Source organism: Polyodon spathula, chromosome 16, assembly GCF_017654505.1.
Source record: "Polyodon spathula isolate WHYD16114869_AA chromosome 16, ASM1765450v1, whole genome shotgun sequence".
NCBI classification, from domain to species: Eukaryota; Metazoa; Chordata; class Actinopteri; order Acipenseriformes; family Polyodontidae; genus Polyodon; species Polyodon spathula.
In genome coordinates, this window is record NC_054549.1 from 15294802 (window position 1) to 15523690 (window position 228889).

General features: G+C 38.8%; 5 protein-coding genes across 5 annotated transcripts; 3 read left to right on the forward strand and 2 right to left on the reverse strand.

The window, feature by feature from the left end:
* Positions 1-47166: 47166 nt before the first annotated feature.
* LOC121328433 (immunoglobulin superfamily member 21-like) lies at positions 47167-179026 on the forward strand. The gene is made up of 10 exons (XM_041273083.1): positions 47167-47580; positions 110180-110292; positions 142481-142602; positions 146650-146768; positions 165587-165702; positions 168030-168513; positions 174699-174784; positions 175649-175841; positions 176782-176820; positions 178575-179026. The coding sequence occupies exons 1-10, from the start codon at positions 47442-47444 to the stop codon at positions 178649-178651; spliced, it is 1488 nt and encodes a 495-aa protein (XP_041129017.1). The 5' UTR covers positions 47167-47441; the 3' UTR covers positions 178652-179026.
* A 7993-nt stretch (positions 179027-187019) lies between these two features.
* LOC121328474 (kelch domain-containing protein 7A-like) lies at positions 187020-189875 on the forward strand. The gene has a single exon (XM_041273157.1). It carries the CDS (start codon positions 187188-187190, stop codon positions 189405-189407), a length of 2220 nt encoding a protein of 739 aa, XP_041129091.1. The 5' UTR covers positions 187020-187187; the 3' UTR covers positions 189408-189875.
* Positions 189876-194948: 5073 nt separating this feature from the next.
* LOC121329243 (uncharacterized protein C1orf158 homolog) lies at positions 194949-200047 on the reverse strand. Its single transcript, XM_041274735.1, has 4 exons — positions 199830-200047; positions 199221-199331; positions 198316-198493; positions 194949-197438 (listed from the first exon to the last, which is right to left on the reverse strand). The coding sequence occupies exons 1-4, from the start codon at positions 199938-199940 to the stop codon at positions 197167-197169; spliced, it is 672 nt and encodes a 223-aa protein (XP_041130669.1). The 5' UTR covers positions 199941-200047; the 3' UTR covers positions 194949-197166.
* A 342-nt stretch (positions 200048-200389) lies between these two features.
* On the reverse strand, positions 200390-207050 carry LOC121329242 (arylacetamide deacetylase-like 4). The gene is made up of 4 exons (XM_041274734.1): positions 206494-207050; positions 203724-203946; positions 203328-203391; positions 200390-203130 (listed from the first exon to the last, which is right to left on the reverse strand). Exons 1-4 carry the CDS (start codon positions 206668-206670, stop codon positions 202356-202358), a joined length of 1239 nt encoding a protein of 412 aa, XP_041130668.1. The 5' UTR covers positions 206671-207050; the 3' UTR covers positions 200390-202355.
* A 3775-nt stretch (positions 207051-210825) lies between these two features.
* On the forward strand, positions 210826-223313 carry LOC121329334 (short-chain dehydrogenase/reductase 3). The gene is made up of 6 exons (XM_041274892.1): positions 210826-211681; positions 220738-220881; positions 221207-221326; positions 221511-221749; positions 222025-222150; positions 222631-223313. Exons 1-6 carry the CDS (start codon positions 211487-211489, stop codon positions 222713-222715), a joined length of 909 nt encoding a protein of 302 aa, XP_041130826.1. The 5' UTR covers positions 210826-211486; the 3' UTR covers positions 222716-223313.
* The last annotated feature ends 5576 nt before the right edge of the window (positions 223314-228889 follow it).

The window sequence follows — 228889 nt, forward strand, 5'->3', positions numbered from 1 at the left end:
GTCTTGCCATGGTGTATGACATTTGACAGTAAACTGTCTTCAGCAACCTCACCTTGTTAGCTAAGTTTGGCTGTTCCTCACCCAGTTTTAGTCCTCCTACACAGCTGTTTCTGTTTCAGTTAATGATTGTGTTTCAACCTACGTATTGAATTGATGATCATTAGCACCTGTTTGGAATAATTGTTTAATCACACACCTGACTCTGTGCCTACAAAATCCCTGACTTTGTGCAACTGTACCTAGAAGAATTGATGCTGTTTTGAAGGCAAGGGGTGTTCACACCAAATATGGATTTGATTTAGATTTTTCTTCTGTTCACTCACTTTGCATTTAGTTAATTGATAAATACAAACTATTAACATGTCTATTTTTGAAAGGATTCTTACTTTACAGCATTTTTTCACACCTGCCTAAAACTTTTGCACAGTACTGTATATAAACAGATAAACAAAAAAATATTGACACCAGAAAGTGGCATCGCTGTTTGTCTAAGTAGAAACCATTTGGCTCTAAATAATTAAAGATGACAATTGTAATAATTACCCTTTATCTAATCCGAGTTATCACATCAATGCTGGTGTAAAATGTAATCTTCATATTTCACACTTGATAGTTTATTTTAAAGGATTTTATTTCTTATGTTTTCAAAGATTAAATCTTGTTTGAACAGGTCCAGCACTAACCTTTTTGAAAATGCATTTCAGGTTTTATAATTGTCACAGGCTTGGTAGTCTTAAGAGAAAATAATCTTTCCCAATTAAACTTTGTCACTAAAAACCATACATTTCACTTCTTAAGTATTTTATACTACAGTGCTTAAGAATATGAATAAACCTTCTAGCCTATCAAACTCAGGGTTCAGCATTTTGAATATATACTGTGTAATTTCAACGCTAGCTTAAAATCAACTTTGGTTTGACTTTGTCTTAAATGAAGGAAATGTTTCCATCCACTCTCTAAGCTTCAAGTGTTACAGGCAATAGAACACTGAGTATAGTTCCAACAGTAAGTGTGTCATAGAAGGAGTTAGGTGGGATTAGAGGGGGGGTCCTAGTACCTGTTACAAAAAATTAAGATATTACTTTTAGAAATGCCTGCTTTTGATTTTGACTCTGAATGGCAAAGATGTCATACGGGTGAAAAAGCAACAGTACCTCCCTCAGGCCGGTGAGGAGAATAGGGAGGCTTGTATAAAGGAGTTGCGATGTAACTAAACATCACAGGAACATGCTTTCCTTTATCAGCCCAGATGTGCTGGGACCGCAAGGCTTATAAAACGAAAGCACTGCCCCATGGCAAGAGGTGCTAAACATGACAACAGAGATGTTATCAGGGAAACACCCTCCCAGAAATCCAGAAGACAGGCAGGCAGCAACCTAGGATGAAAAATACCTCCATAGTGATACCAGTGCTTGACACTGATGATCCCTCTTTCCCCAGAACAGACTTCAGCATTGAATCTTTCAACGCTGGATGTCTAAAACTTGTTTTACAGTACAATGTCTATAGGTATTATTTCAAAATGGGGTTTATAATGTAATTGTTTGGAGCAGTGTATATATACTAGTGACTTAATCTCTTGCACCAACAGCAACCGCCTGAAGCAAATCAATGTCATAACTTTTTTTAAATTGAATGCTAGCAAAGCTGAGCTATTGGTTACTGGATCTAATACCCAGCTTTGCTCTTTTACTGGGTTTTCATGCTCTTTTGGTAATTGTCTTGTAGATGCCTTTTTCTTAATCCACAGCTTAGGTGTTCAACTTGACTCAAAGCTTTTATTTGAAAAACATATCTCTTCAGCAGTAAGGGCAAGACCTGAAACCTGGAGGAAGGACTTTTTCGGATGAACGTTCTGGTGCAGATTTAAGGAGTACCCTATCCCATGGTACTTGAACAGAAGATACAAGAGGAAACGATTCTTTACATCGAAATTCGTCAACAGTTTCATAAGGCTCCGTATTGAAAGCCACCAGCACGGCAAGATCCTGAAGAAAAAGGCAGATTTGGAAATAAGTGTGAAAGGTGCTATAATAAATTAAAGTTATTATTATTATTATTATTATTATTATTATTATTATTATTATTATTATTATTATATTATTATAATAATAACAGACAAGACAGACAGGCACATCTGACAGACTGCATGAAGGGTGACAGCAGGCACTTTGCTTTCAGTTTCAACTGTATTCAAGGTTGCACAAATTACTCATGTTTCAAAAGGAACTGTCGCAGACCATTCAGCTTCACTGCCTCCCAAGATGGCCTTCTTCTACACTCACTCACATCGTCTTTTTAAAAAAAAATATTACTGTGCAGCCAGTATGCAAGTTCAGTAATGAAAGCACATCAATCAATGATGGCTCCAGACTTTCCCCTCAAGAGGGGGCAAAGGGGGGGGCAGAACCATAAATTGAGGGGGCTACACCCCACTTTGTGCAGGTACAGATAAAACACATTCAAAAAATTTTCAGTGTCAGAAGTGGACCAGGGTGAACAGCAAGCATTTAAACAGCAACCTTAAGATAAAATCGAAGTTACAGGAGAGGAGTGATTATTTGGAGAAGTTAAATAATAACAGTAAACTGTAAAAAAAAAAAAAAAAAAAAAAAAATCACTGTTAGGGAATGGAGTGTACTGACGCAAATGGGAATGAATGTGCACACTGAGAGTGTGTGATTAAACTAAAGTGTATTGATTGAGGGTAGCTTACATACAAAGTGAGTTGTAAACAAAGAAGGAGAAGGCTTATTACCAGATAAAGTGCATTTGTTCCTGTATTATGGCGTGCTGCTTGTTAGGGGACACAAATACCCTGTAGACGGCGGTGACCTTTCAACCATGCGTATCTGCAACTTGTAATGAAGGACACCCAAAATTATTATTATTATTATTATTATTATTATTATTATTATTATTATTATTATTATTATTATTATTATTATTCTGTTATTATTCTGTGGAAAATGTATTTAACTTTTTTCTTTTTTGCTGTCAGTTAAAATGCTCTAACAATGTATTGAAAAATCAAAATGCACTGAAATTTGTACCCATGAACAAAAGTAATCATGTCAAATCCTCCAACAGAACTCTCCCCAGCTTCAAGGTTAATGATAGGGAACGCATTAGAAAAGATAGAATTAATCAACACCAATGCCTATTTATATTAGTATGTCTCTGGCAAAGTGAAAACCTCCCAGACAGCTTACATTTACATGGGGTAGAAGTTCATAAAATTATTAAACCGCAAGACATGAAATAAAGCTGCCATCTATTTGATTCATTGAAAACAAAGGGGCATGTTCATAAAGCATCAGTGCATACCTGTAAGTGCACCGCAATCATGTCTTTACAAGGTGATGTTTGGTAGTTAGGAGTCTGAAAGGTAAATGAAAAGTCTGGGGAACTGATGACAAGCAGTCTAGCCTGTCACAATATGTGCTTGTAGCAAACTCTTAACTGCTTGTGTACACATGCCTGTCTACTAGGGGTGTTCCTGAATACGAGTACAAACAAGAATTCGTAATAAATATGGCCATTTTTTTCCTGAATACTTCTGAATATTTTTATTTTTCACATGTATACACAAAGACAACACTTAAGCTATTTAAGCTAGCTTTTAAGAAGACTTTTTATGGCAAAGATATGTTTCACGAGTTGTATGCATTTAGTTTTTTTCTAAAGTTTTTGGAAAATATGTGTGTTCTTGCATTTTGAGGTTGCAGATTCAATAAGCAGCCATTAGCCTAATATTGAAAAATAATATTTTCTTTTTTGTGTGTACCTCTCTATCACAATAAATACCTAAAATCCCCAATACTACATTATGTACTGTACACAAGCACTCCCCAATCACAATAACCCCCAAAATAACTTATAATAAAACAAACAATACAACATAAATACATCTTTCAGATTTGCAATCATTCTAAGTGGTCTCGACTTCACTATGTACATTAATAACCACCTCATATATATATTTTGAGCAAACCCTGAAGCATTGTTAAAGAAACATGAAAACACAGCATTGTCAATTTCTGGGTCAGAGATGCATTTTAAGGCTTTAGGTTTCAGCCCTGCCCACTTGTAGTGATGTAATCCAAGTAAATCCGAGTACGAGCATTCAAACAAGTATTAGTTTCCGATTCCGATTCAACCTGCAGGACTGCCCTTTGTCCTCCTCGCTGACGTCTGCTCTCAAGTTCCTGGGTGAAAAAGCAAGCTGGTTTGGTCGTGAGATCAGAGGACGCCCACTGAACCTTCGGGTCTCCCGAGCCATGTGGGGAATTGAAATTTCCCATTCCAAACTGGGAAATGAAAATGAACAAAATTGCAGCCTAGAATTCGATACAAATGTGAAAAATATGAATGTGACAATAGACAAGTTAATTTCTGCAAATGTAAAGAAGAAACAACTTGGCAATTTCAATACTTTTTCAGGGACCCATAAATGGACAACAGGAAGCTGGCAACCATTGATTCAGACTGTATCTTACTCTGTTTTGAGAAACGGATGAAAGAGGTAAAGAAATATAAAATATTAACGTTAGAGATTGCCATAGCACTGTTAGAGATATTAGCTTGAAAAGAAGAAGAAAAACTATGGCAGTCAAACACTATACAAGTAATCATACATGAATGATATCTTTATTAAACCGACAATTATTAATTAAGAGAAAATTACACAGGCTTTGTGACAACTTCTTAATTTCACACCTGATGGAAAGCCATCGTTAGCTTCAAAAGCCTGGCGATATCATAACTGTTTTTGCAAGAAGGACAATGCTCTGTTCCTTCTGTTTTCATTATGATAAATTTACAACAGCAATAAAAGCTTTGTTGTTAGAAAAAATATATATTCTTGTTTTTAATTAGTCTATTATAAACAGGATAAGCAACATAATTTACATAAAAGAGAAATACAGAAACAGGAGTTTTTAACTTCAGTCCTTATATTAACCTCACAAGCCAATTTTCATTACTTGCGTAACAATTTTCATGAACATAAATTACCCACACACCATAAACACAGTTTTGTAAATTGAAGCTGCTTTATTGTAATGTTTTAAAACAATATCTTAGAACTTTTTCTTGAAGTTATTGTTTATTATACAACTACCAGACACAATATTGTTTTCAACAGAGGACAGCAATTCTGTTATTATTTAATAACAAAATGGCAAATAAAGCACGTTTGAGAGTTGACCTTAATTAATGACTACTGTTCTAAAACCACTACTTACTGATGAAACACTTAAAAAATGAACTCTTTCAGTGGGCTACAATGATTATTTCATACAGCAGTAATATAGTAATACTGGCATTGCTTAGCATGTTACTTTAATAATGGAACTCCCTTGTTCAAAAAATTTTGGGAGTTCCATTAATATCTTGTAACATACTACAGCAATTCTATTATCTCTTAAATATATGCATTAGCCTGTACAGTAAAGGGTTAAATATACATACATATATACATATGGGTAGAATACTGTAGGTAGCAAATGCCTTTTGGTCTACTCTTAGTACAACAACAAAGCAGATAAAAGTGCTTAAAACAAAAGTTCTTAAAAAAAAAAAAGAAAACAGACCATAAAAAAAAAAAAAAAAGACCTGGGGATTGGAAAGTATGGGCTTGGAAATTCCAGTTGCTCGTTACCTTTTTAAACTTGGTCTGGAGTTTCTCTGATCTGATTCCAGGCTAGGCTGTGACAGACAGGTAAGTGGACTGGCTGGACCTGACAATGGGTGTTTGTAAGAACTGTTGGTCCTTGAATTTCAGTACCTTTTTACTCCAGTGCAGAGTGGACGGCTTCTGTCAGCACAGACACTCTTTTCTGATTAACTCTGCCATACCTGAGACTACCTGTGCCCTCCCTCTGACTTTTTGAAATAGCACTCCTGGAATCTTAATTAATTAGCCTGTGCTAATTGACAAGCCACATTCCAGGGAATGCCAGATTGCCTCTTTCCTCACTTAAACAGATGCCTTAGAACAGCAGGGTCTGCCACACAGTCTTCGCCAGTCTACCCACCTCTCTTTGCCTCTCAATAGTTGTAGATAACCTGTTTCTCTGTGCGTGATTATAGTTTGGCTCTTCTGGGATTTATCACTTGGCTCAAAAGGGGTAAAGTGTCTGAATATTTAGCATTTACACCTTGCAGAATGGCCATCTGTATTCATTTCCCATATTTCCCCAGCTGAACTGCATCACTGGCAGCAATGCGGAGTAACAGACAAATTAAAAAACAGAGACCCATCAATGGCAATGAAATGACAATTAAACCACAATGGCAGCAGTTGTATAAGCCTTTAGTGGGATGGCGCCACAGTGTTAACTAAAAAGGAGCTACTGCAACTTCTATACAATTTGGTAAATTTAACTTTTCAAAAAAGCTCAAACCACTTTCTCAGGTAACAAGAATAAAAGGAATACAACTCAATCTTTAATGGGGAGCATCACAGAACAGTTTAGTAAACACCAAAGCTGTTTTAATGGTCTAGCACCAACAAGAAATAAAGGTGTCACTTGCAATGTGCCTCCCAGACACAGCTTGAGCTTGTTAATGGCAGTCACTTTTGATTTAGCGTTCCCAAAGCATGCAATTAAGTTGCGAAAGATGTCCTGTTGTTCATACTCTCTATTACATTTGATATTCCTCAGGACAGCCCGAGAGCATCTAGTTTCTAATGGGATCATGCTGCACAGAACATGAGCAAAGACCTTGAGTTACAGGCAAGTGCATAACTAATTACTCGCCATGGTCTAATTGAATGTCTTAACAAATAGACTTGCTCTATATGCAATTGCTCTATAACTAGAAGCAATGATAGCCCAAAAGCAGGCTGCCATTGATAGTCTGATAGAGATAACATTTTCATATGTTGACATATCACATCTGTAGGAACGATCAAGTAAGCCTACTGGTAGTGAATGGTGATGGTATCATACAAGTACCAGACAAGAATACAGTGTAATATTTGTAACCCATTGTGTTGTCATCTCTGGCAATGTAGAGGTCCACTGATGGTTCAGCAACAGTTTATTAAGGCTAATATAATACTAATATAAAGCTGAGGCACACAAGACCACCAATTGTGAGATAGATACTGCCACTTTAAATAAATACATGTACACCACCTGCATCTGGACTACAGTGTAACTGTGCAGGTAATAATGTACATATTTTTGCCAGCCACTTCAATGTTTTTTATGCAGCTCTGTAAATTACTTCTGATTAAAAAAGTAAACATCCAGAAACAGCTCCCCTGAGTCGCTGTTTAATTAAAAGTCAATGTTTTGTCATGTTTGTGTGCCAATTACAATTAAGGAGGATTATCAGAGTCATTCCATTGTCACAACTGCAGACTTCAAAAGAGTTGTGCTGGCTTACATTGGCCTTTGGTTTGAAAAGAGGCTCAGTGGGAGGAGTTGAGACTTCTGTGATTTCCCCGACTCCTACAGCAAAGCTCTCAGCAACTCTGCAAGCCTTTTCTCAAGAAAAACTGACCTGCATAAATGTAGTAGCAGTATATACAGTTTAGTGGCACACACATTAGTAGACAGTAGCCATTAGTAGACATTCTAGTATCAAGTTGTACACTATATGCCAATACTATATGCATGTGAGTGCCTTAACCACTAACCAAACTAGTTTTTAACCTCATCTCACTGATAGGAGTCAGAACCCCCAATGGCATCACATAACACCTCTATTTATACCTATATTATCTATAAATAATCAAATTTTATAATTACATTTTAATTATAGTGCCACTTTCTTTGTAGTGGCTTTTACAAACAACATAACATATACATAACACGCATATGCAATTATTTAATGAGAACACTTCATAAGACTGAGCTTAAGGAGGTCTAGCCACTTAATAGCCCAGTGACTGAGTAACTAGGTTCTCCCAATCTCAGTCCCAGTTCTCAGCTCTAACAACAAAACCACACATCTGACTAGCCTTCTTGCTGTCCAAACAGCTTAAACAGTACAATGTATGCTCCGTCTGTGATGCTCTGGAGCCGGGTTTATTTCTCTGTGTGGTGAGCAGCCAAGAAGCTTTTGTTTCAAACTCTGGACCCCTGCATGTTGAACCAGGGTCAGAGTTTATGCATTTACAACACTTCCCTGGAGGAGTCATTCATTTTGGGATTTTTAATCTTGCTTTAACGTACAGGGAGAAAGTGTGTTGCAGAGCCTGCTGTGTTAGAAGGAGCAGCACACTCCCACAGTGACCTTTTATTTATTAGCTGTTTTTGGTCAATGTTTTTGTTTGCTCCTCTGTGGTGTACCATTGGTGGTATAATGGTTGTTTACTAAAGAAGTAAAACTAAATAAATCCTGCAAGCCTGTGAGGCATGTCAATGCTATGTGCAGACTATGGGCCTCATTTACGAAGCGTTAACCATGCACAAAACATGATAACTGTGTGCAGTTCTGCCCCATCCCATTTCGGTGCGGAAAACAAGGATTATATTCCCTGTATAGCCATAATGTGTTAATGCGACACTATGCTTTATTTTGGCTAATTGAAGTACACTAAAAAGAAATATGCTGAAATAAGTGAGTTTCAATTTAAAATAATATATATTTTATCAACAGCGTGAAGCCTACAATGCATCAGCAGGTTTGTGTTGTACTATATTACATGTAGGATAGACTAAAAGATATAAAAAAAAGCCTGCTAGATGTTCATTTGATTTTACTACTGTACTGTACACCAGTAAGTAATAGAATAAACACTGTGCACAACTTCAGACCTGTTGCCACCCACAATTTGTATGCTAATTAGAATTTTTCCAACTGGTATTTTTCTTCTAATTAGTTATTAAATAGGGCATAACACTTTGGGAAATACCATGCACAGTCAACTCAATTTTCCTCCTGCAATTCTGGCCAAATTACTACCGCTTAGTAAATGAGGCCCTATCTTTCTTTTGTTTATTCAGAGGACAACCCTTGCCTAATTCCTATCACAGACGAGTAGTTCATTTTGTAACTGAATCCATGCTATCCCCTGTACTGTATTTGCTTTCTTTAAAAATCAAGTTTTTATTTAAACATACAATTTCATACAATGGAGTGTACTTAATTATTTGTTTCTTGCCCACAATAAAATGGTTCTGTCAAAACTTGTGGTGATTGACAGGCACGTCTGAAACCAGGTTGCTGTAGATTGCCTGTATCTAGTTTTGGTTATTTTTTGGTCAATTTCACCTTGCTATCATAGTGTATAAAGATATAAAGTGAACTCAAGTTTGAAAATGCATTTTCTATCTTCTTTAATTCGCTTTACTGCACCCTCTTTGTGCTTCATTTCTTATACGATTTGTTATCTTCCTTAAAGGAATAACAACCTGGACCACAGGGATTACAGGGATGGCAATAAAACTCCAATTGCTTAGAAGTTTGATCCATTCCTGGTTTTACTATGAATTTAAAAAGACACACATGAGCTTGTTACTATACACTGTGGTAATCAAGTTTGCATTAAATATAATAATCATTTTTATATTTTATTCTCATGTTAATATATGTATTTTACTGTGCCAATTTGCTCCAGTTGATGCTAATATAAAATATCAATGTTAAGCCACCTCTGTAATATATATTAAGCCCATCATCAGCTGTTCCAAACATCTCAAACCATTGTTAATTACCTCCCTAATAAAAAAAAAAAAAAACAGCATGTTGTAACCCACCAAGCCCCGATGTAACTCGTGTGTACGTTTCACTTAGATTAATGCTTGTAGAAACTAAAACATTCAATTAACACTGGTTTGCATACAGGAAAACTAAAATAAACAGCATCTTTGTATAAAAAAAATGTGACAAATATTTCATCTGTATTAATAAGGCCACTCTCTCAAGGACACATTTTTCACTGTATTTGAATAGCATCCAGATTATGGTATTCAATTCAGTTTGGGAACATAAAGTATAATGTTGATCCCTTTGCATAAAACATAACAGAGATTACATATAATAGGCTGTTTCAGCAACCAGTGTCCCAGTAGGGAACAGTGAGACTAGGAGGAGAGCCAGTACGATACTAGCATATAGGGTATCTTTAAATAGCACAAACATTTGCTATTACATCTAATGCAAATTGTAAATTGGGCTTTATCCCAGATTTCAGAATACAATTGGAATAAAGCAGGTTCACGCCAGCAGGAAAAAAGCTGCTGGAGCTCTGATTGAATTCCAGCAAGTCCTTTCCTGTTTTATGTCACATTGTCCCCCTTTATCAGAGGAAGAGATTACACTGACTGAGATGGTCAAAATCTCACTGACCCCAGCTGAATGCAATGGAAGGGACATTGTAGGTGAAACGAAGGTGAAAAATAAACTGAGAATAATACCCTGGGGAAGTTTAACCTTACAAAAAGATACTACTTTGAACTGTTAAATGACTACATTGCTGCTAGATTAGCTCTTAGTCAACCCAATGCATTTGCAGAGGTAAACCACCTTTTAAGGGGAAACTTAAAACTGCAGCAACTGCTGGTGAGCTGGGAACTATTAAGAACTGGGATTTGATTGTTTTACTGGTTTGTTTACTGGTTAACCTGCAACACTGGGACAGGGGTGTCCAATCACAGACCTGGAGGGTCATTCCACTACACGGACAGTATTGCTTTAATGCTTTTTAAAAATATAAAGATAACTTAAGATGTCCTTGGTACCCCTCTGCAGTCGAGAGGTAAGTATCTGTCTTTTGCTAATGCCAGTATTATTAACTTTAGCTGTTAGGAGATCCATTACCAAGTGAAAAGGTATCAGGAAACAGCATGTTCTTTTCACAAGAATCAGGGACCACTCATAATATTGCTAATATGGGGGTGAGGTAAGACAATTCTTTTTCTAACCTTGGCTGTAAATCGCAGACTCCGCTTTTCAGAGAACAGGCCTGCACTTAAAATAGACTGAAGCCAATGCACAGGCAATGAATGGTTTTGAAAAGAAGAGCATGTAGGAGTAAGCAAACTAGTAGAAACCTAAACAAAAAGGATGCTAATTTGTTCATCTAAATTTATTTGACCCCTCAGGGAAAGGAAACTCCCCAAAATCATCCAATTAAGGAAAGCTTGAAATAAATACTTTGCCTAGCACCCTCTGTAGCTTCCTGTAGTGCTGCCATACTTGACATAAAAGAAACCAGAGGCATGGTGCACTTTAACAACCACGTTCAATTCATTATCTTTGTAATCTCAAAGCTGATGTGGTTGATGTACCATAACAGATTGCTATAATAAAGATGGACGCAGTGGCCGTCAACATACTGTTAAAGGTGTTTATTAAATGTGTTCTGGCTGCTTGGCAACTTTGAAACATCGGCAGCTGGACGTCTCAGATGGTTCCCTTCTGCATTAAGGAAATACACACCTTTTAAAGTATCAATTGGTTTGATTAGAATTGTTGTGAACCGAATGTTTTAACTCAAGGGCTAAGTACTATCTTAAAGTAATACGGAATCTGAGTGAAATACAGTACCATTGTGCTTATTGCTCAATATATCACAAGTCAGTCCAGCTGTTGCTACACTGCAGTACATATAGAGACATCCCACACCTGCTGTTTTGGTCAGGGCTGGTAAATGAGCTGAGGACGTGTTGCTTCCTGGTGTGAAATTTCAGCCTGTCAGGTTGCTATCAGGAAACTCCTGCCTTATTGTAAAGCAGATGTTTATACTGCTTGAACAGTAAGTACACAAATATAGCTTTACACAGCTGTGCTCACATGTTGATTTTTAAACCAATTCAAACATACAGACACACCTGTTTGCTCAAGGCTACGATTGAGCAGTACTAAGGGACTGATTGCAATGAAATGGCCCACCAGTTACTGAGAGCTACAGAGATAAGACAGAGATAAGACAGAGAAAGATGCTTCAGTTAACTCCTGCTGTCTGTGTGCTGAATTTGGGATTTGCCAAGGCTGGAATACAGAAGGAAACAACCGTATCCTCTCACAGCAACGTAGCACTTTCTATGACTGCTAAGCGATCCAAAGATATTGTTTAAACAGGCAAAGGCATTTTGATTTGTGTGAGGAGACTAAATTAGATTTGTGGTCACGGTCATCTACAGCTATGAGCTATGTTACAGAAGTACCAGTTTGATAAAATCATTCCCAGAGGACAGTCCAACACACACTCAAAATCCAGGATCCAAAGGGGTTTATCCAGTTTGATAACCAAAGTGGGACAGAGACACAGAGCGGTCAAGTGAGTTTAGCGTGAACTGCATCACTGACACTGGTACTTTTCAAAGACAGGGACGGAGATGTTACTGACAAATTTTGTTTGCTTTGTTTTTATCTGTACTACTATGAGGCCATATTGTGCCTATGGGGTAAGAGGTCTAAAACCACCCTGTTATAGTAGGAGGCCAGCAAGTGTGCATTTGGAAAACAGTGTCTGCTGAGTGGCAGTGACATAGGTGAAAAAAAAAAAACAACAGAGGGAAGAAGGAAAAATGGAGATGGTGCCACTGAGGAAGTAGCTTTGCCTTATGCATCTTGTGTTGAACGCATCACGTGTGTTTTTACATAATCCAGATTGCTTTGCGTTTTTTATCAACACTTCACCGATCAACCACAAAAAAAGAGGATTTGCGTTCTGAGTGTCAAAGTGTATTCAAACCCTACTCCCTCCCACAACAGCTCTGCTGCTCTGAATGTCTGATACTCTCAAAGCAATCAAGATTATCTTTCCTGGGAAAAATCCATGTGAAATTCTACAAAAATAAATAAAAAATGCCTGCAAGCAAGGTGAAGGGGTAAGATGCCTTTTGACACCATTCCATTTACTTTTTCTATTAAGTGTCCTTTTCTATTAAGTGCCCTGCTTGCACTCTTGCCATTAAAGCACCACCTGCAAACCGGACACCTAAAAGCACTTTCCTTCTGCCTGTGTGCTGTTTACACCACCTGTTAATTTCAAGTTTACACATGGCATTGCATCTTTCCCTTTAACATGCCACTTTGAACCTTTCTGCCAGTCATCAGACAAAGCAACCATGGGTGAATGAGTGAGACAGGTCTGAAAATTACAGAAAAAGTATATCTGAAGAAACCCAGGCAATAGCCAAGTGGATTTGGAACAAATACATCACAGTGGTCCTGATGCAGAGGCACAGACTTATTGTTATGGTACCATAGTATTCAATAGAGTCCAAAGCGGATTATGAAAGGTGAGGGTCCTGGAAATGGTTACAGTCAAGTTAAGTGAGCGGGCAACCTCATTCCTGACCTGAATGTCAAAAAAAATCCGTCTGTAGTCACACTTTCTGTAGTTACACCTGCTTCTATTCTTCTCTTAAATTACAAGTTATCAAATTACTTGACATTTTAAAATGTTTTTTTTTTTTTAACTTAATGAAGGGAAGTGTAAAATTCAGCATCAGAAAAGCTAATGTCCCTGGATTTTAACACAGACCTTTTGGTTAGTATACTAGCCTGCTGCACCACCTAGAAACAGTATAATAATCCAAAATGCCAAAGGCTGTGGGCAAATACAATGCAAACTAAAACAAATTTCTTTTAAAAAAACTAAATCGGCTGGAACCTAATAAACCCTAAGTGTTCTTGTGACTGCATTTTCAATCTATTTCAAACATATGACATGAAAAAAATATACAAAAGCATCCAAACTGAGCAGGATTATAGTCTGAGAGGCTACAACATATTAGGAAAATCCGATCCTTTTTATCCAAAGAAACTGAGATCAGTGTTTAAGCGATTATGTATTTCGAAAACTCATAAAAAATAAGCCTGTATTCCTAGCGCCAAAGCTCTAGAGAGTTAATGAGAGTGTCACATTCAAGTTTGTATGAAAAGCACACCAGATGAAATATCAATCACCGTCACATAAAGATCTACGCTTACAGATGAGCCTGTTGTCAGATGTTTAAAAAAGGATATTAAAAAAAAAAAAACCTTGACAGCGTGTCTCTTTGAAATTTCTCACGGATTTTATAGCTTCGTTCTGCTTGGCAGACTCACTGGCTCTTTTAATTTCCAATGCCTAGCGTGCTGCTTCTTTCATAAACTCTGTGTATTGTGCACAGAGCTGCTAACCCTTGAGAACTCTCTCTAACATGGGGATCTGGGCAGCCACACCATGTTTTACTGTTTTCAGTGTCGCCAGCTCCAGTGCTAATTACAATCCAGGACGCAGGTGTAGGAAGAAAATGCACCAGCTCCCCCATTATTTAGCTTTCAGGGTGGGAAAGTGTGGCTGTAGGAACTGTGGTTGTCTTTGAGGTACAGAGAGGCTGGTGGCTCAGTTGGTGGTATACCTTTTTTAACATGTATAGAAATTAATTTGGGTGAAATATTCAAGAGTTATCCTTCTAAATTTTTTCTGTTGACATTATTTCACTTTGGCTAAACCTACAAGTTCCTTCTGCAACGCCAGAGGTTCTAGCTGCGTTACTGGTATTATGGCACCACCAGAGCACCTGGTAACACAGACTCTTCAAACATACAGTGCAAGTTTACCAGGGTACATTTTTATAAAGACAGATAGGGTCATGTTACCTGTACCACAGGAAGGGAATGAGATGAGCAAACCATGTTTTATTTTAGTTTTAGTTTTTTTTTTTTATAGTTATTTCCTGTTTAATAAAACTATGTATATAAATTACTCTGACTTATTTAAGAACATACTTCTTGTATTTCATAATTGTAACCATTTAGGTAGGGAGTAACAAGATCACTTTCAGATAGAGGTCACAAACAGTACCCATACATTACCATAAACAAGCACCATTATAGAACTTTGTCAATGTGTGTCAACTGCCATAAAACTGTCAATAATGTATAGCGCTACCCACGGGCAGCCAGGATGGTACTGATTCAATGTAGGGATACATGACCCTATCCTCAATGATTTCCATTTCTAATTCCTGCAGGGAAGTTAGGGATCGAATTCTGCAGTGAAGTCTTTATAGAGCCATTCCTTTTGAGACGTAGCAATGTGTGCAGTCTTGGATACAGAAGCACCTGTTAACAGAGCAACTAGCAGCAGCCCTCTATCACAGTCTGTCATAATAATTACACTGTAGTTTCCCAACAATGACTTTGTGATTTTAATGTGATATGTGCCCTGTTACTGAAGCAGCTATCCAAACAAATACCCTTGGGCTGCATTGCATCTGGTACATATTCTGCTAGCAGCACACCCCTGGGCTAATCCATGTCCTGGAAAAAAGGACTGCAATGCTATTTTTAATAAGAAAATGCATGCATCTCATCCATACAAACAATACAGTGAGAGTGTCACCTTACAGAAAAATAGAAAAACAAATAAGAAAGAATCTGATCAGACAGTGTCTGCCCACGAGGGTGCTACACCCCACTGACAGTGTCTTTTGAATTATGGAAATCTACAAACCCATGAATGCAAGAGAGTGTTACCATCCATCACCCACGTCCCACAGATAGGTGTATTTAGCAGCAGGTGTGTGTGTGTGTGTGTGTGTGTGTGTGTGTGTGTGTGTGTGTGTGTGTGTGTGTGTGTGTGTGTGTGTGTGTGTGTGTGTGTGCGTGAGCTTCTTGGGAGGGCTGGCAGCTTTTAATTTGTGACCTCTGACTGCATCCCATGGTTCGGTGATTGTTTACAAAACTAAAACTAATTAGGCTGCCATAATCAAACAGGAGCGTTTATCTTGGTACCAGCCTATTTGGATATGTGCCAGTAGAGCTTTCTGATTTGTATTTATTATGTTTTTTTTCAATTAAGTTTCATGTTCACAAGAAGTTTCTGCCTGATAAGCATACCAACATTCTCACGCGCCCCTTTGCTGTGTTCTATACAACCTAAAAAGGTAACGATATGAGATTGGGTTGACCATAATGCCTTGATGTGGCAGGGATGTGGTTTGAAGAAGCATAAGTCAGTTTGTTTTTCAGGGGTCTGGAGTCAAATTCAAGTTGAGATTATTGCTTTGTTTGCCGTTTTGACAATCATCAAGTGTAGATAGATCTCAGGTTTTTAAAGCTTATCCTGTTACCTTAAAATACAAGATCATCCCCAAGTTTGTTCTTGAATTCATGCCCAATTTATTATTTAATAATATCTTTATTTGCCATGTCTTCCTAGTTTTTCAGAGCAGTAATATCAAACTATATTACTTAAACCATATCATTCTGTGCAGGTCCATACAAATAATTACTTACTAGTTATTATAGGCAACCTGAAAAGCCTTTAGCACAGGAAATGAATGAACACACATCAATCAATTGCACACATATTATGGCTGACTGGCTATTCAATAAAAAGGTAGTAATTCGGTTGAGAGTTTTGGATGAGGTTATTTGTTCAAGATAAAATACCATCTCCAATAATTAATTATAGAATTATATTATGTCCATCCATGCCTTTTATTGAAAACGTTACTGCAATGTGCTGGTTTTCTTTGTAGATGAAATACAGTAGTGTGCAATGTATTAGAATACCTCAAGATTACTGTTTTAAATTAATTGCATGTGTGGTCTATCAAAGTCATCAGTTAAATTAGACAATCAATAATTTGCCTATTTTGACAATTTTCCAAGATTTTCAGTTCCAGTGGTTAGATTTCATATGCACAGCAAATCAAAACTACAGAAGCGATGGAGTGCTCTAATAAATTTGCACACCACTGTATTTTTTTATTTTTTATAATATATATATATATATATATATATATATATATATATATATATATATATATATAAATGAAAATCTGGGATTATTGTGTCCATGGAAGGAATGCTAAAATATGTGGCTCTTTTTTTTTGCACAGAGAATTGTGAGGGTCTGGAATCAACTCCCCAGTAAAGTTGACACTCTGGGATCCTTCAAGAAGCTGCTTGATGAGATTCTGGGATCAATAAGCTACTAACAACCAAACGAGCAAGATGGGCCGAATAGCCTCCTCTCGTTTGTAAACTTTCTTATGTTCTTATGTTCTTATGTTATTTCTGTTTGAAATGTCTACAAATTAGTCAGAAATAAGTGACTTTCCTTAAGGAGTGCAAAACAAGTTTGATATTTTTAAACCAATAAACATGGAAAATGCGTAATGAGATCACAATTTAACGGATCTAACCTGTTTCTTGTTAACACCAACAGTTTAAAAGACTTGGCATGTGCTTGGTGAAACAACTTCCACATTTGCGGCCATCTTACAGCTCTACCTGTCCCCCAAGAGAGCTACAAGCTACATGCTTGAGTCAATACTATTACTAATATATTTCTAATATAGAATGCATTCCTCCAGTTCAGGAAAAAAAAAACCCTGTAGTGTGTAGAACACTAGCTGCAGTTGTGCTGACAGAAATGGCAGCATTTGGATGAGTTATTTCATAAGGGGAAAAAATGTAACACAAAGCACATCAGGATTGACTCATGGCTTAAAAGTGCTGTTTGGTGCATTAAACATGCCCACATCGCAAGCATATTTACAGAACTGGGGTCACTGCATCAGCCATTGACCTACCGTCTCTATAGAGATTGCTGTGTAGCCACAACAGTTGCTTGTTATGCAAAATGTATAGTATATGTGTGTTCTGTTGCTGTGTTTCTGCAGGGAGGAAGAATATAACCACACTTCAGAAGAGCTCAGAGTGTGGTTCATATAATGTAATGAGCTCTCTTGTACAGTTGAGTGAGTTGTGTTAAAGCAGTATAAAGTCTGTTTGTTTTCAAACTGAGCCTGGCTATTATTGTCATAGCACTTTCTCAATATTAGTGGAACGAGTTGTATAGTTACACTGTTGCATTGTTTGAATGGAATGAGGACATTTAGTGCAAGGCATTTAGAATTCTCTAGACAAGCTCAAAGCTGTTTCAAAGCCAGGTAGAAACAGATATAAAGAAATAATATATATAGTGGCTCACTATTGGAGCATCAGAACCCAGAACAATGCTCATTGATTGCAAACTTCCTAAAAAGACCTGGGAAAGGTGGAACACATGAATACAATGACATTTGGAGCTGCTTGCTTTTCAATTTATGCCAGGTTTTACTGTAAGCATTTCCTGAGTTACAAGGGAACTACATCATTAATTTAAAATCTAACACAGGGCTATTTTACACTGCAATGACACCCAACCTATATACAGAAACATAAACTCTCACCCACCAGCAGTCTGTTTTATAGAATAGATGATTTACAGCTGACCACATGTGATCTGAACTGATGCATCCCCAAAACAAAGTGCTCCAGATGAAGAAGAAGAAACAGTATTCTCTTGAGGGGCCTGTCTGTGTTACTTGATTTTACTTTCAGCAGTGTATGGAAAGCTTGCTCAAGGCTGTTGCATTCATCAGCTGTCATTGATCATCAGAACTGCAAGTGTGGAGCCAGACCCGGGTACTTTCAATAAATGGCACTGCAAGTTTTACAGCAGGTCACATACATTAAGTTCAGAACTTTTACAGAGCATACAAATGTTGTGATTCAAGGACCGCATATTAACTGCATGGGGCATGCAGTCTTATTGTCTTACAGGGGTTGTCTGAGAACTTTAAATAATAAGCACTTGTGGTTTATACAGATATTAACGCTTTCTAATAATAATAATAATAATAATAATAATAATAATAATAATAATAATAATAATAAAAAAGAGGCAATTAAACATTTTACTCACACAGCTCACACTACCAGTCAAGTCAACTCAATGTATTCTCAGTGCACTGCGCAGTCCAGTGGCTGCAGGTCAACTCAATGTATTCTCAGTGCAGATGTTTAAATCATGTCTCTAAATTATCAGTGAGCCTTGCCTTGCTTGTGACTCTTGTTTTCTTGTCAGTTTCCTACAACATTTTCATCTGCTCTTCCATTAAACGCATTCTATAAATGCAAACTGTTGTAAATTGGGTTTTATAGCATATTCTAATTAAGTCGTGGCTTCGTCTAGCTGATAGCACAGACTCTGAACATGAATGGCCTTCTACATTTCTTACTTTAAAATAAAAATGACATAACTTTGTTTTCCTGTTTCTAAAGATTTGTTTTTTTCATAGGAATGAGTTATGCTTGAATGTGGTGAATTGCTAATATGTACTTTGTCACTCTTCTTTTTAAACCTGGAGTCATTGGCTGTGGCAGCATCAGGTATTCAACTGAGCAGACTCTTAAATAATTCATATTTAAATTTCTTGATTATCCAGTCCTAATGTTAACCATGACTACAACTACAAAAAGGATAACGTGGTTATTTAATGTGAAGCTTTGTTGTTTTCAATCTGTTTTCAACAGAAAAAAACTAATCTGCTATTTTTTATTGTTTTTTGCGCAGAACCACCTAGTCTCATTAGAAATTAGATTTTTTACAACTTCATGTATCATGAAAATCACCAACTACAAATTATAAGTGAGCAACAGTTTTTATAAAGATTTGAAAAGTAAGTAGCGTTGTAGATTAAAGCGCGCAGCACTAGATTACGGGGTATGAATAGTGATGTAATTACGTTGTAATAAATGGGTGTGAATAACTATGAAATTACATAGTAATAACTGGGTATGAATAGTGTTGTAATTACATTGTAATAACCGGGCACTGACTGATGGTTCCTGTTCTAACACAAACTACCATGTAATGGCTTTGTGAACAAATGGTTCTGTCAACATGTTGTTACCTAATGAAATTCCATGGTGTGGTAATTCAATATAAAGATACAAATATTTCATCAGTTATTAACAGGTAGGAGCATGTGATTGCTTAATTACCTAGCACGTAGTTACCTAGCAACCAACACTAAGTGAGCTATGTTTTGTAGAATCCACTGAGCCCCTAGTGGACAATAGTCAACATTACACAACCACCACCTACTTAGGTACAATTTAACACCATTGGATGTTTCTCATTGAGTGGACCAGGAGTGGCAGAGGGTGTCCAGGTCTGGATTGAGGTGTGCTTGTTTGCAGAGCTCTAAGGCAAAGCTTTCATATACCTGCCTTCTGGCAATGCCAACAAAACTGCTTTAAAAGAATACCCTGCACAATATTTCTTTGTTGATACCAGTTTGAATGGTCTGCAACCAGGGGGCCACAAAATGCTAACTGTATTAAAGACAACAGTACAGGCATTTCAACGGTGTAAAAGAATGGTCTTTATAAAGGAGCATAAGTATTAGTACTGCATTATTTCTCAACTGTTGTACTGGAATTTGAATTGCTTCTCCTATTGTAGCCATTTTTAATCTTCTACTCCTCCCCCCCCCCCCCCCCCCCATCCCAGCCCAAACCACATCTTATTTGTTATATCTCTGCTCAGGGCTGTAGAAGGGAAAGACAAAGTGACAAGTGTTTTCATTTATAAAAAAAAGCATCAGGCTTCAGCTCCCGATTGTGTTTATCAATTACAGTGAGGCTGCAGCCCTGCCACAGCTCAACAAGCAGCCAGTCCTCTAATAGCTGCCTTCATTTGTGCTGTGCTGAAAAATTCATAAGCCAAGCCCCTCAGCTGGGGACTCGCATATGACATATCTATTTTATTTTCCTCATTCTAAAAGAAAATAATTGAGAGGCAGTTCTGTATATTTCTGGAACTGACATGAACTTCATAACACAGTCCTGTTTTGACAGCGACTCTTCAGATAAAACCCTGGATTGTGATCGTGAGAGCTGAGCACCATCCATAGAATTAACTATGAATAGGATAGACATGGTGTGCTGGAAGTGAAGGCACTAGTTTTTTAAATAGGTAGTTGAGGGTGTAAAACTGCAGCTTCCCTTTCTGAAAATAGTGCAATATCTGGCCAATTCACATCTGGAAGACGAGCGTTAATTGACCCATTCTATGCTTTCTTCTTTTTGTGCTTATTTTGTTGTTTTTGTCCCAAGGATCGCAGCAAAAAATGCGTTTGGTGCCAATACTTCTGACTATGGGAAGAAAAGGCATCCCATTTTAGTTGCTGGACTGGTCTAGACCTGTCAACATTTGTTTGATACAAAAAAGGGGAGTGTCTGTTCCAGAAATAGAAGGACCAGATTGCCAACACTTGTGTCTCACTTGGATGGTGATTTACTGACATCACAAGATTTGAAACCATGGAATAATAAAGACAAGAGCGCAAGGCACGCTGCCACCCAGTACTTCCTGTCATTTGATAAATGTACCGCACTGTGTCCGAATGGTCTGTAAAAATATCACAGCCTACAAGATATTAAAGTATTACATGCCATAGCCGTTTCATCCATAACTACACTGTGTAATAAAACAAAAACATTTTTTTTTTGTTCCTGGGTAGTAAGTGTTATTTCCTAATTGCTTATGCCTCAAAAGTATAGAAAATGGCTATTATTCCCCACAAACTTTGCTTTTGTGACCAGGACAGTGATATTTCAAAATATCACTATTTCCAATGGGAAAATAGGCAAATGTGTGTCTTTTCGTTCACATAAGGTCAGAAAAAAACAACATATGATATACATATATTTACAGTATAATTGTAAATCTCGAAAAACTACTCACTTCTAAATCTTTTGTAGTCATCTTTGTATTACTTTAGTATAAATACATGTTAATTTGGATTCATATGTTGTTTTTTTCTGACTTTATGTGAACGAAAAGACACACATTTGCCCATTTTCCCATTGGAAATAGTGATATTTTGAAATATCACTGTCCTGGTCACAAAAGCAAAGTTTGTGGGGAATAATAGCCATTTTCTATACTTTTGAGGCATAAGCAATTAGGAAATAACACTTACTACCCAGGAACAAAAATTGTGTTACATAGTGCGATTAAACACTCCACAGTGCTGAATTTAGAAATACTAAACAAAACTTCATAAATGCAATGACAATTGTTATGTCTAGACATCTTTTTCAGTTTATTCAATATCTGTTTCTAAATCGTGATTAGCGCAGTCTTTTTTTTCTGAAAGAAATAAACAGCATAGCAACTGGAGAAAATCTACATTGACACAGCTTATGCTTTTGTGTTTAAATGTCAGAACTTTCAACTCTAATGCTGTTGATCAAATCAAGAAGCAAAAATGTCAAATGAATACCCGGAATCATCCTTTCAGTAGCCTATAGGTAGAGTAACTAACCCTTCTATGTAAATACCTTACTGTGCAGGGGGAATAGTTAAAATCTGCTGCATGTTCAAGCAACACATATCTCTAAGCAAACACAGCCTATGTTAGCTTTTTGGAATATCTTATTTTGAAAAAAAACAAACAAATTATAATCCATAACCCCTTCCATTTCGTAAAACAGAAATAAATTTGCCAATCTCCGGACATCAAAGTGTGTGCCAACAAATCCTCCATTGTGCTAATGCAGGTGGTTTTGAAAGTGGCTCATTTTTCTTTGCACGTCACAAAGCAGTTATTTATTTTGGTTTCTGATGTTTTCTAAAAGTACCACTTACCTGTTCATATAGCCTGCATGCATTCTCAACCCCTTCATTTGGCCATGATGAAGGCAATGCAGACAAATCTAAAGGGCCATTAAGTTCTAAACTTGGTGCTGGGATTACATTAAACAAAGTGGGATAAAAGAGCTAGCTTTTGTTTTTTTTGTGCTTTAAAAACAAAATATAAGGGCTGTATAATCTAAATTGTTAAGTAGTCACAGCATTTCAAAGACTTTCTTTGTAAGATTCTTCAGTGTGTTTATCAACTAGACCTTTTCAATTAGACTAAAAATAAAATAATGCAAAATTTTAAAAAAAAACTATATAGATATATATATATATATATATATATATATATATATATATATATATATATATAATATATAGGTACAGAAGCTACACGGTAGCAACATTCAATGTATTCGTTTGTGCCATCTCACACATATACACAGAGTCTCGTATATCATATATATCTATATAATATATATACATATATTTTAAAGTCTTCTAGGGTGTACCTCATCGTTGTACACACATGTCCAACACAGAGTCGACAAAATTAGGACGTTGAATCCCTTGAAAGTGATACCTTTCAAAATGGGTTTTTAAATTTGGCTCACTACTGATGAATTGTAGTTAATCCCGATGGGCTTTTCAATCAAAGCAAGTTTTTTTTTTTTTTTAACTTGAGACATTTACACAAGAAAATGTCCTGTGTAAAATGCTTTTTTGGGTTTCTGTTTGCTCCATTTATTATACTTGAGTAAGCCAGGCTTTTCACCCAACGTCATGCAAATGAATGGGAAAAGTGAATGTGGTTTCCATGCGCAGAGAATTGGTACAATAGTGAATCTAAGCTACTGTAATAAAGCAAAATACCTTGTGCCTGGCTGGTTAATAATGTGTTTTACTGCTCTTGCCACTTGAAAGGGAGGTGGCAGAGACTGATGAAACGGACTGAAGTGCATTAGTTTGTTCCCAAAATTGACACTGCCTGCTGTATCCTGCACAAACTCTTGCCAACAACAAAATGAGGTGTTCAGGAATCAGTGGCTGCCTGTGAGACAAAAGGGGAAGGTTACAGTCTCACGAGAAAAAAAAGCCGCACTGCCTTTCACAGCAAGCCCAAAACAAGCACAGCCCATGTTAGAGTGGGTGTTTCTACAAATTGCAATCCACGACTCTCAAAAAACAAGCCCAATTCCTCCTATTATAAGTGGACTTCGCAACTGAAGGTTACCTCAGCCTGCCAGCGATCTGAGGAGGCTCGTGCTGTCAGAGAGTCTCTTCTTTTTTATAAGTTGTGTTGGATTTACTGTGGTGTTAAATACTAATGATGCCAACAAATAAAACACAATCAATGCGTTAATTTGCAATTTTATTTGGTCAGTTGTGAGAGGGCATCATCAACTTGTTGGATGTCTGTTGCGCTGTTTTGGGGGATCGAGCTGGCTCATGACATCCGGTTCACCAGCTATATTTATTAACGTGGAGGGCAGACACGCATTATCTTTGGACATAGGTGGGATAAAAAAAAGGACAGGAATTAATTCAGTTATATTTAAGCAGCTCACTTGCTCTTCGTGTTTAACTTTAGCATAGTTTTTACAGCATGGTTATTCTCAAACAGCTGCTTTAATACTATAACAAGGGCATAATGCAGTTCATGGTAAGTGGTTTTATACAGAACTGTAAATCCACAAGAGATATACGATATGACAGTCCAGACACAGCAAAAACAATGACAAAAAAAAAAAAAAAAAAAAAAAAAAAAAAAAAAGCCGCCTGCATTATCATTAAGGTGAACTACACCACTGCTAACCATAAAATCACCCTTCTGCCACTACTTTCTTGCAATGTTTATAATAATATAATATTTATAAGGATAAACACACTCATTAACATTTACGCGTGAAATGTGGGTTTCCATGCGAAACTGGGTGTGGATTTTCCTGTGTGTTTTGTCATTTACACAAGTAAATGAGATTTACGCTATCCCTCTCTTTGGCCGTTTTTTTTGGCCACAAACCTGATTTACACGAGTAATTCTCTCAAAGGTACACACGCATCACCATTTCATGTGTCAATCAACCACATGATTGTCCGTCACTTTGCATTATGGCTAAATGCACAAGCACCAAAATTAGAATGAAAACACACAAAGAAAGTGTAGTAAACTGTAGGAACAATTCAATAATTTATCATTTAATGTTTATCTGAGTTGATTAGTTCTCTTATTAATAATATTTAATTAACATGTTACAAAGATCAAGGATTTACTATGAACACACATACACACGCCAGACACAGTGAATGTTTAATCAATAGTAGTATTTTATTAAGTACACAAATATTAAACAGAAATCAGAAAAGTCAGAAAGTAAATCTCTTAGTCTCTACACACCAAACAAGTGTGGAGAAGCTCCATGGAATGTATCTGGGCTCACTGTTATTATTGTATATCAGTGAAATTTATTGTAAATTTAAAAACAAGCTTGCTTTTTCATCATTCTCAGTTAGATCCATTAGTGTAACCTGAACTGGATGCATACAGAACACAACATGCATGTACTCAATTACCAAGATTGAATTGAACATATTTCAGAAATACTGAAAGAAATGGACTGTAATAAATTCAATGACAAACCTTTCAACTGAAGACATTGAAAAGGAGTTATAGTCCAATTTATAAAGTTTCCTCTAAATGTAGCATTATTGAGTGTTTAATAGTTATGGATATATTGAAGATTTGACAGTGATAGAAGGTGAGTGTTCAACAAGATGGAGTCATGTTGCCTAAAACCACATCATAACTATTTATAAATGTGTGGTTTATGCATAACAATTAATATTTCGGAACGCTTGCCACGAATAACATATTATATACATCCACTCTATACTAGGTGTATTATATTCTAACCGCTGTGTTCTGCCACTCGACTAAGCTCAGTTCTTCTTTTCTTTGGCAACATATGGGCATGGCGGCCTCTGACAGTTCTGGCAATGTTACTTTTAAGAAGCAATTAATTTGCCTTGCAAGCTACTTATAAATATCGGTAATTACAGTCACTAATTGCACCACAGTAAAAAAAAACCAAAATAATCAGTTGCAATCGCCGTGACAATCTGTTCAACGTTTAAAGAGCTTTATTTATGAATGGGGCTAATGCTACAATCCTGAAGAATTCAAAATAAACAGTTATGTAAAGTAATGTTATGAGAATTGAAGGAAATTTAGCAGCATTTTGGTTGGTTAATGATCAAACTGTGCTCTCGTGGGCTCAGCAAACTTTTTTTTTTTTTTTAACTAAAAATTTATTAGCCGCCAATTAGTTTTTTGTTATTTTCTCCCCAATTTACTCATGTCCAATTATTTTGTTTAGCTCAGCTCAAAGATGCCCTCCAAAGCATGTGCCGTTAGCATCCTGCTTCTTTACACACTGCAGACTCACCATGCAGTCATCCAGAGCTACAGCGTTGCAGGACAACGCAGACCAGGGCAGCTTACAGGCAAGCCCGCAGGTCCATGGCCTGACCACAGGAGTCGCTTGTCCTCGGTGTCCACCCTGGCCGACCTAACCCTTCCTCCTCCTGGGCAGTGCTTGGCCAATTGTGCGCCACCCCCTGGGAGCTCCCGTCCTCGGTCGGCAAAGGAATAGCCTGGACTCAAACCGACAGCTATAGGGCGCATCCTGCATTCTACGCACAGGCTCAGCAAACTTTAACAGACACTATAACTTGAATGGCCCAAAGAATCACCCCTTTAGTGATGTACATAACCACTGTTTACAATGTCCACTGGGGGCTTAATTGAGAACAGGTAGTTATCACCAGTGAGCTGGGCTTTGGCCTCCAGAGAGGGAACAACTCAGGCCTCCAGAGGGGAAAGAACTAGCCAGTCAAAACGTAATTCAGGGGTTCTCAACTTTTTTTGAATCACATCGAGCATTTTATTTTTTCACTTGGAACCTGCCCCCTGCTTCACCACCTAGCCCCCAAAACGTTAATGTCTGTCTGAAATGTACAGAGAAAGATGTATTGCAGATGCATAACTGTGAATCACTACAAATTAGCTGTACCAGCTGCAGGTTTTATTATCAGAAGGTTATGCACTGACATTTCTGCAGGGAATAGGAGAATCCAGTCATATAACTTAGATCAAAACTCCTGCTCATCTTCAACAAGAGCCACAAGATGTTTAACCTTTGCAAAGCAATAGATAACCCAGGGTCAGTCCTCGGTTTTCTCATTTCAGTAGTGGCAAGGTCTATGCTCCTTCCTGTTTACAAGGTAAATAGATAAGCAAGATGGAATCAGGGAGAGTAGGAGATGCCACCCCCCTCATTGCAATGGCTTTCCCCAAGGCTTGCAGTTAACCAGCGTTAGTGATCAGAACAGATGCCCTTACCTACCCCCTTCATTTCAATGAAACTTCAAGACCTAGACATACCCCAGGCTGTCAGTGCAAATTGTTTTCCACTGCTCCCTCTACTTCTATTAGTCACTCTTACATGCAGTTGTGAACATTATTGATTATTGTTATAAGACATGGTTTAACAGTGTTGTTATGTTTTAGAAAGAGGATTGGGTAATACTTTACATCAGGTGTCTCAAACTGCACAGCAGTGATAGTGTAGTAATGAAATACACACATGGTTGTGTAGTTAAAATGCAGCATGTTTAATTCCTAAAATTAAAATATTAAAATAAAATATATTTTGGTTGTGTAATACTGTGTAACAATGCAAGCAATTGGCTACCTGGAAAAGGCACAGCCGCAAGTCACACAGTCAGGCGAGTGCATGATCACATCCTGGCTGTGTTAGGTTGCAGATTTTCACTTGTGATTCCACAGAGAGCATTGCACTGGCTCTGGCACGATCAAAGGTTAGGGAGGCAAAATCAGCAGAGACATTTTCTCCTCAGACTTCTGCAGGACTGACCTTTATACTCCAGGGTATTGCTACATTGAGGAAACATAACTGGAGATTGAAAAATGTGTAATAATAATAATAATAATAATAATAATAATAATAATAATAATAATAATAATAATAATAATCATTTAACAAATCTTTGCAACCAATGGCTGATCCCAGATATACCCAACAGGAGCCAGAACGACTATTTGAAAACATATTGTTATAAAATAGAAGTAATCATCTGCACTTACAATGTGCTCCACAAAACACACTTAAAGACATTGTCTGCAGAGTTTTCCAAGGAGCCAGGTACTCACAGCAGCCTTTGACCAACATTAAATAGCTTTTGTTGTTTGTGGCTCCAATAAAAATAATACAGCAGGTCAAATCAAATGTTTGCTGTTGTATTGTGTATTTATTGATTTCTTAACTCTGGGGCTGGTATGGTGATAAAAATTGCTCTCAGTTTTAAAGTTCTCATTGGGATTCCATTATAATCCCAACTTATTACCCTGAGCAAACACAACCATTAGCAAACAGGTACACATTTTAAACATTTTGAACAAAGCACGCTCAGTGCCTAGGGTAGCACTATGCAAATGTTCCTGATATGATACTGCAATAAATTACAAGCGTGCATTGAGTCACATCATTGTGATTGCATTTGGTATGTGAAAATAGAGAAATGTTTTTCTAGATTCAGATACTGAAAACCAGGTCCTCCAAACCCCTTGGATCAAGGGAACCAATACACTGTGCTCAAGTGCTCGATTCATTATGGGGCTATTAGAGCCCTGACTTGTCTAACAAATGAATTCCTCCTACTTTAGTCTAACATGGTTTGCTTGGCAGTGACATTTCAAACATGACCCCGACAAGACAGCGGCTAATTAGTCTCACGGAACAGCACAATCCATCTTCTTTAGCTGTGGCGTGCCCTCCCTCTCGTTCTGGGGGCTGGCAGGCAGGCTCAAATGAGGACATCCTGAGCTTTCAAGTAGGAGGTGGAGAGAGTGTCAGGGGCACAGGCAGCTTCTGAAAGTTATCTTCCCTAGGGGCTTGGGATGTGAGAGTTTGTTAATGACTAAGAAACACAGTCATTACATTTGATACACAGTTAAGTTTCCTTACCGTTTGTTGAGAATTGGAGTGTCTTGAACAATTAAAAACATACTCATTTGCAGCGTACCAAGACATGAAGTTGTTAAACCGTGTTTTTTAAACGTTGGTTTTAATTAACGAGCAAAGAGCTTGACTTTTTTTTTTCTTATTATTTTATTGTGTTTGCAATCAGTGTGAGTGGTTCTTGTTTCTGTAGCTCCAATATTGAGTTATTGCTGTGTACTTTTTTCTCTAAATATATAGTTTGAGCTTGTGGGGAGAATCCTAACTGCCTGGACTGAGCACCCATCTCATGCCATTCAAATCATGTGACAACATTGCAAGCAGATTCACTTTCAAGAGGCTTTTAAATCATTCAGTGCAGAAGTTTATTGCCATTGGTACTCAAATGGTACTTAATTGTAAAGATTACAGCAAAGAAGTGAAAGGCAGCTTTTCTTGTTGTGAAATGAAGATGTTTTACTTTCAAGAGTTTTCTGGGTTTCATTTAGTAACTACTGACAAATTACTGTAAATATTTGCACAGCCCTACCTACTCTCTCTCTCTCTCTCTCTCTCTCTCTCTCTCTCTCTCTCTCTCTCTCTCTCTCTCTCTCTCTCTCTCTCTCTCTCTCTTCTCTCTCTCTCTCTCTCTCTCTCTCTCTCTCTCTCTCTCTCTCTCTCTCCTCTCTCTCTCTCTATATATATATCTATATATATATATATATATATATATATATATATATATATATTTTATATTATGTATATATTTTACATTTTATACATTTCAGTGCATGGGTAACATTTTGATTTCATTTTGCTGTTGGGTTTTGATTTGACATTTTGATTTCATTTTGCTGAAAGGAGATCCCAGCGTGGCTCACCTGGTAGAAGTATAGCCGTGTGGTGTACAGGGTCAGTCACACAGGCAGGGGAGCGCAGCTTCACATCCTGGCAGTGCAACGTCGCTGGTCTTTGCTGGGGATTCCAAAGGAAGTACCGCATTGGCTCTGCTGCTCCCGTGTGGGAGGGTGTGGGACTTCACTAGACACAACACAGTAATTTGAGTTTATTAATTCCACCAGAAGGTGGCACTGTGCTGCTGAGTTACTCCAATACTAGTGATGGTAAAGGAGTTATCAGATGCACACATACACACACACACACACACACACACACACAAAATAAATATAATATTACAAACAACCTGTGCCCTGTTATTCCACTTCTAAAACCCAGGGTTTCCCTCCTTAATTACTCACAGCCCCCTTGGGCATTCGCTAACAAATAACAATAATAAAAATGTCTGTTCAGGCTGTCTTCTTCAGCCGGGCTTGCCTGTCTGTTTTCTTTCCTCCAGACGCTGGCGGTTTGTTATTGTCAGATATCGGAGTTGACCAAAGCTCCCCCTGTCATTCTTCCTAGATGGGCAGACCTGAGAAATAGCAGAGAATTTTCTTTATAGGTCGAGCACCCCTCAAGGCTCAACTCCTGACCACTCAGAGAGAGAGAGAGAGAGACCAACCCTCACCCAACCTCCCCACCGGGTTCCCGAGCTTCTCCTGCAAGATCATGCATGCATCGGACAGCCAGCGCAGATCTCGCCCTGTTACAGGGATGCAAAACTGTCAAGGACCGTTTCTACCCATCGCCTACAGTTTCTACTCATCGCCTACAGCCTGGAGAGCTCAGACGGACACCTGCAGGACTGGACGCCCGCTGAGTGGGAGATTGATGCAGTAAGGAAACCTAACTGGACAGTCTAAACTGGGGAGAAAATCACAGGTGAAATACTAGGTCATAAATAAATAAATAAATAAATAGGTCATATTTTATATTACCAGACAATAACTTAAACACCACCTATTATGTTCCACCTACTAATTTCATATCAGCTCTGTAAGTAATGGATTACACATACAAAACAACTGGATCTTGTAACACCAGTTTATAAACGTAACAACTGTCATTGAACAAACTATGCGTCATCGCATTTTGTGATTTATTTGATTGATTCTGTGTTTCACTGTGTAACACAGGCTCATTGTTCAATGCCTACAGAATGATCAAGGGGCATAAAAAAAAACAACAAAATGAAAAAAAAAACACATGATGTAATTTACTGACATTTTGGCTCCTATCCTTCAAAGCGTTGTATTCCAGTGTACAGCATTGTAAAGGGGATATAAGACTAGTGGCAAACAACCCCGAAGGATAAATGAAGGACAGTGGCGCCTAGCTAAGTGCTTTCTTACTGGTTAGGCAACTGTTTAGCTTAATTTAACTCAAGAACCTCACTGAAGTAGAAAAGAGTCAGTTTTGCATAAGTGGTTATGTACAATGAATAAACATGTTGCTTTTATATATATATATATATATATATATATATATATATATATATATATATATATATATATATATATATATATAGTATATATATATACACACAGTACTGTGCAAAAGTTTTAGGCAGGTGTGAAAAAATGTTGTAAAGTAAGAATGCTTTCAAAGATAGACATGTTAATAGTTTATATTTATCAATTAACTAAATGCAAAGTGCGTGAACAGAAGAAAAATCTACATCAAATCAATATTTAGTGTGACTACCCCTTGCCTTCAAAACAGCATTAATTCTTCTAGGTACACTTGCACACAGTTTGTGAAGGAACTCGGCAGGTAGGTTGGCCCAAACATCTTGAAGAACTAACCACCGTTCTTTTGTGGATTTAGGCAGCCTCAGTTGCTTCTCTCTCTTCATGTAATCCCAGACAGACTCGATGATGTAGAGATCAGGGCTCTGTGGGGCCATATCATCACTTCCAGGACTCCTTGTTCTTCTTTATGCTGAAGATAGTTCCAGAACATCTGCTGCCATTTTTCTGCACCCCAGTTCCTGTGTTTTCGTGCATAGTTGAGTCGCTTGGCCTTGTTTCCACGTCGGAGGTATGGCTTTTTGGCCGCAAGTCTTCCATGAAGGCGACTTCTGACCAGACTTCTCTGGACAGTAGATGGGTGTACCAGGGTCCCACTGTTTTCTGCCAATTCTGAGCTGATGGCATTGCTGGACATCTTCCGATTACAAAGGGAAGTAAGCATGATGTGTTTTTCATCTGCTGCAGTAAGTTTCCTTGGCCGACCACTGCGTCTACAGTCCTCAATGTTGCCTGTTTCTTTGTGCTTCTTCAAAAAAGAGCTTGGACAGCACATCTGGAAACCCCTGTCTGCCTTGAAATTTCTGCCTGGGAGAGACCTTGCTGATGCAGTATAACTACCTTGTGTCTTGTTGCTGTGCTCAGTCTTGCCATGGTGTATGACTTTTGACAGTAAACTGTCTTCAGCAACCTCACCTTGTTAGCCGAGTTTGGCTGTTCCTCATCCAGTTTTATTCCTCCTACACAGCTGTTTCTGTTTCAGTTAATGATTGTGTTTCAACCTACATATTGAACTGATGATCATTAGCACCTGTTTGGTATAATTGTTTAATCATACACCTGACTATGACATAAATCCCTGACTTTGTGCAAGTGTACCTAGAAGCATTGATGCTGTTTTGAAGGCAAAGGGTGGTCACACCAAATATTGATTTGATTTAGATTTTTATTCTATTCACTCACTTTGCATTTAGTTAATTGATAAATATAAACTATTAACATGTCTATTTTTTAAAGCATTCTTACTTTACAGCATTTTTTCACACCTGCCTAAAACTTTTGCACAGTACTGTATAAAATATACCCCAGAGCAAGCTGCTTCACAATTCTCTTGTATGTACTTGATAAAGAAAACCCCCCAGAGCCCTCCACGTCCAGTGAAAATCAAGTAAACTCAAGAGAAACCCATGTTTCCAACATCAAAACTACCTCGGCAACAGCCTCTGTATTCAATCTTCAGGTCAAACTCAATTTCCCATGAGGTAGTCACTGTAAACATCTACAGTCGGCCTCCCGAAAAATCTCCCATTCACAAAGATGCTTTGTAATACACTCTGATTCTGACTGAAGGTAAGTCACTTCTCACAAAAAGGTAGAAAGTCAGCTAACACAAACACCTTCGGAACAAACTAGCGAACAATTTTAAAGCTTGTAGCTTTAACACGCTCCCTAACCTTTTTTTTTTCAGTCTAAACAAGTTGCAAAGGAATCTTGAGGCAAAAAACAACTGAAAAACAGAACAGATACTCAGCACAAAAGAATTTCAGCTCCACAGTTTCTGATTCCCTGAAAAACAACTTGCTGTTCACAAGTTATAAGTTTTAACTGTTTAACTTTGGTTACTTCGTGTTATAACTCCTAGTGCTATTCTCTGTACTGTCTCACATAATGCAAAACGTATTTAAAATGTTGTTGAAGTTATACAAATTTTTATTATTTAACAACAAGCAACACTGAACTCTATAACTCTGGCAGAAATACATTGTTTACCAGAGATTATAAATAATACTGCATGGGGTAGTGTGTGATAAATGAGAATTTAAAGACCAACCCTCAGGTGTGCATTACATTCTCATATCACACACTACCCCATGCATTATTCTCTATATAGTTTATGTTACCATGGCAATCCCAAATCCTGGTATCAGTTAAGTTCATATATATGTACATGACTAATACATTTTTTATCCCACTTCTACCTACGTCATCAGTGCATTACGGCTCAAAACTAACTCGAGGCATATTTTTGTGTGGTAATATATTCTGACCCATATTATTATTTTATGTATTCTATGTTTCTTACCTTCTAGTTTCATATTATTGGGTGGTAATACATCCTCTCTCTCTCTCTCTCCCCCCCCCCCCCCCCCCCCCCCCCCCCCCCCACCCCCCCCCCGCCCCCCCCCCCCCCCCCCCCTCTCTCGCCACCCCCCCCCCCCCCCCCCCCTCTCTCTCCCCTCTCCCTCTCCCCCCCCCTCCCACCCCCCCCCCCCCCCCCCCCCCCCCCCCCCCCCCCCCCTCTCTCTCTCTCAATCTCTCTCTCTCTCGTCCCCATTGACATTAACAGCTGGGATTAAACAGGTAGCTACTGTGAAAGAACGCAAGCATATCAGACACATAGAAACAAGCTAACATTTTCAGCAAGCTACAGGAGAAAGAAAGTAGGCAAAGTTTCATTTTTCTTGCTGTTTTTCAAAATCACATAATCTGAAAAGGAGTGCTTAATAATATCAGATGACAACCCTCTTGTTTTTATCTTTCTTACCCATTGTTGCAACAAAATACTTTTTTTTCAGAAATAAAAGCTAGTTTAGTTGAAATGTTGAATAGACGTTGTCCTTGGTTGTAAAAATTCCAAGGGCATTGGAATGAAATGCTGTTTAAAAAGATGGTTGGTAGAAATTGAAACTAAAGGGAAGTACAGGCAGAGGTTTAAAAAAAAAAATAAAGATTTGCCTACATGGTGTTGAAATCTCCTGTATGTATTTGGTAATGCCTGGTGATTTTGTGAATATACTGTTTTGTGACACTGCTGTTTCTGCACTATATCACTGCTTGGAATTTTTTTAAAACTATTTAGTGATGTTCCAAAATGTCATTTCTATGTTCATGGTTGCAATCACAACTGCACTCCCATCCGTCTGAAACAGCCCTTCATAATTGCTTCACAGTCACATGATGTGCGATTCATCTTCTACTGGTTTCTGAGGTTGACTGTCACTCATCTATTCCACTTAACTGCCTGGAACAGAGCAAACTCTTTCTTTTAACACAACGGTGAAAGCATTCACTGGACTTGCTATAGCACTTCCAGAGCAGTACCCTTTATTAAAGTCAGCAGTTTGTAATTGCATTACTACATTTTGGTAATTGTTTGCAGCACTATTAGAATTGAAATGCAATTCACTGGATAAATATACTGCCCACTTAACATGAAGTGTTAGGTGTCATTTGTTATATAACTGGGAACCTTTTAAAAGAACAGAGGAGATGGGGAAAATCAAAGGTTTGCAATGTGGAGTCATTGTGAGTGGATCTGTTGTTATCACTTTTCTCTCAATCTCCCTTTACCTTGCTTTGAGCTTGCCTTAAGAATGTAACATGTATATATATATATATATATATATATATATATATATATATATATATATATATTTACATATTTGCATTTTAGTTGGTACTTAATCATAATGTTGATGCTTTTTTTGCTTTTCTTATTTATCATCTCTGGATGCTTTACATTACAATGATCTGAGTGTGATTAAATACATAACCTTGCCAGTAAAAAAAACAAAAAAAAAACAGTATGGTTTAAATACTATCTAAATTATCATAATCAAATGCCTGTATGTTTACATAATTGAATGTCTGTATATTTGCATATTTACGTGTATTAATAACATTTGTTAGTATGCTTTTATATTTCAATCAGTGACAGCTAGCAAGCCAGGTACATTTAAATGTACCTCACTTTGCAGTCTGTGCTGGCCTTTGAACGAGATCTTGCTTCATGAAATGAATTCAACACTGGGCTACAAGAAGTAATCTTATCCTGGTATTTGTCTGAACCTGGTTCCTGTTGTTCTCTGTATACCTCCCTCTAGTATTACATTTGCAGGTTGTTATAAAAGAAGCAAGGGTTGTGGAAGGTGTCTGCATTCAGCTGTCTCCACTCATGCAGACCTTCTTCTTCCACTGGGGACCAGTCTTGTCGAGCAGATCCTGTTGTCACTTTAGCAAGTGTCTACATGCTTCATTTGCAAACACGTCCCAAATTAATCTCAATTATAGCTCTGTAATGGAAATGATAATCTGTTTGCAGATAGATACCAATCACTGTGTTATGATCCTATCAAGCTGTAATGAGGGAGTATATTTCAGCAACTTCAATGCAAAGTTTATTACAATCCGTGCCATCTTTGTTTTTGAAACTCTTTTTGGTGCACGAAGGATCAACCTGTACCATGCTGAGTTCTTTTAGAGCATTTTAACCATGGATAGTTGGTTAATGCAATCTAGGGTGATTCCCAAGTGCTGTTTAATGTTCTAAGAGGTAGATGTGGCTTCTCAAATCCCCCAAACTTAAATTGGTAAGGTTCTTGGACAATGTCAGACAAACCCGAAAAACTGGGTCAGACTATTGGGAAGACATTGGTTTGCATGCTGGCAAATCTGGATACTGCCAGCAGGTGCCATGCCTGTCTTCTATAAAGCAGGGTTAAGTGCTAAGTTTAGAATATAATTTGCAAATGATCTTCCATTCCAATGCAGTGGTTCTGTATTAGATCAATGGTAGCCCACTAATAGATAATCAATTTGATTTAAAAGATCCAATGAAAAAATGAATTATTTAACTTAACAGAGGACAAACAACACTTGCTGACAATCATTCAATTTTTGACCTGATTGAAAGATGGCTAATTAATAATTGCAGAGTTTACCGCTAATTTACATAATAATAAGACCGGCTGCTAATTGCCATTTTAATGTGACAACCTGTCATGCTTTTTAAAATTATATATATATATATATATATATATATATATATATATATATATATATATATATATAAACGCACAACCAAACTGAGCTAGAAACCAACTTGTTGCAACACACATATCCTGCTTAATAAGTGGCATTGCAGACAGAGGCAACTCCCCAAAATAGATACCAAGCATTATCTTAGAAATTCCATGTTATAAAACATACAATAAAATGAGCTTGACATGTATTGTGCTGCTGTATCAGTGTACACCCAACTGACAGTGTGAAGTGAACATGCTCTTCACATTCACATGTGTACCAAAAAGAAAGAGATTACTTGTAACATCAACTCAATAGACAGCTATTTTCATGGTGAGTTAAGGAAGCAATAACCCAGACTTCTTCTGTCCTTCTACAATAATCCTCACAAGCTCCTTATTGTTTCATTGTTGGTCCTTTGGTTTGCATTTGCTTACTTCTTCAATTCTTTTTATTAAAAAATGTTTCACGTCATTTGACGTTGATGCACACATTAACTGCTGCAGAGGAATCAGAACTGTACTGTCGATCTGCTTTAGCGTTCCAGTGGTAGATGTCTAATGAAATGTATGCAGTACCCTGATTCAAAGCTTCTGAACAACAGTTTGAATTGGTAATACATTTTAAACTGCCAATTTTGACTTGATCACGATAATGAAGAGAGATAAAACACCACTGTGCCTGTACAACAGAAAAGGGAATAGATGTGGTACCATTTGCATATTGTTTGTCTTTGAGTATCAGTAAAAGCTATTCTTGCTGTCTGCCACCCACAATCCTAATTGATGCAACCAAACCGGTCTCATAACAATGTGTTGCCAATGGAAATGAACAGGGATTTAATGTCACTTTCAAATTTGCTCCAGATGACAGCCGGAAACGAGAAGTGAGTTAGCGGTATGAATCCAGAATGGGTGGTGATATGAATTCAGACAAGTTTCTGAATCCCAGTCTGTTACCGCATGTCCAGGAATGCTACAGCCTAGTCATACCCATAATCCAATTTGTTCACGCTGAAAACCTGTTTTATTATTCTTCTTTCTTTTCCTATTCAGATTTGCTTACTTGCCCAGGCACCTTTGAGATTAAACATTTTGTTTGCAGTTCGAGGGGACAGCCAGCAAGTCACAAAGCTCACCTCACCGCAGCTGTCAAAACCACATGTATTACAAATGGTATAATCAATACACAGAACGGACAAGCTGGCAGTCAGTCGAAGACAATCAATCAACATTACATATTAATAACTGAGACACAACACTGCCTTTGTATAAAATAGTGTTTATTATTATTATTAGCAGTAGCATTATTATTATGATTATTGGGATACTAGCATTATTGCTATAAATAATAATTAAGAGTAACTAACTGCCAATGTCATGAGAATTGCTTTTTATCATGGCACTTGCAATCATGGTGGTTCCAAGGCAGAAGTGTTAAAGGGACTAGGAGCTCTTAAAATAAACAAATCCCCTGGGCCGGATGAGATCCTCCCAATAGTACTCAAAGAAATGAAATAAGTTATTTACAAATCGCTAACCAAGATCATGCATCAGTCTCTTGACACAGGGGTGGTACCGACTGACTGGAAAATTGCAAACGGAATACCGATCCACAAAAAGGGAAACAAAACTGAACCAGGTAACCACAGACCAGCAAGCCTTATATGCACACTTATGGAAACTATAATAAGATCCAAAATGGAAAATTACCTATATGGTAACAGGGTCCTGGGAGACAGTCAACATGGTTTTAGGAAAGGGAGATCGTGTCTAACTAACTTGCTTGATTTTTTTGAGGATGCAACATCGATAATGGATAATCACAAAGCGTATGACACGGTTTATTTAGATTTCCAGAAAGCTTTTGACAAAGTCCCGCACAAAAGATTAATTCTCAAACTGAACGCAGTTGGGATTCAAGGAAACACATGTACATGGATTAGGGAGTGGTTAACATGTAGAAAACAGAAAGTACTGATTAGAGGAAAAACCTCAGAATGGAGTGTGGTAACCAGTGGTGTTCCATAGGTCCTCTGCTATTCCTAATCTACATTAATGATTTAGATTCTGGTATAGTAAGAAAACTTGTTAAATTTGCAGACGACACAAAAGTAGGAGGAGTGGCAAACACTGTTGTAGCAGCAAAGGTCATTCAAAATGATCTAGACAAGATTCAGAACTAGGCAGACACATGGGAAATGACATTTAATAAGGAAAAGTGTAAGGTACTGCACGCAGGAAATAAAAATGTACATTATAAATATCATATGGGAGATACTGAAATTGGAGAAGGAATCTATAAAAAAGACCTAGGAGTTTTTGTTGACTCAGAAATGTCTTCATCTAAACAATGTGGGGAAGCTATAAAAAAGGCTAACAAGATGCTCGGATACATTGTGAAAAGTATTGAATTTAAATCAAGGGAAGTAATGTTAAAACTGTACAATGCACTAGTAAGACCTCATTTTGAACATTGTGTGCAGTTCTGGTCACCTCGCTATAAAAAAGATATTGCTGCTCTAGAAAGAGTGCAAAGAAGAGCGACCAGAATTATTCCGGGCTTAAAAGGCATGTCATATGCAGACAGGCTAAAAGAATTGAATCTGTTCAGTCTTGAACAAAGAAGACTACGCGGCGACCTAATTCAAGCATTTAAAATTCTAAAAGGTATTGACAATGTCGACCCAAGGGACTTTTTTGACCTGAAAAAAGAAACAAGGACTAGGGGTCACAAATGGAGATTAGACAAAGGGGCATTCAGAACAGAAAATAGGAGGCACTTTTTTACACAGAGAATTGTGAGGATCTGGAATCAACTCCCCAGTAATGTTGTTGAAGCTGACACCCTGGGATCCTTCAAGAAGCTGCTTGATGAGATTCTGGGATCAATAAGCTACTAACAACCAAACGAGCAAGATGGGCCGAATGGCTTCCTCACGTTTGTAAACTTTCTTATGTTCTTATGTTCTAAGTTATGTTGCTCCCATTTTGAATGGTTACCATTTCTCTGAAGCTGCCTTTCCTGGCTTTGGGCTTTCTTTGCAAGCAAGCGGGACTGACAGAATTGAAAGGTCATCCTGTCAAATGATTTGAATGACATGAGGAAAGCTGTTCAGTTCCAGCACTTAGGGTTTTCCAGACAAGCTCAAAGCCAGGTAAATACAGAGTCAGAGAGAAATTGTAATCACCCAATATAGGAGAACGCCATTCATAATGTTCGCAAACCCCATTAAATAGTAAGGGAAACACAAAAATGACAGTGTATGTACATATGTGTCAGGGTCCTCTATGCTGTTAATTCCAGGTAAGTATACATACTTTATAACCCTTTGCCCACAGGTTGTTTTGGATTTTGAACTGACAACCCAGACCTTCTTAATGAGTGCACAGGAACCACACAAACAGGTAAGTAAAACCACTAAAGCCTTCCATAAAATATTTTAACAGGCTAAATGTGACTTAATGGGGGCTATTAGTATTACAACTATTCCACTCCACACAATATATTATCACAACACTGTCCCGAACAATATAAGCAGCAGTTTGGTGAAACAATAGTTCCAGTATATTCACCTGGGTCTCAAACTCAGTTTGCAGGTCCTGTACTTAATTCAAGTCGCCAAACACTGTGCCGGTAGAAAAGCCAACCAGGAAAGCTAAAGTTAAAAGTGACTGATCCAAGGACCTCCTAATCCGTTGGTTTGTACTGGTGCAAAGCTTGTATTTAGCTCCCTTCAGTCTCGGGGGCCCCCCCCACCACCTCCCCTCTCCATCACCATGACGCAGGATCCTGCAATGGAAGAACAAACAGCACTTGATCTCCACACTCACTCCGTGTCCCTGCTCATACACCCCAATCTCAGCCCCCCTTACTCTGGTTTGGTCTCCCGACCCAGCCACTGGTACTTAACTGCGGTAGGGTAGGAGCTTGCGACTCAGGTGTGTACAGGGGAGCTGGCTGTCCATCCATTGGCTGGTGCCAGGTCGCTCCTCCAGGGCGTCAGTCATGGAGGTGTACCTTAATACTGGCAATCTAAATATTTCTGCCAAGTGTCTGTACTTCTGAAACATTTGTCAAACTCCACACAGACCTTGGTGTAATAATATTAACAGTCCTCTTTTAATCCACTTCAGCAGCAGAATTCAAGGATAAATACTTAGCTTTGCTATCAGTTTCTGACTGGTCCTTGCTTCCAGTGGGCTGCCGTGTCTTTATCTTTCTGTATTCCCTTTAAAGTTCCAAATGATCCTTGCTGTTTACCATCCAGGTTGGTCGGCCTGCCTGTCTGCCTGTCTGTCTGTATGTCTGTCTGCCTGCCAAAATGACCAACTTCCAGTGTCCTCCATTCGGTTCCCCCTGGAATCACCCACCTCCCTTTTCTGTACTTGTGGTCCCCTTTTTATAATGGACTGTCAATGATAGTTAATTGGTGCAAATGGAAAACACCTGGCTGCATTTGGAATTGAGGAATGGGACTAATTTCTCCATCTATTCTCACCTGTACTTTGGTACAAATAATAACACACACACACACACACACACACACTTAACAAATAAATACATAGCGCAAAAATACAAAATAAGCAACGAAAGTGTCTCTGTTTGGGTAAAGAACAAAAATAAAATGCGAAATGTGCACAAGTGCAAATGAAGCCACATTAATATAATAAACACAAAAGCAAGACATAGTGTGCACAGCCCCAGCTAATTAGTCACATTCGTGACATATGCATGCATGTCTGTACAGTATGTATTTTGTTTGTTTAGTGGTGAAAGGTGTCATGAGATCTTCATTTCTTTGAAGGTGATCACACCTACTTGGGTACTTTTTTCGATGGAGGGTACTTTTTTTTTAGCTGCATGGATATATAACACACAGTAAAGCAGTTGGGGATTTTCAAAATGCAATTGTTTATGTAGTTTACATTTAAGAACCATAGGACTAGCATCTGCCTTTGTTCACTGAGCAAATGATTGTAACTAAATGTGCTTTAATATTAGGACGCCCTTCTTCCTGCACTACTTGATTTGACCTTGAAACATATGGAATACTAATTATTGTTCAATCTGAACCTTGCTTCTGCTGGGGAATTTGTTCCACTTTTGTTATTTACATTTTATGCCTCAAGCAGGGATTTTTTTTTTTTTTTTTCTGTACATATTGTCAAGATAATACTCACTACAAAGGTTCCAGTTAACACGTCTTAAGTCTGATAAATTATCTACTGCCTCTGGAGTATCTTTCACTTGAAATTACCTATTAACATTACATTGTTTTAGCAAGTACTGTTAGATTGTAAGACTAGGAGGAAAATAAGAATAGTTCACCTCTTTTTAAGACTTTTTTGGACAACAGTTATAATTGATTTTTTAAACACTTCCCCTCACAGCTTTGTTGTAAAAGGCCTCTGTCAATCTGTACCCCTCTATACTGTAACAGAGCCCCCAACTCTCTCTCAATCTGTACCCCTCTGTACTGTAACAAGCCCCCAACTCTCCCTCAATCTGTACCCCTCTATACTGTAACAGAGCCCCCAACTCTCCCTCAATCTGTACCCCTCTATACTGTAACAAGCCCCCAACTCTCCCTCAATCTGTACCCCTCTATACTGTAACAAGCCCCCAACTCCCCCTCAATCTGTACCCCTCTATACTGTAACAAGCCCCCAACTCTCCCTCAATCTGTACCCCTCTATACTGTAACAGAGCCCCCAATTCTCTGTCAATCTGTACCTCTGTATATTGTAAGAGAGCTCCCAAATCTCCCTCAATCTGTACCCCTCTATACTGTAATATAGCCCTCAATTATGAAAAAAAAAACTGTTAATTTTACAAAACAGCTAGAACCAAACCACTATAAATATAAATGACAATATAAATCTCTTAATTTTGTAACATTCCCATTCATTATTTTTTCTTTCTGCTGGGGTACACAGCCTGTTGGCAGCTAGCCTTAGCAAGTCCTGAGCACCAGTCCTCGGGTATACCAACCAATACCACAATCAAATTGAAAATAAATCAGGATAAGTAACTACAGTATGTGTTGAAACTGGGTTAATGCTGTGTGTTTAGCATGGAAGTGAAGCTAAAGTGGAAAGAGAGGAATTTAGTGTGTGAAAAATGCTGTCCTGAAAATGCTGGCCCTCCTCTAGTCTCTCCACAAGGCACAGACCTCATGTTCAGGAGCGGTAATGAGTGCTGTGGCTGTGAAAAGAGGGGGCCTGGTATAGTTAGTCTAACACTGACAGCACAGGAGAGTGGAGCTTTCTGTCTCTCTGTCTGTCTGTCCTCAGGGCAGTTGCAAGGTGCCCATTAAGCAAGGAGATTGAAGCTATCTGTCTGTCTTTAGGGCAGCTACAGAACAGGGGTTGGTTTAGTGTATGTGACAGGCACTGGATACTCCCGGTTGAAGTACCACAAGGGAAGGTGCAAGATTCCTGCATAGATTTAAATAAAATGTTGGATATACTGCCCTCTAGGGACACAAGAAGGTATTTCAATGCAATGATTCAATGATTTTAATGCAGGTTCCCACTGAAATTGCTGTCTAAAAACATTTGGAAAGCACATGCATGTACCAGGAGATCAGGCTGGGTTATTTCTCAGGTAACTTTAGGTCACTTTCATAAGAGACATATTTTATCCTAAATTGTCATAAACAAATGCCTCACTGTAACAGAGCAGAGTCTCCAACTGTCCCCTCAACTGTTGCCCCTCCTTACACAGCAGCCTGACACTGCTCTCCCGCTGTTTTCTATGGAGGTAAGCTTTTCTGTTATAACTGAATAACGGAAGAGATGAATAACTTTAAGAAGCTGCAGTCTAATAGTGACAATGGCATTGGTGTGACTTCCATTATTGCATTATTCTCTTCAGACCATAGATAGCCCGGTTCCACAGTTCCATTCTATAGCATACATGACACAGAATCATGGATTTCTATTATTTACCCCACCAGCTAGCCCGTGTTACTCCAGACACATCGGAGGCATGACTACACAGCTCTCCACCCTCCTAGTAGAGGATCAAATGCCATTATCTCTTAAATACCCACAGAGCTGCCAACTCTCTCTCAATCTGTACCTCTCTATACCTCACTGCAATAGAGCCCCCAACTCTCCCTCAATCTGTACCCCTTTATACTGTAACACAGCCCCTAACTCTCCCTCAGTCTGTACCTCTCTATACTGTAAAAGAGCCCCCAACTCTCTGTCAATCTGTACCCCTCTATACGGCAACAGAGCCCCCAACTCTCTCTCAATCTGTACTCCACTATACTGTAACAGAGCCCCCAACTCTCCCTCAATCTGTACCCCTCTATACTGTAAGACAGCCCCTAACTCTCCCTCAGTCTGTACCTCTCTATACTGTAAAACAGCCCCCAACTCTCTCTCAATCTGTACTCCTCTATACTGTAACAGAGCCCCCAACTCTCCCTCAATCTGTACACCTCTATACTTCACTGTAACAGATTTGTATTCCTTACTGATAAACCCAAGTGTCTTTTTCTAATTGTGTGTGATGGGTTTTCTGTGACTGACACCAATACCTCCAATATTTGAACTCCTCAGCACTATCTGAACTTGAAAAGCATTCCCAAGCACCTTCTCTACCACAAAGACTCTACATCATTCCCTTTGATATTTATCACAGGTCCATACCGTGACTTTCCATTTCTGTCTTTCTCTCACAAGGACACAAGGCTACTTCCTTTGCACCCCTGTGTTCCTTAGTCCTTGTGATGTATGGCTTGTTGAAATGGATGAGTTTGGATTGTTTATTTCAACTTCAAACCTAAAACAAGCTAAACTGTGTTGTGTTTTTGCAATCATCTTTCATTCTTTTATCTACAATATATCAATTAATTTCTGGATTTGTTAGAGAAGAAACATTAATGTTTGTAATTTAGCTAAATAAGATCTGACTCAAAGCTTGTCGCTATTGGAATCCAAACGTATTATAATTTTTTTTTCCATCTGTAAAATATTAATTCCAAGCATTTGCATATTGTTATAGGTTACTCTGGTATGCGTTTTGCATGTTGACTCCCATTTAGAACTGTGTTCGAAGCATGAAAGTAATCTTACTTGAATGAGTGCTTTTTAAATCGCAATCATTTTGACTTGGGCACATTCAAAACGCTTTGTATCTCGTGGAATAAGAGCTGCTTATTGCATGCAGAACCGTTGCCATTGAATTTGATAAGGGTTATTAGAAATGAAAGACGCATGACGAAACACGTGACATGCTAAATGTGTATAAACCGTAGTGTTGAATTGTGTGTTTGATACAGTAATCTACAGTACAGCTGTATTTGAAACTTGTATACATTGTTTCCACGTGACGTAAAAGTAAACTGGAAACACACTAATGGGGCAAATGTAACCCAACTAAGACCACACACCCTTTGTATTCCCCAGCATTTTACTGCAACAGAAACCCCAGCTAGCTAATTGATATGCCAGTATCTCTTTACAATATCCATAGCATTAATCGCGCTGCTTTCCCATTCATAAGACGCAGACCTCTCCCCTTGTGAATCAGACATCGCTGGCGGGCGTTGATTGCAGTACGCAGATTTACATGCACGCGGGACTCGCCAGGTTCAATGACGGTGTCTGGAGAGCAGTGACGCGGATGGGAGGGGGGCCTCCGGGTCTTCTCCAAGCAATTGCTACTCTTGTCAGCGCCTCTTTTCCAACCAGCCCTTCCATCATTCTTAATACCCTACTGTAAACTTTTGATGACTGAGAAAAAGGAAATGACTTTAATACGCTCACATTCAAAAGTCCTTCATAACTCATGCATTAAGCCTTCCCTTGTCAAAACATCACATATCACCACGACCTTCATAAATACGCACAGATTTTAAGTGCCGTACAAAAGCCTAACATAATATATGTACAGCGCGTCCTAAACCCCATATAGTTTCTTCAGTAAATGTCAAGAACCTGTATTGCATTTAGGTTCTAAGAACAATAATATACTGAACAACAGATGGTTCAATAAAATAGACTCAATACAGGTCACATTTATGCACCCCTCCACGCTGTAGGTTTTAGACCTTTAAACAAAAAAACAACAAAAAAACAACAACAAAAAACACTAATTTAAGACTTTATTCAGTTCGATTAAAAAAAAAAAAAACTTAACGCACAGTTTTATAAAACCATTCACAGGCTGTATGTTTCATATGGTGAATAGAATTAAGGGCTGTTTAAATCAAATTGCAAATGCACATTTCAAGGCCTCGTGCATTGTGTGTATGTTAAGTCAAGGGTAATGCACCGTGCAGACAGACAATAAGGTCACTACAGAACAGGGCGCGTGTTCGATCTAGCAATTGCAAAGAACCGTTTCCCTCATTTCTTCTTGACAGAGAAAGTATCTCAATTAAGTCCACCCACCTGTCACATGTAGTGCAGACGAGCGTCTGCAAATTAAATAGATGAGAATCAAATTAGATGCGAACAACAGTCTATATGCAGCGGGGTTTTACATCACTGATTTGACGAGTTGTACAGTAATTAATTGTGCGTTACTTGCATTCATTTATTCATGGATACTAAAAACAGGTGAGCCGCATTGTAAAATGAATTGTCCAAACCTAATGCTTTTTTCCTTAGGAAAGCGGTTTCTGGACGTTTAATGTAAAGGAGGGGGGCTTTGTCACAGCGAGGTATAGAGCGGTCCTGAGTGAGGGAGAGTAGGGGGCTCTGTCACAGCGAGGTATAGAGCGGTCCTGAGTGAGGGAGAGTAGGGGGCTCTGTCACAGCGAGGTATAGAGCGGTCCTGAGTGAGGGAGAGTAGGGGGCTCTGTCACAGCGAGGTATAGAGCGGTCCTGAGTGAGGGAGAGTAGGAGGCTCTGTCACAGCGAGGTATAGAGCGGTCCTGAGTGAGGGAGAGTAGGGGGCTCTGTCACAGCGAGGTATAGAGCGGTCCTGAGTGAGGGAGAGTAGGGGGCTCTGTCACAGCGAGGTATAGAGCGGTCCTGAGTGAGGGAGAGTAGGGGGCTCTGTCACAGCGAGGTATAGAGCGGTCCTGAGTGAGGGAGAGTAGGGGGCTCTGTCACAGCGAGGTATAGAGCGGTCCTGAGTGAGGGAGAGTAGGGGGCTCTGTCACAGCGAGGTATAGAGCGGTCCTGAGTGAGGGAGAGTAGGGGGCTCTGTCACAGCGAGGTATAGAGCGGTCCTGAGTGAGGGAGAGTAGGGGGCTCTGTCACAGCGAGGTATAGAGCGGTCCTGAGTGAGGGAGAGTAGGGGGCTCTGTCACAGCGAGGTATAGAGCGGTCCTGAGTGAGGGAGAGTAGGAGGCTCTGTCACAGCGAGGTATAGAGCGGTCCTGAGTGGGGGAGAGCAGGGGGCTTTGTCACAGTAAGGTATAGAGTGGTCCTGAGTGAGGGAGAGTAGGGGGCTCTGTCACAATGAGTTATAGAGCAGTCCTGAGTGAGGGAAAGTAAGGAGATTGTCACTGTGAGGTACAGAGCGGTCCTGAGTGAGGGAGAGTAGGGGGCGTGAGGTATGAGCACCCAATTGTTTTGCATGCCGAGAAAAAACACTACAGCTCGGGTAAGGCTACATTTTTGGCATGTACTATATTTCACGAGCAACCAGGAGGAAATGTGCTTATATTAGGTTAACATTCTGATGTGTTAAAATGTATTTAATTTTTAAAGAATCTGACTTTGCTTTGGAGAAAAGGCTTTGGAAGATATCGTCTTATTAATAATTGCAAAAAAATAAATAAAATGTAGACCAAAACCTTCAACCTAGTCCTTTGAAGTGCTCCAACTCTCGTTTGATTATGTTTTGCTTTTTAAAAGAGAAAAGAGGAAGCGTTTTAACGAAACGTTTTCCGTGCCAAAATAATGCAAACATCAGTTAGTGAAAAGAACACCTGTGCGTTTTAGAAGCTCTTTCCTATATTCCCTGCTATGACAATGACACTATGCAGATCATTAGTTATTGTTAAGCATGCTGCTGCGAAGATGTTAATGGTCCAAAAAATTAAAACCTTTCATGGAAATATATATATATATATACACACACACACACACACACACACACACACACACATATATATATATATATATATATATACACACACACACAATAAAGAGATTTAAGGAACATAAATAGAGTGGACGGGTTTGGAAGCCAGGGTAGGATTAATAATAGGAGACTGTAAAAGAGAGAGAGAGAGAGAGAGAGAGAGAGAGAGAGAGAGAGAGAGAGAGAGAGAGAGAGAGAGAGAGAATGTGCATTGCGTGCAGAGCATAGTTTTTCATGGAAATCTGTATCTGTGGCGTTTAATCCTTCGCTGCAGCAGCAGCATTGCAATACGGAAACGTAAAACAATCTCATTTTGTAAACCCACGTCGCTGTGCCGTGTTTAGAAAGAGAAAGTGAGACAAACGGAAGGGAATACATTTCTTCTTCTTCTGGGAGTTTTGTTAATGCACTTGATTGATTTGCATAGCTATTGATGTATTTATTAGTTTCTTTTTTGTCGTTTTTTTCTTTTTGAAATTGAATTTGCACAATGTGCATCCAGTGGAGTCCTCTTGATATCGTCTCTCTGGAATGGTGGGGAACACGCACCCGAGGAATGGGAAGTATCTAAAGGCAGATGGAGTTTGGGGATTATTGCAAAATAAGGGAAAGATGACCGTCTTTTCTCTGTGTTTCCTTCTGTGCGCTGATCTCTTGGACTTAGCTTTAGGTGAGTGTTCTCCGAGTGACACCCTCTCTTTCACTGTTTCTGTTGTGTGTGGTTTGTGCCCTTTTGCCAAATAATAATAATAATAATAATAATAATAATAATAATAATAATAATAATAATAATATAATAAAAAATTTAAAAAAAATCCTGTGTTTAACATTGTAACGAAAAGGAAAACTACGCATTGCAGACTGATTTCTGACTAAAGTTATGTTTATTTGGACATGATGAATACTAATACTACTACTACTACTACTACTAATAATACTAATAATAATAATAATAATAAATAATAATAATAATAATAATAATAATAATAGCTTGAACATAGGGGTTTGTAGTTTTAAATGTTCCTTTATTGGAATCGATAGGGCTCCGACCTTATCACGTACACAGTTTAATTACAAGGTTTGTTAAATTGCAGCAGTGCAGTGTAGCTTCATGTCCAGTTAATTAAAAAAATTCTAGCGCAATTATATTTGTGTACCAAATACCCTTGTTGTCAACTTTTTTTTCTCAAAAAACAAAAAACAAACAAACAAACAAAAAAAAACGTGTAAACGCCTCCTTTCGCAGCACAGCCTCAAAAGGCAGATGCAACTAATTCCTGCCGTAGCTTTCACGGGTTGTTTATGAGGAAACTTCACTAGCGCGGAATGCAAAATAAAACTAAAGAAATTCAATTAGAATGTGAATGAATCCTGATGCTGAAAACTACTTGTCTCAATGGGGACACGGTTAACTGTTAACAAAAAAGTAACTGAGGTGTTATTCTAGAACCAGATCACGTATATTCTGTGCGAAATGATTTTGCTGAATTGGTACAACGTTATCTCTAGCAAAGGGGAGAAAACGGTGCATCTGTCGCGGTGTATCTTAAAGCGTTTACCATCTGTACAAGCACTTTCTAATCCTCAACTGCTGTACGTTTATCTTTCCTTCTCACTGCTGCAGCTATTATATCAGATACGCATTAGAACTAAAATATGAACACATTAATTAATAGCACGACATTGATAGGTGAAGTGTATTAACCAGAGGTATTACCAGACACCAGGTGGTACAGACACAACAGCGGATTTCTGTTGCTTCGACCAAGATACAAGATGTATTTGAATCGTGAAATATATTGATAGTAAGTGCGGGGCAGAAGCCAGTATGTTGAAATAGTGCTGTTGGATAACAAGTAGTGGCACTGGTCGATTTGATCAAATGAGAAACAGATACACCTTAGTACACCTTGTACACTATAAACAAAGCGCTTGATTAGGAAACGCACTTGTTTAATTTATCGCAAGACTTAAATATTAAGAGTGCACTGTAATGTGTTTAGCTGCAATTGAAACAGTCCAGGTGCAAAGATGTCTACATTTATGATACAGCAAATTGAAATGAAGTACCTCAATAAAATATGTGAGGCAAAAATGAAGTACTACTTTTGGTTTCTAATAAACAAGGAATAGAGCAATGGTGAACCAATGAAACCTCCATCCCAGTCCTCAAGTAGTTAGGAATTGAAGGGCCCCACCAGGGCTGGGTTTGCAGGGATATGGGCTGCTGTGAACAGGGGTTGTCACAAGAGCCTACAGAGAAAGTCATAAACTGTGTTGAGTCTCGGACATGCACAGTACTGGTTAGGATTATTATAATCCCCATGCATCACAACCACCAGTCCTAAGCCCATATTTCAGTTTATTAAAATCAATCCAAAACCACACAGTCTAGAACCAGCACCACCTAGCACCCAGTTTTCTGTTCAGACCATTATTCCAAGGCTGGAACTGCAACCCTCAATAGCGGTTTGAGCCATTCCAGGTTTTGTTAGGTTTATATTACAATTAAACCAATTGTTGATCGTAAAATAATTCCACAACCTCTGTTGCCCTCACATTAGCTACAAGGTCTTAACTGTGCACTGAACTGTGAAATGACCAAGGAAGTGCAACATTATCCAAAAGCATTCAAACATTTCTACAATAGGAGTCATATTACCATCCTAGAAGAAGTGGCTGCAGCCCGCGAAATATTTTTCAAACTGTCCATTTTTCTATTCCACTATACTGTCTGTTTGATGGGACCTCCACAAATGTAACTAACAGAAATGAAAATAAGAGAATTTGACGTCCTGTCAGCACAGGGAAATTATATATTTTTTGGTTCATACAAGGTGCTGTTGTAAAAACTGTGTGCAAGGTTTGTTCTCGTTTACTTCTTGCCCCTGTGCGAGAGATACACTGCACCTGTGCAAGATATACATTGCATCCCCACAGCGCAGCCGCTCCACATACAAACATGTACATCAAAACACCTGCATCATGTAGTACACACTTTCTGTTAAAGTCTCTGGTCCGTGGCTGGTCAGGGCTGTTAATAAAGCTGACCTAGCAACCAATACAAATATATTGTATGGTGTTTGTTTAATAATACTCCCAGAGTCCTCTGTCCACTCTACTTCATCTTAAAGAGACATAAATGCCATTTTAACTGCTTCCCCTACTTGTGTTTTGTGATCATTCTGAGTGGTTCTGGGCTCTGTTGCTCCACTATTGAATTATTACCAATGTTCGCTATATCTGCCCTTACCTGGCTTTGAGCTGGTCTGGATCATTCTAAGAGCTGGGATTAACAGCCTTTCTCATTTATGCTATTGTTTACATATGGATTCATTTAATACCACTGCCTCTATAGCTGCTAGCATAGCTACTCTTCACCATGACTAGCCATAGAGATTACAAGACATGGGTTCAAAGCTTATGCTGGTGTATTTTAATGTTTTTACCTGAAGATGGGGTCAAGTTCACCCCATAGCGCACACCAGATCTTCACATACAGTCTTGTCATGCATGGACTGGCCAATTGAAAGATATAAATCCATTTCAGGCCCAAGAACAGTGTATAATATGCACAACATTAATTACAAAACAGGTCTCCTAACCCCAGACATACATTTCACACTGCGACGGGACAAGCCATATGGAACACACATATGTGCCCCATGTATGGGAATGACATAACATAACATGGCGTGTCCTTGGAAAGCAGGTGTTACCATACAGCAGCAAAGACTCATCCTGGGGTTTTAAATAAAGGCACAAATGACTCACTAACAGCCATTACTAAGGAGTTTGCTGTACCTTCAAAACATGTTTAAGTATGTATTTAATAAACAACAGTGAGACGTAACCATTTATTTAAATATAATTGATGTGGGTTATAGTCTGGGGTTTAATAGCAAGTTTTGACTAGTTCAAATAGTTCAAATAAATAAATACACAAATAATAATAATAATAATAATAATAATAATAATAATAATAATAATAATAATAATAATAATAATAAATGAGTACTAAACCAGGCACTTGTGTATAGAGTGCATTATGCTGCTATGTGACAGTGATTTAAGTGCAGTATTGGGTTTAAACAACAAATGGTGTTGCAGACACGCACGCCAGAAAGATAAGAAACAATTTTGTAATCAAAGCATAATCTAAGCTCTGAGCAATGTATCACTAATCCTGACCTGAAGGAACAACACCTTGTGGTGAGTTTTTAAGACCACTGCCGGTTTCGCACTACCATAGTAAAAGCATACAGCAGCAAAGTGTAATAAAGCATAGTGAAAGCATGGTAAAGCACTGAAGTACAGTAGTGTATTGCAAGTCAAAGCAAAAATATAGGAAAAGCAATGTAAAACTACAAAATGTAAAGCCTCCAAAAGTTGAAAGATATCCAATGTGCCACCTCATTCCCCACTCATGAACCAGTAAACCTGGTGGAAAGCCATCTTACGGTACATATCCACCAGCACACAGCTGTAAGTTGTCTTGTTTCACTTAATTGCATCTAAAGGGGGAGGGGTATACATATGTAGATATGCCTGTGTCTTCATTCCATTGCAGCCTCCATCTGAGGGCAGTACAGAAGCAAATGACTTGGGTTTCTGAGGCAGTTCCTTCTAGAAATCTGAAAGTCCCAAGGGCGGTTTAGCCCCATGTATTAGACAATAAGCCTATGGGCTTTGCAAGTCTTAGACAGCTGGTTATTCATTATGATTTGGACAAACATGTTTCCTTTGTAGTCTGAGACAGCTGGACATGAAGTCATATTGATCCGTGTGGTTTAATAAACTCTGCAGGTCCTGTTCTGGGTAGAATCTCTTGTCGAAATCCATGTGGTTAAATAGATCTCACCAGTTCTGTTTGATTCTTGGTGCTGTAGTTTCTACACGGCTGGATGCCTACTGCAGTAACTTTGTGGCACTTGACCAGAAAGCTATTGAAAATGCACTGGCTGGAAAAGAACATCTGTCTTTTATTTTTCCGTTATTATCATTATTGTAATAAACGAGAGTTCTTGGAAAACAGTTAGAGAGGCCGCACTGAAAAAGTTTTGAAGATTTTATTTGTGTGGATGACACCCCCTACACAGATAAATTGAAATAATTTCAAGCACTTAAGGGCAGTAGTCCTGTATTAAATGCTCTTTTCCTTAAGAACCATTTAAATTCCTGGAATGCCTTTTATTAGGAAATGCGATGGGGGCTATGGATCTAAATAGGATTTTAATTAGAGATCTGTTATAGAAAAAAAACACAGATCCTGGTTGGACCCTAACCGTGGAACCACACTGCTTCCCTTCGTCCCAGTTCCTCAGCTCTAACCATTAGGCCACACCGCCTCCAATTCATTCCCTCAAGTCAAACCATTAATCATCACTGCCTCTCATTTCATCAGCTCTATCCATACTCCTTGTCCCTCAAGCAGACAACCCCGCCTCCCTCTCATTTCCACAGCCTCCTCAGCTGTAACTACCTGGCCGAACTGCCAATTCACAGATGAATAATTTGAATGCCTCCCTGCTGTGCTCTGATAGGAACAAAGATTCAGAGAAAGTTGTTTATAAAGCTCACTGTTGCCTGCAGCATACTTTCTGCTTCCATCTGATAGAGCTTTAAATGCTTAGCCTCTCTAAACATCTTTCCAAGAGATTTTAAATTAATTTTCTTTATCAGATATATTACTCTGTCCCCCCGAGGGAGCGAGTGTTTTGTTTGAGATATTTTTCACCTCTGTTCTGTGGCGCCCCCTGCTGCAAAAGACTTCTCGAAGCTACATTCACATTCTCATTAGCACAATTCTCTCAGAAAGAACCAACACACCCAATACATTTACCAAACCAGAAATAAACAGCTCAGACATTTTATTCAAGGGCTTGTAAATGGTGTTAAGCCAATAAGTGTTTTTTTTTTTTTCCCCCACTTTTTGTGCAAATGGTAATTTAGGGGTAAACAGCTTTGAGAATATAGCCATTGATGCTTTAAAACTGAATAGCTGAGAGCTGCATAATATAGCCTTTTTAAATTAATTCTTACTGGCAATTGCTTCACACAATTGTGCTTCCTGGGGTCACTCAACTACATCATCAGTGTGTTCTAAATCAAAGAGGATGCTGTGAAAGCATTGCCAGGCTACTCTAGGACTACTTGACATCAATCTGTTGCCTCCCAATAGGATTGACATAATGAAAGCCAGTGATTGATATCTTTCACAACTATCCTTTGAACCTGGGTCTCAATAATTATGGTGTTGACCTCAGGAAGAACAAGTAACAAGTAATGAAAAAGTACCGCTCACCCTCCTGGTTCTCCCCCACTGGTATTTTGATACAGTTCGCAGGCCTAATGAATGAAAGATTTGAATAAAAAAAATGTTTGTTTGTTTGTTTGTTTATTTTTGGCCAAGGCTGTACCATGTGTGTAGGGTTTTAAAACTCATTGAAATGTTTGTTTGCAAAGCATAATGGGATTTAAGCTTCTTGGTTATCCTGTCATATTTGTTTGTGGTTGATTTATTTATAGACTGCATTGTTTATTAAGTTTAACCACAAGCTGTTTTGGGTAATGGAAATTGAGATTGTAGAGGACCTAAGCCTAATATCTACGGTGAGCAGTGAAAGGGGGGTACTGAAGTGATTAGGCGGGACCTGGGAGCAAGTTGGGCAATGTGAAATGAAACAGAGCACTTTTAAGCTGCACAAATAATTGGGTATATGATTGGAATGTAATAGTCCAAACTGCCAACCCATAGGCATTTCTACCCAGACATGGGAGCAAAGGTGTAAAGCTATGAAAGGTTTTTAGCAGGAAAATCCTTGCAACCATCATCAGAAATCAAACACACGTGGAACTAAGGAGGTAACTCCCTCATGTCAGCCAGCTTCCAATGGTATTCAAGCCTAATCTAAACCTACCTGTCTTTACAGTACAATCCGTACTGTGCTTTGAGTTTAGCTGCTCCTCTTCCCTAACCTCATTTTACCTCAAACTTAGCATGAGAATTCTATAGCTTGTGTGTTTGAGGTATAGGAAATTAGGTCATGTTGGTTGAGGCCACTGATGAACTGGGCTTGCTTGAATAAAAAACAAATATATAATATAATAAATGTAACAAAGAAAGGAGGTCAGAGACAACCGATTATTTCAATAAAAGTGGTTTCTAAATCCTTAGTTATTAAAGGTTTAATGGTCCCCTTTGTGACCTCTTTCATATCTGCCTTCAAAGACTGTCAAGTGAGGATGGGACTCTGTCAATCCTAAAGGCAAACTGAACACACTAACTCCAGTCTGCTCAGTAATCTCTGCAATTTCATGTACACCTAGCTGGGGATCAGGAGATGAGAGAGGCTTGTGGTCTACTTAACCGTGACCTTGTCCTGTCCGGTTCTAATCCCCGTTTATCGAGCAGGGGAATGAGAGTGAATTGCTCTTGCTATCTACCTTCACAGCTTTGCTTCCCCTTTTTAAAACACTGTAAAACAACTGTGATCCTAAATTCACAAACGTTAAAATGGGCACAAAGTGAAATCAGGAAAATAAGTCAAGAGACTGATTTAAATACCTTTGTAAAGGTAATCAAAAACACCTTCAAGGGGTTGGGCACATAGATAGATTATGGGGCATTTTTGCATCAAGGTTTTTATGCTTACCTATTATTAGCACTTAAGCATCATTATCTCTGGCCCTCCTTTACCTGATATTGAAGATCTTTTCATTCTTGAAATTTAAATGTTCCCATTTTTCAATTCCTTTTTATGTCTTTATATACAGTGCATGAATGAAAAAGAAAGTCATCTAAATCTGGTACCTAATCATTTCCTTGCTGTAGTTGTAATCATACCATGTGACCCACAGCACAGGAAGGGATAAAATCACAGAAAGTTGCTAAACCTATAGTATTGTATTTCATATGCTCAGCACAGCGATAAGGAGCCAGTGATAGTATATTTTAGGCTTGGCTTTTGCTCCTTTAAGCATGCATTATATTCAGAATCTACTAAGTAAGCGAATACCGGTAACTGTGATTATTATACTATTATTAAATTCTGACCTGCACGCAATCCTGTAAATTATATCTCCAAACAGATCTTCAAGGATGATTGATCACACCGTGTAACAATTATAATTTTTATTTTTTTTGGTTCCTGGGTAGTAAGTGTTATTTCCTAATTGCTTATGCCTCAAAAGTATAGAAAATGGCTATTATTCCCCACAAACTTTGCTTTTGTGACCAGGACAGTGATATTTTGAAATTTACCTATTTTCCAGAACATTCCAGATAGATTCAGTGCTGAGTAAACTTGGAGTAACTTCTAGAACTTTCTAGAACTTTCCAGTAATATAAATAGTAGTATAAATACAGGGGCCTTAAGCCCACCAGTTCAGTTTAGTTCCAGTTGCCTAAATGGATACATATCTGCATTTTTCTGAGATGGCATCAAGAGGCTGCAAGCATCCGGCAGACGCATTTTGCTGTGTCTGCGGCCAATTTATCAAGACAAGAGCGAAAAAGTACTCCGTGGAAGCATCTGCTAAGATGTGTGAGGCCTATAAGGCATATTTCGGCATGCCTGTCGGGGATCAAGACAAACCCTGGGCACCTCATTTCACCTGCGAGCACTGCAAAAAAACTCTGGAAGGTTAGATGGACAATTGTTGCTCGGAATTTTATGTTATAAAATTTGTTAAATGCACCTGCTATCACGTATCCGGACCTTCCTTCATCCATCGCCCCGGTGCCACACTGCCATGAGCTCCCCGTACCCACTCCTCCAGAGAGAGAGCAGACGTCTTTAGAAGAGAGCAGCAAGTCAGAAAGCGAGGAAGACATTTTAGATCCAGATGACAATTTCAGAGGTGGAGCTGAGGAGAGAAACCCATACTACCCCAACCAAAAAGACCTCAATGACTTGATTAGAGATCTTGGTCTCACCAAGTCCAATGCCAAGCTTTTGACGTCTAGGCTCAAGCAATGGAACTTGTTGGATGAAAGTGTGCAAGTCGCAGATCAGAGGAAGCGTCACCAACCTTTTTCCAGCTTCTTCACCCATCAAGATGGGCTCTGCTTCTGCCACAATGTGACCAGTCTGTTCGAGGCAATCGGAATCGCCTGTAATCAGAATGAGTGGCGCCTCTTCATTGACAGCTCATCCAGGAGCCTTAAAGCCGTGCTGCTCCATAATGGTAACAAGTACCCATCTCTTCCCCTGGCTCACTCGGTGCACCTCAAAGAGGATTACAACAGCATCAAGACCTTGCTGGACGCCTTGAAGTATGATGAGTACAGCTGGGAGGTCATAGGAGACTTCAAAATGGTGGCATTCCTAATGGGTCTCCAAGGCGGTTTTACCAAGTTTCCCTGCTATCTTTGCCTTTGGGACAGCAGGGACACCAAGGCGCACTACCACAGGCGGGACTGGCCACAGCGGATCGAGTTCTCTGTGGGGAGGAACTACGTCAAGTGGGAGCCACTGGTGGACCCCCGGAAGGTGCTGATGCCACCACTGCACATCAAATTGGGCCTTATGAAACAATTTGTCAGAGCTCTAGATAAGGAGTCGGCAGCCTTCAAGTACCTTCAAGACTTCTTCCCTAAGCTGTCTGAGGCAAAGGTCAAAGCTGGTGTCTTTGTTGGACCACAGATAAAGAAGATCCTGGAGTGCAATAAATTCCCCAAGAAACTCAATAGTAAGGAGAAAGTGGCTTGGAACAGCTTTGTCGCAGTGGTTCGGGGCTTCCTGGGCAATCACAAGGCCGAAAACTATGTGGAGCTGGTTGAGACTCTGGTGAACTACGGCACAATGGGCTGTAGGATGTCCCTCAAAGTCCATATCCTTGATGCTCATCTTGATAAATTCAAGGAGAACATGGGAGCGTACTCGGAGGAGCAAGGCGAGCGCTTCCACCAGGATATACTGGACTTTGAATGCCGCTACCAAGGACAGTATAACGAGAACATGATGGGAGACTACATTTGGGGGCTGATTCGTGAAAGTGATTTACAGTATAATCGTAAATATCGAAAAACTACTCACTTCTGCACACAAAGCTATTTGAACTCTGCCGGAGATTTCTTTCAAGATCAAGAGGATTACCCATGTGTAGTCTGTTTTCTTTAGGGGGGGTGGAGGGTGTTTTATACCGGTAGTCTAAATACGCTGTGTATAAATGCTTGTATTTGTATTACTTTTGGCTGTACTGCAGAGTTTTCTAACTTGGTTCTTGGTTGTCATCACGCTCCAGGAGTACATTGAAAGCTAGATTTTTGGATCCCTAGGGTTCCCTTTCCTGCTGTGTCTTCTGCATATTTCAGTACAAATAAATGAAAACTCTTTCCAGAAGAGGTGCAGGCCTGGGTATTGGGAAATGAGATTTCCAGAGTGCTGGAAACATGCTGTGAGGATGAGCTTTGATCCATTTTCAAAGTGAAAAATGTACAGGCTGGCCAGTTTTTGAGTAGGCTTCTGCAAGGAACCCCATGCCAAGGGCCGTAGGGGTCTTCACAGTACCTCTCATGACAACAGCAGATATTTGTACCCGGCGTCCTCTCTCAGTTCATTTTCTGTGTTATACAGTAGTCAGCAGGACTCCACGTGGTTTCCTATCTGCAACATACAACATAAATGCACAGATAGTCAACTCAGCTACAAACTGGCTACAGTGTAAAAAATAACTGACCCACCTCAAGCACTAAAAAACAATGGTCTTTTTAGGGGTCGTTTGAGAACTTCACACAATCTTCAGGAATTAAACACACCAGACAGACATAACTAGCTGAAATGTTATAGCAATTATAGGGCAAGTGTTTTCAAACTACCTTAAAAAGTCAATTTGTTGACACAGGATATGACATCAAGTTCATCTAAAGTTATACTGGTACAGCAGGGCAGTCAGTTCCATTGGAAATAGACACGCTGGTCTATGAAGGGTACTCCACAGGATTGCTACAGTATTGTCAAATAAGTTGCTTTAAGAATCAAGTTCAGTTTTCTGGAACAAACAGCTGTCCGATTGATTTTATCTTATAAGGTTTGTGCAGAAAAAAGCCTTAGGAAACACAAAACATACATAATGTGCTTCAGGAATTAAAGATTGATATCATTATTCCATTTAGAAATGGGTTTATTTAAACGTTCTACACATAACTACTTTTATGCAAAGCATGAAGGTTAAGTTCATCTCTAGAACTAAAATTAGCTTGAAAGTTTTACAAAGCTAATGTAAATGAAGTATCTGTGTTTCATTAGTGCAAATGCTTCTGTTTACATTATAAATAAGTAACATGTGAAAAGAATATGATGCTGGTATCAGAAGTGAGAAACAACCCCAAAATAGATTAATTAAGATCAGATGTCAGCAATCTGAATTAGGAGACATGCTAAATCTGTTACAAACTGGTTTAAAAATCCCTCTACCCCTGCACTACTGGGAACCATTCTTGACTGTGAAGTATTTGTAGCTTACAAAATAATTCCATTAATCTTAGCTTTCATGCACTTCCATTCACTATAGGTCTCAAACACATGTTACAAAGAAAGTTGTCAGCTTGCTTGATTTCAGAGAAAATATGTTACTGCTTCACTTCCTAGGTCATTCCACACCAGCAGGGTCAAGTAATGTTACTGAATGCAAAGTAGGTCAGTAGTTAGGGGAAGCAACTGCTTACAGCTGCAAATGCAAAGACGTGTGGGTAACACTGTCACACTGTCACACTTCCTGACCTGAACACCTCCTGCTATTGAATTGTGGGCCTGTTAAAAGAAAAGACTGACAATTTTCAGTTGTGTGATTGTTCTGTAGTGTGGATCAGAATTCAAACCCAGGCCTGCATTGCAGGAGGCTTGCTGCACCATCTGTCTTTTTACACAGGTTATGCAGTCACTGTATTGAATAACTTGCAATATGGAAATGAGTGAGTGAGTGAGTGAGTGAGTGAGTGAGTGAGTGAGTGAGTCCTGTGAGTCCTGATCCTTTCCTGTAAGATAATCTGAAAAAATAAAATTGGTGAGTTGTAAAAACAGATTAAAAGGTCGGTGCTGGCTAAAGGCAAGGTGCTTTCGCTCTAGTTCTTGAGCATTAGATGTGTGTTGCAGTAGTAATAGAGGCTTTCGGTGGTCAACCAAATTGTAAATCTTATGCATTCCTTTCATGCATTCCTTTTGCAGGTCTTCATTTCTAGAGTTTGTAAAAAAAAAAAAAAAAAGGTGTTTTTAAATCAAATAGCTAGAACAATACAAACCATTTCATATCTTTCAATTACAAGCAATTCAAACTCACTCCCACCAGCTTGTTCTTCCCGAGGGCAATCGCATTATGAGTGCAGTGCAAGTTAAAACTGGATAAGTAGACCAGCTAGGGGCCTCTGTGGCTGAATCTGATGCATGTCAGTGATTGGAGCAGCAGCTGGTTTGTTAAGAAACAGGAAGTTAAATTCCATAAGGTTCAAAGGTAAAAGATCATCGAGTCATCTCCTTGACAGGTTTTACAAAGCAATACGGGGGGTGGGGAGTGTAACAGAATCATAATCATTAAGATGAAATATATATTTCCAAAGATCAGTAAACAGCCGTTAGCCCCCAACCACCAGGTATTAATTAAACATACGAAGGTGGATGCTTAACCACAAGGCAGGCAGGGATTTTGACACGACTGCCCTTATTCGTTTTCGTTCCCTGCTGTTAAAACATTTCCAGATCAGGTGTTTTCGTGGGATGACGTTATATGTGGTGTGACATTACCATTCAGATCCTAGCAGGCCTGCGGCTACCTGTGTGGTTAACAGCTTCTTTTTGTGATTATTGAAGAGTCCTACTAGGGATACGAAGCGGGGAAAGTGTTTATTTTCAGCAGGCTCTGTGGGCAGGCTCCCCATAAGCCCAGGCTGGACCTTTGCCTGTAGGGTCCATTGTGGATTAAAATAACCGGTCTACTTGACATTGGGAAAGCGGTTGTCATTTTATCGTTAGCATCAGTGCCTTAACCTTTCACAAAATATACAATGAAAGGACTACACTTGACTCTCTTTGATAAGTGTTTGCAGAGGCCAGTTGTCTGCTGTAAAATTAATCTACTGTGCAAAACCAAATTAGTGTAGAGTTTTAAAATGGATCACCATGCAGCTTTCAGATACAAATGGCATTAGTTTGTTTGTGTCAATTGAAATTACGAGACTGAAGCAACACTAATTCATATTAATTCTTGTTTTCATTAGAGTTTAATCGAGTGTGAACCCTTTATCGTGTCACTTGTGAGCGGAATTGCAAATCTCAAGAAGTCGACTCTTAGCGTGCCCTGAATGGCAATCCACATTCATTTAAGATTTGAAACAGCATTCAAGGGAATTGTCTCTTGAAAGAGGTCCATATATATATATATATATATATATATATATATATATATATATATATATATATATTATATATATATAATTGTTCTTTTTGTGTTTTTCAGAGGGTAATTGTAGGTAAGCAAGCAATGATAACATTTAGCATATAGCTTTCTCTGATCTCCACGGTTCTTGAGGTTGTAATCTTTTAAATGGAAATTTATTAACATAATTTATGAAAATCCATTGAAAGTGCTCTAGATTGTACCTGACATGTTTGCTGAGTGCATCAGTTCTCGTTGGGAAATGACCTCAACCACTCCTGAACAAAAGAAAAGCAGAGGGAATGTGGGTCAAACATAAGGCTACAACTATTTTAAAGTGCAGAAAAGCATAATGAAGGTTTGGTAAATCAGAGGCAATCATAGTAAAACACAGTATGTTAATGCGCAGTTTAGAAAATATGTGTAAAAGCAAAGCAAATTTACCTGGGCAAACAAAAGGGTCTATCAAAATAGAGAACACGCACAATATTAAGGCAATTGCAATGAGACTCATTCAGAATGATTGCTAACCTCATAGTAAAAGCAGTATAGTAGGGAACCATACAAAAAACAAATTCTTATATAATATATATATATATATATATATAGATACATATATATAAAAGAGAAGAAACTATAATTCAAAACAAGAATTTGGTACTGGAAAAGCAAGCTGTGATACTTTTGATACACTGTATTTTGCATTTGTAGGCAGAACATAGATACACTTCAGAAAGTCTTGTTTTGTACTGTGAGATTGTTTTTTTTTTTTTTTCTCCTACAAGTACTCTTTTTACAAATGTTTGGAATTAAATATTATGTAAGTCGACTTTTGCTAGTGCAGTGGAAATAATATATTTTTACAACTATGTTTGCAACATATAGCAAAAATAAGTCCAGGAGATGCGTTAATAATGCAGTATTGGCATGGCACATACAAATGTAAGATTATGCCAAATCTTCTCAAACAGACCCTCTTAACGTGAATCAGTGGAAGATTTTATATCCATATTAATTTTCCATGGGTGGTATATCTTTGTTTTTACATGGTAAGGTATTTCTCCTCAAGCGGTGACAGGAGTTATTGTGGGCTAAATGATGTTCACCAAACTCACAACAGCTCTTGAATTCTCACTCCTCATAGAGAGTCATTTGAGAAGAGGGGGGTCTAGGGGATGTACCAACCCACCCTTCTTTGCCAACAGCCTGCCAGTTATCAGCATTGACGACCCCCTACTGTGTATTCCTAATACCCATCAAACTGTGTTTGTTAAACTTGAACCTAACAGCGTGCTTGCCAAGTCTTCCATCTGGGTCTGTCTCTCTCCTGTGATACTTCAGAAGCAATTCATATACCGTGCTGCACACATTATGGGATTAATGTCATTTTGGCATTTTTTACTGAGCTGTTTGTGATCAACATTTATCGATTTCTCCTTGCAGATATTTCCTTGCAACATTTCCTGTTCCCCAGATGTCCAGAGATTGCATGAAGGAACACAGTTAACATTGCAAACACAGTTAACATTGCATCTTTCATACAGGAAAATGTGAGAGCTACGAAGTGATGACAATACATAATTCATTTACCAGAATTAATTTGTTATCTATTTCAACAAATGTTTGTGTATTAAGTAAGGAACAAGCATTTGCAATGAGGAAACTGGTTCACAGTTCTTTCACGACACTGTACTTGCCAAAACACAACTACTTCAGGTTTATTTTTTTAATTTATTTTTTTGCTTCTGATATATCTGGTTCAGTTTCCTCTTCAGAATGAGCAGCGCTATCACAATCTGCAAATATGTTGCAATAAAATGGAAGCAATTTGAACATTTTTAAATCTTGTTTTTCTTTTTTCTTTCGCATAACTAGGGTAATAGGAGGCTTCCTGACCTTTAAAATATCAATAAAATATGGAAAAACTGGATATTTTAACTGGAATAGCCCCATAGCAACCAAATCAGCCATCTAGATCAATAGTGTAGCTGATACTTGTAGAGAAATATATTGTAGATGTAGGCCTCAAAGGTAAACATGTGCACTTCCAATTGTCTTCAGTAGTCATTGTCTTGTGATGCATATCCACTATTAAAAAGAAAAGTCCTCACAAAACTACACATCAGTGTCCCAGCCTTTATGAGCTTTATTTTATAATTATTTATTGTCTTGTATAAATGGTGTGTAACAGCAGTATCCAGTGGCATAGCTGCTGGAAAGGAATGGCTTTCTGAATCCCTGACTGGTGATTATCTTGTATAAATCGCCACATTTCTGAATGTTATCTCTGCAGCCCCTTACAGAGTGAGAGTTTTCACCGCAGGACCCAACATTATCAGCTGTTTATTTCTCATTATGTCTTTTAAGTAAAGAAACACATTTCAGACACTGCCACACAAAAGCACTTTTTTTCCTTGATGAAAAACCCTTTAGACTGCGAAACAAGACAGAATTTGGAATGCTATTATTCTTTCCAAGGGAAAAAAGCGTAATCATTCTCATGTTTTTCAGCTGTACAGTTTCTGCATAAAAAATGTAGGGGTGGACAAAAATTGTGTCGGATAGCCTTTGATTGCTGCTGATATAGTAGAAGCTTGGTTGGTAGGTGATTGCATATCCAAGACCGAACAGATTACAAATGTTTCACAAGTAGCAAAGACATTTAAAAAAAGGTTCCACTACCAGCTTCCCTGAAGGAATTAAAGATCATATTCATTGAGAAATGAGCCTGTAAAACTACAGAACAATTTCACACTTGATGCCACATCGAATTACTGCCCTCCTGGCTGCTCTGCACCCCACTAACAATGGCATAGCAAGTGTTTTTAATTTTTAGTCCATCCTGTGTATGTGTCTGTGTAAAAATGCAAACAACCAACTCTTGTGCTAGATTTATCTTAATTTGCATGTAGCACGCTTTAAATAATATTCTTTATCCTGGTTTATAATTATAATTCCACACTGAAGACCGCGAGTACACCCTTGGTCACTGCATGTATAATTGTACCATGTTAAGTTTCACATCTATGCAGTATTTTAAAATGCATATGTTTTGGCAGGGCAGCATAAATAGTTTTATCATTATACAAATTAACCCAGAGGGTCACGTTTAATTACTGACTGTTGTATTTAGAGTAATATTTACACAGTAAATATATTTACCTTACATACATACACATAATACATAATCATATGCTTTACTATATATTTAAACCATATGGCTGTTCTTTATGGAGATTTCACAGTAAGATCTACCTGGCACGTCAGACTGAAGAGTTGTTTTTTTTTCCGTGAATCTGAATCTCTTGGCATTTTGTGAATGCGTAATGGCTAGTGCCTGCCTCCCCATGCCATCTTGTTGCAACACTGCAGAGCTGTTGTCAAGGATTAACAATCATTAGGTTTTGGGCAACGGTTCAGGGTCTTAATCAACAATTTCACTAAAATCACTCTCCCACTGCCTGGACATCCTTGCTGTTTAATATGGATTATACGATTTGCTGCTCATATTAAGACATGGCTGGTTGGTAATAATAATCTCTCCACTGCGGCTGATGTGCATTCGCCTCCTCTTATAAAGTCAGGGATAGGAATTCATTGCATGGAAGGTGTCGGATCTGGAGGTCACCTGACCATTTGAGCACAATGGCACAGCCTGGCATGAATATGGATATGGATTCTCTAGTGCTGTTATGAACTAAATCCGTCTCTGTGGTGTGCCTTCCATGTGGATAGACAGACCGAGACACAGACAGACAGACAGATGGAGGTGCTGAATTCATTAGGAACTCTGTCAATATTTTTTGGTTATGGGTATTCAAGGTGCAGTCACATATATTGGGAGTGATAATGAATACCCAGTAAATACATACTGAGCAGTGGCATGTGATCTCGATGTCTAACTGCAAGAATATTAAAGTATTACACAAAACCCTGCATTCTTTACAAGAAACTTTTTTTCATCTTTGCTGTATCCCATGTTTCCGGTATCGCAGCTACATATATTTCAACATAATAACAATTATTTCGATATAGATTTCAGAAATGGCCTGGATTATCTGCTTCTCAACTTTTACTTCTGAGCGTTGTCCTTTCTAAACATCAGCTTTTAATTTATGCCATTCCATTGCCATGCCCTTTGGATAGACACACTGAAGGCTTCTATATTCCATGCAGTCAATCCCTCAGTTTCCACAAGCATCATTAGTGTGTGGTATCTGCCACCAAGAAAGACAAGCAGGCTGCCTGCCCGTGGTACATCTTTAAGATTAACATCGTGGCTCAGTCATTCACTGTCAGAAACTCCCAGATTCCCTGTAGGAAGATGCTATGGTCAATGTTATCGCAGTTTCTGTGTGTAATTTTTAGACAGCAAGGACCAAGCTGGTTTCGGTTGATAAAGGTATTCAATACAGACTGCCTGTATCTGGGCTGCCGGATGGGAGTTTTAGATTAGAAAGCCTCATCTGTGCTTTGACATCAGAACAGGACCAAGCTATCCGTGGCCGGAGGATTTGAGAGAGTATTTCCCGTCATGCATTGCACTCTTCTTTTCCCTGTTTCCTAGCTGCTGGAAATGGAGTCCGCTCGGCTGCTGCTCACAGAAGCCTACTTTGATTAGGCTCGTAAAATTCACAAATTCATGTAAACATGTAAAGAGCAGTTGCTCTTTTTGTTTCCCAGACTTTAACATATGCGCACCCAGAGGGAACATGTACTATGAGAAATGCTTGGGAATCTTGTTTCCTACTCAGATACATATATCTGAGCTGTACTTGTAAAACAAAATAGAATCCCAAAGCAAGCGCAGAATAACATCCATTAACCATAATCCCAATACTCCATGATCGCCTAGCAACCACAGCACATGGAATGGCTATCACACATGGACAGGGCTGATTTTACAGAGCAGAGAGTTTGAAACTTTATAAATAAGCCACCACCAGGAACAAGGATAGCTGGTTTGTTATGTGTTTGTTGTAATCTCCAATCATCGGCACACTCACTTATCAGATGCATTGTGAAATGCTACTGTTCAATAACTAGTTTTCAAGCGATTAGCTCCTCTAGGTTTATATTTATATTTAAGAATTGTACATCATTATTATTATTTTCTCAATGTGGACCAAAACACAAATGAGAACTGCTCAATTATTCTTAATTGAACCCCTGAGACTAATGTTTTCAGGTACAGCATTTGCAGACATCATCTGCATTGTGCCTTACACATGCTCGACTCACATTTAACCCAATTCCTGAGAAACGGATAGGAACCAAGTTTGAACCCATTATATCCAAACCATTGAAGAAGGCAATAATAGAGGAAAGTCATGTTTTTTTTGGAAACTGCAAAGGGTAACTCTTTCTGTTTCAAAACCCATAACATTCTAGTGTGTAGCTAAGATTTGCAAAGCATGATCTTACATATCACCTAGTTTACTTGTATGACAATGACTTCCCTGATCTACCGACAGCATTATTTTAGTGTACCAATCCAAGTTTCACTATGTAGCTAAGAGCGAACGCATGGTTTAAACAGCTGCTCAGTGTGTGGTGTAATTGGTGAAGATTTGGTTGCATAAGAGGAAAGAACCTACTTTGCTTCTCAATTCAGGTTGCATGGTTTAGACTGGATCACTGCTCCAGATACCTGGCATGTGGTATGATGGATAGGATTAACCTAATGGACGAAATAAACCAACATTCCAGGTTAAAGCATGTCGGAATTTCTGAGGAAATCCACCAGCTCTAGAAATCCAAAGCGGATTATAAGCACATTTAATCAGTCTCCACTTTCTATTGTTCCTCATTGAAAATGCGGTGGATAGTACCTTGAAATCATAATCTGTAGCGTTTATCCACCAAAGGTTCTTTTATTGGCTGTAGGGCCACTTCTTGTTGAGTAGCTGAAGAGGTACTCTAATTTATGCCTTCTTTACTATGAGAAGTCATGCTGTAATTCCTTGACATATCCGCTGCTTAAACCAGTGCCAGTCAAGGCCATGAGATGCTGTTACATCCATTGTAGCACTAGCAGTAATTTTAATGGTCCCTCTTCTGTTGCTGATCTTGTGGTTCTTTGTTTGTAGTGCTACAGCTGAAACATTATAGCTGCTTCCTGGTGCCTAATCATGTGTTGCAGATCAAACACACTCGGCTTAGCTGCAGCCAGACCATGCTACCTAAAGCAAAGGGATCATAATGCAACAGTTTATCTATGGCATTGTAGCTGAAATACTAAGGTATATGTATATCAATAAAGGGAAGGAGGGGACAGTAACAATATCAATAAAGCCTAAAGGAAAATATTGGTTTGCACAACGTACAAAACATGCTCCATACTATATTTTGGTATAACACCAAATGGCCATGAAGGTTTTGAGTTCAGCCTGCCTGGGGCACCTTGCAGTGAGCGCATGGCAGCCTGACGTTCTCTTGGTCAGTGCAAAGCTCAGGGAAGATAAATCAGGGCCCCTGCACTCAGATGACAGGATTAGGGTCGAAATTAATCAAGCTCTCATGGCTGCAGGCCAGATTTGATGATTTGCAGCAGATTGACTACTGGATCACTAGCAGTGAGATTGAGACTTTATCATTATTATTATTGCTATATATATATATAATATATATATATATATATATATATATATATATATATATATATAGAGTAGCAGATCTTAATCTCTGTCACATTTTTTACAGATAGAAATACATCAAATAGACGTATGATGTTTGATTTTTTTTTGTGGACACAAACACCTAGGCCAGTACATCTCCTATATCTCTCAGGAACATCACTGTAGTCAATCAAACACTTTTGAACAGTAAAAAAAGTATTGCAGTCAACAATCATCTGTATTATACAATATTATACAGGGTGCTGTACGAATCAAACAGATTTACACCCCACAGGCAGAGCAACTGTTTGGAGTGGCTTTCTAGTAGCTCTGGCCTTGAGTGGGGTGAGAATCAACTTGTATCTTACAATCTCCTGTACTGTATTTTATTAAATACATATTTAATAAGGAGAGAGAGAGAGAGAGAGAGAGAGAGAGAGAGAGAGAGAGAGAGAGAGAGAGAGAGAGAGAGAGAGAGAGAGAGAGAGAGAGAGAGAGAGAGAGAGAGAGAGAGAGAGAGAGAGAGAGAGAGGCCTATATTTTCCACTATGGGCATATTGCCTAATGGTAAATGTAAGGTCATGGTAACATATAGTACACGGGTTGGGCTAATCAAAAATATTGGGAACTGGCCACACAAATTAGATGAATATGTGCATGTCACCCAGAGTTTTAAACAACACTAAATTGTCAGAGAGGCATTAGTCCTTTGAAACTAAAACCCACTGCCGTTCATATGTTCATTGTGTCTGTTGGTTTCAGTACAGTATGACTGTAATGTTGTGCTTTTTTTAACTGCAGTCAAGCACAGCCCAGCACACAGTCATTATGCTTTATATTCCTGTCTTTCCATATCTCACAATTTAAGGAGGCCATGGTTGTCACACCTGCAGGACTTGTGGGAAACCTTTGGCTTCTGGGTCAAGGTAAACTGTAAATAAGGCCAAAGTTTTGGCCTTAAGGTCAAATGTTTTCCATAATCACTGTTCAATTGTTATGTGCAGCATTTGTGAGATACAGACGGACAGATGAACAGACATCACTACAGTATTATACACCTTCAGTAACGCTCAAGACACACTGATCTGTTCCGGTAGTTTCCCTTTTATGCACAATACAGGCATATTGTCCTCTCCATAATACATGTATTACATTTGCCCATGGAGGAAAATCTGCAGCAACGTACAGAACTTTAAGTGAATTCTAAACTGGGAAGATAACACCCTGTACAGCACATAGCACTGAAATAAGCATCAAGCTAATATCTGCCAAAGCAAGTAATTGAAGGACATATTTGGAGAAAACCCAACAGTGAAAATTATACAGAACTCAAATCAACTCTCTGGGACGTCTCTCTATCAGAGAAAAAAGTAATAATAAAGATTCCAAAAACTGGCAGCTAATCTCAGATGAGTTTCTGCTGCTCTGCGCTGTTGAGATTCCACATGTATGCTATTGTCACAAAGACGGCCGGAGTGGGTGGCGTCAGACCAGAAGCAGGAAAATAAACAGAGAGAGAGGTGGAGTTTGATGGAGCTGAGCGAATGGTCTCGCTCAGCATTTAATGAGTGAACAGACACAGAAAATAAACGGTTGGAACAAACAAAAACACAGGCCACGGCACATTCGCCAAAATAAACAGACTAACAAAACAGATGATACAGACAAACACGGTGAGCAGATATTTATCTACTATTATTATTATTATTATTCTTATGATTATTTTTACCTCCATCTCCTATCCCGTTCTCCACTCACTGACCACCCAACCGCGAGTATGTGAAAACGTGCATCTATATATATATATATACTGTTGTGCTGGGATTCAATTACTAATTAATTATTCACTTGAATCCCAGCACATGAATTAATAAATTGCAATTCCCCGTGCTCACATATTATTATATTTTACTTGCACGTGAAGTGCTGTGCAATCCTCGTGTCTAAATACACATATACATTTTAAACACTTGTGTTACACAGACCCGTTTATATCCCGTGTACCAATGTCTATACACCAACATTTAAACACACCACATGCAACACATAACAGATAATATACACAGGGGCGGGCACTTTGTCACATATACCACCCCCCTGTGCAAAGCATACATGGCCTCAATGGCCACCTCCCCCCTTAAAAGCCCAAAAGTCCCGCCCAAAGTCCTTGGCCAGGACCGGAGGCTTCCAGGGGCCCACAGGTCGTAATGCTGTCAGCAGCAATGCTGACAGCGGGGTGACATTCTCCTGCCAGGGTAGTCCTTCTTCAGAGCCGGCAGCTCCCCTTGGTGGGGCTCCGGCCACAGTACTTCCTGTTGTGATGCAGAGCAACAGGCAACCCCAGGCGATGCAGAGCGGTGGGCAACCCCAGGCGATGCGGAGCAACTGGCAACCCCAGGCGATGCCAGGCAGGCATCCTTGGGTGAAGCGAGGCAGGCATCCTTGGGCGAAGCGAGGCAGGCATCCTTGGGCGAAGCGAGGCAGGGAGTCAGGACAAGCTGGGGGTGTTGGCGCTCTTTTCGGCCACTGCAGCCAGGAGGTTCTTCCCTGTGCTTCCCTCAGCAGCCTATGCAAGGGCTGCTGAGGACCGCCAGCATCTAGTCCTGGTCCTTCTGGTGCAGGGAGAGGCAGCTCCTGCTCCTCTCCCCCTGATGGAGGTGGAGGCAGAGGAAGCTCCAGCTCCTCTCCTCGTGATGGTGGGGGAAGTGATACCAGCAGGCATTCACTCTCTGCTGGTGGGGGAAGTGATACCAGCAGGCATTCACCCTCTGCTGGTGGGGGAAGTGATACCAGCAGGCATTCAACCTTGGCTGGTGGGGGAAGTGATACCAGCAGGCATTCACCCTCTGCTGGTGGGGGAAGTGATACCAGCAGGCATTCACCCTCTGCTGGTGGGGGAAGTGATACCAGCAGGCATTCAACCTTGGCTGGTGGGGGAAGTGATACCAGCAGGCATTCAACCTTGGCTGGTGGGGGAAGTGATACCAGCAGGCATTCACCCTCGGCTGGTGGGGGAAGTGATATCAGCAGGCATTCACCCTCTGCTGGAGGACGGGGACCCAGCAGGCATTCACCCTCTGCAGGGGGACGGGGACCCAGCACACATTCACCCTCTGCAGGGGGACGGGGACCCAGCACACATTCACCCTCTGCTGGTGGAGGAGGCAGAGGCAGCTCCTGCTGCTCTCCTCCTGCTGATGGAGGTGGCAGAGGTGTGTAGTCTCCTGCCAATGAAGGTGGCGGAGGCAGAGGCAGCTCCTGCTGCTCTGCTCCTGCCGGTGGAGGTGGGAGTGGCATGTAGTCTCCCCTTGTTACAGGGGACTGGTGCGGCTCTCCCTCACTTGCAGGGGACTGGTGCGGCTCTCCCTCACTTGCAGGGGACTGGTGCGGCTCTTCCTCCTGCTCTGGAGACAGAGGTGGAACCTCTCCCTCTGACGCCGGAGACTGCAGCAACGGCTCCTCTCCCTCTGGTGCTCGAGACAGCTTCTCTCCCTCTGGCGGCAAAACCAGCAGGAACTCTTCCTCTGCTGGTGGAGATGGGAGTGGTGGATGCTCTGCCTTCCTCTTCCCCCTTTTCTGCCTCCTCCTCACCTTCCTCTCCTGGGCCAGTTCCTCCTCTCCCTCTTGGCAGGGGCAGCGCACCACCGGGTGACCGAACTCCCCACAGGCAAGGCACCAGCCTTGGTCCTCTAGACCACAGAGGAGGTCCTCCAGATCCTGGAAGCCATCTCTCCAGTTTCAGCCTTCCATTTCTTTCTTTTTTTTTTGTTGTTGTTTTTGTTTTTTTTGTTTTTGGACCCGAAACTGCTGTCGGAGGAGGCAGAGGCAGCTCCTGGTGGTGGACTAGTTTCGTGGCCTTCAGGCGAAGCCACTCCTCCGCATCCTCCACCTTTCCCCGATCGAGGGCATTCAAAAAGAGGGGGTCTTCATAGGGGCAAACTTCTCGGAGGTGCCCATATTCCAGGCAGGAGGCACACCATGGAGCCCCTCCTTCCTTTAACTCCTCCTGGCGATCACGCCATGGCTGCCTTTCTTGCTCCCATCCCATTTTTTAAATTTGTTTTTGTTGTTATGTGTTTTTTTTTTTTAAACAACAAATTGAGGTTCCTGCTCTGGCCTGACGCTTGGAGGCGCTGTTAATCCCATGTAGGACATCACGTGTCACAAAGACGGCCGGAGTGGGTGGTGTCAGACCATAAGCAGGAAAATAAACAGAGAGAGAGGTGGAGTTTGGTGGTGCTGAGCGAATGGTCTCGTTCAGCATTTAATGAGTGAACAGACACAGAAAATAAACGGTTGGAACAAACAAAAACACAGGCCACGGCACATTCGCCAAAATAAACAGACTAACAAAACAGACGATACAGACAAACACGATGAGCAGATATTTATCTACTATTATTATTATTATTATGATTATTTTTACCTCTGTCTCCTATCCCGTTCTCCACTCACCGAACACCCAACGGCGAGTATGTGAAAACGTACATCTATATATACTGTTGTGCTGGGATTCAATTAATAATTAATTATTCACTTGAATCCCAGCACATGAATTATTAAAGTGCAATTCCCCGTGCTCACATATTACTACATTTTACTTGCACGTGAAGTGCTGTGCAATCCTCGTGCCTAAATACACATATACATTTTAAACACTAGTGTTACACAGACCCGTTTATATCCCATGTACCAATGTCTATACACCAACATTTAAACACACCACACGCAACACATAACAGATAATATACACAGGGGCGGGCACTTTGTCACAGCTATTCATAAATGAAAGGGTATCTGAAAATGCACAAATGAAAATCAGATAAGCAAGTGCAGTTCAGAAATTCAACATGGGTCAATATAGAACTGTATCTAACTAAAATACCTGCTCATCACTGACTTCTGCGGGGTGCAGTTAGTTTTTTAAATGTATTTATTTATAAACCAGAAGCCCTTTAGAACTTGTTTGTCAAAGAAAACATGCTCCAAATATATAAATTATCACTATAGAGTTGTGTCTCCTATTGTATAAGAGATATCAGGTCATGCAGTTTCAGCGCGAGAACTGGCAACTGAAACTGTACACCTAGTGATAACTTGTCTGATGTACGAACAAGTGAATTGATTGGTAAACCATGGAACACATGATTTACAAATGAAGGAAACCTTGATCTGAACAGTATGCAGATCAGAGAGATTCAATCAATAACAGTTATGTCAAGTCTGTTAATAAGAGGCAAAACAGGGAACAGCTGTGGCCAAAAGTTTTGCGCCATCTAGAATTTTTTGATTGAGACATAATTAAAACACTGCTACTAATATATATATATATATATATATATATATATATATATATATATATATATATATATATATATATATATGAACATAATTTAGATATTTTATTTGACATCATATAATTAAAGAAACTGCACAATGATATCACAAAAGTCTACCAGAAGCCATAATAGTAGTACAGTATTTCATGTTAGATTTCAAAATGTCACATTTTTCAATTTTCCGTTAAGTATATGGAAAACTACAAAGCGGTATGTAATTCACATGTTACTGTAACATTATTCAGCAGGTTTCATTTGACTTTATGGAGCAGAAATTTGTTAAATTCTGTAGGGTGACGCAAAGCTATTATGCCAAATAGGTTTGCTTTTTTTCAAAGTCACACAGGACTATTAGCGTTACCATGTACAAAGTCATTTTAGAAATAGAAGGCAACCTACATTTTGAAAAATGGCCCTGATTCCTCCAGGACTGTTTGATATTGCCTATCAGCCAATGATGTATGCACAGTTAGATTGTACAAATCAGCTTCTCTGCAGGTATATGTCTCTTCAAAGAGAAATCAGAAACGTCTCTGGAGCAAAATCTCCGGAGCAAACAATCTGTACAACCTAAATCCTCACACAGAGGGTACAGCATTCAGCATGTGATTCAATCTGATTGGATTTATTCAAATATTCAGGGAGACTTGCATCCCATATTTCAGGACGGCGTCAGGTCAAGGCTGCTAATATGCAAGTAAAAAAACGTCAATGGGTAAACAGTCAAAGTCGCATACATACTTTCAATATTAAAAAATGGCCAGGTGTTTTCAGTATTCATACAGATTTCAAATTGGTATGTTAGGGAGACTATTCCTGTTACATTAAGCTAAATAACGATCTCCTATCCACTTCTATCCTTAGAATTACTCAACATGTAGCTACATGTATTGCTAATTATATAGTGTGAAAGATAGGAACTGGCCATTTAAACATTTAGAAATTGTGTTCATAATATATGTTAAGTGACACGTTTCACTAAGAGCTAAGTTAACTGCTAAGAGCTATAGCTTAATAACATGTGAACAAATGTATATTGTGTGTTTAATATAATACAGCTGCAGGAACATAAAGCAACTTCTCACCATTACACCCATCATGCATCAGTAAAGCCCACCCCCCACACCAAGAGCCTGTCATGCTTATACCGTCTCTTAAAGATACAGTGCAAATTAACAGCATCCTTGAAACAAGAACATAACAGTGTAACTCTTGAACGAGCAATTGTGACTAGAGGATTTGGTGGTATAGTTGTTTATTTTGAATAGATATGGCCACATGTTGAGATGCAGTTGTACGCAATTGCTTATCGATAGAGACACAGTATATTACAGTCCCTAGGTGGCACTGTGGTACTGGTTTCGGTTGCTATGATGGACGGTATCATTGGAAAAATGAGAGGCTGAATAGAGCTTGCTGGTTAAAGTTGGTAGTTCATTCTTTTTTATTGGTGGTACTAAAAAGGCTTAGCAACAATAATAATAATAATAATAATAATAATAATAATAATAATAATAATAATAATAAATAATAATGCAAAATAACTTACGACTTTCAGTACAAAAACAGTGAACAGAAAGAATATTAACCGACTAAGTCACAAAACATGCCCTATACAAATAGCAGAACAGTATAATGTACAGCTTCATTTACAAAGTTTGTGTGAGCATGCAATTGGAACCTGATGTTTAATGCCTGTTGCAGTATGATTCTCTAAGATGGACTAAGGCCCACTTGTGTTTGGTTTTGTGTTTGGTAACAGACATTAAAGTGGCTCGTAGCATATCCAGCCATCATGACAAATATACGGCATTTGGGAAAACATTGTCAGAGCAGGGAAGCTCGGAGTGAAGGTGAAGTGTCAAAAGAAGCTACCAGCAAGATCTCGCCACTCCACTAGTCTCCAAGTTGTTGCGACAGCGCCTTCCTGCCCTTGATGACTCTAGACAGCATTTTTTTGCTTGTGCTGCTTGTAATGCTCTCACCTTCTACATTCCTACCCACAACTGCCAGCCACAGCCTTCAGGTTGCTAGGAAACATAAATGAAAAAAGATGGCAAAAGGAATGGACGGAAATAATGAAACAAAATAAACAAAAATAGATTAATGCCCACCTGTTGCCATATTTTTTTCCCCTTAGTATTGTACTTAATACTAATGAGTCCACAAGCACATTCTGAGAATATACAACATGGTTGCTGACTGATTTTCATAGAGAAAAACAATTATCTTAACAGAAAGAAAGGCAATCAAATACGCACAATGATAAATGAACAGCCCCTCCTTCAAATCAACACAGATCCAGAGAGTTTATTATGTGTTGTGTCAATATTGGCCAAGTAGACTGTTTTGCTTGTAAATAGCAAAATATGATCAAGGAAGAGTTTTTTTAAGTTTTTTTTTAATTTAGAAGAGTTTTTATTTAGACTTCAAAAGCGTTAGCAAAACTGATGACTACCTCCTAGTTTCTCTGCTCCACATTGCCTTCTGGTCCCTCAGCACTAACACCAGCCAATATGTGCTCAGTTTCAAACACAAGGCCTCTCAATTCAAAATGTAGGCCAAGCCTTTCAGTAATAATCACTATGACACACTGTCTCCCAGATCCTCTGTAGCTGCTAGGGCACACTGCTGCCCTATCCTCATTTTAAACAATCAGCCTGCCTCCCTCCTAGCCCTCGTCTCTAAGCACAGGTCCACACTATTTCAGGGGTCAGTGGAGGAGACTGAATGAGCCTCTCTGGATGCCTGGAACATTCCGCTTGGTTAAAGAAAAACTGGTCTCATCGGCAAGGCCTGACAGCCGTGCTTTTCATCACAGAAACTGTTTTCTAAATAGCCAGCGCTCGACTCTTGGATCAATTTCCATCATAAAAACAAATTGATTTTGTGTTAGAAGTGTCAATGCTACAGGGAAGAGGGTTATAGTGCAGGCCTCATTCCCACTCTTTTGGTGAAGTTGCTCAAATTGAAACTGGCAACAAACTAGAAAACATACCTGTTATTTTACGTTGGGTGTTGGTGGCAACAACAACAAAAAAAAAAAAAAAAAAAAAAACAAACAACAGTTTTCCAAAATGAATGAATGAATAGTCATGTTTTATACAAGAAACATTTCTATATAGCTCAAAAACATATTAAGGCCATTTTTATAGATGTAATATGATCATTTTATTGTTTATTTAAATGTTGGCATTTCAAAATATTCATCCACATCTCCATTTGGATGTTTAGTTTGACACCATATGATAAAGATGTTTATGGGTTGTGCCTGCTTGGAAACCCTAGGGAAATAATATTTATAAAGACATTTATTGTAAATTCATATAGGTGTTGTGCTGACCTATGACAGATCAGTATGTATTTGCATTAAAATATTATATTGTATATACTTTTCCCTTTATCAAAGATTACCTTACCACAGTAATTTAGCAATTTCCTATGCTTACACAATACTATATTGAGAATTGTAACTGTAGTTGTCTTAAAAGGTGATGTATAGATTGCAGAACTTAAATATGAAAAATAAACAAACCTCAATCCTGACCTGAAGTCCCCTGCCAGCCTTCAATCCTGGTCCTCTCTCAAACAGAGATGGCCAACTGCCAAACCAAGTGGTGGATTTGTTATAGGGAATAGCCCAAGGCTTTTCATTGTTCTGTTATTGAAAATTGATTTCAGTGTTGCTGTAACTTCAATAAAACTGCGGTGCTGTAACTTTCTGTTTCAGAGAAAATGTCATGGTATATGAACAGCAGGAAAATAAAATCAAAATCTTCAGCACTTGCAGCTCGGATAGTATCACCATCAAAACCCTCCTTTGTTACAATGCCTGAAAATGTCTCCAGCAGTTTGCTCTGATGGTTGGCAATAGTGGAGACTGCATGAGAGGAGAAGTTCCAGCGATTGGGACGTTTTTTGGCAATATAGGAGCGCCGATCTCTTCCAGTAAAGCAACCTTTTTGGTAGAGTTTGAAAAGAAGGATAAGAATCCCTTGACATTTGCAAAGAAAATTCTTGACTTTGTAATGCACTTGGCACCTTAGGTCAGTACCAGGTTCAGACGATGAGTGTAACAGTGTATAAACACTAGTAGCCATCTCTTTTCACTGTGGCTTGCAATCCGTTTAAACCAGAAGCCAGGACAGCAGTACAATCGTACGGGTTTAGGTCAAAATATTTTTTCTTAAATTTTAGTCAATAATAATATTTGATTGTATTGAACATTATTATATTATAATGCTGATAATACTAATTACAATTACTTTTCCCTTGAAATTTGTATTAACGAGAATTGACTGCTGAAGTCTTTTGCAGTCTTTTGCAAACTCATCTCTTTTGTATCTTTCTTATTTTTTTGTAAACTAAATTTTTTTTTTCTGTTGTTACTGTTTATGCTGCTGTACAGTATTAATGTGAATGTGACTACATGTGTACAACACGTGTGTATGTATATATGAAAAAGGCTTTGAATAAATATTGGGCAGATATACTACTTTTAGTAGTTTGTTTTTACAATCAGGGCCTTCAGAGTAAATGGTATTAACTGCAGGTTCATCACTCCAGGGGGAATAACAAGTCTTATGCTTGCAATTAAATCACATATCAGTGACTGTGGAGAGGGATGGGAAAAAGGATTGCTCAATACTGCAATCAAGCTTTTTCAGTTCTAATGTCTCATTCCTGTGGCGTTCCAGACACTGCTCTGGGACACTGCCATTGCAGAGGCTCATCTGTCTCTCTGCGTAAGAGCTATTTGTTTTCCTACTGTTAAATTGGAAAAGATAAATGGGTAGATACTTAATGAAATCTGTCGGTATATCCACCAGTCAGCCATCTATCCATCTCGTTCTATAACTGTATCCGAAACATTAGATTCAGATTTATACAGAATGACCTTGTGTGCCATGAAACCCGCCAGTACTGCATGCAGCCGCTGTTTATTATTAAATACAAGCTCCCGAGGGAAATGCTTGGTAATACTGCAGAATTACAGTGCAAATATACCACGGTCAACACTTATATGTTTTTTCCCCTTGTTGACAAAGCGCTGTCAGGGGTCCACAGGCTCACCTGGTAGAGACAGGGCTGCATGGTGTGAGGGTGAGTCGTACACCCCCTCTCATGCGCCTCAGTGTAAAGAGACAAATGGCTTGGTTGTGTAATTGAAGGACGCACACTGACCGTCAGTTCTCCTCAGCTGTTGTTGGGAATTGCTGCAATGAATGAGTGTAATTGAACATTCTAAACTTGGAAGAAACTCTGGGGTAAAAAAAAAAAAACTACCTCTATAGATGTTTTCTGTAAATATAATAGTTATATCAGGTTCCCTGAGGAATCACCTGGTAAAGGAACACCGCATGTTGAGAGCGAGTCAGGCAGTCAGGAGCTTGCAGGTTTGGCTGGGAGCCCACAGTGAGCACTGAATTGGCCTTTGAGATAGCATGGGTTAAACAGCTAGAAGTAGCTTCCTTCTCCTGTTTCAAATCCTTTGGCATTTTTCAAGCCCCCCAAAAAACACTCTGTGAAAAGCCAATAGGAGCCAGTAGTAAAGATAGCGAGAGTGGATTCATTTGGAAAGGCTAGACTTTGAATGTCATGACAGATTAATGCACAACAGCAGAGCAGATTGCCTGCAAGAACACAACTTGTTTTGTGTATAACACACCTGTGACTGGTTCAAACAAATCCTGTATGTTGTTTATATATATATATATATATATTCCACGACCTGGCAAAACGATATGGAACTGTGGTTTCCACATTGTTTGAATGAACACACACACACACACACACACTATGACAACTATATTCCATATGTTTAAGCCATAGTTGAAAGCAGCATGAAGCCTTTCAATGATGCCTTCCTAGTCACTAAATGTGCTTCCTGGGGTCAACCAACTGCACCATCAATGAGAAATAATAAGGGAGCTGTGCTGTATACATAATTAACTCTTTGTTAGCAGCAATAACTGAGTTCACATATAAGGCAGAAAGTGGGGTTAACTTATAAATGAAAGCAGAAGAATAACACTAAACTGGTTAATATTATTATTTAAACTGTTCTGTATTACATAAACTTTGTTTTGAAGTGTTAAGCATTTTTTAAATAGTATTTGTTTCTTTTAATTAAGGCTGTCAAGCAATTTAAAAAAATAATCAAGATTAATCTTGCAATAAAAAATGTAATCTAAGTTAATCTTGTTTTAATCACATATTTAATTGATACAATTACTGCATCTATCTCAAATAGTACTAAAAAGAAATTTAGTGATACAATGGCATTTTTCTGATGAGAAGTCTTTCTCAATATTTCTGAAGTGTTTTGTGTCAAAATATTAATTATACATACAAGCAGTATTTCTGGAGCCTAGTAAAAGCAAGAGCAATTAACTAAGCAGAGAAATTAGGTATTTTAGCCATTCACTAAATTTGGGGATTCAAATCCTCTTATCCAGTGATAACAGGACATGATGCAGTTTCAATTAACAAACGTCACAAAGGATCCCATTCACAGGATAGCCTAAATGGCAAAATGTCAATTCTCTCCATTGCTGGAGTAACCCAAATTATCAATAGGCTTTCTGTTCTGTACAGAAAATGATTACTGTTAATACAAATTTGGCCCAAAATGCAGCAATTTATCTTTTATCTGTTGCAAAGTTTTACTACTGTTAAAAGGGAAACATCACATATAGAAATCTTTCATACAATGCATCTGTGTTATTTCTACCCAAGTTTCTTCCAACTGTTTTTTTAAACAGATTCCACAAGCACAGTATTTATTTATTTATTTATTTATATAAAAAGGAGGTTCTTTATAGCTTAAAATTGTGAGATTCTGTCGATGTCTCTTCATTTCTAATCACTTCGTGGAGACTGTGAGTTGGCAGCAGGTTTAATTTGTCAATGATGGGGCTTCAGTGATCTGGGGCAGTGGGAATCGAGACTAATCTTGGTGTCTGTATCTGCTTTGTTGTACCAAGCCCTGTGGAGCAGAGACAAATTGTTTGCTCATCGCATCTGTAAAGAAAAAAAGAGATGGACAAACTCTCTGTATCACAGGAAAACTGAAATGCAATAATACAAAAGAATGCGATCGTAACAGGCAGTGCGACAAAGCTACATGTCAAACTGACCTTTAAGATATCATTCAAATACAACTTTGAATTTAAAAAACAAAATCTCAAAAATTATTTATAGTGATTCATAATTCATCTTTCGTTTCCTGAGTTCAGTGTTTAACATATTTGTTATTTACATATATATATATAGCCTACGATTACCCCATGTATTTATTTATTTTGATAAAGAGAAAGTGACTTCAGTTTACATTTTGTCAGATTTTTACTGTTCCTTTGATTTTTTATTTTGAATCATTCAGAGAGGGTTTTTACTCAAACATTGTCTTTTTGCTATTTGATAAGTCTGAGATGCCTTGATGATAAATTCCTGAGCTGATTAGAAAATAGTTGCCTGCCACAGACGTCTATCATTATTCTCTAATGAAATGTCAATAACTGACCTGTCTGAATAAAAAGTTATTTGCAAGAGATCCAAATATAAATAAATAAAAGCATGAATAAGGTTGTTTGTTGTTCATCATTAACAATGAAAATAATATAAATATACTAGACTGTATTCCAGGAGAATTTATAATCTCCATATCGTGTGAAGTGCAATAATAACCATTACCTTAAACCACTATACACAGCTCTATTTTAATTTAATCGACAAGGTGTTCAGAAAGAGTTGCCAGTAAAGGGATGGGTAATCGTTTATGCTGAAAATCTGTGCCATTTTGACTGGTTTAAATCATGCACAAGATTGCAAGCAATTTAACTAGCGCACATGATAACAAGTTGAATAACCTGTATTTTTTTAGATAGCAATTAAGTAACGATAACTGAGGGAAAGACCTTGCACTGTTTTTTATGCATAATATTTTAATGCTACCTTCAAGTGAGATATTATTTTAGAAATGCATTTTTTCTTAAGCAAAAACTGTTTCAAATCCTCTACCTGCATTATTGATCGAGTCTTTAAAATTCAGTTAAGTATCATTCCAGTATGAAACAGCTGCTACCGACCAGTTCCATCTGTAGTCTACTATCCAGACTGTAGCTGCAAAGTACACCAAGTTAATCTAGAAGTACCACAGGTTTTTGTTTTTGATATAATTCCTTCTCTTACAATATTTTGTTAATGGTGCCGGCACAATAATTCTTCCCTTCTGCTTTCTGATTCCCTTTTTTTCAAACCTTTATTCCAGTAAACACTTGCTAATTTTACAAAACTAGAACATAATCTCTCAATATCTGTCCTTTCTAGAACTGCAGATGGAAGGAACAGTAAACTTTAATAATCAAGTAGCCTCACCTGTTAAGCGTGGGAATTATTACACATGGCCAATGCAAACCCTTACCTTCTTACTACACCACCCACTCAATATATTGCGGGTGTCGGGGTCCAATACAAATCCACTATATATCGAGGGCCGCGATATAGAGAGAGACCCATAGAAAAACAAATAGGCTAATAGCAAATACTGTACAACCACTCCCTTGTTTTATCATGGGCATCAGGGTCCAATATAAATCATCTACGCAATACGCTTTTTTCTCATTTTTTGTATAAAAAGCAGCACACTGATTTAACTCACACTGCAGAGGGTAACTGCTTCTCATCAACTTATGTCTCCAATTAATTTAATGAATCTTCCTCTCCTTTCTCAAATGCATTGAAAGAATCCATTCACAACATGGAAGGCTTGTTGCTAGGGAGCCGACGTCACTGCCCTGTGACTTTTGCTTGTGCGTTGCTTAAAAAAAAGCTTCAGCACGTAGATGGTTCATTTGCTTTGTGTTATTGTGCAAGTGTGTATGGATAACAACAGTACGATATTAATGTGTTGTTTTTAATTGTCCTGATTATTTTAGTTTGTGATGTGCAGTACAAAATAAAACAAACAGTAATTCTAAGTGTAATTGCCTATGTATACTGCAGCTGAGGCATGTGCAGTTAGACTGTAAAAACAGGGAGCCAACTCCAGGACCGCGATATATCCGAATCTGCAGTATAGCAAGGGGCGATATAACGAGGGGTGGGTGTGTTTCTGGTTAAATATTCCCTCGATAACCGGGGACTCTGCTATTTTGGAATTCCTTAATCCTTACCAATGTACAGAGCCTAAGAAACAATCGTGGTTTTAAACCAAAGACCCTTTTGGAAAAAAGGAAAAAAACTTCTAATGAGGCTGAAGAAGTCTAAGCCATATATAAGAGGAAGTTTTAGAAGGGAGTTTTTTTTTCTTCTTTCCTAAATGCATTTTTTTGATCAATAAATGCAGTAAATGGTCTGTCAAGAATAAAGTGGGTATGTAAGCTTTAAATGCAGTAACACAGATAGCGGTCATCATCTCTCTCTCTCTCTCTCTCTCTCTCTCTCTCTCTCTCTCTCTCTCTGCAGCTTGTCATCCATTCAGTGTGTCAGAAAAAGACAGAGGTGCCAAATTTACCCTTGAAAATAATTCCATCTCCTCCACCGCCCCCTGTTTGTCAAGCTCTGAAACAGGATTCGCCTGGAGACCCAGATCTGGATCTTTTGTTTGTTTTCCTTTAGATATTATAATATATGGATGGGTGGGAACAGAGACAGCTAGGTATCGTTATATTATACAGTGTGCACAGTAAGCTCTAAATCATTAGGCACGTAACGTTCGGTTGTAGTTAATCTGTTGGTTTGAAATATGTCTTGGAGTTTAAGGGAGAATGGCAAGATGTGCTTCCCAGACTGCAAAAAAATATACTGTATATGAATGAATGATGTTCCTTTAATATTAGCTATACTGTTAAACTAGTATATATTATAAAAGATAAGTGCATAATACAAGCAATGTGACTGGCCTCAAGTTGTGTAAAAATATCATACCCTGTACTGCATTTTTATAATATATAGTTAAATAAGAAAAATGTACATTAATTAATGTCATGTCATCATTTGACACAAAGACATTTCAGAGGGCTGTACAGTATCAATTTTAGCTTCTACTATACACTGTTTGTTTGTAATAGGCAGTGTCATGCAGTGCCTTTACAGATTGAGGCCCCTGCCACTGATATGAGGGTAGAAGCTCTATAAGCATACTTGGAGACAAGCATGGCTCTTTTGCATAGTACAACAAGTGCTTGGTTGCAGTGTGTGTGGTTGGCGGTTCGTGCCCAGCATCCACCATGTTTCATAAACATTTAATGAGAAACTCAGATGACACATCAACTTATAAATTGCAGCACCCTTTTTTCTAAAATGAGGAAAAATTAATTTCTACAGCCAACAAAATATTTCCAGTGTTCTCCACTGTGCACATCCCTTTACTTTATAGGTCTCACACGTGCAGTTTGAAAGAAACACATGCCGACATGTCTGTACTTTACTGTATAGCAGTTTTTTTGCTTTTTTACAATGCGTATCCCATGGTTATACTATGCATTTACCATCGTATACCCTGGTTTGCCATGTTAATATACTTTACCATGCCTTGCTAGTCTTTACAGTGCTTACCTATGCTTTACCATGCTTTCGCTAATCCTTATTACACAGTGCTGTGGTTTTACTACAGTAAACTTTTTTAAGGGCCTGCATTGTCCAAGACATTGTCTTCCTTAGCTACTAAAAATGTATTTTGGTGCTAAGTACAGTATTGATCCAAAACAAAAGTATAGCCAGTGTAAGCTCCATTATAAAACACCCCCTGATACAGAAATAATTAAATCGGTAGATAGCCAATAAACACCAGAAAACACCAGAAAAGCTGTGGAAATGGTTAATCAATTGTTGGCTTTACCCTTTTCCCATTAAAAAAAAAAAAAAAAAAAAAACTACTACAAAAATAATAATAAATACATTTCCCAGTTCCTGACTTGTATCTATCATTGATTCGTTCTGAATACTTTAAACCTGCCCCAACTACTGAGTGACAGTACATTCCTACATTTCTATTGGAGACTCCACTTGTGAGATTTAAAACGAGATTACAATCAGGAATGGAGGCTTGTTAGCGGGATTTAAAGCTGTATTAGAGATACGATACAGAGGATTTAAAATAGAATTGTGGCAAAATGTACAAAAATGTACACACACACACAAAAAAGCTAAAGGATTTTGGAAAGTAACTGAAAACACTAATTTCATACAGTATAGCAAAAACAAAAGCCCTAAAAAAATAAATAAGAGATTTACAGAAAAATCGAAAATAGCTAAAAATAAGCACCAAAAATGCAATTAATAAAACCCCAAAAAGAGAAGCCCTAATTATACTGTCCTCTCAGTTTTTCTTTGGCTCTCAGTTAGCAAAAGTTTTTTACACCACTGAGGACAATTTTTTTTTCTTCCTCGCAGAGAACATAAAGATTTATTTGCACATTGTAAAATCTCTACTGCATCTTGCACAGATGGCAAGGTCCTTATAAAAAGTGTCACTGCATATGATTAAATGGGATTAATGCCATAATAAAACTGACCCGACTAAAACAACACTAAATGCATCCATTTGCTGTATTTACCCTGCGTGCAGATAGGGGGCAGTGTTCTTCAGTGCTTCCTCAGCTCTCAGCAACTCTAAATGTATTCAGAAAAGTGAATAAAAGTTGACCTTATAGAGTGATGATTACAAGTTGTTTTAGCCACGATTTCTGAGAAGCGTAATGTAATTTGAAGCTGGTGATGTTTCATGGTAGATATATTAACTCTCTTCCAAACCCATGAGTTTGTATGCCAAGGTTATTATTTTAATAAGAACATAAGAACATAAGAAAGTTTACAAACGAGAGGAGGCCATTCGGCCCATCTTGCTCGTTTGGTTGTTAGTAGCTTATTGATCCCAAAATCTCATCAAGCAGCTTCTTGAAGGATCCCAGGGTGTCAGCTTCAACAACATTACTGGGGAGTTGATTCCAGACCCTCACAATTCTCTGTGTAAAAAAGTGTCTCCTATTTTCTGTTCTGAATGCCCCTTTTTCTAAACTCCATTTGTGACCCCTGGTCCTTGTTTCTTTTTTCAGGCTGAAAAAGTCCCTTGGGTTGACACTGTCAATACCTTTTAGAATTTTGAATGCTTGAATTAGGTCGCCACGTAGTCTTCTTTGTTCAAGACTGAACAGATTCAATTCTTTTAGCCTGTCTGCATATGACATGCCTTTTAAGCCCGGAATAATTCTGGTCGCTCTTCTTTGCACTCTTTCTAGAGCAGCAATATCTTTTTTATAGCGAGGTGACCAGAACTAAACACAATATTCAAGATGAGGTCTTACTAGTGCATTGTACAGTTTTAACATTACTTCCCTTGATTTAAATTCAATACTTTTCACAATGTATCCGAGCATCTTGTTAGCCTTTTTTATAGCTTCCCCACATTGTCTAGATGAAGACATTTCTGAGTCAACAAAAACTCCTAGGTCTTTTTCATAGATTCCTTCTCCAATTTCAATATCTCCCATATGATATTTATAATGTACATTTTTATTTCCTGCGTGCAGTACCTTACACTTTTCTCTATTAAATGTCATTTGCCATGTGTCTGCCCAGTTCTGAATCTTGTCTAGATCATTTTGAATGACCTTTGCTGCTGCAACAGTGTTTGCCACTCCTCCTACTTTTGTGTCGTCTGCAAATTTAACAAGTTTGCTTACTATACCAGAATCTAAATCATTAATGTAGATTAGGAATAGCAGAGGACCTAATACTGATCCCTGTGGTACACCGCTGGTTACCACACTCCATTCTGAGGTTTTTCCTCTAATCAGTACTTTTTGTTTTCTACATGTTAACCACTCCCTAATCCATGTACATGTGTTTCCTTGAATCCCAACTGCGTTCAGTTTGAGAATTAATCTTTTGTGCGGGACTTTGTCAAAAGCTTTCTGGAAATCTAAATAAACCATGTCATATGCTTTGCAATTATCCATTATCGATGTTGCATCCTCAAAAAAATCAAGCAAGTTAGTTAGACACGATCTCCCTTTCCTAAAACCATGTTGACTGTCTCCCAGTACCCTGTTACCATATAGGTAATTTTCCATTTTGGATCTTATTATAGTTTCCATAAGTTTGCATATAATAGAAGTCAGGCTTACTGGTCTGTAGTTACCTGGTTCAGTTTTGTTTCCCTTTTTGTGGATCGGTATTACGTTTGCAATTTTCCAGTCTGTCGGTACCACCCCTGTGTCAAGAGACTGCTGCATGATCTTGGTTAGCGGTTTGTAAATTACTTCTTTCATTTCTTTGAGTACTACTGGGAGGATCTCGTCCGGCCCAGGGGATTTGTTTATTTTAAGAGCTCCTAGTCCCTTTAACACTTCTGCCTCAGTTATGCTAAAGTTATTTAAAACTGGATAGGAACTGGATGACATGTGGGGCATGTTGTCAGTATCTTCCTTTGTAAAAACTTGTGAAAAGTAATCATTTAACATATTTGCTATTTTTTTTTCTTCCTCTACGATTTTGCCATTTGTATCTCTTAAACATTTAATCTCCTCTTTGAATGTTCTCTTGCTGTTGTAATATTGGAAAAACATTTTGGAATTGGTTTTAGCTCCCTTAGCAATGTTTATTTCTATTTCTCTCTTGGCCTTTCTAACTTCCTTTTTGACTTGCGTTTGCAGTTCTGTTTACTCTTTCTGCGTACTTTCTTTTTGGTCCCTTTTTAATGCTCTGTAAAGTGCCTTTTTTCGCTGAATATTTTTTTTAATTGATCTATTAAACCATTTTGGCAATTTAGTTTTACATTTAGATTTGTCTACTTTAGGGATATAATTGTTTTGCGCCTCTAGTACTACATTTTTGAAGAACAACCATCCTTCTTCTGTGGGTGTTTTCTCTATTTTACTCCAATCTACTTCTGTTAGTCTCTGTTTCATACCTTCATAGTTTGCTTTTCTAAAATTGTAAACCTTAGCTTTAGTCTTTACTTTTGGGGATTGTGACAGGACTGGAAGGAGTCTCTGTCGTAATTTGCCCTCCCAACCACCGGCAGCGCTGTGTAGGGTTGACCGTGATTGGATCAGGAGGCTGAACTCTGACCATGCAGGAAGTTCCGGGTCAGGCAGCCATCTTGGCCCAAGGTAGAACCATGCGGCCGTCGGGTCCCATCATTGCAATCAGCTGTGCTGTTCTCGTTGATTGGCTGACGTGGGGCAGCGTGCTGATTGCAGGGGTGGGACTTGGCAGTATTTAAGCAGTATGGTTTTGCCATTCGCGCTGTCTGGGCTGAACTGAAAACACATGCTGTGCTTGCTTTGTTGCTTTCATTCACTGCTGTTATTCACAGAAGCTTGAAAATCTTGGACACTGTTGGATTACTGGAGTGAGGAACCGAGGACTGGCCATTAATCTGTGAAAGGGAGCTAAGAAGCGGTGAGAGGAAACCCACCGCAGTACCACAACGAAACCCAGTGCTTCCTTTGTTATTTATTTTGTAACCGTGACATTTTTGTTTACTCTTTTTATTTCAAACCTGAGTTTACCATTGCTGGTATTCCAGGTGGTTTTCTTGTTTATTTTTTGCAATACTGGACTGTTCTATTTTTATTGTTTTTGTAAAATAAAACCCTGCCCTGATACCATTGATGATACAGGGCTCTAAGGACTAATCTCCATTTCCGGCTCCTGTGTGCTGTCATTTCTGGTCCTTCCCAAAAGCTCCACCCACTACCCTCCCACAGGGATTTAAAAAACACTTCAAATGAGACCATGTTGTGGTCTGAGTTTGCCAGTGGTTCTCTGACCTCTGTTTTAGTTATTCTATCTTCGTTATTTGAAAAGACTAAATCAAGGCATGCCTCCCCTCTAGTGGGTGCCTTCACAAATTGTGTTAGGAAGCAGTCATTTGTCATTTCCACCATTTCTATTTCATCCTTCGCGCTACCCACCAGGTTTTCCCATTTTATTTGGGGGAAGTTGAAATCCCCCATTAGTATGGCTTCTCCTTTGCTACACACATTTCTAATGTCATTGTATAACAGATTATTGTGCTCACCGTCTGAATCTGGCGGTCTATAGCATGCTCCTATTATTATGCCTTTTGAATTTTTGTCTGTTATTCTGACCCATATTGATTCGGTTTTATTTTCTTTGTCCAGGTTTAACACCTGGGCTTCAAGACTGTTTCTTATGTATAGCGCTACCTCTCCTCCTCTTCTGTCCTGCCTGTCTTTCCTATACAGTGTATACCCACAAATATTATATTTGTCCCCATCACTCTCAGATAACCACGGTATTGTAGCGATCCCGGTTCCTGCAGGCAGGCACAATACACAGGGTGAGCACGAACCCAGGACCTCTCGCACTAAAGCATAGTGCCGAGAGCGCTCTGCAAAGGAGCAGTCTCTTTTGTACAGTGGTATTGGCGCAATGCTTCAGCGCAAGAGGTCCCAAGTTCATGCCCGCCCTCCGCCCATGTGTGGATTGCCTTGTCCTGTGTAATGTGTTAACCTAGATTGCTACGGTATTTTTTTTCTTTCTATTACTTACTTAACTTTTGAAGTCAGTTTTATTGAGAGCTGAAGAGGCAAGGAATTAAATCTGGCCGGGACACACAATTCAATCATCCAAAATAATACATGCATTGAATTACTTCCAGGTCACTTGGTTGCTATGGAAATATATTTAGTATGCATTGTAGCACATATAATTTCTTGTAATAAAATAATATGATACAATTTTAAAAGTTGTTACATAGGTTAGTTTATTTGACTGGTTCACACTTGTGTGAACAGATTAATCATGGATTATTTTTGTTATCTACATTTGTTATCTTAGTTGCATCTAAGTTTTAGAAGAATTGAGTATGTTGGGAATATAAGAGGTTCACGATAATGGGGTTTCAGTGAAAAAGACACTGAAGCATAGGATTACAGGGTCATGATGTGAATGGTGTTGGTACAATAAATCAATTTACTAGCAGTTAACTAGAGACTGTGTAGATTAATATTGCATTCTATTGGAAGCCAAGGGGTTGTTTTTAGTCACAATACAAAAAAATTAAGTATTTATAAATCACTTAATGTTACACAGCAGCTTAACTTCCCCTCATTCATATATATTTTTAAGAATCTATTAAGCATTCATAAAATATGTATAAATATCACGGGGTGGGAAGGGGTGGGAAGTTATGCTGAAGAGAATCCTGTCTATAAAAACTTCCAGCAGTGTTAAAATATTAGCCCTGACCTGTCATAGACAGTGGTACCAAGGACAAACATCATAGCCAGAATAATACAAACAGTCCAGCCTCTAATATACAGTAAGCACTGCTGGGGGGAACACATTGCCCTCTGATTAAAATAAAAACCTGCATAATTAATGCTGTTCATTAATTTACTGCTATGAACCCTCTTGATGCTGCAGTTCAGCTAAAAAAGAAACAAGGTCAATCTCAGCTCTTTACTACTGTGATCATGTTCAGCTACCAGAGATTCTCAAACAAGTTCATCCTCGTAAGTCCTTACTGCAGGGTCAACATTTTGTTGTGATAATTCTGAGTGAGACACAGTTGACGGAACTCAATATCATTCAAGTATGTAAAGTTAATGGCTGCTATGCAAATTAGTCATAACAGGCAGGACTGGTGAAATAATATTCTTTATAAAACCACATGTTTAAATTTACACTGGAAAACAATTAAAAAAAGACAATTGCAGTGTATAAAATGTAACACAATAAAAACCATGTGTGAGGCGAGAGTGTATTAAATGGAATGTCCAGACAGTAATTTATGTGTACAGAAATAAAATAATTTATTTTTATTTTCTATACACAACAAAAGGATTAAATAACAAACGAAAAACAAAATGGTGTGAGGGAAGGAGTGCAGGGGTGGGATCCAAAACAAACTGTGATGACTCGTCTTTAATTTGTCTTCGTGGTGACCCATACATAAACAAAAAAAAGACAAAAGAAATGTTAGTGTTTCAAAAATCCCGCTGCACAAAACCAGACTCTCCCTCCACCCGTTACTCCTCCTATTTTACTTTCGGACCAACCCCGAACACAGTAGTACGTTCCCTTTAGTATGTAATGTCCCGCCTCTGTAGTCAGTGGAACACCAATCCCCAACTGACAAGTGTCCTTATCCTTCACTTGACTCCAGTGGCTGGAATTTACATACTCGTACTTCCGCCCCTCACCAAGGTGCCGCCCCTCAAAAGATGACTTTTGCCATGGTCACGAGATCTTGGTAAGGGAAGTCCCGAGTTGGTTTGATGCCATCTACTGTCGGGAGGCTGAATCACAGACCGAAAACCCTTTGACTCATCACACCATGCATGGTTCAAACTTAATCAGTAGCATACAGAGATCTAAAAATAGTATAAATAAGTCATATCTATTTGTTTATGTTGGCAGAAGGAGAAGCATTGGTAGGAGGTTTGAAACAATTCTCAAATATGACCTTTACAACCAGAGAAAGAAAGATAATCAAATTCCATCTTCATACTATAACATAAACAAGTCCACGTCTGGGAGATGATATGCTAAAGATAATTCTCCAATACGTATTCAAATCCTTGGCACAGACAAATGAGCAGAATCCCGAGAGTGTAAAGCAGAGCCAGTGCTAGTCCTTTCTACCAGCACACTCAAACAGGGAGGTACCAATCCTTTAAAACTTTAAATTTACTTTAAATCTAATTTATATAGAGACTGCTTACAAGCAAACTGATGAATATAAATCACCATAATCTAAAACAGGGAAAATAGTATTTTTGTCAAAATGTATTTTGGTGTCTGAATACAGTATTGATTCAAAGACAACACGCAGCCAGTGAAAATTGATTAAGTTTGAGCTCTATTATACTGTGCCCCTCAGTTTTTCTCACTTATTCAGTTTTGCTGATCTTTCTGATTCCCCACCCCCCGAGTCTTTTTCAGTGTTTGCTTTTCAGAGTGTGCCTATAGAAATCTCATTTCACTCTGATATCAAACTGACCGATTCACACAATACAATGAGTTTTCAGGTGCTTACCTTTGACTGAATCACATGCCGACACTTACACCTCATGCCAAATACTTACGTCAATGTAAACAATACGAGCAGACAAAATGGCAATTGAAACCACTTCTCAACCAATATTACTTTACCACTTCTAACATAACAAAATGCGTAACCCGTGTCAACCTGACAAGACATGGGTAAGACATAGTTTGAGAGAGGCTGATCACACAGGCTGGGACACTGTTCTCTGGATTTGCTAAGTGACTAGACTTCTTGTGGAACAAGGGCAGGTGGATACTAGGGGTGGAAATTTCAAGTAATTTAGTGTTCAACCACTCAAACCTAATTCCAGACAATATTATTCTACATATGCGCCACAACAATTGCCACGTGAACACTAGAACTGCCGCAAGCAGTCATTATGACGGTTACATTTTAAACAACATCAATATTAAAATGAAAGACAACTATTCGTTTCAACTCAAAAGTTTTATTCAAGCACATCATATCAAACATCTGCACAGCTGAAATGCCGTAATTAAATGAGCAATTAAACATAAAAGGGTTACCTCATGTAAAGCACTATTTCAAAAAATGAAAAAAAATATATAGTAAAGCAAGGGCATCTAGATGACATGGTCCGTACCCAACAGAGGCTCACACACACGCACACACACACACACACACACACACACACACACACACACGCACGCACGCACGCACGCGCGCGCACACACACAACCACACACGCACGCACGCACGCACGCACGCACGCACGCACGCGCACACACACACACCCAGACTACTGAAACTAGTGGTATGGTTCCACCCGGGAACAATACACATAGTGTGAATACACAGGACCAGATTAAACAAAAGTCTGCCAACCTGAACTGACCAGGTCACTACAATACATTGAAATTACATTCATGAAGAGATGTTATTTACATTTTATAAGGACCCAGAGCCAATATCAAGTTGGGCCACCATTTACCCTGATCAAAGCCTAGAAATAATATGGCATAGACTCCACAAGGTGCTGGAAGATCTCTCGAGGGATGTTAATCTATTCAATCATTAATATTTCATTCAATTGATAGATAAGTCGGCAAGGGACTGTGGTGATGTTTAAGTTAACCCAAACATGCTCAATTGCCTTTGTCATGCTCCTCAATCCATTGGAATGCAGTCTTGTGCAGTGGATAAGTGGATTAAAATGTTATTAATATCAAAGACATAACCACTCAAACTCTCTGTGGTCATTGCACCTCTTCTTGGTATAAGAGACGTTATCATTGATCCCTGTGCTGGAGTTCTTTTTGTTCTTTGCTGTTTCTATGGTAGCAATCTCTTCCTGTGCTGTAGGTCAAATCGTTGGCTATTGACCTACAAGAAATGATCAGGAACAAGCAGTTGAATTATTTAATCTTTAACAATGTCTTACAAAATGGCACACGTAGGAAAAGAAGACCAGTTATTAATACTGCAAGTGTTTGTACCGCTTGACCTTGGCGCTGCTGTAATTAGTTCAGGCTCCAGAGCAACTAAATTAAAAACGTCAATTTTCGCCAGTCTTTCATCTCTTATCTAACTGTAAACATTACAGGAGCTGCATGCAATGAAGAGTGCCAAATCTCTATATTAAACCATGGTTCAAAGTGCATTTAAATACTGGATTATTAATAATTAAATTACCATATTCATTTAGAGAAAAGAGGTGGGGACACTGTTACAGTGAGGTATAGAGGGGTACAGGTTGAGGAAGAGATGGGGTCTCTTGTACAGTATTGAGGGGTACAGACTGAAGGAGTTGGGGGCTCCGTTACAGTATAGAGGGGTACAGATTGAAGATGTTGGGGGCTATGTAGCAGTACAGAGGGGTACAGATTGAGGGAGGGTTGGGGTCTCTGTTACAGTGAGGTGTGGAATTGGTACAGATTGATGGAGAGCTGGGGACTCTGTCACAGTGATGTATGATAAATAGTCACTGAAGTTGAATGAGCTGGATGTAATCTATGTTGAATTCCGGTACCCTGCTCTATTTACATCATATGCCTGAAATAAACATCCAGACTCCAGCAGAGTTAAATCAGCCCTTTATTAAAGAGCAGAACATCAAACCTTCATCAGTCGCTTGGCATGGAGTGCTTCACAGCTGAGGTAGTGTACAGAATTGTTTGAGTTCACAGCAGCAGTAATGCTTATTGCAGACAGCTCCCCTGGAAGATCACTCCACGGAGCCGAAACCTGAGTCATCAACTATATGCCCGACATATTGTATATATTCATCATAGCGCTCTTCCTAGGTTTGAGAGTGTTCCTTATATAGAAAGTGACAGGGTGCTAAAATACATAGAACATCACTGAAAATCAATTTAAGGTCATTCCATTTTAAGTGGACCAAGGGGGGCTGGTCTACCTCTTATGCCAGTTTGAGCACCCTTAAAAACAGGCTTTAAAGTGACAATTTTTTATTTATTTATTTATTTATTTATTTATTTTGTCCAGGTCATCCCCCATGTGAAACTTGCACAATTTGCACATCACATGGGGTTTATGTATCATCCTCACACGCAAATGAAGGAAACATCTCCCCAGAATTTGGTCAGCTTAAGTTGAAATGCAAAGTCATGTTCTCTCATACACAGTCAGACCTGTTTGCAAGAACAAGGATGACAATTCCAGAATTTTCCCATTCACACATTGCAGTTTCATTAATTATTGGTCTAAGACCTTGTGACAGCCTGGAGAGACAGCTGACAGGAGGAAAGAGACCCCATTGGCTCTGGTAAGGGTTAGCTACCCTTGTCGGCAGTATCCAGCTCTGTGGTTACAGGATGCTGGAGACACCCGCCCAGGGCTTCTAAGAAATTAAAGAGAAAAATACTCCTAGAGTCTGCGAGAGCGGGGGCGGAAGATGACTCAACGTTGGACAACACGGTTAATGACTTGGGAACGGAAACGAATATGAGTATGGAGAGTACTTCACAATAGACTAGTTCAAGATCTGCAGTTAGCAAAGACATGGAACTCCAGGTTTGTATCTGCAGCTGGAGCAAGGCGACAATGGTCAGGGGTTTGAAGATTCATCAGGGGAGAATGAAATGCTTGAGGGAGAAGGGACAAGGGCCTCGCATTGATCAATACTTCTTACAAAGTCCGTCAAATCAGTCGAATGGAATCCAGCGACAGGAAGCAAACCACAGTTTGCAGGATATCAGCACCCCTGTCATAGACGTGAGGAGGACTTGCATGGACACAGTTAGTGATGAACCTAATGATCCTTGTGAACCCGATCAGACAAACCAGCATAAGAGAGAAAAGAACCTCAACGGGCACAAGCCTGGCCAAGAGCTTGTAAAAAAACTGCATGGGACACAGTAAATACAGATCTCTGCTTTGCATTGAAAAGGTTAAGTGGAACAGTTGAAAAGAAGCTGGATAAATTTGGGGACATCATCTACGCATATGGAAGTGAGAGGTTTGGAGTTGAAAAAAGGAAGGAAAAAGTACAAACTATTCCTGGAAAGTCTAGACAGCAGCAGGAGATTGAACGTTTAGTTAGAGAAAGGAGACAGCTGAGGAAGCAATGGAGAAGAGCAGAACAAAGTCAGAAGGAGGGACTCAATCTCTTACAAAGGGTCATAAAAGATACGCTTGCAACATTGCGCAGAGCTAAGCGCCTACGGAAACACTACAAAAAGGAGTGTGCGAGAGCTAACTTTTATAAAGACCCATTTAAATTTGTAAAGAAGTTATTCACCAGTGAGAAGAATGGCACACTAAAAGCATCTAAGGTTGAGCTGGAGAGATATTTGGAGGAAATGCATACAGATTCAAAAAGGCAGGAACCTATGTCAATTCCTTCAGACATCCCACCTATCAATCCACCCCAATACCAAATGGAGGACTGTGCACCTAAGTGGAAAGAAGTAGAGCAAGCTGTGAAAAAAGCAAGGGCTTCATCATCACCAGGGCTTAATGGAGTTCCATACAGAGTGTACAAGAGTGCTTCAGGAGTGCTACGAATTCTGTGAAAATTGATGAAAGTGGCATGGGAAAAACAGATTGTACCAAGAGCATGGCGCCGAGCAGGTGCAGTCTTTATACCTAAAGAAAAATATTCTACAAGCATCAGTCAGTTTCATCCTATTTCCCTATTAAACGTAGAAGGCAAGATTTTCTTCAGCATTATTGCTCAGAGATTGTCAACTTACCTATTAAAGAACTGCTTCATTGACACTTCAATACAAAAAGCGGGCATTCCAGGTTTCCCAGGATGCTTAGAACACATCAATGTGATCTGGCGACAAATTCAATCAGCTAAAAGGGAGAGGAAGGAGCTCCATGCGACATTCCTGGATTTGGTAATGCATATGGTTCAGTGCCACATGAACTTCTTTGGGCAGCATTTGATTTTTTCAGTGTACCGATGACAATAACAAATTTAGTGAAAGCCTACTTTGGAGATTTGCAATTTAGTTTTTCAACTTCAGAATTCAGCACTACATGGCAATGCCTAGAAGTTGGAATAATGGCAGGATGTACCATTTCTCCACTGGCTTTTACCATGGCAATGGAAGTAATCATTAGGGCATCAAAATGGGTAGTAGGAGGAGAGTGCTTGGCTTCTGGAATGCAACTACCACCAATTCGTGCATACATGGATGACATGACAACCATGACTACAACAGTAGCCTACACTAATCGGTTATTGGGCAAATTAACCAATAACATTGAATGGGCACGAATGCAATTCAAGCCCACTAAATCAAGGAGCATCTCTATAATTAAAGGCAAAGTAGTAGATAAAACATTCTTCATTAATGGTGAGGCAATACCAACAGTCTCTAAGAAGCCAGTGAAGAGTCTTGGGAGATGGTACGACGGGGATCTAAAGGACACAGTTCGTGTGGGAGAAGTTAGACAACAAGCAGTGGAAGGGTTGAAGAGCATAGACAGCTGCGCTCTACCAGGCAAACTAAAACTCTGGTGCTTTCAGTGTGGTCTACGAGGTTCCTGTGTATGAGGTTTCTTTGACAACAGTAGAGAAGCTGGAAGCTTTAATCAGTTCATACATCAGGAAATGGTTGGGAGTTCCACGCTGCCTCAGCAGAGTGGGACTTTATGGTAAAGGAATACTGCAGCTACCAGTCTCCGCTCTAACCGAGGAGTTTAAGTGTGCCAAGGTCAGACTGGAAATGACATTAGTAGAGTCACGCGACAAATGCATAAGGGAGGCAGCACCTGTGTTGAAAACTGGAAGTGGGCGGCAAAGAAAGCTGTGGAAGATGCAAAGGCTGCCCTTCGAATTGGTGATATCATGGGGCAAGTTCAGCATGGAAGAGGGGGTCTTGGTCTCAGTTCAGCTCCTCCTACATGGCACAAGGCAGCCCCAGCTCAAAGGAGGAAGCTGGTAGTCAACGAGGTGCAAAAGCAGGAAGAGAGGATGAGGTGTATAAAAGCCATTTCCCAGGCCAAGCAGGGAGAATGGATGAGATGGGAAAGTGTGGAACAGCGCAAGATTGGCTTAGGTTTAGAGTTAGGGTTAGGTTTAGAATTAGGGTTATATTTATATCATGTAAAAAAATTACACATTAAGTACATTGTAACTATTCATAATAACATTGTAATTATGTATAAGTACACATGTATTTACTAAGTAACAACTATGTAAATACACAGGAATTTGAGCATTACCTTATATTTTATATCAAAGATTCTTGTTTGTAACATGTGAAGACACAGTTAAGATGACTTGTTGAAATTCTAAATGGATTACTAAATGACTTGACAGTATCGCTTGGTTCTCTACCATCCTCTCACTGTGTGTTCCTATGCTAAACCAGTACACTTTTATTTGAGTAAATCAGGAAAATGGAAAATGGAACTGCCATTATAAAGAGCAGGATGATATTCTGCTTTAGGGGTGCCATCAGACCTCGCAATAAAATAGAACTGTCACCTTGAAGATTCCCTCCACATCTTAATGAAATATGTTCTGGTAATACTATGATATAATAATCTTCAGCTATTCAACGACAGACGAAAGCTTTCACTCTTTGAAGCCTTACCATCCAATGGCATCATCAGCCGACGTAGCCTTACGGATTTAAACAGTCTCCATTTTGACTTCCTTCTCCCCGTATTTTTGGTAATTACCAAACCAGAGAGAAAATGTTTTTTTTTTTTTTTTTTTTTTTATCTGCGCCTCAGAGAAATGCTTAAGAATCTTTTCTTCTCATTTTAATCTGATTCTCGTCTCAAATGTTTCTCCTAAAACATGGAGGAGATATATAAAAACAAGAGTACAAATTTGAGAATACAAATATAAATACATTTGAGCTGTAGAATACGAGTTGGGATACCAAAGAGAAATAGTCAAAATTCTAAAAATCTTACTCACACATTCACTGAGTGAATGTTCCACAATATACAGACGGTTGCACTTAAATGTCTATGTGAAGATATTAGGGACCATATTGAATGAAGAGCTTTAAGATTAAAAGCTGCAGGACGCAGTTTATTATGTGGATATGATAATCTTATCTATATTGAAATGTATGCTGGAAGATTCACAAGTGCAGGGACAATCTTTAGTGTCTTGTTTGTTGCAGTGCAGCTGACATTCATTTAACTTTTCCAGCTTAAGTTTCTGAAATATACTTCCCCGATTTTAGGAGAATTTTGGGAATATTACATTAGACAAGCATAGGGACCAGGAGAGTTGAAATGTCATTGCATGTGATATATGAAGAAAATATGTATTTGTCACACAGAAATTGTCTCACTTGATCAGCTTTGCAGTATATACGACCTAGAGTGGTTAGATAGAGTTGTGTGTTTTTTTTTGTTTTGTTTTGTTTTTTTTTATATGAAAATGCCCCAGAAAATCTATTAAATATCTATGAGCTCTCAGAAACTATTGGTGAGGATGACAGCTGCACAGAATCGTGTCAAACAATACTCCCGATGTTACTCTCAATATGAGATATTTGAAATATCTCAAATTGAGAGTAACATCGGGAGTATTGCAACATTTTAGGCAGCTGTCATTTTATTTTTCAATCTGATTTGAAGCCAGTGCCCACAATGTTCTTTATCAGAGTAAACTGTACTTTAGGCTTTTTGTCAAGATTTTAAGCTATTTGCTTTGGCAAACTCCATTGTGATGAATTATTCTGATTGAGTTTGATCATGGGAGGTTTATAAACGCAAGCTGGTAGATTTGGAGATCTTAAACTAGTTCATACAGAACTTGCATCACTTGATAATAAGATATGCAGCAATATTAAAAAGAAACTCAGTAATACAATCAGAGCAAGTCTTAGAGGGGACATTGTTTTTTTCCAGTGCATGGACGATCTGCAGACTGGTCTGGTCACATGGTTTGAATGCAATGAGGAACCAGTTCAGACTCGGCACTTGGGATTCTTTGTTCAAGCTCAAAGTCAGGTAAAGGCAGATGTAGAGAAAATATATAATAATAATAATAATAATAATAATAATAATAATAATAATAATAATAATATAATAATAATAATAATAAACACAGTGGCTGCATGGACCAATGTGCCAGTGTTCCTGGTGTTTCTGGAATGACAGCAAAGTGCACAAGGACAAAATAAAGATTTAAACACAAATAACAAAACACAAAACTTACAAAAATAAAGATTTCCAGGCTGGGCAATACCTTCACTGGATTTAGAAAACTCACCAAACCAAAACCACCAACACCAACACCAACACCAACACCAACACCAACACCAACACCAACACCAACACCAACACCAACACCAACACCAACACCAACACTGCTTCAAACTCAACCTGCTTCCTCAGCTCCCTCCTCCCAAATGAGAAGTAGAGGCCTCCTTTTATGTCAGGTGGCTGGGCGCTGATTGATAGTTAATTAAGTTAATCATCTAATCAACCCCAGCCACCTGAACATAATAAACCCAGGCAGATAGAGGAAATTAACCCCATCCCTGCCAATTTCTAAACGGCAGAGCTTTGCTCTGCCACACTCACTTTTTCAATGACGATGAAATGTCCCTCTCACATTGCAGCAGTACTAAAGTTTTATTTTCTTTATTTCTACAGAAACTACCCCCCCCCCCCAGAACACCACTTTTGATACGAAAGTTACACCCCTGCCTTCAACACTGGACAACACAGACCTACTTTCACTCAAACGATGAAACATGGGCCTATCTATTATTAAGGCCATTCTGTAATTTGTTTTTGACCTGTCACATTATTATTATTTGACTTCCCTTACCAGCAACAATAATGCATGAATAACTTGGCACAGCTGAAGTTCCCTATAGAGTTACTGGTAAACTATATGCATTGCTATATGAAGGCAAGCAGACAGAAGCCTAGAGGAACTCGGAAAGGGCAGTAATAGAAGCATGATAGAATAGGAAGCCAGTGGGAATTAGACTTAAACAGCATATTGCTGCTCAGTATGAGTCCTCTATCCTTGTTTTCCAGCAACAGTCTACTAACCCGACCTCATTTATACCAGTCCCCAAGTTGTCAACCTCATCTGACTCGCACTCTCCATGAATTTGCCTATTCCATATTTATTTACATTTTTTCCATGGTGACACAGTTGGTTTAGCTACTACCCTTAACTCTTGAGGCCTGGATTAAAACTTATTTTATGTTGCTAGCAAAATTAGTGTGGCTGCTCAACTTCTTAGTCCTTACCCTGCTCCTTACTTATAATGAGCACTAGTCAAAACAGCTCTCCAGCACTCAGCTCTCCAGCACTGTCATTGCCCTGCAACTTAATAGTGAGTACTAGCCTACATTCTCAGCCCACAACACCATCCTCCCTGAACCTAAATGAGCATGATACCTTAAGCTTTTAAATTGTGGCTCTGTGAGATTGAACCTGCTAACAGTGATTGATCCTCTCTGTGCATTAAAGTCCCCTGGCTGTGGAGAGACGTGCACTTTGGCTAACTCATGGAGGACACGTTGGGTATTGGGCAAGCAGTGCCGTGTTTACTTTATTAAAACTGATTGAAATATCTGTTTGTCAGGCTCAGTGGCGTTTAATCTTCTTCAGTTCTCATTTTGTTGCCTGTTTGAAAGGGATTTATTTCCTCGGCTTCGTCTGAAACAATTGTAATAGGAGATTGTGAGACGTGATTTGGAGGCCTTGGCGTGTTCCAATGAGCCTGAACGCACAGTAAATGATGCACATCATTAAATTTAAAAAAAAGTTATGAATCCACAACAGAAGGAATAAAGGAAAGAAAAAGTTCCCTTACATTTATATGTTTTTATTGCAATTACTCAAATACTGTGTTTTTGTATATTTTGTATGAAATCCACAGCATGTTTAGGTCATTTGACTATGCAGGAGCAGTTCTACTTGTGTGCCACAGAGAATATAATGCAGGCTAGATCAGTGCCAAAACATTAGTAGGCACCAACACCACCTAGTGCACATCAGAGTATTAGAGCAAAGCAAAAGGAAATCTGAAGTGGAAGCTCATTAGATAGCGCTCATCCCAACTTCTATAGACAGTTTGGCTGATCTAGCTTAATTAGAAGTGAAGAGCAGCTCCTGCACTCATGAAAACACCTCTACACAGATTACAGAATAAAGTGTAGGGTAGTTGCAGTAAGAACCGATGCAAACACCATAAAAAGACGGACAAAAATAGGTTTATTTGTTATTCAGTCATTGCTATTTTTGCTCATATTCCTCTGCATGTAAGCCACACACACACACACTGACAGTGACTTAAATTGGCAGTCTGTCACTTTGTATGCCAAATAAGCATTCTCCTGTTCTTGTTGTAAATCTTCAAGCCTGGTTTTTTGTTCAGGAATAAACACTTTTTTTTCCATCATCCTTGCTTTTTATCATTCTCCTATGCTTTGTCTGCTGTAGAAATAAAATAGAATAGCACACACAGGTGACTTTAAGCTTCTGAAGTATCTTCTTCTAAACTATTATATTTGAGAATACAAATAAGTAAACCCTTTTTCTTTTGTGTTACATTTTGAGACTTCTCAAAGAGGTTTTATATTGATCTTCCAGCATTCACACACAAACAGCATATTTTCACGTTTACAGTGTTAAATTATAATGAATAACAACTCTGAGCACAATGCTGGCTGTCTTGTAAAATTGTTTCCAGAGGACAAGTTCCCTTTGTACGAGTAGCAATAACAGGGTATTGCATGCTGTCTATTGAGACAGGACTCACAGAAGACCTTGTAATGCACTGAAGCAGAATTAGAACATTGAAAGAGATATTTTTACACCACCTTCAGATGACATCCTGTCTACAGTCTTTCAAAATAAAGAATTACAAAATAATAATTGCTTCTGAAAACTACCCTGTCTGGGTTTATTCTTCTAAATGTTTTATTTAGTGTGCTCAATTATTATGGCCCCAATTTTCTCCCCAATTTAGAATGCCCAATTATTTTATCCCATCAAAGCATGAAATTCCCCACACAGCTCAGGAGAACTGAAGTGGCCAGTGGATTTGATCACGGGCTTGCAAAGGTGGAAGGCATAAAATTCTAGTGAATAAGCCTGCTATGCTAAGTGTCGCTTTTTAGAATGGGGGAGACCAGAAAACTTTACCCTGACATGTATACATTTTTTCATTGGGTGTCATTCTGAATCGTTCTGTACAGTTTAAGTTGGTAAACATTTCTATAAACCTTGATTCCACCTAATTCTTGTAGAATTTATAATGACTCCAAACAGTGGTTCTCCACTTTTTTTTCACTGTGTTATAGGATATACAAATATTTCAAATACAACGCTATAGAAAAAAACTGATTAATCTTTTCTGTAAGTCAAATGACAGAAAATTGAAGCTACAACACATGAAGTAGCAGGAAGCAGCACAGACTTTTCTTCTAGTGTCTTTGAAATACCTACATATTCTAAATGGAAGTTTATTTACAAGCAAAACTCAAAAGAAGAAGGGGGGAGGGGGCAATGATTTATTACTCGTGCTAACATGAGATAAGAACATGGATTTTAAAACCTTGGTAAGAACTCTTTGAATCTACAACTAGTTTTGCAACAATAGCAGTAGAGAGTTGGCATAAAAACCATGCAACATTAACTTCATTAATCAAGGGAGAGGCGTTTAAAGGGTTAAGTCTACCAGGCTTGTTTAGCCAGCTTGAGCATGCATTAAAGATTAGCTTTCTGCTGACGAGTGCCCAGAGAGCTGCTTAGGGCCAGGTGTGCACACAGCAGCCTGCATTTCTTTTCAACTAACAGCAACTGAATTGACGGGGTGCTCAGAGGTCTGTCTCTATCCTTCAGTCAGCCAGCACTCAACTTTCTCCGCTAGGCAGCTGTGCCTCATAGAGCCATGTCAAGTTCTGCCAGGCACTGATCAAGTGCAGTCAGTGACAGAGCCAGGCTTTTATTTAACATTCCTCTCATCAACCACTGCTAAACTGCTCGAGAAAAACAACAGACGTGATAAAGCAGAATCAAAAGATAAAAAACAAGATCTAGCCAGATAGTATTGATTTGTTCTTTATATGTTGTTTTTGATCAAGATCTGTCAAATGCAGTCGCACAAAAATATAATTTTGTTAAATATTTGCAATGCATTTTGAATGCTGCTGGCTTGCTCTGTGATCCTGACATATTACGCACAAATAAAGTTCTTATAAAGTAATTAATAATTATGACAAAAAGCCAAGCAATGCAATCAATTCCCCTCCACTGACAGATCATTCTTGACTTTAAACAGCTAAAAGATCAAAAGGATGGTTTATTATATAGCCCAAGATAATCACACTACTCTGACTTTGAACAGTACCAATACACTTTAAATTAATATAATAATAATGAATGTGTAGAACAAAAGCAACGCTTATTAAGGTAGCAGCCCTCAAAACTCACATGATGATTTCATACCGCCAGTACTTGTACAGTACATTTAAAAATAGACTGACCTGCTTAAAGAAGTGAATTAAAGCACATTTCGTCAGTGATTTCCAAATGAATGTGAATGTCAACCTGAGTACAACACAAGCGACAAAATATAAATCAACCAGTACTCACAGAGTATCATAATGTAGTATACAGATTGGAACTGAAGAACTGGCTGTTTGTACTTTCCAAATACAGATGCCGTGCATCATCATGCAGACTGGACCTATAAGCAAGGCTTTCTCAATTTGCCATCAAGATATTCTTGTCTTTTGCATTACTTTTTTTTTAGCAGATTCACACATTGCACTGCTTATTGCTGATTGGCTGTACATCAAGACCAACATTTTCTTCTGATACATTGGGCTATCACTTTCTTGATTTTCTGGTTGCATGGAATTATGTGGAACCCATTTTATCATGTAACTTATAGGAGAACTACTCAAAATACCAGTACGATTCTACTAGATTATTTTAGTGTTCCCAGACCAATTTCTCAGCATCCTCAGGCACTTCCAAACCTTCCTTAAAAAATACATAACTGCATGATTCTCCTAACTAAAACAATTAGAGCGTCTCAGGCACTTCCAAACCTTCCTTAAAAAATACATAACTGCATGATTCTCGTAACTAAAACAAAGACAGATCTTTTAGGTATTGGCTGAGGAAGCTTCACAGATGGAGGAAGGGCATATGGGTTTAAAGCAAAGGAATGGTTACACTTTTAATTTACTGGGTAAATGGGGCAGTGTTGTTTTGGGACTGTCCCTGATACTTCTACAACAGTCGGCTATAAACTGCTGGAGGGGGTCATAAGCTAATACCTATGTTAACTTCCGTGGCCTCTCCCTTGCTAAATAATGAATCTGTTAACCCAGATTTCACTATCTGTGTGAGTACAGATGCATTTTGCACAGCAGCTTATAAAGTTTTAATAAGAAAGAGTTTGAGACACCTTTGGTAGGAAGTAGCAGCAGATACCTGCTGTTTGCATAAAAATGAAACTCACTCAAAGGTTTCAAACAGAATCATTTTCATATTAGACTCATTAGTGTTCAACTTGTATAGTGAAAAGTTTACTATACATAGTTATATATATATATATATATATATATATATATATACACACACACACACACACACACACACCACACACACACATATATATATATATATATATATATATATATATATATATATATATATATATATATATATGATATATATATATATATATATACGGATAGGTTTACATTGTACATGTACATTTTTACAAATATTTTCTATTTGGTAAATGCACTCTTTAACCCAGAATCTGGAAATGTAGGGATCCCAAGTCACTTACTTCCCGTATGAAACAAACATATATTTTTAAAATATATGGTAGATAAGTATGATCCTTGCACTTTTCATATATAGAAATGGGCCCCTTTTTTATATATTTAAAATATATGGGACATATTTAAAATCTATTTTAGTCTGTAATCCATATATTTATTTTATATGGATTACAGACTAATTAAAATATATGTTGCACCATACTGTATATTTTCAACATATAAAATAACTATAGGGATTACAGAATAAAATATATTTTAAATATATCCCATATATTTAAAATATATAAAATTTTCTACCATATATGAAAATCTAAGTTTTTTCCATAAGGGTTGATAAAGGCAGCATGGTGTGTAAGGTGATTCATACAGTCCGCAGTGCTGTTTGTATTCTAGCTCTTCCAAGCAGTTGATCTTGGTTGGAGATCCTATAGGGCAAAATCTACAGGGACTATGTCATATCATTCCTCTACACGCTTGTCCTCAGGGGCTGGTAACCAACCTATATCTGCTGCAGAGCTCCTGCGTTTAAAGAGGCAATTGTCTTGATGGTAGGATTAGACCCTCAGTTCTCTTGAGCTGTTGTGTGGGTATTACTGCAGTAAGGGAATTGGGCGAGAGAAATGGGTGAAATCTGGGGATATAGACTGTGATAGCTGTATTTTATACTGTATGTCACACTTTTTTGATGTGTAGTGCACACTGTCACGGTGGCTTACTTCTTTAGCTGTGGCAGAGGAAATGCATGGTACTAACAATCTTGTCATTATTAATATGGGTAAGTATTGGACATGCTATACCAGAATGTAAAAAATAGCACTGAAAGTACAAAACACAACAGTTATTTATTTCCTCCTTTTAAGCTGCTTACTCCCTGATACCAGATACTGCAGGGGGACAAGATGTAAAATTGCATGTAAAAAAAAAAACAAAGACACTGTGGCATTTCTCCCGAATTGCTGAGTGCATTTTTATGTCAGCTTTCAAATTGGCTCATATGCCCAATCTTACTGTGCTGTAAATGTCATCTCCCTCCAGCAGATCTGTTCACATGTACGGATGAATGTAACATGTATGGGGATTTACTGATATACACATTTACTGTAAATCCCATACATGGAAAAGTAAAAGAGCACATAGTAAGCGGGACACTATTAAACAATTGGTCTTTGGTAATTAGCAGTGATGACAGTAGATTTGTAAACGAATATTGCATGTAGAAAATAATCAAAACTGAGACTGTGAAAATGTGTGACACCTTTTTGACAACATTGTTATGTCAATATATGATACTAAAGCAATACCATTCTACCACTAGCAACCTCGTATCATTTCCCAGTCCGAGAGCTACCATTGTCCCTTGAGAATTGAGGTCTGTTCTCCATCACCTTCCTATCCCCCCCACACAGTATCCCCTTATTTCTCACTTTGAGACACACATCTTGCATAGCCTTTACTTCCTTGTCTCCGGCTCATTGCTTCCGTGAGGGTCGGCACTGTGTCACATACCAAGCTTCTCACGCAGTAGGGCTTCAGAAGTGTTTAAGGGATTACCACAGGTACTGTTGGGTATCCTATTGTAACCCCTATCCCCGGGTTGGGGTCCTATTGCTAGAGGCGGGTGGGGGTGAAAGCACAGATGCATCTTCGTTTACCTGGGTGACATGTTATTAATGTTAAGTGTTAAGGTTCCCTCATAGCACACGTAGGGTTTGTTAATGTGCTGTGCTAAAGTTGGGACTACAATACTTGATTATAATGTAGAACATTTTGGACAATGATTAATTTGACTGAAGTTATTAAAACTATATTTCGAATCAATAAAAGAAAAAGAAAACAACAGCATTGGCTAATTTAAAATTATATAATTTACAACTCCAATTAAGAACCCATCTGTGAATGGAGTGTAAATACAATCATATGTTGATAATGGCAAACGTCAGGCCAGAGTTGTGTGTGCATATATATATATATATATATATATATTATATGGGGGGGGGGGGGGGGGGGGGGGTTGTACAATGACTGTCACGGGTCTGCAGGTTTTAATATGAATTTGCGAGTCTAACCTAACTTCGGTGGTCTGATTTCTTGCATGGTTTGAGCAGCAACTGGTCTGTTCACCTGAATTGCATCAGATGACATGTCTTACAACAACAAGCCATACCAAGTAACATTAACAAATACTTACAAGATAATGAGAGTTCACGCTTGACCACATTAACTGCAGGGTTCAAAAATGTACTGCCTTGGATACTATAAGGTATAACTAACCCAATTCCTGTTACAGTATTGCTGTTCAGTTAGTACATCACCAGTCTCTGTAAGGCTTAACTAACACCACTGCAGGACCACAGGGGCACAGTCTCCACAAGGGATAGCTAATCCTGTTACTTTTACAGTACCTGCATTGAAGTATATACCATCGCACTGCCTGCGGCCCAGTTTTACTATGGGGAAAATTAATCCTGTTACTTTTACACTACTGCCATTGAAGTACTATATATACCAAATTCACTCTTAAAGAGAACATCCTAGTAGTTTATACAGCCATTGTAGAACCACAGTATTGTTTCCAGTGGCACAGCATTTGTTTAGGCATCGCAGTTTATGGATTGAATAGGCTTGGTGAATAAAAGTATGGGCAAGTGGACAAGTAATGCTTGAAACCAGGCACTGCAATGTTATTGGGAGAGTTTGCATTGTATCATCAAGCAGTTTGTATTGCCAGTGATAAAATATAACATTATCATTTACCATTCAGCTCCCACTTCTAACAAGCAAATGGGAGGCAACAATATTGGTAAGACAGGGAAAAGATGTGGTTTGTACTGCGATCCGTACTTTCTGTTTTCATAGTTTTCTTTAAGTTTGTGCATAAGGCACAGTACCTCTTTAAGTTTAAATGGTCACTCTCCGCAGTTTACACAAAATATTCTTTGAGATTAAGCTGCCTATGTTAAATCAGAAATATCCCTATACAGTTTTATAGACTTTAAAGAACCTCTGTGTCTTCAAAAGAGCTCTTAGAAACATGTCTAATGTAAAAGTACATCTGCTACACCTTTAACCTGTCTGTCTGCAACTAGTGTTTGAGAGAAACACATCGGTAATAAATCCCCATAAAACAAACGTAGTATTTTTTACATCGACTGTGGGAAGAGCATTACATGGGGACTGCGATTGGGCAGGTTCCTGAGAGCTCTGGTGAGACCACACTGAGGCTTTCACCTTCTGAGTTTTAAAAGTCACCCGGGTGTAAGGACTGAAACAAAAAATGATATATAAAGCGAATCGGAACAACAAAGCCAAACATTAGAGAAGTGTAATATTTCCTACCCATTCCCCGTTGCTCTTTTAGTTTAGTGTCTTGTTGTTTCAAGGGTTTAAAAAAAAGAATCAATAAATAAATAATCCATAAACTGCTGTCAGAAATAATGGTACACGTTTTCTGCTGCGCCCATTAGCTCCCATTTTAACCCCTCTTATGATGGAATCAGGCATGCCTGCAGCATCCAAGTGCCCTAAAAGCAACCTAATGAAAGTTAATTAGAGCCTGTAACAGGGAGAGATCTATGCTGACTCTGCTGGCGTGTTCACGGGCTGCAGGAAGAGGGATGCAGTCATCCAACAACCTCCTGTGAGTCATGGCAGTGACACGGGGAGGTGGGAAAGTGGGTGTGTGGACTTTCCCCCTCTCTGAATGGCTGAGAGGCGAGTCTTGGGAGATTGTTGGTCCTATAAAGTAACGCTCTGCTGTTTCCTCAGGTCTGCCCTTATAGACGTGCTGAGAGTGTGGAAACGCTGGTCGCGGACCGAGAACCAGCTGGGAGAGAAAAAGACACGAAAGTGTCACAGCGAGACAGTGAGGGCGGGGAACCCTTGGGCAGACCCCTTAAAAGTATAACAGAGCAGGCTAGGTAGCCGGCAGCGTAGGATGGAGATCCGGGTCGCACGGGCAACGGCGACCGGGATATTGCTGCAGAGTGCTTTTATTATTGTGTTATTTTTCCCTTGTTATTTTTGCCTTCTGTTTTCATTATTATTTCTTTGAGCACCTGCAAGGGCGCCAGTATTGTATACCTTCCCTGGTAGTAGTGTATTCCACATCACAAAGCAGACATATGCTTTGATGACACTGAAACAGCCAGAAAAGAGAAGATTCATGGGTCATGGAGACTGAACTTCTCACCCCACTTCGTCAAAAAGAAGAATTTAAAGAAACATCAATAGCCAAGTAAGAGATCGTGGTTGTGTTAATAAAAGATTTCTTCAAACAGGTTGCTTTGGGAAAACATGAGAAGGATGCACTGATTTGTATGAGACAATAAACTCATTTACTGTAATATATTCAGAACTTGGTGTTATAATGAGCTATTGAGTGAAAAGAAGCAAGATGGTCTTTGGGGACATTTCACAGATTGGGTTTCCCTAAGTGGCTATTTCGAATGAGGGGAATTGGAAGTATTGTTAGTGTTAAAGTGTGTGACAGATGACTGGCATGACTGAACAAACATGAAATCCGGCTAAGAGCCGTGCTGTCTATTTACAGCAGTAAAAAGAATCGTTGTGCTTAAATTAACAAAGCTAATCCAAAATAAACCGTTTCAATGAAAATGATAGGGGTGGTTTTGAATTGCTTAATTAACTCCATCTAAATCCACATCCTGGCTAAAATAAAGTTTAAATAAAAAGTTTCAATATGATTACTTTCAATAATTCAATAAGAATTTTGAAAGTAATCATATCCCCCAGACAAACAAAAACACATTAATTTCAACCAGTTATTTACAAACGTTCCTACTTAGACAAACCCTATGTAGACTATGAATCAAAGACACATGGAAATCTGGATACATAATTATGGATTTATCTCAAAGTTTGTTTGAATTCATATCGGTAGACATGACAGAAATATAAACTTGACATTAACGTGCGTTAGGAATATTGTTTATTTTTCTTCATCAATTAAGTTATGCAAAGCTTTTTCTTAGATAAACACATTCTTCAGCACTGCTCAGCCTTAGGGACACAGGAGCTAAAACGTTGGAAACTAGGGCTTTGAAATGAGGGAATTTAAATGACATTCTGGAAAAGAAAAATAAAACAATTGCATAACAATTTGAAACTGCTCCGGGCAATTGAGTAGCAAGAATGTTTTTGTGGGACTAAGGGTGTCCTTATTAAGATCAAAAAACAATACGCTACCTGTGTGTTCTATATCAACATTTAATTTAACACTGAGATGATTCCTGTGGCTGTGAGTGATGCTGTTTAACACTCATGTAGCTACAGGTTTTTATTATGTCATAAAAATGTACTGACCAGATCTTCATTTTTTTTCATTGTGACATACTGCAACACAAATGCATTTTATTGCTTCACATACTGTGTCTCATTTATAATAAACTCTACTAACATAACATTGATCTTCCAATCCTCATTATTTAAATGAGGATATTTTAACAAAGGAGTTTCGCTTTACATTATACCGTGTATAAAGAGTGGTCTTCTCTGCATCATGCAGAGTGAAGGTCCCTCGGTCCATGTTGAGAGTGATTGAGGTGGCGACTTGTAACTTTTCACACTGGACTATCATTTATTTTCTCTTTCAATCTTATTGTAAACACTTTTAAAAAACATCAAGAGATATAGCCTCGTCTTTTGTGTCAATTCCGAATGAAGTTGATACATGTAAGTCAGTGGAATTATTTGCAGACGTTATTTGATGTATCTGCTCACCCAGCCATGACAACGGCTTGGTGTTATGTGTGCTGAGCAACTATAACTGCTGCACTCACTGGCAGCTCCCGTCACTGCCTCCAGAGGATCCAGAGGAGCGAGCGACTCGACCTGATCCCTCTTGTAATTGCACACTCACTGACGGATTTGTCTTTCTCATTAGGACAGGCTGTGTTAGCTTGCTCGCTTCTGCCCAGAGTTCTCATTCAACACTAATGTCTGTGCTAAATCAACCCCAGCCAGGCATCCAACCGACAGCCTCCTGCTCTTTCAGAGAGCTGTCATCTTGCTAGTTCAGGGTGTAGCAACATTTCAATCATTTAAAGAGAGCTTGCTGGCATGTGTGATGATACTCAATGTCTTTACTTTATACAATGGCAAACAGCCATAGACCAATGCATTTCATAAAAAGCTGTAGATAGTTTTGTTACTAATACAACACCAATTCAACCATCAAACTCACATTTATATTTGTAAATCCTCATCCCTCGAGGTATATTCTAAATATTGAGGCCAATAATGAAGAAATATTTGTCCTAATATTTGCATTCAAGTAAATTAGCTTGTAATATGTGCTACATGCCGAGGAATGTTGCTGTTCACTTCCTGAAATAGCCTAGTTGCTACCAGACCATTGTAATCTACTGAACAGGAAGTCGTTATACATCAGATTGTATTTTATTTATTTATGTATTTATTTTTGGTCTAAAAGTTGCACTTGATAAATCTTAATATAATGTTGTTGTTGTTTTTTTGTTTTTTTAAAAACACCACAATAAACAAGAAAGGAAGCAAAATATGTATAAGGTTTAACAAGCTCAGAATAAGAAGATTTGAAAGCCTTGGTTATCACACCATTTCATTTTCAATGCTCTTTGAGGTGAATGTGTTATCATTCCAGGGGTTAAGACTTGTGTTTCTTTGTCTGGTCCCCAGGTTACCTAACTGTCACCATAGAACCTCTTCCTCCTGTTGTAGTGGGAGACACCGTAACGCTGAAATGCAACTTCAAGACCGATGGGAGGCTGCGAGAGATCGTGTGGTATCGGGTGAGTACCTGCTTGGGGGGGGTTACTGAGGGGTTACTGGATGGAATTCGTTACCTTTTCATTTGCAAACAGGAACCGTGATGGCTGGTCTGTGACTGTTTTTTCAGTGACCTGCTTCAGCAAACAAGCATAACTTAAAACTATATAAAACACATTTTATAAATAGTCTTTATGACAATATAATTTGTTACAATTATATGTATTGTGATTTGACTGTTGTTTCTGAAGATTGAAAAACTGCTTCAGATTTCTGATATCCTGAATATTAAATTGTATCACTCCACTGAAGTGTTTTGTCTTAGATGATATCAATAATTGAATGTTAGGGGGATGTAAAATGCTTGAACAATCATCTTAGAACAATAGAGCAACGTGAAGATGCCATTTGTATTGTAGCACGGCAGAAGATGTAGCATTCGGTTTAACTTGGCAGTAAACAGTCATTAGCTTGCATAGGACATGTCGTTTGATTTTTCCCCAAGTAAGCAGGCTCGTGGGTAAGAGTGAGTATGGTATGGGGTTGTTTGTGTCCAGGGACTTGTAAAATGCATGGAATTTCTTCAGGGTAACTGTGATGCCCCTTCTTGGTCATTCAGAACAATCTCAGTCTCAGGAGCCAGGACAGTGTATAGATCACAATCCTTTCACCAGTGCCAGATCCAAAACTTTGAAAAACCTACAATTACAATGACCCGATCATAAGTTAATTCTGAAGTAAAACATCAGCTGACACTTATGTCAACTTTCCATGGTAACTAAACAGTATTGTACATGTACTTTTTAGTAGGGCATACATACTGTATATAATGCTATAGGTTAATACCATGTGTATATGGGGGTCTCTTCTTGTATAAGAGATGTCATCTCATGCAGTTTAGGTGAGAGGACTGTAAAGTAAAGCTGAGCACTTGTGGCTGCTCAAACTGTACAAGAGACACCTCTTATAATGAGAAAGCCCCTGACACAACGTAATTATAAATCTCAAAGATAACAATTGTACTCACAAACTTCCAAAAAATAACAGAAAAGTATTGTTGATTTTTTAGAATGGTGCCGTATCTTCTGTGCACATGATGACATCTACACACAGATAAGATGTAATGGAATTTTAACAGTGAAATATGTAAAACAATTCACATTTTTGGGTAACCAAAACGATTATAATTGCAGCTAAACCAGTAATACCTGGAAAACAAACAAACCCGCCCACCAAAGTTACCTGAGTATTGGTCTGTATTTAACTGCAAGAGATAATTAAGCATTGACAAAACATTTCCCAACACTGTTAACCTGTAAAATAATTTTAAAAAAGTATTCTGGAACTATACACTTTCACTGCTATGTGTGTGGGTTTACTTTTAAATGAACATATTTCTCTCGTAGAAAATCTGTTTCTGCTATGTAGATAAGACCCATCCTCTCAGAGGTGACTTTAAGCGACAGCTCATAAAAAAATAATTCTGTTTTTGCCCAGACTTGGCTGCATGTATCTTTTGGGGATTTTACGGTCTTAAAATGTAAGAATCCTGTCACATAGGCGGTTATCCACAAAATACATTGTGCAGATATTATTACTGAAGTAAATTCTATCCTAGATCATTGGCTTTAAATAAACATGGCCTTCTATCATCTGTACAACAGGTCTGACATATGTCTATCTTCCCTGCTCCCACGACCATCGTGTAGTTACATTTACTTCACTTTTTCAATTCTCTGAAGGTACAGAGGAGCCACATCTACCTCATAATAATAATAAAAAAACGCTATTAATAATCAAAAGAGCTTTAACTTCAAAATGCCAGCTTGAAGTATTATATTAAAATCACTGGGGGTTTAGCAGAAGCACCAACATAGCAACTAATAAAACTGGAAGAGAAAAGTTACTGCAGCCGTTCATTTGACATATAACACCATCGTTTGGAGGAAGTCACATCTTCACATCATTGTCATTCAACTCATGACTCCAAATTACAAAACACAACCCGAAACACAAGAAGAGCTTCAGACGACATCAAGATGGCTGCCGCAAGCAAAGCTCTGGACAGGGTTCACAAATCTCAAGACCTTCTGAAACAAAATGACGGGCTGCCCAGAAAGCTGCCAGACTAACCGCATGAGTGCAAATAAAACCATTGTGTTTCTGTGCTTAAAATTAGATTATGTATCTTTAAGTCACCCCAATGTCATCAAAATGGGCGCTCCCACCATGCGAGTCGTGAGTTACATAGCTATTCTTTTTGTATACAGATTTACCCTGGAACCTTTTCCCCCATCATGTTATATGTGCCTTCATGCAACAAATAGAGCAATCACCTCCCTCGGATTTGGTCCACTGACCTCGTACTAGTTAGAAGACTTCATTTAACTTTACTAATGATGTTCAAATGTCATGTAGAAAAGATGTTACTGATATCTTACTGAGAATTGACATTAGTCCTACCCATCTAAATGGCAGCACACAGAGAGCAAACAAAGCTAATTGAAAATTGATATTCTATGACTATTTATATTGCCGAGCAATCATACCTAGTGCATCACAAAGATAACAAAATACAAAAAGTGTCTATGTGTAATAATTAGACACAGCATATTACTCCATTAACTTTCTTACTGAATACAGAGCTCCCAACATAACAGCATGAAAAGCCTATTCAAAACAAGCTGTACTTCACAATAGTGTTGTTGGGACTTCACAACAGCTTGATATATACATATTTTAAATTGAACCACAGTTAATTCCAGCTTACTAGCATGGGTGAGGCTCAAGCGACAACCATTATAGAAAGCTATCATCTCTCTCTCAATGTAAAGTCATGGTGGGAATCATCTCTACATGGAGATGTTTATGTTTATTTTTTGCATTTGATTCATGGTGATTGAGGCCACACCTTGGTGGCTCTTGTAAGAGCTCATGAAAGGGGAGGGGTAATGGTACAGTCCAACATGGTACCAGCTTCCCCTCACTGCTCTGCAAGCAAGCACACCTCAATCCTGTCCTGAGCACACCCTGCTACTCAGCCCTGGGCCTCTCCTTAACATAGCATGCCAATTCTGTCTAATTGCTGATGGTTCCCTGTAGGAAGAATTGAGAACACCACATTCGTTTCACTTATACCCAAGCTTCCAGAGATGAAAGGCATTAAATAATAATGATGTCGACCGGTTTTTCATATTCTACTTAATATTTGTCTTGATCTCCTCTGAGAAAATAAATATAAGTGAAATGTATACACAGATAAAGGCATTAGCCATAATATATATTTACTTATGCAGTTTCTTATTCGAGAATGACCCAGAGAAAGTTGGCTGGTCATTTTGGTAGTGGTAGAAGTATACTGGTTATATTTTTATAACAGGCATTTCTACATTTCATAAAATGTGAAAGGTGTGGGGGAGAGTGGGTAGATAGGAGCTCTCTGTTTCCATATTACTCCCTCAGTGAAACCTCAAACCAGAGTTTGACAGTGAGCAGAAAAAAAAAAACTGGTTTAGGGTGTTTCAAAGATTGGATCTGACTTTGACCAAAATCAAACGTGTTTGAAAACAAATAGCTTAAATAACCAAACAGCAAATAGGGCTGGCAAGTTTTCACTTTATAACAAGAGACAGGTTGGCTGTCATTTGTATATCGACAATGACAGTTATAAGCACTCATCAGGGGAGCAGTCCCCCTTCATCAGGAGTCTGAACTGAAGCACAGAAAGGGAGACACAACAAATGACTAATCTTCCTTGAGCAGTGCTTCTTATTGCTTCTGCTAATATATTAAACACATCAATTATACACGCTTCCGACTTGCTAGCTTTTATTTGACTAAACTGTCTACATTTCTTTTTTTTTTTTTTTTTAAATGTGGGATTTGTAGCTGTGTTGATACCTATCAGGGGACCCGTGCATCTGATAGGACCTGGATGAGAAAGAAGATGCCATGCTCTCTCGTTATCTGAGACACGTTGCCCATTCCAATCAGGCAGCAATTAAGTTATGTTGTGTTTCATGCAGAGACAGACTTTAATCTTTGCTGGGTTTTTGTTATACCATTATACAGTACTGTATAATAGACGGCTTATTGATCCAGTGATTAAAGAAAGGTGCTTGTTACCAGGAGGATCCAGGTTCACTGTATGCGACCCTGAGCAAGTCACAACCTCCTTGTGCTCCGTCCTTCGGATGAGACGTAAAACAAATGAGGTCTTATTGGAAGTGACTCTGCAGCAGCCTCCAAGTCTTTGTAAGTCGCTTTGGATAAAAAGCGTCTTCTAAATAATAATAATAATAATAATAATAATAATAATAATAATAATAATACAGTATTTGAGTTTTTTAATGCACCTGGTATATAAAATGCATGATTCTGCATCCTTGGTCTACATCCCTTGTATAAAGCACACCCCTTTAATAATATACACCTCTTGTATAATGAATAAGTAAACTATACTATATAGAATACTATTACGCAGCATTATTTTACTGCACACATCATATATAACATGCAACCCCTATATAACATGCTGAAATGCTCCCAATATTAGTAAAAGGGTGCACATTATATTTTTTGAAAATGGTGGTATACAGTACAATGTATTGTGATGAAACTTCAAGGAAATTTATTTATTACATATATTGATAGCATATCGATGATATATAATATATATATATATATATATATATATATATATATATAATATATATATATATATATATATATCCTGATATGCTCTCATTATGTATAAATAAATTTATATATATATATGATTAATTTATATAAACTTAGCTGAGCTTACCCATTTTTGTAAGATGTTTTATTATAATGCTGTGGGCTTTACAATGCTTGCCTTAGCATGTTTCACTATGCTGTATTAGACTTTGATATACTTTTACTATGGTAAACTTGTATCATTACATGCAAAATCGTACAAAGAAGGAGCAAAATGCTTCACAAAATGGCTTCTTTGCAACTGGATCTCTGTCTTTATGGGTCTTCCATCACCCTTATTACACACATCAATACGTGCCTTGATCTTTTAATTATAATTAATTGGAAGTATGTGAAGGAATTTTAAAGGGGAATTATTCAAAACTGCGGTACGTTGACTGGCTACAGATTGGACTGTAGACCGCAGATGGAACCGACGGTAGGCAGCCCTGTGTGATTCTGGAATCTGAGCTTTACAAACTGCTTGCAAGGCACAGTTGGAAACTTTTGGCACACTGAACAGTTCAATGCAACCATCTGGAAAGCACTGAATGTAAACTGTTCATTTTAAGGACAGTTTACGGCTTATTCACGCTCTGTAACGAGCATATTGTAAATGTAAGTCAGCGTTTCGTCACCATTGCAAGTGATTTGTCAATCTGCACAGTGTTTGAACTGCCGGTGTGTTGTCAATGGCATTATCTTGTAAGCAACAACGAGATAACACTTTTACAACTTTAAGACTCATGTCAGTGTTTACTGAGTGTAATGCCAACCTTCTTCATTATTAGTAACAAATCTAGAAAATTAGCACAGTACGACAATCTGATCTCAAAACTGCTAAAAAAAACCCACTAGAGATGGAAGATCATGTTTTAAAATGAAAATAAACATTTGCTAAAAACAGATTTCTTTAAAAAGCACACGTTTGAGACCTATGTAGGTAATGGACGTGATTGGAAGAGATAATTATTCTGTAAGCTTCAATCACTTCAACCCCTTCAGGTCCACAAGCAATGGAACGGTTTTGAGAGCGACTCAAGCATCACAAGGAAACTAATAATTTGCATGATCGGATCCAGTCAGTTAATTTTAAACCCTGTTTCGTGCACCTCATTGCAAAAATAAGAAAGTTAGCAGAATTTTATTCGTGGGACACATATGTCCCCTGTGCCATAAAGGGTTAAAACCAACAACTCCCAGCCCAGTCCAGTTTTAGCATATTCCCCACCCTGAGAGTGGCTGTTGAGCACAGCAGCATGCATAGAGGATGCTTCCTGCAGAGGGCTGATCTGATTGTGTCACTTTGCTGAAGAAAATTCCTGCTTCACAAAGCTTGCCCAACGGGGCTTCCCCTCTTCACGTACACTCATAGCACTGTTTTGACTGGGTGCTCGTAAAAAATGCCATTTCACGTTACATGCCAAGTCTGTAGCATAGACTCATTTGCCCCAGAGAACTCTGGCTTCGCAAAGACAACCAAAATATAGTATAATTTTAATACTTCGGCTGTAGAAACCATAGCATTGTTATCAATGGCAATAAAAGCAATTTGAAACCAGAATTGCGGTTCCGATAGAGTAGTACACTGGTATTGATATGGGACCATGATATAGCAATTATTTATTAATGAGTATTGGGTGTTCATATACCAAATGCATGTTAAAATGTGTTACAAATGTTTAGCCAGAAATGGCAGCCTCAAATCCATTGTAGTTTTCCAGGGCTGCTGTCCATCAGAACAGACACATACAGTTCTAGGTTTCCTAAAATGCAGATGTCGTTTTCCCCGAGAACAAATAGCTGGAGGTTATTGGCAATGTCATTACTGTGTTTTTTTAGTTCTATCAGTGTAGTGGCTCCGAGCTGTGTGCGGTGAAATACTTTACAGGCTTCCTGAAGAAAGTATTCACATTAGCTGGGTTCAACTTAAAAATAAAAATTAATTAAAAAATATGTGACATTGCAGGTTACTTTAAATGTTAGCTTGAGTAGTTCAGGAGGCGTGCAGCAGGGGGCTTCCAATTTCCTGTCAATTAGTACCTATTTTCTATTTAAGCCCTGATCACTTGTACCTTTGCTGTCTAGCATTTCGTTTTTGTAGCAAATGCTCAGATGCCGTCTTTTCCTGCTTCACCGATAATCTACACTTCGTTGCCTTTCACTGGAGGTCATTTCTCTGCGCAGCGCTCCCAAGATATTATCAAACATTTTCCTACCTGCTCCGGTGCTGCTTCTCATCATTCAGCTTCTAAATTCGGCTGTAGGAGCTCCAGCGTTAGTCTTTCCTGCTCTTTCCAGCCTCCAGCCCAGCAACAGCACCGTCCAAACCACAGCTTCATTACTCAACTCGTCCGCATCTTTATTAGACAGACTGGCCCTCCACTAAAACCTCTAAAGCTCCTTCAACAGACATCGACGTTCCCGTCGTCAGCGTTTGCCTTGCCATAGCTCCTCTATTTAATCCACCACAAAGATGTGCCAGCTGAACATTCCTTTACTCTTCGCTTGCAATCAAACGCCCCTCCTCCGCTCCTAGACCCAGCACAAATTATCGTTCCTTCATGGGATTCTGGCCTGGATTTCTATTGGCTACGTTCAACGTTTTATGGACCTGTCCATTTAGTTTCGTGCTCGGTTTCGGCGTGTGGTGGCTTGTGCTTTCGACTGGTCACAACAAGCTCCAACAACACTGCTGTTTTGCAACTTTTCTACCGGCGCCTCTCAGTCCGTGGCTACCACGGCAACGCCCTCATTGCGTGACTGCGGGGAGTGGTAAGTAACCATGGTGACCAGGCAGCTTCATCTACACTGCGAGCTCCGTGCCTCAGTACTGCAATCTTCTGGCTTTCTGCTGCTGCACTTTTACAACCTGTGAGGGCTCGTTCAACTTACCGAATTGTGACATCTAAATACTGTGTTAACGTATTTATATACATGACTACCTGTCCTAAAACATCTAACGAATATATTGAAATCTAAAAGAATACACAATTGTTGTTCTACACCGACAAGGATTTTAATCACAATAACCAAATATATTCTACCCGGCTTCACTCAAGCCAATGGTTAATTCTAATCATAACTGCTAGATGGCAGTATAACACCAAATTTTATACAGTCTCTAAGCTGGTTTGCTATCACTGTGAAGCTCACACGCTCCAGCTTTTCTATACATTCCTGCAGTTTGTTGTCATTCTGAGGGATTTGCAGGAGACCCCCTCCTCCTCAACCTTTTGTAGCACCTGACATTCTCCAATTTCAACTTCCCCTCTTCAAGGACCTGGTAATGAAGCAACCTTACTCAGCTGTTTTTGAGATGCTCAGTATCTACCATCATAGTAACGTCCTGCTTTCCTGCATCACGCATCCATTCCTGTGACTTATTTCTGTTCCCAGATTCGTGTTTCCTCATCTGGTGCTGCTCCTCCAATCCGACCAGCTTCATCAAAGTCATCATTTCATCAACGCGAGCCACTAGTCAGTCATGGAACCATGTCCTACGATTTATCAACGTTCCAGTCAATGTCCTTGTGGCAGAGCACAGCTCTGCCCTTTAGAAATTGGCAGGGATGGGGTTAAATTCCCCTACCTGCTTGGGTTCATTGTGTTCAGGTGGCTGGGGTTGATTAGATGATTAGTTTAATTAATGATCAATCAGCGCCCAGCCACCTGACATAAAAGGAGGCCTCTGCTTCTCATTTGGGAGGAGGGAGCTGAGGAAGCAGGTTGGTGTTTTGTTTGTATGTTTGAAAGTTTAAATCCAGTGAAGGCATTGCCCAGCCTGGAAATTGTTATTTTTGTTATTTTTGCTTTTTGTCTTGCTTTATTTGTGTTTAAATCCCTTTATTTTGGCCCTTGTGCCCTTTCATTTTTGTGTTTATAATAAAATAGTTATTTTTTTGAACTACAGACTGTCTCTGGGCCTCTATCCATTCGCCAGCCTGCCACAGTCCTCCTTCCCTCAATAGACAATAAACTGCTCCTGACCAATCAATAGGTTTTGCAGACGCCTCGGAGCAACATATTCTTCATCCTCTCTGGTTCTGCAGTGGTCTCAGATCTCTGCAATCTTCATCTCTGCCCAAAAGCAGCCCCATCTCTGGCTCCATCTAAATCTGCCTTAACACTGAAAGACCAATATCTACTGCATTCAGCAGATCCCTACTCTCTGCAGCAGACCACCGCACTCTATCGATGGTAGTCCTCCGTTCTCTATTGCAGATCTCTGCTTCAGCAGATCTCTGCTCTCACAAGCTGGACCTCTGCACATTACTGACCGCACTCCATTGTTTTCTTCCTCAGACCTCTGCTCTGTTCAGCAGATCCCACCCTCAACTGTTAATTGCTCCTCACTACAGCAGATCTCCACTCCCTCTTCAGATATGTTCACTACCACAGCTGCAAAGTCGCTCTAGTTTACTGTTGAAGTCTGCAGCTGCACTTCTCCAGAGCCAATAATGCTCCAGCCTTCCTCCAATATGTAGATCGTGGCAATATTCCCACAATCAAGGCTAACGCTAATCTCCATCTAATCAAAATACGGGGCACTTCTTCAGCAATCCTATTCCTCCCAAATGTTACAGCATTAATACTTGGTTTGAGATGTGGTACGAGACTGGAAATCTGTCTTGATTATGAGTTAAGGATTTTCACTATTAAGAGAATAACTGGTGTTGCGAAACCCAAATCTATGAATGTGAGTTTACCTTTTCTATTTCAAGCAGACATGATAGTAGCAAACCGCTGATCGATCCTGTATTAACTAACACATAGAAAGGCGGCATCTCATCTTTGCCTTCATTTCTAGAACATGAGGCGCAAAGGAGCTGTGCTTCCCCATTAGCCGATTCATGTTCGTTCAGTCCAGCTGCCACCTCAGCCCTCAGTTCCAGCTCTTCTTCTGCCTCTACTTTCGGGATATCCAAGTTCTGTCAGTTGGTCCCATTTGCTTCCTCAACCCCCATTCAGAATCCTCAGCTTCTCCAGATGCTATTTGACTGAAACCTACTCTCAGTAACCTCCTTCAATCTGCTCAGCATTACATGCCTGCAGCCCTCCACCTTGTTCAAGAGCTCCTATTCTACAGCCTGCTCAGTGTCTTCAATCCTCTGTGCCCGGATTCGAATAATCATAGCCCTATAATCAAAACCTGGCTGTCATGGTCTGTGCTAGGGATTCTCTCCAACTCTCTCCAGTCTCTCCATATCAGCATTCCGCCTGACCCTCTGTGGGATTCTTAAGAGCTTTCCCCCTGCCTCACCTTCCTGTCTGTCTATATCAACATATATTCTCCATTTGCTAATTTCCACTCTTCTACAGTGATTTACCCATGGAGATCAGCTGCCTCTCGGCCACCTTCCATGCTTACTCCATTACTTGGCTGCATACCTCAAGACGGATCAATTCAGCGCAGTCAGTCCACTCACACGTCAAGTATCAAGTTCCCTATCTCCCTTTTCAAGGTATCTCCACCGCAGGAACCCCACCCCCACTCCCCTCCTCAGACCATCTGTTCATTGATTCCTCTCACTCCTATCATCACTCGCCTCGCCGCGAGCAGACCTCCTTCCATTCCTCCACCCTTGCCTCCGAGCAGGACTCCTTCCTCTCCACCCTCACCTCGTGAGTAGGCCTCCCTCCTCAACTCCACCCTCGCTTCCGAGCAGGCCTCCCTCCTCTCCTCCTCTCCTCCAGAGCAGGCCTCCCTCCTCGACTCTCCCCTTCCCCCCAACCTGATCACGAATGTGGGGGAACTGGCCCTCCTCTGCAGTGGATTCCTACATTCATTCATCCTTCCTTGATATAGTTGCTGCTCCTTCTAAAAATGCTAGAATCATCTCTACTCTTCGGAAAGGCTGCTTCTCCCCCTACGAGGATTTACTCATGGAGACCATCTGCCTCACAGCTTTCTTTGGCTTTCTCAGAAGCTCCGAATTCACAGTTCCCTCAGCTTCTTGCTTCCCCTCGGTGGGTATTCGTTTATGTGACCTCTCTTCTATTTCCAACACCTATTTCCTTATTCGGCTGCGCACTTCAAAGACAGACCAACTTCAGCGCGGTCAGTTCATTCAGCTTTCAAGGACCAAGTCTGCTATCTGCTCTTTTTCAGCAATGTCAAGATATCTCTCATGCAGGGGTTCTCACCATGTGAGTCAGAGCGGACCCCCGGCCACACTCTGTTCTTTCGCAGCTCCTGCGCTTATCTTGCCTCACTCAAGGCTGTTCTATACTCTGTCTCAGTTCGGGACGTGGCTACTCATGCTCGAGTCCCATACTAACCTCTATGCCTTGTTCTTATCTCAGGTCCCAGGCAGCATGAAGTCTCGACCAATTGGGGGTCAAACGAGCGCCCCTTTACAGAAGTCTCAGATACTGGGTACCTCTCCCTCTCTATCTCCTTTCGTGTCCCGGTCTTCCAGGACCGTCTTCCTCTGAGGGGCGGCTCCCCGAGTCATAACCCTCATATATGTTTTCGGTTGCTAGGTCCTTCAGCTCTGGACTCATGTCAGCATCGCCGCCCTCAGTCAGTGACCACTTTCTGTATCCTGTCTTCGGTTGCTGGGTCCTTCGCCCCTGGGCTCGTGATGGCATCGCCGCCCTCAGTCAGTGACCACCTTCTATCCTAGCTTCCATGTCCAGCTTCGCTGGTCTGCTACTAGTGTGGGCCTCGCCTGCTCTTCTATCCTAGGTCCGGTCCTTTCTAGCCGGCACTCTGTCCTACTTACCACTCCCTTCTGCTTCTTCTGCCCTATCCCTACCCCCCAGCTCACGCCTTGTGAACCAACATGTAATTATGTTTAATTCAGTGTTTACCTTGTGGTTCAGAAGGGTGAAAACATCTATTCAGCTCAGTCTGGTGGAAAGAACAAGGTCAAGATTTAGTCACTCAAAGATATTTAAGCACTTGGGGCCAAATGCAATGAGCATTTAGCTGGGAACAAGCATCTAAGGAAAATATAAATTCAAGCTAACATATTTACACCATTTTCTTTTTTTCCAAAATAGTTTTTTTTTTCCTAGTTAAAAGTTAATTAAACTGTGCCCCTATTTCTCAAAACAGATTTTTTTGCACCGTTTTTGGCACTTCTAATATATATTATTTGCTGATTTAGATTGTTTTGGAGATTTAAAAAAAATAAATAAAAAGTTATAAATGTGTTATTCATTTAATAACCACATGCTAAATTTCCATAAGTTGCTTTGGGTAGTATTTCCATAGCAACTGCTTGCTCTGCTGCCTACAGCCTTAATGTACAGCACAGTACTAAAAGTTGTGCAGTATTCACATGCCGTATTTATTCATGTAAAGGACCTACACTGTAATTAAATCCAGTTAATTGTTTATGCTGCAAGATTAGCTCCCATACTTTGAAGGTGATATACAATTGCACATAGTGTAAACGGTGTGTGTATAATGGTATTATTTGTGTGGAAAGTCACTATAAATGACAGTGGTGGAACTATAAACTTTTATCTAAGATCATTATATCTTTTTTTTTTACTCAATGTTACTTGCGTGAGATTAGATTATTTGCTTCTGGGCATGATAAAAAACAAAGTATTGCTCCAGAAGAACAAAATTACACTATTAGAAATAAGTCTGCTGGAACAGGCACGTTTTTCTGTTGGTGGGCTTTTGTTTAATTGAAATGTTCCTTCACTGATGTGTGAAGTGGTATGCATATTAAGTAAGTGTGTGTGTGTGTGTGTGTGTGTGTGTGTGTGTGTGTGTGTGTGTGGGGGGGGAGGGGGGGAGCAAAACAAGTGAAAAAAGTAAAACAATTGCTGTACAAGAGGCACAGTAAAAAAAAAAAAATCATTAACTAAAGATAGAATATCCAACCTGACAGCAACTGAATTGTGGCTGACTGTTATCCTCTTTTGATTTCCAAAGATGTATGAACTTCATGCTGTTCCAGCACATCTAACAACTGCACATTCCTGTTTTCCTGTTTTTTGTCCTTTTTTCTACTTTATCCTTGAAAAGTGGCTTCACAGGTCCTGTTTTCTCTTCTTTCTCCTCTAACTGTCTGACCTTTGGCCTGGGAAGTCCCACCCAGGCTCTAGCCCCCTTTTTACAGACTAGCTAGAGAGGTCTTTCAATCTGACAGGCAAACAAACCTGACAGTGAAAATGAACTGGGTTTCCTTACTTACTACAACATTATAGAGCAGCCCTGTTCTGTCTATAAAGCTACATTTCCATATGCCAATTGGATTGACTTGAAAGCGATTTTAAATCTGACTTCATTTCCATCAGCAGCAGATCTCTCCAACTTCCACTGATAATAAGTGTCCAGTGCAGAATGACGCTAGCAGTGGGTTTTAAATCTCTGGCATCAGAAAAGAATAATTGTAGCCAGACCATGAGGACTGTGAAAATATTATACTGTCGCATAAATGTTGGAGGTTGGTGAAAAACTTTATTAATAACAATTAAGCAAAAATGTTATGCCTACAGGTAATCTTTGACTTGTAATAATTAACCTGCATACACTTTTTGAAGGTTAATGTTTAATACTCTAACTAGGAACATCAATACATTTTGCTTCTATATCAGTGACATAAAAATGTGACCTAAGACTCAATGTGAGAAAGACTTCCAGTCAAAACATTTATTAAATTGATTTTCTTTGTACTACTGCTAAAACACTAGGGAGTCAAAGACCTTAGCCAGCTTCAACATTTCTAGTGAAAAAGTGAGAGTAGGCGTTCTGAAAGGCAGAACTCATTCGTACACAGGCTGCAATGCTAGATATTAATTTTTTGCTTCTCAAATACTGCCTGCAACTATTGTGACTCCTCAAAAGACAAAAAGACAAGAAGACAAAAAAGCAGCACCACTGAGAATTCTTGTCACTTGCCAGGAGAACGTCTCTGAAAGTTTCCAACAAAGACTTTTTCCAGTAGCTGAGGCCCTAAACAGGCTTTGAAAAGCAGCTCAACAGATTGATTGTTACAAGTCAGCCTAAAATTCAATCTCTCTTGTACAAGGTGCTAGTTCTTTTTGAATGGAAGGCTAAAGTATATTGTCCTTCGATAGAACCAACTTTATTTCTTGGGGGCTTCCCTAAGAATGATGGAGATGATAATGTGACATGGGAACCCATTGATATGAAAAATAGTGAACAGGGCAGAACTGCAGTTTATACATCATTTGAGTTTGGTAACATGGACTCCACTGGTCCATCTCCTGGAAGATCTTACTGTGAAGCTGACTGCTGGTGTTGTATTCAGAGCCTTGAGTTTGGACAACTGTCCTTTCTTTCTTTTATATTTCAAGACATACTTTTCTAAAAAGAGGGTAAGCATAATCTTGAGATTAAATCTCACCTGTACTAAAGCATAATGCTATAAGGATATGATCATTATATTACCTTTAAAGAGGATGTTATTGTGAGGATGTACACGAACGATCGATCCTGTAGCCTTCCCTAGTTCTATTAAATTAAAGAAATGCTCGACCGTGACACAGCGCTCCAGATAAGGAGTTGGATCATTGAGTAATGTACTCTCCAATTTAGACACTATGTGAGTAAAATGTAATTTGGCTGGGTAAAATGCAACATTACCTTGAAGTCATGTGTATTTTCAATAAATACCGTACATACTTTATAATGCTAACTTATGGGGGCATGCATTTACTGCAGCTTTACATTTTAACAGTAATGTTACTTTCTGCTACTGAACAAATACTTATGCACAAGTGCACTCACTCTCAGGTTCATTGTCCACAAACCTGGTTTGGTATAACCCTTAATCCACTCCTCCACCCTCATTCTAGGGCTTTCACTGTATTTGATATTGGGCTGATATTCATTCAACTCCCTAAGTTAATATCTTGGATTCATGATTGCTGTATATCCTGGATTCATTTTAAAAGGATCAGTATCTTTATTAGCTTTAGTTTTTAATGAGATAGTGCTGCATTGCGCACAGTGCCATCCAGTGTGCAAATTATGTAACTGCGCTTTCTTTAAATGTTTTTTTTTTTATTGCATTGCATCTTGTCCTATTATCTCACTCATTCTCTTTTGTTTCTGTTTAGCTCATTATTTACCACGCTAACAAGCTATCCCTGCAAAAATGTCCTTTTACAACCACATCTAGCTGAATATCTAAAGTGATTGATGCACACCCCTAGTTCTTGAATTTTCTTGGTTCAAGTTTAGCTATAATTGCAGACATGAGGGACCCATGAAAGAACCATGGAATGACTAATTTCACTTGTGTCCCAGGCATAGAAGTTTCTGGCAGCAGCTACCTTGTTTATCTATTCTGAGTCTCTGTGTTCCCCTGATACTAAATGAGGCTGTTGTTTTCTCCACCCATATAAACTAAACGTGGGTAACACTATTGCTATTTTCTCATGCAAATCTCTTGCAAACTCCCCTAATCTAACACTCACTGTGCCTACAATATCACAGCTGTATGGCCAGCTTAGTTGATCTCACATATATAATACAATCCTATTAAACTTATCTGAACAGATGCACAGCCAGCACAAGCAAAGTGCTTAGCTCCTGGCAAGATAATGCTGCAGAAAAAAACTACACAGGACCATACAGGTTTCATTCTTCCTAGCGTGTGCTTTTGTTATCAAAGCCAGTTTGCATAATACTAGCTGAACTTTGTAATAGGTAAAGGGCATCGGACAAGAAGAAGTGCATTCCGAGTTATCCCTTGAAGGAAGGCTGGGCTACAGCAGTCAACGGAGGGAAGCAACACTCTGAATCTGAAGATTCCAGTACCCTGTTACCTTAGCAACTAAGTATTCATGCATATTATACATATGTACTGTATGTATAAAGCAAGTTCCATTAGGCTTTTTCATTCTTGGTCTGTTGTTCAGAATCCTAGGAGGTATGGCATAGCAGGAAAAGGTTTCCACTGGTTTCTTACATTGTGTTAATGCTGTTGTTTTTTTTTCTTTGTTTTGTTTTTTTCTTCATACATAATGAAGTTGCTTCCGAAAGTCAGAGTTAAAGTCCTATGTGAGATTAACTCTTTCAACACTTTGCAAAACCTTATTAATTGAATGGCTTCAATTATGGAAATAAGTCATACAAAAATGATGTACCCAAGACTGGGACTGGATAACTTATCTATTGCGTGAGTAAAGCTGAGTGAAGTCTGCTGTTCTGTGTGGAAGTTATTTTTCCTAGACTTCCTCAATCTTCAGTGGGTATTGCACAGGGAGCGTCGTTTTGGCTCTGGCGCTCCAGGGATTATTTCTCCTTATCGCACTATAGCACCCTCTATTGGCCAGGCGTCTGTTGAGCTCAAACTGAAGGAGAAAGTCAAGGCAGCTCATTGACATCCACTGTTGAGTTCCTTGGTGTAAAGAAGTGATTGGCTTGGTATTGTGATCGGAGGATGCCCACTGACCTTCAGTTTCTGCGGTGAGGGCACATTATTGGACATTCTTAATTGGGCAGAAAAAATAGGGTGAAATTAATGAACACTCTAATTTAATTAAGATTTTAAAGTTGTTCTGCAATAAGAGTTGATGGTTTTAAAAGGTTATTACTGCTTTAAAGGAGTCAATAACAGTCCATGTCTAAATAACTTATTGAGTGCAGACATCGTCAATGCAACCCAAGCTTTCTGCAGAATGCTCCATAACTAGGTGAAACTTACAAACTACTCTGGAGCCATGTAAAACAACCTGTCCTGTTCAACTTCTCAGCCCGCTTGGGGTTGAAATTATAAAACATCAGATCTGTTCCATGTTTAAGATACAAACCCAAGCTTCTTGTTTTCCTCCCATTTGCTTTACAAGACTGTTTTTTTGTCAAATTCACAGTTGAAACTGAGTTGTTCCAAAGCTCAACAGATTACTTATTACACCCAGAATTAAGGATAAGTGGAGGGTTAACTTATTGTATGTGCTTCTGTATTTCCGGCTTCTATGTTTTCCACATATCTAGATTGTCCAATTGTGATGAAACCTTGATATGCTTGAACTGTGGCAGGGTATAGCATCACTTGTTATTATTAGTAATGTTAGTAGTTGTCCTATCAAGACCCAACTTGACCAAATTTAGATCCGCTATTAGGATCCAGAGAGAAATGATGGGCCGAAGAGCCATCACTCGTGCATACATTTTCTTATGCTTTTTATTTAAATTCCTTATAATCTTGTGATGCACCAGCAGCTTCCCAGTCTTGCTTTGTCATGAATTATTTCGTAATTGTCTTGCTGCCATGGCATGCATCAATGATCTACTATAGTATTATAAAACTAACACACAAAAAAAACCCTAAATTAGAACTAAGTAGTTTAATAATATTGATTAATTGATTAATATTGCTGTCAGGGCAAACTTTTAACTTTTGCCAGCTATTTTCAACTTTATATGGGAAAAACAATTGCATCGCTGTAGAAAAGAAAATTATATTTGTAGGTATTAAAGGCAGGCCTTTCCTTCCGATGTGATTGCATTGCAAGTCTAATCTATTCTACCCTTTATTTACCTCTAATCTATTTCTCTTTTTTTCTTGAAATATGCTACATTTTTCTCATTTACCGCAGGAAACTAATTTGGTGATAAGGGTCATGGATCAACTACCAAGACTTTTTCAGAATCGCTCACACAGAAAATAGTCCAAGAGACTTTCTTTTCTTGGGTCGTCCAGTGTACATCTCCTACTATTTCTCCTCGTTCTCCTTGTTTTCTCTATCCCTCCCCATCCCTTCGTTCCTTGTATCTATCTCTTTCACTTCCCCTCCCTCTCTTTCTTACCACATGCATTTCCCTGCAGGCTCTGAGTCCTTAGCTCCGTTCCGCAAATGTATTTAATATCACAAGATAATAATAAAAACTGCATTCCCATTAGCAGCGCACAGATAAGCTTGCTTGAATTTATTTATTTTATTTGCTTTAAATTGAATGGGATGGCACAAATCTGCCGGAACCTTTCCCAAGGAAATCGATCTAGTCTCAATTTGCAATTTGCAAAAAAAAATAAAATATATATATATATATATATATATATATATATATTGCAAATTGCAATCCAGGAAGGATAAGTTCTCTTTCTGTCAAGTTGTGTGAATTTAACAAAATGTGTAAACGTTAAACGAAATATTGACTTTCTGCATGACATTGGTTAAAATATACCCAGCTAGTAGCAGTACACAGATAGGGGTTATGAACTTCATTTATTTCCATTGTAGATGGAAGCAGCTCCAGTTTTGCTGCATTAGTGCGGAAGTTGCTCAAAGTTGTTAAAAAGTATAAAAATAATAATAAAAAAAAAGTTATTACCAATTGAGTAGCAAAACTTCATTTATCAAAACAGGCTGCAAAATACCCGCTCTGGTCTCAAACACCACTGTGTGACACTAATATAATAAAATTAATGGATAATAACAAAAAAGTACATAATTAGCAGTAATGCATTTGCAATAAATTAACTTATTACAGTACTTTGTGTGTAGGGTGTCTCTCTTTGTATAAGAGAGGTAATCTCGTGCAATATGGGTGCCCTTATTATTATTATTATTATTATTATTATTATTATTATTATTATTATTATTATTATTATTATTATTAGTAGTAGTAGTAGTAGTAGTGATGTAAGTTAATGACAGCATTAGATTCGGGAATGTGTCTGTGTCTGTTTATGTCTGTACGTCACACTTACATTGTTACTTGTATCTTGAGAAGTTACCCCAATCAGTCATTTGAATTTACTTTACTATTTTCTTACCTAATGACCTCTTGGTGTTAAACAGCACTTATCCAGTTTCCTTTGCCATTTCCTATTCTGTCCAGTGCATACTGTTGATATGTCTTCAGCTGCTGCTAGCTCTGATTTTGTACAGCCGTGACAGGCGATGCGTGTTACTGGCATGCTTGCTTTGTTTTTGATAGAGTGCTTTTACAAGGGCTTTGATAACTTGCAGTGGGAGCTTCACATTAGGTTGAAGTCTTCAAGTGTTTAAAGGAGTTGCAGTAATTTTGGATTCGCTTATGGTTTAGCCACGTGTGAAGGTACATAAAAAAATAAAAAATAAAAATCACTGCTATGGTCACCAAAACAGTTTGATTAGAATGTTGAGAGGAGTGAGCATAACACAGACTCTAACAATTCAGACAGCTCAATTTGCAGGGCTATGCTTTTTAGACAGATGTGGCTTAAGCAAGGCTTTTCTGTGTTTTGTGCAATTACGATAAATGCAGACTTCAGAAGGATTTACGTGGATGAGCATACTGTGTTGGAAAGCAAAAACAAATGCAATTAAAAGAATTCTGTCAAAGAAATATCTCAATGTGGTCGATATAATTATACTGGTAATATTGCTAGTAAGAGGTAGAACAATTTATATATTTTTTCATTTTCTCCCAATTTAGAATAGCCACTTATTTTAGGCTCAGCTCACCACTAACACCCCTGCATTGACTCGGGAGCGGCGAAGATGAACACACACTGTCCTCCGAAGTGTGTGCCATCAGGTGACTGCTTCTTTTCACACTGCAGACCCACCATGCAGCCACCTCAGAGCTACAGCGTCGGAAGACAATGCAGCTCTGGGCAGCTTACAGGCAAGCTCTCAGGCACCCGGCCAGACTACAGGGGTCGCTGATGGGCGGTGAGCAAAGGACAACCTTGGCTGACCTAAACCCCAGTACCACAGTGGAGCTCAGTTTCAGTCCTTTTCTTGCTCTGCTAAATACAGAATCTGCATTAAAAGTTGCCACTTTAACTTATAGGTTGTTCATGTCTCATCTAATCCTGTGCCAACCTATACCCTGTCTGACTTTACAAAGGGAATGCCCCTTAGCAAACATTTAGCCAAAGTAGTATTGTACAGCCCGTGGCCACTCTACAGGCATCCAGAGAATGCAACTATTAATCAAACTATACCAACAGCAGGCAGCAACTATGCTGTTCTCATATTAATGCTGTTTAAACCCTGTGGTTTTAGTCTGATTACATTGTATTATAGAGTGCACACTAGCACAACCCTTTGTTTGAAACAGAACAGAGTTGTTGTATTTGAAATTGAACGAACTGCAAGGATTCTACATTCACCACTTGTGCTGTCTAGTTGCTTGGCTTCCTTCCTGTTCATGTTTATTATGTTAGTCATGTCTCAGTCAATCAGAGTGATAGACACTGACTTGTATTACATTACTCAGGCATCTACTGACACAATCCATTCGGAGACACTCTGGTATTGAAAATTGAAATAACTTTTTACTTCAGTACTAATCTTCTAGAAAAACGGTCTTAGAGTCAATGAATGGCTCTCATAAACCATTTATCAAAGTCCAAGTGCTGTTTTATTTACGACCAGACCTACCCAATCTTCTCCGAGATCATTGCTGCTGTACTGTACTACCGTAAAGGTGAGTTGAAATCAGTTGTTTTGGTTTTCAATGGTAATGTTGCCAGAGTAAAAAGATTTACAGCACATATATTATAAAACAACTATACATGCTCTTTTTATTTAAACTACATATCTTCTCTTGTGCAAAATATCACAAGAAATAAATTACAATACTACAAGTATTGTGACAGATACATAAATTAAGATTGACAGACTGGAGGTTGAACATTTGTTGTCCATTTGATATGTAACTTGAAATCTCCAACTCTTTAAAATAAGTAAAAAGCTCTGATTAGTTTCATTAAGGGTTCATTTAAGTAATTGAGAGCTCGGTTGGAACAAAAACCAGGACAATGGGTCCCCCAGACCAGGGTTGAGATTACATAAACATTATTATGGATCAAGTCCAACAATGTTGCACTTGCAGTCTGACGGAGATAGCTACTTGAAGACAGCAATGCACCCATCCATTGTGCCAAAATGGTGTGCTTCAGGCATCTTCCATAAATGCCACATAAATACCACAATCCCTCAGTCTCAACACTGAGGAAGTTGAGTGTTGCATTTGTCATCATGGTCCCCTGCTGCATCAACTGTATGAAATATTAATGACCGAAGGGATTAACATCCCCTCGAGATCCCTTTCAGCACTGAAAAATCACACTGAAATTCATGTCGATAGTCACTGTATTGTTTAGGTGTTAAAAAAAGGGCAACTGTCCCGTCCAATTGTTCTTTATTGGTAGTAAATAGATATTGCAGGTTTTTAGTAAACAAAAAGCTGCTGTAGAATGTACTGACCTGCAAAAATGTTTCTGTAAATGTAATATTAGCCCAGTGTTGCAAAAACTATGAAAAAAATGATCTGATGGGGCTACTTAGGTAGTTTTGCAATCCAGACATTATAACGCCTATTGTTTTGTAAAGCTGAATTAGTGGAGACAGTTTTCTCTCAAAGTCTTTGTACTTTTGCATCAGTTAAACTAATGCCGCCTAATTCACCTTGCAGGTTAGCTGTGAATTCCAACCTTTGTTAATTCACTTCATACTGCATACCACTGCATTGTTTTTGACGGTGAATTTAAATACTCTCATTTGAAGTAATATCTTTTGAACTGCAGCTTTGATCCATTGATGAGGCTTGGCAGTCATGATAGCTGGAAATTAAAAAGAACCCTATTGTGTGTCGTAAAGTTAACTTCTTTCAATAGAACTGTGTCTAGAATCAGCTTTCTTTGAATATGCTTTCAGCTGCAGACTTGGTAGGGTTTTTACTGACCTCTTTTGTCTATGGTAAGTATGATAGAGTCTTCAGAATCTTTACAGAAGACATTGTGCTACTGATAGAACCTGAGTTGTACCTGCTGAATTTAATTTAATAAGCTTTTTTTCTGTCAGCTTTCAAAAGAAAATGTTTCCTCATTAAAGACAAGATAAAGACTACAACAAAAGTGTCATGGTTACTTCACAAGATACATTATCTGAGGATCTCTTGGGACATAAAGTTATAAAGAAATGTCAAAATCCTGAGATAATGTATCTTTCAGGTAGCCCCTAAAATCCATTTTCATTGCTTAAAGCTAATTAAAATTGGTCCCTTACCTTAGGATTGCATTTTAATTCTTGAGCTGCTATTTTTTATAGTGGTTTTTAAAAAGTATTAAATCACACAAATGATGGGTCCTGGAGTGGCACTCCTGGAAAAAGCAGGATGGAATGGTATGCAGGGTGAGTCATACAGTCAAGAGAGCACAGGTCACTGGTTCTGGTGCTCCAGCATGTTAGGGAGGCAAAACCACCAGGGGCTGTTTCTCCTCATCATGCTACAGCACTCCTTACTGGCCAATGGCCTGGTGACGTCAAGCAGACATACAAGTTGATCTCAGGTTAAGTTTGATTAAACAGCACATAGAACAGGGAAATATCAATCATCTTGTAAGTTTTGATTTAATCCAAGTGCAGGAGTATTTTTTTTTTTCTCATACAGTTTCTCTATAGTCTTGATAAAGCCAGAGTACATATATTTTTTTATTTAATACAGAGAAGAAGAGAGCAAAGATGAAAGAATTCTAGGTGTTTGAAGTCTGCATTTGAAGAACAAAAGAATTGGATATATTTTTGAATACTATCAACATTTCTTTTTTTATCATGTAAATTAATTGGAGCACTAATGCATAAACACTCTTGTCTATAGATATTGTTTTCTTTGATCTTGTAGTTGTCTAGTAGGTGCTTCACGGACAATTGGTAGTTCTGAACCATTCAACTGATACATGTGGCATTACTTCACTTAGAAAAGATAGTGGGTCATAGTAATTTAAGATGCACAGTTTTTAGCTTTCAAAGATTTGGTTTAAATAGACTAATACAAATATGGTGAGGTTCATCTTTGCAATGCTATTGTCAATACAGTGAATAATGGGGTGAAAACAAACAACCTATAAAAGGTAACTTTAGAATCTCGAAACTAAAATAGTTGAATAAATGCCAAGCTACCCAGTCTAAAATATAAATATTTAAAAATGTATTTAAAAAAAGTCCTCATACACAAAAAAAAAACTTGGTTTGGTTTAAAATCGAATGAATATCTTCAGCAGAGGACATTAGATAACTGACCTTGTCTCTGTTGCTAGGTGCCTCCACCTAACAGTAGTTGCCGTCAGTTATATGAGGACCAACGCAATGAATACTTTTCTTATTTTTCAATCAAATAATTGGAGTACACATTTTACAGATTATATTGTAGTTCTACTGTATATCTTTTTGCATCAATACAAACCTCCTTCTCAGGATTCAGAACTCTAAATTGAATTGCCCCAAACCTGCTCTCTTTTTTTCTTCTCAGAACAAATGTTGCAGACAGACGCTAAATGACTGATTTTCTTTTTTCACTCAAGATGCTGGTGGGAACTGTAGCTAGCCACAGAGGCCCCTCCTTATCACATGGCAAAGTCTGCCTTAGTGAAATATCAAGAAGTTTCTCCAGCCGGGGAGACAGGCTTCTTGCTTTATAAAACTTCCAAGTTAGTTCAAAGTTTCAGAAGCAATCTGATGACAGGATCCCACCTCTTTGCTTAAATGTTATTTAATTAGATTTTTTCATTTTTTCATTAAAACAAAAAGATGCTATAATAAAACTTTCTGTAATTAAATTTTCTTCATGTCTTTGTGTTTGTTTTATTCATATTAGGTGTACCTTATAATGGGGTATTTAACTGAATATAAGGCTGTTTTTAACTTAAAAAGGAAAGTGTAAAATCTTATCCAGTGTTCCAGTGCATTGAGTGCCTACCCTTGCAGAAATGCCATTATTATCCCAGTGTATTACTCTGAAGACAACCATTCACAGGCCACAGCATTGACAGCAATGGCAACAATGGATTTGAAACAAACAGTGCAGTGGTTCTGATATAGTACCGTGATGGTACAGTAATGCAATAGAAAATGTTAAACTGAATGACTGACAGATCTGGCTTTGTTTTTTTGTATCCCCAGGTAAAATAGCTTGGCAAACCAAGTATTTGCAGCCCTGTTTTGTTCTGCCAACAATTTTCTTGTGACTACTCTGTAAGCAGCAAACTCAATGTTTTTTTTTTATATCTTTAAAGTAAAAGTTTACAGCGGCTTTTTTCTTTTGCTCATGCATTTTTTCATAGCTTCCTGTGATCCAATGTTTCATTGAATTTTATTCCCACAGCTTCCTCTGTAAGAATCTTTTTTTTTTTTTGTTCTTTCATATGACATTCTTTCTTCCAGCTGGCTTTAAATATTGGTACAACTCTTAAAACTGGCAAACATACTAATGAAAAAGTCTTGTCTTAAGATTTACAAGGCTCCACAGCATTCTGCTTCTCTGCTTACCTCCTAGTCCTTCAGCTCAAACAACTAGGCCACATTACTTGCCTTCCAGTGCCTCATCTTAAACAACTAGGTCACACTGCTTACCACCCAGTCCCTCAGCTCTAACTGCAGTACTTGGACACACTACTTACCTCCCTGTCGCTTAACTCAAACAACTAGGCCACACTGTTTACTTCTCAGTTCCTCAGCTCAAACTACAGTACTTGGCTACACTGCTTATATCCAAGTCTATTAGCCCAGACTATAAGGCCACACTACTTATCTCCCAGTCCCTCATCTCTAAACACTTGGTCACACAGTTTCCCTCCAAGTCTTTAAGCTTTAAGAACTAAGCCTCATTTGTCTTTTTTTTTATGTTCCCCAGCTAAAAGGTTTATTTAATTGGGTCCAAAATATGTAGTGGAGGAGGGGGCAACAGCAATGAGAATGTTGGAGTAGACATACGCTTTAAATTGCAGTGTAATATTGAAACAGCAGGGGGTGCTCTGCTGAGTCTAGGGGTGTCCGTTCTGTCCCAGTAAATTAACAAATTGTGAAGCCATTTCCCCCCGAGTGGAAGAGAGCTGTCACCTGTCAACTGAAGTAAATTGGCAAGGATGGATGTCTGTCAGATCTCAGAAAATAGGAAAAATAATGCCTTTCGTGCCCCGAGAGACAACAGCATCCACTTGTTTTAAATGTGTTGGTTCAGCACAAAGCGGCAGCAATTTCAAACTACTTTATCCTCACAGTGCAGCTGGGCTCGCATCTCTACAGGGATCATATTTGTTCATATTCCTAATGCAATTTGTGCCTGTGAAAAGAGCGGGACTGTCAGTGCTAGAGGCTAAAGCTCTGTCTTTTATGTCTGTCTGAGGCAATGACAGGACTGAACTGGAGACTGACGCTGTCTGTCTTTGTCTGTCTGTCTGTCTGTCTGTCTGTCTGTCTGTTTAGTGCCTGTGAAAGATGAGGGTCTATTGTGCTTTGTATTGCTTGTTAGCCCAATGATGAGAATTCTGCTGTGTCCCAGAGTGTGTACAATAGTTACAACACTCCCCCTGCTTTCACTGCAGGCATTGCTCCTCTGTAATGTGTGTGGCTCTGGGAGTGACAGTGAGGAAAGGACAGGCATAACTGTGGAGAGCCAACAAGACTGGAGACTTACTTTTACTGAAAGGTAATCTTCAGAGGCAGTTTGGACTGCAGGTTAGAGATAAAGGACTTGGGGGGGGGTGGTTTAGTGGTGTCAGCTGAGGAACAGAGAAGTGATGTGGCCCTGTGGTAAGAGCAGAGGGACTGGGAGACAGTGTGGTCTTGTGGTTAGAGCAGAGGGACTGTGAGTTAGTGTGGCTTTGTGGTTAGAGCAGAGGGACTGGGAGTTAATGTTGCCCTGTGGTAAGAGCAGAGGGACTGTGAGGCAGTGTTGCCTTGTGGTTAGAGCAGAGGGACTGTGAGGCAGTGTTGCCTTGTGGTTAGAGTGGCGGGACTGGGAGACTGTGTGACCTAGTGTTTAGAGCTGAGACTGGGAGACTGTGTGCCCTAGTGGTTAGAGCTGAGGGACTGTGAGACACTGGTTAGAGCTTTATCTTACCAGCAGCAGTGGAAGACTGCAAAATAACTTGCTTTGTTATTGTTAGGAAGCAAAAACCAAATGGTATTTAGCTATACTGGTAATAATGCATCTGTAAAGCAGATATTTTAACACAGATTTATAATTATACAGCTACAGCTAAAAAAAAAAAAAAAAAAAAAAGAAAATCCACATTGCTTAATCTACTTTAATAAATATAGGGACTAGTACTATAGTTTTACAGCTTGTTAAATATGTATGGCTTGGGTTACATTCCTTCTAGAACATGCATCTTCTGTATAACACACCTAGCAAAAATACCATTGTACACTATGCATAATATACTGTACTGTAAATAACACTATAACACAAATATACTTCATGCTTAGTATATAACTAATGCTGGTATATAGCATGGAGATATTTGAGTTACCTTTGTAAAAGAGTGCGGCATATAAAATTTAAATTACGGTAATGGAAAAAAACACAAAACCCTACCTGCCATATCTCCCACCTGTTAAAAATACCAAACAAAGGATATTGCCCACTGGGCCTGCGGACAGATAAACTCATCCAGGCATGACATGTTTGATTATATTTCAGATGCTTAAGATTTCTCTCACACTATCTGCTCAGGTTCGATTGGGGCTATGTAACTCCCCACCAGCGGGATTAGATGTTGTAATCTTTTATCCAATTTCTAATCATGAAATAATATTGCATTCGATTACATGTGTAAATGTGTAGCCAAACCTGATTTTGAGTCATATAGAGTGCAAAAACACTCTCCATTGTTAGACTAGAGATCTTTAAACACCTCTACAGTACAACACGTCACAATCCAAAGATCCTCCCATAGACTGAATCTACAGATCAACCAAATTAAGAGGATTGAACTGAAAGTGCTCAAACCAGTGCTGGAATAATCTACAGATCTCTTAGCGGAGTACAGATGTTGAATTATTCCACATGATTCCTTTACATTTTGATTTTAAAATAAACCTTTATTTGTTTTGATGGCTCAGATGAGGCACACTGTAGATGGAATCCAATTCTTCAGTTTCACAAGGTTAAATAAAACAGTGGAAAACAATTTTTCCAGTACAGAGATCCTTTGGCTTTTCTTAAGTCAATTCAGGATCTGCAAATATTTCAATTATAATTGATAATATCTGCATATTCCAAATTGAAGTATAATATCTGCATATTCCAAATTGAAGTATCAAACACAAGCAAGGAACCCAAAGATCTTTAGCAGCAGAGAAGGGGAACTAGTTGGCTGGCGGTAATCCTTTAGAAATAATTTGCTACCAATTTATACCACCAGATTTTAAACAATTTACAGACGGTTTCTGGGTTTTTCTACATTAGTTTTTTTCTTTTTTGTGGCATTTCATCACCAACACAACTTTCGTATAAGCCAGAAATAAAATGGCATTTTGTACATTTTCAGCAAAGGCATACAAATTAATAACATATTTTTTCTACACATCACTGATCAAAGAGCTATAGACAATCTTCAATCAAATGCTTACCTAAATTGAAGGTTTCAAGATAGATAGATTATTTTTGACTGTAATTATGATGCACATCACTGTGACATGTGTTTAAAACCCAGCTAGATGCTGTTAAATGGCTGTAAAAGAATAAATTGCCTTGTCACTTGTCAATGCAAATAATAGCAGGGATTCGTGTAATGCTTCTTACAATGAAACACTGTGTACTGTATATGCAACAAAAACAGAACATCCAGCTTTACTGATCGATACCAGGTGATTAAGCCTGCTCACTCCCTGCATTTATTGCTTATTGAATGACGCCTTTCAGACGTTACAATCCACTTCAGCCATAATCTTCCCCACATGCGTCACCATACAAATATCACGGGTAGCATTGTGCAATGCACGGCTGTTATAGATTCTGACCCCTGTTGGTGAGATGAGGTTAAAAGCTCTATACCAATGCAAAGGAGCTTAGCTGTTATGAGTAGTGGTTAACATGCTTGCTTGCAGCGCGCATGGTCAGCTATTCTTTGCCCTGTTGCATATATATTAACGACAGTGGAAGATTGCAATAGCAAATAATGATCTAAACAGAAACAGCATGGTAAGAAAAAAAATATCTGGAAAATGCTGATGAAGTATCCTTTTTAGAAAAACTTAAACCCGGGTCTCGAACTCCTGGTGAACCGATGTGACAGATGCATATGATCTTTCCTAATGAATTTTTCTAATTAAGAATAGTCTTGGTTGTGTGTCCTTTCCTTTGTCCTTCAGATGTAATTATGCAGGAACTAACACTTGATTTCCTATTGAACTCCAATTAAGTAATCTGCTCATGACGCTTTCCACATTCTCTCATATTAAATCCTTAATCAACATCAATGCGTTACGAATAGGCACTTACTGTAAACTGTGACCAAGAGATTTACAAGCAGGCTACGGGTCCATTGCTGGGAGATTCACAGAGGACATGTGTTCAGGCATCATTAGTTGGAGTACACGTCTGCAGCGGTTGAATGTCTCAGAGGACAGGCAAGGCTTTTCTTAAACAAGTGAGATGAGTAAGAGACTCGAGTAATTAGAAATGGATCCAGGCAGCCTCACATGAGACAATGGGCATTCTACAACACACGTTTAATTCAGCTATGATACTCACACAACAATATGAAATTGCTACAACAAAAATATACTTTGTTACAGCTTGTACAGTTCAGTTAAATGGTCAGGGCTTTATTATTATTATTATTATTATTATTATTATTATTATTATTATTATTAAGCTGCTTCTCCTGCCTGGAACTTTATCACATCCTGTCCATTTTACTCAAGTAATTTATTGGAAATCAGACCATGTGACCTACAGCACAGGAAGTCATTATGTTCCAGGAAGTAGCAGTGTCATTGTTTAATTTTTTTTTATTTTTGTATCAAGCCGCAAAAGATTTCCATTACAATGAAACTACACCAGTACGCTGCAGTGGGACCACTGCGCTGAGCTGAAATGTATTTCTTATATGTACATATTGGGATATCATTTGCATACAGTATATGAGGTCTGAATGCTGCAATTGTCTCGATCCATCTTGCAATGACCATCTCTAATTCATGGCTAGAATTTTTTTTTTAAAACAAACGGATCAGATGATTACATCCCAGAGATGCATTTGTTCTTAGAACATAAGAACATAAGAAAGTTTACAAACGAGAGGAGGCCATTCGGCCCATCTTGCTCGTTTGGTTGTTAGTAGCTTATTGATCCCAAAATCTCATCAAGCAGCTTCTTGAAGGATCCCAGGGTGTCAGCTTCAATAACATTACTGGGGAGTTGATTCCAGACCCTCACAATTCTCTGTGTAAAAAAGTGTCTCCTATTTTCTGTTCTGAATGCCCCTTTTTCTAAACTCCATTTGTGACCCCTGGTCCTTGTTTCTTTTTTCAGGCTGAAAAAGTCCCTTGGGTTGACACTGTCAATACCTTTTAGAATATATATCTTAATCACAAAGAATCTGCTGTATTCCCTTACCCTGCAATGTGATTTCTTTTAGAATATATATCTTAATCACAAAGAATCTGCTGTATTCCCTTACCCTACAATGTGATTTCTTTAGGTTTGACTGCTGTGTTGTCTGCCTCCAGGTATTCTCTTTAAAGCATTTTCTTTCAGTGGGATTTCTGCTATTTTTAAATAAGAACTGAAATATTCAGATATGGTTTAGCCTCCTTAATGAATGACTGCGCTACCCTTCAAACGCAACTGTCCGAAGGGCAACACAAAGGCATCTACAATAGACACGATTCACTGTCAGCACTTTTGGAAATTGCATTGTATTGTATCGTGTTGTATTGTAAAGGTGAAACTAGTTTTAAAAATGGCTTTAAAAATTCTATAATGTTGTATTCGAACTTTATTCTTTTAATAAGCACTGAAAGTACAAGAGATGGACAGTAGCTTCTGTCGTCTTTATTACACCTGATGTGGCACCACAGGCAAGATCACTCTGAATAATTAGCTTTCCAATTTCCATCTTTCACAGTCCCTGAGCTCTTCAATGCATTCTGATTTCCCAAAAAATATTCGAGTTGTGTATCACGGGCAGTCTCGCATTCTAGTTATTTAACTCCAATACCAGAATATATGAATTATAGAGACTGGCTGTAGAAGCACCAATGTGCAAATAATTAAAAGGTTATGTTTTATTGTTTAGTTATTTTATTTAACATACAGGCATTTCTGTTTTCAAGGTCCACTGTTTAAATGTTGAGCTTCAGTTTCCTGCAGGTGATTTATACTTGTGAAAAAAAAAAAAAGTAAAGTGCAAAAAAAAGTAAAGTGCATTAGTCTTAATATCATCACTAGTTCATTCATCTGACTTCTTTATTATTGTGTTTAGTTAGTAAGAGGGTCGATAAATCGTGTTAGAGAGACAGCAGGATTTATGTTGAATTGAAAGGTTGTAGTATCACTTTTTAGATCATTACATTATAGCCCACTCTCACAAATGAAATATAGTCAAATATATCATCACCCAACATCATTCTTTAAAGGAGTGTTAGACGATGCTTCGAAATATACTTTCATACCTCTTTGTCATTGTCACTAGTCCCCATTATCTTTGTGATGCTTATTCGTAATTTAGGAATTTGCTGATTTTAAAGTTTAGAGATTTAGAAAGTTTTAAAACGCAGCTTCGTGCCATTATGTGTGAGAAATTGAAATCAACATTTCTCCTTGATACTCTGTTCAATTTTGTATGATGTTTCCCTCCAGTACTGTTTTTTTTTTGACAAAACCGCCTGACAAATAATGCACCGGCGCATGGGTCGTCCTCGGGCCCAGCAAATGTAAATACGTGCTGGTCTCCGCAACGTTACCTCATATAGCTAATTAATCTAGCAATTTCTAACACAACTTATTGTACTCCCTGAGTGCAAACTTCACTTCATGTACATGTAAAAAACACTGGAATACAAAGACGAGGTGGGTGGGAAGCAATTTGGCAAGCAAAAAGTAACAGGATATTACTTACTACTTCTGGTGGGCTGTGATGTGTACATTAAACAGGATTGGTGGCACACAGAATTTATAGCATTTAGATTAAATATGACAAAGTCAAGAACAGACTGTACACATTATTTCCAGAAGTAGTGTTAATAGAATTTCCTTTTGGCATATAGTCTTGTGAGCTATTGAACCTGGTTGAATAAACGCGCATATTAACCTGGAGTTGAAATCGAATTCACACTAAGCTACAGTTCACAAGTCAAGCTACAAGTATACTTGTTTCACATGAACTTCTGTTACTATATGCAGCTAACCGCTCCAAAAATGTATGTAAATGAAAGGTATATACCTATGCCCTTGGCAACACTGTAGCACACATTTTATATTGTTGAAAATTAAAAGTAGGCTACCAAAACTGTGGTTTTAATGTTGTTTCAATTTAGTAATTCCAGCCAAGTTAGGAATATTCTGTGCAACTTTTATGTGGACAAAAAGGCTGGGACAGCCAGATAAGTTTTTTTTTTTTTTCCTGAACAGTGAAGAATGAGCAAAGATTAGTTCTGTGCATTTGCCTGAATACTAGATTTTTTTTGTTTTTGTTTTTAATAACGCTGGCTAAAGACAAATGTGCATTCATAATGTGTAAGTTATTTAGTTAGCATTCCTTTCATATTAAAAAGCTTTTTCAGTTAATGGCGGTTTTGCAGGCGAGGCTTGGTATTGCATACAAGGGAGCTGTAATATATATTCATTTATAAACACACCCATAATAATAGAAAACAGATGAAGGGGGAAAATGCAGACTGCATACATATCTTATAATTCTATATCACGTGGTTCAAGCTGTTTGCTGTGTTGCTTTGTAATAGTAGCAACACAATGTGTGATTGTGTAGAAACGTTTTTTTGCTGCGTAACCTAATTTTGGGAGTGCGGACCACCTGGAGATAACTCACAGACTACAGGTTGGGAACCTTCTGCGCTAGTGTGTCTGGTACAGAACGGAGAGGGGATACACACTAGTTGGATTTTTTGCATTTGAACAGGGCATGTTTATTTCAACGCACACATTTTGGGAAACAATCATTTTCTGGTATGTGCCAATTACATACTGCACTGAAAGTATGAAAGAAATTCCTGAAGCTTGCTGCCTGACAGCTCAGGGGGGACTTGTCGAGACCTCGGGATGTTGTCAAGAAATAAAGTATAGGATATGCTAACTAATATATATATATATATATATATATATATATGGGATTATATATCTATATATATTGATATATATATTCGTTTATAATATGTATATATATATCCACTATATATACTTAGGTCGGAAGCAAAAATAGAGAAACTGAAAATGAAAATCCACCTGCCACTCTAGTGAAACAATGACCATCAAATCACATGCAGTAAAGGATACAAGGAGGGCTTGACTTGATTGTGGAATCTTGGGTAATGTGTTTTGAACGACACCGAACATTAGATGACAATTTTCACCCAATTACCAGCAGTACCTGCCACCTTTTTAATAAGGACACTACATTATCTGTTCTGTTACCTTTGTATGATGTTTGCAGTCATCCCGAATGGTTCTTATTGCAATTATTCAAATATTGTTTTAACTGTATTTGCCTGCAATACAACTGTGTTAAGATGTGTCTGTAGATACCAACTCAATTTTGTTCCCAGAGATTAGTATATATTAAAATGCATATTCTTTATGTGGCTTCACAGGTTACAGATGGGGGCACAATCAAACAGAAGATCTTCACTTATGACGCCATGTTCAATACCAATTACTCTCACATGGAGGACTATCGAAGGCGCGAAGACCTTGTGTACCAATCAACAGTGCGGTGAGTACCGAAAACCTGAAACAACACTACAATATGTTAAAGGCAATTGAACCCCATCTGCCCTTTACACTGTACAGAGAGGACTATGAGTGGTAAGACACACTCTCTTTGGGCAGTGGCACTTGGCAATCGAATGGTCTGGCTAGACTTAAATTGCTCAAATGTAAAACACTTTCTCCACAGTGGAAAACATGTTTAAAAAACGTATTGGGCAAATTGTTTTCAGGGAAATCCAACGTAATACCCTTCATCTTAGAGCTAGAGCATCCCGCAATCATGTTCAACTTTACACAAACATAGAACTTCATAGTTTCATAACCAAGTGGGTCATGCAGTCGGGAATGAAGGTTTGCATCCTGGTTGTGCAAAGTTCCCATTCTTTGTAAGGGATTCCACAGGAAGCATTGCATGGGCACTCCTGCAGATCAGGAAGACAAACGGCCAGTAATATTAAAGCAGACTCCCACGGGGCTGGCCTTTGTCCTCCAGTGGCTGGTCGCTTGCAGACATCTGCTGTACAGATCCTGGGTATAAAGAGGAAATTGACTAACCTTCAATCCCTGAGCTGTTGTGGGGATTTCTGCAGTGTGGGAACATAATAGGACATTTGAGAACGGTATGAATAAACAGAGTTAAAATAACTGAGCAAACTAAAATAGGTCAGACAACCCTACACAAAAACACAGTGGTCAACAAGCTTTCACATGTCTTTATTATCAGTGCATATAGGCTGCAATGATCTGTGGTTGAGCATTTAATACAGATCTTATTGTTGACAGATACGATGAGTCTAGTTTTTATAAGGTAGGCAGAAGCATTTCTATTGAAAACATCCCCGTGGTCACAGTGGTAACAAATTGTAGAAGTGTTAAGCTGTTCTGATTAGAGAAGAAAGGCCTCTTACTATATTAACCTTTGGCAGTCCTAGATTGGAGCAGGTCCGACAAATTCCTGCTCATGTCTAATGTCGGAACCTGTCTGAAGTCATCAAAAAGGCATCATTCAGAGGTCCATAGTCTTTTTTTCTCTGGAAATAAGAAGAGAAAAGCTTTCAGTGGCCAAGAGAAGCTGAGAGAAGAGGGAAAAAAAAAAAAAACTATAGGCGGATCTTAGCAAAATGCATAACAGAAATAATACAGACATAAACAACCACGATGGCTGCTTCCACATCCAGCACTAAGAGAAAACCGTGGACATTTGCCAAGCTTTTTGAGATGTTGTAGTAATAAAATTATGACTTGGATAGCATTATTGTGGAGTTTGATGATAAATCGACTGATCAGGAGATGATTTATCAGTATGTGTGACTCAGAAGAGGGATTTGATAAATACAGCGAACCCATGGTGGGGCAGGGCTGAAGCTGCAGTACTGACCAATACAACTTACTGTTTAAAAGATCTAGGGTTCTTCCCTGCTGCCACATGCATGTAACAAACCAGGAATGTAAACGATCTATCCAATAATCACCAGATCAGCAGTCAGAGCCAATACGTCTTAATACAACTCAGCTCAGCATTAGGTCAGGGCGATTAGAAAGAGTGCATGCTGGATAGAGTAATTCTTTTTAAATTAATTCATGCATGTTGGATAGAGTAATTCTTTTGTAAAATAGTTCTACAGGACAGGCTTTGAGGCCATTTCCAAAGTTTCTTTTGGAATGGTCAGCGAGATGGAGTGGGTCGGTGATGGGACTGCAAATGCACATTGTGTCTGCTAGTGTGCCATGGTAAAAATGGTTCTTTGTTCTTATAAAAACATTTTCAACATTTTACAACCTTCCTCTATAAAGGTCTTTCTGCTCTATACAGTGACCAAATGTCCGTCTAAAATATCATTACAGATTTCGATTAAGAAAATGGCTTTTAATTAATAATCAATTGTTTTTATTAAATGATGCTCGAACTGTAAGAAATCAAATGCATACACCTTAGATTGACAACGTGTTTAGGGTTTTTTTTCCTTGTACATTTGGAGAAAGGCGTGGAAAAGGTTAAGCAAGGCAGATTTCTGAGCACTATTTAACATCTTGAGTGAAGCACCAAGCACACCATCCGTTGTGCCAGCCTATCGTTGCACAGCAACATTGTTTTATTACAATTCTTCAGCCATGACTTCATATACTCAATCATAAAATCTGGGGGGGAAAACTTTCAAAAATATGACATGAAGGCAATGGTACGCTTTATCATTTTTTAAAAGAAGAAAGAAGCCCGCACTCCTTATAAAATAACTTTTTTAATGAAAGAAAAAATAATAATAATGGCAGAAACATAACAAACAAACATGTTGTGACAATCAAGCCTTCATCAGTGCATTTTACCTCTGATTTATGTTTTGTAAAATGTTGTCTTAAACACCAAAATCTTCATTACCACTGTCTTACTAAATTGACTACACAGTCTCAAGATTTTAGTAGCTGTTGAGATAATAATGTGCATGTCCTCATGTATTTATTTATTAATTTTTTAAAGTGTAATCTGCATTTCTTCTGCAAGCTACAACAAAATCAAGTCATTCATAACCTTCCTCTGCTACAGGTACTGACAGAAGCATGCATGATACATTTTGTAGAAGCTGAACCTGTAGCAAATATAAAGACACTGACCAGCAAACAAGGTCTATTGAAGTACAGGACGCGGTAGTATAAACTATGGATGAATATCAGGATAACTCTTGCAGTGTAAAAACAACATTTTTATTAGAGAATAAAACCAGTTAACATAAGCATGCATCACAGCATTTTAACTTGCTTGGTTTTTGATGTCAGAATCAACTTTTGGGTACCTGCAGCTGCCTCAGCTCTGATGGCCATCTCTCGACTGGTGCTGAGAGATAGGCAGGGAGACTGTTAGACTGCCAACCCCCCTAGTGAGGTGGAAAATTGAGTAGAGGTTGGGGGTAGAATATGGTAAACTCAAAGCACGGCACAGACCACAGCAGTAGGTTTAAATCTACCTGGCTTGAATACTATTGGTAGCTGACAGTCACTGATTGAAGGTTGACATGAATGTGGGAGTTACTTCCTCAGTCCAAGGTCTGCTTCACTTTTACTGATGGTTGAAAGGATTTTGCTGTCAATCATTTTTGCAGTATTGAATATTTTACCTGCCTGAAACTTTGCCAGACATAGTTTCACAGTCACCCAGTAATCATATTTAAAATGGAACATCATTTCATGACACTGTCTGCAGCTTTGACTAAAGTAACAAAAAAAAAAAAAAGATTGTTTTTTTCAGGTTCCTGTTCCCCTGACATCAAACTCATTACTTCAGCTGTTCAAAATGCAGCCTGCATTTGTTGGTTTTGAGTGGGGGCTGTTGACATATCTTGACACCAAGGACATTTGTTCTTGTTTAAAATAAATCATAGCACTTTAACTGTCTATCTGACTCCACATTCGATTGTTTCTGACATATTTGCTCCTCTAAGAATACTGATTTGGCTTCTAGTTTTGTGTACAGCAGATTTTATTCTAAATTGAATATTATGGGGTTTTTTCCATTTTTTTTTTATTAATCCTTTTCCTGAAATTGTATAACCTATATCTTATCATTGATTATATAACTATTTTACCAGATAGGTATTTCTGTTTTTTCATGAAAATACGATTCATTCCATATTCACGATATCACTTGGGCATGGCTTTTCTAATTTCTCCTGATTTCTTTCAGATTCTTTTGTGATTGGAAAAAGCCTTAAAGGGTTTATAATGATGAGAGATCAACACAAGTAACTGCTTTTAAATAAAACAAAGAATATTTTATTTCTTTCGATAGATTTCTCTGCTATGTTCCATTAGCAAACTAGAAACTGTGACGTATCCTAATTTACAAAGCTCTTAAAAATAGTTATTTTACTCCCAATTTGGAAAGTTAAACTATGTTCTCTCACAATAGGAATCCCCACAGCAGCTCAGGAGAACTGAAGGTCAGGGGGTGTTCTCCAATCCCATGATCCACCCAATAGTCTCTTTATACCCAGGAGCTTTGGGCTGCAGTCCTGGTTGAGTGTTTCTAGTTACGGATGTTTCTATCTCTTCTGTTCAGGCTTCCAGAGGTCCGGATCTCAGATAACGGGCCGTACGAATGCCACGTCGGAATTTACGACCGTGCCACGAGGGAAAAAGTGGTGCTGGCTTCCGGGAACATATTCCTTACCGTTATGTGTAAGTAGTGGAAACGCTTTAATCGGTGTAGACAGGTACCATTTGTACATCAAAAATTGGTATCTGGCTGCCATCACTACCTAATCAATCAGATATGGAATAGGGGTGTACAGAATGCTCTTTACTCATACTCAAGCTTTTCAATGGCAGTCTATATATAACAGTACACATGCCAGCGCCCTGGATGAGAGAAAAATAATCTTCCAGTCGGTTTTTTAAAACAATTCAGTGTGGAAGTTAATTTCCATTGACTGGTACTCAATTGGAAACATGAAGGAGAGGGTTTTTTTTAAAAAACAGCACGTTATGAATAAATTTATTGGATACCTGCCAATACTTTATAAAGAAAATAATGAGTACGCATAATTCTGCACACACCAGCTATGGAGAGAAGGTGCTGACATGCAGGTATGTGGCTCGAAAATGTAAACCTTTGCTACCAAAAGGAACGAGAGTGACACATTTTTCCTAAGAAAAGCAAAATGTCACCCCTTAATCAGGGCCCCAGGATTTAAAGAAGTCAACCCCTAGTTTGGAAGGATTTGCGGGGAACAAATGAAGAGATAGGGAAGGGAAGGGTAGCAGCAAGTCTCTTGTAGTTATTTTGGACGTCTTTGCTTTCAAAGGAAAAAATAATGGCCTGTGCTGTTGCGGCTAATTGCCGGCTAAGCTGAAACAGAATTATTCATAACCTATTACTATGCTGAGTTTCACTGGGGGGGGGGGGGGGGGTGTGGGGGGGGAGTGGGGGGGGGGGGGGGGGGGGGGGGGGGGGGGGGAGATAATTAAATTGGAAGCTCTGAGAGAGACGGTTTTAATTTTCTCATAAATAGGAATTTCATTTTTAATGGGGCCCTGTACAGAGGCACTCTTCAGCAGACACAGTGACAGGACTGGAAAGCTCAGTGGCACACTGAATCACATTTGTACTATTAGATTCAGCACCTTATGTAATGAGTTAGGACAGGAGAATTCAATTTCTATGCCAAATCCAACATAGTCTTAATTGTGAAGCAGTATTGCCTGAATCCACTCCCTCGGCTGTGTTCAATTTGCTTTCTACACAGTCACTCTCCAGTATGTTAACTGTGTGTGAAATACATTTGCATAACGTTGATATGATAACCTAGGATTAAAAATATTCGGGAACAGACATGTTTTTTCGGTAACACTATTTTTGTGTCTCTAATTACTAGGTATTTTCATAATAATTATTAATGCAATGCATAGATGCGTACACAATTACAATATGTTAATATTGCATAGTCGTATCATTGTAACATGACTTACAAATTAGAATTATATTATAATATATATATATATATATATATATATATATATATATATATATATATATATATATATATATATATTCTATATATATACTATATAGGGGTATATCCCCATCCAAATCTCAATCCCAACCCTATCCTAATCTCAATATATCACTCTTCAAAAAGATTTATATATTAAGTACATTGTAACTATGCATAATAATGTTGTAATTAAGGGTAAGTGCACATGTATTTACAAAGTAAATACTATGTAAATACATGGTAATTAGAGGCACTTCAGATAAAATGTCACTGTCTATTTTAACACTGCATTAAGGAAATTCCTGCTTTTTATCATTCTGCGCATTTCCTTGTTGATTGTCCTGGTTTTAAAAATATGCGTCTCTACATTCTGGAAGCGTGTCTTTAAAAAGTTCAGAGAAGTTTAATTAAAAAATAGCAAGATTTAAGAGGAGTCGTTTTTAATACATTTGTTCGAATAATGTATTTTCACAGTATCATAAACCATTATTTACAAAGTGTGTAATTCTCGCCTGAGAGACAAAATGGCACCAGATCTGGGATCCGGGGTGATCCGGCTCAAATGAAACCCTGCCTACAGGAGTCCACGTCAGTAATGTGTCTCACACAACCCTGCCCGTTACAGAAACTTTCCAGCAAGGTCACCCTGTACCTTATTGAAATGTCTAAAACAAAAACTGAACATAATGATTAAAACATAATTATAAAGTCCTGCTGCTCTTGAAGTTTGATGTGTTGATTTGTTTCCAGAGAACAAAAATTATACATATTATATATATATATACATATATATATATATATATATATATATATATATATATATATACATCTTTTAAAAAAAGCATAAAGGAGTTTGAACTAATTTATGACTCGTGTTTTATTCGTAACTCCATTTAGCAATTTAAAATATCAGTTTTGACTAAAATTGAGTTATTATTTTCAAACAACATGGATTACAATACAAATGAATGAAATGTTCCAAGAAATATATATTACAAGTTTTTCATTTTTACTTATTATTATTTTATTTTTTTTTATCTCTGCCATTTGTTCTGGTCAAAGGAACAAGTTCTATTCAGCTTTGGGTTTGATATTTAAATTGGTTTTTCACTAACCTGGTAAGATTTTCCTCCTTTTTCAATAATTTGCACATATGTCACACAGACAGTTATTCAAATTTTACATAACCCGTCAAATGTGACCTAGTTGGAAACCATGTCTTTTACAAGAAATATTCTATAACAATGAGTCTCAATAATCTTTGAAATTTGTCTTAATTACAGTATATTTAACTCCAGCTTTACCAGACTGCTGCTGTGATTAGAAAGGTGAAGCTCCTTTATGGAAACGTAAGATGTAGAGATACAAGAATAAGGATCTCCAAAGGGTTATCCAGCAGAGTGCAGGGAAGTCTTATGATCAGGAGCTTGCTGGTTCAAATCCTGATTGTACTGAGTTGTCTATCTTGGCTGCATTGTCCTTAGCATTCCTATAGGTTTAGAAGAAGAAACTGGCTGGGCATAGTCCAGCTCATTACTTGCCTACAGGGTAAAACTAGATAACATTCGTTGCTTATGTTCAGCAGGTGATTCGACTGGCTTGATAGCAGGACCAGTCCATCTAATTTAGTAAGGAGGGTGCAGTGATGAGTCAGCATTTGAACTGAACATTTCAAATTAAGTTAAGACACCATTATCTTTGTTTTGGCCTTTGCAGACATTAACACACCTGACAGCCCTCTCACACCAGAGTAGCTCTGCCCATTTTAAATTTAGGAATCAGTTTTAGGTTTTAGTTCCTCCGAGGGAAAAGTTTTACGTTATTTATCTTGTTTAATATTGGTCAAACTATAAAACTATGGATGCTGAAATGTGGGGGAACAGTCAGAACCATGTTTGGTGCCACTGTTTCTTTCTTTTTCGTAAGGGCAGGTCTTAAAAGTGCCAGTGCACTAGATGAAGACTCCAAAATCCATCCGAATAACCTTTTCAGTGAAGTTGGAGGTAATTGAGAGGATATCCTTCAACCAGACAGCTGGAGTGGTATTTATGTAAACAGAGAGATTGAAGGAAATAAGCGCTAGGTTAGGCAATTGGGGAGTCATTACTCTCTCATCACATAAAGTGGGGATTCGTTTCAATTAGCAAGGAATTTAATTAAGCACTATATATTTAGCCATTCATTTCTTAATGACAGCTATTAATATAACCCACACAGAAATACACGTCAGGCCTGTGCCTGAGATCAGAACTGAGGTTATCGAGGCTGGAACGCATTCACAGATTGTCACTCGTACATCTGCACGCTTAAGAGGGTCATCTTTCTTTTCAGCAGTCTAAGTCTATGGGGGATTTTTAGACAGCGTTGCTTGCTTTTTAATGAATTGCGTGTACATTAAAAAGCGCTGGATTGAAATCGGTGGAGACTCACGTCCTTAGCCATCAGTGTAGTACAGTCTAATTGCCCTTGTCGAAGAATCGTGATGTCCAATATAATATTTTTCCTGTTATTAGAAATCTAGCAACAAACTTTTAACATCTCCAAACTGTACCTCAATTTTGTTAGTTAGGTCTTCCGATTCCCCTTACACCCAGGAGGTCTAAAGTGGATGTTGACCAGCTACTGTCATCTGGAAGACAAAGGCTACCCCTTCAGATGTCTGCTAGAACTCATCAAGTGCCCAGCCAGTGGGGTTTGCTGTAGCGTGGTGAGGAGAAATGTTGGATTTTGCCTCCTTAATCCTCAGGAGTCTCAGAGTCAATACAACACTCCCTATGGAAGCCCCAGGAAAGACCGGCAACTTTGTACAGCCAGGATGCGAACCTAGGCTCCCCTGATTGCATGACTCACCAAACTGAATGTCAAGGCTTTTTTCACTACTTTTCATATCTTTCACCTGAATTCGAATCCGGCTGAAGTCCATTGTGAAATCACTTTTCAAATCGTATAGGCAACTGCATCTTTAACTTGTCAATGGCTGCTCTAAGTGCTTCCCTGCAGTCTGGAAAGATATGTGGTGATGGTTATTGCCTAATATAATCATACCCTTTCCAGCATCAGCATTGTATAGCTCTCCATCCATTATTTTGTATCAGAGACATGCCTGAAGACATTACAGATCATTTCTTTATCATATAATCAATTGCTTTCTGTCATATAGTTTGTGTCAGAGTTTTCTTTTGTAATGATAATTGTGGCACCTTTTCAAATCATGTAAGAGTTAGATTCCTTCACATTCTGCAACACTTTTTTAAAATCCATGTCATTAGAATTAATATTTAAAGGGATCAACTACATTTCTCTAATATTTAAATTATTCATTGTTTAATATGCTATTATGTGTGTTCTGTATGACTGTAAGCTATTGTTATAGCTTAGATTTTGATCAATATTATTTGCCATGACTACTAACTATTCCAGCAAAAACTGCATTTGAAATGAGGTGGGGAAGCGCATTAGTGTTGCGCTGGTTTTACTAAACAACTCTTCTCCCATGGACTACTGTTCACAGTGCAACACTAATATGCTTCCCCACCTCAGTTACCCACAATCAGCCTTGTAGAGGCCTTGTTGAGGATACACAATATAGTATACATAAGAAATAGAATTAGATAGCATAAGACTTTGCGCTTAGTCTTTAGTTTTATTTTAACTGGTTTATTATGTAGATTTTTCCAAAACACCACAATAGATTCAGAAAGTTTAAAATGCTGCTTCCCGTTACCTTATCACTTCCTGAGATGTAGGTCATCCTGGCTACCAGGCTGGGGTCACTTACTGTATCAACACTTCTTCATCTTCTGAAACAAATAACTTTATAAGAGTGTATGCCTTTCAGGCGGTGACCTTGGTCTGTCTTGTACATTGTGAGTTGTGTTTGTCAGGCTTTCATACCTTTTATCCTCTTGCTTACATCTCTCTCGTCCCCTCTGATGTGTCGGGTTGTCCTCCCTTGGCACTCTCATCTCTCGATCACTTGCGAGCGCTTCCTTTGTTCCCTTTGTGTTTTCTCCCACGCTCGTTCTTTGGGTAGCATGGTGAGAGCATGATTTGCTCCTGGGGAGACAGCTCCCATAAGATAATTTCCTCCATACTTTTTAATACTTAGTCATAAATGAGATGACTATAGTGCACCAAGCAAGACAAAAATCCTTCCTGCGTGATGTTTTGCAGGGCTATAATAGCTTAAGTTACTTTTGATTGGAAGTCTTTTGGTCACTCAATGTGTTTAAATTAGAATAGTTTGAACATTATCCATCCATTTTTAATGATCAAAACAGAAACAGGTTTATAAGGCTGCAATTCAGAGCATGTATGATGATTTATAAACCAACGTCATGACAAAAATCTCTAACAGAGAAAGCATGTATTTTTGTAACACATCACCACTAAAAAGTAATAAGATGTTGGGCTCATACCTTTAAGCTTTAGGTTGCTGTTTCGTTATTGCTGTAAACCTTTTAATGGTGCGTCCCCAGCATCCTGGGCTTCCACCCTTATTGAACTGGTCTTGCTTTGGGTTGGAAATAAGGCAGAAAAATGTGTGCTAAAAAGCTGCTTTTTAATTTAATTCTCTAAATTCCGGCCAGGGTTTTACTGATTAATATCAGGTCTAAAGAAATTGATATATTTCTATTTCACTGAATGTAAGCTTAAAGAAAGGGAGCTGTGTAGTTGGTTAAATAAAGAAAGATTCCAGGAACATGCTCATTTTCATAAAATGGTGGAAATTGCATTTTTGGCATAAAGGTCTTCAGAAAGCTAGTAAGAGAAAAAAAAAAGAAATATTGCGGCATTGGGTGCAGTAAAGAAAAGAACAGATTTCACAGACAACCCTGGAGGTTGGCAGTTAAGAAAAGGCCACAGTAAACCTATTGTAAATTACAAAAGCTTAATTATACTGGTAATTTAGTACAGTAGCTTTGTGCTTAATGAATCCAAAAGGTCATTGCCTAAGGATAACGCTTACATCCTTGGATTTAGTGCTATTATATAACACGACAAAGGCTGGCTATTATTATTTGGCATAGTGTGGCGTTAGCTTGTCTAGAAGGTAAGATATTACATCTGTAAAAGGCTAGCCAGACTGAATGTCAATCCAAAGTTTACTTATCCCACAAGAGAAACTAAACTTTTGAAATATTTCAGTTTTCCCTTTTGGCTTAAAAAAAAAAAAAAAAAAATGCAAACTAATTTTTATTTTTAGTAACCTATTTATTCTTTCACTAAGAAGCTCCAGACTCTAAGATTTCTAAATGTCAACTCATCTAATGCTATGCAGTTTGCAACACAGCTTATCTGTCAGACCACTTTGTCTTCATTCTCACAGCGTGTAGAACTGAAGGGACTTTTATCTTAAATAAATACTCTCTTTAACTCTTTCAACACTTCAGACCTGTTTAGAGGTCAAGGAAAATAGCACTGTGCTCAAAACTGCATGTAGCCAGAACTGTACTCCCTGGAGGGTCCAGAGTGGCTCCACTGGTGTGCAAGGTGAGTCATGCAATCAAGGAAGTGCAGTTTCGCATCCTGGCTGTGCTGAGTTCTTGGAATATGCTGGGGATTCTAGCTCTGTGCTCCCACATTAGGGCTGCAGTGTCTTCTGGCTTTCATCCTACCTGAGTTCTCAATGACTTAATTGGGTTAATTATTTGATTAATTGGACAAATTGAACAATTCTCTGCAGAACTAGGTAGTGCACCTTGAATCAAGTGCCTTTTTATAAATCATCAAAAGACCTTGAAAAATATTAAATAGGTCCAATTGAACAAACAATTCGATCAATTATGTTAATTGAGAAATTGAGTTGGAATGAAAACCAGAGGAAACCAAAGGACTGGAGTTTGACACCCCTGTGTGAGGGAGACAAAAACTGTCCTGCCATTAACCGCCAGCTTGGTTCCTCTATAGCCTGACATGTTTTCAGCTGGTAACATGCTTTGATCTCAGGTGAAATGGCCAAGGAAATGAAACTGTATCAGAATTCCTGAGAACAAGGCATGGAAACTGGGAACTACCCTAGTGAAGGACCAGATATCATGTTTTAAAATGAATGTCACACAGGATTCTTTCAAAGCTGCACGTTTTTGACTTACGTAGTGAACAGACACTGTGCACAACAGGTAAGATTCACGCAACTGCTTTGTTAGCTGCACAGCTACAGCCTAATTACAAGATGCAGTTTGGACAAGTTCACTACGCTCAGTTCTCCAGCTGTTTTTCACAGAGGAGCGTTTATTCAATCAAAGTAATTTCCATTACCGTAGGGGAATATTAACGATAGATGAGCGAGACTGATGGAATGCCAAAGGAACGCCTCCAGCAGCCTGGAAACAGATCACTGTCTCCACAACCAACAAAATGAAATTATTCCAACCTTGTGATCAACAGACATCTCCTTTTTCGATGTGAAACAGAGAAGGGAAATGGATTGCTGCAGACACTTTTACAAGAGGCAGAAACAAAACAAAAAAAAAAGCCAGGCAGGTTTTTAAAGTTCCCCTGTGTGTTTTCTCTACTTATTTATTCATCTATGCTGGATAGCCTTTTAAGACAAGCATCTTGCCCCAAACGCTGCCCTCTGGCACCAAGGCTATAATAAAACAATAGCACAGGACTATCACTTAACAATAAATAACTTACAAGGTTAAAAATAAGATCACAGAGGGGGATAAAAGGTCCTTCACCTATTTTTTAAGCATAGATAAAGTGGTTATTTGAGTTAGGAAATAAAAAGATCAAGCAGATACCATATAAAATAATCTAACACCGACAAATAACCAAAAGGTTTCTTAAGCCTGGAAAACACTTACAGAGTCTTCACACCTAATGATCTGAAAAATAGATTCCCAAAGGTGAGAACTTAGGGACGACAAGGCTGCCAGCACCCCGAGAGCAAGGACAGGGAGTGGAAAGTATATACCAGTGCTGATCTTTGCCTGAATTTCCAGCAGGGTTAGTTCCTCTGTGTGTTTTATGTATTATTTTAGATTTGTGTTATTATTTAAAATGTATTGTTTAATTTGTATAAAACACACCATTTTGTTATTGTTGTTTTTGCAGCATGGATGGGGTTAAACTTCCCCATCCACTCTAATCTCGTGCAGAACATGACCTTCTCTATATTGATTGATTAATTTATTTATTATTAATTTGGAGATGGTCTCATGTATATAAACCCGCAGTTTTGTATGATCGGGGCATGTGTGTTCGGAGGCACAACTAGGGTAGGAAGGTAAAGCAAAGTAAAGCTTATTAAATATAAACAATTTCTAAGTGTGCTGGTTATACACTTGTTTGGTTTGGTTTCGTGTTTGTTTTGTTTGTCTGTTTTGGCCAACGTGCCGTTTATTTTGAGTAAGTGTTCTGTTTTGTTTAAACCTTTTTATTTTACAATAAACCCGCACATCAACGCATTTATTCATATCCCAGGTCTGTTGTCTGTGTCCACTATCTTCCGGGTCACACTATGTAATGGAACTTAACAAAGCCAGACATTTCTATATATATACTGAGCTGAAAGATGATGAAAAGTAGAGAATACTGTATCAACAGCACTACCTCAAACCCTATAAGAATTAGAAATGTCACAGAAAGGCATGAGTGATGTTAAAAAGCTATTAGAATGTTAGTTCTTCTTTCTCATTAAGGATAATCAGCAACACTAATGTGCAAGTTAGCAAAAAAAAAAAAAAAAAAACACCCACACAGTCTCCATGTTCTCCTGGCATCTGTGTTTGAATGAAAGACTCCAAAACACTGTGGATACCGGAAGGGATGACACAAGCCTTTGAAAGCTTGAAGCGAAGTCTAGGGGCAGCTTTTGAGGGGGCGATTTTCTAAATTTAACTAGCTGCACTAAAGCCCGACAGCCCAAGTATATGAGATTGATTTCAGGGAGATAGTCTCAGGGACCCAACAATACCAAGCCCGAGATTGCTTTTCCTTCCAGTGATAATGAAATACATCTGAATATGTTCTCTGAATTTGTTGAATTACAGATAAGCATATCTACAAAGCCTACATTGACTTGATCTGTCTCTTCATCAAAGTACCTTGCAAGGATAGCACACTCTTTTTCAACCATAGTATCATTACTAATAGTTTTTTATATGACAGAATATGCTGAACAGGTTTTGAGAAAACTCTGGTTCAAGTGCATTATTTACAATGGCAGATGTTTTTGTGTGAGAGCAGGCATAATGCTTTGCTGTCTCGCTACCTGGAAATATCGTGCAAAACAAACTACCTGCATGTTAGCCTCTGAAAATGTCAGGTTGTGCTCAGCTAGACTGAACTAGAGACTGTGGCACTTATCCCTCTCCTTTGCCTGCCTCACATGCTGTAACCCCTGCAGAGCAAATAATACAAGCACATTTCATCCTTGGTTTGCAAAAGGATGTCAGACAATAAAAAAGTAATTTATTGAAATTAACTCTTCACAGTATAGTTGTGTAAACAATGAATTTCAAATTAGAATAATCTTGTTATTCCTACTTACAGTAAAGTAAATGTATTTGTGAATTTCAGATTTAGTCAGGAATTTCCATTAAATACGTTTTATTTTATCCATTACTATCAAATGTATAGAACATTTAAAATACTCTAATCCTGCTGTGTGACAGGCTGGCAAGTGGATAGAGGCCCAGAGACAGACTGCAGTTCAAAAAAAATACTTTTATTATAAATAAACACAAAATTAAAGGGCACAAGGGCCAAAACAACAATATTCAAACACATATAACAAAGCAGAACTTACAAAATAAAAGTTTCCAGGCTGGGCAATGCCTTCACTGGATCAGAAAATTAAAAAAAAAACATAAAACAGCAAACCAAAGAAACAGCAAACACAACCATCCACTTGCTTCCTCAGCTCCCTCCTCCCCCTACTGGGAAGCTGAGGCCTCCTTTTATGTCAGGTGGCTGGGTGCTGATTGAACGTTAATTACTCCAGTCAACCCCAGCCACCTGAACACAATAAACCCAGGCAGGTAGGGGAATTTAACCCCATCCCTGCCAATCTATACAGGGCAGAGCTCTGCTCTGCCACATGCTGTTTAATAAAAAGTAAGACGTTACAGAAGTACAAATAAACAGTGAAGAATTAAAATCTAAGGATTCTCGGGGATGATGGTGCTGAAAACATTCAGGAGCTAAACGTTTTGCGAATTAAGCACGTGTTGGTGCTTTGCTTTATGGTCAAAAGATACACAGCTGTGTTTTTAGTTTTTAATTAGTTTGATGTAAGATGGGTTTGCAAAAGTTAATGTATCAATATAATAAATTATTAAATGACAAATCTTGAGGTGTTTTGAGTAAGTCGTTTATTTTTTTAAACACGTGAACATGTGATGTGGTAGAAGAAATAAAGCAATCCCTTCTGATGTAGCTATACATCACAATTGTAACTTCTACTTCTAGTGAAGTAAAACACTGACAATTTGTACGTCTTACATCGTACATGTCTCCTGCAATCGTTTATCCCTCCTTGGGCGATCAAGAAATCTGAATTGCACCCTGTGTGCACCTGGCATAAATAACGGGCTTGTTTTTTTTTTATACTGAAGTAATACAAGGGAATACCTTTGTATAATCCGATGAGAACGGTGTTAAATATTTTATTCTGGTATTTTTTTTAAACAATGTGGTTCACCTTCAGTTTCAGCTTCAACTGTGTATGTCCTTTGATGCCATTGTGTACAACTGTGATTAATGTCCCAACTTCAAAATCGCTTCCATCGTCGTGATTGCCTATTATGTTTGATGGACAGGTTACTGACCAACCAACTTGAACTACCTTGTACCTACCCACCCACCAGCCAACCAACCAACACGTACCTTGTTTATCAAAGCTAGCAGTTTGGCTTTCTAGTCTGATCTGCCTGATACAAACACAGCAAAACCTTTACAGAAAAAGGGACAGTGCATTTAGCCGTACTTGCGGAATGTTTTCAATCATTTTCAGGAGGAGGGAGTGTGTTATGCAGATCAAGGAGACTCCCGGAAGGTTCCGGGAGACTTGGGATGTCTGACTAAAGCAGACTTTCTGAAGTGGAAAATAAGAGTTGTTGAAAGAGAAGAAATCTGAAAAGCTTGACCTGTAAGGGAATATACAAAATAAAACACGCAGATAGCAGAGTTGGATAGAGCAAACATGTATTTTCATTTTCAAGTATAATATATGGTACTAGAAGAAAGTGTTTAGTTTGCATGATAAATCTGTTACACTTCCTAGGTCACTTCACTACAGCAATGGGTCAAAGGTGACTGAAGCTAAAAAGAGGAAGCGCTAAATAAACTTTAAACGGTCCCTGGCTACTAAGTAGCCTGGCCACTTTATTAGGACTCCAGGTCTCCTCCTAATTGAGCATATTTGGGATGAATTTGAACAACATATTATTGTATTTTGTAACATTACCTATTAGATTTTCTTGTCACAAGAAGGCTGAATTAAAATCGTATTAAATCTGGCCCATTAAACAAGCCCCCCCTTCCCTCCAAATGAAATATATGAATAAATACATACATGAATCAAAGATCTTCCTGTGGCACGGTTGGTGTCCTCCCTTTTGAAGCATTATCAGTGCAAGACTGCTCCCATATCTCCTCTTTCCACACAGAGCTCTCGCCTCTAGCCATAACAGCCTGGAGAGGTGACAGAAAAAAATATGTGCTTTAACTCTTTGCTTACTAAGAGTGAGCCAACCTTCCTCCTCTTTACATCTGACTACAAAGGAAATCATAAGCTACCAAAAGAGAGGTCATGGACAGGGTGCGGTTACCCTATGACTCCATGTAAATTAGGACAATTTAGGCTTTTCAACTCACATCGCAGTGCATACCAGAATGCACTGGGGTGTGAGTTGAAAAGCTTGAACTTTCCCAAGCTGTCCTTGTGTTCATGGAGTCTAATGGTAATCCTAGGATAGGGTGAATATTGCAACTCACCCCCTAGTAGAAGGGTTGTCCCCCTAGTCCAGGACAGGGTTGAGGAACAGAGACTGAACTTTTTCCTCACCCTCAATAGAAGGATGGTCCAAGCCCTATTGCCACCCTACTATAAATGAACTTCCTATTTGGCATGTGTAAACAGTAAGCCTCACACTCACTGTTTAAAGTAGCTATCAGGTGGGGTCATTTTACCTTCTGTGCAGGAAGTGAATGTATAGTGTGGTGGCTAGATAATTGCCTTCACCCTAATTAGCAAAATCAAAGCCTGGAAAACAGAACCATCTACAGCAAAAAGCTGACAATATGTTAAAAATAAATAAAAAATAGAGTTCTATTAGTGGCCAAATGGTGTAGCTGCAGCCTCTTTAATTGGGATTTTAACTTAAACCAGGTCCAGATTGTATATTTATTATTGTCTGTGCCTGCAGTAATAAACCCTAGCAAAGCGGCCTGTCCAATTACCATACACTTATTAGAGCTTGCATTACAGATCTAAAACAACCTTTGAAACCAATTCATCTCTACATACAAAGCTATCCCAGTAATAATACCAAGCCCCAGCAGTTAAATGCCACCAGTAACTCACAGAGAGTGCTTCATGTGTTCTTAATATCTAATTGGTTTTACAAATGTAAGTGGTCTGGTGAATCTAAAAGCATATTTAAGACAATCTACTTGAATCCCCATGGGCAGCACTAAAGACAGATCGTTGGCAGAACTTTAAATGAAAAGGTGCCAAGAATAACCTGTGAAACCTTAAGATTTACAGAAAAGTTTGAATAACAATTCAGACACTGACCTGAAATTGCCTTAGCAGAAGCATCAGCAGACAAAAGCAATATCAGCAATGGCATCACAATGCTTGGCTGGTTTAATGTCCATTCTTCCCGACAAGCTGAGTCCCATATAGAAGGTTTACGGTAAGAGTGGAGTTTTTTTTTTATGAAATACATTGAATGCCCCTTGATTATAAGTACATTAGTAAGTGCATGTTTAGAAGCTTAATAGTCAGTATTAATAATTAATTTAAATTGGTGTGAAGTGATAGTGATAGTGTAGGTATGCAGAACAGGTTAATGGATTTAAAGGTTTTAAAAAACAGTGCAGCTTGTTATCCTTACTGTTTTTGAAATTTGCTTAAATAGGCATAACATGTTTTAAAGTACAAGCTAGTGCTATGTTAAACTTCATTATTTGGCCGCCTTATGTTGGAAAAAAAACAAGTCAAATATATATGTAGCAGTGGTTTTGAGGTCTGTTTTGTGCTATAAATTATTATACAGTACACGTTCTCAAAAAGACGCAGGAGAATGACTCTGGTTTACAGATTTTATTTGTGTCCGTCAGTTTGACTCAACACAATGAATGAAACGTAGTAAAGTCTGAGTGATCATTGTATCGTTATTTTTTGTTTATTACGTTCAACAAAATATATATATATATATATATATATATATATATATATATATATATATATATATATATATATATATATATAGATAGATAGATAGATAGATAGATAGATAGATAGATAGATAGATAGATAGATAGATATACTGTATATGATGTGTGTGTATCTTACTGTACATCGTTGGGTTGAATAAATGCAGGGGGGAAGTGTGGAATATCCTCCCCAAACAAAAGACTCACACGCCGCCTATGCTCATGGCCAATAAACTGTTGTATGTCCCACATATCTGTGAGGACTTAATGTCTGAGACCCGAATGTCTTTAGGGACCGTCAACCAATTGTCCAGTTTTCCCTAAAGTGGGAAGAGGCCAACTTGCAGCAGATTGTTGCGAGAGCCCCTGCCAAACAAATGCCAACTTAGACAACAGGGATGGCAGGAATTGTATAATGAAGCCCAGCTGGGCTCCCATCTGCCAAACTGCAAGTTTAAAATGTCCCAATCCGGTATACTGATCAGGAAATGAAGAGGTCCAGGTGGCGATGTTTGATCAGAAAAATAATCACATTTATGTCAATTCTTTTTTTGTTTTATGATCTCTTTATTGCTCTTTTATTTCTTGCTTTGAGAGAATAAAATGCAAATTATATTTTTAGTTGTATTTTACATGTAGGCTTAAACAGGTTTAAATAGATCCGTCATCACTTCAGAAATTCAGGTTTTAGAAGTCAGGACCCAGGGGCTGAAAATGCGCATGAGTTATTAAGCCTGTTAAATGACTATCTAAGCAGAACTAATAGAGCTTGATAGAGAACACACACAATGGGATATTAAACAGGCAAGAAATTAAATATTAGGATAATATCAATGTTAAAATGAAGGCTGGCTTCTGTTACAGCAGAAGATGAAATTAATTACAACTTATGGCCATCAGGAGTAGGGTTGTTTTGTAATATTTTCCTATTTCACATGTTTGAGGCTTTGCCTGTGTATTATTCATTCTATTCAGATTGTGTAGTTCTCAGTGTAAAGGAAAGCTTGGGTGAAGTTACTGACAAGGACATTCCTTATTTGGGTATAATTAGGACTTCTGATTTTTGGTTTTAACTGATAAAAAAAAAGATAAAACACCCCCTGATACAAAAATAGTGTATAGCCAATAAACACCAGAAAAACACCATCTCAGCTGTATCTCGCATTGATTCGTTCAGTTGTATCTCGCATTGATTCGTTCAGTTGTATCTCGCATCGATTCATTCTGAATACTTTAAACCCACCCCAACAACAGAGTGTAAAGTAGACTAGGAAATTCTTACATTTCTATTGAAGGATTCTAACACGCCTGCGTGATTTAAAACAAGAAGTTATTGCTCGCGAGATTTAAAGCTATATTACAGTACAAAGACATTTTTGTGTAAAGAAGGTACAATTGAAGTGTACAAGTACTGTCGAGTATACATAATGTGAAAAAATAAAGTGAAAAGTATATAAAAAGTATACATAAAAAGCAAAAGCCACAAAAAAAAAGATTTACAAATATAACAAAAATAAATTGCTATAAGTAAGCACAGACAAATGAAATGAATAGAAACCAGAGCTGCTTATAATCAGTAAAGCATTCTCTGTTTAGAAAAGCATTCTCAGGGCAGGTTGAGTTATCATACTCAGCTCAAAACAGAAAAAAAAGATCTCATAGGTGCTGTGTAAGAACAAGAACATTTGACTGATCAGTGCAACAGAGAAAGGGAACACTGGGCATTAGGTGGCGTTCGATCCTCAGTTACCACCTGTTAAATTATGTTATGTTATTATAGGACCTGTTAACTGTGGCCCCATTAGCTGAATAATACAATATTGTTAACTCTGTTATACCAACAAACTGGTGGTTATGCAATTTGTCTAAAGGTTGTGTCACAATAACCCCCCCCCCCAGACACACACACACACACACACACACACACACGCACGCACGCACGCACGCACGCACGCACACACACACACACACACACACACACACACACACACACACACACACACACACACACACACACACACACACACACACCAGTGCAACATGATTAATGTGCTCAGTACCCGGGGATGCTCTTGAACGTGATGCAGGCTTTTCTCTCTGTATTTCTGCCCTTTCCCTCCTTGACAATTCAAAGACTTTCTGTCTAATGAAAAAAAAAATCTTGTTGGCTAACAAGTGTTGCAACTTGTGCAAATACGCCACCTTACCGATAGAGAATATAACTTTTTCTCCCTGAGGAGTTGCTTGACAACAAATTCACATTGGCTGGGCTGGGGTAGGGTGGTGGTTGCCATTTGTGCTGATATTGTGCTGATATTGGACCAAGTTCGAACACCCTGTCATAGTGGAGTCAGCAGTTTGTCACACTTCGCTTTTCAGTTTATCTAGAGAAGCAGCTCCGATAAAACAGTAGGAACTAGGAATGGGCAACATAATATTTCATGTATTACCTGTCTTGTGTTAGATGACTCTTTCTTGCTGTTTCTGCTTAGGTGATAATTCTGAGTGTTCTAGAAAGAAATGCTTCTGAAAAGACTCCCAAAGGCTCATTGTTAAAAAGCTAGGCGGGGAAACACATTAGTATTGCACTGTGCTAATAAGCCTGCAGGTGAATTATTCTGCACTGAAGCCTAATTAATTACTTTTAAGATGTGATTGTTAATTAATGACCAAATAAATCTCTTAACTGCACAAGGAAACTTAACTTCATAATGTGACAGATTCCAACTAACAGGTTTCTTTTTAATTAAAAATCACAATTAGTTAAAAAAAAAAAAAAAAAAAAAAAAAAATCCTTACACCTTAAAGAAACATTTCGTACCTATATAGCATAGGCATTCATTAAAAGAAGTATCTCTTCAGAATTTCAGGTCATGAAGACTTACATATTTATATGTTTGTCTCTTGACTGGTTGGGTAAATGAACAGAGAAAGTCTGCCCCACATGTCAACTTCTATAGTGACCCTTAGGGGGCGCAATGATGAATGTGACTAATATGCTCAAGGGGAAAGCATGGATAACAGCAATTAAGAAAGAATAGCAATTGCCTTTTGTAGATTTATCTTGAATACAAATACAAAATACTTTCTAAATAATTAAATTAGAGTTGGTATAATGCATCTCCTATAAAAAATAAATAAATAAATAAAAAACATTCACTCTGGTTCCAAGGTTGAATATTAATATAAATGTCACAAGATTTATTCCCAAATTGCTTTATTTTAGACGTTGTTAAATCATGGATGTAGAAAGAAAGGACTGGCACAAATCTAACTGAGGTTAGGATGTGTTAGCTACAAAAGACTTTCAGTGACCTTCAGCATCTTATCCGAGCTCCTACCCCTTGAGATCTATTTTAGAGTCCTGATGGGTTCAAGGACAGCCTATAGCTTCCAAAGTTAAAACGACAAAGAGCACCAGCTTCAGTCTCCACTGATGTCAGTCCTTCACCCCTTTGCTGTGCTGTGCTTCATCTGTTGACATACAAACAGAGGGGTTCAGCTATTTAACACTGCCAATAATCATCTGAGACACCTCATTCATTCCTGAAACCTGCCAACTTCCCAATTTCATTAACAACAGTGTGACAAGCAAGAATTACCCTGTCAGTTACAGAACCTCCTGTGGGGAGAGGGAGGAAGATTCTTTAAAGACACAAATGGATTAAACATTAGTCTGCTTGAATTGGTTTAGATTCACCTGAGGATGCATGATTGATTGGTTAAAGTTAAAAACAGATTTACTAAGCTTAGCTGCTGTGGATTTACTTTCGGACCATGTCAATGATATAAAACATCCACAAGAGACAAAACCAATGATAGGACAAAGGTACCAGGATGCAACTTGGATACTGGTTGCCACCTCACCTATTTCACCTTCAAGACTTAAGCTTCCTATTAATTTGTCAACGAACACGACCGCATGGTGTGCAGGGTGGGTCATGCAGTCAAGCTCTTTAGAGTTCACTGGATAAAGAAAGAAAGAAAGAAAGAAAGAAAGAAAGAAAGAAAGAAAGAAAGAAAGAAAGAAAGAAAGAAAGAAAAAATGCTCAGTAACCTTTAATAAATCTGGCAAGAGTCTGGAGATATGTATTGCAAAAGTAATCCTCTGGGGAGTGTTTCTGTGTAACAAAAATTGCCTTCATCATGTACATATTCCTATCCCAGCAAGGGCAAGTGGCTCATTCATTTCTTTAATCGAACAAGCTGCACTCCACTCCACACTCCATCACCCCTTTAAGGAATATGGTTTTAGCAGGAGATGTGATATCACCTTCCTCACTGACAAGCAGGAAAATTAAAAAAAAAAAAACAATAAACATGTGAATGGAAAAAAGTTGGAATAGAGAAACACGTGTAACTATGACAAATCAGGAGCGCTGTAAAAAAGCCATTAACATGTAATTTCTGTGTTACTCACTCTTAAAATGGGTTTTAAAAAAAAAATCAATTAAGAAGTGTTGCAATAAACAAGTGATGAAAATTTCTAAGAGCTGAAGCTGGCAGAGGATGTGATGGAAGTTGACAGCAGGAGCTGGATCCTGCCGTTCAGTTGACAATCTGTCTATGTCACAATGCACACCAAGGCCAAGACACCGAGGGTGCTCTTGCACTGGAGGGATAGTTGCCATTTAATTTACTAAGCGTTTAGGGCGGTGTTCATAAAGCACATTTATCTCTTAGGCGCATGGAAGAATTGTAGCTGCTCTTAAAACCAACGGTTTGTTATAGGCTCATAGGAAGGTGTTGAATGGACTTTGCAATTGAATGGAATTCAAAAAGGTATCTCCGGTATAATTTTTTTAAGCAGATGACATCAACATGCTGATATGTAGAATAAATCATGATAAAAACTGACAGTGGCACGAAATACATGCGCTTTGATTGGCTGAAAGATCCTGTACAGTCTATAATTAGGAATAAACATGTTTAAAAGTTTAAACTAACAAAAGAAAAGCTAGACTCAGAATAAGACATGATTTATAGAGTAACTGCAGCATGTGCAGCACTTGTGTGTAAGACAGTATGTTCTGAATGTGATCAAACAGAACAATAAGCTTGCTACGCTGTATATATTAAGTATGGTAATGTTTGTGTCTTTCTTTCCAGCCCCACCTCTCTCGATCTCAGTGGTGGCAGCAGATATGCCGGCACCTTTTAGTCGATACCAGGCCCAGAACTTCACCCTCACCTGTATCGTTTCTGGGGGGAAACCTGCACCAACGGTACGGCATCAAAGAGGGTCGCAAAAAAGGCAGTCATTTGAATGTGTGACCCTGTTATCTTTCAGTACAATTATGTTACAGTGTTGTTCATAACAATGTCACAGCTTTGTACAGCTGGGATACCTGTATCTTATGAAGAGACTCTAGCAGACCACAGCATTACCTGAAACGACAACACAATAGATTTGGAACAAATATTGTACAGGTGTCCTCATACTGCAGCACACTTAAGTCTCTTAAATGGATCTAGACAGCAGCAGTTCTAACTGCCACTTTTTAAAACTCTAAATGGAACCTTTGCTGGCATTCTACATATGTTTACAGACAGAAATGCACAAAAAAATCACTAGAGTGACTATTGCCCAGATTTGTTGACATGACACTGTATTAGCTGGGGTTAAGAGATTCAATCTAAGTACAATAATGTGAAAATTTTACCAATGTAGCATATCAGTTTCACAAGATCATTAATACTTTGCGCATAAAGAGTTGTTGTTTTTAAAATACCACATGCAGGAATTAAAGAGAAAGCATGCGTCAAACCAGGGAGTAAGATACAAATTATTTATTATATAACTTTCTTAATCTGTATAAAATTCAGTAACAGATGCATGAGACTTATAGGAGATATAACAATCAGTGTTGCTGCTTGATTCTGTATAGGCAATTAAAGTGATTGAAAGTTAAATGTCTTAAAAGGGTGTAATTACCAAGACTTTATAAAGCATTAATCTTCTTATTAGCATAACATCTAGTCTTACAAGTCCCTCAGCATTGTGCTGTTAACCTTTTGGTTTTCCTAGGCTTTACTTGACCAGGCGAAGCACATTTTTACTGTCCTGCTACAGCACTATAAGTTCACGTTCTTCCTGTGTTACAGCTTATAGGGCCGAAACCTGAGCCTTACACTTGGGTTCCATGCTACCTGGAGGACATGTGGTGTCAGGTGGGAACCTATTACCTGTTACACAGGAAGTGAATGGCCAGAAAAGGGACTTTCATTGAACAAAAATAAATGTGCTGCACCTAAGAAAGTGAAAATAAAATCTGAAAATTTGAAAAGATATAAATCAAAACATGAATGAACTTCCAATAATGTTGTTGCTACAATATTCATTGTAAGAGCAATTTATTTAAATTTAAGGGACTTTTTTTGTTTGTTTGTTTATTAACTGTCAATAACTAGTTTACTAATACGTTAATAAATGTTCCTCATTTTGTGTAGTAATATATAGTAACCTATTTATAAATAGTAACACTTTATCAGTAATACTTTTCTGATACAATTGTGTACTTACATACATTGTGCAATAAGAGGTACACACTAAGTACATTGTAACTATGCACAATAACATTGTAATTAGTACATGTATTTACTAAGTAATTACTGTGTAAATACACAGTAATTAGAGACACAATGTAAAGTGTTACCTTATATACTAATTAAAAACATATATAAAACCCTGATCTCGTTTGTTAAGAATTACTACAGTAACATCTTTAAAAATGCTTCTAAACAAATGGAATCGGTTTCGGTAATATAATCATCTACGAGTTGATAATCCCAAAGTAGGGATCGGATGTTTGCTGAATAGGTTTTGATATGAATTTATTTACAGGTTATTATACAGTCTATTACCTAACCCTTAATCACAATAAAAAAGAAACACTTGTTAATGTTTTAGTAAGCTAGGTGTTAACTGCGTAGCCCAGTACTCCTTAAGGGGTTAAAAAAAAAACTGCAGACGTTGTTAATTTTTTTGGTCACAGTTGGAACAACCTTGTCAGGCAAACTTTTTTTTTCCCTTTTGTTTGACTTTTGTCACTTTTAAAATTACAACCCTCAAAGTCCTAATTAATTAGATTTTTTCTTTGCAAAACCAAACTAAATAAAAGAGTGAATTATTGAAGATCTGCAAAGCTCCGACAGATATGAAATTGCTAGATTTTTTGATGAAGCCCTGTAAGCCAGATGAAGGTCATTCGGGTACAAATGTTAAAACCTGCGCTGAACATGATTTAAAAATAATTGAGGCGAGCACGGCTTTGATTTTTCTGATCCTCCTCAGGCTCTTCTCTTGCTATTTTTAATTTTAAATGTGCTGAGAAGGTTAGGTAAATTTGACTTTAAAACACAAATCTTACAAATTAAAACAAATGGAAAAGAAAAAAAAAAACATTTGTCTCTCAAGCATTAGATTAAAAGAGTAGATCACACGCCCCAATCTCAGGATGCACATTCACGAGTGGGTTAAGTTTACTGCTTCATTATACAGCAATGGAAGAATCTTTATTGGACACCTTTTAATTGATTGCTGCCCCTGTAGGTGTACTTCAAGCGGGACGGAGAGCTGATTGAGGTGATCCCCTGGGCACAGCCCTCCTCAAGGGGGAAACAGGCGGCTGCTATGAGGGACCCCCAGGGTCCTCAGCCCCTGATCAGCCGCGAGCTTGACGAAACCAAGCTGCAGAAGTCTCTGTCCCTGCTGAACTTTGACGAGAGGCCGGCCAGGTTGTTCACCGACGACCCCATGAGACGCTACACCCCCAGGGCCCCGCGCTACGAGCCCAGCCCAGCCACGGAGATCATCCCGGAGACGGTGGTGAGCCGGGAGTTCCCTCGCTGGGTGCAGAGCTCTGATCCACTCTACTACTTCCGTCACACACACATTCCGCTGAGCGACGGCACGATAGAGGTGCGTGCCATGATCACCTGGACCCTCAATCCCCAGCTGGACAATGACGCGCTCTTCAGCTGCGAGGTCAAGCACCCGGCTCTCTCTATGCCAATGCAGGCCGAAGTTACTCTGGGTGAGTATAATTGATTACAAACAAATCTGCCTGACTTGATTAAGAATGATAGAAATCACACATTATAGGATGTGAACCCTTTCCTGCAGGACGTCATCATATGGGATGGATTGAAAAACTTTTCTAGTCTTTACATGGGGACATATGGAAGATGGAAATGCATGATAGTCTCATATGAGGATTAGATTTTGTCCCCATATAAAGCAAATGGGTTATACATATAATACTTGAGATTAGTATACACATGTAACAGAGTTATATAGTGTAGTTTTTAACATTTAAAGAGGTTATAATGAATTCCAGAATTCCAAAAATATTCCCAGTTATGAGTTTTTATTTATTATGTGAGTCTCCCAATTGAAGTTTTATAAGAAAAATCCGTAAGAGATAACATGCATTTTCATTTAATAAATGATGCCAGGTTAAAGACAGCACTCAGTTGGCAGGTTTACACTTCATAGGTCATTTCCCTTTAGCAGTGGCTTCAGGGCTCAAAGCATGCGACTGGCTGCACAGCTGGTTAGTTTCTCATGCACACTGCATTTCACTCTCCAGGATAGATGACCTAGGAAGTCCAAGAGATAAGTCAGGCATGCAGACAGCTTTCTTTAACTCATTATAATATATATATATATATATATATATATATATATATATATATATATATATATATATATATATATATATATATATATATATATCTCAGTTCAATATACAAAAAAACATGTTTGCTATAAAAACATGTGTTTGTCTCAAACCTTTGTCTGCAGACAAGATAAGATTTCTGGAATTATTTCATTAACAATAACTTGCTATATTGTATTGAAAGTTGAAAATTGCCAACAGTATATATAGCAAATCATATCAGGACTGTCAATATTTTTTGACTTGGTGTTTTTTTTTTCTTTTAACCTTTGGTGACCCGTTTGCATTTCATAACCAGCCAACCCCCTCCATCTCAGTCTCAGTCTCAGCCTTAGCATTGTGTTTTTGAAAGATAAGTCTGGTGACATCAGTTCAGAGCCTCTTTTTGTGATCTGATGCCTCAATGCCTGTATGTTCTGTTTCATTCTGTATATTGTACCCCTGAAAGCCTTTACTGAAAATGAGGTTTAGACTTCACTAGTAAAACACTGTAATGGGAAGGATTGCTGAGCTTCCTTCATTTCCAGGACTCTCCAGACTGGTATGTTTATCTTTCTGTGTGTTTTTTAGTTTTACCCTATCCCCACCCCACACTCCTTTTTAAGTCTGTAAATATCAGTAATCCTTTCTCATAATGCAGCTGTTATCAACCCGTCATCAAGTTCACTTTACAGCCAAGGTTTTGCTTTCAACCAAAGAACTCTGAGAGCAAATTTTTGTTTCCAATCTGCATGGTTTTTCTTGTATAAATAACACAGCACTTAGACAGCCTTACCCACAAGTTATTCTGCAAAGCTGATCCTGTCTCACGATACATTGTTTAAAAAAAAACAAAAAAAACTTTTTTCTCATTTTTATAAGAAAAAAAACATACTGCATAGCTCCCAAGTAAGTTTACTTTTCGTACATATTTTAACAGTTTACTGCAGTTTCCACTCCCGTACAGGGTCAGATGATGATGATGACATTTTGAATCATATCTGGTATCGGCAAAAAATGTTAATGATAAACTCTATTGTCTTTAATCAAGTTTGAACTCCTATTAATTGTGACACCCACCCCCACCCCCTGCCAAGTTAGCAGTTTTTTCTGTCTTCTTTATTTTTTTTTTTATAAAATTATACAACAATAGAGGATAGGTTGAATTAAGGTAATTGCTCAATTTCCAGTCTAATTACATGGTACTTAACAACCCCCTTTTTAAGACAAAAGCGATTCACTATTGGAGAGGTAAGAACAAAGCTTCTTGGTAACAACTCAGTTACCAGTGATAATACGGTTAGGTTGTTTCTCTGTACAATAAATAATCAAGACTAAACTAATTATTGATATCACGATCATCAACTTTTGTTCCAACCCTACTCTCGTGTTCTCAGATACAGTGCTGCCGTATGGAAGGCCACCCCGGTCAAAAACACGTTATTAAATATAAATATTTTGTACACGTACCAATCAGAATATATAAAATTGTACGTGTTCTAAATAAATGTAAATGAACTATGCATTTTCTACGGTGGGACTGGTCATTTTACAGTCGTGCAGAGTAAATTACAAGAGTAGCCAAACACCTTTGGGATTTCATCTTTTTAATTTCAGACATTAAATACGCTTTTAAAAAACTCAGAATAAGGAAAATTGCAAATCACGGTGGTGAGAGATTTTCTACAGTGCAAATATAGATTTGTTGAGTGCTACCGACTTCTTGAGACAGACAATGTTGACCGTGACACAGGTCAGTTTGTATTAACAATGTACACGCTTGTTTTAATTTTTTTCTAAGTATATTTATTTCAGTTTTACACTGAAATATTGAGCCATTGCTAGTCAATGCTTTAAACGCAATGTTTAAAATGACATAATAGTAACAGTGGGGTTACCAATGAATTAAAGGCTCTGCAACTGTCGGTTGATGCTTGTCTTGGAGGGTCCATGTCTGTCCATCTTTCACTAGACTTTATTTAATGCCAAGTCCATTAATTAGACACTTTATTACACTTACTATTTTCTTTAATTTTCTTGGCCAAATTAGAATGCATAATAATTAGAATTATAACACGTACTAAAGTCAAATTAGGCCGTGTAGTAAATTAGTTTTTGTAAATGTGTTTTTGACCCGGGTGGCTTTACATGCTGACATAGCGCACTGCAAAATTACAGGATTTTTATTCTCTGTCTCTAAATGGCCACTCATGCCACATTTCCATCTGCACCAAGAAATGGCTACAGTATTTTGAAAGAAAATAAATACTACAGAAACATTTCAGTAATGATAAAATGAGATGTGGTATCAAAGTAAATAACTACTTTTCGATTTAATAATCTTTTTCTTGAATGTCATTAAACGAGAAAGAGTGTGCAAGCGATTCAGTTCCCCTGAAACTCAGCTTCTCATTTATAAGCCTGGACTCAGAGACCTGTGCCATTAGGCTGACCAATCATCTGACTCCTGTTTGTCAAATGGGACCAGCTTCTCTGTAGAGTGGGGGGGGGAGTCACGGGTCTCCTGCAATTCCCCGCAATTTAAGCACTGTCTGAATTAATCTGTCTACAGGCACTTACAAAGCCAACAGGCCGTTTATTTCCCTGGGGCGGTTTCTTAGTGAAGCATACAGGTTTCTTCCATTGAATATCAGTATTTATCATTGCAGGCAGCCATGCAAAGACATCAAGAGGGCAACATTTTCAACAAATGTACAGTTAAAGAGGTTAATGAAGTAAATCCATCTTGCTCGTGTTGAGCCTCTTCAGTTCTTGTTGCCAGCCATACGAACACATATATATATATATATATATATTTATATATATATATTACATTGAGTGGTATTGAAGTGAGAGCCCGTGTCAGCCTTTTACACTGCTGGAAATACCTAGCAGCAGTGCTCCAATTGGCAAACATCTCTTACTACCAGGAAGAGTGTTCAAAAGTTAATCTTATTTGAAAGAGCAAGGTGTAATGACTTTGGTCTCGCCTCTGTTGTGTAAAAGAGCAGTGTCAGTTCATTCTGTTTTAGTGACGTAGTGGCAGATCTTAATACAGACCCCCCTACGTTTCTAAACCTGATTTTTCATAAAGCCTGTTTTACTGTATTTTGAATTTGATGTGGTAATGTTACTAAGCGGGTCTGTAAATCATTCATTGTGCAAAACCCCAGCTGGATTCATACAGAGTTAATGAGCAGCAGTGTTTAGATCTGCCACCGTTTAGATCCTTAAAATAGACCCATTGTCATCATGTACTGTGCTGAATCCATCAGTGGTTAAAGAAACAGACAGCAGGCTTCGGTTTCCAGCAATTTCAGTCTCATTTGAAGTGCTTGAATGTCGTCATTTAAACGTTGGTACTGGCCATTGAGTCTCATTGGAAAAGATTTGTGGGGTAATCAGCTTAAAGCCAGAGAAATAACAATCTCAGCCAGGAGCACACATCTGGACTCTGGTTGGGCCAGCAACCTCCAGGACACGGGGGTCAGCTTTTCAATGTATCTGCCAATGTATATAGAATAGAAGCATCGGTTTGGGGTCTGGGTGGTGGGACAATACGACAGCTTTTTAACTCTGAAGGCCTCTATTCAAATCCAGATTCTGTCACCACTCAGTTTAGCAGACCATTTTAAAAAGCCATTTTTTTCTTTTTATATTTTGTTCATATTAATGGGTTTAACTGATCACAAATTAATGATCAATACATTTCAGATAGAACTGATAATTGAGTTCTTATGGAATAGTGAAAGTGTTCCCATCTATTTCACAATCTCTTACCTATTCAAAATTGTAAATCTTATTGCAATATACACTTTGTCCACAAGATGGACTTAGAGACAGTGTAGTACTGTTTTACACAAGTTGTGTTAATTTTAATTATTCATTATTATTTGCTTTTAGTCAGACAAACGCAGGAAAAAAACAGTTATGGTAACAATAGACACTTTTTTCCTTCATGTTATAAGCGAGAGAGAGAGAGAAAGAGAGAGAGAGAGAGAGAGAGAGAGAGAGAGAGAGAGAGAGAGAGAGAGAGAGAGAGAGAGAGAGAGAGAGAGAGAGAGAGCAATTTCTCAAAACAGGCTTAGACTGGGACTATAGTGCTATTTATTAACAAATAGTAAATTACAATAACAGGGTGCATCCAGTTCCTGCTAATCCCTGGCTTTCATTTGCAGCTGTGGTGGCATCTATATAAAGACAGTGCATAAATAGCCCAGCAACAGTACTAATCAAATTCAAGCAAAACCAATACACCACAAAACATTATATATATATATATATATATATATATATATATATATATATATATATATATATATACACACACACACACACACACACACACACACACACACACACACAAACACACAGAAATGTGATGTATTGAAAGTGTTGATAGCACTGGGGGGTTAGGTTTATATGTTAGCTGGCAACACCCCTGACATGCGCTTCACATTTAATGCTGAAACACATGGAGTTTAACTCTTGACTCGCACATATATAATAAATGCAAGTACACAAATGATGTAATTAGGGAACAGGTGATAGTCTGTGCGTGTGTGTTTGTGCATCATGTCTCCAGGGTGCCCCTGGATTAGTAAGTTCTGGCGGAACCCCACCACAGGAAGCACAACTCACAAGCCTGCACACCAGTCAGTGTATGCTTTGATGTCACTACAGATTTCATCCACAATGTAAATAACAAGCACTGCCCATTCACGGTGATACCTACAGCAGGCAGAGAAACACTACAATATGTAAACATATTGCTGTAATGTCAATTTAGACATTGCTGAAGAGAGCATCTGAAAAAAGACTTTCATTGTTTTCTGCTGCAGAGTCCCTGACTCCTTCGATAGGTCAGGATCTGATCTGTTCACAACGCAAACAGACTCAACAACAGACTCAATTAAATGAATCTCCTAACTTCACGATGCAAAAGACAAGGGAATTATTTCGCAAACTGTCTCATATCGCCGAGCTGCTAATTATCTCCCTGCCGAGTTCCTAGTCTGATCATTTGATAAATAACATTGAATGAATTAAATCTCTCATACTTGCACGGACACTAAATCCAGCCCCATGCTTTACCTACCTGGAGACCAAATGGGGCAATGCACCAATAGCACTACAATGTACTGTCAAGGGCAGCTACAATAGGATGGAGCTACCATTGGTAGAAACATACCCCACAGGGAATGAAAATGGTTTAATAGAGTATATGCTATGGGGTATTGTAGTTTCATGAATGAGGATGACCATTGAAAAATGAGATCGGGTAATACAAAGCATCCACTCAGCAGCACTGACAATAAAAAAGTTAGTCGATGCCAGATCTCTCAACACTTGTTTAAATCTATATTGTGCAATATTTGTTTCCGATCCATTATGCTGCTATTGCTGCTGTTATTTGCTCCTGCTTCAGTGTCTTCGGGGTAACACACTGGGATTAGAACGGTATTTAAAGTTGCAGAAGACGGTGCTGTCTGTGGACGGGCAGACCAAGGGGTCGAGTCATAACAGTGCCCTGGTTAACTTTGCTCTCTTCTCCTCTGCAGAGGCCCCTAAGGGCCCCAAGCTGATAATGACTCCGACCCGAGCAAAGGTTGGGGACACAGTGCGCATTGTCGTTCAAGGATTCCAGGTAGGATCTGCTGGGGTAAATGTATTGTGTCAGCAACACAGACAATCCAGTATTTCAAGTCAATAGGGATTACCTTGGCGCATTTTGTGTGCATTTGACTAGCTAGTTTACAAACAGAAAGTAGGCCGGTTTACATTCACTACAGAGCCATTAAGGCAAATCCTAAAGAGTCAGAAAGCAGATCGCCTTCACACCAACAAACAACAGGCAAAATCATCCAGTCAAAACTAAATAATGAATAGTGTAAACCTGAGTCATGTTACAGCACCCACAAGTAAGAAGCAGCAGGCCATTCAAATCTAGCACCACCGCCAGACAAAAGACTCTATAGCCCATAGACTTACGCATGCTTATCATTATCTGAGTGGTAGCACCTGAGTTTCAAACTGACATACTAACACAGAGCAAAGCGACTGAATGTATTTGATTAAGCTGTGCATTCATACAAATCGCTGAATAATACACCCTTTTTGAAAATTCTGGACTTGAATCATTTTTATATTATCAATGATATGTTATCCACGGAAGGCCTGGGTTGAAATTCATATGGTCACATTATGTTTTTCTGTCTCTAAACATAATAGGAGCATATTTGACACTTTTGAGCCACTTAAACCAATGGAGCTACTCAAATCTCCACACTGTAGACCTGCACTTTCTCAAACTACTCAGCTACAAACCTACTGTCTTTCACACTGCAGCCCAGCATTTTTTCTAACACCCAAGCTACTCAAACCCACTACCTTCCATACAGCAGCTTAACACTTTCTCTACCCACTGCTTTTCTGACCTCTCTTGCACTTATTGTTTAAGTCACTAGATGTCTAGATGATGCCTGTGCCCTTTCTATCCCCTGCCCTGCAGAACAAGGTCTTCCCAGAGCCCCTCTTCACCTGGACGCGGGTCGGAGGTCGCCTGCTGGATGGCAGTGCAGAGCATGATGGGAAGGAGCTGATTTTGGAGCGAGTGCCATCAGAACTGAACGGCTCCATGTATCGATGCACGGCCCAAAATCCTCTTGGCTCCACAGACACCCACACCCGGCTCATTGTCTTCGGTAAGTCTGCAGCTTCTTACCTTTACAAAAAAAGCCAGCTTCCTTAGCCACTGAGCTACTCAAACCCACTCAAACCCAGCCCTGCCTTCCACTGAGCTACTCAAACCCAGCACTGCAGCCCTCTAACCACTGAGATACTCAAACCCATTGCCTTCCGCACTGCAGCCCATCACCTTCTCTAACCGCTGAGCTACTCAAGCCCACTGCTTTCCACACTGAAGCCCAACAGTAACCACTGAGCTACTCAAACCCATTGCCTTCCACACTGCAGCCCAGTACTTCTTCTAACCACTGAGCTACTCAAACCCATTGCCTTCCACACTGCAGCCCAGTACTTCCTCTAACCACTGAGCTACTCAAACCCATTGCCTTCCACACTGCAGCCCAGCACTTTCTCTAACCATCGTTACTCAAACCCATTGTCTTCCATACTGCAACCCAGCACTTTCTCTAACCACCATGCAACTCAGCTTCTCAATAAATACAGTATGTCTCCTAGTTGCCTACCTGCAGTCTCTCAAGATTGAGACTGCACCCGCTGTGAATTCCTGATTACTTCCTCCGGGAAGCCTGGCCCCAGTGCACCATATAATAACCGGCACGCATGCATACACACTTGATAAAGCGACAGCAGCATTATTCTGCTTCTGTGACAGTGTGGTTAGAGGCAGAGTCTAAACTGGGGAGCGCAGGGCTGCCCTTGAAACAGAATCAAAGCAATAAAAATGTGCTCAGAAAACATACTGTCTTCTGTGCTAAAACACTTTGGGAACACTCCCCATTCGTATGCTACATACCAAACTTTTCAAGTAACAAGCAATAAACAATGCACTTACTACTGTGGTTTAGTTTAAAGTAAGCAACTTTAAAATAAACAGCACCATGTCCCATCGTACCCCATCATGTATACTAACTGCTTTCTTCAACTTTCTCATTTCAGAAAACCCAAGCAAGATGAAGGGCGCAAAGAATCAAAACAGTAAGTTTATCATGTATTTTGGCTCCATAGTGTTGTCCGTCATTCGAAATAAAATATTTTGTTCCCACTTTATTTTAGTTCCTGGCAACTACCTTATTAACAAAGCTCATTTTGTGTTGTTGTTGGTAAATATACATATTAACCTATTCATGAACTAAAGGTGTAATAAAACCTTATTAGCAAACATTACCACAGTGTCATCTTTAAAAATCTATTTCAGTGGTACGTGGTGCTGGTAATCCTTTAAAGACCTGGTGTTTGCTTAACAGCTTTAGCAGGACTTTTTAAATTAGTTCATAAATGTATTTAAATGAACATAATTTTATTAACATGTTAGTAATCTAAAATGCACGTGGCTTAAACCACGCCTGTATATCAATTTTCTGTCTTCGGGCCAGTTTTGTGAGATAATAAATGGTTCGCTTTTGTTTACATTTTTAATGAATGTTTGATGGCAAATTTGATGCAGATTTGATGCTTATCTTGATGCAGGAGAGAAATCTTTGCATGTATTCCTAAAGGCTAAACTCTGAATACTGATAGTGAACACGTCCAGAGACAGCAACTCATTTAAATGTGTTTTGACTTGATAAATAAAAACAGCGTTGACTTCCTGGAAATTCTCCTTGTTATTGTTCTTTACTATCCCCTTCTAAGGATGTAGGATGTGATAGGTGGCAGAGAAGAGATGGGGAGGGGTTAATGAAAAGAAAATGCATTTATAACTTCAACACACTCAATCATAAATACTAAAATAAACTAAATGAAGTACCTTTCAAAAATATATTTTTTAAAATACGTTATAGGACTGAAAACAATGCTTATTTTGTGTTCACAGAAATGAACATGCTTCTGGGTAGTGAACAAATATGCAGCATTGGACTTAAACATGCAATGACTATTGTGTGATATTTAATAAGATGAGTTTTGGACCATATAGAAAGAACCGGTCACTTTTTTTGTTTTGGACGGTAAAAATAACGACCAAAAAAATAGACAGAAATGTGGTTAAACACAGAAAAACAGAAAAAGCATAACATTTAAAATTACAAATATAATATCTTAAAAGAAACTATTTATTAAACACATTATCCATTTGAAAATGACAAAGGTTGTTCCTGAGAAAGTGCTTCATTATCTTTTTATAGAAAATACAACGTACCACAGGTAAAACTGACAGAGAGATTTACCACATTTACAGTGATTTCATTTTTATCATGGAAAAAAACTTTTTGTCACTGAAGAATAAAAAGCTAGTAATGTTTCAATGTGTATTATAATATATATATAATATATATATATAATTATATATATATATATATATATATATATTATATATATATACACATTATGCAAACATTTCAAAAAAAGATTAATATTTAAAAACGTGACACATTATGCAAACATTTCAGCCATGCAGTCATTGGTATCCATATAAGTAATGACTAATATGAAGGTCCTTAACTGGCAGATAAAGACATGCAGAGCGGGGGCAGCTGGGCACAAATCCAGAACTTTTATGATGCAGCTGTTTAATGCTGTATATCACCAACTCCAAATAACACATGAAACATATAAAAAATTGCATTCTTCAATGTATAAATCTAGTCCAATAAAAAAGTCACATAGAATATTAATACCATTGTCTGAAAATACCAAAGAAACTTAATAAATAGCACCAGTGAGAGTTTTATGGTTATGAGAGTAAAGATATTGTCTGTTCCTGAGGTTTTGTGTTATTAACCCCCTTCCAGATGCTGCATCCTCTATGGAAACTCTTGGACTGGTGCCAGCCGTGTTGATCCTTACAGTAACTCTGGAGCTTACGTGAGGCGTTCAGACTCCCACATCAGTCCCAGCCAGTCCGTCCACCTCCAGCATCATCCACCGCGGGAGATCCTGACACTTCCCTCTTTTTGTAAAAAAAAAAGCAAAAAAAAGAAAGCCCCACACAGTCAAACCCCTTGTCTTTTTCTTGCCTCACCTCTGCCTGTCTTTCAATAAACATTAGTTCTGTTTAAAAATATATATATATATTAAAAAAGATACAACTGGCAATTCATTTCCCTTGGGTTTAGCATGATAAGCAGTTGTGGTCTAGCGCAGGGGTTTCCAAATATGTTTACCTGAGGTCCACCTGTTCAGCTGCATTGGGCACTGGGGCCCACTATTAGGATAAATGACAAATGAAAAAAAAAAAATTAAACCTGTAACACTGTAAATAAAATTAATCTAAATTGTTATTTTTTTCATTTGAATCTTATTTTTTCTTCATTAGCATTTTATTGTTGCTTTTTGTTATTATATATATATATATATATATATATATATATATATATATATATAGGTAGAATGTCATTGCTCTCGCAGCTCACTTGGGACGGCATCACAGCCCACAGTTTTGGAACCCCTGTTCTAGTTCTTTCAGTTGATATCTTTTTCATCTTGCTCTTTGTCCCCTTGACATACTTTTACAATGGTTATAAAAACACTTTAAAAATCAGTAGTTCTCTAAGTTACTGTGCATACAGAACCATATATCAACACAGTAAACTTGCAGTCAACTTGCATCAACAAACAGTCCTTGCTTTGGCATGGTAACTACTAGTGGAATAATTGAGTAATTACATGTAAATGGCTCGTACCGTGATGTTACAATGTAATTAAACCAGGTAACACAATTGTCTTAATAAGGCCAACTCCATGTCATTAATTACGCAGTACTTAATGTATCACAATTGTATCAGTACAGATTGATTTGTTCAAAAGCTTTTATGTTGCCATTGCTGGTAACGTTATCTGTCAATGGCATTTTGAAACAGTACATTTTTCTGTAACAGAAACAGTTTAGAGGAAAACCAAAAATAACTCCAAGATTGAATTTACACATAATGATTATTATTATTATTATTATTATTATTATTATTATTATTATTATTATTATTATTATTATTATTATTACAGAATAATGTTGAACTAAAATACAAATTAAAATATACAGCACACTATTGTTCACAATGAAACATGGGTTTAAAGCTATGTAGTCCTGCCAGAGTTTTATTATTATAAAGGAATTGCAATGTAAGCCTTTCTAGGTGCACTGTACATTAATAGATTACTACTAAAACCCATGGGAATAATTCATATCCTGGGGCTTAGCAAAAATCGAAAGGAGAGAATGTGGTATTAAAGGTGGCCTTACAATCCTAAATTCCAGTCTACTGGGCCTTGCCGCTGGAGGCCTTTCAGAGAACCTTCCCAGGAAAATTACAGTCTACACTTTGTCCTCTTTTTCATGGAATTTATTGAGACATGAGAAACAGGGCGTACATGAGCTTCTGCAAAGAAGAAAACTTCAGTCCTAACCTGAGCACCCCTTGTCTGCCATTCTGCCCTCTGCCTTTCACATAGACTGTCAATTGAGATGAATTATTTGTCCACAGGAAAGTAGCTTGAGAACATTTTTTGTTTTTTTCATTATTTTTTTGCTATTACATTTTTTGAGCGGCCAAACATGTTTTTTCACCACAGCAACAGTTTAGGAGAACTAGTCAGTTCCTCTGATCCCACCACTAAGCCATCACCACTCCTATTTACCGCCAGATTGAGAGCAGGAGATGGCAGGCTAGCAACCCCTGTAGGAGAGCCCTACAGGTATCTGCTCTGAGCTCACTAGGCATCTGGCCAGTAGTAGTCACTGTAGTGCAGTGAGTTGACTCAGTCTCTGATGATTGTCCTCCCTGTGGAATCCCCAGCAATGACCATCTTCTGAAAGCCGGGACACAAACCCGTACTCCCCAATTACTGTATATGAATCACCCTGCACACTACACAGTCATGCCTTTACTAGTCATGCATTACCAGGAGAGCCACTCCGAGAACAAAATACCAAACTCATTTTACTCCAAATTAGAGAGGCACAATAAGCTATTAAATTATAGGTGTCTCTTAGACTATAAACTGTGCAAATAATAAATTAATGGCTATCTCTCAAGGAAGGACCAACTTTGCAATAAAAGCCACCAGAACAACAGATAAAACAACAGTAAAGGCACCAGCACTGTCTACTTCAATGTTGTAAAATTGTATCTCAGAAAGTGCTGTAGATCATTAATTGTCATCTCTGATTATGGAGGGTGCTGTTGGGGAGAGTCACTCCAACCATGCAACCTACATCAATGAAGTGATTAAACAAGTTTACCTTTTAATCTAAAAAAATATTAGTACTTTAAAAAAAAATACCGGTCAGTCACTATACCCTTGAAAAGGGGGCAGCACTGGAGCTGTTGGTAATGTATGCAAAATGCATGTACATTAAAAAAACAGGGCATACTGCAACTGTGTAAAGCAGTACCTACAAAACAGTTAGGGAGATGTCAAGCGAATGACTCGTTTCATAATTTAAAAATAGCAGTTAGAAAAAGAATTAACTAGTCTCTAGTGTTTGGGCTCTTATTCAACTTTGCTCCCACCAAGCATTGTACGTAACAGGAATGAGTTACTGCCTTATATACTAAGAACTCCAAAATAAGCAGCAAATAAATCCGTGTTCTGAAATTTGAAGCTGGTAATTGGTTACACTCAAGAGTACCAGCTAAACTTTGAGAGGCCTTTTTGAGGCCTTCTTCCGAGGTTTAAAAAGTCCCTAGGATGTGATTGAAATGGTATGAATCTAAACAAGGAGAAAGCATGAGCAAAGATATCTGTGCCATGCCATACCCACATCAAGCTGCTCTTTATGTTGTACAAGCAGTGTTATTTTTTAACACATATTTCTGTAGTTGTGTTAATAGGAAAGTCTGGAAAGGGAAACCAGGTACAGATACAATATATTATTGTGACTCCATATGACTGAAAGGGTGTGGGCTTATGGTAACATTAGTATATATTGTTCCATTTAGCATTCATCTTTCGCACTCAACTGAAGAGCTTGCTTAAGCTGGCCAAGCCACTTTGTCTCCTCATTACTGAAGTGGGATTATTCCAGAAACACACTGAATTGGAAAGTGGAGATAAACCTCTTTCAGCGCAACGTGTTTAAATCCCTACACCTCGGCTGCTGCGGGTGCTTAGAAGAACATCCAACCTTTTTGGACTAATCCTGAGTACACGATGTGCTGCTGCTGCAGCACAGCAGCTGAAGAAAATAATCTGCCATTCACACTTGCTGGTATGACGTAAACCAAAACCACTTGGTATAATAAAAATCATGGCAAAATGCCTGAGCCGTAGACTTCACACACACACACACTACAAATTATACAAAAACAGTATCCATACATACATGCACTGGGTTTCTTTTCAACACAGAAGCACTGATGAGGTTAAGCTATAAAATAATATAAAAAAAGGTTTGGATATGCCAAGATCAAAGTCCAAGATGCAATGGCTGAAGCCCACGTTGAACCTTGATTTTAGCATGAAGGTAAAGTTCACTGCATTCTAAAGTTCATAAAACAGGATTAGCTAACTATGCGCTGTGAGCTTGATTTCAATTTTAACATCATTCATTGTCCACTTTTTAGATAAGAATAAGAATTAAAAAATAACCCTGCGTGTGTAACATTCTATTGAGAAATTTCATTTCCATACACACACACATTGTTTGTTTGTTTACTATATTCCTTTCTGTCTGGAAAGTGAACCAGAAATAATTACTCACTGAGACTGAGCAAGTTCCAGAACAGCATTTACAGGCTTCATGATAATCAAATATCTTTCCAAACCATGTCATCCAAAGAGAACAATATTGAACACAGCAGAGCAACCAGCCTTAAACTTGAACTGCTGTATGTTACAGCAGGACTGTGCAGAGAAGACAAGTTTTACAATACAAAGCTATCATATCTCAACTATCTCAGAGCCAATGGGCACCTCAAGCCACATCACAAAACCACTGCACAATTTCACACTTGACCCAAGACTAAATAACAAAAGGTGGCCCTTCTGAGCTTCTTGGAGAAACCTATTATAGCCTGGCAGTGCCATTGTCCCTCATGTTTCATGAGCACTAAAAATGCACAAGCAGCAGGGAGACGGAAGCCCTGTTGGGTCAGCCTGTGAATTATTCAGAGCCCTTTGGATCTGCTGACCCATCTCCAGTTACCTGCTGAACGAGGAGCAGGTATCAGGTGCCTGTTGGTATCAGGTGCCTGTTGTGAGTATGAGAGTATCGCTGCTTCCCTACTTCTAAATATGCACTGCCTGCTTAACAACAAGCCCCCATGTTACTCAATGATTGGGACAAGATTAATAAACAGGCAATTATGTGCAATATGAATCCCAACAATAGTAGCAGCTGAGTAACCATACCTTTTCCAAGTATTTTATAATATAATTTCCAAGTATAACTGATACTAATTCTGTGTAAGCATATCCAATGTAAACACAGGTCTGTTTATAATCATGCAGCAACAAACTCTGACCTCACACACCCCAGACACCCACCAGTAAAATGACCTATTTGAAACAATTTTATTCTCTATGGAACAGTATTGGAAAACATTTAAAAACTGGTGGGCATGATTTTCTTTTTATTTATTTTCTCTGAATCATATTGTGAATGCAATGCATTGGATTGGAGTGAATTCATTGGTTACTTCAATACTCACAAATATTTAAAAAAAAGTAAGAGTTCAGCTGTTATTGGTGGTGAAAATTGACGAGCTGAAAGCTCTAAGGTGACACAATAGTTATTGTAGAAGACTTCAGGTCACCTGCAATGTCAGGAGTGATTTGCATAGGAACCATGCAGTTTGCATATCATGCCTAAATGCAGAGTGCAGAGGTGGTGGTAGGTAGTAGACAGTGCTGGTGCCTATTTTTTTTTTTAATTTATTTATTTTCTTGGAAGTACTGTGTGTGTACAAATCAAACAAACAAAGCTAATGACAAAATCTACATTACACACAAACTTCAGCTGAACATATAGACACATTTATAAAATGTATTTATATTAAAGGGACTTACTAAAACGCTAAATGGGAACTTTGCTTGACGTGAAAAACGCTTAATGTGCATAAAATGAAAATAAAGGCCAACAAACATTGCAGATAACAGGTTTAACACTTCCCACTACTGTTCCAAAATCGGGGTTCTCGTTAACATAAGATAATAATAACAAGCTTGTTATCTGAAATGTTTCTTTGGGATTGGTTTGTATTTAAGAAGAATAAGTATTTTCAAATTTAGAGGTAGATGTACTAAAGTGTTGCGGCTGTCCCAGTAGTCATAACCCAGTTGCAAACGAGTCGGAAGTCTAGGGTGAAATGTACTAAACAAATGCAGCGCTGTTAGTGACTTTTTAGGAATTGTTTTGCAGCAATTGTGGTTCAATCTTAGATGAATATGTAATTATGGGCGTTCCTGCATAAATTCGCAAAAAGGGGGTGGAGATAGTGCAAATATTATAATGAGATGTACTAAAGCTGGATGACAATTGCGATACTTACAATTGCATCAATCTGTTAAGAGCTTTTGAAAGCACGTTTTAAACAGTTGCAATTGTGTCAGGCATTTCCCAGTCCGCTTTTTCTCGTGTGTTGCCAGTTGTGTCAATGCATTTTTCAGCCGAACACCCAACTACCAAATTTTCACTAAAATCAGAATGTACTTACAAGCCTTGAAAACAAATTTTTATGACAATTTAAAATGATCTTTTATTCTCATTGTACACCAATGTGTACAATGCAGCAGCATGATTTACTTTATTTTACCAGTAGGCTAAAGTAAAAAGAAAGTGTGCTAGGTATTCATTTGCTTTTATTACTGTACAGTATACTGTTTAGTCCTACTGATCAAATTAATATTTTTACATAGTGTAATGTGCACTGTACCCAGAACACATTAGTGTTATTTCAGTGCAATGAGGACAGTTTACAATGCATTGAGCACTATACATGTATATGTGTGCGATTTTATTGTATTGTTTTTAAACCCAACCTCCTTATGTCGGATCGGACAAACATGTCCGGTTTAGTGAGGGGCTACTGTATGTTTATGAAAAGCTTTTTGGGGGTGAAGGTTGGGGCCCCAGTATAGAATCTGATGGGATTAAAGAGCCTTTCATTTTTTATATATAACAGTATTAAAATAGGTAAAATGAAGACAGAACAGAGTGCATTGTACAGATGACATCTACATTTAACAAAAAACAATGTTATTTTGATTGACCCTTGCATGTGTAGACGTTATCCTTCGGTCACCCTCTGCTGCAGCACACCACAACTCAACTGTCGCTATTGTAGCTGAAAAATGTCCCACAGCTGTCACTACAGATCTCGCTAAAATGACGCAAATATTTAAATTAGTATATCGCTTCATTAACATATTTTTTCTTAGTACATATGACAAAAAGTGCACTTTGTGAATTGTTGTAACAAAAATGCAAACTGCGATGTTTGCACTGCGACTGACCCATCTTAATACATCTACCCCTAAGTGTTTTAGGATATCCCTTTATAGAGCAAAAGCCATCAGTCTTGTGTCAGAGAGCTTTTTTATGTGAAAGTAAAACAAAGGAGCACATGCTAAAATGGGATATTTTTCTGATGGTAAAACCTTCTAAAAAAAGAAATGCTGTCCACTTTGTTGTACTGATTACTGCAACATTGCTACAGTATATCTTTGTAGAACAACTAAGTAAAATATACTATAAAATAAAATGAAATTAATAAAAATATACCACTTGCAAAGCACGATCAATTGCAAATTTTACCATAAAGATATTTATTTTAATACACACACATACTGTATGTTTGTCTTTCGAAGGACATCACAGTTGAATTTGTATTACAGTACAATTCATCAAGTCATAGGAAAGTCAAAGTTATGGGTGAAACAAAGTAAGATCCTGCAGCAGGTTCACACAGCCATTTACACTCGCACACACTTACAAACTCTGGTCTCAACAGAGTCAATACAATCCACCCTGAACTTCAGAACCATGACATATTGCAAATAAATTTGTCACTTCAGTCTGAGCTCCTGTGGTATAAAACAGAGAAACTGTAATTGAACATTGGTCAAAAACAGGTTTGGTAACTTGACTTATTCAAACAAGAAATTGTTAGTTTTACAAGAACATCCGGGTTGGTGAGACAGTTCTCCTCCCTCTTAGTAACCTGGAGCCTTTGTTCCCATGTAGTGTTGTAGAGCTGTACTGTATTTGAATATGCGTGTGAGACTGCCTGAGACCCAGGCATGGTGACTTGGCAGCACTTCTGAGATTAGAATAAAAGGTTGCTGTAAATCAATGAGTCTTGCTACTGCTCTAGAAACACCTTGCATCACAGTGCAGTGAAACTTGGAACAGACCGATAAAGAACGCTGCATACAAAGACAATTAACTTTATTGCATTCAAAGGTGTTATCAACTTTTTTTTTTCATTTATGTTTTCGCTGTTTCATTATTATTGGGCGATATGTTTTTTAATCTCCACAACTTTAAGACGCTCAGTTTGGAGCTAAGAATATTAATGCTAGAGATTGGCGACTTGGGGGGGAGTTTTACATCTGCGGACCACCATGGAGAAGCTTACAGTGACTCATGCACTGCAAAAGAAAAATTGTGTCAAATGTTGCATTACAGTACTGCCATGCAAGTACAGTAGCATTTCATTGCCAGGATCCCAGCTTCTGTAAGGGATAGAGATCTGCATTGCTTTTACAGTATTGCAATTGATGAGCTTTACCATATTGATGCCAGAGGGGCCTCTCTCTTTAAAGGATTGCTAATCCCTTTTCTTTTACAACATCAACTTAAAATCGTGCCATGCCTTTATAAGTTAAGACATTTTGCAGTGTCCAAGGTGGGAAGCAGTAGGTGTGAGCAGTTCAGTATTTAAATAAACCTCCATGATGCAATGTGGAAGGTTGTGGATCTGAGTAGCACAATAGAGTTTGTTGGGCTGCAATGTGGAAAGTAGTCAGTTTCAGCAGCTCAGTGGTTAGTGAAAGTCCTGGGCTGGTAATGTGGAAGGCAGTAGGTTAGATTCAATTGCTAGCAACTAGAGCAGAGGGCTGCCCCGCCCTGCTTTGATATGCACACAAACACCAGCCTTAGCTTGCCAAAAAAAAAAAAAACACTGCAGCTAGCTCCCGCAGCAGGTGGAATGTGACCTACGCTCCGCCTAGATATGCAAATCATTAAACAAGTGCTGAGATCCTGCAGGTGTCTGGTTTAGAACGATCCTCCCAGGGGACAGGTGAAGGTCACTCCTTGAAAGGAAAAACACGCAAAGCAGAGCGGCACAAAGAGAGAGAGAGAGCGGGGTCAAGTTAACAAGGGGCAGTCTAAGCCGGCTCTCACCCAACTGCACCCAACAATTATTAACTTCATTTTTTTAGAAAATTCCATCCCTCAGAGAATGCCATTAGCTGATCACCTTGGTGTTCAGTTCGACATGCAACTCCTGGGGAAGCTATCTGTTTCTGTTTTGGCTGTGCTGTTGGTCTCCTGGGCTTACAAGTTCTATAACTCCAGGGCCAGGACAGTATCCCGGGATGAACCCAGTGCGCTGAATGCAGTGCCCCCAGGGTCTTGTATTGGATGCAATTCGGATCTCAGGCAACGAAAGAAAAGCCTGACCGGGGATGCTGAGAAGGTGGTGGAGAAAAAGGAACATGAGACCAAGGAGGATTTAAGCACAGCTAAAGATACAGTGAATGGAAGCTGGTCCATTCAGAAGGATATTGCAGTACAGAGCCAGGAGAAAAGAGACGGTGCACTTGAAAAGGACAACAGCCCTTCTATATTACCTGAGATCCAAGACCATGAGCACGGTAAATCAACACTCAATTCCAGTCCACTGAGTAACAATGGACGTGTGATTAATGATGTAATAGAACGGGGGAGCGACCTGGTTGTGCAGAGACCAGGGGTTGAGAAGATGGAGGTGTGTGGGAAGATGTACAACTATTATATGGAGTCAGTATCTCATTCCATCTCAGATGACAGCGCCTACCAGTCAAGCTATTCCACTCCTGTCCACCGATGCTACAAGGAACATACACCACAAGATGCCTGTCTGATGGAGTTGGAGGCCAAGTGGGAAAGGGAAAGGCTAAGGGGAAGGGGACCCAACGGAGGAGGCATCAGCAGTAGTGTCCAAATACCAAGCTTAGCCCCTACTTCAGACTCTGTTTTCCTAGAAGATCCTGAGATCAGCAATGGGGATTCTTTAACACTGGTGCCCTATCCTACAGGGAGGCAAGGCTCTGGCCTGAACCGAAAAGACAGCATGTTGCAGATTGTGGATAATTCAGACCTTCAGATTCCCTTTATTGAACCCAGGGCTTCCACTCCATTAAACAGTAGTTTCAGGATGGCATCATCAGAAGACTACTGCTCAAGCCCCATGAGTTCCATAGCAGACTCATGTTCACTTCCTGAAGGTGGGGAACTCAGTTTAGAGGTGGTAGCCAGGGCTAACTTTTTCCAAATCCCCGTAGATAACATAGGAAGCTCCGAATTGGAGGTCCTCAAATGTAAACTAGACCTGGGTAACTGCCTGCAAGCCCTGAACTTGGCCAGAAAGCACAAACTAGATGACCTTCAAGATGCAGCTTTCAAAGTAATGTCAGACAACTACTTACAAGTCTTGAGGGACCCTGAGCTGTATGACAGGCTGAAGGCGGATGATAGAGAGAAGATCCGGACACAGAGACTGAAAGGCAAGAGGTTCCTAGTGGTGGCTGATATGGATCCTCAGGACAGACTGAGCTACAAATCCCAGTCTGCGACAGAAGAAATTGCAACATCAAGCAGTCTCCACTACTATGATGACTACAAAGATTCCTGGCACATTTTGGCTAGCCTTCCCAAAGAGGTCATCTCCAAAGGCTGCTCCATGTGCACCATGGATAACTATCTTTTCATTGCAGCTGGTTGTCAAGGAACAGATTGGGACCTAAAGCCATCCAAACGGGTGTTCTGCTACAACCCAGTGACCGGCATTTGGAAGGAGATCTGTCCTATGAACCAAGCCAGGCCACAGTGCAAGCTGGTCGCTTTGCAGGGCTACTTGTATGCAGTGGGTGGTGAGTGCCTTTACACTGTGGAGAGGTATGATCCTCGTGCAGATAGATGGACCTTTGTGGCGCCTTTGCCCAATGACACCTTCGCTGTGGCCCACCACGCCACTGCCTGTAATGGACAGATTTATGTTTCTGGAGGCACCCTTAGATTCACCCTCCTCCGCTACAACCCCAAGACCAATTCCTGGAAGGAGAGCATAATCACGGGATGCAAGGAAAGGACCACTGAGATGGTGGCCGTCAGGAGTTTCATCTACCGCTTTGACATCAACCCCACGTTGGGCATCAGCGTCTACCGTTACCATGCCATGGCCAAACTGTGGTATGAGTGCTGCACCAAACGGCTGCCCTACTCCGCCTCTTTCCAGTGCACCACCATCGACAACATAATTTACTGTGTCAACCGGCAGTTCACCATGAGGTTTCTAGCGGATGAGATATCTCCTGATTTTGTTGCTGATGGCTTGAAAGTCCTTCCTTCAGCCAAGGGTGTCTTATTTCCATTTGTATTAGTACTACCTGTGATGGAGACTGTGCAGACCACAGTCTGAAAAAGGTTGGTTCTGTTTTGGGGGCAGGGCGAGGTGTGCAATCTATATTCATAATTATCTATTTTGCTCCAATGGCAGATATTTCTGGATTCTTCGCTTCTGGTTTTGCACTTCCCAAATGAACTAGAAAATGTATTGAAAAAAATTTAATAAAATGTAAACTCTAATACATTTATTTGTTCTTTAATCCATAAAAAGACTAAAGACCTACTGTAGTTTTAATTTCCAAAGGTGTTCAGGCAGCAGATACTCATATTACAGTTTATTCAAACTGGTGCATAAGCAAAAATGTACTGTACAAGATAAATATGAATATAGAGTTAAAATTATCATATTGCCACTAGGACAAGATATAATAAAAAAACACCTATAATGTAGTTTTTCTTTAGTATCTACAAGTCACCAAGTTTCTTACTTTAGGGTGGTGATGTGGAGTTCAACTTGCAAAAGAAACCTAAGTTTCAAAGTCTGGCCCTATATATATATATATATATATATATATAATCTATAATATATATTAATATATATAGCCTATATAGCAAAATAGTCAGAGATATTATTATTTATGTTGACTATTTATGTTATATATATATAACAGGAGGCCAGCTATATAGCAAAACAGTCAGACCCATTATTATTTATGTTGACTATTTATGTTAAATTGACTGCCCCAACTATTTCTATATAGATTCCAAGTTGGTGTATCCTACAATCTCGTCATTGCAATTCGAATGCTATATTACATTGCCAAAAGTGTGGAATACAAGTCTAGGACAGATATGCAAGAGTATATAATGCTATAGTTAGACACCAGCTAGATGTTATTCCAGTTTTGGTCACCTCAATAAAAAAAAAAAAATATGTTATTGTAATTGAGAATGTGCAGAAGGGGCCTAATGCAATGAACAATGAGGACAGGCTAAATTAATTAAAGGGCTCTATTCAGAAAACTTTAGAAACTTTTTCGTAAAGGGCTGCTTTTTAAAAGCCCATTTCGATTAATGAGATCAAGTTTGCGGATCGTGAAACCTGTTTTCAAAAGGGTTAGAAATGCCTTCTCTTTTTTTCAAAGGACTGTTCAACTAGACGGAATGTTTATTAACACTATTTAAAAAAAAAACCTGTCCTTAAAATAACTGTCCTGAAAACAGTGAATAGGGTCTCCAGTCAAAGAGGCTATTTAATAAAACCCTAAACGCTATAGAGACCATTAACCCAAGTCACTACTTCACATTTAGCTCAGAGTAGGAAGAAAAGTCTGAGTGAAATTAAGTTGAGAACAGAAGCACTTTTTTTTTTTTTTACAGTTTCAAATGTATGGAACAGCTTACCATGCGAAGAAGTAATATCTATAAAAGTGGGAACTTATAGAGTCTGTCCTATGACATTAGATACTCTTACTAAGTGTAAATGATGTGGTGGGAAGGACCTTGATTGTCCGAACAGCCTCTTCTCATTTCCAGACTGTTCTTATGTTCTTACAAGTCTGCTTCTTACTAAATATCCCCTGAGCATTTATAATGGAGACTGTTAGCTGCCAGGTAGGAGACCTTTATATATAATTGCCCATAACGGTTGTTTAAAATTCATTCCATAAAAACAAGGTTAAGGTTGAAATAAGCAGGACCCTTAATTGGGTGTGCAGGAGAGCTTGAGTTACTTATTTTTGTAAATGTATGTGTGGAGAGAGTTGCCAAGGGCTCTATTGGTTTCAGAAGCAGCCCTGAGCTGGCTTGCCTGTTTTGCATGTAGCGTGGGAGTGAGAGCTGAATACAGTGGAAGCATTTTGCTACTAATTTACTTTATGAAAATGTTGAGTAGGAGACTGAACCTTGTCTTCTTCTGCTGCTGCTGTGTTTGGGATGAATAGCATGGCATTTATATGACAGAGTGTGCTGTAGAACATTAGAACTACTAGTAGTCAAGTCCTGCATTAGAGAATCAAATTAATAATGTATTTGACAGCTTTGTTACGTGTAGTAGCATTTTCATTCCTCCACTTTATACGTTGCAACTGCACACGACAACTTCAATACATCATGATTGGGAAAGTGTTTTTTTTTCTTTACTAAATGTCATTTCACAATTACTATAAATGATAATATTTCTCCAGAATACAAAGTTATCAACTTCTAATCCAGCTTTTCTGTTCGAAGTAACTCATGCACACAGGACAGAACTGGAATGTACAGGCATAATAATACTTAGCTTTTCCAGGAATGACTTTTGGTGAAGTTGCACTAATTATAGTTTTAAAGCTAATAGATTAAGTGGTTTAACCTCACCACTCCAAAATATAAATTTAAAAAATACTGTACTAATTAAAAAAAAAAAAAATGTATATATTTAATATATTAAAATACTGCAATAAGATAGCTATTGCAGAGGGCTAATGTGCTGGTCTATTATCTTGCCTGGGTTGCAAACTGTCTATAGAAGTGTATTTATAGTACACAGGGCTTCTTTTGTTGTCATTTGTTACATTTTTGAAGAGGTGTCGTTCACTGACGTCATGACTAATTAATTTTCTGTTGTTTTTATACATAGCAAATATTTTTGTTCATTTTACTACACAGTAGATTCTCTCTAATTCAAACCCTGTGAGTCCTTACTGTCCTATAATTCTAACAATGCTATGCAGCTAATGATAGCAGCTATAGAAACTGCAGTGTCATAATTACAGCTACTGCTGTCTCTGTAATATTTAACCAATGAGCTGATTTCTGATTACTTATTAGGCAATGTTAGATTATACCAGGCACTTTTAGTTTTAAATTGCAATCAGTACTCTGAACAGTGTGACCTGTGCTAACAGTCTACTGTGAGTCAATAACTTTGTACGACACTGTATACTGTAATGTTTTTGAAAAGTGTGTGCATATACAATATATAGTATGTTTGCACAAATAGACAAATACTATATAATATATATAGCATATATATATATATATATATATATATATATATATATATATATATATATATATATATATATATATATGCTCTGTTTGGCTCATTTGAGTACTGTGCACTGTCCACTTGTACACTCCAGAATAAAGAATTGCACATGTTATTTGAGTTCAATTTTGCCTACAGTGAAATTATTAAAATGCTCTTTTGTTAACAATTGCTGTTCTAATCCAGGTAATCGTTATTACAGGTGTTGTTAATTAGATTAACTGTGATATGCAAGCACTAGCTTTCAAAACCTCTTCTTCCGGTCTAAGTGGACTTTGAAGGAAACAGGAGTTATTGTTTACATGCATATCAGAAGAATTGTCAGCTTTGTGGATCATTACAATTCTGAAAGTACATTCCATTAAATGAAAGGGATGCTGAAAAGGAACACTACAGCAGCAGCATGGACAATAACTGGAAGCAATTTTCTCGATTTAGTCCATGTTTAATGAAAACCAATGTAAGACTCAATAAACTTGGAAATATTAAAAGCAACAGAAAAATGCCCTATGGTAACCTCCCATAGTAAATATTTCATTTCTGATTGTCACTTTTAATACCCATCTAATAGACCTTTGAAACAACATAGTCAAACTGCTCAGGATTGTGTGACTCCATCTGTACTGTATCTGAAGTATCATTGAAGATAAAATCAAATCAGTAAACCAGTAAGGCAGTATTCCAAGTGCAGACAGTTAAACAATTGTTCAATAGCAGGCTTCCAGCTGCTCAGATGAATGCCTGTGTAAGTGAAATCCAAGCAGCTTTGAGTTCAGCTCATCCCACTGTAACAGAGCCATATTCCTGAAACTGGCACACAATGTTTGTCAGCTCATGTTACCCCGCCTTGTAATGGAGACAGGAGGAGTGCGTTCATACAGAACAAAGCTATGCAACAGAGCAGGGCAGGTGAAGCAGTTCCAAAAATATTATTGAAAACCATTATAATACCTTTTTCAAACAGTGGTCTCTGGACTGTAGCACACAACTACTGATACAATATAGCATTACCAGTGTGTATTCATACATGGAAGCACCTTCCAACTGAGCTCAATTAGTTGCGCTCAAATCTTACTTGAAACAAAGTGATGCATGTTTTACATAACCTATAATTCATGTGAGGGATTAGTGTAACAAGTTAACAGTAATGTAACTGAGCCATTTTCACAATCGGGTGTCCCCTCTATAAATTAATTATTGGTCTCAACTGTTAATGGCTTTGCAAATTTGTATTCTACTCAACATTAGCATTGAAGTGGGGCTACAGTTGCCCTACTCAGTGCACTGTAATGAAACTTTAATGGCACAGACTTATTGTACGAGAATGACGTTGCTTAGCAAATTTATTCAAATATAATACGGCTGAATATAGTCACTTTTGAGTCTCTGCTTGACCTGCTTGTACAGAAAAAGCAGGTAAGAGAGACAGACAGATATAATACCCTATTAGAAACCCTACCACATTAAGGACTCTGCACTAGCTCTCCATCCAGTCCTGGGTTTCAGAACTTCAGGTATGTTCTATAAAGTAACAGAAGGCAGAAGTTTGATGGTAAGTACATTGTTCATCCCTTATAGTTGCGTAAACAACCCCTACTCTTGCTAGTCCAGACCGATAGGGATTCAGAGCCTGGCTTCATTGATTAACTGATCAATTAACTTAAAGGTGCACAGTGACTGGGTTCAATTAAAACTGTACACATAAATACTTCTGAAATGTTCCATAAATGTATTTGATTATACCATATTTCAGACAGAATGTAATGTTGTTTAGAACATAGAACACACATTGTTTTGCAAGTTGTTTTAGTAATCATGAAAGGCAAGGGACAATTGTACTGGACAATTACACAGTGACTCTATCAAGCACAGCTCTGGCAAACAATGGCTCAAAACTGATATATGATATAATTTGGATACATAATTAATACATCCCATTTATTATTATTATTATTATTATTATTATTATTATTATTATTATTAATAATAATAATAATAATAATAATAATAATTCATTTTTAGCTTCATCTAAAACTATAAAATACTCAACAGTGATATTTGGAATAATGCTAAAATAAACGTTTCAACCAAAGGTATTCTGGTATGCTCAGAAACACTTCTAGTCTAAATGTTTGTTATGGAACTTTAAAGGTTTATTTTTAGCTTATAATGGGATTTGTCCATAGCACATAGTGCCATCTAGTGACAGAATGCAGCAAGAGTCCAAATGTAATGAGTAGATACCTAAACCATCTGAGATTTATTCAATATCCTTCCTGCTGTTAAACCAGAGTTAAGTCTGATTAGGAGAGACTGCGTCTTTAAATTTGCATCTTGATGCCACAAAGGTTCTGGACAGACTTCAATACAAATCAAACATCCTGTCTGGGTTCGCAAAGCTCTCTAATTTCCATTCAGAAATGAAACTACTGAGAACGCAGCTCAAAGCCAGGTAGAGGTCGATACAGAGAAAATCATAATAACTGCCAACCCCATAAAATAACACGGGAAATGGAAAAAAGAGATATATTTAAGTGACATTTGAAGCTACTTATTCTTTATTGTTAACTGCAGCAATTATATATGTGTACGAATCATATGCAGTCTGGTTATACATTCAGTTGAAAAAAGAATTCTGTGTAACTTTGGACCTCCAAAGTGTTATAGATTAGCAGTGAATGTTTATTTTTTTTTGAAGTAGCAATGCAGTGTGGTCCATCGACAAGAAACAACTTATATTTACCATATGTGCAAAACCTTAGAAAATTGAAAATATATATTATGCATGTTTATATATGTGCAGCTTTCAAACAACACCAGTCACCCTAGCTATTTCTACCATGCTCTGAAGGAGGAAGCCGAAGCACACACACCGAACACTGTAAAATAAATGCATTACTAATATCCAGCTGCCAGTTGAAGTCATTTTGTAGGGGAGATAATATGAATGATCTATCAGATTTAATAGAGTCTTCCTTTGCATTTTTCCATATCTATGAGATGACACAGAGAGGACTGTGAAAGCGTACACTAACTGTACACTAGTGCTTTTGAAAAGGAGAATGTAATACCCAACAGTTTAAAAACATTTCCTCAACTCTCATCAGTAATACAAGTACCTTTTACAATATCTTTGAACTACGCCTAGATTCAATCAAGGGTGGTGCTCTAGCCATTATAAAGTACAGCCATACACTTTGATTTAATTCAGGCTTTTGCTAAGGTATCAAGGATGTTCACAATGAATTATGTAACCACATCCACTTTACCAGTAGCAAGATGTAATTAACTTGAGAGGCTTGAAAATAAATCTGTACATAAAATATAATGTTTAACAAGAATGTGATGAATGGAGAAACTATTACTTCCCCACACAGTGCTTTATTACCTCTTCAAAAAGAGTTTGCATAATACATGCTTCAGTGAAATCTAGCTGCTTTATCTAATTGCAATACTGACTCTATTTAATGGTGTTACTGTTTGCCAGGGCAGAGTGTTAGGATTTGCTACTGGTATAATAAATATGGGGCAGGAAAAAGAAGTGTCTTACTTGTGTCATAAATTCCAATCTGCTTGTTATTCTACTGCAGGCATTAAGTTCGGATGGTTATTTTATACTGTATTTATCGAGGTAGGAAATTCTGACTTTCCTGTAAGATGTAACCAAGTCATTTTGCTATATTTCATTTGATTCTCGTTATCTAGAAACAGGATTTCAAACCTTTTTACCACAGGGGGGCACACACATGAAGGGAATCTGTCCTGTGTACATTTGTGCTAACGTGCAGCATATTGTATTAGGATTTCAAACGTGTGGGTTTGATACTCCATGCAGGTTAAAAAAGAAAATGAAATAGACAAAAAAAAAAAAAAACACCAACAACACACCTTTCAGGTTCCATCAGTACAAAAACTAATTTAATTCCTCCTACGCTTTCATGGTCACTGCATCACACAGCATCAATGCTACAGATTCACAGAAAACTGTTTCCATACACTGTGTAATACTGACACCTGGAGGCTGTAATGCGCAAGAACAAAGTCCAATGTAGCATATACACAGGGTGTGTGTGTGTATGTATATACATGTGTCACACAGCAGAACAGTAATTCCCTTTTCTGTAGACGGTTTAGTTTTTCAAACCTTTTTTTACACTTTGCCACTTCATGTGCAGCAGGTATAAAGACCCCACCTAATGAACAGCAAAGTGTTCTCTAGATATTCCAGGAATGAAAATAAGCCTCATTTTGCATAGCAGTTTCAACCATTCCAGATTTTACTACATACTTGATTAGCTACATTGTATAAGTAACAAGCTCAGATGTGTCTTATTAAAATTCAGGAATGGATCAAGCTGCTATGCAATGGGAGTCATATTTCCAGCCCTGTGTTTCATACTTCCAGCTAGACATTTTGGCTGCTCTAGCTTATGTGACATATATCTGTTGCAGGCTACTAGAACTAAGGAGTAGCCCCTGAACTCAGGAGAAAACACAGTGACTGAGTAATTGCTGTAAGAACTATTCAGTATGGTGGCAAACATCACAAAAAAAGATAAGAAAAAGGAATTTAAATTACCCTTTAAATGAGCCTAGAAAATAGAGGTACTATACATGCATAGTGCATGCATTCGGAAAAACTAATTTGCCTTGGTAAACTTTTACTGAAAATTGCTCCTCTTTCTTGTAGTAGTACAGCACTAGTATGTTTACCAGGCCTAATACATTTCAGCACCCGTTACTTTACTGAATAAAAAAGCACAACAGAAAAAGTACAGCAGAACCAGCCCTGGCCGGGCCTCTATGCTGTGAGCTGGGGTGATGGTGCACAGCGGGCTGTGTTGGGGTATTCAGGCACCAGACGGCAGGGCTGGTTCCTGAGATGCAGGTCCTTGTTCACGCTATTGGGGGTGTGCAGGTGGCTGGAGAACAGCCGACAGTGGCGCAGGGAGAAGGCCGAGCTGGGGTGCTGGGTATAGGACATCCTGTAAAGACTCTCCTGTTCAGTGGGAGCCAGCTGTCTCTTCCACACAGCGACCCGGGACTGAAGGAGCCCGAAATTCGTAGCAGGACCTGAAAGGAATGTGAAATATATATATTCCTCATTTTTACATTTCCAGCTGCTTTGGGGACCAAAGGGTGCTTGCTTGATTACAGAGCACACTCTTGGTATGCACTACTTGTTTGACAAATGAATATTAATAAACATTAATAAATATCATTAAAAGGCAAAACTCAAAAGTGGATGTAGCAAACAAAATAATTTCAAAATCAAATCTCACTTCTTGTGCACTTTATTTGTTAATATTGGCCTCAAATGTGCAGTTTTGAAAGAAACACATGCTATATTATAGTAATTTAAAAAAGCAGGTATCTGTTTGCAAGCCATGCTTTTAGATAGCGCTACACTTTCATGGTCATTTCACCTGAAGAGTAAAATTGTCCCCACCCCTTCAACACCTTATTTACTCTTACTAACCAATCAGCTGCTTCCTCTAGTGACAGAAGACAGAACTGAAGTGAAATACCTCAGGAAGTGAAGCTTCGCAAACTTCCTGAGAATAATACGGCTCGATGATAATGTATTTGATTAGGGGGCGGGTTCTCCTTTCAAAAATACAACCAAGTTTCCAAAGAAACTGAGAATTTTCTTTAACCTAGTGTTGTACCAGATGTCAACATTTTAAATGTTTGCAACACATATTTATTTCAAAGCTGCGCACTTGAACTATGCAGCAAATGGACGTGCATTGCAAGCAAGATTTACAGACACTTGAGACAGGTGAACAGTATAAACTCTTCAGACCTGTTAAATACATTCTACAGGACCTGGGTTCTGCTGCGGTAAGGTTAAACTACAGGAAACTAGTCAAAACATTTGTCAACTTGATATAGTTTCTTCTAGTTTTAGAGAAGAAATTATATCTCTGGTAAACTTGAAGCTGCTTACCCTTTAATGGGTGGTCGCTGCGCTCAGGTAGCCAGGCTAGGCTGTCGTACTTCCAGGATCGAAGAGGGGGCAGGGCCGGGTTTTTCCCCTGTCGGCAATAAACCTCATCATACAAGGAGACCAGGTGATCGGAGTTAGGCGTGTTGTGGTGTGCAAGAAGTACCCTGCTGGGGAGACCCTGGGAAAAGAAAGCACTTTGGTTAGAGAGCATTAAAGCAAGAGGAACTATAAAATAACATTGTAAAATCTTATATATAGTGTACATTAATGGTGCTTAAGAGTTATAGAACACTATGTGGCGTTTATAACAAACACATTAGCGTTTCTTTATCTTGTACTGTACCTATCACAGTGAAATATTTAGCAACCTCATTTCATGCATCCTTGATTGAACAAACAGGCATAAATCATTCTCAGCAGCATTCACGAGATCCTGTATTGTATCCACATTAATATGTTCTCTTGTCGTCTGATTGAATGGCCATTGCCGAAACAAAAAAACAGCACCAGCGTGGTTGCACGAGGGAGCATTAATGAGGATGCAAACACAGGATGTGGTGGCTGACGGAAGGCAGTTTCTGCTTCTCTTGATAAAGGCTGTTGCCAATAACCTGTGAAATATGAAATTTGACAATTAAATAAATTTACAAAAACATTGTTAAACTGCTTCATTTTCATAACCAAATTATTGTGAAAAACAACACAATGAATGGATCACAGAAACAATGAATACTGCATTTACCTTTTTTCTTTTAGTGTATAGGTGGTTTTTTTTTTTTTCTTTTTTACCAGATTTGTAATTCTAATCTTGCATTTCTGTAGAAAATATTAGTAAATTTGACCCATTCGTTTACCCCATGTACACTTTACAACACACACAGAGGGAGGTGAACAGGTGCGTGTACCTCATCTCTCTTGTGCGCGGCTGTCCGCACCACCACATCCCTCGTGGTCTCACTGTAAGGCCGATAGTCAAGCTGGTTGGTGGTTTTGCCCGTCTGGCCTTTTCTGATGAACTAAGGGAGACAAATAACCCACTTAGTGTGACTACAATGCCACTGCCTTTACAAGCCATTAGAAATATACCATTGAGGTACCATTTTCCCAAATTACTGATTATTACTAGTGCTCACATTGTACCATGGTACTGTCATGGATTACAGTATTATGGTCCACTTTAAACAAGATCATCTTGGTAGTGCCATTAAAGATGAAACAATGTACTGTACATATAAAATATTACATTTTTGGTTGTCGCTTATAAGCAAAATCACTTGTCCTTTTGAAAATGTTACCACTGTGGTACCATTCTACCATTGTGCAGTTTATGAAAGTTTATCATGAATCTTTTGCACCTTACCCATGCTTATACTATTTACCATAGATTACCCTGGTCTGCTGTGTTTACCAATATGTTTTACCATACCTCGCTATTCTTCAGCATGCTTGATTTCACTTTGCTGTGGAAAACTTTTTTTTTTTTACTCCTATGGTTTAATGTATGTAAACCTTACCTGTAGTCTCTCCTCTACCCAGTTCCCAATAAGAACCTTGTTGGAATATTTCTCCTCTATTCTCCAGCCAGGCATTGACCACTTCCTGGGGTCACTCTGGGCTCCGGCCATGTCTGACCAGAAGGAGATGATCACCGTTCAGCTCTGAATGGCTGACGGCTACAAACTTGCTCCACCTTCTCCAGAAAAGTGACCTGAGTAGCAGACTGTTTTCTCCAAGTGTAAACTTCTGTTGCCATGGCCACAGTAAACAAACACTCTCTCCCAGCAACAGGACTTCAGCGTTCCATTAGACACCAAGTTAGAAAAACCAAACCCCATGAAAAAACACAACTTTCAGTCCTTAAATCCATTTTTATTTACTTATTGCTATATTTTTAGGGTTACCTTTCTGTAAAAGTTAATTACTCAAAGAATCCAATTACTTTTCTTATTGAAGGTTATAAAATGACAGTAAAAAGTACATGCACTCAATTGCCAACAAACACAATAAAATATTTATTGTTAACCAATTTTTTTTTCTATTATGATTATACAATATTTAATAAAGTAATAAAAAACAACTTAAAAGCTTGTTTTGTAACTTGAATTATTTTGTTTTTTTCCCCCCCAGAAAACTTTTGAAAATATCCAAAATGATATTATGAAGTCTTTATTGTACCGTGTGAAATTGTATTTATGTATTCATTTTGACCTTTGGGACAGTTGTATTATTATTTTACAACTCTCAATGCGTTCGGGTACCTTAAACAGTACATCTCCCTTCTGACAGAAATACAGATACCAGAATGCAATGTAGGTTTAAAAATATTTTATAACACCTTAACTCGCTAAAAACTTACACTAGTCCTGCACCCAGTCATGGGTTCTGAACTACCCTCAAATAAGTACAATGCAATTAGACCCTTGTTCAGTAATATGTTCCTCTGCTACAGCTGCACACATAACTTCTCAAGTAAACCACGGACTGTGGTAAGACTTATTCATGCTGTGATGAGAAGCACAATCAGAGCAGTGCAGCTCTATCAGGGACCCGATTGCTAGCATCTCATAACTTCAATAATATTTCTAAATAAGGGTACATCTGAAATCCAGGCCTGGGTGCAGGGCTAGTGTAAGTTTCTGACCCTGCAGCACATTCTCTAATCCAGTTGTGCACAGCGAGGGCTATTCCACCCCAGATGTGTTACAATCATGCCCTTAAAATCAATTATTTAATTGATAGCCTCTCAAACCGAGGAATGGCCCTTGAGGACTGGAATTTTCCACCCCTGCCTTAATTACCGCAACTGAAATACGCAACCAATAGTAAAACACCAGGATTATGTCATTTAAATACTCATTTTGACCTATGCTCACACATTCATTTATTTCTGAAGTTTAGCTAAATTTTATGCTTAAGGGTTTTCATTTAAAAACAGGTTAGCTTACAAAACAGGCACACAAAGAGGCTTTATTTCCACACATACACTAATGTTACATTTCAATCTGCAACTAGGGCTGACATGAAGTTCACCTGAAATACATTATGTTCACTTCCACCAACAGCAGACTGAGAGCAAAATTATTTCAAGATTTGAACTGCCAATTGCAGGGGGTGTCTGTGAATATATTATACAGTCAGAGAAATGTTGAAGGTTGGTGAATTAATTCATATTATACAGGAATTATACAGACGTGATACAGAAAGGTAATGACTGGTTGCAGCTTGTACACTGCAAATGAAAGAAGCTGTTGCCACAGTTTGATAACAGAATGAGAGGCTGAGTTTTTACAGACCGATTTGATGGTGTACTTTGAAATGTGGCTTAAATATGGGGGTGAAAGCAGGTGATCTGTTTGATTATACTCTTAATTAAAATATCAGAATCTTTGTATTATAAATATACTGATATTTCTTTTTTTAATGTCTTACAAAAAGAATATTGATTACTGGTCAAGGGCTCTCCCTACACTAGTCAGGAAAGCAGAGTTCTGTACTTGCTATTTTCTGACTCACTACTTGAATAAGCAACACTTTCAACTATGACATCTGGTCTGCAGCTATTAGAAACCCCAAATTGGGGCACAATATGTCCGAGTCTAGGGAGACTAAAAATCATAAGAGTAAGTAGCTGCAAATTGAATTTTTAATGCCCCTTTTGCTTGAATGATGTTTGCAAATCATGTTTAAGATGTTCTTATTGCAATTATATAAATATTGTGTTTCGACTAGGAGCTGCTTATCAGGTCTACTTCATGTCAGACATATTTAAGGCTAGACCTTCCAAAGTGACTCTATATTAGCAAGGACTATCCCCACTCAGTGCAAAAAACTTATGCAAACTTGGTTGCAAAGTAGCAGAGATCACTAGATGGAGCAGGATCTTGCTTCTATAAAGATACTTTAGTTTATCTAGCCGGTGTTACATATATCCATGTCAGGCAACTGCATTTGAGGTCAAGGAAAGACAGATATCTGGCTTTTTTTGGGTAAACCCAAACTGGGTCAGTTATTCTAGTGACTACAGAATCCCTGTGCACTGATCAAAGAGTCTTCACGAAGCTGACAATGTGGTCAAGAGCCAGCTTACCAGATGGGTAGGTCAGCCACCCTTTATCAAAGAAACTCACGATCCCGTGGAAACCGTCCTGGACGTGCCACCAAGTGACCGGCACCCCCAGATCCTCCAGACGCTTCTTGAAAAGTATCCCATCATCTCTCAGCACGTCAAACTCACAGGTCAAGATGAAAGTGGGTGGCATTTTACAGAGGACTGTGTCCGAAGCCAGCAGTGGAGACACGCTGGGATCCAGGGCACCTTTCATTAAATCGTAAATTTCTTTGTCATGGGCGGTTACAGCTCTCGGTGTAAAGCCACAAGTTTTGAACTCTGGGGGGAGATTATCCAGACCCAGCCACTTCCGGTACTTCAGTTCGAGTTCCACTGGGACGTGACGTCCATCCAGCACATCCTCCAATAAAGACGTGTCCCCGTTTAGATAGTGTAGGTAGTAAAATGCCATACGGGCCCTGTAGAGCAAAGGCACATACTGGTTCTGCTGGTATGAGGGCAGGTTGAAGTCAGCCATCTGGAGAACAGGGTAGATCAGGATCTGAGCACAGGGCAGAGGCAGGTCATTCTCCACAAACCGGTGGCAGAGTGCAGCCGACAGATTCCCTCCTGCACTATCCCCTCCTACAGCTACCTTCCGTGGATCAACACCATAATCTGCCTCAGCCACCTCCAGGAAGTGAGAAGTGGCTGCCAGGCAGTCATCTAGATGTGCTGGGTAGCGGTGCTCCGGGGATAGGCGGTACCTGCGAAGCACAGAGAATTAAACATAATTCACACCTACCAATATCTTCAATAACTGATGCTTCTCTTTTATGACCTGTTATCTTAGCCATCATGACAGAAACTGCTAAAGCAGGTGTTTCATCTTTCATCCATTCCTGTACAGCACACAAGATTGCTTTCAGCATTACTGTAACTGCAGAAGGTGAAACCCACTTACCCAACTGAGACCACCACAGTTTCAGACTCCTTGGCGATGTATCTGCATAATCCATCGTAGGCATCTAATAAAAATAAAAACATTGAAAATGAACTTAAAGTCTGACTTGTATGAAAGAATATTACAATTCCTTGTTTGCTTTTGTCAAAGCCAGACCTGCTCAGAGACAGTGCTGGGAATTTTGCGACATGCATGCAGGAATTTAAAAAAAAGAAAACCTCAGACCCATTAAACTTTCTGTCAAATACAAACTTTCTTTGACTTTTCTATCCAAACATAAGGACGCAAACAATAAGTGACTGGAGAGTTAAGAACAGTGTGTTCTCTCCCACAGTCCCCCTGCAACCACAAGCAAAATTAACGGCAGGCTCTCTGGAGAGACCTGCAATTACTCACCAATGCCTCCTAACATCCATCCTCCACCGTGAAAATAGAGCAGTCCCCTGCGGTGGCCAGCGGAGGGCACCTTTGGCTGGTAGACCCGAACAGGGACCCCAGCAAAGGTCAGGTCTTTGATCAGTAGCTGTGGGGGCACCTTACTTGTGGGCAACAGGACGTTGCTGACCCAGCGTGTGAAGCCCAGCTGGGTACACAGACCCATATTCTGGAAGATCCGGCCCTAAGGTGGGGGCAAGCATATGCAGGTCAATGCATGGAAATTGAATGCCAAAGATTTATCTTCAGAGGTTTGGCAGTGTAACATGGTTCAATAGGAGGCAGGTTTAGTGCATTGGCTGGATTGTAAACTATTTATAATTGCCTGGGATTGTTTCCCCAATTATATTGGACAATGTGTTATAAAATTAGTGTCAGAAAGATAAGCCAATAGCCTTGTGACACAATTACAAAAGTGTGACATTGCCAGTCATTATCAGCCGTGGTGTTTGCTCTCAATCTCAGCATTTGTTCTCTTGCTCTCCATAAGCCAACATCAAATAATGTGCTGCTTAAAGTACAATATGCAAAATGGGTTTGACTCTGCTTTGGGGATACTGAAGCCAGTATCAGCATTATGGGGGCACGACAAGGGTAAATTCCTGTGACTGACATAAACACATGTATTTAAAAGACATGAAACATTTATAGTATTGATCAGAGGGTATAGTTTAAGAGGACTTCATGCTGGTTGGAGAGTTGGTTCTCGAATCCATTTTAAATCCATTTACTGCAATTAATTATTGCCCAAATGTCTATAGTCCCTAAATTGCCCAAAAGTTGGAAAGTAGGAAGCCAGAAAATATTTGTTCTAATACTAAATTATAACAAAAGTAAAGATACCAGAAATAGAAATAAAGAGATACTGATTTCATACATTAAAAACAATCCCAAACAGTTCTCCCAATGCCAGCAAAAGAACAGTCAAGCTCAGGAGCCAAAGGGATAATATGGGGAATGTAGTGGAGGATCATAAAGCAATAACAAAACCCCCTTAGTATAAAATCACAGTGAAGTACTAAGAGGGCTGGAGGCTCTCAACACTAACACATCCCCCGGTTCGGACGGCATACACCCATGAGTGTTTAAAGAAACAAGGGAGGTCATGGCCGACCTGACTGCCGCACTGCAAATGTAAAAAGGGAGAAAAACTAGAACCCTCAGTCTCCCGTCCATAACATGAAGAACCATGGTGCTATACAGAAACGGCATCATAGGAGACAGCCAACACAGGATTCAGAAAAGGACACTCCTGCCTGACAAACCTCTCAGACTTCTTCAAAGAAGTCACTGCAATGATGGACTCGGAAAGAGCCTCTGACATACCTGGACTTCCAAAAAGCCTTTGACAAAGTGCCACATCAAAGGCTAATCCTCAAACTGCAATCCATGGAAATACAAGACACTACATGCAAGTGGATACAAAGCTGAGGGCAGACCTTTAACTGGAGCAGTGGGGCATTGAATACAGAATAGACCAAGAGAAAGACCTTGGGGTTGTAAAAGATTCATCAGTGTCAGGAACCACATAGTGCAGGGAAACAGAACTAGTGGGTATATAGCCAAAAGTGTAGAGTACAGATCCAAGGAGATTATGAGGAGGTTGTATATTGCACTGGTGAGACCGCACTTAGACACTGTCCCATTCTAGTCACCCCAGCAACATGGCCCTGGAGAGAGTACAAAGCAGAGTAACCTGACTAATCCCAGGGCTTAATGGACTGAGCTACTAAGCAATGCTATTCAATTCAGCCTGGAACAAAGAAGAATGGAGCAGTGCAGGATTTAAGTCTTTCAAATCTTAAAAAAAAAGAGTTGACATGGTTAACCCAAACCACTACTTTCTGCCCAGTACAGAAACCAGACCAAAGGACACAGCTGGAAATGAAGTGGTGACTCAGGACTGAAGGAAGGGGACACTTCTTCACACAGAGTGGTGAATGTATGGAATGGACCTGGATCCTTTAAGACAGCTTAGATGGTTTAATATTTGAAGGATACAAAACTCATATCAACGTTATTTTATTTATACTAAATACTAAATGTACACGTACATAAAAACATGTCATGTGATATTCTGTAATGTGATACTTCGTACTGTGATAACAATTGTAAGTCGCCCTGGATAAGGGCGTCTGTTAATAAATATTATTATTATTATTATTATTATTATTATTAATAATAATAATAATAACAATAATACCAGTATAAAAATCTACTGGCAGCAGAACTTTGGTACCTAAACTTTGAATGCTATCGGTTCAAGATTAAGTCATACTCGTTTAATTACACATACTGCACAAAGGCACAACATTATTATATTATTATTATATTATTATTATTATTATTATTATTATTATTATTATTAATATAAAATAAGACAACCAACACTCAAATCCATCTACATCATCAGCATCGGTGCTTCTTCTTAAGTCAAGCTACCAAAACGTCAGACATGTTGCGAACGGGTTGTCTGTCACAACAGACTTTGACATTTGACTTTGCCCCAACCCAAACGCTAACTTTCAATCGCATGCATATTGATTATTTTCACACGATTATTTGCATCTAGTGTTACATAGTTGTATAATGTTTATTTTTATAAAACGCAGAACAAACACAAAATGTTGTGCCAACCAGTAACTCCGCTAGTCTTAGATGATGCTTATTTATTTTTTTAAAAAAGCTCACGACGTCAACAAACGATTAAAAAAAAAAGTGCAGTACTTACCAGGACCGCAATGCCTACCAACAGCCCGTGGATCAGGCGAAGTTTTCCGGGTTGAGCAACCCCAGCAGGGATCTCGGAGTTGGAAAACTCCGCGTATATCAGTCCGAAAACCAGTAAGAGAAACGCTGCAAAAACAGCAGCGAAGCACAGAATTATGATAGCAACGCCGAGCTCCATTGATTTGAACGCGTCGTCTCGCTCACTCCAAACACAGTCAGTCAGTCAGTCAGTCAGTCTGTTTGTCTGTCTGTCTGTCTGTCTGCCTGCTTGCTTTGTGCACCAGGTTACAATTCGCTCCTTGAGCCACTCTCTGCTGTTTATTAAGCAGCCGCAGTCAGGTGGTGTTGCGCCCAAGGTTAGGGCAAGGTAAAGAATTGCGAAAGGTGCAGTACTTGGTCCAAAAGGTTAGTTAATTATACAAGTGCGTCGGCCTGGAAAGATCTGAGTCTGTGCTAAATCAAAATAAAAGTTATTCTGTCAAAAACAGGCGCGGTGTATTATTCCTAATTCCCGATTTAACTGCGATTTGTGTAAGAGTCAACCGGCTTAGCTGAACCGGTGAGTAACATTAATGAGTTGTTACCACGTGGTCAGAGTATGGACATAGGTTAAACTGACGAAAGATTTAGAGAATATTATTGTTGAAAGTATAATAAAGCATTCGGATTAAACTTCAAGTACTGATATGAACCTGATGACTAACAGGGTGCACGGTGCAGATTATTTGTGTATAAACTATTATGTCTGTCCTTTAATTACGTGGCTATTTAAAATGCCTTTTGTAATTTGGGCACAACAGTAGTACAATGCTGTAATACTGCACAATGAAACACTTCATCAAACTCTTAAGATTGCGTTTACTTTAAAGAAAACAGAAGCTTTAATTCAGAAACAAATATAATAAGAACGTTTGAAGCTGAAATAAAACAGTAAACCGACATGCTGCACTAACACTTCGGCCCACTGGAGGGCAACCAATATTAACTTCCCCATATATTTCCCAATGGTGTAAAAGTAGTTTCCCTGGTGAATAACCAAGTTATGGGGGGCAAACTCGGCCTCCCAGTTACGAAGAGCTTTCAAACGTATGACACGTGTCAGGTGAGGGCTATGTTCAACAGGGAGGACCTGCACCTGAAAACGTTTGACAACATGCAATTTTCCAGATGCCCTGTGGGTGGCAGTGTGGTCTAGTGCATGGAACCTTACCATTATCACGGTGTCTACCGTGTGACTCAACTCTTGTCCTTTCCACCACAGCTGACAGTAATCCTGTGGAGCTCAGAGCACTACAATAAGCTATTGTGAGACCTGCTTCTAACCGCTCAGAGTATCTGGCAGGCTTCTTGCGGTTCCACGCAGTTCAATGGGGACGGAGCCAGAAATCGCAAGCTGGAAACAGCTCAAGAGTTTATGGATTTATTTGTCTAAAATATATTTTTACAGGGTTTATTTCAAGGCCAAACAGAGTCACTTTGGCAATGCTAACAGAGCTGTTTAGCCAGATAGAAAAATCCAGAGGCAGTCAAGCAAAAATATGAAGATAAGATTGACATACATACTGACATACGAGACAGTTAGGCAGGCAGAAAGTTAGATAGACATCCTTACAAAAATACTTGCAGCTTTACTAGCGATGGCAACACAATGGATATTTTTTGAGTGTTGCATTTCCTTGGTCATTTCGTTTGCAGGGTGAAATCATCCCTGTTTCTTTCCTGTCATTAACCAGCTAGCTGCTTCCCCTATTGACTGAAATGCTTTCAGCCAGTAATATGCATTGACCAAAAAGACACTGATGTGGTGAAATGGCCTGGAAGTGTAAGCTTTCCAGAGAGTGAGGCAGAGAAGCTGAGCACTTTTTAAACCTAGTGTAGAACCAGATCTGATATTTGCTAAGCATGGTTTTTAAACCCAGTGTAGAACCAGATCTGATATTTGCTAAGTATAGTTTTTGCAGCTAATAGAGGTGCAACAGGTGAGATTTCTAAAATGATTTTGTTAGATACATTTACAAATCGTTCAGCCGGCTTTTGCTGCTATCATCCACAATGCGGTTCTCTCAAAGGATTTGTGTCAGGGACTACCTCTGCACTGGCCTGGGGAACCTTTTAAGTAGCGCTTGGTTTTATCTTGTGAACCGCCAAAACAGATAAACTTTGACCTAACACTGAGGATTTAACAGCGTGAATCTAGGGATTGTGATCTTTTCAGATCTATAAAACCCCTGCAGGATTCTTTGAGGAGTGGAGCTCTATTCCAGACATTCAGTAAGATGGGGCTCCATTGTTCAGCAGGATTGTTTCATGGGATAGCAATGACTTCTGTGACTTGACAATGAAAATCTGTAAGATATTAACATTGCCATGGTGACATGGATCAGCAATAATTAAACATGATTAACTAGAAGCCTTTTATTTTTTTTATCACAATAGTATGAATCATCACTTGATTACATTTCCATAGTACCATATCTGTTCCAGACAGCCATGACTTGATCACTGTGTAATATCTGTTGCGTTGCCAATGCTGCTTATGACTGCTAATGTTTTGCTGTCGTTTATTTGGAGTAATAAAGTGGTATTACACTGGTATCCTAAACATAGGAGTATGAACAATGCTTACTGAGGCATGGGGAAAGCTGTGGAATGATTTTCATTCTAACATGGTGTCATTACAATATGTATCTCCACTCATAGGGCGGTCTTTTTGACATATGGGAAGAAACCAGAAATCACATTTACACTTCATTCAAGAAACATTTGGTGGACTGTAAGCACTGTGGTGTCAGGTAAAGAATAATAATGATGTTGCTTTGTAGTTTTTAAACACAACCGAGTAGTCTTTTTGACGGGAGTGTATTGTCTGAAGCTGTGCGGGGCTGGTAATCGATGGGATCTGGAAAGGCTCCGAGCACCCCCTACTGGTGAAGAGAGAAATAGACGGGTTTTTAACACCCTTGCAACTAGAAGGGGTCTCAAAGGGTTCTCCTCTGAGCCTGGCTAAACAAATAAACCAAAAAAATAAATAAATAAACAAAGACACGTCATTGCGATGGAGTGACAGTCAAACTGGTTTAAAGGTAGCTGGCGCAAGTTTACAATCCGAGACATGAATTCCACTAGGTTTTACCAAAACGATTGGAAAGAAAACAGCAAAGGTAGGTTAAGTAAACAATTACAAGAAAACGTGTGTATAAATTAAACTAAAGCACGTACATACCGGTCTTCTAGTTCTTAGGTTAAAAAAACAGAACAAATGACAAACATACTGTATCATATATACAGAATACTTTTGCTGGCCAATGGTGACCACTTTTAAGACCGTTTGATCTGTAATGGGTGCAAGCTTTGATACAGAACCACCTTCCAACCGAGCACACATGTGCAACATTTAAATGACGTGTCCAAGTCCTGGACTTTGTATTCTGTATATGTTGGAAGTCAATCGGTAGACTTTGCATTTGTGAAAATAATGTTCTTTGTCAGCTGCGATCTTATCTTATAGGATATATTGGGTTGTTTAAGCGTACCTATCTAAAGTTTAAAGAAGCTATTATTAAAAGGCGATGGTTGAAGACGTCCCTCGGCTGATTTACCCTTCAAAAAAGGTGAGATTAAATAGCTAAACTCGCAAAGGTGTCAAGTGTGCGACCCTCGCGCCTTTCTCGACCAGTTTATGACTTCTGTGTTTAAAAAAGCCGGGAATGTTCTAGACGTAAAATAGACTCACTGGGCAGCGAGGCAATCAGCCTGCAAGTCGTCCCATTCCCAAAAACACAGCAACTTTGACACGTTAATAAAAGGGAGAAAACGCGTTTCAAACGGAATGTTATAGGGAATAAATAAAATGCCCACTCTCCTAAATCAAGTCTGGGCGCGTGTTGGTCGAATTCTCTCGACAGATCTGAAATACACGGCAGTGAGACTCTATTGTAGAAAACGTAATTATTTTAGTTTCAACCCATAATGCCATACCCACTCCAGTTTAGTTTTGCATTATCGGTTTCATTGGAAATATAAACAGGTCGCAATCTGCGAATGTCAGCATTTCTGTGCATAAAACAGAATACGGTTTTACCAATCAAAAAAGCAACGGTTATCTTGGGTCAGGTGAGGATATTTAATTTTCTGGGGGGTGGGAAAAAAAAAAAAAGTTGAGATAGAGCCACTTGCGGGTTCACCCTGCACAGTGGAATTGTGCTGCTGTTCTTTAGGGGTGTGGAAACGTTAAGGCAAACCCAACCACTCACACACAAAACACACAGTAGTGAAATATTCTCAAACACTTAAACTGTCAATCAGGATTAATGGTTTATAAAAACTCCCTGCAGATCCAAGCCTCACAGACACTCAGAAAAGGAAAAGAGAGTAGCGAGGAGCGACGCGGTGGTGGTGGTAAATTTCTTCTGAGTAAGCACACTCCAACTAGCCACTGTTTCCCAACCTCGCTCCCTCTACTTTGTGGAAACAGCGCAAGAAAATAAAAATACAAAAGGGGAAGCTTGCTTTCAAAACCTGTATAGCCACTTTTATTTAGTTTAAGTAAGTTTGCCTGCAAGTTTGAACACGTTTTGTCAGCAGAACTGGCACTAATTATTGAGCTAATTTGCATTTCTGCATTACCACAGCACTGACGAAAACTGAGCTTCCCTGAATTTGACACGGGGCAAAGTTTATGACACACAGGGTCTGTGGGACTGTCCAGCGGAGCAAGCCACATTTTGCAACTGTTTGCTTTCATTCGCTTTTAAACGTTTGAACTCCGATTTTATTTTGTTTTTGATTTGTTTCTGTGAAGAGACGATTAAATATCATATAAATGTTTTAAAAGTCGGTTTGCAGAGGAAGCGAAATTAAGCTTCGTGGTGGCAGCCTCTCTTCTTGTAGAACGGAGTTTCTAAACGTTTTGCTTCGGGTCTCAGCAGGCTGTTTTTTGTGAAGTTTTCCCCCTCCCGATCGTATTGATATTGTTCACCCGTGGTTAAAGGAAGATGGATTGGAAGTCCCTGGGATCCGCACTGTTTTTCCCCATTCAGATGGTGTATTTTCTTCTGAAAGCCGCTGTGTGCTTGCTCATCCCGAGCAGACTGAGGGATATGAGCGGGGACGTGGTGCTGATCACCGGCGGGGGAAGAGGCATCGGTCGGCACCTGGCTAGGGAGTTCGCGAAGCAGGGAGCGAAGAAGGTAAAATCCCTATACAAACACATACACGCCTCACTTACACGATACATCATTTCTAATTAACTTCTTCCAGCATAAGTGGGTGTTTCTAGTATGGTTACATTTTAATGCATTGGGCATGCTAATGCTAGGGCAAAACGCACCACATACATTGAGACGTTTGTACGGATTTATGTTCAATTGGGGACATTACCTTTTATTTTGTGAATTCGAGTTGTCAAACTGTTATTTACACTGGCAGTGGTAAAGTTATTACAATGTTAACCAGCTTGGAAAAAAAAACGGGAAGCCAGTTAAACACGTTCCGTTACAGACTGTTGCATTTTCTGAAGACAGTTTGCAAAATGTGCTAAACTGACACATTGGACTGGATTTTTTATTTATTTATTTGTGGACAGGTCACGTACTGCACGAGTAGTTGCTGGCTAAGATTCATAACTTCAAAAGCACTCTATAATGCATTGTAAGGGAAGACTAACTCGCGTTGACAAAAACGTTTCGCCTTGTGTTGAAGGCTTTATTCCAAACGCTTGTCTGCTTGACCTTGTTTCGTTTAAGTTTTGTCTATAGTCCAAATTTAATCCAGCAAATACATATGCCATAACATTTTGGAGTATTTACCAACATGTTACACATATTCAAGTTGAAATGTATACATAAAAAAACAGCTTTCTTGTATATTAATATCCTATGTCACCCCTGTGTGGGAGCTGCGGGCTTGTGTTCTAACTCTGTCTTTTTAAAAATATAAACAAACTGGTAAGCCAGCAAGGTCTGATTGTGGGAAATGCACAGATTACTTTTCTGAATACAAATTAACCGGCAAGCTAACAGAGTATATAGCTATTAACATTCAACATGATTTTGGGGCACAGCAAGTTTGATTTCTGGGATGGTAGTTTTGTGATGAGGATTAGTTTAACATTGGCCAACCCCAGAAGTCATCATGGTGTCAGAAGGTGTTCTTGTGGGCTGATCTGTAACACATTATGGGTCTTAGGAGTCTAACCCGGAAGGCTTCCACGATTACGCTAACAGGTCCTGATTTTGTAAGCAGTACTGCGCTTGTGGGGTTATGCAGTTATGCTGCGAGTAAGACTAGCCAGGTAGAGAAAAGAGAGATCCCCCAGATGGAATAAAGCAGGGGAGAACTTGTCCAGAAAAATCACACACTGTCATCTCTCTTTCCACAGGCTCTGTTTTGTACACTTCCTATCTGCATCTGTCAGTGCTGTGTCTTGAAGAGTATGAGACAGGCCCCTGTTCTGGGGTATTTTTAATTCTTTTATCACGTCTCCACGGGGTACCCCTTCGTGGCTACTGTGTGCCTGCAGGCTGTTGGTATCCATTTGTAACCATTTTTGGTATTGTCATATGGACAACATTTAACAAGCATTTAGTGGTTTAGAAACTAACTTTTAAGGCCACACTGCCTCCCAGTCCCTCTGCTTAGACTACTAGATCACGTTGGTTATTTGAGGCCTAATCCACTGCCTCCCAGTGCCTCACCACTAACACCGAAATCACACTCCTTTCCTCAGCCATACTGACGGCAATTCCTCAGCTATAACCACATAGCCACGCAGTTGGTTTGGCACACTTGGCTGTTGTACAGTTGTTTACATAAGCATCCATGTAGGTTGGGCAGTTGGATACTGTGCCAATGGGAATGCAGTGATCCTGCACAACATGTTCACGTTGCTCAACATGGGAAGGTCAGCCAAGGGGTGAATTTTTAAAGGGGGGTGGGGGGGGGGGGGGGGGGGGGGGGTGGGGGGGGGGGGGACACTTTTGTTCTGGACTATCTGCCGATGACAATACAAGGGATTCTGTATTCTGTTTCACACTTGTATCTAGGCCGTTTGGTAAGAGGTTTTGGGTCGCCTCGGTATAACTTGGACATGCTGTATCTACTGACACCCCAGTATGGAGTGTGTGGGGGTGAGAAGCCAACATTTCGTTTTCGTCATGAGACATTCTTTATAACAATCAAGTGTTGAACACAGCTGTACGTGAAGCTACCAACAATCAAAATAAATGTTATGTTGTCTATACGCTCTGCCATACCCACACTGCTTCTCGAGGTTTGTCCGCCTCCCCCAAAGTTAGGTGTAGAGTTACGCACATACAGAATTGATATGAACTGTCACTTAAGTGTTAGTTCTAACATCATTAGGCAGGGTTGCACAGCGCACGTTCCAGAATGTTTGGTAGCTTTGCGTGCTGGGTCAGAATTGCTGGCTGTTGCCTCACCCTCACAAAGCATGCTAACAGGACAGGCTTGTACAACTTCCCTCACCTCTCTCCCTGTCCCTAGGCTAACAAGTGGTGTTCAGGCTTGGCAACACTACTTGCTTATATCATTTACTGTTGGCTGTGCTTGTCAGCTTTAGTTCCCGTTATGAATATTTTGAACTTAGCAAGATTTCCCTCAGAGAAATGAACTGAATGACACAAAGGCAGCCAATCCTAACATACATATGGAGAGTAGCAACTGTTTTTCTATTTTTTGGGATTTGTCCATTTAAGATACTTTTTTTCTTTTTAAAACTGTATAATGATAGCATATGGCAGATTTTATGTATGTTTTAATACTACTAGGACACATTAACCCATATGTCTAACCACTAAGCCACACCACTTTCCAGTCCATACCTCTAGCTACACGCCACACTGCTTCCCAGTCCCTTTACTCCAACGACTTGGCCAGACTCCTTCCCAGTTCCTCAGCTCAAACCAATAGGCCACACTGCCTCCCAGTCCCGAATCATACCTGTGTATTTCATGTTAAACATATCATTGATTTCTGTTTTGCAAAGTGGCTGTATAGTCTATTTTGGTGCAAACTTTATAGCAAAAGCCCTTTGCAGTCTCAGAACTTTGCTCACACAATTGTTTATCAACCCTCTTTAAGGTTATAGTGAGTTGAACCTGGAGCATAAACTCCAAACCCTTTTAAGAAAAGCTTACGTATACCAACCCTTATTTAGTTAATTAAAACAGACTTTTAAAGCAGTCTTTTAAAGCAGTTTTAAAGTTGCCCCTTAAGAATTAGTCTCCCTGATAGTCCTAATAGCTGGTAATAGCTCTCAACGATTTCTGTGCTGCTCGACAATACAGCTGAACTGATGAACCCAGAGGTGAACAACTTCATTCATTCCCCCATTGAGAATGCACCCACTCGCCCAGCCCAGCCCCCTGCCTGGCCTACAGTGTTCCTTATCTGTGAAAAATCAAACCCACACAAACACAGGTGTTTCCTTTGCAAGCTTTCACGCCTCGACATTACACAACAATGAGCCGATGACAAGCTATGAGCCATCCTTTGTGGACACACAATGGAGTGTGGCTTTTTCACCTTTGAAGTTTCCGCTTACATCCCTGGGACATGTCATTGAAAGGTAAAAAAAAGGCAAAGGCTTGCGTTTGCATTTCAAATTCCTCCTATAGTATTTTGTAAAAAAAATGCCTACAATAGCTCAAGGAACAGTGCCAAGAACACTCAGGATCTCACTGGCTGGCGAATCCATTAGAAATGTAGAGCATTTGCAGCTGGGGACCAGAGAGGCAGCACTTTTAATGCGTGTGAGAATTCATTACTTGTTATCTAAGAACCAATAAAAGAACAAGGGTCTATAAAACAGGTTGTGCATACAATTGACATGCACAAATGAAATAGTCACTATGCAAGTTGTTTTATCTTTAATGGAACTACCACAGGGGGTATATTTGCGTAAATTGACTTTTGCCACATTCTTGTTTTAACCTGCCCGGTGTGTATTAAATTCTGTGTAAGCTCACTTGTGCGGTTTTGCTGTTTTTAAGGCATTTTATGTTACGTTGCATCATGTTTTTTAATGGCTGTGTCCTGTTTTAAACAATTATCTTTAATATGCATCACATAATGTTAAGCAACATACTGATGCCTGAAGATGTGTAAGATGGCACTCCCATTACAAAGTATGCATAAAATGACCTCAGAATAAGTACAGTTGCACAACTGGGTCTAAATATGATTCAGTACACATGGGGGAAATACAAATGCGGCAATAGACAAGTTCACTTCTGCAAATATACCCCCTATGGTAGTTCCGTTAAACTAAATGTAATGGCCCTCACTTACAAAAACATTCCCTTCTTGGAGAGTCTTGTCCTTTAATTAAGAAGAATGTCAAAGTCCATCATATTGTTCAGTGGAAGCACTTCAAGGGGTTTGAACTTGAGAGGACTAATGCTAAGAGAGAATTGGTGCATCCCAGCTGCTCTGCTTCTGTATCTGGAAAGTTTTTAACATTCCTGGAATAGCTGCTACGGCACTTAGGCTGTGCATATTTCACTGGAAAGCTATGGAAGTTTCAATAATTGAATTGCACTTGAAAGTGTTTTCTATTTACAAGTGGATAAATACAGAAATGAATTGCGGTTGACCAAATATACACATATTAACTGTAGTCCAACTTTGAACATTCAGTTGTTGGGCAGCACTAAAGAGAAAAGTAGTATTAATATTACCACTATAATATCAGACCAAAGCACATGTCAATAGAAGAGGATTTAAAATAACTTTTTAACCAAGCAGCTAATTTGCAAGGTTGCCATAGCTCTGTAACTAGCTAAGATGCTTATGTGTCCCCTTCCAGGTAGACTTGCTTGTTTACCCCCCTCCCTTTCCTCCCATGATGCCCTGCAGTGTATGTGAATGGGTGGCTGCTGGGGTGGGCGGTGGGGGAGGAGCACTGGCACCTTGCAGCTCGTTTACAGAACTGAGTTCAACCGTGGGTCAGCCAGTTAATCCTAATGATGTCATCACATCTGTTTACTTCTTCCACAAAGGAAGTGCAGCAACAAAGGCAGCAGCTAACCACAGGCTGCAGGTAGTAGGGTTTGTATATAGAAGGGTAGAGCAGGTCAAGAGACTGGGGCTGTTTACTGTAGACTGAACCCTCAAGGAGGCTAATTAACCAACACGTTACTCACACAATATTAGCACAGTGTATAGTATTGGAAGGCCCTGTGCAATACATTTTGATGGTTATTATGAACTAACGTGTCTGGTGGCAGTGTTGATTTCCTGCACTTTGGTACCACGCTCATACCGTTTACAGCACTTTATGGATGAAATGACACATTCCCCCTCTTATTTAACAATATAGTTTATCATTAACAATCATTAAAAATAAACTAGCCTGTCAAAAGCATACATCTTGTCTTCACAGTAATACCTATAGTCAATGTACACAAACGTTTCAGCAAAGTGTCTCATTGTCTGTAGTTTCTTGCAGTATGATTTGAGTAGATGCAAGTTATATGATATATTGTATTCACCCTGTTATCTACAGCCTGACAGTTCAATTCATATGAGTCTTTTATTTATAGCCCTCTGATAAAGGCATTAGTTCAGTAACCGTTCCATGAAGTGGCCTTTGAAGTCAATGTATAAAGACTTGTGTATCAATACAGTATAAAGTGTCTGTGTTGCAGCCCAGCCTCTGTGCCTAACTGTCTTGGACTGACTCTCTGGTGCCATGCCTAACACAGCAGCTTTGATCCCAGTAGTAACAAGTGCCTGGGTCTGGGTCATCAGTGCCTTGATTAGGAAGTGAGTTTATATAAATTGCTGAGTGAGGGAGGGGGGCGGAGGCACCATGCAGCTCCCAGCTGGGTGTTGCCCTCTGCGTGACCCCGTTGTCTCGGTGCTAATGGGACAGAGGCAGGCGGCTGCTTCCTGAACTCCCAGTGCCCTCACAGGGGCCCGCCTCCCCTCGAGAGGGAGAAGGACCGAGACCAATAGCGGAGACATTTAAATGTTTAACTGTCCCAGTCTGTAAAGAACCTCTATTACCTATTGTTGTCACCCCTTGTATGTATATTGTATGTTACAGTTGACCCTTTAAGTGACCCCAAATGTTTATAAAAGCTCTGTATAGTTGGCAGTTAATACACTGGCAGAGGGTTGACTATATTGTACTTTTGCATCTTGCAAAGAAACCATTTAATTGAAGAATGCACTTGAGATAGTTGGACAAGTGAGGGGTTACTCCCAGAAGATCCTTCCAAGTTTAGGTAAAGACAACTAGATAATAGAATAGAAAAGCATTTTAAAACCCTCAAATGCATCCATAACATAAAACAACCCAAACACTGTATGCAGTACAACACAAACTACATTAAGCGTATAACATTATGCTTAAAAATGATCTCGGCTGTCTTGTAAAAAATGCCTCATTGAACTGAAGCCTTTGTTTCTTAATTCTCTGTATCCAGTTACAGCTAAGTATCAGAACACAGTTTCACCAGCAACAAGTATCACAGGAGTAGCACACTGGAACACAGCTGCTTGCAGAATTCAGCGCTCTGTTTGGGCAAAGAAGCAATTGGATCTTCAGAGGACTCTGAGGTTATATTAAAAACGTGGTCTGTTCAAACAGCTTGGCAGAATGCTGATTTGCACATACGGTAGTGTATGCAACAGCTGTAAAATAATATTGCAGGTGTGAGATACAATCTTCAAAAGAAAACTGTTGCAACCAAGCCTCGCAGAGTTACACGAAAAAGCTGGATCTTTTTAAACGTTGTGAAAACAAATTTCTGAGCTGTGTAAACTGTAAACGACAGCTGTAAAATTATACCACCAGAGCATTGCATTGTGAAGGGACTTTTTCATTAGAAGCTGTGCCAGGTTTATTATTATTATTATTATTATTGTTATTATTATTATTATTATTATTATTATTATTATTATTATTATTATTATTATTATTAATAATAATAATAATAATAATAATAATAATAATAATAATGAACAGCCCACATTTGGCCAACTTGACTATTTTGTGAGTTAAAAGTGTTCTACTTAAATTTTCTGTATCTTTGAAGACTACACTAAATCTTGACTTTCTTTTAAAGGCAGGGGATGGTTTGATTAAAAAGGGTTTTCTACAGTTCAGGGAACAGAACAGGTGGCTCCAGGGGCAGTGCACTGACTGCCACTCAGTACACTGAAAGCAAGTGCGGCGAGCTGTTGTTTGCAAGCCTTTCCGTTTTGATGGATGCGTTCCACACTGCTTCTCCTCCCCTAAACCGGATCACTTTCCAGTGGAGTGCCTGTGGAAAGATAAGCAGCAGCCCCTGGAAACAGGCCAAGCCCTGCGCTGCCCCTCGGCTGCACTCACCACACGCACTGTTTGAAACTCCCTGACCAGAAAATTGCAGGATTCATCTAGCCAGCGAGCCGTGTAATCTCTTTGAGAGCGTGTGTGAGTCGGGGAGGAGAGGGTGGGGGGGTTCAGCACTGTTGTTACCTCTGTGTGACCCCTGCGATTGACAGGCCCCAGCGCCAATCACTGCATCATTGGTAATCGTTCGGTTTAGAACAGTATCTCCAGTCACAGGCCACTATTTTGTTTTATTATGCTCCCCAGTCCCAGGTTATATGAAGCCTGTATCTTAGACTCCGTTTCTGTGTGCTTCAGCAATTTGCACATTTTCTTTTTAAACTAGTGGGAGAATTATTTTATTTAAGCCTCTAAAAATCTGACGAGCTGCTGACATCTTTTTGACAGTCATGCCCAGTTTTAGAAAGTTGCTGATGAATTGATGAAACACTTTTAATATGGTTTCCTGAATATGAAAGGAGCCTTTTGGCCCAGTTCCCTAGAACAACTGGAACTTCATAACGCTCGTCGTGGTGAGAATGGTTAATGAACATTTCTATAAGCTTTTATGAAGACTGAAAAACTGTTCCAAAAATACATGGTGATCCAGAGCTAAACACATGACCAAATTGGGTTGCAGGGAGGAAACATGATGGAACAAGTTTTCTCTATTTTTGTTCTAGTTTTAAAGTAGTTCAACCATAGCCTCAACCCCAGGCATTCATTGTGGGGTAAGACTTAAGAACCTACGGCAAGTGTAAAACTCACTAAGGCACTAGCTGAAACGTTTGTCTGTTTGTTTCACCGAATTCTAAAGTAGGCTTATAAGTTGGCTGGCTAGTCTTATTAAATATAGGATATAATGCTGTACACACCTTGATAGTACTTGAGGGGCCTTATCCCAAAGGATAGGGTTCTGTCATGTGGAGATATGATATCAGGCTCAGTGGGTGTGTTCTCAGATACAGCACACATAAATCAGAAACGGTCATTAGTTTTGGGTCACCCTGCCCTGACGCTGTCAACAATTTCTCTCATACAGTACATTTCTCTTCTGTGCAACCTGAAGTTATTTTACCCATAGAATAGTGTACCTTACACTACCCTTACCGAAGGATCTTAAATGGAAGTGTTGTGCCACTACAATGTTGATGCAGCTCTTCCGTATGAGTGTTTCATAATAGTTTCCTCGTTGAATTTCTCAAAGTTTTCTGTAAGGGCGTACACTTATCATGCTTTACCAGGCCACAGTAAACCACTGTGAACCTTTAAAAGGAAAGGTACACTGTGTGTAGCAGTGGTTTTCTATTGCAGCTAGAATTACAGCATGTTTTAACCCCCTGTACACGCTATAGCAAGAACCAAGTAATCGTGGCACAGCGCAGGGTTTGGATTACCAGTTCAGTTATGTATGAGCCTGCCTGCCAGCCTGCCTGCCCGCCCGTTCCCTGAACTCTGACTGACTTCAGCACTTCATTCTGTGTGTGTGGGTGGGAGGAGAAATGTAAGGCAATTTCTTAAAGCGACAGGGTAGTTTTTCAAGAGACACTATATGTTATTGTGTATAGTCAGGTCCCAATCCTACGTGATTAAACCTGGAAAGCCAAGTTGTTTACTGCATGTTTATAGTCATTTATGGGACCATAAAACAAGATAAGAACCCTGTTGTTTACTGCATGTTTATAGTCATTTATGAGACCATAAAACAAGATAAGAACCCCATTTTCAAACAAATGTAATCTTTTAACTTAAGGAAAAATAAGGTTTTTAATATGCAGCTAGAAGGCAAGTTAAAGCAAGCGACTGAAACTGTGAAGGATCCAAACCAGGAGCAGTTTCATCCAGTTTAATTTTAAAAGAACTGTGACGATTTAAAAACAATGCTGACCTTTGCCTTGCTTTCAGCTGATCCTGTGGGGCCGCACAGAGAAGTGTCTGAAGGAGACCTGCGAGGAGATCAAGCTCATGGGAACCGAGTGCCACTACTTCCTGTGTGATGTGGGCAACCGGGAGGAAGTGTACCAGCAGGCCAAGGTGGTGCGAGAGAGGGTAGGTACAGCCACACTGGAAAGCAGAGCTCCATACACAGAGAAAGGGGGGAACGGTTACATAAAAGACTAATATATGCATTAGTAAGCCATTTGCACCCAGGATTGATTCCGATCTGGGGATCTCAACCTACCTCCAACCTATCCTTTCCTTAAAATATTTTTGCAACAGTTTCACCTCTAAAGACCTTAAATGAAATAAGTTTTCCCAACTACTGTCTACATAACAAAACCTCCACACGACTGAAATGGAATGTTTATCAAAAACCATTGTAACACCTGAAGTGTGTGTTCAACCAATGAAATGGGGTGTTTTTTGTTGTTAGGTGGGTGATGTCACCATCCTGGTGAACAATGCTGCAGTGGTTCATGGGAAGTCTCTAATGGACAGCGATGACGACGCCCTCTTAAAATCTCAGCATATCAACACGCTCGGACAGTTCTGGGTACGTATCGCATAGGGATATTATTATTATTATTATTATTATTATTATTATTATTATTATTATTATTACTACAACAACAACATTAGTTTAATTAGTTTAACAGTGAATCAAGTGCCAGGCTGTATATACTGGAACTGAAATGTCATGAAGAAGCCTGGTTTTAACCACCGCCCTCTCTCCACAGACCACCAAAGCGTTCCTGCCGCGAATGCTGGAGCTGCAGAACGGCCACGTGGTGTGTATCAACTCGGTGTTGTCTCAGTCCTCGATCCCGGGAGCCATCGATTACTGCACCTCCAAGGCCTCCTCCTTTGCCTTCATGGAGAGCCTGACCCTGGGGCTGCTGGATTGCCCTGGCGTGTGCACCACCACCGTGCTACCCTTCCACACCAACACAGAGATGTTCCAAGGAATGAGAGTCAGGTAAGCACACTCTCTTCAGCATTGCTGGGGCTCTCTTTCATCTTGGCATTCTACTCTTGTTCTTGCCAAGAGAATTAGGGCTTGAATAAAGGGGAGCTAGGTCTCTGTTGGACGAGCTATCTAAGGCACAGTTGATTAAAAATGTTTTTAAGTAAAGACATTTTGCATGGCCCAAGTATATTTCAAACTGTCAATAAGTCTCCTATCATTAATCACTAATAATCATTTCAGAAACATAATTAGCTGACCTCTTGTTCTCTGGTTCATGTCTCCAGGTTCCCTAACCTGTTCCCTCCTCTGAAACCGGAGACAGTGGCCAGGCGGACAGTGGAAGCTGTCCAAACAAACACAGCCCTGCTCTACCTGCCCTGGACAATGCATGCACTCGTCATCCTCAAAAGGTAAACTGTCCCAGAGTAACATCAATCCAGTTACTCTCCAAATATCAAACAGTGTTGACACTCTCCTATCTTTTCCTTGCTGTAATTTACATTAATATGCGCAACACTAGTAGTTCTGTTAAGAAATACAGTGGAATCATTGGAATTTGAAATTATGTACTTGCGTTGAGCAGAAATTTTATGTATAATAATGCATGAAAGTGGTAGTTAGTATCAAAGTGAATAACAACATTTTGCAGGAGCGCCCCGTTTGGCACAACCGTATATAGTAGTTTGGTAAATTTAAATTGTGTCTTGTTTAGCCATATTTATGTCACATTTATTCTAACTTGACTGTTTCATGTGAAATGCTGTGGTCAGATAAAACTACCAATAAACAGCTTGGGTGCTGGGTGTACAGTTCATCTCTCATAATGGAATCAATCTTATGGAATGTTGTGTTGAGACTAAACTATTTTTTTTTTTTTTCTCTCTTTGTAGCTTCATGCCACAGCAAGCACTTGAAGAAATCCACAAGTTCTCAGGAAGCTACACGTGCATGAACACCTTTAAAGGAAGGACATAGACGATTAAGCAAAATACAGACCGACGGACCGGCAGACAATCAGATAAACGCTGAAAAATCTGACATTACAATGTGTGCTTTGCCTTAAATCAGGCTAGCTGAATGCCCCTGGAAACAGCAGACATCTTGGATGTTACTGAACAGCAGAACATAAGAAATGTCATGAACAAGAAGAGGCTGTTCGGCCCATCATGGTTTGTTCCTTACTTGCACACATTCAGCCCCAGAGCAGAATCACATTTTTTTTTTTTTATTATTATTCTCTGGGTTTTACTCGTGCTTCGTAACTTCTGTTTTGAGATTGATTTTCCTCAACTTCCATTTGTACCCTCGAGTCCTGCTCTTTTGCTGAAAAAGTAACATACTGGACATTTGGCCTGATGGGTAAACTTTTGGGGGGAGAACAAAACGCTTCCAGGTCATCTCCATGGAAACCAGTATCTGACTGAACTGCTTCCCTCAGCAACCATCTGCATAGGTACAATATTGGACTTTACTGAGAATAATTGTGTTTAAGGGTTTTTCTTTTATTATTCCTTTAACACTTGCTGTAATTTGTTTCCGTAGGCATGGTGTTGCCATGGTTTTCAGTTACATACATCATATGAATATGAATATGTATATATATATTTGTTTTTCTTAGTTTGTAATTAACTAGAACAGTTAATTTGATCATTTTATGTATATCTAAATTAAATAATAATAATAATAAATAATAATAATAATAATAATAATAATAATAATAATAATAAAAATGGTTTAAAAATATCATGCTTGTTGAAGTTAAATGAAACATGAAGCAAACACAGACCACTCATACTCGAACAACCATTTGAGAAAATACAGAAACATTTGAGTTAGAAACAATAAGAAGTTTATTGGAGCTAATGGTTGAGTTTGGCAAACTCACAAGCATTAACAAGTTCAGCTGTCATTCCCTCTGCCAAAAAACTCTTTTTCCCTTTTAGCTAAGCGTGCTGAGGTTTTGGTAAAGACCATTAATTAGCCACTTCAGCTGCAGAAAGGGAATAATCAAATTAGGTATTGAGAACAAAAGCTGAAGTCGGCATTATTTTTCTGCCAATTCAGACAGAAAAGACAAGGCGCCACAAACTCATAAAGTCTCATTTAGATAAAAGATTATAGACAGCTGTGCCTCTGCCGTTCCAATAACTAAGTCATTATCTGGCAATGAAGAGGCCAAGCGAAAATATTTTCGGTTAGAAAAAAGAAAACAAAAGTGGTGGATTGTGTGCACATGAGAGGTAAGGGACAATGGAACTAGCTGCAGTCAGGCACAGAGCTGGCAGGGTGGCTCCACTTCCACAGCCCAGTGTTGCCATTCTTTTGTTCTGCATCATGCTTTTTTTTTTTTTTTTTAAATATATAGAGTGCCCAATTACTGTACCTCCGTTGTTATTTTCCTCCAATTTCGAATGTCCAATTACGTTCCCTCTCCGCAGCAATTACCCACACAGCTCAGGAGAACAGAAAGGTTCAGTGGGGCACCTTCCGATCCACGACCAAGTCAATTTCCTCTTTTACACCCAGGAACTTGAGAGCAGATGTCAGCGAGCTACTGGCCGTTGGAGGACAAAAGCCAGCCCTACAGGTGTTTGATTGAGGCACCTGGCCAGTATGTTCCACTGCAGAGCAATGAGAAGAAACAGTTCCTGACCTCCTTAACCTGCAGGAGTGCCAAAGCCAATAAAATGCTCCCTGTGGAATCCCCAGTGGAGACCAGCAACTTCGCACAGCTCCCCTGAGGTTCCCTGACTGTATGACTCTCTGCACACCACTTGGTTGTGCTTTTAGTAGGTGAGCCACTTGGGCATAAAACCAAAAAAAAAAAATATATATATATATATATATATATATATATATATATATATATATATATATATATATATGCAGAAAGAAAATCTGGACAACTCTGTACAGATTGTCAAAGCACCAAATTTATCAGATTAAAAATGATATGTTTATGCGCCCCTCTTGGAAAAAACAAAATAAAAAATTAAATCAGAGATGGATACAATGTGTATCTCACCTTTTGTGTAAACTCTAGGTCTTTCTAAAAAATCTAATTAAATCTAATTATGAAATACCAAAGTGGACTGAAGGACTGAATTAGCATCTGTTCACATATATAAGGAGCACTGCTAGGGATCACTCTTGATAGCACAAAGGAGGAAATTACTAACTCCATAAATCCGTGCCACATGCAACTGAATTACTGAAGCAAAAGATAGATAATGTAATTGTATTTTTCTCTACACATTTTTAGTGAATTTAGAGATCTAAGGCAATCGATAACTTACTTCAGTGAGGGAAACTTGATTAAAATGAGTTTATGAAAGGAGTTTATGAAGTTTACCAATACTTTAAACTCAACACAGAAACAAGGACCAGATGCCACAGTTGGAAATTAAGTGGAGACAGATTTAGGACAGAGTATAAGACACTTTGAGAGATTATGGAATAGGTTACCAAGCCACATTGTAAGGTTCTGACTCATTGGCATCATTTAAGACCCGACTTTTGGTATCAATCCGCTTCTTGGAACTGGACAAGCACTGATGGGCCAAATGGCCTCCTCTCGTTCGTGAATTTACTTTCATGTTCTTTCTCTCACAGCTTTGCAAGTGAGAGTGCACTTCAATCAGCACCTGAACACTGCCTGCCATTCAGTCCTGGGCCTCTCTCTTGACAGTTGTGTTGAATTGTGTAGTGATTTACACAGATTAATACTGGGATGTAATATTCAGAGTGGTTTCAGGAGCAACAATATCCATATACATTACCCATACATATACTACAGATTTCCCATATTTGCCACACCTCACTATAGAAAACAGGTAACATTTAAGCACGCTACACAATGACACAGCTCAAGTATGTTCATATTCATTAAACATGTGTCATGCTTAAACACAACAGCAATTTTGCTTCAACCCTATTGAAAGCCTTGAACAGGATAATGTGTAAACAAGAGTCATATTAGGGAACTCAATGAGGCAAATATGGCTCAAGAGCCATTCATTGGAGAACCATTGTAATATATACTGCAGCATACAACTGAAAGTAGAAGAATATTATGTAACTTTTTTCAAGGGACCATTTGTATTCTCCTGTCTAGGGTATACATAGCATGTCTAAAATTGACATTGCTGGAGAATCTGCTTTTCTGCCTAATGATCCCTCTGTGTGTGTGTGTGTGTGTGTGTGTGTGTGTGTTTGGGGCTGTGTAGGAGAGCTCAGATCTCAGGGGGCGAGTTCAGAGCAAGGTTAGCCAAATAGTGGATAAATTAGGCAGGGCTAGGAGACAGACAGCTCACCCTGAGCTGAACTCTTCACCTGGTTAAACTGCTGCTTTGTGGGGCCACGCAGGTGGAGAGGAGGGAGGGAGGCAGGCTTGGGGGATATCCAGCCACCAGCCCCTCTTCCACTGCTAGTGCTGATAGCACTAGTTTAGGATTCATAGGCTGATTGAATATATTTAGCCTAGGACAAAGCGGAATAAGGGGGGGGGGGGGGGGGGGGGGGGGCCTAAAAAGGTTGAAAGAGGTTGACAAAGTTAACCCTAACCAATGGCCAGAAGACACAGCTGGAAATGAAGTGGATTTAAGGCAGAAGGTAGAAGACACTTCTCTGGAGAGTGAGGAGGGCATGGAATGGGTTATCTAGCCACGTTCATAATGCTGAATCACTGGGATCATTTAACTTGGTAACATTTTGAGATCAATCAGCTACTATAAACGAGATGAGAAATGATGGGCTGGGTGGCCTCTTCTTGTTTGTAAATGTTCTTATGTTCTCTACACTATAGGCTCCTTCTAATCAGCAGATGGAGCCAAGGTCTTTCAAGCCATGACATTATTCATGATTTATTTTTATTAAATACATTTTAAATTATTAAATTATCCACCTGCTTCTGCTATTTTACCCTGTACGGATTCAGTGAAAACACCATATACCTGGAAACAATACAGCCTTGATCATTTCAGTCTGAGAAATTCATCTGGATTTGCAGGTTTTGGCATGTAATGACCATAAAGCTGTCTCTTAGATCCCCAGTACTGAGTTCTCTATACTATACTGTATGGAATTAGCTGGCTCTCAGATCCCCAGAACCAAGTTCTCAATACTACACTGAATTAGCCGCCTCTCAGATCCCCAGAACTGAGTTCTCTACACAATACTGTATGGAATTAGCTGGCTCACAGATCCCCAGTACCAGGTTCTGTGGTTAACTGTGCCATACTGCACTGCATTCTGAGGCTCTCACACCCCGGGGCTCTCAGCTGTGTCTGTACTGTTATTGTGTCTGGAAGCCCTGATGGAGGCAGGAAAGTGCCGCTCCCTCTCTACACTGGGCTCATCCATCACAGGGTCTGCCTGAGCTGCTGAGCCCCGCACAGCCTGCAAGACAAACAGCTCTTGAACTGCCCCCCAGCCAGGGGGTGACCCTCCTGCCCCATTAATATGCCAATCAACAAGAAGAATGGTGCGAGCAGAGGTGGAGTGAAGCTGGGATACATCTGAAGGCAACTGGGCAGCTACAGCTAACATAGCGGAGGCCAAATCATTAAGAACACCTACCATAACGCTGTCAATAAGGTGTCACCAATCTGAAGGGATACACGACCATTCCGCAATGATTACCACCTTTAATTCCTTCACGGTACTCGAGTCAGTCAAGGATAGCACCTGCTGTCAGATCTCTATCAAACGGTGTTAGATCTGTTGTAATGTTCATTGAGACTGAAACTGCAACAGGGAGACGGAATCTTTGCAAAATGTAGTACACACTTGACAGATTTGATTTGTTGCCATGCATTTTAATGTCCAACCCCTGTCTGTCTGTCTGTCTGTCTGTCTTCACAATCATATGGAAACGCACAGCTTTAGAGAAACAAAACGATTTTAATTATTAACCTTTACACTTTGTACAGATGAAAATAATAGAAAACATTTGTATCCAGTGGTTTGAGCTATACAAACAGGCCAGAAGGACATTTCCAGAGATAGTTTTAGATAGTACTATAGTACATACAGTAGCTCACAAATAATATTCAGACAGTTACCCTTAGTTTTAATATCCATAGCTTGTTAGAACTATGTTTTAAAATGACTGCAGTATACTTTTTTGCTCATGACTAATACACACCTGAAACTAGAAAAAAAGATATACTAATCAGTTTAATAAACTTCGGTTAAGGTCTCTAAACTGTGGAAATTATTTTTAGTTAAACTAATGTATTTATCGTCTACAATATTAGCCATATGTGTTTTAATGGAATACATTTAAGTGTTTTATTGGAAACTGTTTTTTTTTTTTTTTTTTTTTTAACACAATTGTGAAGTATGGCTATTGATAGATAACTGTCTAAATAATTGTGCTTGTTCATTAACTCACCATCTTTCTGTTTATAAACCTTCCTAATCTACACCACCACAATGATTGTGCAATATGCGATTACTCTGTGCAGAGATCTCCAATTTGCAGTCCAGATAACGAGCCATTTCGGAGCACCAAGCACTACTAAAAGGGAAAAAACTAAAATAATGCACAGTGTGCACAGCGTCCTGTGGTCAGCTAACTGAGGTTTAACTTTAAAATAAAAAGCAAATTGTGATATTGTTTCTACTGCATTATAATCTCACACAGGTAATCCAATCAGTGCTTTCGGGTTTCCACATATAGGTCACATCTGTGTTTGGATTTCAAATTCATTTCAAACGTTACCTTTTGTTTCTAGTACTGGTAATGACGAAATTTATAACTGAAAGTCAATTCAGCATGACGTCCAATAAACCAATTATGTAAAAGCTTTAATTGTCACCTAATTAATGACAATTATAATGCAGTTGATTTCACGTTATATACGGTAACAGACCTACTGTGTCAAGGTGCCGCACTAAAAAAAAGTCCTTTCTTTTATTTGTATGAGGACAGGGAGGGGGACCCTTTAGACTGCTGCACCCTGACGCTACTGCTAATCTCTGGTTTATTAATTAATCCGTGATTAAATGAAAATTAAAAATTGTAAACTTGTATAAGGGCTATCAGCCTGTCACAGACAAACTGGAAAACAAGCAATAAGCTTTATATGCATTAGGTAATTTGTGTCCTCTTTGCAAGTCTTAAAAATGCACACACTTGCCTTGACT

Coding starts and splice junctions, on each gene's coding strand:
- LOC121329334 (XM_041274892.1), top strand. CDS start 211,487: ATGGATTGGAAGTCCCTGGGATCCGCACTGTTTTTCCCCATTCAGATG. Junction 220,882..221,206: donor CCAAGGTGGTGCGAGAGAGG/GTAGGTACAGCC, acceptor TTTTGTTGTTAG/GTGGGTGATGTCACCATCCT. Junction 222,151..222,630: donor GCACTCGTCATCCTCAAAAG/GTAAACTGTCCC, acceptor CTCTCTTTGTAG/CTTCATGCCACAGCAAGCAC.
- LOC121329242 (XM_041274734.1), bottom strand. CDS start 206,670: ATGGAGCTCGGCGTTGCTATCATAATTCTGTGCTTCGCTGCTGTTTTT. Junction 203,947..206,493: donor TGGTAGGCATTGCGGTCCTG/GTAAGTACTGCA, acceptor CCCCCACCTTAG/GGCCGGATCTTCCAGAATAT. Junction 203,131..203,327: donor ACTGTGGTGGTCTCAGTTGG/GTAAGTGGGTTT, acceptor TGTGCTTCGCAG/GTACCGCCTATCCCCGGAGC.
- LOC121329243 (XM_041274735.1), bottom strand. CDS start 199,940: ATGGCCGGAGCCCAGAGTGACCCCAGGAAGTGGTCAATGCCTGGCTGG. Junction 198,494..199,220: donor CCGCGCACAAGAGAGATGAG/GTACACGCACCT, acceptor TTCTTTTCCCAG/GGTCTCCCCAGCAGGGTACT. Junction 197,439..198,315: donor CAGCGACCACCCATTAAAGG/GTAAGCAGCTTC, acceptor CATTCCTTTCAG/GTCCTGCTACGAATTTCGGG.
- LOC121328433 (XM_041273083.1), top strand. CDS start 47,442: ATGGTGGGGAACACGCACCCGAGGAATGGGAAGTATCTAAAGGCAGAT. Junction 110,293..142,480: donor GAGAGATCGTGTGGTATCGG/GTGAGTACCTGC, acceptor GTGGCTTCACAG/GTTACAGATGGGGGCACAAT. Junction 176,821..178,574: donor GGGCGCAAAGAATCAAAACA/GTAAGTTTATCA, acceptor ACCCCCTTCCAG/ATGCTGCATCCTCTATGGAA.
- LOC121328474 (XM_041273157.1), top strand. CDS start 187,188: ATGCCATTAGCTGATCACCTTGGTGTTCAGTTCGACATGCAACTCCTG.